At 40.3% G+C, this 288,358-nt stretch overlaps 2 protein-coding genes across 8 annotated transcripts; both read right to left on the reverse strand.

The window, feature by feature from the left end:
• Positions 1-64,547: 64,547 nt before the first annotated feature.
• Positions 64,548-76,074, reverse strand: LOC127210718 (cytochrome c oxidase assembly protein COX18, mitochondrial). The gene is made up of 6 exons (XM_051170458.1): positions 75,751-76,074; positions 73,916-74,016; positions 70,568-70,731; positions 69,972-70,105; positions 67,685-67,792; positions 64,548-65,009 (listed from the first exon to the last, which is right to left on the reverse strand). The coding sequence occupies exons 1-6, from the start codon at positions 76,072-76,074 to the stop codon at positions 64,833-64,835; spliced, it is 1,008 nt and encodes a 335-aa protein (XP_051026415.1). The 3' UTR covers positions 64,548-64,832.
• Positions 76,075-80,958: 4,884 nt separating this feature from the next.
• Positions 80,959-229,491, reverse strand: Ankrd17 (ankyrin repeat domain 17). 7 transcript variants are annotated; one of them, XM_051170267.1, is made up of 34 exons: positions 229,003-229,491; positions 165,566-165,719; positions 161,459-161,615; positions 159,731-159,878; positions 159,361-159,508; positions 156,898-157,131; positions 154,526-154,620; positions 152,917-153,154; positions 151,278-151,469; positions 150,657-150,766; positions 149,153-149,240; positions 146,974-147,101; positions 146,614-146,757; positions 146,160-146,262; positions 143,969-144,721; positions 139,642-139,790; positions 129,293-129,404; positions 128,999-129,144; positions 124,981-125,123; positions 123,789-124,002; positions 122,595-122,770; positions 121,506-121,668; positions 117,292-117,387; positions 115,706-115,822; positions 107,485-107,656; positions 106,068-106,512; positions 105,355-105,510; positions 102,505-102,654; positions 97,389-99,019; positions 93,636-93,848; positions 87,429-87,677; positions 85,895-86,073; positions 84,750-84,914; positions 80,959-82,676 (listed from the first exon to the last, which is right to left on the reverse strand). In XM_051170267.1, the coding sequence occupies exons 1-34, from the start codon at positions 229,366-229,368 to the stop codon at positions 82,617-82,619; spliced, it is 7,794 nt and encodes a 2,597-aa protein (XP_051026224.1). In that variant the 5' UTR covers positions 229,369-229,491; the 3' UTR covers positions 80,959-82,616. The 7 variants fall into 7 exon arrangements, with proteins under 7 accessions (XP_051026224.1, XP_051026223.1, XP_051026222.1 ...); XM_051170266.1 differs by having other exon boundaries at positions 80,960-82,676; positions 106,068-106,515; positions 139,642-139,787; XM_051170265.1 differs by having other exon boundaries at positions 80,960-82,676; positions 106,068-106,515.
• Positions 229,492-288,358: the final 58,867 nt, after the last annotated feature.

The raw sequence follows: 288,358 nt of genomic DNA on the forward strand, positions 1-288,358 counted from the left end.
CCACAAATCCAGCTTTACAGAAGGTACTAGAAGGAAAACTCCATCCCGAAGGGTCAAGCTACAACCAAAACTACCCAGGAAATAGATAACTATCCCATGGCAAAAACACAACTACACAAACGCTCGACTGGAAACAACATCAAAATTAAGACTCTTAACAGTCACTGGTCATTAATATCTCTCAACATCAATGGCCTCAATTCTCCAATAAAAAGACACAGACTAACTGAATGGGTACATAAACAAGATCCAACATTCTTCTGCATCCAAGAAACACATCTCACCCATAATGAAAGGCATTACCTCAGGGTAAAAGGTTGGAAAAAAATATTCCAAGCAAATGGTCACAAGAAGCAAGCAGGTGTACCCATTTTAGTATCGAACAAAATAGACTTTCAACCAAAATTAATCAAAAGGGATGAGGAAGGACACTTCATACTCATCAAAGGTAAAGTCAACCAAGATGACATCACAATTCTGAACATCTATGCTCCCAATACAAGGGCACCCACATTTGTAAAAGATCTCCTAAAAAAGCTTAAACCACACATCGATCCCCACACAATAATAGTGGGAGACTTCAACACCCCACTCTCACTGAAGGATAAGTCATTGAAACAGAAACTAAGCCGAGAAATAACATCATTAACCAATACCATGGGCCAAATGGATCTAACAGATATCTATAGAACCTTTCACCCAAACAAGAAAGAATACACCTTCTTCTCTGCACCCCATGGAACCTTCTCCAAAATTGATCACATCATAGGTCACAAAGCAAGCCTCAATAGATACAAGAAGATTGAAATAATACCTTGTATCCTATCAGATCACCATGCTCTTAGGCTGCAATTCAACAACAACAGAAATAACAAAAAGCCTACACCTACGTGGAAACTAAACAACTCTCTGCTAAATGACACTTGGGTCAGGGAAGAAATAAAGAAAGAAATCAAGGAGTTTCTGAAATTCAATGAAAATGAAGAAACAACATACCCAAATTTGTGGGATACATTGAAAGCAGTGCTAAGAGGAAAATTCATAGCACTAAGTGCCTTTAAAAAGAAATTGGAAACATCACACATAAGCATCTTAACAACACAACTGGAAGTCCTAGAAAAAAAAAGAAGCAGAAACACCCAAGAGGAGTAGATGCCTGGAAATAATCAAACTCAGGGCTGAAATTAACAAATTAGAAACTAAGAAAACAGTCCAAAGAATCAACAAAACCAAAAGCTGGTTCTTTGAGAAAATCAACAAGATAGACAGACCATTAGCCAAACTAACTAAAAGGCAGAGAGACAGTATTGAAATCAACAAAATCAGAAATGAAAAGGGAGACATAACAACAGACACTGAAGAAATTCAAAGAATCATAAGATCCTACTTTGAAGGCATATACGCCACAAAATTTGAAAATCTAAGGGAAATGGACGATTTTCTTGATCAATTTCACTTGCCAAAGTTGAATGAAGAACAGATAAACAAGCTAAATAGTCCCATTTCCCCTACAGAAATAGAAGCAATCATCGATGGTCTCCCAACCAAAAAAAGCCCAGGGCCAGATGGTTTCAGCGCAGAATTCTACCAGACCTTCAAGGGCTAGCTAATACCGATACTCTTCAAGCTACTCCAAAAGATAGAAATGGATGGAAAATTACCATATTCATTCTATGAGGCCATAGTCTCATTGATACCTAAACCTCACAAAGACTCAACAAAGAAAGAGAATTTCAGACCAATTTCTCTTATGAACATAGATGCAAAAATACTAAATAAAATACTTGCAAAACGAATACAGGAACACATCAAAGATATCATTCACCATGACCAAGTAGGCTTCATTCCAGGCATGCAGGGATGGTTTAATATACAGAAATCCATCAATGTAATCCACCATATAAACAAACTGAAAATAAAAAACCACATGATCATCTCCTTGGATGCAGAGAAAGCATTTGATAAAGTTCAACACCCATTCATGTTTAAAGTTTTAGAGAGATCGGGGATACAAGGCACTTTTCTCAACATAATAAAGGCTATATACAGCAAGCCAATAGCCAAAATCAAAGTAAATGGTGAGATACTCAAGGAAATTCCTCTAAAATCGGGAACAAGGCAAGGCTGCCCACTCTCTCCATATCTCTTCAATATAGTACTCGAAGTTCTAGCCAGAGCAATAAGACAACAAAAGGAGATCAAGGGTATCCAAATGGGAAAGGAGGAAGTCAAATTATCCCTATTTGCAGATGATATGATAGTGTACATAAGTGACCCTCAAAATTCCACCAGAGAACTCCTAAAGCTGATAAACACCTTCAGCAAATTAGCTGGATACAAAATTAACTCAAAAAAGTCTGTAGCCTTCCTATACACAAATGACAAGCTTGCAGAGGAAGAAATTAGGAAAACCACACCCTTCACATTAGCCACAAGCAATATAAAATATCTAGGAGTTACCCTAACTAAGCAAGTGAAGGACTTGTATGAAAAAAATTTCAAAACTCTGAAGAAAGAGATTGAAGATGACCTGAGAAGATGGCATGATCTTCCTTGCTCATGGATCGGGAGAATTAACATAGTAAAAATGGCCATCCTCCCAAAAGCAATCTACAGATTCAATGCAATCCCTATCAAAATACCTACACAATTTTTTAAAGACATTGAAAGTTCAATTCTGAACTTCATATGGAAAAACAAAAAACCCAGAATAGCTAAAACAATCTTGTACAATAAAAGGTGCTCCGGAGGAATCTCCATACCTGATTTCAAACTGTACTATAAAGCAATAGTAATTAAAACAGCATGGTACTGGCACAGCAACAGGCTGGTTATCAGTGGAATCGAATCGAAGACCCAGATATGAATCCACACATATATGGTCACTTGATTTTTGACAAAGAAGCCAAATCCATTCAATGGAAAAAGGAGAGCATCTTCAACAAATGGTGCTGGTCTAACTGGAGGTCTATGTGTAAAAAAATGAAACTGGACCCATATTTGTCACCTTGCACAAAACTCAAATCCAAGTGGATTAAAGACCTCAACATAAAACCAGAGACACTAAGCCACTTAGAGGAAAAAGTGGGAAAGAGCCTGGAACATATTGGCACAGGAGACAACTTCCTGAACAGAACACCAACAGCCCAGGTCTTAATGTCAACCATTAATAAATGGGACCTCATGAGGCTGAGAAGCTTCTGTAAGGCAGGAGACACTGTCAAGAGAACAAAGCGACAGCCTACAGACTGGGAAAAAATCTTCACCAACCCTACATCTGACAAAGGTCTAATATCCAAAATATATAAAGAACTCAAGAAATTAAACACCTCCAAACCGAATAACCCAATTGAGAAATGGGGCTTGGAACTAAACAGAGAATTCTCAACAGAGGAATATCAAATGGCTGAGAAACACTTAAAGAAATGCTCAACCTCCTTAGTCATCAGGGAAATGCAAATCAAAACAACTCTGAGATTCCATCTTACACCCATCAGAATGGCTAAGATCAAAAACTCAAGCGACACCACATGCTGGCGAGGATGTGGGGAGAGAGGAACACTCCTTTATTGCTGGTGGGAATGCAAACTAGTACAGCCACTTTGGAAATCTATCTGGTGCTATCTCAGAAAAATGGGAATAGGGCTTCCTCAAGACCCAGCTATTCCACTCCTTGGAATATACCCAGAAGATGCTCCAGCACACAACAAGAAAATTTGCTCAACCATGTTCATAGCAGCCTTATTTATAAAGCCAGAACATGGAAACAGCCTAAGTGTCCCTCAGTAGAAGAGTGGATAAAGAAACTGTGGTACATATACACTATGGAATACTACTCAGCTATTAAAAACAAGGAATTCCCGAAATTTGTGGATAAATGGATTGAGCTAGAAATGATCATAATGAGTGAGTTAACCCAGAAGCAGAAAGAATCAAATGGTATATACTCACTTATATCTGCATACTAGTCCAAGGGGCATGTCCCACGAAAGCCTTCACTAACCAGGAAACTGGGACAGAGGGGAAGGCATCCTATTGGGACTCTAAATGAGAGACGCATGGGAGAATAGCAAAATAAAAGGATACAGAGGGTCCTAGAAACCTACAAGTAGAACAATATGATAGGCAGATTTGGGCCCAGGGGTCCCGCTCAAACTAAGGCACCAGCCAAGGACAATACAGGAGGTAAACTTTAAACCCCTTCCCAGATCTAGCCAATGGTCAGAATATTCTCCACACTTGAGTGGAGAGTGGGATATGACTTTCTCACGAACTCTGGTGCCTCACATTTGACCATGTCCCCTGGAGGGGGAGACCTGGTGGCACTCAGAGGAAGGACAGCAGGTAGCCAAGAAGAGACTTGATACCCTATGAGAATATATAGGGGGAGGTGATCCCCCTCAGGAACAGTCATAGGGGAGGGGAATAATGGGAAAATGGGGGGGGGAGGAATGGGAGGATACAAGGGATGGGATAAACATTGAGATGTAACAAGAATAAATTAATAAAAAAAATTAAAAAAAAATCGTACCAAATGAGCTCATTGTTCTGTCTGTCCTAAGTAAGAAGGAGGACCCCACTGTCCAGTGTTTTCCATATATTTTTCCTCAAATATCATCTTGTTTAAGCTAAGTTATATCCATTTATTTAGCTGTTCATCATGTAAGTTTCTCATTTTCCCCTTTACACATATGTTTTTCCTTCCACACTTAATTTTCTATATTCCTCAGCGAAACATGTCAAGGTGTGACACGTACAGATATCATCTGTTTCTGGCAAGGCCATAGGCCATAAACCAGGTGCTGAAAAATGGTACGCACAAGCTCTTGCTTCTAAACCCTGAATTCAGCTACTAAAATAAAACTATAATGAAATCTGTTCCTAGCTTCAAAAACTTAACTGCATGTGAGACATTAGGTAACTCTGGAGCAGAGCAAAGCTCTTGCGACCTTCAGAATATCCAAACAGAACATGGGCATTACAAATATTATGATTATACTCATAAGATGGCTAGCAAGAAAATTCCTCAATGACCACATCCAAAGAAAATGATGTCTTGAACCTAATTCATGTTTGCAAACTTGTGGTGAGTTCTTTCAACACAGAGCATTTCCCCGGGCTTCTGAAACTGCCAGTGTTTCTCTTGATTTTACTTTGCTTATGCTCCATGAGACCCATGGCATATGACATACATAGGAGCAGAGGTTTGATTTTTTTTCTCTTAAAGTTAAGCATTGCTGCTCATCCATAGGTCATAATTTCACCACTTCCCAAACAGTATACATGTAAATGTATACTATTAAAGTTAATTATTGTTGATAGGCTATTTTTCTTTTTTAAAGATTTATTTATTATTTATACAGTATTCTGCCTGCATGTGTGCCTGTCTGCCTCAAGAAGGCACTGGATGTCATTACAGATGGTTGTGAGCCACCATGTGGTTGCTGGGAATTGAACTCAGAACCTTTGGAAGAGCAGGCAGTGCTCTTAACCTCTGAGCCATCTCTCCAGCCAAATATGCTATTTTTTCAACTCCCTATATTATAACAAAATCTAAGAGGACTGGAAAGGAAGGATATGCATACAGGACACAAATTCTTGCCCATTCTCTTCTGGCCTGAATAAGAAGAGAAATAGCTACTTGCTATTTTGTGGCCCAAGGAACTCTATGTACATAAATCTGCTGCTGCTGCTGCTGCTGCTGCTGCTGCTGCTGCTATGACTACTACCACTACTACACATAAATGGAGTTGTTCAAGTGCTGGTCTGCATAAGCTCTGTGGGTTTCTTTGCCCTCGACTCTTAATTGAATTTTAAGGTTTGGGGGGAATACAAAACAGGATTTCTCTGTGTAGCCTTGGCTGTCCTAGACTCATTTTGTAGACCAAGTTGGCCTTGAACTCACAGAAATCCACCTGCTTCTGCCTCCCAGAGTGCTGGGATTAAAGGTGTGTGCCACCACACCCAGCCTTAATTAGTTTTTTTTATAATGGGGAAAGCAATTATAACTATAATGAAAACATCTACAAGAACCAAAGGAGAAGAAGAAAGAAAGAAGGGAGAGATGATGATGATGATGATGATGATGATGATGATGATGATGATGATGTCGTCGTCAGTGGTGGTGGTAGTGGTGGTGATGATGGTGATATGAAAAAGGAGGATATGATGATGATGATGATGATGACGATATGAAGAAAACGAGATAAAGGTGATGGAGGAAGAGTAAAGCCAAGATGGTTGAATGGAGGTGCCCTGAGGGTGACTCTGCCACAGAGAAGAAACAAGACAACAAAGGAAAAACTTTTTTGAGGAGAGGGATTAAGAGAGAATTCTGAAAGTCAGTAAGGGAATGGGACCTCTAAATATCAGGAGAGTCAGAAGGCTCTATAAGAAAATAAAATATAACTTCCACCCCGGCTGCCTGACAGGAGTGGGGCGTGCTAGCACAGTTGGGAATAAAATAAAGTTCTAGCAGGTTCCACTGGATTCAACCACAGAGGGGAGCCACAGTTTTCACAGGCTTTCAGTGAACTTAGGGAGCCAGTTTGTCTGAGTGACTCCTCTGCCCCAAGAAGGAGCTCATGCTGGGTTTTCCTCAACCACCAGAGCCTCAGATGCTAGACAGCCACACTAGACATCCCTCCTCTGGCCTCTGGGCTGACACAACGGTGACTATTGATCCATTACTTCCCTCACTGGGTGAAACACACTGCACCTTCCCCCCAGCATCCTGCACTTTCAGAGTCAATGTCTATCAGAGCCACAAGCAAAAGAGCAACTCACTTCCTTAGGCAGGAACCAATGGGGTTCTCTTCCCAAGTTGACAACGCTCCCACTCACTGTTGCCCTGTCTCAGCTAGACATGCACCTGTCCATTGGAAGCCGAGAAAGGTCTCAGCCAAGTTCCATAGCTCCAGAAACATGACTACCAGCGGCACTACACCAACCCAACAAGAAATAAGGAAAGGCTGTCCCAGCCCCACCCCCAGCCCTCAGCCTTGAGACTGTAGCTGAAGGCATAAAAAGCCCAGGTATCACCTAGTTTATCTTTGAAAACCAAGAAAACGCCACATTTCTGTTTGCAACTTTAGAACTATGGCTAGTGATGACACAGGTCTTATCCCCATACAGGTTGTACCATGTGCTCATACAAACATTCCTGTTAATATCCTGCACTCCCAGGACAACTGCTACCACAGCTATAGGCACCAGCACCAGCACACTCAACCACTGAGACTTAGTAAAGGCCTCCTCTATATCCTATGTCAGAAAGACAACACCAGTAAGCATACTAACATGAAAGGGGAAAGTTCATGAGGACTCAGCCTTACACAAAGAACTATAGGAAACTAAGGGATGCTGAGAGTGAGGAAAATAGTATCATGCAGGGAGGAGCACATCCATACAACTGGTTGTCTGAAAACAGATGGTCAGCCTTGAAAACCTACCCACACAAGTAACATGATACAGACTGCTCAGATTATACTTCTTCTTGGGACACACACACACACACACACACACACACACACACACACACACACACACACACGAGACCATAACCACCACAACCTACAGGAGGTGAAAGAAACCTTCTCCAGTCTGAACAGCTAGCTGGAATAAGAGACTATTATCCATTATATGCTAATAAATCAAAAAACTTTAACACCAAAAATAACAAATTTATGCACATTTATGGATAAATTATGGTGGTGACTAGAGACATGGATCACTGGTTAAGAGCACTTGCTGATTACACAGAGGACCTAAGCTCTGTTCCCAGCACCCGTTTCTGGCAGGCCACAACTATCTGTAACTTGAGTATCAGGGGACTGAACAACCTTTTCTGGCCTCCACCAGTGCTTGCACTCATGTACACATACCGCATAAAGACACACACATACACACACACACACACACACACACACACACACACACACACACACACCACATGTAAATAAATAAACGAATAAATAGTAAGAATAATAAGCTAAAGAACTAAATAGCCATTTCTGAAACCAATACATACAAATGGTCAGTAGGTATCTGAACAACGCTTCATCTTGCTACATATTAGATAGATACAAATAAAACCACAATAAGACATCTTACCCCAGTTAGAATGGATATCATCCAACACACACACACACACACACACACACACACACACACACACACACACACACACACACACCTGGTAAAAAGAAAGGGAAAATCTTACACAGAGTTGATGGGAGTATAAGTTAGCACACCTATTGTGGAAAACAGTATGGTGATTCCTCCAAAGAGCTACCTCATGGTCGAGCAATTCTACCCCTGGAATTCACAAAAGATATGAAATTATTATGCAAAAATACTAGCAACCTCCTGTTTATTACTATCCACAATATCCAAACTTTGTGGTTGACTAGTTATCCAGCAACAGGAGAATGCAAAGAAATGAAACGTGTATACACACGAATATTATTCGTCCATAAACAGGAGTGAACCTGGTCACTTGCAGCAGAAAGACAAACACCATATGTTCTCACTCATTTGTGGCAAATGATGGGTCAGTTTCATAAGAGAGTGCAATGGAATTATGGTTATGGAAGACTGGGAAGAGCAGAAGAGAGGAGGGATGGAGGGAAGCTGTATAAAGGGCACAAAACAGAGCGGAGGAAGTGAAGTGATATGTTCTTTCTTTATAACATAGGGGGGAACTGGTAATTAAGACAGTTGGCTGCACTGCACCATGACAGAAGCTTGTGAAATGCCTAACACATGGAAGTTCTAGCGTTTGAAAATGTGACCATGCTTAATGCTCCGGATTGATGATTGTACATAAGGCAAGCATTAAATCTCCATAAAAGACCTGATGACAATGTGTAAACATTATGTCTCAGCTTTAAAAATTCATTAAACAAATAAACTAAATACTATTGGAGAGTTTTCAAAAGCATTCTGGGTTATGTTCCATTCCAAATTGATATGGTAGCTTTTATATTTATGTAATAAAAATGCCAATGATATGAAGAAGAACCACAACCTCACCATCGTATTAACAGCCACCAGAATGCAGTTATTGATCATTAGTATTGCCTGGTAATGGATAGAGGGCTTGACTAGTACCATTTTTCAGCCTGCACAGTAACCTATGAGCACACACATGCTCACAGTCACACATACACACACACATACACACGCACACACACACACACACACTTTGCATCTGTCACACTGAGACTGGTACAAATGAAATAATTTTACAAAGGTGAAAAATCCAGTGAAATGGAAATCCAGGGTCTCATCAAGCTGACTCTGCCCAGAAGTGTGTGTGGTTGATGCCAAGACTGTATATAAAGCTTTGGTGAGGCTCAAAAGCTTAACCCTCCATCTGCCAGACAAGCACTAAGAAAAGTGAGTATCTAAGCCAAAAAGCAAGGGCACAGGCAAAGGTCTACTCTGGTTTTAAAGTAGGCAAGAATGTGAAAGGTGAAAAAAGAAACCAGATATATTTAAAGTATACTGTTGCTATTATTTGAATAATAATATTTGTCTTTTTTGTTCATTATATAACACTTGACATCTAAGTTTCCAGTTCCAGCAGATGAAATTCAGGAAGGGGAAATAACCACTGTTGATCTAGTCATGTCTACAAAGGTCCAGAAAATTCAGACAGAAATCAAAACAACGAAAGAGCCTTGGGAACACCCCTGAGTTTCTGAGGCTAAGTCACCTGCCCTCCCACCACTCTGCCCTTTCCAGTAAGCACTTTGGCCAGAGATGACAGTGTTTGCTTCTCCCTTTAGGAGGGACTCCACATTCCATCCTCGGTTGCCATCCTCTTCCTCTGCAGTTACCCCTGCTCTCAGAACCCAGATACTGCTCCAGCTCTTAGCCAAGACCCATTTCCTGCAAACCTCTGGTGCATACCAACTTGGAAGGCCACCTACTCAACTCAAGGTGAGTTTTGGTGGAGCAAGAAGAGGGAGACAAAATGGAAGGAAGGCGTTGTGGGTGGACGACACAGGAGAGCAGCTCAGAGTGCTGGCTTGGGAGAATACTTTCAGACGGAGCCTCCTGTCGCTCTTGATCACAGCCTGAAATCCTCATGTTTTCCTGTGAGGAATATGTTATCAAGATCACAGTATCACTGAGCATGGTGGTGCATGCCTTTGATTGCAGTCCTTGGAAGGTAAAGGGTCTTTGTGACGCTGAGGCCAGCCTGGTCTACATTTTTAGTTCCAGGCAATCTATTGCTAAAGAGCAAGACCTTGTCTCAAAAAAAAAATATCGGTACATTCATATGGCTCCATGTTCTTTCAATTATCCCTTTCATGAACCACTCTCCTTTGCATTACAGGGTATTGGTGGCCTTACCCTATGAGGAGCATGCGCAGATGCTCACAGCCTCTGTGGATTCTCCGATAGGCACTCACTAATGCAGGTTGAGGAGATGGAGTCTCAGTCACATGAGGCTCAGAAATACTAAATTATATGAAGGCAAACAAATGTGGGCACTTTTAATGTACCTGCAAAGGAGCAGAGCAGAGCAGAGGGCTGGTCCTTCAGCTATTCTCTTTTACTAAAGTTATGTTTAGAGATCTGGCGTGTTCTGTTGAATGGACCCGAAGGCCCCATTTCTCTATTTTTCCATCAGCCACATCAAATGCTTATTAGGCATTTAATACACTAATGAGAAAGAGGAAATGTTTTGGTAATGTTAATTCATAAATGCGTAAATAGCTTAGTGTGTACTGCCTGTGGCCCATAGGCTACATGCTCCCCAGGATAGCTATGCATGTGGTCCACAACTAAATGGTTAACGTTCTTAAAATATGTGGTTTTTTTCCTTAACTGAATTATATGGTTCTTGAGTATACACTGTGTAGGTGACAATGCTGTGTCTCACAGACAAAAGGTTGGACCTGCCTAGAAGAGGACTTGAGGAAGAAAATCATGAAATGCATCCTTATGACAATGACTAGCTTATACATAAAGCAGAGCATACAAAACAAGATTCTGTCAAAGGTTCCACATAATTTAAGATGTCTGGGTACCACAGGGAACAGGAATCCACCAAAAGCTTCAATAAAAACAAGTAGAGGAATCACTACAATGAATGGATGTGTGGTGGAGAGGTGGAAAAGATAGAAAAGAGGAGCATGTGTGTGCTGTCGAAAGAGGTGGAACTGAGGACATGACAGGTGTGAGAGGTCAGAGGTCAACAATGGGACAAGTCATTGCCCAGTGAGGTTGGAGAGATTGTGTGCAGCAGCCTGGAGCTTACGCAGACACAGATTCAGCCCCCAAATACACTGCCCAATCCCTGGCTCCGGACAATGATGGAGGCCGAAGATGAGGAATGGTTCACTTCTTAGACTGGACCTTCTGGAAAGACGGCCTTGGTCCATGATGTCACCGAGGGCCATGTGTGGTCAATGGTCCTGATGTGGCTGAGAACCATGTTGATGTTCATGGTCTGTGTTACAATTTAATGACAAGCAGATGTTCCTGGTCTATACCAAGGCTTGAAGCCATGTTGATGGCTGCCGCAGGAGGCCACGTTGATGTGAGTGGCCTGTGCTGCCTTGGTAATGTCCATAATCTGGGCTCCCTCTAGGGGCTTTGTCTGGGTCTGTGGTCCTACTGTGGGCAGGGGCCATGTTCATGGCCTGTATTGGTGCTAGAAACCATATGGAAGCCTATGATCTGTGTTCCTACTGACCATAAAGAGCAATGAAGCATCTTTGACAGTGACTGCAGATGCACAGTTGAGGAATATGGAGGACTACTGTGACAATCCCTACCTCTACCCCAACCCTCTCCACAAAAGAAACAGCCTAAAAAAAAAAACGACCAAAAAAGAACTCTTAACATTTGTGATAAGGATGCTGAAGTGTAGCTCTCCACAAGTGATGGCTTCTGGAGGCGGTTCAGGTGCAGAAAATCTCCATTTCCTTTAGGGAACTGGCCACTGGGAGTTTGACCATGCTCTGCTGAGTATATGGATTACACAAATTAGACTTTTTTCACTATCATTTTTATTTTATTGGGTGGGGTGGTCACAAGGGCAAGGATAGGGCAGACATGGAAGGACCGGAAAGTGAGTGTGATGGGGTTATGATGTGAAATTCCTTAAGAATCAATAAAAATATTATTTTAGGACAAAGAAAGAAAAAGAAATGGAGGCAACCAGGCTAGTGGGTTAGTGGCCCCCTGGGTACCTGACCATCTCACAGCTTTACTGTCGGACAATCTCAAGTTAGCTAGTTAATTTAAAATATTCTCAGGGCAAAAACAATACAGAAGATAATACAGACGATAGAACAAAGGAACGGAACCTGGTGGTTTCTCCAATAATTTCATTGGCTGAAATGTCAGGGACCCAACTGCAATCAAGTTTAGAAAAATATTTTAGCTGGACCCATAGTTGCATTGAGCAAAGTTATGGGGTTTTTTTTGGGGGGGGGGGCAGGGTTGTTTGGTTGGTTAGTTGCTTTGGTTTTTTTGAGACAGGTTTGTGTAGCCCTGTCTATCCTGGACTTGCTTTGTAGACCAAGCTAGCCTCAAACTCACAGAGATCCACCTGCCTCTGCCTCTGCCTCCCAAGTGAAAGGTAAACTTTTTGAGACAAGGTCTCACTGTGTAGTTCTGGGTAGCCTAGCACTATATACACAATTCAAGCTGACCGTGAACTCACAGGGATCTGCCGGTCTCTGCCTCAAGACTGCTGGAGTTAAAGACACGCACCACCAAGCTGAATTGGGAGTATGTGGGATTGGGAGGTGTTGAGGGAGGGGGTGGCAATTGGGATGTAAATAATTCAAACTGCAGAACAAGCAGGTAATTTATATTGCTAATCCCACTACATGGGAATAGCTCTGAGACTGGCAGAGATACAAATGTAAATGCATAGAGAGGCCTCATGTTGGCCACAGATTCTTTGTGACTTATTGCTAGAGGCCATTCTTAGTATGGCATGCAGGAAGATTTGCAGATGTCTTACTTCTGCTCATACAATGAGCAGAGAACCAGCTTTAATTGCTCTGTACATCTCGCATACCTCATGCAATTACAATGTTAGAACTGCATAATGCTTGTGAGAAATTATATTCTTAGAAGAAAAGAAGCAGACACTGATGCTGGATCAGACCTGACAGGATTCACTCCTCTCAGCAGGCTGGACACTGACATCCTGCATTGTGTTTGCTCCAGGCCCAGACAACTCTGTTGCTGTTACCCATCAGAATTGGACAGCTTCCAGGACAGCGTTGTAGAAAGCTTCTGATCCCATTTGGTCCAGCATTTCAATCTGTCCCATACTGTACTCCTATTAAGCTTGGAATTTCCCAACATTTAGAAACTGGATCACAAATGCAATCCTTGGCTTGCTTAACCATTTTCCCCAATTTTCTTGGCCCCTTCTAAGATATTATATGCCCCAATTCAGGCTGAAGAAACCTTAAGAGAGTGACATCCCATTCCCTCTAAGGTGGGTTGGGTAAGTTTCTGTTTGTTCTCTTGATCTACAAATGCTTATTTTCATCAGGAGGTGGTTATAAGCTATTATTGGTCTTATACAGAGAGAAAACTAGGCTGAACTCAACGATGTCTCTCTTCTCCTTTATCTTTCATCCATAGGTAAGGAGATAGGATATGAAAAGAAAGAAAGGAGGATATAGAAATATAGAGGGAGGATAGAACAAAAGGTTAATGGGATTAAACCCATTCCTTAACTCAAGGCTCACAAACGTTATCTCTAAGTCATTGGTATAGAATTTTGCATATTGATGCAAATCATGGTCATGTCAAATACTAGTCTGATTTAGCACAAGAATATATATTCTAGGTCTAATAGATATGATTCTATAGATATATAAGGTAAAATAGTTAGATAAGGTCTTCAAAAGCATCAGAGACCCACAGAATATGAGATTTAAAGATGTTTTATTATTCTAAAGATTCTCTGACAACAAGACAAGTTAACTGTCAACACACAGCCAATCTCAAAGATGATGAGCATCAAAGAACCTCCTTATGGAGTTGGCTTCGAATGTGACAAATAAGTCACTGGGCAAAATGTCCTTGTTTCTGCCACAGACAGAATTCTGCCTTAAAATGGGCAAGCTTAGATGCAGGCAGAGTCAACAGCCAAACTCTGCCAAGACAGAGTAAGCAAGTCCTCAATAGTTCCTGCCTCGCGAATAAGTCTAGCAGAGATATTGGGCTAGGAGGACGAAGATGAGGCTCCAATGTTTTAGAAAGTGTTGGGTGACTGTTCAGGCAATAAACTGTCTCAGTCAGTTTTTCATTTTGGAAGCTGTTTACCTGCACTACTGGTTCACTCAGGTATTTAAGTTTATTCCTTCTCAAGTCTCTGAGGGGGGTTGAAGACCAGATAGTTTAATTTTACAATCAAGTTTAGTTGGTTAGGGGATAAGATCTTTTTAGATCAAGATAAAGGACTTAAGTTAATAGAGATGAGATATGATAGATACTGAAGTTTATTCAGAAATTTAGACACAAGATGGAAAAGATGTTTACTTCAAGTTTGACAAATACAAATAGCCAAATCACTATGAATGTAACATTTGTATAACTCATGATTGTCTCATGGTTCTCCCTGCTGCATGTAGTTTGTTTTATTCATGTGTAATAAAACAAATGTATATGTTAAAAATAAATAAATAAAACAGTAAATGTAAAAAAAAAAAAAGAAGAAAAAGATGTCCATGAACATCAGGTATACAATGGTCAGAGAATGCTAAAGTTACATAGCCAAGCATGGTGATGCATGCCTTTAATCTCAGTGCACAGGAGGCAGAGACAGGTGGATTCCCATCTACAGAGGGAGATCCAGGATAGCCAGAGCTACACAGAGAAACCCTGTTTCCAAAAACAAACAAACAAACAACAGCAAAAGCAAAAAAAAAAAAAAAAAAACCCAAAATCCAGTAATCACAACTTTCAAGTACATATATTTCTTTCCTTCTAGCTTACTCCCTGCTTATCACACTTCTAACTCAAAAGCCCTATACAATGTCCTTCGCAGCTTATTGTCATCATGAACAAAAAATTTCATGGAATTCCTACTTCTTTAAATAGCAGTAAAATAAATGTGCAAATGATTTCCGTGAAAGATTTTATGCTTTCATTGTTTCTGGGTTAAAAACTAAAATGGTGGCTTGCCTCTGTTTTCATTGGAACTGTTGTTGCCAGCAAAAGCAATTGTTCACACTGGCTGAGGTCCAACCTTCAGCAGCCTTAAAGAGTGCTGAGAGAGTACCACAACACCTATTTTCTTATGCTCATAGATTTGGCTAAAAACCATGACATTTTTTATATAGCTGTGGCCTCGATACTTCACACTGTTAACTTTTTCCCAACTTCATAGCATATAAAAACACATACATGAGTTTATAATGCTAAGAAGTGTTTTCCTGTAGGCATTGCATCTAATAGAGCTTGTGTGTTTGTTGACACAGAGCCTGACCATCGCCTTCTTATGCAACAGAAGGACAGAAGGACTTCTTCTTACCATTCTCCTTGACTGTCCTCCATCCTCCATGACCAAAAAGCCCCTACCACTCCTTTTTATGTTTTGTCTTTTTGTGGGTCTCTTTCGTTGTTGTTTGGTTGTTTTTTCAAGAGAGGGTTTCTGTGTAGCCTTGGCTGTCCTGGACTCACTTTGTAGACAAGGTTGGCCTCGAAGTCACAGAGATCCACCTGCCTCTGCCTCCCCAAGTGCTGAGATTACAAGTGTGAGACACTGCAGCTAGCCACTTCTTCACTTTGTTGTGCTAGTTTTCGAAATATATTTTTAGCTATCAATATTGTACCTTCCTCTCCTCTTCCTCCTCCTTCTCCTCCTCCTCCTTCTTCTTCTCTCTCTGTCTCTCTCTCTCTCTCCCTGATTCCCTCCCTCTGGTACATGCTATTATTATGTGGCCCAAGCTTGCTAGAACTCACTGTATATAACACAAGTTAGCCTTCCTTTAGTAGCAATCCTCCTGCCTCCTTATTTTCTTGATGGCTGGATCATAGACATACACTTCCATGTCAGCTTCTCTTACACACACACACACACACACACACACACACACACACACACACACACACACACCTCTCTCTCTCTCTCTCTCTCTCTCTCTCTCTCTCTCTCTCTCTCTCTCTCTCTCTCCTTTGCTTTTCTGCTTGCCATTTACTTTTGTTTTGTTTCCTGATGTAGGGTTTTACTGTGCTTTCTAGTCTAGCCTGGAACCTTCTGTGTGTTCGATGCTAGCCTAGACCTAGTGATCCTTCTATCTGTCTCTGCCCCCAAGTAATGAATTACATTTGCCACCATATCTGGCATTAGTAATCTTATACAAATGTCTGATGGAACCCATCTGTATAGCTCATTTTTATCAGATTCTTATGTCTATGGAGCTCAAGAGGCTTGCTTCTAGAAACTGTATCTCCATGAAAAGCAATGTCATTGGACACTATCCATGAAGAATACTTCAAAGTACCACCACCAAAACAATTTAATTCAAATTACCTATAAAAGTGCTTGCCTAACAAACCACCTTGTAAATAGTTTGTTTATGCCCATAGTTATTAACTGCTACTGTCAGCTTGGACAAAAGGGCTTAATTTTGCAATGGGTGGAGTTATTGCAAAGACTTACAAGTAGTCAGATGGAAAAGAATAAACGTTCACCCCCAAGTGGGATATTTATATGATGCACACACACCCAAAGTGCTCAGGAAAAACACTGGAAGAGGAGTCTCAAAGACCGTAAGGGTCAGAAGAAGGGACGGAATGTTGTAGAACACTCTTCATGGCATGGCATGGCTAATGCCCTCTTGAACTTTGAGCAGCTGTGATTAGAAATACAAGCTCTGCACAATATTAGACCTAGAAATAAAGGGGAGGCCCTTCCCTCCCTGAAGATACAAATGCAGTTAATGGGCACTGGGAAAGAGAGCTACATTTTCTTCAGTAGTGTAGCCAGTGGTAAGGTGTCAACTCTCTTATAAATAACACTTCACTTCACACATGCTTCTACAACAGCCCTAATTAATTCAATGGGTCACTAAAAAGAAGGAGGTGGAGAGGAAGACAAAGAAGGGGGTGGAGCCCAGCAGCAGATCAAAGCCAGTGCTGAGACTCCCAGCCAAACACTGGACAAAGCGAAGGGAGTCTTGTGGAAAAGTAGGGGGAAGGACAGAAGGACCTGGAGCGGACAGGAGCTCCACAAGAAGACCAATGAAGACAAATAACCAGGACTTGCAGAGACTGAAGCACCAACCAAGGACCACGCACGGACTGGACCTAGGCCCCCTACACAGCTGTAGCTGATGAGCATCTCAGGTCTCCTCTGGATCTCCTAGTAGGGGAGTGGCCTTGCCAGGCCACAGGGGAAGAGAATGCACTCAGTCCTGATGCGACTTGATGAGCTGGGGTGGATAGATAAGGGGGGGCCTCACTTTTTCTGAAGAATAGGGGAGGGGAGAGGAAGGAGGGGGGTTTATGATCAGGGTGAAAATTATTTTTTAAAAGAAAGGGGTGGAGGAGAAAGAGTGCAGAGAGAAGGAAAAAGAGGAGGAAGAGAAGAGAAGGAGAAAACCAGATCAATGAAAGAGGTAGTAGTTTGGAAGAGGAAGAAATGGGGAAAACAGGAAAAGATTGGGAGAGTGAACATGGTCAAAATACATTACACGCATGTGTAAAACATCACAACAACCCATTAATAGCTATGGGGAATATACATGTTAATAATAACTAAAAGCAAAAAGTGCTTTTTCCTCAATGATCAACCAGAAAGAAATCATTTATTGCACAAAATATGATATGTTGTTACATTTACATTCAGTAAAATGATACTGAAAGTACTTTAACAAAATGGGGAGATATTTATATTATTAAAAAGATAACAACTTTAAAAATACGGAGTCATTAACAGATAAAACCAGTGAGTAGTGTTTTACTAAAAATAGCTATGTGGAAGGTCTGTGATTTGTTTCTTTTAGTTCTTTTGTGTTTGTTTGAGACAGGGTCTCAACCAGGTGGTGGTGGCACACGCCTTTAATCCCAGCACTCAGGGCAGAGATAAGCAGATCTCTGTGAGTTCGAAGCCAGCCTCGTTTAGAGTGAGTTCCAGGAGAGTGAAGGGAAAAAAAAAAAAAAGCAAAGAAACCTTGTCTCAAAAAAATGAAAAATAAAAAGAGAGAGAGACAGGGTCTCAGTACATAGCCACATCAGCTTGAATCCCATGTAGACCAGGCTGGCCTAGAACTCACTGAGGAACTGCCTCTGCCTCCCAAATAGGATTAAAGTTGTGTGCCACCATTGTTTTGATTTCTTAAATGTTCTGTATTGGCTGACTATCCTTTAGTGTAATCATACTATTTGGCCAATACAATTTTTAATAAGGAAATACAATTTTTAATAAGGGAAAAATCGTGCTTTTAGCACCTCCCCTGGTTGCACTTTCCATTTGCTTTTGTTCTCTTCGCAAACCCTCCTTGTTCTCAGACACCCCCCCTCCTGCGCTTAGCCCCCCAACTAGACAGAACTGGGAGAGCAGGAGCAGGAGCCCCACCCCCAGCTGAGTGATGTGCTCGCCACACCTTCACAGCTCTGCTGTGCCAGCGCTCACCTGGGTTCTGCACATACAACTGTCTGCTTAGGAAATAGACTTTTCTGTTCTTTCCCAGGGCTACCTATGTCCTTCCAGCAACCCCACAGACTTACCGACCTTTTGCCACCCATGATTCAAGAATAATTTATTTTTCCCATTGGCTCTTGGAACATATGCATTGACAATTCTTAAACTGTGCAGTGAGTCTTCCGTTCCCATGGGACTCTTATTACTGAAAGTGTCATCCCTCTGTTGAGCTATATCTGTGTGAATGGCGCCGAGCACTTTTCTCATTGTCCTTCTCGTTGACCCTTGCTAAATTAAAGCCACAGTGAGTTGGGGCTGGAGAGATGGCTCAGTGATTAAAAGCACCGCCCTTACAAAGGATCTGGGTTCAATTCCCAGCAACCATATGGCAGCTCACAACTGTCTGTAATTCCAGTTCGAAGGGATCTGACACCCCCACACCAATCCACATAAAATAAAATTAAGGGGAAAAACCACAGTGAGTTTTTTCCAACCTTTTGTAGCAAGGTTGGAAGGGGAAGGGGAGGGTTTTGTTGGACATTGAGAGGAAGGTTCCTGTAACACCCACGTAGGAAGTAATGTGGGAAAGCCAAAGCAAGCAGAGGGACTGAACACCACCTGGAATCCAACCAGGAAAGACATTAACACTACAGGCTTCCCATGACCTTCCCTGGCAGGACTCATCAGCCAGAGGGACCTTCAGCATCAGAAATCATTGTAACCTGGCTTCAAGCTCACTGGAGAGATGAAGCAAGAAGTCCCTAGCATGGGAGGTTTTGCTTAGATTAATTGATTAATTAATGACCACATTTCAACAGCTCAAGCTTACTTTGTGGGTGTAAATGCATTAGTATAACCCAAAACCACAAACCTAGGAGCAAGAAAAATAATAAAGAGCCCTGAATTGAAAGTTCCACTTTCAGAATTATCCTGATTTTCCTCTAAGCAGCTAGGAAGATGAAAATAAAGACGCAACAGGAAAACTTGTAAATCTGTGACTCTGGAAGGACATGGTCACATTCTATTGGGAAAGAAGGCACTTTCCCCAGGTCTGGTAAGAAATCGCTTTCTGTAACGTTCTGGGAAGTAAATCCAGGGAGAAAGGTCCTTTCCAGCTTGCACCTGGACTCATCCACCTCACACCTGGACTCATCCACCTCGCACCTGGACTCATCCACCTTGCACCTGGACTCATCCACCTCGCACCAGGACTTATCCACCTCAGCTTCAGGGTCACTCAAACATCACATCACTGCCAAACCACGTTTGAACCAGAACCACGGGCTGAGAGACCTCTTCCGAAACAGATAACCAACAAGGAGGAATACCCTGGGACCCGCAATTTGCATGACTCAGAGCCCAAAGGAGGCAGACATACAAGAAAAGTTCAAGGTTCTAAGTCACTCTGGCTATGAGTTATCAATTTCTTTCCTCAAGAATTTTGACTTTTGAGGGAGGAATGGGAGGATACAAGGGATGGGATAACCATTGAGATGTAATAAGAATAATTTAATAAATTATATTTTTTTAAAAAGGACAAGAAGATGGGCGTGGTGGCGCACACCTTTAATCCCAGCACTCAGGAGGCAGAGGCAGAGGGATCACTGTGAGTTCGAGGCCAGCCTGGTCTACAAAGTGAGCCCAGGACAGCCAAGGCTACACAGAGAGACCTTGCCTCAGAAAAAAAAAAAAAAAAGGAAAAGAAAAAAGAAAAAGAAATATTGTGAGAACAGCTTGACCTCACTAGAAAAAATTTTATCCTATTTTTATCTTATGTAAATAATAATATTAGTGAAACAAATAAACGTTAACATAAAATAATAAAACTATGATAATTCTAGAAAAAAAGAATTCTGACTTTTCCCTTGTTATGAGATAATTGCATTTCTCCCTCTCAAATCCATAGTGTTAAGTTCTAAACGCTACTTGGATACAGAGTTGTTACAGGTATAGATAATAAAGACGTAGAGAGTAAAGATAATAATACAAAGATGAGGTATATTACAATGGCTAGTACCTTTATAAAAGCAGCAAATTTGGACACAGAGAGAACAGAGACCTCTGATGGCCAAAGCAGAAATTGAGTGAAGCACGCTCCAGCCAAAATAACAAGGACTGTGAGCAAATATCAAAAGCCAGAAATGATAAGGGAGGATTCTCTCTTACAAGAGAAAGCTGGTATTCCGATTTCAAGTGTTTAGTCTTGTGGTGGGTGTACCAGACCTAAAACACATCTGTTAAGGTCTGTCAGGGTTTGGGCAGCAATGCGTCAGGTAGTTCTGGTTCCCTCGAAAGCTGAGCAAGGGAAACACAGGTTATCTGGTTCCAATATTTTTTAAATCATTACACTTATTTGTTAGTGTCTATGCATATGTGTGTATATGTGTTGGGCACATGTGTGCCACAAAGCATGTGTGGAGGTCAAAGAATTTTAACTGGTAGGAGCTGGCTCCCTTTTTCAACCCTGTGAGTAGTGAGGTTTAGCACCAGGCACCTTTACTTACTGCACCATCTCTCCAGCACTCCAATCCTGCCTATTAATATCAATTCTCAGGCCACACACACAAATCCTAGATCATACATTACACGTTAAATGTATTTATCCATCATATGTATGTCTGTATTACATATGTACGTACGTATATATGTATGTATGTATATATGTATGTATGTATGTATGTATGTATGTGTGTGTGTGTATGTGTGTGTGTAAGTATCAGAATGACTACACCTAGTTAATAAAAAGCGTTCCTAAAATGTACCAAGTAGATGATGAAGACTGAAACAAAGTCTCTATAGGAATAAAATAACAAATTTGGCTGCAGATTTGCTGGGGGCCTCTGTGGAGTCCAGACACAGAGCAGAGTTTGAGCTGAGCCTTGAGGTCAGGCTGAGCTGCTGAGGTACATGAGACTAGGGAGGTCCATAGAGACAGAGGACATGACTGGGTCCAGAAAGACTGAGCAAACAGATAGATGGCAGGTCCAGAGGGACCAATAGGCATGTGGGTAGGTGGCAGCTTAGGTAGGCTGCTCCAACAGTGGGGACAGAGCTGAGTGGAAGCCCTGGGACAAGTAGGGAATTCTCTGCCCATTGGTCCCCAACACACACACACACACACACACACACACACACACACACACACACACCAGTGGGTCAGAGGAGAGGTTGGTGGGGCCACTAACATGCCAGTGCTAAGTGTCCTCCTCTTTATGGGGTCCACGTGAGGGAGCTGCACCACTTTTCTTGGACTCTGTCATGAGTTCTCAGGCCTCCCTCTATTTATATGACTTTAACACACCTTTGTGATCATATGACCCCAGTTTTCTTTGATAAATTTACAGGTTACCCTTTTTACTTTGAGAAATAAGTTGGTTGACAGTCTGGACGTCATGGGTGCTGCCAGACAGATGATGTTGTTTCTGTGCCCACCAAGAAATGCAGTCATCAAAATGGACTAGCGAGCCCCTTGTAAAATGGAGTCTCACAGTGGAGTAACGATCAGGATACGAACAGAGAATTCTCAACAGAGGAATATCAAATGGCTGAGAAACACTTAAAGAAATGCTCAACCTCCTTAGTCATCAGGGAAATGCAAATCAAAACAACTCTGAGATTCCATCTTACACCCATTAGAATGGCTAAGATCAAAAATTCAAGCGACACCACATGCTAGTAAGGATGTGGAGAGAGAGGAAAACTCCTTCATTGCTGGTGGGAATGCAAACTAGTACAGCCACTTTGGAAATCTATCTGGTGCTATCTCAGAAAAATGGGAATAGGGCTTCCTCAAGACCCAGCTATTCCACACCTTGGAATACACAACAAAAAAAATTTGCTCAACCATGTTCATAGCAGCCTTATTCATAATAGCCAGAACACGGAAACAGCCTAAGTGTCCCTCAGTAGAAGAATGGATAAAGAAACTGTGGTACATATACACTATGGAATACTACTCAGCTATTAAAAACAAGGAATTCCCGAAATTTGTGGACAAATGGATTGAGCTAGAAATGATCATAATGAGTGAGTTAACCCAGAAGCAGAAAGACTCAAATGGTATATACTCACTTATATCTGCATACTAGCCCAAGGGGCATGTCCCATGAAAGCCTTCACTAACCAGGAAACTGGGACAGAGGGGAGGACATCCTATTGGGACTGTAGATGAGAGAAACATGGGAGAATAGCAAAGTAGAAGGATCCAGAGGTTCCTAGAAACCTACAAGTAGAACATTATGATAGGCAGATTTGGGCCCAGGGGTCCTGCTCAAACTAAGGCACCAGCCAAGGACAATACAGGCTGTAAACTTTAAACCCCTACCCAGATCTAGCCAATGGACAGGACACTCTCCACAGTTGAGTGGAAAGTAGGGTATGACTTTCACACGTACTCTGGTGCCTCATATTTGACCATGTCCCCTGGAGGGGGAGACCTGGTGGCACTCAGAGGAAGGATAGCAGGTTACCAAGAAGAGGCTTGATACCCTATGAGCATATACAGGGGGAGGAGGTCCCCCTCAGGAACAGTCACAGGGGAGGGGAATAAGGGGAAAATGGGGGGAGGGAGGAATGAGAAGATACAAGGGATGGGATAACCATTGAGATGTAACAAGAATAAATTAATAAAAAATCTTTTAAAAAGATCAGAATACGACCTGATTTTAACACCTTTCTACAACTTAATATAATACATTTCTGTCATTTTTGTCACTTAATCTTTGTCACTTTGTTATAGATTGGCCCAACTGTCAACCATCATGGAGCAGCTATGACGTTGGCCCTATAGTCATAGGAAATAAAGAAGCACGCTAACACAGTGATGCTAGGGATAAGGTGATGCTGATGGGGCTGGGACCATTCCTCTGCATCCATCTCATTTCCCTATTGTACTTGATCTTGAGAGATAAAAGACCAGCTGAAGGCAGGATTCCAATGTGCAGCTCTACAGATACACTGTGGCACCTGCACTCCTGTTAGAAGCCCACACCTGGGCTTCTATAGGGAAACCCAGTAAACTCATTGGGCTGTCCAGCTAGGCTTCCATGAAATCTGTTGTTTTGGTCTGTCATTTGTATCCTATGTGAGGTCATTAGACTTTTGTTCACTTCTCTCACAAGAAAAGTAGCTAAAGCCAGCCCTAAGATACTAACACGGTAACCTATTGCTAAAAGTAGTTTGTCTCTCAGAACACATACTTACTAAAACAAATGGAGGAGGGTAGCAAATTGGGTAAGGTTCCTTACTGCACAAGTGTAAGGCCAGAGTTAAAATCCCTAGCACCTACATAAAAGCCAGGTGGGTATGGTAACCCAGCCTTGGAAGACTGAAACAGGAGGTCCCTGGGGTAAACTGTCTAGGAGATTAGCTGCATCTGTGAGTTCTAAGTTCAAGTGAGAAACACTGTCTCAGTACATAAGGTGAAGAGGGTAGAGGAAGACACCTGATGTGAACCTCTGGGACACACACACACACGTGCGCACATACATGCCCCCCCACATGGTAACATGTCTACACACAAGAACATACATCACACATACATGCAAACAAAACAAAATCATTAAGAGTCACAGAAGCTGCCTCTGCCCCTCAAGGATGTGTGTTAGTGGATTGGTGCGTAAGCCTATTGCACATGAGTCTTCATTCTGGCCTGCTGGTGAAAGTGTGTCCCTTGCTCTGAGTCATCCTTAATTTGATTCCATGTTGACTTCCCTCTGTTCGGGTGTGAGAAAGAATTGCCTAGATAATATGTTTATTATGATGTAATGAAAATTCATACAGAAGTGCAAAGTCAGGCCACAAACTTCACACTCAGATCTGTAGGCATACGGCTATTGTGTAATTCAAATGCTGTACCCCCATATCTGTTGCAATCTTTGCTCTGAGAATCTCCTTTCTCAATGTCATGTAAACACTGCTCCCCATTTGTCCCCTAATACATCAATAAAGCAGCTTATAGTCAATCACTGAGCAGGGGGGAGAATAGGGCTGGACTTCCTGCCAGCCAGGGGAAAAGGAGTTAGAAGAGGAGGTAAGGGATTCAGCCATGGGAAAGATCTAAGAGACATCAGGAGAGGAGTTGGAGCAGGAAAGCTACAAAGTGCAAGTGTCTCTGGGATGTACACTGGGTGGAAACCAGGTTAGCTTAGAGGGTTAAGAATAGAATAATGACTGTTCAATTATTGTGTTGTGAAGCTTATTATTAAACAAATATGAGTATCATTTGCTTTGTGATAGCCGGCTTAAGAGAGAAACTGAGAAGCAAACATTATTTTGTAAAAAAATAATAACCTTAACACAGATCTAGACAAGAAAAATGCTGCTTCTTATTTAACATTTATCTAATCTCTTGTGCCAAGGAAGTATGAATCCATCTCACCCTAGTTAAAAGTGTGCACTATCCTTTTAGACTACCCGCTCTGCCAGTCTCCCCTGCAGCCTATTGTCTGACTGGATGAGGGAAAGCATGCGATGTCATCAGCGGTAAGAGTACCTCAGTACCTCAAATGTGTATCTTTATACTTTCTCTTGATACCTTGGAAGCACTTGGATAAGTTTGGCCCTTTGCTCATTTCCCATCAATGTCTATTGGAAAGTGACCGATCATTTCTAACCTTGTGGGAGTGTCATATAGAAAACAACTTCCAAAGTCAGTGAACGTAGCCACCAATTATCCTCAGGAACTTGCAAGTCGCTGCCTCTTTGTCCCAAGCCCATATCTCCAGAACTCACATTTTCCTCTGTTAGAGTTTGTTTCAGTTGCTGTGGTAAATACCACAACCCAAAGCAATTTGGGGAAGAAACATATTTATTTGCCTTATAGATTACAGGGATGGTAAAGAAATGCTGCTTACTGGCTTGCTTCTTCCATCTTGCTTGGCCATTGTGGTGGTTTGAATGAAAATGACTCCTATAAGCTCATAGAACATGGCACTATTTGGAGGTGTAACCTTGTTGGGGTAGGTCTAGCCTTGTTGGAGGAAATGTGTCTCTGGGGTTTCAGAAGTCCAACCCAGGCCCAATGGCTCTCTCTCTCTTCCTGCTCCCTTTCTGTTCTGGATGTAGCACTCTCAGCTGCCTCTCCAGCACCGTGTCTGCATGCTGCCATGCTTCCCTCCATGACAATAATGGATGAAACTTCTGAAACTGTAAGCTAGCTTCAATTAAATGTTTTCTTTTATAAGAGTCACTGTGGCCATGGTGTCTCTTCACAGGAATAAAACACTGACTAAGACAGCCATCTTTCTAATATAGGCTAGGCCCACCTGGCCAGACATGGTACCATCCACAGTGAAATCACATCAAAACCAAATAGCAATTAAGAAAACAGCCCCACAAACATGTCTGCAAAAGCTGATGAGGCAATTCCTCAGCTGAGATTCTGTCTTTCAAGGTATGTATAGGTTTGAGTCAAGTTGAAAACAAAAAAACTATGACACCCTCTCATCTCCTGAAAACTAACCTCAAGTTCCTCTTTGCAGACAGCACCCTCTACCTGTGTTTCTTTTCCTCCCTCACATGTTAGATGGGGCTCAAGCCCAAAGTGGTGTGTTTAAGAAGGGCCTGAACACACACCCAGATCTACACAGATACTTTTAAGGACTCCCTCAGGACTGAGGCCAGTGAAAAAGTAGAGCAACACCTAAAGCTAGCTGCCTTACCCTGACCCCTTCCAAAACCATGCTTTCTTCAGTCTACAGTCACACCACCAGAGGTCTTCCCTTTTCTCTTGTATGCTAGCTAGTTGGGCACAACATTAATGAGATACCACTTCATACATCCACAGGACAAGAAGGCAGCATCTGCCACTGCATCTCCTCACCAGAACTTGCCATGCATGTTTGTTGGTTTGGTTTGGTTTCTTTTTCAAAGCAGGGTTTCTCTGTGTAGCCCTGGCTGTCCTCGACTGACTCTCTCTCTCTCTCTCTCTCTCTCTCTCTCTCTCTCTCTCTCTCTCTCTCTCTCTCTCTCTCTCTCCCTCTCCCTCTCCCTCTCCCCTCTCCCTCTCCCTCTCCCTCTCCCTTGACCTGGCTGGCCTCGAACTCACAGAAATCTGCCTGCCTCTGCCTCCCAGAGTGCTAGGATTAAAGGCGTGCACCACTATGCTTGGCTGCCACTCTGCCTTTAATGTTTCTATCACAGAATGTCCTCTTTTTATTAATGCAGCCATTCATACTTCCATCTTTGAATTGCTTCTTTAGATCATGAACCCATTGTTTTCATTAACTGCCTTTCTTCCTTCCTTCCTTCCTTTCTTTCTTTTTTAATTTGGTTTTTCATGACAGAGTTTCTCTTATAGTCCTGGCTGTCCTAGACTTTCTTTGTAGACCAGGCTGGCCTTGAAGTGTCTCTGCCTCCTGAGTGCTGAGATTAAAGGAGTGTGCCACCATGACTGGCCAACTGCCTTACTTTCTATACTGGGCATTCGTGCCTTTCTTTTATTAGCCCACCCCCCCCCCAGGATTTATTTATTTTAGCTGCATGTACACTTGCATGCCAGAAAAGGGCACCAGATCATGTTATAGATGGTTGTAAACCACCATGTGGTTCCTGGGAATTGAACTCAGGGCCTCCTGAAGAGCAGGTGGCGCTCTTAACCACTCAGCTATCTCTCCAGCCCATTATTAGCCCATTTTCAGTCTCAGCTATTACGCATCTTTTTATCTTCTGCGCTGGTTAGTGTTATGTCAACTTGACACTATAGTCATCTGACAAGGGGAAACCTCAATAGAGAAAATGCCTCCAAAAGATCTGGCTAAAGGACACTGTATTAATTTGTAATTGATTGGTGAGGGTCCATTGTGGGTAGTGCCCACTCTGGTGGTTCCCGGGTCTATATGGTAGCAAGCTGAGCAATCCATAATGAGAAAGCCAGTGAGCAGCACCCCTCAGTGGCCTCTCCACATCAGGCTCCTGCCACTTGATTCACGTCTTGACTTCCTTTGATGATGGACTGCGATGTGGAACTGTAAACCAAATAAACCCTCCCCTCCCCATGCTGCTTTAGGGCATGGTGGTTCATCACCGCAGTAAAGACCCTGACTAAGACATCTTTCTTCTGTCCCATTTGTCCCTTAACCTTGTCTGTGAGATCCTTCACCGAGTAGGAAGTCTTAGTTTTAATATAGTTGAAGCCAACATCTTTCCTGATGATTATTTTTTACTCTTTTATGAAAGGTCTTGTGCCATCCATTGATCACAGAAATATTTTCTTCTATTAGCTTTATGGTTTTGAACATTCTGTGTTGTCCTAACTAATATGCCAGAGTTTCCTCTGTATATAGTGTAGGAATCCAAATTTATTTGGCTTCACTGGGCAAGAATTTCTCCCATGTCACCAAAATAAGCCATTTGTCGTCTTTTGTAAAATCTGTCTTTATCAGCCAGGTGTCTGTCTATCAAGCACCATGCACACACAGGGTAGTTCTGAGTCCTCTTCGTTTCCACTGAAATATTTGCTCTTTAAATAATCACCCTTAACTATGTCATTGCCCAGTATATTAATACACGACCCGGCAAGTTCTTTCTCTGTGCTAGTCAAATATGAGCTAGTTATTGATAGATTTCTACCTTTCCCAGACACATTTTAGAGAATTTTAAGTTCTACAGGAAACTTAAGTGGAAATTTAACTGGGACTATATTAAATGTGTTTACTTTGAAAGATACTAACATCTTTCTTGTACTCCTTCAACTCCTATGTGCTTTTGTGGGTGGGGGTTTTACATGCCATCGTATGCAGATCTTCAAAAGGGCCCAAAGGTGACATTTGCATGTCTTCTTTTTTTTTTTTTTTTTTTTTTTTTCTTGTCTTTTTGAGACAGGGTCTCTCTGTGTAGCCTTGCCTGTCCTAGACCAAGCTGGCCTTGAACTCACAGCTATCTGCCTGCCTCTGCCTCCTGAGTACTGGGATTAAAGGCGTGTGCCACCACATCCGGCCTTGCCTGTCTTCTTTAAGTGCTCTCCACCTTAGTTTCTTTGAGCCACTCACTGAGCGTGGAATTTGCTGTTCTGACTGGGCAGAGCGGCCGGTGTTCCTCCAGGATGCTCCCGCCTCAGCCCTGGGGTTACAGGCAGACACCACTACCGTTGTTCCCAGCTTCTGCTGCAAATGCCAGCTCAGGTCTCAGCCAGCCCCCCAGCTTCAAACCTTCCATGTTTTGAAAGGAGTTTTAAATATTCCCCTAGAAAGATGACAGTCGACTCTTCAATGTGACTGTCTCGGGGATTTATTCATTTGGGGGTGATATTAGGAACAGCATCTCAGCTAGGGGGTGTGTTCCTACCTTCTCTCCCAGAACGGGTAGGAGGGGTGGGGTGGGGTGGGGGAGGGGGCGGGGGGATGAGGCAAGTGGATCTGGACCTCACGGCCAGTCTGAGCTCTGAAACTCACTATGTAGCAGAGGCTGGCCTTACGTTTCATTTGCGCATGCCTCCATCTCTGAAGTGGGGGGGGGGGGGGTGTAACAGGTGAAAATGAGTAGACCTAGCTGTTAACTGTATTTTCTTTAAAAAGGCTTTCCTTCTGGCCTGACATTGCTCCTCCTCTGCCCATGTTTAAGCTTCTCTTACTGTTTTACTTTGAGCTTGGCAGGTTGAGGCAGCTGAGCCCAAGTGTGGATTTGCTTGTTTGTTGCATTGTCCTTGGTGCTTACCACAGATCCAAACTATAGATGGATGGTGATTACCGGTTCTGAGGAGGAGTCTGAGGAGGAGCTCAGCTGAACCGAAGAGCCACCATCCTTGTCTAGAAAGCTGAGCATTTATCCTGAGCTCCCACACTAAAAAATAATATGCCTTGCCTGCATGAGTGTCACTCCTTTGTCGCTTAGCAAGTTTGAATAAAAGCAACATATGTGTGGTTTCTGTACCGCCTTGGAACCACAGCTCAAAATGTCATGTTACAAAACAAGAACGGTGTGGCCATCAAATTCCCTACGTCCAGCCCTGGGAATTAATCACTCTGTCTTACCACTCTGGACCTGAGAGGCCGAGTGTGTCTTTCCTTCTCCAAAGGGCACACCGCTGTCGCCAGCACTTGGCTCAGTCGCCACACCTACCTACGGTTAGGCAAACTTCTACGTTCCACCCACTCCTTCCCTACAGTTTAAAAACTGTTTTCAAGTTTTACACTTTCTAAAAACTACAATCTTTCCTTTGTCCTCTCCTGTCCCTCGTGTGTTCACTATGGCTCTTTCTCATTCTCTTGCCCAAACTTCCTGTGGGGGTGGGGGAAAGAGGCCGGGGGTGGGGGGTGGGGGCAGAGGGAGGAGGGAGGAGGTGGGGGTTGGGCGCTTGTGCCTCCTCACCCACCCCCCCCCCCACCCCCCCCCACACACACACCCCGCATATCTCTTCCATCTCTCAGAGCCCAGCTGTCTTCTGGCTACTTCTCCTGCTCCGCTAACTGAAACTTCTCCAGGCAGGGCTGCTAACGACTTCCTGACCTCCAAAACCAGCAGAGTCCTTTCAGGACAAATCCTGTTTTGCTCTTCTTAAGCTTTGGATCTGTTTGTTAATTCTTCCTTTAACTTCAGGGTCACCTCGCCGCTGCTGCCGCCTGCAGCACTCTGTGTTCCCAGATTGCTCTTCCTTCCATGGCCTCTCCCCCTGTACTACAGTACCTCTTCCCCACCTTAAGTGAGGGGAGTCCGTGCAGTATCCTATCGCCTCAGCTCACCTTCCTGTCTTCAGCTGTCTCATGCTGAAGGCCCTGCTATACCTCCCTCTGACGCCCCTCCCCCGCCTCTCTTTAAGCCTTAGATGAGGTTTTTAACAACTTAAACTGACATATTACCCAGATGGCCCCCAAACATCCCAAACTCAGTGATCCCAAACAATTCCTTTTTCCTTTTAGATTTTTCTCCTTCTTTTTAACTCTAACCTTAGGGTGAAGGTGCCAGCTGTGTACCCAGCAGCATCTCCAAGCTCTTGCCAACTGTTCTGCCTAAAAAGCTGCTTCTCTGTCCCCTGATTTCTCTTCACATTAAGACCAAGAGAAATGACAGGTCCCGAGCATTCGTGCACTTCTCACACGGCCTGCATTGGCTTGTCTATTGTCTCTGTCAAAGCAGGAAACGTTTTCATTCCTGTGTGTTAATGAGTGAGCATATAATTCTGAACAATTCCTGACCCTGTTGCTGAAGACCACACATGCTCGAGTCATAGAACAGAGGGCTGTCAAACAGGTACTGGCTGGTCTGGAAGCTTTGTCTCCACTGGCTAGCTTTCGTAGTTTCAGAACTATGGGCCCAATCACGTCCTCTGCCTTGGTGGGCTTCCATGGTCTTGTGTATTACCTCTGCAGCTCAACCTGGCCCTGAGGCTCAGCTCAGCTTGGACCAGAGAAGCAAAAAGCGATCATCAATTGTATACAGCAGTGAGCCCTGTACGCTATAATAACAATTGGCTTGGCTAGACATGCCCACTGGTACACAGCAGGAGTTCAAACATGGGAGTCACCAGCCACTTTCTGGTTGGACTTAAATCCCACTTCACAAGATGAAACCTGGCACCATTTTTAGACCAAGAACCTATGACTAGACAGGTCATAGGCCCTGGAAGTGGGGAAACTACTACTGTTACTCTGCTAAATGGACATAGTGTTAAAGTACCTCCTGATGACTTAGCCACACCCATAGATGGGTGCATTGCTCAGTCCCCATCAGAGAAGCTTCCATTGGCAGTAGATGGCAATTAATCATGGCTGGCCAGGGTGCTGAGAATAGGAGGCTGCTGAATTCTCAGGCATAAACAGGATACGTGTGTGTGTGTGTGTGTGTGTGTGTGTGTGTGTGTGTGACCTCCTCCTTCCGAAGTTCACAGATCATTATGGCATACGGAGCAGGAGTGGTACAGGGGCCAGAGACAGTGGGTGACCAGCAGGAAGCAGTGTCTTCTGGGCATGGCAGGACAGCTGCACATATGAACTCGTGGGAGTTTTAAGGGCATACATGAAATCCAGAAAGCTGAAGCCAGACTGACCCCAGCACAGAAAAAAAGAGCTGGGCAAAAAGTCCTGCCCCCACCTGAGGAGCTGTTGGCAATTGACAGCTGTTGTTAGAGAGACAGTAGGTCAGTTTTCTTCAAGAATGGACCCCTGATAAGTAGACCATGCTCCAATGGAAGGCCAGGAGGGCTTGGTGGATGAAAAAAAAAGCGTTGGGAAGGCATAAGTTTGACAGTTAGGAAAAGGGAGGTAGATATGAAAGAAGTTGGGGGCAGGGAGTGAATATGGTCAAAATACATTGTATAGACAGTCTCAGAACTGATTTTTAAAGACCCAAAAGTATAACCCTTGAAAAACTTAAGTGTCTCCCTTTTTCCGAGTGGTTGAAAATATAAATTTTTTTTTTCTTGTTCTGTCTATGAGCCACTGATCGTCATCTGTAGGGAAATACAGCCATATTTTCTATAACTATTTAAATAAATCTCTTATCATTTATTCCTCTTGAACAGAAATCCTTGGTACCCCCACCTACCCATGTGAAAAATGGGGACAATGATTGTGTGGGAAGACAAAGGAGGAAGGAAGCAGCCCACGGACAGGATGCTTTTGCTGGCCTTCCCAACATACTCACAGTGATGCAGATACCAGCTGCACCACTGACTTTCATCTGAAGAGAACCACATATTTCTACTCACTCGTATTTTGTTTTTGTTTTTTTTCTGGGTGGGGGAGGCAGTACATGATTAGGAGGTTAGTTCCCAGGCATGGCTGAGTCTTATCAGAGTTAGCCAAGTCTGGGACATCCATCAAGACCAGGTCCCAACCTGATGTGGCTGCCTGTTGACCTAAGTGGCTCTGATGCTAAGTCCAACTGGAAGAGCACAGCAACTTGTCTGGAATGGAATCTGCTCCTGGCGGGTTTGTCGTAAGGATTTAATGAGATCTAAATGTGATCATCTTTTTAATGTGCTTCAATCCTAACAGCTTAATACACATGGCTACGATCACTGTTTGTGGGATTTGATAATTGCCACGACTCTAAAATTGCAGTATTTTGAGTACTGAATCATAAATGTATTCTGCTCAGCTACTAAGAAACAAAAGACTTGTAGTGGTTGGCATATGTATGCTTGCAGAACTTGCCAATATTTGTGTGTTTGGTTGGTATCTGTCAGCCTCGCTAGACTCTAGTTCCCTGAAGGCAAGTTCCCTGTCACTTTCAAGTTCCTGTCATCATCTTGCTCTCCCATCACAAAATACATGACACCGGGAAGCTCTTACCAAGTACTTGCAGAAGTGATGTGTTCAGTTATTTCAAAAGCTTTCCAGAGATCAAGCAGAAACTAGAGAAACAAAGACATGGGGTCTGGCAAGACTGCTTAGCAGCTAAGAGCATGCACTGCTCTTGCAGAGAACCAGCGTTCTGTTTCTAGTGTCCATGCCAGGTGGCTCACAACTGCTTAAAATTCCAACTCCAGGAGGACCTGATGTCTCTCGTCTTGGTGGGCACTCATATGAGCATAACAACATACATACACACATATACACAATAAAAAGTAATAAAATCAGCTGGGCATGGTAGCTCGTGCCTTTAATACCAGCTCTCATCAAGGTTAGACAGGCCTGAGCTCCACAGCACCTGGGGCTGCAGAGGGAGACTCTGTCTATTAATTAATTAATTAATTAATTGACATCAATTAAATAGCAGAATCAATATTTTAAAAAGCACAAAGAGACTCCTCTGACATCAATTAAATATGGCCTATCAATAAGTTCCTAGCTCAAACTGATGAGTACAGCAAAGCAAAGTAAGTACTGTGAGAAATGCTCAAAGGAGCTCGGTGTGCGTGCTTTTCCAAGGAGATGGACATACCGGCTTAACAGGCATGAGAAAGAAAGAACGGTCCAGGAAAACAAGAAAACAGAAGTTATTTAACTGAAAAGGGTCTGCAAGGAAAAGGAGAAACGCAAGTAGGGGTGTTAAAGAGGAACTGAACTGTTTTGAGCCTCAAGAAAGATTTTTTTAACTTAATTATAAAGGTTTTCTGGAAACACAATGTTATCAGAAAGATAATAACTTACAAAACAGGGTGGACACATCTATAAAGGGTCTTGTGTCTGAATTGCAAAGCTCAGATACAGTGATTACGTGTAGAATGCACTGAATTGCGGTAACACACAGACCCGATGCGTAAGGACCATCGAGGTTCACCATGAAGTCAGGGAGGAGGCTACGTAGTCTGAGGGACACAGGCTCTGCTCCTCTCACTCACACAAGGCTAGAAGAGCTCTGCCACATCCCACATACATTTCAAAGCCACTCTAGCTGTGAATGGGTTGAGGCAGGAAGAATCAGCCAATAGGAGGCTTTAAGAGCCAGGTCCGGTCCCATTCCCCTCTAACCATTGGCTAAGAACTCAGTCATGTGACCACATCCATCTCAGGAGGCTAGGGAGCAAATCGCCTCTGATCCCGTAGGGTACACTCAGCAGGGTTCAGATTTAGGACTTTCACTTCCAGATGGCCGTTATTGATTTTCTATTGCAGTTCTCACGGATGCCGTGCGCTCTATTACAGTTCTCACGGATGTCGTGCGCTCAATTACCGTTCTCACGGATGCTGTGCGCTCTATTGCAGTTCTCAGGAATGTCATGTGCTCTATTACAGTTCTCACGGATCTTGTGGGCTCTATTGCAAGAAATCTCAAAGTCGTTTCTTTAAAAAGTAGGTCCTCAGTGGGTAAAACGCTTGTTGCCAAGGCTGACAACCTGAATTTGATTTCTGGATTCCATAGTGGAAAAGCAAGAATCAGCTCCAACAGGCTGTCCCCTGACTTCCAAACAAGCACTTAGGCAGGAGCATGCACACATACATGTAGACACAAAATAAATGAAGTTGGGGAGGGTTGTTTGTTTGTTTTGTTTTTTATTTTGAGGTTTTTTTTTTTTTTTTTTTTAAGTAGAAGGCAAAAGGCAGTAAAATGATTCAGTTGGTGAAAGCACTTGCCTGCCGAACCTGAAGACCTGAATTAGCCCCAGACCCCAGGCTGGAAAAAAGAACCATTCTCAAAAACTGGCCCCACCCCCACGCCATCCACATATGTGGTGCTGGGATTGAACAACCACAATCTGGTTAATGTCAACAAAACTAGATTTTACAGTTTCACGAAGGGTTTCACAGTCTGACCGGGCGGGGTTGTTTTTGGTTTGGTTCGGTTTTTGGTTTGGTTTGTTTTTCTTTTGTTTTGTTAAACATAATATTTTTATTCTTTGAGCATTTTACATCATGCACACCAATCACACTTGTTTCACAGTCCTTTCACGTTCACCCCCTCACTCTTCTGTCCTCCTTCCCCCTCAAAAACTAAATACTAATTTTTTTTTAAAAGTCTGTGGTGGTATGAATAAGAATGGTCTCCACTGACTTGTGTGTGAATGCTTGGCCCATAGGAAGTAGCACTGTTAGGTGTGGCCTTGTAAGGAGAAGTGTGTCACTGTGGGGGTGAGCTTTGAGATTGTATGTGCTCAAGCCATGGCCAGAGTGAGACAGTCTCCTTCTGCTGCCTGCAGATCAGCATGTAGAACTCTCAGCTCTTCCACCACCATCCTTCCCACTGTGACGAGAGAGAACTAAACTTCTGAAATCATAACCAGCCCCAATTAAATGTTTTCCTTTATAAGAGTTGCCTTAGAGCTGGGCGTGGTGGCGCACACCTTTAATCCCAGCACTTGGGAGGCAGAGGCAGGCGGATCACTGTGAGTTCGAGGCCAGCCTGGTCTATAATGCGAGTCCAGGACAGCCAAGGCTACACAGAGAAACCCTGTCTCGGGGAAAAAAAAAAAAGAGTTGCCTTAGTCATGGTGTCTCCTCACAGCAATAAACCCTAAGACAAGGTCCAATATGTGTATTCTGTATTCTCAGGGTCAAACTCTCAGTGGCCTTTCCCTTAAATAGAACTGAGACCTTCCCACCCGCACCTCCACTAGAGGACATTAATTGTGGAGAACTAACTTCAGCATCCTTATCAGACTTTTAAGAGGTCTCTTTGGCAGTTTCTTGCTTAGGCTGTTACTTTGCAGAGAGGACTGGGGATGGTAAGGGTTGTCATAGAGCCTTCCATATCCCTCTTTCTCAACTATGCCTCTGCAATCATGGGTATCACTGCGAAAGTAGCTTCCTTGCTCGTCACAGTCAGTGGGAGCATGAATCATGGGCCTCCACATGGTTTCTAGTGACAGCAGAGACCATAAACACAACCCCATGGCTATGGTAGGCCCACAGACCCAGACAAGGCCCTTGGAGGCAGCCTGGACCATGGACATCACCATGGCTTTGCGTAGCAGTACAGACCACTCACATCCATATGGCCCCCGGTGGCAGCATGGTCCATGGATCAACGTGAGTTCAGGCAGCAGCCTAGACCATGGACACTGACACAGACCACAGCTGCAGTAGGACCTCGGACATAGACATGGCCCTCAGTGGCAGTACAGATATGGACATCACCATGGTCTTAGGTAGCAGTGAAGGCCACTCACATCAGCCTGATCCCCATCACTGACTTGTCTCCAGTCTGCCTCTCTCCACAGTGCATGTACCACTCTGTTTTTCTATCCTTCCCATCTCTCCATCACATAGTTGTTCATCATAGTGGTGGCTGCCACACCCACCCTTATTTTATTTTTCTTTTTATTTTTGGTTTCTGTTTTGTTTTTCTTGATAGAATTCACTAGTTCTGGCTGGAACTTGTTGAATAGACCAGACAGCCTTGAATGAACAGAGATCCATCTTCTCCTGCCTTCTGGGTGCTAGAATTAAATGTGTATACCACCACGCTTAGCAGAGTCTCATATTTTTAAAAAAGAAACTCTTTGTCGGCCATGCCGGCATGTGCCTGTAATCCCGGAATTTGGAAGGTGGACACAAGAAGATCAAGAGTTCAAAATTATCTTCAGTGAGTTCAAGAGCAGCCTGGGCTACATGAGACTCTGAGTAGGAAAGAAATTAAAGAAGGTGGAAAAGGAAGAAGAGAATGAGAAAAGGGCAGGAAAGCCTTTGACATAAAGAAGAAAACATTGTTACCATAACTACTATGCCGCAAATTGTTTACACAATCAAATTCACAGTGAATTTTTAAGAGGTTGCAAGTTTAACCTCAAGGCATTCTAGGGGTGGGGCCTCAGCCCCTCCAAAGGCACCTTGAAGGAAGTTCTCCTGGCTTCTAATGTCTCTCTGACTCATGGTAGTGTAAGTCTGATCAACAACTAGGCACAGTGGTATAGGCTGTGACCCTAGCTACTTGGAGACTGATACTGAAGGACCACAAGTTCAAGTCCAGCCTTGGAAACTTAGTGAGACCCTCTCTCGGAAATTAAAAGCAGGAGCTTGAGAGATGCCTCAATGGTTAAGAGCCCTTGCTGCCTTTCAGAGATCCTGAGTTTGTTTTCCAGCACTCACTATGAACAACTTGCAACCTCTCAAGCTCCAGGGGAGTCCAGTCTTCCTCTGGCCTCCTTGGGTACCTGCACTCATGTACACAGACAAACACATAGACACACAGGCACAAAATTTTAAAGTAAAAATAAATCTTTAGAAAAATAATAAATAAATAAAAAGTGAAAGGGGGCCAGGGAACTGGGGCCACAGCACAATGGTAGAGAGCCTAGCACATGTGAGGCCCTTGGTTCCATCCCCAGGACTGCAGAAGAAATAAAAAATAAAAGATCCAGTTTCCACAGAGAAAAGCACAGTCTACTTCAGATTTTCTAATCTCTATGTTGAAAGTAATCAGCAAGACAAAAGGTCTGGCCATCGAAGAGTCAACAGCCTGCATGGACCAGAGAGCTTTCTATACCTGAACAGTTGGGAAATAAGGCCAGAGAAAGAAAACAGTGAAAGATTCCAAATGCTCAGACCACACTCCATAGGAGGTTTCTCCTTTGGAACATTTCTACCAGCATTTGATGTGCTTCTGAGACACAAGTCCCACAACCCCTGGAAGTGAATGACAGGCCAACCCCTCACCACTATGGAACATTCCCACTTGTCTTGGTGAGCAGCGCCCTTCCCACTAGGTCACAGTCACCTCCTGTGTGCATTCCAGATGACTTTTCAATCCTGCTGGCTGCTAGCTTTTATGTACTTCAACCATGAACCAGTAAATCCTCAACCAAACTCAAGATGCAGACAGGGACCCTGGCTGGCCTAGGAACCAACACCAGGGCAAGTTTTTCTGCCTTTGCTGCCTGCCAGACCCAGCCTGACCAAGCATTCTCACCCAACCCCTTCCTAACACCACAAGGAAAACAGGAGGCGTGTAGAGTGTAAAATGCTTTTACTGTTCAGCACTGAACTGGCAGGTGCAGCCTCCTTGAAACTTCATCGCCCAGCCCCTGGCACAGTGAACACTTTAGCGCTCCATTTTCCTTACTGCCTTGTTCACACTTGCCAAACCAACGACTGTGGCTTTTGTGACTTCACACTGAGAGAATCTGGAGAGTGAGTGCTAATGAAAAAGAGAAAAAGGGGACACAGCAGCATCTGATGGGACCCACACCTCAAGCTTTCACACCTTTCTCTTTCCCAAAATTAAGCTGAGGTGCACTCACCTCTGGCCCAGACACTTAGTGAATTTGGCAGCTATAGGGTTAAGTGGTGACCAACTGCTAACAACCTGCTTTTCTCTGCAGACTGTGGAGGCTGTTGCATTCCTTGGCTCATTGAAAAAGTCAGGTGATGCCCAAATAAACCCTAGCACATTCTTGTCTGGGGTAACCATCCAAGAGCCAAAGCAAGGTGTTGCCAGAGGCAACTGGTCCAAGCCTCCTGTAGAAAGTCAGTCCTACCATAAGGCTGGCATTCAAAATCTTTCTTCAAGAAAAGGATGAGACTTGGGGCAAAAGTTTGTAGAGCTACAGGACAAAGATGAGACGAAGAGTCTAAGAAGAGACAATGTGAGAACTCAGATGTAGTATTTCCGTAAATGTTGTCATAAGAAAGGCTGATGTCAGAAGCTACTTTCGAGAGTTATCAAGCCAGACATGCATAGGCCATACTGAGTATAATCAGCATTAAGTAAAGGGGTATCCACTCCTTCCATTGTCTCCTTACTCTCAACACAAGGGTCTTATTGGCAAACGTCTCATAGACCCTCTTAAATTTGTTATGTACCTAAAGGATTTTTCAAGTATGCATTTGTGTTTGTCATTTTAATGTATAATTAGTAAATGTTAGTTATAATAATTATGGGTTTAATTATGACATTCCATATATGCACATAATATACTTGCGGTGGCTTGAATGAGAAATGTTCCTCATAGTCTTCAGCATTTGGACACTTGGTCTCAGTTGGGGTGCTGTTTGGGAAGGTTCAGAGGTGTGATCATGTTGGTGAAGTGTGTCATGGGAGGTGGGCTTGGAAGGTTAAGGGTGCCCCTATTTCCAGTTGTTCCCTCTGCTTTGTGCTTATGGATGTGAGCTCTCAGCATCTTGTTCCAGATGCCAGGCCTGATGCTTGCTGCCATGCTTCCCCAGCATCACAGATGCTAATCCCCTTGAACCACAGCCCAAACAAGCAGTTTCCTTTATAAGGCACCTTGGTCATGGAGTTTTTACCACAGCAACAGAAGAGTAACTAAGATAGTATTTCTATTATATTCACATAAACACACACACACACACACACACACACACACACACACACACACACACACACACACACTACCCTCTTTTGTTGTACTTTGGTTGTTTTTTTTTTTTTTTCTGTTTTTTTTTTTTAGTTTTTTGAGACAGGATTTCTCTGTGCAGCCTTGGCTGTCCTGGACTAACTTTGTAGACCAGGCTGGCCTCAAATTCACAGCGATCTGCCTGCCTCTGCCTCCCGAGAGCTGGCATTATAGGCGTGTGCCACCACCGCCCAACAGTGTTTTTTGTTTTTGAGACTAGATATGACTATATAGCCCAGGTTGACCTAAAACTTTTTTCCTTTTATAGTGTGTGTGTGTATGTGTGTGTGTGTGTGTGTGTGTGTGTGTGTGCGCGTGCACATGAGTCATGGCATGCATGTAGAAGTCAGAGGATACTTTTCAGGAGTTGGGGTTTTTTCTCCTTCTACCATGTGAGTTCAAAGAATTCAACTCAGATCTTCAGAGTTAGCAGCAAGCTTCTTTAGCTGAGGAGCCATTTCACCAGGCCTGGCCTGGAACTCTTGATCCTCCTATCTCCTCAGGGCTGGAATTAGAGGAATGTGTCACCGGGCCTGAGGAGAATTCTCTTCAATATACACACAAGCATCACTCCATTGTGTCTGGCTCTGCAACAGCTCCCTGGTTGGTGCTCCTGAAGTGAAAACCCTAACCAGGGCCTTCTAGATCCTACTCTGTGGCTCCTGACTTACTCAGTGAGAGAAAGGTGTTGGGGTGGGGTTATGCAAAAGGCAGAAGTGATGCCCTACAATGCTAATGAACCATGGGAGGTTTCAGAGAGTGATGCAGGCACAGAGCTTATGAGCAAAGCTCTCAAAAGAAAGTTTTCTATCTCTCCAAAAAAGAAAAACTAAAGCAAGTAAACAAACAAATGGAGGAGGAGGAGGAGGAGGAAGAGGAGGAGAGAAGAAGAAGAAGAAGAAGAAGAAGAAGAAGAAGAAGAAGAAGAAGAAGAAGAAGAAGAAGAAGAAGAAGAAGAAGAAGAAGAAAATAGACCAAAAAGAAAACAAACAAAAACCCAAAACCTAGCCAGGCAGTGGTGCGGCACGCCTTTAATCCCAGTACTCGGGAGGCAGAGTCAGGGAAATCACTGGGAGTTCAAGGCCAGCCTGGTCTACAAAGTGAGTCCAGGACAGCCAAGGCTACACAGAGAAACCCTGTCTCAAGAAACAAACAACACACACACACACACACACACAAAAAAAAAAAAAAAACCCCAAAACCTGAAAACAAACCAAAAAGTTGACAAAAAACCAAACAAACAAACATGAATATGTTTTGTGTGAGCCATTTAGAGAGAGAGAGAATATGGATGGGGAGGGAGATGGGGAGATTTTGGAGGAATTTAGTGGGGAAAGAATATGAACATAATATGTTATATGAAAAATAATTTAAAATTAACTTTAAAGTTTTATTGAGGAAAAAAGTTTCTGTTTCATGTGTCCTTCTAGAAATCTTCCTGTTTAATAACCTTTGGCTGCACATCAGCAAAAGACAGTGTCACCGTAGCCTTTGTGCAGGGGACACTGAGCTGATAAGCACTAACAAACTCCTCCTCCCTTCACAGCTGGTTGGAGGCCCAGGCTTTCTAAGCAAGAAGCATTGACTCTGTTCTTGCTCTCCATAAACTGTACAGAAGGTCAGGTGGCCCAGACTAAGAGCAGGATCCCTGAATCCCTGTTCTTACCACTACAGCTGTCCCTAATGGCTCAGGACCCACCTCTCCATTAGCCCCTGCAGTGACCCACTGTCTGAGCTCCACCATGTGCTAGAAGCCCATAAAAAGTTCTCATTTTTTTTCATGCCCTACCACTACCCACAAAATAAAGTTTTAGATTAAAAAAATTAACTTCATGTAATACATGGATATGTGGCCCATAATGACTAGTGACAATAACAAATCATATGAATAAAAGTAACCCCACAAGAGGTGAAAAAACATCAAGAAGTAACAGGCTAAGCATCATAATACTTTTTTTAGAGAGATTCTGGGGAACCCAAGCTGGCCTTGAACTCATGATCTTGTTGCCTCCATGTTCTAGAGTGCCGGACTTACAGGACCCTGCCACGATGCTAGCTAGATACACATTCCTAATATAGAGGAAGCACATCTCATGTGCGTTTGGGATGATGTTGATAAAACCAAGCTGCTGTGCTGCCAGCTATGTGAAGAACATCTCTGATTACTACAATATGAAATATTTGATGTTAATAAAACTAGGTCTTACATGTCTCTATATTACATTTCTGTGATCAACATTTTACTATACACACTCTTTTTTTTTTTTTTTTTTTTTTTTTACTACTATGGAGGCTGGGGAGATGGCTCTCAGCCAGGGCCACCTGACCTTCTGTATAGTGCAAGTTTGTGTAGGGTCTAAAGCAAGAACAGAGTCAAGTCTTCTTGTTCAGAAAAAACACATACTGCTCTCAGAGAGGACCTGAGCTTGATGCCCAGCTCACAAACACATGTAACTCCAGCTCTAGGGAGATCCAACGCCTCTGGCCTTTTAGGGCAACTGCACTCGTGCACACATCACACAGACATACACACGATTTAAAGTAATAAAGTAGAATATTTTTAAGTACTGTAAAACAGTACACTGAACTGTGTACAGTGGCTCATGCTTGTAATATCAGTATTCAGGAGACGGAGGTAGGATAATTAATACTGTGAGACCAATAAAGGCTACACAGGGAGTTCCAGGTCACTATGGGCTACCTAGCAAGACCCTGTGTCAAAACAAACAAACAAAAAGGCAGGCAGTCATGTTATACCATCCACTGTCTTGTCTCTTGACTGTTCAAATGGCCATGTCCAGTGGCCAACCTATACATCTAGGTTTGTAGAAATATACTCTATGGTGTCTGTACAAGGACTATACAATTTTCAGAATATACTTGGTCATTGAGCAACACAAGGCTGTGAACATAAACTTAATGTTTTTTAATGTAGGAGGAAACCAATGAAGTAAATTGTGCCTGCGGCTGACACTTGTTACTTCAGGCTAGGTTAGGGCCCACTTTGTGGGTTCTATCAAGTTAACAACCAAGAGCAGCATCCTAGTGTGCAAGCATTACTTCATTCTAAGATTGGTTACCACCACTTGCACTCCATAAATGTGCCTCCAGGTTGGTGTTGAGACCAACAGGGTCATAAGCCACGACAGTCAGTTAGAACTCAGAATTCCCCTGCCCCTTGGAAATCACAGGAGGTAATTGTTTGCTTGTATAATTAAGCCATGTCAGCCTCTGATTCTTGATCTTATAGGTAACAAATACCAGATAGAATTTTATATTCATGCTTAGAAAGGATTGTAAGAAGTATAAAATATTTAATCACAGAAGAGCTTAAGAATTAAGGCAAATAAATATCCCTGTGGTCAAAACAAATGAAGCAGTTTGTTCCTTTTTTCAGAGTAAAGGCCAAAACTTCAAGGTTGTCCAGCACTGCCCACACCTGACTTGCCTCCCTCACTTACTATTCCTTGGATATGCCCTTTTCATGTGAAGTCTGTAGGGGCTTCCCCTGTTATCCTGAATTTTTTCCACAAGATGTACACAAGACTCTTCTGCCATCCCCCTAGTCAAACCATTTACTTCTTATACAATCTCTTTCTACTATAACAAAGTCCAAGTACACAGGCCTTCTCCAAGGGGTTCAGAAACCATCCCCATGTCATGTACAGGCCCCATGCTTCACAGAGCCATGTTTATGCTGTGCTTCAGTGAACCCCAGAAAAGGCTCAGAATGGGAGTGGAACTGGTCACACATGATCCCCATCACATGCTGTGCTCCCTTCCCCCATGCCTCCACATATAAAGAAAGACAGATACTCTAGGCCAGACTGTACAGACCAGGACAGCCAGGACTACTCAGAGAAACCCTGTCTCAAAAAACCAACAACAGCCGGGCATGGTGGCGCACACCTTTAATCCCAGCACTTGGGAGGTAGAGGTAGGTGGATCGCTGTGAGTTCGAGGCCAGCCTGGTCTACAAAACAAGTCCAGGCCAGCCAAGGCTACACAGAGAGACCCTGTCTCGGAAAACAAAACAAAAAACAAAACCCAATAACAACAAAAACCAAACTTTCATGCAGTCAAGTATCCCTTGCTTTCTTAAGCATCTGTATAATGTCCCCTTCTTTAAAATACCACCAAAAACACAGTAATTATCTCAAAAGACGCCAAAGGACTGTAAGGACCATAGAGAGAATTGTAGCCGTGTTTACTCCTGCGTTAGTCATAATAGTCAAGACATCAAACCAGCCTAGGTATCCATCAGCAAATAAATAAAGAAAATATAGCACAACTACACATGGAACTTTACAGTTTTTTCTTTAATTAAGTCATGGCACTTGCAAAAAATTGAACACAACTGGAAATCATTCTGCTAAGTGAAAGGACTGGGCAAGGCAAATACCACATTTTCTCTCACATGTAGAAACTACATTTAAGAGAGGCGGGAGGGAGAGAGAGAATTTCTATGTGTATTTTTAGGTCATGAAACTTAAAGAGGATCATGGCATTGAGAAAACATTCCCTAGGGAGGTGAAAACTAGAGGGTAAGGGAATACCTGTAACAGAAAAGCTGAAGCAGGGAAGGAAAAGAACAAGGCGCCAGGCGGGAAGTGGGAGGCGGGAGGCGGGAGACAATACACAGGAAGGGACTTGACTGAGAACAAAGCATAACAACACAGGCGCATGACACCCAGTACTTTGTGCTGTAACCTACAAATTAAAAGAAGAAGGAAAACGTGTTTTCAGGAAACTAAACGGAACTGGAGAGCACATCATATTAGATGAAACAAGCCAGACTCAGAAAGACAAATGCTGCATGTTTTCTCTTGTATGAGGAATGCAGATTTAAATTTACATATGTATGTGTACATATACACACACACATATATATGACATGAAAGTAGAAATGGGATTGTGAAAAAGGAGGAAGAATTCTAAGGGGGGGGGGCAAAAAATACATAGAAAATGAAGACAGAAAAAGGACTATTTGGCAGAGAGGAAGGGGACCAAAAAGGAGAAGAGGCGGATGAGAGCAAAGCTAGCAACCCCCACAGGTGAAGGCTGCAGACTCAGGGAGCACTCCACCAGCTCCCTCAGCCAGGAAGAATGTGTCTCACTGGCACACAGGCTGCTTTGACTTTTATGACATGGGGATTTGTCAGAAGAAATACATCTAAGTCAAAATCTGTCAAAGGGAAAATAAAAATTAAAAGGTTGTGTTGGGGGTCAGGAAGCTTGCTTATTCTAGTACCCATGAAACTAAGGCAGGAGAGTCATGAGTCCAAACCAGGCTCAAAAAAAAAAAAAAAAAAAAGAAAAAAGTGCTATTTGTGAACAGACATCCATTGAAAAAGTGGTCTTCTACTTTAATTTCTACCAACATTTTGGTGACAGAGTTTCACACAGACACACACACACACACACACACACACTCAGAGAGAGAGAGAGAGAGAGAGAGAGAGAGAGAGAGAGAGAGAGAGAGAGAGAGAGAGAGAGAAGTAAGAAAGAAATTGGTGCACAGGCTAATTATACATGAGAGAATGCTACTGTAGCTCAAAGCCTTCAGTTTTTTACATTTATTTTATCATCATGATCGTGTGTGTATTGATGCAGGTGGTGCATACAGCAGGGTCAGAGGTCATGCATACAGCAGGGTCAGAGGTCAGAGGCCAACGCCATAGGGTGGATTCACCGTTACAGTGGTTCCAGGCACTGAACCCGTGCTGCCAGGCTTAAATGGCAAACTCTTTTACCACTGAGACATCTCACCGGCCCAAAGCCTTCTTTGTAGGCAGACCTGAAGCTCTGTACATTATATTAGCAGCCCATCTTTTGTCTATATTAAGAAGAGCAGGGGAGAAATGTTATCCTGAATAAATTATGTGGAACTGTATGATAAGGACAGTCACCGACTACCAAATTTACTAGTTCTATTCTGTATGCCTCATTTTCTCATTTTTTTTAAATTAAAATGAAAATGAGAAAGGAAGAAATAGAAGATAAAAGTTTTCTTCAAAACAGCAATGAATGCTATAAAATACCTGACAAAATAATTAAAACAGATGCATTTGCAATGGATTACGGAGTTTTAAGTCATCCCCATAGTTCCAAAACACCTGGGCAAGAAAACATTCCAAAGTCTCAAGGGTTGTGTTTTCTGTGAAGAACAATAAAATTCTGGAACCTTCCTTGGTCTCTGTAAACAATCCAAGGGCACTGCCTTTGATCTCAAAGCCCCAGTTGCATCTGGGTTCAGGTTTCCATAGAAACTGCCTTTATGTACCACCATGTCTGTGTCAGCCCTGAAGAACAGCTGCCAACAGGCCTTAGGTGTGAGTGCCGAGGGCTGAAACTCCGCATTTTCCATGGAGACATTCCATCTTTGGAATTCACTTTTTCAGTTGGTTTTTACCAAGTGCAGGAATATTGGCCTTCAGGCTATAGAATAAAGCCCAATTACTTGGTGCTTCTGAGACTATTTTCTGGTAAAATAAACATCAAGTCACAGCCTCGTAAAGATGGAACAGTTTTAAGTGCTCAGACGTCTCTGCCTTCCTTCTGAGTGGCTCCAAGCACATCAGTGTGTGTTGAAAGCATAATTAAGTTCTTCCACATCTCCAGGAATGTTTCAAGTCTGCCCAGATAATAAAGGTCCCTTTACAGATGCAAAGACTTGGAACCCACTGGCATTGACTTTAAATGTGCATAAATAAGGGGCAGGTGAGACCGTCCAGAGGGTAAAGGTGTTTGCCACCACGCCTGACTGCCTAGGTTTGACCCTCTCAGAATCAACACACTGAAAAGAAAGGATAAGACAACAGAAGCTGTCTTCTGACCCTGCATACACTCAGTGGCACACGTGTGTATATCCACATACACAAAATTTGAAAATAAAGGCTTCTGGTTTGTTTGTTTGTTTGTTTGTTCGTTCCCTCGTTTGTTTGTTTTTATGAGCAAAGGAGTCTTTAGAGCTAGAATATTTGTTTCTGAAGGTAAAGGGCCCAGGGAATAACCAATTCACAATTTCAGAGTCTGTAATTCAGTCTAAGAAGATCCCACCATCTTTAACAAATGGATGTTTCATGCCACCAAGAGGAGTACTAGGAAACAATAGTAAAAACGAATGCTGCTGCACAAAATAATTATGTTTCATATAGTTAGAAAATGCTAAAGAATAGGATTTTTAAAGTTTTTTCAATGAAGAAACAATGGACATTTGAAAAAAAAATAGGCTCTTTTTCCATGATTTAAATATTATGTAATATATACAGATATCAAAACATGAAATGGTATAAATGTGTATAGCTTTTTTCAATTAAAAAAACTATTTTTAAAAAGAAACAAACTTCTTTTTGGAGAAAGGGAGAACTGTAATCAGAATATATTATCTGGGGGAGGAAATCTATTTTCAGTAAAAGAAAAATAGAAAAAAAAAAAAGACCAAAAGCATTTTTTAAAACTTTTTTATTTAACTGTTAATTTTTAAAATACATTTTAAGTGTATGCACATTTGCCTCCATGCATATCTGTGTACCAAGTATGTGCCTGGTACCCACAGAGGCCAGAAGAGGGCATTAGATCCCCTGGGACAGGAGTTATAGACTCCTGTGTCCATTTCTTCCTGTTCCACTCCCAGTTCTCTCTATTGTCTGAACCTCATATGACAATGACGATTTTTTTATATATATAACTATTCTCCTTCCACAATATTGAATGAAACAATAAAAACTCCAAATGGCTAAAAAATGCTTCTAAACTTATTATATAATTATAAATATAATGATTATGCATTAATTAATAAGTTAAATAATAAATATTCGTATTTAATTAAAATATGTAATTAAGCCAACTCTAAAGGAAAGGCAGACATGTTGATAAAACTAAACAGAAGCAGCTAAAATCATCAGAATTAATTAAAAAACAATATATTAAAATTTTAGTGGTATAAAGTAAAAGAATAGATAATTATTCAACAAAGGGTATAAGAAGAGAGAAAATTTTGAAACAAGCAAAAAAAAAAAAAAAAAAGCCCTACCCCATAAATCTATTTATTAAATTTTATCAGATGTGACCACTAGTAGGATATCTATGGTCAAGTGGTGGCTCCACACCTATGCATGCACACATGGGTAGCTCTAACTGGACTTAGTGGGTTATTAAAAAATATATATATATAAAGTTGGGAGGGGGTGTGTTGAAGGTGCTATGGGGGAGCTGTAGTGAGGAAGTGAGGAAGTAAGCATCGTCATGTTTCATCAAACATACATATGTGCGAAATTCTGAATAATAAAGAAAATTAAATTAAATATAATATACATTAAATATAATTTAATTAATTTAAAGTATTAATTAAATATAAATTTATAAATTAAAGCAGAAATATAAATGTATCATAAAAATGACCAGCATATATAGTTAAAGTCCTCTTATACATTGGTAGTATGCATGTAATTTCACATTTAATAAATAAATCTTCCAGAAATAATTACTAAAGAAATTACCAAATATGACTGAGATTACTATGTTGTTTCTCATCAAATCATATTTTCATTTTTAACATAATTGATTATATAACATAATAGGTTTCATTTTGATGTTATGAAATTGTGGTGGTTTGAATAGGTATGGCCCCTAAAGACTTACGTGTGTGAATGCTTAGCCCACAGGGAGTGGCACTATTAGGAGGTGTGGCTTTGTTGGAGGAAGTGTGTCGTGTGGGGGCCAGCTTTGAGGTCTCCCATGCTCAAGTTACACCCAGTGTGGCACACAGTCTCCTTTTGCTGCCTGCAGATCAAGATGTAGAACTCTCAGCTCCTCCAGCACCGTACCTGCCTACATGCCACCATGCTTCCTGCCATGATGATACTGGACTAAACCTCTGAAACTGTAAGCCAGCCCCAGAAGGGTTACTCAGTTCTCTCATTTTTGAAAGGATTGCAAAGTTGGCTGTGCAACTAGAGAGTTTGCGAATAGAGGTTGAAGAACTTGGAAAACAAAAAGAGCCAGAGAGAGACGAACAAAAGGGTTCAAGCCCAGTGTCTGGAACTGCAAACGTCCTACAGGATGAAGGAGGGAAGCAGACTAGGCTGGAATAAAGATTGCCATCCTGCCCTGCTCCACACACTTTGTCTGTTAGGTTCCCCCACAGCCCCTGTGTGAGGCAAGGGGCCAGGAAGAGAAAGAGGCTGTACAGGACCAAGGGTTAGTCTTGAGCCAAGTGCACTGCCAGAGGAGTTGCCTGGAATTATAAAGTCACCATCAGTTTTTCCTGATCTGGCAGGGATGTGATCTTTGTCAGCTGCAGACAGTTTAATTCTGAGGACAATGAGAGGGTATAAATGCCAGAGCCAGTAAAGAGACAGAGGGCTCTAAGAAAGAAGAAAGAGACTGATGCTCTCCGTGCCTCCCACTGCTCTTGGTTGCTCTTGATGCAGTTTGACAAGAAGTTAAAATTTTCCTGAAATGAAGATAGTATTTGCCCAAAGGAACCCAACAGCTCTAACCAGCAGGAAATAGTTGAACCCTACTCTCCTTCTCCCCACTAACCTGGTTCTTCTACCTATGTGGGGTTGTTGGGAGGGATTGGAGTACAGTAGGGAGGTAGAGGTATAAGAACCCAAATAAAATTAAAAAATATGCACTTCAACATCTCAGGTGAGTTGAATATGCTTTTCCCAAATATGTATAGATTACACAGTGCCTACTGCTAAGATAATGCAATGGATCTCAAGAAGGTATAGTCTTCATTCTCAAAGACTTTTTTAAAAGATTTATTTTATTATGTATACAATGTTCTGCCTGCATGTACGCTAGAAGAGGACACCAGATCTCATTACAGCTGGTTGTGAGCCACAATGTGGTTGCTGAGAATTGCTTTAGAAGGACATCCAGTGCTCTTAACCTCTGAGCCATCTTTCCAGCACCCGTTCTCAAAGACATAAAGCATTTTGACAACCTAGGGTTGGAGAGAGAGGATTGGAAACTTATTCAAGAAATATGAGGCCACTAGTGAGCAGATTAGAGGCCCTGGGCCTCATTCTTCAAGTATCTGGCACAACACAGCCACTGTTACACCATGAGAGAATCATCTATCCAGTTTTTATCAGGTTTGATATCAATACTCAATGTGCATTTTTCTTGAGTGAACAAATCAATAAACCAATCAAGAATTCTTTGTGACAGAGTGGTGGTACATGCTTTTAGTCCTAGCCGCAGGAGGCAGAGACATGTGGATTTCTGTGAGTTAGAGGATAGCTTGACATATATAGTAAACTCCAGGTCAAAGGTTAATCAGGACTATACCATGAGACCCTGCCTCAAAAAAATAAATTTTTCAGCTGCGTGTGGTGGTGCATACCTTTATCCCCAGCACTCAGGAGGCAGAGGCAGGTGGATCACTCTGAGTTCGAGGCCAGCCTGGTCTACAAAGCAAGTCTAGGACACCCAAGGCTAATACAGACAAACCCTATCTCAAAAAAATTAATTTAAATAAATAAATAAATAAATAAATAAATTCTTCATGTGGACACTGAGGCTATAACTTGGTACAGTGCTTGCCTACTACACACGAAGCCCTGGTTTCAATCCTTAACATCACATAAAATCGGGCATGCCTATACCCACAGTGCATGGGTGATAGGCAGGGTCCGTGAAGCCCTACCTGTTGCTGAAGGACTAGTGGAAGTTAGAAGTTGTTGAGGGGTGTGTCGTTTCCTTCAGCAGTGTGGTCATTAGTGATTTGTCCTTGCTCTGGTAATTACCTCCTACCCACGCTCATGTAAGGAATGCTGAACTCAAAGTGCCACACAACAACCAGGAGACATGGAATTAGGAGAGGGACGTGCTGGGCAGAAGGGCTCCAGGAGGACAGGAAACGGGACAAGAGGTAGGAATAATGGACAAAGACAACTAAAATGTATCATGTAAGTGTGTGGAAATGTTGAACAATAAAGAATATTATGTCACCGTGGAACTGAGTAGTTTGGACGTGAGACTGCAAATGGCATGCTGTGGAGAGCTTCATTCTGCACATCTTAGAGTGCAGGTACACAGGTAAATTACCAAGAACAGATGAGAACAGATAGAGCTGGGAGGCGTCTCTCTCTCAGATACTATAGGCCATCAAATAAAGACCAAGGTAAGCAGTGCTAGGTACAGCTGCCTCTGTTCTGTTTCGTTTGGTCTGGTTTCTTGTTTGTTTCTTGTTGTTGTTTGTTTGTTTGTTTTTTAAGACAGGGTTTCAATGTGTAGCCTTGGCTGTCCTGGACTCATTTTGTAGACCAAGCTGGCCTTGAACTCACAGCGATCCACCTGCCTCTGCCTAAAGCGTGTTGGGATTAAAGGCAAGCGCCACCATGCCTGGCTAGTTGAGGCTTTCATACATGCTTATAAGGCATTTTAACCACATCTACCCCTCCTTCCTCCCCTCCGTCCCCTCCAAACTTCATAGTTGTGGTTTTTTTTAATTGCTGAACCCACCTAGCACAATCTATGTGCACCTGGGTGTAGGACCATCTAATGAAGCACGGCGGTGGGGGGGGGGGATCATTAGGGGCCACACCCCTGAATAAAACTCTCACTTTTCCAGCAGCTGCTAATTGCCAATGGCTTCTTGGCTGAGCATGGGACTTGATGATCACCCCATCAACCATGCTGGGATTCTGTGCAAGTCTTATGAATATAGACACAGTTTCTACGAGGTCGTACGTGCAGCAGCCATGTTGTGTGCAACAAATAATGTTTTTCTGCAGACATCCACTACTGGGTCTTACGATCTTTCCACCCTCCCCTTCCACAATCGTTTCTGGTTCTCTACACGTGGACTACTCATGGGTTTCTCTACTACTAGCTACCTATTTCAGAAAGAAGCTTCTCTGATGTGAGATGAAAGATGCACCCTGAAGAACATAGGGGAGTTTATTTCTATGTCTAGTTAGCACAGTACTCATATTAAGTCGTCTTCTAGGGTCTATGACCCAGCTAGTCACAGGGTTTTGCCCAGTGAGTGCCAGGCATCAGTTCCTCTTGTATAGCAAGCTTTTTAAAACAGCAATCAGTTAGTCTGAACGTAGTTACTTATTCTCTTACCATGCATGCCACTACTGAACAAAACAATGTCAGATACACGCATATCCATATGCTTTAAATAAATAACTTAAAAATCTAAGCAGGGCGCTGGGAAACACCTGGTGTGATGGCTACACAGTGATGAAAGAACCTGAGGTAACTGCATTCATGGGCAGAACTCTCCTGGGGGGCAGGATACACAGCCTACAACCCTAGGGTCTGTGGGAGGGTGCTAATAGGAAGGAGCTATTGGCACACCACAGGAAGATTTAGGTGTCAATATAGGTGACCTTGGTGAGTGTCAAGATTCTCAGAGCAAATAACCCAGACAGAAGCCTCAACTGTCTGCCCCCTGCAAGGTTCCAATCCAGTCACTACGTAAATGTTTCATAGGCTCTTGTTTTGTACACACGGGATGTTACATAGTAATTTTTTCAGTTGCACAATTATAAATCATTTGAAAGGGGGGCTGGAGAGATGGCTCAGTGGTTAAGAGTGCTGCCTGCTCTTCCAAAGATCCTGAGTTCAACTCCCAGCAACCACATGGTGGTTCACAACCATCTGTAACGCAACATGATGCCCTCTTCTGGCCTGCGGGTGTGCATGCAGGCAGAACATTGTATACATAATAATAAATAAATAAATCTTTTAAAAATAAATAAATAAATCATTTGGGAAAACATTTTCAGCTGACACATTACACAGACCTCCACATGCACACATAGACTCATCTGAACAAGTACATAGAAAATGTTTCTATGTTGCAACATTCTTGGCGGGGGTTATTGTATAAATCAGAAAATAAACTAAAGCTAGCTGCTCTTTTTGAGGAGGAAATAAGGCAGGAGTTACAGAAGCAGTGGTGTTAAGCAGCTAGGAACCATTTCGAGACTTAGAAATTGCGCCCAAGATTGAGAAAGTATAGAGCGTTCCCTGAGAGCCATGGAGGAAGAAATTACCTTCCTATGGGGAAGGGAATCTCAGTTTGGCCGTGAAAGCTGGACCCAGACTGAGTAAAATGAAAGCACTAGACACAGGGACCAGGGAGGGTTCGATCCCACGCATCCTATAGCATCATCTCTATACTGGCTAGTTACCGTCAAGTTGACACAAGTTAGAATAATCTGAGAAGAGTGGCCCATGGTTGAGAAAATGCCTCCATCAGATCTGCCTGTGGGCAAGCCTGTGGGACATTGTCTTGATTAATGATTGATGTGGGGGACCCAATTTACTGTGGGTGGTGCTGCCATTCTGTGGCTGGGGATCCTGGGTGCTATATGAAAGCAGGGTGAGCAAGACACGAGAAGCATCACCCTCCATGGTCTCTGTTTCAGCTCCTGCCTCCAGGTTCCTGCCTTGAGTCCCTGCCCTGACTTCCCACAGTGATGAACTATGACATGGAAGTGTAAGCCAAATAAAGCCCTTTCTCCCAAAATTGCTTCTGATGTTTTATCATAGCAATGGAAACCCAAACTAATCTCCATGGAAGGCTCTAAAAAATTATCTTGAGGTATAAAAAGTACCTTGAAAGCAACTGCTTAGTTACCAACAAGCTCAAGGATTAATATAGAAAGCACGGACAGTGTGTATATGCTATAAGACCATATACTATAATTTGGTTTGTTTTTTTTTTAATTTTGTTTTGTGTGGGGAGTTGTTTGTTTTGTTTTGTTGCTTTTGTTTTTGACAGCATCTTATTATGTAGCCCTGAATGTCCTGAAACTCCTTATGTAGATAAGGCTAGCCTGGAACTAAGGAGATTCACCTATTTTGCCTACTGAACACTGGGATTAAAGGCAGACACTATCACACCCATCTTAGACTCTCATTTAAGTGTTAGTATAGACACATTAAAGAATTAAAAAATCTTTCTTGTTTCCTTTCTGAAGCAGGAAAGGAAAAACAAAACAAAATGAAACAAAGCAAAACAGAATTGCAGAAGCCCTGTGTGCTGGAATTCTGTGAGACGCAGGATGATCCTGATCTGACAGTGTTGGCTGCCCTCTGCTGGCCAGTCTGGTAAAGACGGGTTACTCTAGACTTTTCATCTGTTTGTCAAGCAGCAACCTTAAGGGAGGTCATTGGTAGAACTGTACATAGAGTGAAGATACTAAATTGAGGAACCAAGCTTATAGTATTAGACCTCCTTTACCCGTACATAAAATAGCTCTTCTGCTGAAGAAGTCAATAGCAGTAGCAGGTTAGAATCTGGAAGTGTACCGGGCATGGTGGCTCACACCTTTAATCCCAGCACTTGGGAGGCAGAGGCAGGTGGATTGCTGTGAGTTCAAGCCAGCCAGGTCTACAAAGCAAGTCCAGGACAGCCAAGGCTAATACAAAGAGAACCTGTCTCGAAAAACCAAAAAAAAAAAAAAGAATCTGGAAGTGTGTGGTCTTGGCCTCTCTTGAATGCTGTGTTTAATCAGTCCCCATCAAGCTGAGACCGTACACTTAGTGCCTATAAGGCCACTGACCACATAACCCCAAGGCTGAACACTCCTGCCCTGCTGATCTCTAAAGGCCCTCCCCTCCCAGATGGGCATGGGGGTGCATACCTGTATTTGGGACAGACTCTGTATTTTTAAGGTGGGGCTAGAAAATTGTCCCAGCAGTTTAGAGCACTTGCTGCTCTAGCAGAGGACCTGGGTTCAGTTCCATGGTGGATCACAGCCATCCATGGCTCTGGTACTAGTGGATGCATCTTCTCTTCTGGCCTCACTAGAGCCAGGCATGCACATGTTCCACATGTGAACATGTAGGCAAAACACATATACTTACAGAATACATACATCTTTTTAAAAATGGATCAATTAAATAAATAGATTTTTTAAAATCCCTGGGGATTGGAGTGATGGCTCAGTGGCTAAGAGCAAGTATTGCTCTTGCAGAGGATCCAGGTTCAACTCCCAGGAACCACACAGAACCTCACAACCATCAGTGACTCCAGTTTCAGGATATTCAATATCCTCATCTGACCTCCTTAGGTACCAGACATATAAATAGCACACACACATGCAAAGTACTCACCCACAAAAATAAATACATCATTTTTAAATTTCTATTTAATGTGTGTTGATGTTTTGCCTGCATGTATGTCTATGTGAGGGTGTTGGATCCCCTAGAACTGGACTTACAGACAGTTGTGAGCTGCCATGTGGGTGGTGGGAATTGGACCCAGGTCCTCTGGAAGAGCAGCCAGTGCTCTTAACTGCTAAGCCATTTCTCCAGCCCCCCCTGAATATTTTTTTTTTTAATCAATAAAGCTGGGCAGTGGTGGTACATGCTTTTAGTCCCAGTACTAGGAGGCAGAGGCAGGCACATTGCTGTGAGTTTGAGGTCAGCCTGGTCTACAAAGTGAGTCCAGGACAGCCATGGCCACACAGAGAAACCGTGTCTCAAAAAACCAAAAAATAAGAAATCAATAAAAACTTAAAGTGGCAGGAAGAACTGACAGATGTGATTTCATCAAATTAGTAAGTTCTGCATAACAAAAGGAACAATTAGCAGAATGAAGAGAGAGCATACAAAATGAGAGACTAATGACTAATTTGTTCATTAGTCAGGGAGTTAATAGCCAGAACATAGAAAGAAATTAACCAACAATAGAACAAATAATCCAATCAATAGATGAATGAATGAAGTGAACAGAGAGAAGTCCAAAGACCAATAACCACAGAGAAAAACGTGCAATTTTGGGTACCTGTGAATTAAAACTTCAAGATTCTAACATCCCAGCCAGAACAACCATCATCACAGAAGAGCGCTGCTGATGGGCGTGGAGCAGGGATACTGGAGGAGAGATGTCAGGATGGAGGAAACCGGTGTAAGCATTGTGAAAGCTAGCTTAGGAGCTCCCTGAAAGAGGCAGGAATGGGCCTCCCATGTGATCTAGCTCTACCCCAGCTGTAGGACCAGCATCAGCATGTCATGGGGACACCTGCACAGCCATGCTTCTTACAACACTGCTCACAGCCTGAGTGTCCATCAGTGGACAAACAGATAAAGGAAATGTGGCGTCTGTATGCACAATCGTAAAGAACAAAATGATGCCATTTGTGAACAGGTGGGCAGCGCTGGAAATGGGCATGAGAAGGGAAATAAACCAGATGACTAGGGAAACATAGACGGAATTCAGAGAGGCAGGAGAGGCAACTAGGGTGTGAGTGTGACCACAATACATCATGCACATGTGTGAAAATGCCACAATGAAGCCTCTCGTATTTTTGTATAACTAATCTACAGTATTTTTCTCTTCTGGCTTTTTGATACAGGATTTTACTATATAACCTAGGATGGACTCAAATTCACAATCCTCTGTTGGACTCTTCTGTTAAGGTCAAAGTCTGACATTACCGGAAAGCCCTTGAGCACTGTGCTAAAATGACAACTCCCTTCCTCAGCTGGGTTCCTGATCTGGGGAAAGCCCAGATCCTCTAAGGGAGATTACAGGCTCAACCTTTCCCCATAAGAAACCCGTTCAGGGTGCACCGGAGGAGTCCTGGAAATGTTCATGAGATGTCTTAGTACCTAAGCTTTCAACCAATGACCTTTACAAAGAGAGTATCCGTGGCAATCCAAGGCCCAGAAAAATCAAACATTCACCCCTGAAACCCCTCCCACTGCCCAAGGTTTATAATATTCCTAATTCATGAAATAAATGCTCTCTCACTCCACTCCTCCACCATGACCGTCTGAGACTCATCATTTATTCGTTTGTTTGTTTGTTTGTTTGTTTGTTTGTTTGAGACAGGGTCTCTCTGTGTAGCCTTGGCTGTCCTGGACTTGCTTTGTAGGACAGGCTGGCCTCAAACTAACAGCAATCTGCCTGCCTCTGCCTCCCGAGTGCTGAGATTAAAGGCGTGCACCACTACCGCCGGGCACATCATTTATTCAAGGTAAAGAAGGGCTTCCCTTCTCCCTAGAGAATTCACCACTGTACCTCCCAGTTTGACTGCTGGTCAGGCAGCCACATGCTGCTGGAGGATTGCTGCTGCCATTTTTTTTCTCTCATCACTCAGTCCACTGCAGTGCCCATCTGTGAAGGTGAGAGGCTGGCTGTTCAGCCACTCCATCAGCCTGAACCAAACCAGGCTCCTCCCACTGCCTCTCGGTTTTGGCGCTCCAACCCTCTATTACTGGCTGTTTTCTAAGCAGTCACCAATTTGCCCAAGTTGGGCAGGACTTTCGTTGCTGCCTGACTCGGGGTTTTGGGAGCCTTGAGCTCCCTGCTGCCATCCAGCCTGGGACTGGCAGCCCAGCTAAAATAGCAGTAACACTGTGGAGAAATCTTTTCTCCTGCATCTCTGGCTGAACTAGACATCTAGCAGATCTTCTGGCCCAGTTCTCAGTTTCATGCCTCACCCTCCTCCGCCTAGACACTGGCATTCCTGGGAGAGCCAAAACCTTTGATCCTCAAGCGTCACCCTTTTCCACTGGAAGCCAATGGTGCTCTGTGCTTGGGCCTTCCCTGAGAGACGCATACAAGGCCTCCCAGGAAACATGGACCCACCATCCTCCCACTGAATCCTGTGATTACAGGCATGAACTACTTGGGATTGGATAATCTACCAGAGAGCTTATTCCTGGAGAAGACTAACTCTCCTCTCAGCAGCTATTAATTGTTTCCAGCTCTTCATCTAGGAGTGGGGTCTAGTGAGATGCTGCCTACTTGCGTTGACATGGAAACTACTTTTCAGGTCTTGCTTAGGTGGTCATTTTTTGCAATTTCCTGGGGACTGCTTTCACCATGCATAGAAAACACCACCTTCCCAGCGATGCCCTTGTGCTCGGGTTCTTAGAATCTTCCTTCCCCACTGCCTTCTGAAATGTTCCCTGAGTTCAGTGCTTTAGATAGATCAGCCGGGTATGGGCACACCACAGACAGCTGTCCTCCAATTTTCACCAGTTTTGGTTTGTTGTAATTGTCTCCTGCTGCAAATATACACTTCTTTGATGAGGAGATACCCTTATCTGGGTTGAGTCTTAGGCCTCCATTTTCCCAGCACTGAGATTAACAGGCGCATACCTCCACACTTGGTTTAGTAATGAGGGTTGTTGTTAAAGATTTATTTTTGCTGCTGCTGCGTGCGTGTGTGCGTGTGTGCGTGTGTGTGTGTGTGTGTGTGTGTGTGTGTGTGTGTGTGTGTGAATGCCACGTGTGTATGAGTATACCCAGATGCCAGGAAAAGGTACCCTTGAAGCTGGAGCTACAGGCAGCTGTGCACTGCCAAACATGCATGCAGAAACCACTCTGGTCCTCCAGAAAAGCGGCCTTCCCACCGCCAGGCCCCTCAGCCTTCAGCTATCCTGGCCATCGCTCCTTTCATCTTTCCCTTCCAGATCCTTCAGGGCCTCTCACCTCCCTGTGCTCTCCCCTCAGGGCCTCCCACCATTCCCTCCCCGAGTGGCTCCTTGGAAGGGCACATCTGCCTGGAAGTACCCTTTGCCCTAGATTCCTGCAGCCCCTTGTCTTTAGGCTCCTTCTAATAGCCAGGAAGGCCAAGTGGGCTTCAACAGGCAACAGGAAGAGCTAGCCCCGCTGCCTTGCCTTGAGCCTATACAAACATGCAGCTATCACAAAAGCATCCTTCCCAGGAACCCGCCCTTTACTCAGGAACGGGCCTGTCACTTCAAAGAATGGCTGAACATGCACTTCAAAGGATGATTAATTTCTTACTTAACCACCACCCCCAACACCTGGTTGTTGTTTTTCTGCTTTAAAAGAAACTCACTCCCACCCCTCCCGTGATGCAACAGTTTCCGAATCTGTGGCAGCTCTTTCTTGCTAGTCACTCCTCCACGGTGAATAAAGTTGCTTTTTGGTATACCTAGACTTCACTGGTTCTCTTCTTTCACTTGCACATCCCTCAGACCCAACCCTCTTGACCACTGAGCTATCCAGGCCTGCTAAAGCTTTCGCGGTGACATAGAAAGATAAACAGAGAGATGTGCAAATGGCCTGTCAATCTGCTGTGCCTACCTGTCTCACTGTCTCATGTGTTCACATATTCTTCAACATATTCACGTACACAGTAAGAAAAGTGTAAGCAGAAAGAACACAACATTCCTGTTGGGCTATCAGCAAGGATGACATGAGACTCCTGCAACGGCAGCAAGCCTTGATGGGAAGGAGGCCATGCCCTTTGAACACTGCCCACACACCTGCCACAAGTTACGTCACATCCTGCGGCTACAGCCGCTGCCAGGTGGGGACAAAGAGTGCACTTCCAGAAACTTCTTCCTTCATGTGCCAAGCTTTATATCAACAGCAGTAACAAAATATGTGGGCAAGGTTTTAATCACCTGCACGTCTTGTTCTTGTAGCATTAACTGGAGTAAATAAAGTCCTAAGCTTCAAAGCCCTGTGTTTACTCAAGGTAATGGCCGTGGAGAGTCAAGAGTGAGTTGAAAATAAAAAGTAGACCAAGGCCTTAGATTCTGGGCTGTGAGCAACTGAATTTAGAAGGCAACTCAACTTCACATAACGCTACTTATTCAAACTCTCAGTGTTCACAACTATATAATTTAAAGAGCAGCTGATTTTTAGTTACAGATTCCTACAAGCATAAAAGTTATTGTAATTTGAAAATGTACAGTATAATAGGACCCATAAGAAACATGTGTGTATAAGAGGAAAAAAAAATTTTTTTTTGTTAACTGAAAACTGAAAAATGTTTGATGGCTTGTTTATACCAACCACTAGAGGGCAGTGTTGAGCTATTTGTCTAACAACTTGCATGATGGCTGAAGCAATGAGAATTACTAGAATTATCTGTATTAGAATTATCTGTACTAGAATTATCTGTAGTCCATTACAAGACTGAGATTGATCAACACTGAAAGAATAAAAGGCTCAACACGCACTATCATCCACTGTTGCCATGAGGTCCTATTCTCAGTGATACCATTTTTAGGTCAATCATTAATTCATTATTAAATTATCATACATATTCTTTAAAAAATCTACAGTTGCTAAAACTAAATTAAGCTGGTCATGGTGGCATGCACCTTTTTTTCTCTGAATAGCCTAGGCTGTACAGTCTGTATAAGTCTAGGCTACAAGCTTTGTAGACCAGGCTGGCCTCGAACTCACAGAGATCCACCTGCCTCTGCCTCCCGAGTGCTGGGATTAAAGGCGTGCGCCACCACGCCTGGCAGTGGCATGCACCTTTAATCCCAGCACTGAGAAGCAGAGGCAGAGGCAGGAGAATCTCTAAGAGTTTTGAGGCCAGCCAAGGCTACACAGTGAGACCGTGTCTCAAATTAATTAGTTATCTGATCAATAGCGGGGGATGCACTCAGGGCTCCAAGTGGCTGAGCAGGATTTCGGCCACTAAGTCACACTCACAGCCTAAGATCTTCATTAATAAAAACAATTACAGAGATTACTGTTTCATCAAAAATTTTAGGTTGGCAGTCAGGCGTGGTAGCACACTCCTTTAGTCCCAGCATTCCGGAGGCAGAGGCAGGCGAATCGCTGTGAGTTGGAGGCCAGCCTGGTCTACAGCAGGAGTCCAGGACAGCCAACACTACACAGAGAAACCCTGTCTTGAAAGACCAAAACAAACAAAGAAACCAAAGTATGTTGGCAAGCTGTGTGCACCAATGCTTTCCTGTCAAAAATCAATATAGAGTTCACAAATTCTTAAAATCAGAAAGTCACAGAGACTACTGGATTCCACAACTTTTGGTATTTAGAAAATAAAATATCCCTATCAATAACTTCATAAGATGTAGCCTTTAGCTGGGTTTACTTACTCACTGAGTTATTGAATGATTTTGTTGTTGTTGTTGTCTGAGAATGGGTCTCACTGTGTAACCTTGGTTTCCCCTGAACTTGATTTACTATGTCTGATCTCAGACTGACAAAAACCTACCTGCCTCTCCTAGTACTGAGATCAAAGGGACGCAATCAACTTTTTTGCTTTTTTTTTTTTTTTTTTTTGCCTCTTGGAGGCAGGTCTCACTATGTATCCCTGGCTGTTCCTGAACTCACTATGAAGACTGGGTTGGCCTTGAATGAACTCACAGAGATCCGCCTGCCTCTGCCTCCCTGAGTGCTGGGATTTAAAGCTGTGCACTGCCACACCAGGCTAGGGGTTTTGGTTTGGTTTGGTTTGGTTTTGGGTTTTCAAGACAGAGTCTCTCTGTGTAGCCTTAGCTGTCCTGGACTCATTTTGTAGAGAGGCTGGCCTGGAACTCACAGAGATCCACCTACTTCTGCCTCCCCGAGTGCTGGGATTACAGGCATGTGCCACCAGGCCCAGCTTTTTTTTTTTTTTTTTCCTTCAATCTTTTAAATGAAGATCTACACACTCAAACTTGTCCAAACAGGAGAAACTAGAGTTATAATCTGTATTTCTTGACCTTAATCATTTGAAGAAATATCCCAGATGAGTCTAAAGTTTGAGGTTCAGATGTATTCTCTTGTCAATTAATAACAGAAAATGTAATTAAATTACACTCTCAAAAAAGAACACACACAATAATAGCCAACACCTAAATTTCTCCAGTAGGGGGGAAAAAAACCAAAACACTATGCGCTAGAGAAAATGTCTTGCTTCCTTAGTATTTCCTTTAAAGTTTGTTACAACCTTCCACTTAAAACGATCCATTTGAATTTGAGATTTCTACTGGGGGGTAGTCTCTGGGGCACCCAGAAGCATCCAGTCGCATCTGGATAAAATCATAACAAATGAAGCCAGGGCTAGCAAGCTGGCTTGGAGGCTAAAGGCACTTCCAAGGCAAGCCTGCGACTTCACCTGGATCCCTGAATCCCACAGAAAGGCGGGAGGAGTGAGCGGACTTCACAAAGCTGTGCTCAGACCTTAACTAGGGAGGTGGGAAGCCTTGTGGAACATACTCAGTTGGTTTTCTGATCCTGAGTTACAGACCAGGGCAAAGGAGGACCCTAGCGGGATTAGACCTCTCTCCTGGCCCATCCCTGGGAAGTAATCAGGGCAAGAAAGTAGACTTTTTCCTCTAATAACTACAGCATCAGGACAACTGTAAAACAGATGTTATCTTATAATATTTCCAATATGATCATCTGGGAGGCTTATATAAAGAAACTTGTGATGGCCACACAAACAGCACACATAATTATTAACCTGAGAACAAAAACATTCAAAAATAATGCAGTAAGAGCCATTTAATGATTGAAGCTCCCATTTTTCTCCAAATTCCTTTACCTTTAGAGCGGATTCTTCTAGTGACCTTCAGTGAAGCTCACTGGACCCCAGGACATCCTCCTGGGGTCCTGCTGCTGCCCTCTCCCAGAGTCCTCTTGTCTTGCTCGAATTTGCTGTCCTCTGGCTTTGGCCCAGCTGATGACTCTAGGCTCTTGGATTTTGCAGCTTTCAGGTGCTCGTGGGGAGAAGAAAGGCTCTGCTCTAAGATGATAGGAAACAGCTCTCAGTCTAAAACCCTGAACACTGTTACTTTGCAGGTGATTCAAATGCATCAACAGTCGTGGAATATGTAATGTAACTATAAAGACAAGATATATATTTACTTTTTCTCAAAACTGATCTGTGGTCTAGAAAGATGATTAAGAGATTAAGAGCATACAATCTTCTTGCAGAAGACCTGAGTTGAGCAGCTCACAACCTTCTGTAGTTCTAGCTCCAGGGGATTTGACACCCTCTTTTGGCCTCTGAGGGCACTGCACTCCTGTGCCCAGCCCCTTTCCCACATACACATTCACACTTAATTTTAAAAACAAAAGCAAAATTTTGTTTAATAAATAAATTTGATTTATTCTTTATCCATTTTTTTTTTTTGAGACAAAGTTTCTGTGTAATAATAGCTCTGACTGTCCTAGAACTCTCATTGTAGACAAGGCTGGCCTTGAACTCACAGTAAGGATGTTGAGCATTTCTTTAAGTGCTTCTTGGCCATTCTTCTGTTGAGAATTCTGTTTAGCGCTGTACCCCATTTTAAATTGGATTATTTGGTTTGTTGGTGTTTAATTTCTTGAGTTCTTTATATATTTTGGATATTAGCCCTTTGTCAGATGTAGAGTCGGTGAAGATCTTTTCCCAATCCGTAGATTGCCCTTTTGTTCTATTGACAGTGTCCTTTGCCTTACAGAAGCTTTTCAGTTTCGAGAGGTCCCATTTATTAACATGTCTCCCAGGTTTTCATAATATATATTTTAAATATATATTTAAATTGTTTTTTATTTTTAAATAAACCATTTACACATTTAAACACACCTATATACGTTGTTTTAATTTTTTTTTTAAATATTAAGGATTACTAAACAGCCCAGGCTGGCCTAAAACTCAATGCTCCTACCCCATGAGCCTCCAGGGGTTTCCAATTATAGGCATGCTCCATCACACCTGTCATGATTAACTCTTATTTGTACATAACAGCTTCGGTCCTTATTTCAACATATTTTGTTTTGTTCTTGCAGTACAGTGACTGGACCCAGGTCTGTGCACGTTGGACAAGTGCTGGGTCACTGTGACACTAACAGCTCCAGCCTTTGAGTCTGACAGCCACTAAAAAGACAAGGGCTGCCAGGCAACGGTGGCGCATGCCTTCAAATCTCAGTACTCGGGGAGGCAGAGTCAGGCAGATTTTTGTGAGTTCAAGGCCAACCTGGTCTACAGGATAACTGCAGGACAGCCAGGGCTACACACAGAAAAACCCTGTCTCAAAAACGGAAAACAAAACAAAACAAAACAAAACAAAACAAAACAATGGTTTCTGAAACTTGTATACGGAAATGAAGCAACTGTCTGAGTCCTCCCTCTTCTGACTTCAGAATGGTTCTTTTTTTTCTAGCTTATTTTGCCCATGAACTATTGTTGTTTTATGCTTGATAGTTTGTTTTGAGACGGTCTCACCGTGTAGCCCTGGCTACCTGTGATAAAAACAATTTCCTGTTAGCCAGGGCTGGGAAGATAGAGGATCAAAAGTTCAAGGTCACCCTCAGTTCCAGTGATTTCAAGGCTATGGGACTACAGGAGACACCCCCACCCACAAGCTTTTTAAATGATGTTCATTTGCAATAACTTTTTAAAAGATTTATTATAGATAGTATTCTGCCTGCATGTGTGCCTACACACAAGAGGGCACCAGATCTCACTATCGATGGTTATGAGCCACCACGTGGTTGCTGGGAATTGAACTCAGGATCTCTGGAAAAGCAGCCAGTGCTCTTAACTGCTGAGCCATCTCTCTAGCCCTTGTTTTGTTTTTTTGAGTCAGTGTTTCTCTGTGTAGCCATGGCTGTACTGGAACTCACTCTATAGACTAGGCTGGCCTTGAAAGCTGGTATTAAAAGATGTGCATCACCACTGTCCAGCAGCACTTAATTTCTTTTTTTAAAGCCCCTTTCAGGATCCAAAGAGATGGATCAGTGGTTAAGAGCGCTTACTGCTCTCATGATCAGGCCCCTATTCTAACACGGGGAAAATTCTAATTTTTGCAAATGCCTGCTGAGTTCACTCCTGAGTACATCAACCACAGCTGGCATCTTTCTGAATGAAACAAAGAGCTAAAGCCACAATTTATATCACCCATCAACTTTTCCTACTCTAATCCCAAGAGAGCACTCAGTCCTTCCATAAACACTTCAGTTGACAGCTGAGGTGTCGGTCCTCTGCACTGAGCCCCTTCTCCAGTCCCCCACTAGATCACTTAACTAGAACTTGCCAGATAGACAAAACCATACAGATTGTTTTCAAATACACAAGCAGACCTATAAACACCCTCCAATCCAAGTATTAAGGATTATCTCACTTAGCTAAATGGTTCAGTGGTTGAGCTACCTCAAGGGAGAGAGGTAGGGAGAAGGCTCAGTCGTGAAATACTGGTCTTCCAGAAGACCTGAGTTCGGTTCCCAGCACCCAGGTTAGCTACCTTACGTCAGCTTCAGGCGGATCTGGAGTTCTTGGCCTCTGTAGACAGTTCAACAGAGGTGCACAAAGCCCCACAAAGGCACACATACATATGTAAATAAATTTTTTAAAATAAATAAATTTTGCCAGGTGTGGTGGCGCATGCCTTTAATCCCAGCACTGGGGAGGCAGAGGCAGGCAGATTGCTGTGAGTTCAAGGCTAGCCTGGTCTACAAATGAAGTCCAGGATAGACAAGGCTACACAGAGAAACCCTGTCTCGAAAACAACAAAAAGAAGAAAAGAAATTATTTCACCAGAGCCTTTAATTTACAGAAATTTATTATGTGGACAGTTCAGCACAGTGATGACACAGGACCTAATCCTGTTCTTAACAAAGCTATGAGTTTATGAACAAGGCCAGGCATCCTGTCTTATTTTTACACTTTTACAACTGAACATTTAATTAATACATAAAAGATTTAACTATTACTGTTAAACACATCTTTCCTACAGTGCTTCATGATATTTAAATAAAGTCTTTTAGGCTCAATATATGAAACTGACGGCGACACTTTTAATTATTCCTAAGGTACTGGAAGTGCACAGTCATCGTTTTCTTGAAAGGAACTTGGCACAAAAGGCTGCCGAGAGGTCTCTGTAGGGGGTCTCTGAGTCCGACTTGGTTGGTGGTATCCGGCAAAGCTGGCGGAATCCAGGGGAGCGCAGCAGCAGATTCTGTGAGAGGCCCATAAGGCTGGAGCACAGCCAGTAGAGAGCGAGCGACTAGAGAAAGCACATGATGTTAGCACCTGTCCCTGTACTGCCAAGGTCTGTACAAGAAGTCAGTAAAAAACACCAGCATTTAGAGCCAGCTGCAAACAGCATGTGGGGTCCAGCAGGCGAGAGAGGCTGAGAGCACAAGAATGCAGAGCGAGGTGTTTACAGCAGCCGGATGACAGAGCAGGAACCAGCAGAGCAAGACAGCTAGGACTTTCCCCCACCACAGGCACCACAGACAAGCTGATTGTACAGATGGATGGTGGGAGCCTGGGGTGTGGCCGCTTCCCATGGCAGTCTTACTAGACTTCATTCCCCCTTTTACTCATCAGTCTTCCACGAGCCCCCAGTAACTAGCTTCTCAGTGTCGTCTAGGATGCATTTATTTTTTTGGAGACAGGATTATCAACTTTTGATTTTCTATACATACATACATGTGTTTCTTACACACACATGTGTTTCAAGCTTTGCTCCAGGTGAGTATGCCTGGGATGAAGCACTCCAAGTCTGAGTTCACTATTCTTTGGCTTATACTGGTTATTTCTCTTGCTTCGGTTTCCTACCTGTAAAATGGGACAGTCACTGAGTCCACCTTAGAGGGCTGTGACAAGAGCAGTGACCCACAGTGAGCATCTGCATTTGTTTGACCTCAAGGGCAGAAGTAACACAGCACAGGCAGATTAGCACAGCAGGTACAAGCACAGTTGAAAAGGCAGAGGAGTAGACTTGGGACTTTGCTCCAGTGCCTGCCTCACTATACCACCAGGAGAATATTCAAAAATCTTTAATAAGAGGCCCATGGCTGGGTGTGGTGGCACACACCTGTAATCCCAGCACTCAGGAGGTGGAGGCAGGTGGATCCCTGTGAGTTCAAGGCCAGCCTGGTCTACAAAGCGAGTCCAGGACAGCCAGGGCTGTTACACAGAGAAACCTTGTCTTGAAAAACCAAAAAAAAAAAAAAAAAAAAAAAAGAGTGCCTACGGCTGGCAAGATGGACCAGCTGGTAAAGGTGCTTGCTACCAAGCCAGGTGATGAGTTTAATCCGTGGAACCCACATGGTGGAAGGAGAGAACTGACTCCAGGAGGCTGTCCTGTGACCAGCGCACACGTGCCTGGCCTAGAACGAGGTGCATCCAGCAGGAAGGGATCCTTCTGCTTAGCTTCCTCAGTATCGAGGACAACGGCCAGCACCACCCTCAGCTTACACAGGGATTTCCAAGCCCTTTCTTGCCACTTTTTTTTTTAAACGCATCCAGTTGGAGATGCAAGCTGCCATCTACACAATCCCTTTTCTTGCTAAGAAACAAAACTCTTAATTTTTATCTGGGTGTAGCACATCTAAAAAAAAAAAGCCACTATACATACGCCACTATACACGCTTAGATGTGACCAAATGAGGTGCGTGCACTTTTATCTGGTGGGACAGCTAGCAAGGCTCCAAAGAAGGGCTATGTGTACCTGGAGCATCCTCTACCATTTCTGCAACGTGCCCTGCTGCAGCATGCACCATGACCACTGTGGCCACAAGGACAGCCACCAGAGGCTGTGTGTGACGCAGCAACAGGGCTGTCCTCGTGGAGCTGGCACACCATCCTAAGCTGGCTGAGTCTGAATCCCGGCAGCATCAGGTGTGGGTATGTAGCACACCCTATCAGATCCATCACTAACCCTGAGCCCAGAGTCATGGGACATGGCTCTTGTCTCCTCAGTGTTACATGGTGTCTTCCAGCAATTTTCCACTATGGGAGAGCACCGTGATACCATTTCATGCTCACAGGCACAGATAGTGTCGATTCCAGAGACGTAGGAACTTATTTTGCACAGGTAAACGACATTCGCCCACGCACCAGCTTACTACACACTGTGCACCAACAGCACACTGCTTCAGATCCCTGAGGACTATAAGAACTCTGTATGTGCTCATCAGCCTTAACTACTGACAGCTGAATTCCGCTTAATGGCTTCATGTTGGTGCTGAATAAAGATGAAAACATATACAACACAGCTTTTGAAAACTTCTAAAGTATCTGTGGGAAATATCTAAGAGCAGCTATAACAATTGTTTGTTCTATTCCTTTCAAAAGCTTACTTAGGTCTCCTCAGGGACGAGTGAACCAACCCCACAGCAATGCAATGTTATGTAGAACCCGTGAATCCATACGGACTTGACAGAGCTTTCCTTTTAAGTGCTTGGTCCAGTCCTTGTGCTAATCCTTGGTCCAGTCTACACAGAAGTTGTTCAATGTATTAGCTAGTCAAATAGGTCATTACAGAGGATGCAAGGTGCTCTGTCAGCCTAAAATAGAGGAAGGGGAGGGAGTGGGAAAGGAGAACTGGACACATGCACGCGAAGATGAGTCAATCCAGCCAATGCCCTGCGTTGCTGGATGATACAGACAACAGTTATACAATCGTTGTCTGTCTGTCCACCTTTCTTTCTTCCTTCCTCCCTTCCCCCTTACCTGTCTCTCTTCTTGGTTTTTCGAAACAGAATTTCTATATGTAGCCCTGACTATCCTGGAACCCACTCTGTAGACCAGGCTGGCCTCGAACTCACAGCGATACGCCTCCCTCTGCCTGAGTGCAACAGCAAGTTAAGCGGGTAAAAGGAAGTCCCAAGGCAGCAAGACGGCAGGCTGTGGAAGCTAAGCAGCGGCCAAGTGCAACGCTATGCTACTCACTGAAGGCACTGTTGCAGCGACTGGGATCATTAGCACGGACACAGCACGCACAAAGTTTGTAACGTACATTTGAAAACGAGACATTCCAATTTTTTGTAGAGCAGAGATCTGAAGTGAAATCAAGAAAAACACACTGATTACTAAATGCAAATGACATCGGGTAACTTCAGAACACATGCTGAAGCCTCGGCTTCCAAGTACTCATAATCCTAGTGCTTGTGAGCTGTTGGATCAGCAACTCAAAGTCATCTCTGCCTTATAGATTTGTTGGACAGGCCACAAGGGACAGTGTCTTTTGATAGGGTTTCACCAAGCAGCCCTGACTCACCTGGAACTTCCTCAGTAGATTAGGGTAGCCTCAAACATTGCCTCTGCTGGGATCACAGATGCAGACCTGCACATCTTGATAAACACTAGTTTGTGAGCAGCACTAGTGTGCTGGCACTACGGCACGGTGGCAGAACACTTGAGCTGCTGTGTGCGAGGCCATGGCATCCATATTCAGCACTAAACACAATACCTTCCACACCAACGAACTTGAGTAGCTTACTGTCTATCTCCAAAGCGGGGACAACAGTTTGGCCTTTGTGCCTGTGAGGCAGGGGGCTGTGGCTGCAGAGGCAATTCTGGTGTAGCTGCTGGTTTTGTGAGACAGGCTCTCACTATGTAGGGTTCTCTCGCCTCAACGTTCCAGGTGATGAGATTACAGACAGGTGTCCCCTGCACCTTGTGTGCCGCTTTCCCTCCCTTAAAATGAAATGACTACAGTCTTATCCTCACAGGGCTAGTCTGAATGAGATAATTCATGTCAACTGTTCAGAGACACCAGCACACGACACTGTTACCTTACAGCCTTTTATCAGTCATTAGACGGCACACAGAACAAGTCTACAGCCCTGACAGTAGTTCACTTCCACCCTGTTTATCACTTCCTCCTTTCTACCAAATACTGAACACAAACCAGAGCCACACTATGTGTTCTTAAGGAAGAACATTTATACTGTACATGATGTCTTTCCCCAACAAAATTTCATTGATGACTTCAGATTTTTTTTTTAAATCTTAAAAAACAAAAACAACAGAAAAGGTGTAAGAATGTTTTCCCTACACATGTATCTGTGATGCCCATGGAGTTCAGAAGCACTACGGATTACAGAAGAGGTGACTGGGAAATCCTGTATTTTTCATGTATGTGCTTCTGTACTTTATTTCACCAAGGTGTTACGTATGGAGCTGGACCTGAAGTTAAAGCCTGTTGCTGTGAGCAGCCATGTGGATGCTGGGAACCGAGCCCAGGCCCTGTCTCAGAGCAGCCAGTGCTCTTAGCCACTGTGCTTTCTCTCCAGCCCCATGTTTTCTTCTTTAAACACATGTCCTGGGGCGGCGTGGCCTTTGCTATGCAGCTGAAGAGTCTCATGTTCTTAAAGCCATGTGTCACTCAGCCCAGGGTAGTCAGGCTGCAACAGAGCCCTGGGCTTCCTGAAAGCTAGGCAAGCACTCAACCAATGCAACTACTTTCACAGCTCCAAGGTGCTTTAAAAAAAAAAAAAAAAAAAAAAAAAAAAAAAAAAAAAAAGCAGTGTCTGCCACAAAAAAGATGAATATTAGAATTGTCACAGTGCTCTTTTGACATGAGGGGTTTGTGAGAATTTTACTCCAACTCTGAGCTCTATATAAAATTACCAGCACACTTTCTGTGTACTGCATAAAGCACTAGGGGAAGCAAGAGATGACTGAAAATCTGTATTTTTCATGTATGTGTTTCTCTACCTCACCTCATCAAGAAATTGAAGTGATTATCCTAAGTCATTTAAGAGAATGGCAGCTGGTTACTCAGGGTTCCCTACCAATAAATTCACGTAACAGATACACAAAAATACCATTCACTTGTAGGATTAAAACCAGACTGGCCAGGCATATTAATTCTTTTAAGACTGGTTCTCTCCATGCAGCCCTGGCTGTCCTGGATCCAGCTGTGCAGAGCAGGGCTGCCTCAGCTTTAGATCTTTGAGACGGTCTTGTTATGTAGTCTAGAATGGCTTTGAGTTTGGGATGCCCCCGCCTCGGCTTCCTAAGTGCTAGGATTAGACATGGGCTAGTGTTCTTACTTCAGTAACAAGGGTTCTGACACCCAGACACAAAGGAACTGGTTCATGTCAAGAGCTGATGGCATCAGAATTCAGAGCTACGTCTAACAACAAGACACACATGTACGTGATGTCAGAAGAGCAAGGGTGGCAATTCTCATGGCTGAAATGGCCAGCAACCTCCAATGTGACCCACTGACCTCCACGATCAGTAAGTTGACAACACCAACGCAGATAGGCAGGATCCAGGTGGAATCCACTGCAGTGAGATCAGGAAACCACAGACTGCCTCCAGCAGCCAACTGCTCCCGGACAGAAACACCTGCTGAAACAGCTGACACACAAAACAACACGGTTCTTAAGAACAGCTGCAGGACCATACAAACAAGGGCAGCCCAGCAATCCCAGAGTGCCCCACTCTGAACATCTGCACTGGTTTTATTCAAGCTATTTATATTCGCTTTTCTTTGTTTTGTTTCATTTCCTTAAGTTTTTGTTCTCAACACAGTCTGTTTACGCTTCAGATTCTGTAATATAAGAAAAAAAGTAAATGGTAGTTATGAAAACTAGGACTGTTTTTCTATTGGGATGCAGCATTCAAGAATTTGAGATGGGCCAGGTGCTGGTGGCACACACCTTTAATCCCAACACTCCAGAGGAAGAGACAGGCGGATTTCTATGTGTTCTGGGCTAGCCTGGTCTACAGAGCTAGTTCCAGGACAACCCTGTCTCGAAAAATCAAAAAATTGAAAAATAAAGATATTTTGAGATGAGGATTTATTTCTGTAATAGTTACCTTCTGAATGTGTGGCCCCTATGCTAAAATTCCGGAGGGCAACAGATATGAAGATCCACATTGGAAGCTGGACCCAGACCAGCACCGTGGCTTTCAAAGGATGGCAGTTGTCACGAACATACAGCTCCGAAACGAGTCTCCGCATGTTCTTTAGATAAGTGAGCCTACAGAAAAAGAGGAAGGAGAAAACAACATCTGCTTATGATAGTTTCAACTATCAGAAGCAGGAAGGGACAGCCACTAAACAGATAGCACACAGCCCTTTATTGTCTGACTACAGCTTTAGTCTCTAATGATCGCTGGCCAGGAAGATTTTAAAAAACCATTTCATTTCATATCTCTAATCGTGTGCACACACACGTGTACGTGCAAGGGGCCACTGCTATAGGTGCTAGGAATCAAGCTAGGGTCCTCTGGAAGAACATGTGAACCCCTGAGCCATCATTCCCTGGCCCTTGTCAGTAGGATTTTATGGGTGAGATTTTCCCGGGTGTGGTGGCACATACCCACAGTCCCAGGACCTAGGAGACAGATGTGGGGGAATTTAAGGCTTGAGGCCAGGCTCCAGCTACACAGCCCGTTTAGTATGGCAAACCGGGGCTACCTGTGAACTCCTGTCTCAAAATTAAACAAAATAAAGAGTGGGATTTCAAGACCATCAAAGTGTAACACAATTTTAACTACATAATGCTACAGCTGAAAGCGTATTTTACCTAACCCTGTAATCCAGACAAATATCATCACTCATCCTCCTCAAGGATCACTCCTGTTCTGTGGGCTCCTGCCTACTCAGCCTTAGACTGTCAAACTCGCCTCCATTTTTTCAACTTTTCAACAAAGGTCATAGTAATCTGTTCACCGTATCAGTGTCTTTCTTTCTCTCTCTGTTTCTTTTTCCTTCCTTCCTTTTCCTGGTGCTCACTATGCACCAAGCTGGCCTCAAACTCAAAGATCTGCCTGCCTTTGCTGCCTAAGCTCAGGGATTCAAAGTATGTACCATCAGAGCCAGCTCAGTTGCTTTTCTTGTTTTTGTGAGACATGGCCTCAGATAGTACAAGCTGACCTTGAACTTGATGTGTAGCCAAGGATACTCTGAGCCTTTGGTCTTCTCACCTCCACTTCCAAAGTACCAGAATTACAGGCCTGCAACACCATAATGGACTGTCATTTCAGACTGTAAGTCTTACTTTCTGGACCACGGTATTGAGGGACGATAATTGGGATTTTGAGGCAGGGAGGGTAGCACTAGGCCAGGTTAGTCTCCAGGTCGCAAGTCTCCTAAGTGTGCACCATTAACCTTGCTTAGTTTCATACTCATCTTTAGATCTTTTTTTAAAAATTCATTTATTTATTATGTATACAGTGTTCTGCCTGCATGTACACCTACATGCCAGAATAGGGCACCAGATCTCATTATAGTCAGTTTGTGAGCCACCATGTGCTTACTGGGAATTGAACTCGAGACCTCTGGAAGAACAGCAGCCAGTGTTCTTAACCTCTGAGCCATCTCTCTGGCCCATCTTTAAATTTCTTATATCGCGAACATTTAGTACACAGTAGGCCTTTAATAGATTATTGAATTTCATCAATTTGTAGAGTACTGAACTGAGACTGTACACACAGACACTCTAGGCCCTTCTAGTATGCTAATTTCTCCACACCCCTGCACATTCTGGTCCTTGAAACTTTTAGCTCACCCAACAAAAGGGACCCCCACCTAAGCAATATCTGTGGAAATTTGTGATACTGAACACAGGAACCACCCATCTGCACAAGATGTTTCTAGACAAGCATGCCCTGGTGTGGCTAAGGCAAGGCACCGTGACTCTCACCCCACCCAGCCGTTTACAACCCAAATCAACAGCTTGTCATCTGTCCTTCTCGCCATGGCTGTAGCTCTCGGAGTCATCAAATAGCAAAACCTCAGGCTAAAGCTCATCTCATCTATATTTAACAAATGAAGCTTTATGTTTCATGCAGTAACACATACTTTCTCCTTTCCTCTTTCTGAGGCAGGGTCTCAGTCTACAGCCTGGATGGCCTAGAACCTATCATTATGTGAAAGAGACAAGCTTTAAACTCAATAAATACACCAGCCTCTGCCTCCACAGTTTTCTTTACTATTGTTGCTTAAGATTTATTTTATTGTTTTACGAGTGGTTTGCTTGCATGTATTTAACTACAAACATGCGTGCCTGGTGCCCTCAGAGGTCAGAAGAGGATGTGAGATATTCCTGGGACTGGAGCTACAGATAGCCATGAGCCACCATGTGAGTGTTGGGAATTGAACCTGGGTCATCTGAAAGAGCAATTGCATTCTTTAGGGCAGGCATGGTGGCCTTTAATTTCAACACTTATAAGGCAAAGGCAGGCAGATCTCTGAGTTCAAAGCCAGCCTGATCTACAAATGGAGTTCTAGACAGACAGAGAAAGCCTGTCTCAGATGAAAAGTTTTCTTATCAGAACAAATGATGATAAAGCTCACGTGAAATACAGCTTGCCAGGGGTAGTGGCACTGTTCCGATGCCACCTGGAAGGCAGGAAGACTGCTAGTCCAAGGCTAGCCTGAACTAGTCAACACCCCCCTCTGTCCCCAAACCAACCAAACCAAAGCAGGAAGGGGAGGATATTGGAGCTGACACTGATGGACAGCACGGGACAGGACCATACAGCTTAAACTACTCCCTCAACTTTCGTATGGCGTACATCAAATCATAACATAGTATTTACCTATCAGATCATGGCTCTCCTCAGTGGGTCCTCCAAAACGAAGGCCAGGTGGTAGCACACATTTGTAATCCAAGTACTTGGGAGGATTAGGAGTTCAAGGTCACTCTTTACCTAGTTAACTAGAGGCGTCTTGGTACACATGAAACCCTGATATAATAGACATACAGAGTTGGGGCTGGAAAGATGGCTCAGAAGTTAAGAGCTCTTCCACAGTTCAAGTCCCAGCAACCACAGGGTGGCTCACAATCATCTATAATGTGATCTGATGCCCTCTTCTGGCCTGCAGATGTACATGCAGATAGCACACTCATACATAAAAATAAATATTAAAAAAAGAAAAAAAAAAGGACATACAGAGCCAAGAACAGTGTTTTCCACCTGTAACTCTAGTACGGAGCAGCTGAGGTGGGAGGCCCATGCAGCTCCTGGGGAGTTAAGATAAAGTCTATTTTTTTGTTTGTTTGTTTATTTGCTTTCATTCCAATATCTAAAACAACTATGCTACATAGTGGCTTGTTAATATGAATGAGCCAATCAAGAGAATACCTAAACCTGTATTTACAATAAATATTATATATACAAATTATTTTTCATGATTACAGACGCAAAACTGCATACCTGGCAACTCTCTTGGACCAACCAAACTGATGTGCACGGACTGCAACTTCTTGGTTAAGGCGTTTGGCGATGTCTTTTATTTCTGGTTGCAAGTTTTCCACCTAACTAAAGAAAAAAGCTCTTTTGATGAGCACATAAAGGAACTAAATTGATAACCACTGCCACAGTTGGTTTCAGTTGTCAACTGGGCACATCCAGGAGACAGGACCTCAACTAAGACATTTCATATTTCATCTCTCAGATTAGCGTAGGCTTTTAAAAAAATTGCTAATTGATACAGAAGAACCCAGGCCACTGTGGGTCACCATCCCTAGGCATGTGAGCCTGAGCTATATAAAAAGTTAGCTGAAGCCTGGTGTGGTGGTGTGCACACCTTTAGTCCCAGGACACAGAGGCAGGCCAGCCTGAGTTTGAGGCCAGTCTGGATTACAGAGAAAGTTCCAGGACAGCCAGCGCTGTTACACAGAGAAACCCCGTCTGGAAAAACAAAAACAAAAGTTAATTAAAGAAGCCAGTGAGCAGTGTTCCTGCACTGTTGTACTTCCACGCTGTAAAGCACGGAATCCCATTCCTCCCACATTCAGCATCTGGTCAGGGCAGTCAAATTTATAGTTATATTCTCTGTTCCCTAAATATTTACAAACATTGTTTATTGGTCATATTTGTAACTGGGAAAAAATGCAAGCAGAAGGTACTATTTGATATTAACTTGCTTAAAATGTCTTTAGTCACAAATTTAAAATTCCAGCTTGTACACCTATAAATGCGTGATCTGGGCAACCAAACTGATTTACACAAACTGCAACGTCTTGCTTGCTATTTCCGGTTGTACATACTAACATGTGCAATCCCGATGCCTACTCTGTAGCAAATGAACAGCACCTCCTACTTCACTGAGATTAAGTGAGAACTACACGGGTTTTACTGTTCCATCCTTAGATTTCCCAGTGGAGAGAGAACAGCACCCCACCTGCCTATACGTCCATCACTGGCTCACTCCACACTGTTGCTATTTCCCTTCCCGGCAATCCTCTGTGAACTTTCACCTTCTCGGACTACTTCAACTCGTGCTGATTTAAGCTAATCCATGGAAAGGTATTGCTACACCGATTCCACACACAAAGAGAGAGCGAGGCCCTAAAAGGCAATGTCAAAGTCGCAACTTATCAGCTACAGAATGGTAGGTGGTAGGGCCAGAGTGAGAATCCAAGGCTGCAAACTGTTAACTTTGTGATACCTACAGTAAAAATAGGGGCAAATAATGCGGCGGACACTCTGATAAAAAAAAAAAAAAAAAAAAAAAAAAAGGTTATGTGGAGCCAGACATGGTGGCACACACTCCGACAGGTGGGCTAAACGCTGTGAGTTCTAGGCCAGCCTCGCCTACAAAGCGGGTTCTGGACAGGCAGGCTACACAGAGAAACCCTGTCTCGAAAAACTAGTAGTAGTAGTAGTAATAATAATAATAATAATGATGATGATGATGATGATGATGATGATGATGATGCCCAGGAAAATAACAACAATAATGCTACACAGGAAAACTGTCTCGAAAAACCACTAGTAATAATAACAAAAACAATGAAAAAGTTGCAACAACAACAATAATAATGAAGTTGTTTGTGTGCCTAATGTTAAGGTTCCTCCTTGCAGATTGGTCGCACGCAGAAATTTAGGAAGTATCTGTATTTCGGATAAAGACCTGGTAGGTAGGATGAACTGGAAGGTACTCGTCACTAAGTACCACTTGGTGATATTGCTAATTATCTTAGCAACGACGCAGTCTTGATGGCTAAAACTAACAGGCAGACAGCACGGGGACCGACGCCCCTCACCTTAGCCAGGATGTAGTGCTGATAGGCGGCCAGGGGCAGCGTGACAGCACCGCGCAGGGCAACGGTGCTGAGTACGATGCTGCCCCACCAGGGGAGGCCCGAGGCCTCGTGCGCGACCAGCAGCACTTCCTCCGCCGCGCCCACGGGCGCCGACGCTGCCAGGGCCTCATACCAGCCGCCCGGAGAGGCCGCCGACACCGAGGCGGCTGCCCATAGCGGGAGAGTCGGGAGGCGCGCGCTGCCCCAGCTCGGGGCCAACCCCTGTGCCCGAAGCCGCAAAGCAGGCAGCGACCGGAGCCACCCGGCACCAGAGCGGCACAGCATGGTGACACCACTGCAGTCGAAGGATGGCAGGGTGGCCGAGGGGGAACGCGCATGCGCCACCCCGGCAGACTGTCCCAGTCAAAGCGGTGACGTCAGCGTCGCGCTAGATATGACGTCAAGCCCCGCCTTTCCCACGCGGCACGCTCAAGACTCCTTCCCTTGCTGGGGTGGAGCTCCGAGCAGTCGGAACCGGAACTGCAGGGGTAGGCGGGGCCAACAAACTGCCTTGCTTTTGAGTTTCGGTTTCCTCCCAAGAAGTTTGTCACTTGTGAGTTTTTTGTGACGCCGCTGCTTCCGCGCGTAGCATCTAGAACTCCATTCCACACACTGCTGAAACACCGACTTTGACAGTAACGAGTGTTTGTTTCGCGCAGTGTTACTCTGCGTCCTTTATCCCCTAGGTACAATTCTGCCTGATATAAGATTTAATAGTCGTAATCCCTGCTGCACTCGGGAAACAGGCAAATGGATCTCTGATTTCGAGGCTATCCTGGTCTGAAAAAAAAAAAGAAGCAGGAAATACAGTTCTTTACTACTTTTCACTTTATAAAATGAATTACCATTAGCAGCACAATTTTGCTTCAACAGCACTGTTTTATGGCTAAATGGAATGCACGGGGCATCCAGAAACTGCCTGAATTTTTAAGTTTTGAGTTCCTGGCTACAGCAAATACTCGAGATGACATGAGCAGTTTTTTTACAGAAGGCCCAACCCCTACAGGGAGCCAAAAAGTTTTTACAAACCTGCCCCATGTTTTGTAAAGCCAAGCTGTACCATAGTGTCCCCTACTTCACTGCACAACTACCAAAGGTATCAGGTAATATTTTCTCGAACTTGGGTCGGCTGCCTTCAAAACTAACCATGAATCTATGTAAGAAAATTTGAATGCTAGCCAATAGTGCAAAGTGAACTGTTTCCCTGCTGTCCTTCTAGAGAACTGTAAACATCCAGTTGGCCTTAAGGGATAGAGAGAAGTTCCTTAAAAGGACACAACCCTCCTAAGGCTCACTTACCATAAGAGGACCTACAGTCAATTCTCAATATTGGGAAAATAAGTAAAGCATCATTATTTATGGTAACAATAAACAATCCGTTCTCTGTATATAAATAAGCCTGTTACTCAAGGATTTGTTAACAAACCTTAAACCAAAAACTTCAAGCAGTTATTAAAATCCTTAACACTTAAAAACAAAAACAAAAAAAGAAACCCCAAACAATTCTAACTCTAGCTCCAGGAATCTGACACCCTCTTTTGATATCTGTTAGCACCTGCATTCACATAAGTCAAAATTATTTAAAATAAAACAAAAACAAAAAGAAAACTGGCCTGGCACAGTGGCACACACCTGTAATCCCAGCACTGGGAGAGGCAGAGGCAGGTGTTGAAGCCAGCCTGGTCTACAAAGTGAGTTGAGGACAGCTAAGACTACAGAGAAACCCTGTCTTGAAAAACAAAACGTCCTCTCGTTTCTGTCTTCCTCTCATCCTTTGTCTATCATCTTGTTGCTCCCCCTTCTTCTCCTCCCATGTGCATATCATTAACACACACACACACACACACACACACACACACACACACACACACACACACACACACCTTTGAAAAGCAGTCACCAATGAACGGTTTGTGCTGCTAGACGTTTACCCACTGAGCCGTCAGTCAGGGCCTACTTGTTTTTAAAGCTTTTTAAATTTACCTGAACCGTGTACAAAGTGGGAGGAGACTCACGTGAGATCAGAGGGGCAACTTGAAGGAGCTGGTTCTCTGCTTCTATAAGGTGAGATCTAAGGATAGGACTAAGGTTGTCAGACACGGCTTTATGCCCCAAGCCCCCTGAGATCCATTTCTTCATTGTAGTACAGACTATCCCAAAATTTTCTATATGACCCAGGCTGACTTAGTCCTCTGGACAAATCTTTATACACTAGTTGCAGAGACAACAGGAGGATTAGAATTTAAGGCCAGGTTTCATCCTCCCAAAAGAACTAGAAATATAAAAGCGAGGGCCCAGGCCATTGCTTGCAATAACCCTCTGAAAGCTGGGTGAGGTGGCACAGGCCTGTAATCCCAGCACTCTGGTAAGCAGATGGCTGGGAGTTCAAGGCCAGCCTGGTCAACAAAGTGAGTCCAGACAGCCAAGGCTACACAGGAATGCCAAAAACCAAAAACAAAAAAAAACAAAAAACTCCTCTGAAAACCACACCTTCTTTTTGGAATTGTTTTTAGAGATTTTTAGCATTCTGTGTATTACTCTAGTTGCTTACCTCAAAGGTCAGAAGAAAGTATCAGATTCCTGGGACCTGGAATAATAGCTTCCCGCTGCCTCATTTGGGTGTTGAGAATCAAATGCATCAGTATCTTCCACAAGACAACAAAACCCTTGACGTGGTTCCACAACCCCGCCGCACCATTGGGGTGTGTGTGTTTAATTTCAGTTTATTTAGTGGGTGTATGTGTAGATGAACATGCCATGGTGCACCCCTCCTTGGTTTTTTGAGACAGGGTTTCTCTGTGTAGCTTTGGCTGTTCTTTAACTGGGTCTACAGGAATAAACCACCTACCTGGCTCGGTCCCAATTCTTTCCTTTTGTTTGGTTTTCTATTTGTTTCTTTTTTGTTTTTGACACAGGGTTTCTTTTTAATAGTCCTGGACTCCTCTCTGTAGACCAGGCTGGCCTCAAACTCACAGAGATCTGCCTGCCTCCGTTGGAATTAAAGGTGTGTGCCACCTACTCATGGCCTATTGACCCAGTCCTTAATCCAATCAGAATTTGCTATCTACTAGTGAATGCCAGGGAAGTGCCTGTAAATCATGAATTTCAATGCAGTAGTAGTAGTCTCACATCCTACACTGTGAAATGTTTTGAGTTGCACATCGTAGTATAAAATGACCACCGGTATTTGAGCAAGCAAATTAAATCACATAATCCTAACATGGCAAATTAACTCTTGTGCAGCACATTAAAATAATCATATTAAAAACAATCCCATGGTGGTGCACTTTTAATCACAGCACTCAGGAAGCAAAGGCACGCTGATCTCTGTGAGTTCAAGGCCAGCCTGGTCTACAGAATAATTTAGGACAGGGCTACTCAAAAAGCTTAAAAAACCACCTCAGTATTTACAATAAACTTAACTCAATTTTACTGTGTATCATACAAGTGATTTTTTTCAACTTTTGAGCTCCTTGAAGAGAAACATCTGGGAGGCTGGAGAGATGGTGTAGAACATTTGCTGCTCTTTCAGAGGACTAAAGTTCAGTTTCTAGCACCCACATCAGGCAACTCACAACTACCTCCAACTCCAGAAAGGCCCTCTTCTGGCCACAAACACCTGCACAATCAATCCATCAACCAACCAACCAACCAACCTCCCTTCACCCCCCCCCCCCCAACACACACACAATTTTTTAAAGAGACAGCTAGGATGTTTTGAGGCCAGCCTTAGATAGCTACTGAGAGTTCCAGTCTAGTCTGAACAGCAAGATTTTTGTCTTAAAAAAAAAAAAAAAAAAAAAAAAAAAAAGAGGATATGGGCACAAAGCCTTATCAGCACCTAAGCAAGCAAGGGCTGGAAGACTGCCACAAGTGGGAGGCTAGCCTAGGTTACATAGCAAGTTCAAGGAATGCATAACAAAATAGATGGTCCTTGATGGTTCTAATCATTTTTCTACCTTATGATGGTCTGAAAGCAAGCAGTACCCATTCAGTAGAAACCCAGAGCTTAGTAAGCAGAGACAGAAAGACCCAGGAGTCAAGGCCAGTCTCAGCTACACAATTTATGCCTGGGATTACAAGTCACAGGTATGTCTGAGCGTTAACCAGCTCAACATACACTAAACAAGCATTTTACCGATGATCCAAATGCTCAACCTCAACATTTTTATTATAGGAAACTAAAACCCTACTTGAAATCTCAATATAGGTTATGTTGTCATTTAGAGTGCTCATTTTCCAAGTGATTTCTAAAATGTTTGAGGAAAATTTTAAGAAAAATTAAGAGGTAAATTGTTATGAGAAATTACTAAGAAATAACCCTTTGAACTCAGATTTAGGTGTATTTTTCTCTTGGGGGGTTGGAGTAGAAGTTGAGACAGGGTCTCACTATGTAACCCTGTCTGGTCTCGAACTTTATAGTCCAGACTGGCCTCAACATAAAGATCAACCTGGCCCTGCCTCTCAGGTACCAGTGGCACACCACATCTGGCATCTTTTTTATTATGTTTTTCAAGACAGGTTCTCTGTGTAATCTAGGCTATCCTAGAACTCACTCTGTAAATCAGGATAGCCTCGAACTCAAAGATCCGCCTGCCTCAGCCTCCAGAGTGCTGGCATTAAAGGTGCGCATCACTACGTCCAGCTGTTAAGTCATTTCTTAAAAAAGAGGCACACTATGTAATCTGCAAAGGTAATCCCATACTTAAAAAAAAAAGGGGGGGGGGGAGAACCTGCACAGTCTCAAAAACTTTTATTGTTCAAATAAAAATGTTCTGTACTACATCTGAAGTATGAAAAAGTATTTGAAAAGTGTTCCTAGTACAAACTTCTAGAACTTTTAGAACCTTCTGGAACTGTCCTTTATAAGCCTGATCTCTAAGTGTAGAGATACAGAATTCCAATCTATTTTTATGCTCCACATTTTAAAATCAAGAGAATGTTAAGTTTTTCGCCGTTCTTGGCTTTCTCGATCTTAAGAGATTCTGTGTGGTGAACGCTACCACTTAGGTGTGGCAGCACATGCTGAGTAGGGTCTGTTCTCCAACAGTTATCGCAGAAAAGAACTGTGGCAGTAGAGAAGACGGAGCCATGACGAATCTCAGTACTAAATGTTAACATCACATAGATTTTTTGTGTTAAATAAAGTGCTGGGGTCTAGATTTTGTTTTTAACTCATGGCTATATCTGCAGACTATTCTCCTCCTAATTTGGGGGTACTAATCATAGGTGGAAAACCAAATGTACATATTTAGCATCCAAACAGCTGGGCAGGGTTGAGAAACCGTCTTATACTCTTCACTCAGGTCACTAGAGGCATGAAATCATCTCATATACTTTGACAACCAAGGAATGTTATTATTAACCTTAGGTGGTGTATCTATGCTTAGTTCATGTTTTACAGTGTTAAGTTTGTTATCTAATTAAAAACCAAACTGACAGGATTTCTCACGTATGTATTGTTTTGTAATTCAACCATGTGAGCTATTATTCCATAGGAGACAGGGCAGGACACATTTTCTTCTTGTATACATTATTGTTTATTGTTTCAAGTGGATGGAATATTATAATTCCCACTGAGTAGTTTAGTGTGGCCCTGAATCACATATAAACAGGTTTAATGGAGACTTCAATTTATAATCCGTGTATTCATGTATTGACCATAAATTGTCCTAAAAACGATCCCAAACACTCCTTTTCGACTTGGCCCAGTTAGCTGTTCATCCTTTTCGTTGCTACCAACAAGTGCAGAGCAAGGAGCCTTTCAACCTAAGACATAGATGCTTGGAAGGGGAAAATTGTATGTTGACTCTCGCTGACCAGGAAGCCAATGTTTAAGAATCAGTATTATCCAATATAAAATATGCTGAAATTTTAAAAAATAAACAGTATATGCTGACTGAGAACTGTGGTGGCTTTTAAATTGCTCAAAAGTCTCAAGTTTTCTAGTTAGAAGAAACCATTGGTACCAATGAAGATGTTCCACGTCTGTGTAGCAGCCACTACGGTAAAAAGCTTTACAGGATGTTTTTCACTATTGAGCAAGAGAATCTTACTAGTAATAGTGGCAGAGATAGAGTCCAAACTGAAGAGATAGTGTGTATTAGTTCGAAAAGTGTGACAAATTTAATAAAGACATGGAAAAATCAGGTATTTTTTCTCTATGCCTTGCTACAAACAAACCCAAAAGGGAGCAAGATGGGTGTTTTAGAAGCTAACACAGGGAAACATCCACTGATAATGCCCATCATTTTACTTTATGCTTAAATTATACAAGTAGAAAAGTTATGCTTATTAATGGTTTAATGTATGAAGGAAACATCCAGATTTCTGAATATGAAGGTACATATCTCACATTAATTTAAGTCTACATAAAGTAGAGCTTCTATACTGACATACTGAAATTTACTTTCTGCTCAGCCTTTTCTGTTATGTAAACAATTGTACATTTATTTGCCATTCTAAAACCTCAGGATCAAGTTTACATAATTTTGCTAAATTTCCGTGTTTGCTCAGAAGCAGTTTACAGTACTAAAACCAACCAGCCAAAGAACAGCTTCAACAGAAAGTTATGTCCAAAGGAGAAGAGGGAAAAAAAGAAGAGAAAATGGTAAGAAAAAATGCTAACTAAGGTAAAAACGGATATTGATGGAGAATGGGCAGTCACAAATGTTCACAGAAAATAGGTCAGTTAGTAAGTTCTTCTGCAAAAAGCCTACACACTTCAGTCAAGCACATTGAATGATTTGGGAGCATAAAAATGTTTCTCGGCCACTTGTGATTTCCTCTGAATGAAAGGAATCTGCAGGCTAACAGGCTTATCCTCATCAGCCAAGCTGGTTCATGTGCACACTGTTCATGTGAGGTGCCCAGGGTCCGGTCCACACCTATAAACATAGAACATGTGTTTTAATAAATACAAGTTCAACAAGTTACTTAAAGCAATACTCTTAAAAAAAATAAACAAAGTATCTATGGACTAAGACAATTTAACCCCCTTCCATCTCCCAAGTACAGACAAGTTTGTTGACATATTTAATCACAATACATAAAGAAAAGGAGATACTTGGGAGTGCAAGGTTATCATAATCTGTATGGTTGAGCCTCAAGGACAGTTTGGGTTACCTGAGACTGATCTCATGTTAAAGAACCGAGAGAGGAGGACAAAAGGCTGGGCACTGGAGAGAGGGGCCAATGGCTAAGAGCACAGGGTACTCTTACAGAGGCCTTGGGTGTGGCCTCCAGGGCCTGCACTGAAGCTTCATATTGTCTCTTCTGGGCTCCAAAGGCACAAAGCATGCATGTGATATAGACATAGATGCAGGCATAACACCCATGCATACAAAGTCAAAGAAAAATCACTTTAAAAACTGCAACATATAGCCAGGTAAGGCAGCGCACACCTTTAATCCAGACAGAGGCAGGCAAATCACTGAGAGTTCAAGATCAGCCTAGTCTACAAAGTGAGTCCAGAACAGCCAAGGCTACACAGAGAAACCTTGACTGAAAAAACAAACAAACAAAAAAACCAACACACACACACACACACACACACACACACACACACAAGCAAAAACAACAACAACAAAAAAAAAAATCCCCTGCAACATAGTAGGAAATAAGTGAGAAAACAGTGATAGCACACCCCTGACAAGGGACTGGGTCTGGGGCCTTGAGAACAATAAGCATACGCCCTGTCACTAAACTTCACCTTCTAGTTCCCAAACCTCTTTACCTTGCTTTCCTTTTCTCTTTTTCCCTCCCAAGAGGTGATGCTCTGACAACAAAGACTGCTGTGAAAGGACAATTACTTAGCGATGCTGACCATACACTGAAGTACCTTCAGGTGAGTCAGCTATGGCTGCTTATGCCTATGATCCCAGCACCTGTGAGGCGGAAGCTGCTGTACTTGAAGTTCAGGATCAGCCTGGGCTATCTACTGAGTGCCACACCAGACATAGCAAGACGCAGGCCCCTTAATATAAATCTAAAATGAATCATTTCTCTGTTTTCAGTTTTGGTATGACACTGCTAAAAGATAAGAATGTACAGTTCTTTACACATTAGGAAACTGTAATGCTAGTATGAAGATCACTTTGCAACTTCCTTTTTTATTGTTTATGTGCATTGGTGTTTTGTTTGCATGTGTGTGTGAGGCTGTCTGATCTTAGAGTTACTGACAGTTACTGTCATGTGGGTGCTGGAATTTAACCTGTGTCATTTGGAAGAGCAGTTAGTACTCTTAACCCAAGAGCCATCTCTCCAGCTCCTAAAGATATATTTATTATTATGTATACAGTGATCTGCCTGCATGTACACCTGCAGGCCAGAAGAGGGCATCAGATCACATTATACATGGTTGTGAGTCACCATGTGGTTGCTGGGAATTGAACTCAGGACCTCTGGAAGAGCAGTCAGTGCTCTTAACCTCTGAGCCAACTCTCCAGCCCCTATTTTTTGTTTTTGAAACAGTGTCTTACTACGTAGCCCTAGATGGTCTGGAACTCTCTATGTAAACCAGGCTAACCCCTAACTGACAGAGATCCACCTGCTGAGTGCTGGGATTAAAAATGTCCAGCTATATAAATTAAATTCTTCTACATACCATCTGCTACAGAATAATCTACAAAATACCTATTAGCTTTAAAACACTGAGTACCATTTTACAAAGTTGTTTTTTTGTTTTTGGAGACAGGGATTTCTGTGAAACAGTCCCAGCTGTCCTGGACTCACTTGTAGATCGGGCTTGCATCAAACTCACACAGAGCTCTACCTGCCTGTGCCTCCCAAGAGCTGAGATTACAGACCACCACAGGAAGGTCTCCCATGCATTTCTGCTACAGTAAACCTGCTCTCCCGGCTGTATTCATTGTGCTTGACTGCTACCATGATTTACCTACATTCTATGTTTTGTATTCTGTAAACATGAAAGCGACTGCTTGCTGAATAATCAGCCTTACCGTTTGAGGACCATTATTTTCTGTGGAGCTTGAAACCATCTTTATCAGTGAATTCCAAGATGGGTCTGCAGCATGAGGGCCATTGAATATGGGTCCTCCAGCACCATCAGGGATAGGTGCTACTGGAGGTATCATTGCATTCCCATACACAGAAAAAGGCATGCCCTTAAAGAAACAGGGTGAGGAAACAGAGTTTAACACACAAGCCATTGTTTTCTTTTTCCTTTGCCTCCCACCTCTTATCAACAATCTTGCAAGGACTACTTGGAGAGAACTTGTCACAGAAAATGAAAAAGAGGCGCTTGTGAGGTGAGGGCAGCCCAGGTTCCAGAGTGAGTTTCAGGCCAACCAGGGATACATTCATACTCTGTCACAAAACAGAAACGAAACAAAAAACAATCAAACAAACAAAAGAGTCAAATGCCATGAGACTGATTTTAAAGCCTCAATTGACTGTATAAAAGTGTAAATTATTCACAGAACCTAGAAATTATTGATATGAGCTCATTCAGCAGAGTATAGCTGGACATGGTGGCCTAGGCCTTTCATTCCAGCACCCAGGAGGCAAAAGCAGATAGATCTCTGTGAGTTCAAGGTTTGTTAAGTCTCCAGAGTTCCAGACTACCCAGAGCTACATGCTGAGACCCCGTCTCACAAACAAAATAAAGGAAAATACAGGCAGGCACAGGCATGTGGGAGGTGGAACAGAAAACCAGAAGGTCATCCCTAGCTGTGGAGCTCTGAATGAGCTGGAGAGCAGGGTTTGCTGCTCTTGCAGAATACCTGAATTCAATTTTTAGCTCCTACTTTTGGTGGCCCATGATTTCTTCTAATTTCAGCACCAAGGAATCCAACAATGCCCTCTTTGGCCTCAGGGACATCTGCATTCATGTGTTCATACATACCCACATATACACATAAGTAAAAATAAAAATCTAAAAAAACAAAGAATTAATAAACAACACACCCCAACCAAAACAAACAAAACACTCCTAGAACAAAAGTCTCTTAAATGGCTAGAAAGATTTAACCAGTCTGACCTGTCAAGACCCGCTGGGTCGTCACAGAAGCTTATGCTCTTGGAAATAAGAGATGACCAGATAAGAAAAACATTCTGTAATAATGAAAATGCTCGTTTAAATTACCCCAACTTTAGGAAAGTCCATGTATCCTGCAGGAACATGCTGATGGAATGTACCAGAAGGAGTTACAATTCCTGTACTATCTCGCTCCATTGCTTGATGCTGTGAAAACACTCCTGGGTCAGACATTGGCCTGTGAATCATGGGATTTCCCATCCCAGGGTTACACCAGTCCACTTTGTCTGAGAGAAAAGAAAGTCAAAAACAAAACTTGGTAACATTCAAAATCAAGATACAGTTAAAAAAAAAAAAGCTTCATAATTTCTATTTTAACTTATACCAAACTCTGAATTCTTTCAAACTGATCTATTTTTGTATGACTTTGGCAGTATTCCCACACAGCTTAATGAACATTGTCAAAAAATTACATTGTTGGAAACACTGATACAGTAAATGTGTGGATTTGCTTTTCTCACAGTAAGTCTGTAGGAAAGAACTAGAAGACAATTGAGAAACTATGACTGTTTTTTGGTTTTAGGCACGGACATATCTTACAGATCCATAGTATTTCTGGACTTGTTACCTTAGAAATGACTATGACATAAACTCATTCTTGTTAAGTGAAGTGGGGGTGGGTGAGGGACACGATAGATAAGTAAATCTATCCTAACATGGTGCCTAAAGTTTAATGCTTGAAGCATTAGATAGATTAATTAGACAGCAAAGATTTCAGATGGAGAACTTGGAAGTTGTCATGAACGTTACTAACTCATGCAAAGATAAATAAAACACAAAAGAACTGTGGCAAGTATTCTGACAGTGCAACTGGATACATCGGTTATTTGAGAAGGGGCTATCTTGAGACATCTCAACTATGAGTGCTTTGATGGACAGTGAAGGATTCACATGAAACATCCCTTAAATAAAAATTCATTCATTTAATATAGCAACAGCAGCAACAATGATGCCGACAACAAAACACTATGAAGAAAAGAAAAGCTAAGAGAAAGCCAAAAGATCTTAAAGGAAACACAACATCTTAGTAGTGCAAACACCTGTAATCAAAGTGTTGGGAGGTGAAGGCAAAAGGACAAGAAAGTCAAGGCTAGCCTCAGCTACATTGTGAAATTCAACGCCAACCTGGTATACAGGAAACTTTCTCAAAAGACACAACTTCTTTATGTGCATTACATTATTTTCAGAGATGAGTCAGTGCAGCAGGAAGAACACATGAAATCGGGACTACAAGAAGCAGATTAGTCCAGCTGAAGAGACAGGTACATAGGTCCTTTAAAGGAAGGATGAGGGCTGGAGAGACAGCTCAGCAGTTAAGAGCACTGGCTGTTCTTCTGGAGGACTTGGGTTTGAATCCCAGCACCCACACGGCAGCTCACAACTGGCTGTATCTCCAGTTCCAAGGGGCCCTCCTCAGTCACCAGGCACACAAGTGTTGCAGACATACATGCATGAAAAATACTACACATAAAAGTTATTAAAAAAAAAAAAACTCAAAAAATTAATAGTAATTAATCTGAAATTAAAATATTATGGCTAAATGAGTAAACTTTATTTCTAGTAATATGACAGCATATCATACCTTGATTGCCACCAATCCCTTCAAAGGACCAGATGCCACTATGTCCTACTGATGTAGACAAATTACTCCCAATAACAGATGGTGCTGAAGTTCCAGTTTGCCTGATCCGTGCAGAACGCTCAGTCCCAATAGGGACTGGAACTTTCCTGTCCTGAGAGACATTGCTGGGCTTTTCGGACCCTAAAGGTACTGATGATGGGGCAGGAGACGGTGCACGAACTCCAGAGGATACGGACTGTGCAGGGGACTCTGGAAAAAGATATTTTGAAATAGAATATAGGTACTCTGCACAATATTTAATTTTATAAAACCAAATCTTAAAATTCTGAAGATATCTTAAAATATACATTTTTTGAGGAAAATTGAGATAAAAGAATACTTTTAATTACATTTTAATTCTCATACAAAGAAACTGCTTTCACACATATACACCATTGTACTTTATCTTTACTCTGTCACTGTCTTAGCCATCTTCCCCCTTGCAGGCAGCCTCTTTTTTCCGTTGAAATAGTTTTCTGCTTTAAGAACAATGCTTAGGCTGAGCATGATGATGCACATCTGTAATAACAGAGATCCAGAGGGTCAATCAAGACGACTGCAGGCAGGCGTGGTGGCTGCACCTCCCAGCACTCTGGAGACAGAGACAGGAGGTCTCTGTACACTGGCTACATAGCGAGTGAGTTCCAGGACACCAAAGGCTACACAGTGAGATCCTGTCTCAAACAAAACAAAAAAGAAGATGACTACAAGTTCATGGCCAGCCTAGGCTACATAATAAAGACTGTGTCTTTAAGAAGCGACATAGAGCCGGGTGTGGTGGCAAACACCTTTAATCCCAGCATTTGGGAGGCAGAGGCAGGTGGATCTCTGAGAATTCAAGATTAGCCTGGTGTATAAAATGAGTCGTGGATAGCCAGGGGCTCTGTTACACAGAGAAACCTGACTCGAAAAACCAATAATAATAATAATAATAATAATAATAATAATAATAATAATAATAATAATAAATAAGAAAACAACATAAATGTATGCACATTATGGCCTGGTTAAGAATAACAATTTAGTTCAATGATACAGCATTTACCTGGAATTCATGAGGCCCTTAGGCTCAATTCCCCCTTCAAGTTTTGTAAAAGACCAAGAACTTGGTATTACACTATAAAGACCTCAAGGCTACGAAGCGGCCAGCTCATTTAATAAAGTGTCAGCTTAACTGATATTAATTAAGTCAGTACTTGCTGTTACTGTAAAACCAAAGCATCTAAAAAGAACACTGTTTAAATTGGGTGCATGCCCACTTAGCCCAGGTTGGCATTGAGCACTCTATTAGCTAAGGATAATCTTGAACGCTGTTTTTGTGTATCTGAGGGTGGTATATGCACATGTTCCTGTGCGGGTATGCATGCCACAGGAGGATGGTAGCTATCCTGCTCTATTACTCTGCCTTTGAGCCAGGGTTTCTCGGGGAAGCTGGAGCTAGGCCAGCAGGCAGCAAGCCCTCGGCATTTCTTTCTTGGCTCTACCCATCACAGCTGTGGCGTTACAGGCAGGAATGCAGTCCTCCCTGCCTTGCTTCTTTCTTGGTTTTGGGATCTGAGGTGAAGTCCTTATGTTTACATAGAAAGTGTTCTTACCCAGCCAGCAAGCCAATGCTCTAGCCCTTGACCCTGAGCTTCAGACTCTTCTATTTCTGCCTCCTGCGTGCTGGGTGCCGAGACTATAGTTATCTGCCACCATACCTGGTTTATGCAATGCGGGAATCAAACCCAAGATCCTGTGTCTACCAGGCAAGCGCTTGATCAACTGAACTACATCCCCAGTTCCTCAATCTGTATTCTTCCCAAACAGCTGGTTTTTTTCTGTCGAGGTACTTTGTGTTGAAGGACTCTCCATAGGCTAGTATGTATGAATACTTAGTCCCCAATTAGTACAATATTTGGAAAAGATTTGAAAGTATGGTCTGGTTGAGGAAGATGTGTCACTGGGGATGGGCTTTGAGGTTTCATGACCCAACTACAGACCTTTAATCCCAGCACTCTGGAGGCAGAGATGGGAATATCTCTGTGAGTTTCAGGGCAGCCTGGTCTACATAGTGTTTTAGCGAAGCCAGGACTTTGTAGATAGAGTGCCTCCCCCCAAAAAAACAAAAATCAAAAAACAAAAACAACAACAACAACAACAAAAACCACGAAGAAAGATAAGGCACTCCCAGCTAGTCCATCACCTCCTGCCCCTGCCTGTGGAAGAGACTTGCACTCTCAGCTACTGCTCCAGCAAAATGCTCTCTGCCAAGATGCTTATGGACTTTCACCCTCTCTAAAGGCAAACTGTTTCTTTTATAAGTTGCCTAGGTCACAGTGTCTCTTCAGAGAAATAAAAAAGTAACCAAAACAAAAGAGTTGCTACCAGGAGACAGGTTATTGTTGTGAAGGCCTGGCCAAGGTCCGTTTGGGAAGAATATGTTAGACTTTGCATGAGGAAAGTGATTGGACACTTTAGGAAATGGTGAATAGGCCATCATCCTACCAGGGGTGTGGAAGGCTCTGCTGTTGAGCTATGCTGACTATGAAGGCCAGATTCAAAGGGTTTCAGAGGGGAACAATATTAGCACTGTTATTAGAAACTTTTCTTGTGATATTCTAATGAAGAATGCAGCTATTTTTTGCACTTGTAAGAATCTGCCTGAGACTAACTGAAAAGTTTTCGACCAATTTCACTGGCAGAAGAGATTTCAAGATAGCCTAATATTGACTTTGTCACTTGGTTATGGAATCACTCTTACACAACTCTACAATGAAAATGAGCAAGCTGGGCAAAAATAAATATAAAATGTTCAGCTTGAGGGAAAAAAAGGAAACCAAGAAATTTAATGTTGGGCCAAGGCTTGTCCTGAAAGAGACTAGGAAAGAGGTTTTATAATGAATGGAATAAAAAGAGTGGTATCCTCAGGGCAAGAACTCACCCAGCTAAGCTTCCAACTTGTAAAAGACAATGCAAAAGGAATGAAAGGAAGCTATGCAGCACAGGAAGGCAACAGATGCAAATAATTCAAGGAGGGGGCCAGATTCCATGCCAAGCAAGCAGTTGAGTTTGATGGCATACGCATGTGGTTCCTAAGGACACAGGAGTAAAGGGTGGTGGACACGTCTTCCATGGTTAAGGAAAACCATAAATGCAGGTATGTGGGCAGGGAGTGTAACCAGCTCAAAAGAGAAGTGTGCAGCAGTCAGCAAGGCTAGGAGGGCAGAGCCTTCTGAGCTCCTGGACAACAAACCAGAGTTACAGAATTTCTGTCATTGTATGTAATTTGCTTTTCGATTTTATAAGGGCTGTAATTGGACATTGCCTTTAGTCTCAGAAGAGTCCTTGGACTTTTAAATAGTTTTGAGACTGAAATACTATGGGGATTTTGAAGTTGTACTAAGCGCATTTTGATTTGATACGGCCACAAGTCTATGTGGGCCAGGAAGGGAACTAGTGGTTGGGTAAGAATGGCCCCCACAGACTCACATGTTTGAATACTTGTCCCCACTTGTCAAAACTGTTTGAGAAGGATTAAGAAGTGTGGCCTTGCTGGAGGAGGTGTGACACTGGTGGAGGGCAGAACTTTAAAAAGTCCAAGCCATTCCCATTTAGGGCAGCCTCTCATCTCGCATGATCGTGGACAGGGCTGTGAGCTGCCTTGGACTCACTTTATAGATCATGCTGTGTGTGCCTGCCTGCTGCCATGCTCCTCACCATGGTGGTCATGAATTCTAACCCTCTGCAAATGTGGGTCCCCAGTAGTTCTTTCTTTTATAAGTTTCCATGGTCATGTGGCCTTCACAGCAACGGAAAAGTAACTACGATAGTTACAATGCAAAAGCAAAGGAATCCGTGTGTCTAATAACATCTGTGAAGTCTAGCTTAGGGGGAAAATCAGTTGGCAAAAAGACACTAGGTTGCTACAGAACTTTACCTAATACTAAGTGGAAGCAATTCCTCATCTCATATCCTCTTGGTACTCCACAGCACATAGATATTGACCATGTAATCTTAAGATATGGGAGGAGGAGGGTGTGTGCACTGAAGAGTTGCCTCACAACCTAATGTTTATTTGGCTCTGTATTTTGATACAGGTTCTCGCAAGTCTTCAACAGTCACTCCCTGCGCCTCAGCTTTGAAAGCCTAAAAATCAGAGATATATACTACACCTAGCACAATCTGTGATCCTTAACATTGTTAATTTGAGTATTTCCATTAGAAATTCATGTTTGTTTGTTTGTTTTTCAAGACAGGGTTTCTCTGTGTAGCCTTGGCTGTCTTGGACTCACCCTATAGATCAGGGTGGCCTCGAACTCACAGGTCCTCCTGCCTCTGCCTCCTGAGTGCTGGGATTAAAGGTGTGCACCATGCCCAGCTAAAATTCAAATTTTTTTTTTACTTGTTACTATTTAAAATAAATAGATAGATAGATAGATAGATAGATAGCAGGGTGGCATCAAAGGCAGCACACACCTTCAATCCCAGCACTGGCTAACTTGGTCCACAGAGAGAACTCCAAGACAGCCAGGGATAAACAGAGAACAAACAAAAAGCCAGGCAGTAGTAGTACTTGGGATGCAGAGCCAGGCAAATCTGAGTTTGAGGCCAGCCTGGTCTCTAGAGAGTGAGATCCAGAATAGCCAGAGCTATACAGAGAAACTCTATCTTGAAAAACAAACAAATGAATAAGTGAAAAGCACATTTGATAAAAAAAATAAATAAATAAAATAAAAACTGAAATATTAGACACATAATTTTTGCCTTGAACTCACAAATCCACCTGCCTCTACCTCCCAAGTGCTGGGATTATAGGCGTGTGCCACTACCCCTGGCTTAGGCACATAATTTAAGCAAGGTAAGAGGGTGCCTGGTGCCTGTAAATGCATCGATGAAGAAGGTTAACACAGGAGAATTTATGTTTGAGGTATGTTGGGACCATCAACAACTTAGTGACAACCTGTATCAAAATGAAAAAAGTAAAAGGTCTGAGAGAGGGCTCAGTGATTAGAACACTGGCTGCATTTCAGGAGGACTTAGGTCTAATTCCCAGCACATACATATAGCTTATAACTACCAGTGACTCTAGTCCTATGGGATGTGACACCCTCTGCCTGGTGCACAGACATACATGTAAGTCAACCACTAAATGATAAAATAAAAAGTAAGGCTAAACAATTCTTAAAGAAGTAAAAAGGGGATTGTGACGACAGGTTGATGGTATAGATTCTGACCTTCTTTTCAAGACCTAGGTTTAATCTTCAGTACATCTTAAAACAAAAAAAACAGCTAAACAAAAAGAACACAACTCTTCAAATGTTCAGTTTCTACTCTGCTTAAAGTATTTTGGAGTTTCTGTCATGATAGCTGATCTAGTAAAGATATAATACTGGACAGGATGGTCTGTTTTGCTATATTGTTTAGGTAGATAAAATTTAAAGATTGGGGAAAAAGTATGTGGTATTTATACAGAATAGTGGTTTCTATTTGTATTAGAAACAGTTTTTACATTATTGTCGAGGCTGCTTTGGAATTCACTAAATAGCTGAGGGTGGTCTAAAACACAAATTCTCCTACCTCTGTCTCCAAAGTAGTTGGAATTACAACTGTGTCCCAACATGCTAAAAATCTTTCCCATCACAAGTTGTATTTAAGAAGTAAATTTAAGTTCAGAGTCAATGGGAGTGGGGTAGGGATGCCATCAAATAGCACAACACATGCCTCACATGCAAGACATCCTGGCTTCACCACCATGCACGATTAATAGGTTTTAAAAGCACTTTTTAAAGATTTTTTGTGTGTAATATTTTGCCTTCTTGTATGTCTGTGCATCACAAGTGTGCCTGGTGCCCATAAAGGTCAGAAAAGAAGGTCAGATGCCCTGGGATGGGAGTTATAGATGCTTATAAACCATCATGTGTGTGCTGGGAATCAAAGGAGGGTCTTCCTGGAGCAGTAACTGTTCTGTACTACTGACCCATCACTTCAGTCTAAATAAATAGCTTAAAACATAAAATTTTGTAGTTATTACACAGACTGTCAAGAGATACAGACTGAATTTGACGCTAGCCTTGTATATAAGAGAGTCTATCTCAAGCAAAATAGCAAGCAAATATCCTTCATTTCAAGAGCTCAAAGCTCTTTGCTTTTAAAGAAACAACGTCTTCTGGGCTACAGAACACTTACCATTTGATGCTGATGAACATGGAGTCAACAAACTAAGTGGGGAAAAATGCTGTCTGTTAAAGTTAGCAGCAGCAGGTGCTCCTCCAAGAGGTGCTCCTCCAAGAGGTGCTCCAGGCCCATACATCTGACCTCCTGAAAGACTTGAGGCAAAATTTCCCAAATGCGTAGAAGAAGGTGTTACAGAACCATATGGTGAGTCCATGTTGACAATACCTGTAAAGACAAGGCCACCATTACTTATAATTAACCCCAGAAGACAGCACTGGAAGAGCACACAAACACAGCTCAAAGTACTTTAGTTATTTAAAAAACAAAAAAAACTAAAAAACAAATTCTCAACTGGGTATGGTAATAAATACCTGTAATGCCAGCATTTGGGAGATAAGAGTCAAGATATAGCATCTTGGGCTACATAATAAATTCAAGGCCAGACTGGCTGCAGAGAGACGATCTCAAACACAGGCATGAGCACAAACACAGCATCTCACACGGCCACATACAGGCCACAAGACAAGTGTGAGGGCAGGCTACACTATAAGACCCTTTCTCAAAACCTATCCCCTATTAAAAGATATGGCCAAATAAATATAATGAATGAAGGAGTAGTGCTTACTACTCTGCATTTTGTTCTTTTAAAAAATGTATTTTTGGGCTGGAGAGATGGCCCAGAGGTTAAGAGCACCGTCTGCTCTTCCACAGGTCCTATTCCCAGCAACCACATGGTGGCTCACGATCATCTGCAATGAGATCCAGTGCCCTCTTGTAGCAGACACATGCAGGCAGAATACCGTGTAAATAATAAATACATCTTTAAAAAAGAAAAGGAAACTGGTTTTCAAAAAATAAATAAATAAAAATAAAAAATGTGTTTTTAAAAAGAAGTGTAGACTAGGGGCTGGAGATGGCTCAGCAGTTAAGAGCACTTACTATCATTCTTGAAGAGGACCTGGAATTGGATCCCAGCACCTACACGATGACTCACAACTACCTACAACTCCAGCACCAGGGAATCCAACACTTCTGCTAACTTCCCTGGATACCAGGGAAACATTTGTGCACATACAAATACATATATAATAAAACAGAATGTACACAAAATTATTTTTTAAAAAATAGGCTGGGCATGGTAGTACCTGCCTTTGATCTCAGCACTAGGGAGGCAGAGAGAGGGAAAATCTGTGTGAGTTTGAGGACAGCCTGGTCTATATTGTAGGGTGGCAAGAGCTACATAATGAGAGCCTATCTCACAATAAATAAATACAAATTAAAATGGTATAGCCTAGGCAAAACTCAATTTCACAATATTCTTACCTGTGTGCAACACCACAATGGGCTAAATTTTATTTAAAGCTCAATTCTTTTTTTTCTTATTAAATTTTATGTTCATGAGTATTTTGCAGGTCACATGGTCTGTCCCAATAACGCATTCTTTCACATTATAAAATCAGCTATAAACAACATGAAAATGAATATGACTATTTTGACACTTTAGAGAGCCCACTGTGTGGTGGCACCAGTCTATAACCCCAGCATTGGTAAGGTGGAGGCAGGTTCAAGATCTGCCTGTGCTGTTTCTTAAAAACAAGGAAACAAGAAGAGAGAAAAAAATGGGGTGGAAGATGGTGGGGGGTTGGGAACAGGAAGATACAAGTGTGTGGGGGGAGAGGACAGGGGGGATAACAATAGGGATGTAAAATGAATAAATAGGAAGGAAGGAAGGAAAAGAAAGAAAATCAATACTAGTCAGGGCATGGTAGTAAAAGCATGTAATCCTAGCACTGGAGAGGCAGAGATGGAAGGATTCATTGGACTTTAAGTTTGTCCTGGACTACTAAGCTAGCAACAAGCCAGCCAGGGCACACACCAAGACCCTTCCTCAAATAAATGACAAAAACTACCACCACTCTACCCCATCCATGTGTGACAATAGCAGCACGTGTAATGCTGGAACTTGGAGGGTTGAGAAATAAAATCAAGAACTCTGGCAGGCGGTGGTGGCACACGCCTTTAATCCCAGCACTTAGAAAACAAAATCCAACCCCCAAATAAAACAAGCAAAATATCCTTTAAAATAAAAAGAAATCAGATTACATGAACCACAGACCACAGTGTGTCAATCTCTCATAACTTGAAGTGCTCGGGCTAACCCACAACAGTTTCTCTTTTTTAAAAAGACAGGATTTCTCACAAGTGGTGGTGGTGGTGTACCCCTTTAATCCTAGCACTTGAGGGGCAAACGCAGGAGGATCTCATGAGTTCAAGGCCAGCGCCATCTATGTAGTGAATTCCAGAAGAGCCTGTCTCAAAGAGAAACCCTGTCTCAAAAAACCAAAACCCAAAAAAGATAGGGTCTCCTATCTCCCAGGAAAAAAGTGAACTCCACATATAGCCACGGACTACAGTGAACTCAAAGTGCTGAAGTACAGAAGTCTGTACTACCATGCTTTTTCAAAAGCACAAGAGGTCTAATGCAACTTGGCTGCCTATACTGGATCCTTAAACAAGAAAGTAGTTAATTTGAATACCATGAAATCAGCCAGGCATGGTGGTGAATGCCTTTAATCCCAGCATTCAAGAAGCAAAGTCTGGCGGATCTCTGTAAGTTCGAGGTCAGCCTGGTCTACAAAGCAAGTCCAGTACAGCCAAGGATACACAGAGAAACACTGTCTCAAAAAACCAAAAAATTAAAAATTAAAATAAAAAATACCAATGCCAAATACCAATTTCTTCTTTTGTGTATGTATCCTTAGTCATCTAAGATATTTACACAAGAAACTGCAATTCCTCTATTATAAATCTATTTTAAAAATGAAGTTAAAAAGCAGTAACAATTAGAAGATCATTAGATCCCTTGTAAACATCAGTGCTGCCCAAAAGAACTGCCCTTGAAACAGAGAAGCTCCATAATGTTGCTGTCCAACACGGCAGCCATTAATCCACAGCTTGACAAGATAAAATGTCATTTTGAGACAGAGTCATACCGTGCAGCCCTGGCTAGCCTGAAACTCAGAGACATGTCTTCCAAAGCTGGGATTAAAAGTATGCACCACACCTGCTCAATTTTCATCAAGTTAAATAGAAATAAAAGAGATAGCTCATGGCTACCACATTATAGATGGTATAGCTGAACATCATTTTCATCTTAAAACAAAGAAGACAGACAAAAATGAATCCAGATTTAACAAACGTAGTTATTTGGTGTTTGCTGGCATTTATTTATGAATGTAAAACCCATGCTTTTCTTCCTTCCTTCCTTTGGCAGTAGGATCTCCCTTAACCAAGGCAGTCCCAGATCAAGGTAAGTATGCTGCTGAATGACGTAACACTCCTGGCCTTCCCACCACTCCCTTCTACAAGCTAGGACAGCAGGCAGGCATCACAATGGCCTCTCCTTGTTTCTTCCAAGACAGGATATAATGAAGCCTGCTTTCAAGCTCAAGCGACTCCTCTTCAGCCTCTCAAGTTTCTCCCATTCCTGGAAACATCCCACAGCTACAGTGCCCTTTTTCAGAGCAGGAGTGGGGTGGGAAACTCAAGATAAACTTTACTGCAGGTTACACCTTTAAAACCAGTGCTAAGGAAGCAAAGGCTTGACTGCAAGGCCAGCCTGGGCCACACAGTGAGACCCTGTCTCAGATACAAGAGCAGCACAACAAACCACTCGCCATCCAAGTAGCCTACCAGCCAAGTACATTATAGCGTAGCCAAGATTTTCCCCAGCACCCATGGAAAGCAGTAACTGCACATGCTTACCTGAGGGACTTGGAGCAGGTCTCTGTAATGGTGGCCTAAAGCCTGGTGCTTTGGAAGTGTCAGATTGGTGTAAAGGATCAGAGTTTGGCAAATACGAGGACTTCGCTGACAGCATAGATTCTGGTGTTGACTGAGATGAAACAACAGATCCTCCCCAGAAGGCATGAGCATTAGTAGGGTTGTTCTCAAACAATGTGCTAAAGGGCCCAAATGGCAATGGGGCACTGAAGTTGGGAGCAACAGGCTTATTTGCTGGATGAACTGAATTCTGACAAGCACTTTGTGTACTTAAGGTTGAAGGTAGCTGGACAGAGGAGGGGACACTATGAGGTCTCTTAATGTGATTGACATTGAGGACTGCAACAGATGAACTCTGCACTGGAGCTGAATTCTTGTGAGGGGCAGTTGTGCCATGAGAGGGAGGTCTGATAGGAGGGGTTTCCATTTTAGGAGGCTGGGAGCATCCCATTTGTGTTTGAGGCATAGGATACGTCACAGGCGCAGTAGAAGGCACCACCACTGGAGCAGAGCTTGTTGCTGTAGGAGGAACAGTCATTCTCACATCCGGGGAAGGAACCTGAGACTGCTGAAGAGGGGGTCTTGGCTCCTGAGGAACAGATCCCGGAGGTTGCGGCTGAGTGGAATGACCTGATGAGCTCCCAGAAGAACTGCTGCTGTGTGGGGGTCTGTTGCTTGCAGTTTCTACTACTGGCGGACTACTTGCTTCCTGTTCGGAAGAAGATGCCCCTTTATTTGGGGATGCTGACCCACAATCCAAAGGGCTACTTCTAGAGACGCCTCCTGGCTGGGCTGGTGGTGATGGGGAGGATGGGGATGAGACTGGATAGTGTTCTTTGGCAGTAGGCATAGGATATGTGGCGTTTGTGGGTGCGGTGCTGTTGTTGCTTGCTGTAGTTGTGACTGTTGTGGTTGTGGCATTGGATGTCTTCACAACTGTGACAAAAAGCTGCCTTCTGACTGAAGGAGAACTGGGACTGCCATTTGAAGACGTACCAGGCACCACTGAAGCTGATGAACTGGTTGTAGTCGTTGGACTTGAAGTTAAAGAACCTGCTGAATTCACCTGAGAACCACTGCTATTCTGATTGCTATGGCGAGGCACCATGTGAGGCTTAGGCGAGTTAGTAGCTCTGGCAGGGCTCAAAGGCCTGACAGGAAAAGGACCCCAAGTGGATTGAGCTGGTGGAAAAGTACCTCCAAAGTGGGTCATGGGCAACCTTGGTGGACGGATCTGCTGGAAAGTCTGAGCAGCAAGCAAAGCATGTGCAAACTGTGGAGGAGGATATGCTAATGGAAGAGAAACTGGAAACCCAGGTCTCACGTTAGTCACTGGGTTCTTAATGGTTTTGTGAGTGGATGCAGAAGAGATTGCAGGCACAGCGAGTGCTGTGGCAGTCTGAGATGTTGATGACAGAGCTACAGTTGTCATTTTAATTCCCACTAAGGAGCTATTAGCAGCAGTGGTGGTAGGTGCTGATGACCCTATTTTGGAATTTGCTGAGGAGCTTTTCAAACGATTCTTTGGAATAAGTTCATCAATTTCTTTATCTGGATCCTTGATCAAAGCATTGATCAACTGAGTTGCTTGTCTTGTTGATTCAGTGCCACCCCTGTATGTTGATCAACAGATAAAAACAAATGCCCCCCAAATTAGCATTAACTTCACTGCTTCCTATCAATATAGTCTATCATTCATTTGTGTGTAGACATTTATACACACACACACACACACACACACACACACACACACACACACACACACACAGGAACACACACACGAGAAACAGATAAACCAAAGTGTGCAAGAACAACCCTCTCATCAGTTTTAGGCATTCTTCAAATCACAAATTACCTTGAATTAATGCTAGGCTTCAAAAGATCAGCAACACCTTTTTGATCTGAGTGTGGAAGGTGTTGGTAGTTTTTCACAGCTAAGTGCCCTACCATGAACCTATACTAGCTATCTTAAGTGATTTTTTCATTTTACTTATTTATTTTTGTCTTTTGGTATTTCAAGACAGGGTTTCTCTGTGTAGCCTTGGCTGTCCTGGGCTCACACTGTAGACCAGACTGGCCTCGAACTCACAGGGATCCACCTGCGTCTGCCTCCCCAGTGCTGGGATTAAAGGCGTGCGCCATCACCGCCTAGCTTAAGATTTACTATTTTATTATTTATACAGTACTCTATCTGCACACATGACAGAAGAGGCACCAGATCTCATTATAGATGATTATGAACCACCATGTGGTTGCTGACCAGTGCTTTCACTCTGAGGCATCCCTCCATCCCCTTAAGTGACTTAAAAAAAAAAAGCTTATTTATGTTCATGTGTGTAAGTGTTTTAAGACAGTGGTGAGCCACCATGTGGGTGCTAGAAACTGAATCCAGGTCTTCTCCAAGAGCAATAAGTACTCTTCAACAACTCCAGCACACCCCACCCTCTTAAATGAAAATTTCATTTTCCTATTGTTTCCTTAAACTAAGATATTATTTTTCCCATTGTAAAATGTTTTATCATTAGGAAATCCATTATACAAAAAAGTTTGTGTCGCCTATAAAATTATTACAAAGTTAAATAGGTGGTCAACAACTAGGAATGGCACTCAATGCCATTAGTATCACAGACAGGTAATGTGTAAGTTCAAGGCCACTCTGAGCTACATATTGACATCTGGTCTTAAAAGAAAAAGAGCAGAAAATGATAAGCCTTGATTAGTAGTACAAGCCTTTAACCCTAACACTTAGGAGGCAAAGACAGGGGGATTTCTGTAAGTTCAAAGCCAGCCTGGTCTAATGAGTTACATAGAGAAACCCTGCCTCAAAAAAAAAAAAAAAAAAAAAAGGATCAATACAATCTAAGTCAGCCGGGTGGTGGTGGCGCACACCTTTAATCCCAGCACTTGGGAGGCAGAGGCAAGCAGATCGCTATGAGTTCAAGGCCAGCCTGATCTACAAAGCGAGTCCAGGACAGTCAAGGCTACACAGAGAGACCCTGTCTCAAGAAAACAAAATCAAAACAACAAAAAAAGAAAACAAAACAAACAAGTCTAAGTAAGTTGGTGACCATGAGTAAGAATTTAGTTCCCATCTTTAGCATCACAAAAACCAACAAGCATACAAATGAAAGTAAACAAGGAAAATTTTCACAACTGAGCAAGAAAAATGGATTTTATATGTTTTATTTTTTTATTATTTTTTTGGTTTTTTGAGACAAGGTTTCTCTGTGTGATAGTCCTGGGTGTCCTGGCCTCACTCTATAGATCAGGCTGGTCTCAAATTCAGAGATCTACTTGCCTCTCCCTCCCCAAGTGCTAGGATTAAAAGATAGGTACCACCTCGCCCAGCTAGGATTTTATCTTTAATCCTGGAATCTGAGAACATAGTTTACTACATATTCTCAGATGGCATCTCTATAAACAACACTACAATCCCTTGGGGGAAGATCTCTCAAAATGAGTGAGGAATCTCGATAGTGTCAACAGCAAACTGTCATACTGGTTCTTAGAAAAATGCTTGGTTAAGCTCATGTATGGAAACCTCAGGAACAAATGACCCAGGAAGGGGACCTGATTGCCTTTCTCTGGATACAGCAGGTTGCGACTACCTAGCTATTCTAGCAGAGGGAAAAGCAAGAAAGGAGGAAGAGATGGAAAGAAAATGGATTAAGTTCCTTCTTTAAAGAAAATAACTATCAGCCCTAATACACATTGCTTGCCACATACCCTGCTTCCAAAACAGACTTCTGCTATAAACACAGCTTCTTACATCCTTATGCCTAGGGCTGGAGAGATGGCTCAGAGGTTAAGAACACTGACTGCTCTTCCAGAGGTCCTGAGTTCAGTTCTCAGTAACCATAAGGTAGCTTACAGCCATCTATAATGAGATCTGATGCCCTCTTATGGAGTGTAGGCATACATGCAGGTAAAACACTGCATATACAATATATAAATCTTAAACAAACAAAAAGATATTTTTATTCTCAGAGTATTTCAGCAGATGTGTTTGAGTTTTTTGAGTTAAATTTTTATGTTAGATTTAATTGTACAATAAGTTCAAGTCCGAAGGATAATGTCTCAAAAGAACAAAATCTCAAATGTAGATTTGAGAGAAAATAACTTCTTGCTTAAAAAAAAAGTTAGAAATGTACTACTAAAGACTTGGCACAAAATGTTAAGATTATCTCAAATTTCTGTAACTACTTAAAACATGTCATAAGAATAGCCAGGCGTAGTGACGTGCGCCTGTAATCCCAGGCAAAGGCAGGTGGATCTCTGTGAGTTCAAGGCAGGCATGGTCAACAAAGGAAGTCCAGGACAGTCAAAGTTACAGAGAAACCCTGTCTCAGGAAAAATGAAAATAAAGTGTGTGTGTATGTGTGTATACACACGCATACATACACATATTTTTCTTACATATTATTTTCTCTAAAAAAGAGAATATATTAATTAGAAAAAGCCCTGGAAATGATTATATTCCCGAACACTCACATATTTGGAGGGTGGAATGGGGTGGGAGTGGAGCTACCTTGTCACTCTGCATAGCTCTGGCTATCCTGGAACTTACTATGAAGATGAGGTTGACCTTGATCCCAGAGATCAGTTTACCTGCCTCTGCCTCTGCTGGGATTAAAGGCCTGTGTCACTACACTCATACAGTTATTATCTTTTAAAAACATAAGAGCTGGGGAGATATCTTAATGGGTAAGAGTGCTTGCTGTACAAAGGATAGAGATAGAAGTTCAAATTCTCAACACCCAGATAAAACTTGGGTGTAACTAACATCAGCCTCAGTTTCACTAAGGGATACTATCACATGGGAGTAATAGTGACAGGCCATGAGAACACGAACACAAACACACACGAAAACACACACACACACACACGCACGCACGCACACACACACACACCCCAAAATGATTCCAGCCCACTGAATAACTGAGTTCAATTCCCAGCAACCACATGGTGGCTCACAGCCACCTACAATGGCATCTGGTGCCCTCTTCTGGAAGGCAGGCACACATGCAGACAGGATGCTGTATACATAAGAAATAATTAATATTAAGGAAAATAAGACAAAGAAGCAAGCAAGCTTTGCCTTATAGTTATTATGCGGTCTCCAGTCTTGTCCTTCTGCTTGTCGATGTCTATGTGCGCACCAGTGAATTCCCGAATAGCATTGATGTTACAGCCACCTCTTCCAATCACTCTGGATATCACAGTCGATGGAACAGACACTTTTTTTGACCTGTTTAAAAGTTGCAAAGATAAATTAACAAAATGAGACAAAACATTAGTAGTAGTTATAATGAAAATAATGTTTACTGAGGATCTTACTATAAATGGAGAATTGACTAAATAAGCTTCCTATATTTATTCTTTTTATTTCAAAGATTTATTTTTATGTATACAGTGCCCTGCCTGCATGTGCACCTGCACACCAGAGAACGGCATTAGACTCAAAAGACAGTTGGGAGCTTTGATCTGGTGGCTGGGAACTGAACTCAGGACCTCTGGAAGAGCAGCCAGTGCTCTTAACTTCTGAGTCATCTCTCCAGCCCGCTTTTTCTTCATCTTTGAGATAGTGTTTCTCTGTGTAGCCTTGGCTGTCCTGGAGTCACTCTGTAGACCAGGCTGGCCTGGTCAAACTATTTGCCTGCCTCTGCCTCCCGAGGGCTGGGATTAAAGGTGTGTACTACCACACCCAGCCGTTTTATTTAAATACAGGATAAATACAGATCTCACTATGTAGCTTTGACAGGACAGAAAAGCAGAACTTGGCCTGCCACCAAAGTGTTGGGATTAACGGTGTGGACCACCACAAGCAGCTTGTTGTTTTCTATGTTAGTCTAGGCTGTACTGGAGCCTTGGCTTTGTAGAACAGGTTGGCTTCAAACTCAGTGACCCACCTGCTCTGCCTGGGTGCTAGGAATACATGTGTGCACTACCATGCCAGGCTTTTTATTTACTCTTAATCCAGATAAACACAAGGCTCCTTTATTCCCAGTACCCTCAAGACAAAAGCAGGTGAGTGTCTCTCTGAGTTCCAGGCTTGCCAGGTCAACACATTTAGATTTTGTCTTAGCCTAGCTTTTTATCTCACTGTTTGCTTTATTGACTATCATGTTATTTTATCCCTGCAAATCCTGGTGGTGCAAATTAAGAGGGATAGTTTAAAGATCTAATTTTGCCTAAAGGTCAAAGAAAGACATTTTGTAGGCACCTTTCTGTTTAACTTGTTTATTTATAATGGTCTTAAAAGAATGTTATGAAAATTCTTGTTTCTCTGACATTTTCAGAAGCATTTAATTGATTATCTACACATATTATTCACTGGACTCATGCGAGGAAAAAGAAAAGCCTAGTAGAAATTAAAAGGAAAACAAAAGCAAAACAAAACAAAACAGTACCTAGGTTAGCCTGCTAAGACCTGGGAGCTGATGGCAGGAGGATCACTTGTCAGTGAATTCAAGGCCTATCTGGGCTATGTACGACAGCCTCTCATGCCAGACTGGCTTCCAAGTCAAACAATCTTCCTGTCACCAACTCTCAAGTGCTTGGATTACCAGTATAAACTATCACGCCAGGCTTTGCAAAATTACAAGGGTTTTTGCATTTTATCAGTGAAGGGGTAGTAGTAGTGGTGATACACGTGTCAGGAAATACATGTGGAAATCTCAGGACAACTTGGAAGTGGTAACTTTATGTGTGCCTATGTCACTGGATGCCGTTTGTGCACAGCTGCCTGTGGAAGCTGGAAAACGGTGTCTAATCTCTTCAAACTCAGGTTCCAGGCATCCATGAGCTGTCCCACACGGGTGCTGGCAACTGAACTCAGGTACTTTAGAAGATAAGCATGTAGTCTTAACTACTAACCCATCTCTCCAGCCCATAAAAATTACAATTTTATTTGTTTGTTTGTAATGAGAACATGAGAATCTCAGACCCCAGGCTTGCCTAAAACTCACTGTGTAACTGAGGCTAACACTGAACTACAGCGGTTCCTCCAGTACTTCTACTTTCCAAGAGTCAGGATTATAGGCATGTGCCACCAGGGCACATTTCAACTTTAAATCTTCTAATTAGTTAAAGGTATATGGGCTGGGGAGATTGCTCAGTGGGAGAGCACTTCCCCAGCACTGAGGCCCTTGGTTTTATCCCCAGTGCTGAAAAACAAAAAGGGAGATAATACAAGTTTCTAACAAGTCAATTTAAGAAACTTTCATAGATAGGTGAATTGGGTATGGTGGCATCTCAGCACTCAGGAGGCAGAAGTAGGCAGCTTTCTTAACAGTTTAACACCAGGTTTCTCTACAAAGAGCTCCAAGCTACCTGGAGCTACACAGTGAGACCCTGAAAAGAAAACGGTTGCAAGGTGGAGTGAGGGTAGGGTGGAGGGAGTTGGGGGTGGGGGTATGAGTCTGAGAGACTAAGCAATGATGTGTTGACACATGCCTGTGGTCTTTAGCACTTAGGAGGCCGAGGCTTACGAGGACCATCTGAGATGGAAGATGAGCCCTCTGTGGTGATCCACGCCTATAATCCAAGCACTGAGTTGAAGACAAAGATCAGAAGCTCAAGGACAACTCAGTCCAATATGGAACCTTCACTCAAAAAAAAAAAAAAAAAATGTGCTGGGGAGATAGCTCAAGCAAGAAGTACACTCACCTGCATGGTAGAGGCCCTGGGTCCAACCCCGTGACAGGAAAAGGAGAGTTTCATGAGAAGTGCATCTTTTCTCAGTGCTTACTACTTTTTAAAAGACGGGTACTGGGATGAAAGGCACCTGCCATGATGCCTCAATCTTGTTTTGAACACTGACTTTTTTGGCATGTGAAATACCAAAAAGCTGTCTGTTGATGAGATCTGATTTGGCGACATGAGTTGATCTGCAACCCTGGGAATGATGGGAGGCAACTAGCTGCAATATAAACCAATAATCACTCACCTCCTCACGACTTCCTTCCATCCTTCTTCCCTCTTTTGCCCACGTTTAGGACTTGCTACTGTTAACTTCCCATTTGGAGAGGAAAGAGGAGACGGACCAGATTTTGTACAAGTTGACAGAGAATTACTGGTCCCTTCATTGACAGTCTCTGACAATCTTTAATAAAGGAGGGAAAGTACATTAATAATGAACAGATGCACAGGAAATTATAAATGATAAAGGTAACATGTTACATAGCTTATTATTTAAGTTTATTTAATTAGAGAGAACAAATGAGGATCTTGTTTATAACTTTTCTACTAGTTAACATGTAACAACAAAGAGCCAGTTTTAAGAATATACAGGGGGCAGAATATAACACTGTGAAACTACACATCAATACTTTATTTTCTGAGACAGGGTCTTGCTACACAGCTCACCCTACAATGAAGTCAACATGTAGCCCAAGCTGGCTTCGAATCTGTGATTTTTCTTGCTTCAGACTCCCAAATGCTGAGATTACAGGCAGGTGCCACCATGCCCTGCTTTACTATCAATGCTTCTCATGAGTTAAGTTTAACAATCACCAAAAATTACATAGGGAAAAAAATTTATTTTCTCAGCATAAAATCTTAACAACATCTCAGTATTCTTTACCATACAAAAATATTTATTTTACTTGTTTCACAAGAAATTTTCACACGACACCAGTAAAAGCAGAACTTGGAACTAACTTTATAGAAGCCTTGCCAGAAACGGATTTTCTCTCCTCCTTTGGAAATGTAACAAGAACGGACGGCTGCTTCTTGCTGGTCACAGTGGTAGTGACCACAGCCGGTGAATGATTGTCACTCTTCCTGCTGCTGTTGCTGTTGCTGCTTTCGTCACTGCAGCTGGAAATCCTCATGTTGTCACTGTCCCCACTCTCGCTGGTACTGCTGCTCTTGGACTCTCCATTCACCTTCTCTGGCTGACTGTATGAAATTGGTAGTGGATCATCAAATATAATTTGAACATTTTCTGGAGTAATTTTATTTTTCCTGTTTTTCCTCTTTGAACTGGTGGTGGTTATGGTATTATTTCTTTTACCATGGGAACCTGCCAAAGTAGTCCAGGTAGCAGATATTCCTATGGTAGTGGTGGTAGTGGCACTTGGAGGCTCTGTCAAGACTTCAGGTTCTTCTAGAAAAGCAGCAATATTGAATTAGTCATTCACTGATAAGACTGATTTAACAGTATTCACATGAATCATGTATCACATTTTACATAAAATTATTAATTTAAGTGTAGCAATGTTTCTATGAATATATGTCATTTTATGGGAAAATACTCAGTATTATATGCAGTTACATACAATGCATATGTTTACCTGTAAACAGTTCAAATAAAGAGAAAGACTAAGCACATATACCTAAATGTTTTGAAAAGAAGAATTGAAGAAAATGTCCATAATCCAAGCTACTTGAAAGGTTGGGGTAAGAGGTTTTAAGAGTGCAACCCTAGTCAGAGCTAAGAACAACAAATGGATCTCAAAACCAAAGAATTACAAAACATAAACAAACCAAAAACTAAACAAAAAGTTGGGGAATGAGTCAATGAATTAAACAAGCACACTGATCTGTGGTCCTCAGACACTGAATGCAAAAACTGGGGGAGACAGGAGATAGGGTTTTATTGTACGTTCACGGCTAGCCTTGCCTTCATTACTTGGCCTGCGTCACTCTCTGAATGCTAGGATTATAAATAGGAACCACCACATCCAGTTTAAAGGAACTGTAATCAGGAGTCTTAGGCACAGACTTACTTTGTAGCCAAGGATGACTTTGAACTCCTGACCCTTCTGCTTTCCACTTCCCAAATGGGACACCACTGTGCCTAGGTTAAATAATTTTTTTTAGTACCAAGGATTGTCTTGAAGACCTAGCTCACCACAAACAGGAGTTAGAAGAGCTACATGGTGGCATCCTTAAATTTTTGAAAGAATCTTACCAAATTGCGCAACCGGGCCTTAACCTCATTATATATCGCACACAGGACTTGAACCTGATCCTTTAACCTTGGCCTACCAAGTAAATGAATTTCAGCTACTAGGTGCAACTATGTACAGTTTGGTCTGTGGCCTTAAAATCGATGTTCAATTCAGAAAAATACCTTCAACTTTAAGTTTTTCTTTTTCTTGAGCAGCTTGGAGTTCAAAGTTCTCCTTATTTTTGGCTTCAATTTCTTCTAATTTCCTTCTTTGTTCTTCCTTTTTTTTCCTTCTCTTCTCTTTTCGCTTTTCTCTTTTGGCAGCCAAAGCCAGCCTTCGACTTTCTTCCCTCAACTGGTAAAAACAGATAAATAAAAGAGAAATACAATACTAGGATCACTTTGAATAAAAGTAGGCACATAACTGTCATTTATTACAAGGCAATTAGTAAGCTTTCAAATTAAAAGTCATTGGATTCAACTTACTGCTGGCAACATGACATGTAACCACACCTGAACAGTAATCTGCATAGTAAAAGGCACAGGCAGAACAGTATCTGAGCTCTAGGCCAGTTTTAAAGTAATAAGTTGCATGCAAACATTTTCCTTGTTGTTGCTGTTTTTTGTTTTGTTTTGTTTTTTGAGACAGGATTTCTATGTGTAACCTGGGCTGTCTTGGACTCACTTTGTAGACCAGGCTGGCCTTGAACTCATAGAGATCTGCCTGCCTCTGCCTCCCTGAAAGCTGGGATTACAGGTGTACACCACCATGCCCAGCAAGCCCATTGCTTTTATTAAACTCCAATTCTAGTGCATATTGGTTGGTCCTAAAACTCTTTTCTGTAGTATGGCCAAATGTATTTCATTTGAGTAGAAGCCTCTAAAAAAAATGATCTAACTTCTCTTTTGTGCCTCTTGCTACAAAGTCAGTCTTCCAAACAAACACAAATTAAAAACATCCCCACTGTGGCCAGAACTCTCTGGCATCTTATTTCAACTTCCTGAGAGTTGGCATTAGAGACATGAATTAATTTCCTCCCTTGATTGTGCTTTCAGCTTCCTTTCCTCCTTTAGTCCTGTTGTACCTTGTGCTTGCCAGGAGAGCACTCTGCACAGCTCTAGCGCCAGCACAAGTCTTTTTCAGAAACTGTCCTACCTTTACATATATGTCTGGGTCTTAGCTGGCCAAGTGCACAACGCCATGGTTCACAGCCACCGATAGATAAGAACTATCCTTAGTTTTTATTGAGGAAATTAGAAATTTCGTTTTTGAGAAGGGAAGCAGATAAGGAGGATATGGGTGACACAAGCATCCTGCACAGTACCCTTTCAAAGTTTTTGCTGGTCTCCTGAAAGTACAAAAGCTCCAGTCTAAAGAGCAGGAAAAGAGGGACTGCTTCTCTTTGTTGGTATAAGACTTCTGCCGGATGCAAGAGGGGGAGGTGATCAAGACTTCATGGTCATTTTAGCCTACATAGCATATAATCCAGTCCCAAAACAAACCAATCAAGTTCACTAATAGATGACACTCTCCATTACTTAAAAGGGTGGAGTAACTATAATTTCCTGCTAAGTCTGGAAGAGAAAAGAAAGGAAGCCAGCAATCAGTTCTACACCTGAATCCTCTTGAACAAGACTCGTGGTTTCCCTGTCTGGTTTTGACCACTTGGGAGAGGGAAGTATAAAAAAGTCAAGGACTGGACTTAAGAGTACAGGGTGGGGGCTGGAGAGATGGTTCAGAGGTTAAGGGCACTGACTGCTCCTCCAGAGGTCCTGTAGTTCAAATTCCCAGCAACCCAACATGGTGCCTCACAACCATCTATAATGTGATCTGATGCTCTCTTCTAGCTTGCAGGTGGATGTGCAGCCAGCATACTGTATACATAATAATAAATAAATAAATCTTAAAATAAGAAAAAAAAAAAAAGAGTAAAGGGCGTTAAAAAAAAAAAAAAAAGGTGTGCGCCACCACTGCCTGGCTGAATACATTTCTTCCTTTCTTTCTTTTTTAAAGATCTATTTATTATGTATCTAGTGTTCTCCCTGCATGTATGCCTGCATGCTAGGAGAGAGCACCAGATTTTGTTACAGATGTCTATGAGGCAAAATGCAATTGCTGGGAACTGAACTCAGGACCTTTGGAAGAGCAGGTGGCACTCTTAACCTCGGAGCCATCTCTCTAGCCACAGGATACATTCTTCTTTTTTTTCCAAAGATGTATTTATTATTAGTATACAGGACTCTGGCACGACACCTGCAGGCCACAAGAGGGCATCAGATCATATTATAGGTGGCTGTGCGGTTGCTGGGAATTGAACTCAGGACCTCTGGAAGAGCAGGTGGCCTGCCTGCCTCTGCCTCTGAGTGCTGAGATTAACGGCATGCGCCACCACGCCCAGCCCCTTGAATATATTCTTAAAAAGCAAAAATATCCTCATGTATTACAGTGACTCCTATCTGTACCCTCAGCACTCCAGATGTGGAGGCAGGCAGGAAAATGGGAGGCCAGCTTCCTCAATAAACCATTCCACAAGCACAAAGAGCATAAAGAAAAAACCCCCAAAAAACAAAAAGCCTAGAAGCCTGAATATTTAGCATTTCTTTTCTGTTTGTTTCCTTGAGGCAGGATCTCACAGCGAAGGATGGCTTCAAACTCTCCCTGTTGCCAAAACTGACAACAAACTCCCTATTCTCTTGTCTATACCTCCCAAGTGCTGGATCACAGCACAGAGGTAAATGACATCACTTAGCTGTAAAGAAAGATTGTTGCTAACCTGATATTGTGCTAGGCATGGCAAAAACCCTATGCCCTCACCCAGTTTATATGAAGAGAAGAGGTTGGGGCCTGTAGAAGGTGATAATGTAGGAAGCCTAACTGTCTCCTAGTCTCCTCAGGGAATTGATTCCAGCAAAAAACCAAAATCCATGGATGCTCAAACTTTGATGCGAAACGTCATATATTTTTGCTGCTGTTTCCTTTTTTGAGACAGGGCTTCTCGTCTAACAGCCTTGGCTGTCCTGTCTTGAACTCAAGAGAAACACTTTATTGCCTGGTATGTTTCAGGGCTTTGTGTGTTACCCTTAGCAATCAGACACTGTGATAACATTATCATAGAGTTAGATTCCTTCCTTAAATTTTTGTTTTGTTTTCTTTTTGTTTTTTGAGATACGGTTTCTCTGCTAACAGTCCTGACTGTCCTCAAATTTTCTCTGTATACCAGACTAGCCTTGAACTTCAGAGATCTAACTGCCTATGCCTCCTGAGTGCTGGGATTAAAGGAGTGCACCACCACCATCCATCTTTAAATGTCATGTATTTTATTCTACCACTATGTGCTGTAATGAACAGTTGTCATTATGCATGTTGTTACTCAGGACATAACAAAGGGCTACTTGCTGGATACAGAAGTTTCTTCTGAATTTATATATTTTGCCCTTGTGTTAGTTAGGTTTGGGTACTGCACAAGTGCTGGTGCCCAAGGAAGCTAGAAAAATGCACCAGATTCCCTGCTCTGGAACTGGACAGTTGTAGTCTCCCGTGTACAAGCTGGGAATGAACCCAAGTATCCTCTAGAAGAGCACCAGTGCTGTCAATAGCTCTATAGTCCATCTTCTAAACTACTTATAAATCATACTTCACTGAATCCTTAACAACAATAAGAAACTATAAGTATGGGGGCAGGTGGTGAGTTTGCTTGCTTAAAATGTTTCTCTATTCATTGGTTTATTTTTCCTGTCAGCATGGTTGAGTGGAGGTCATAGAACAATGTGGTATTTGGTTCTCTCCCAACACCATTTGTGCTCTGGCATAAATACCCTGCTTGTCAGCCTTAGCTTCAAGTAACTCTATCTGCTGAACCATATCACTAGCCTCACATAGATTTTAGTAGGGTGACATAAGTTGTATGAAGGTACAAGATATTCAGTATTTCAAGTAAAAACAGAATACCGATGTGCAAGTTATAAGGCAGAATTGTACCTGGTGTATTCAAGTAAACTAGTGGAGCTGACAAGAATAGAAAATGAATTTTAGAAATAGTAAAAGTTGTTTTCTTTCTTTAAACACTTTACACTTAGGGTATTTAAGAGCCTTTAAATTTTATTCTGTTTTAAAACTTGTCGGTCTTTATTTTATTTCATACACCTGTAACTCCAGCACTCCGGAAGCTAAGGCAGGTCTGCCACGGTTAAAGGCCAACAATGGCTACAGAATGCATATTAGACTAGCCATGGCTATAAAACCAAAACCAAAAGAAGGGAAAAAAATGCAAAAAGAGTAAAGAACCAGCAAAGGAGACACCCCTGCCCCCAGCGTGGGAACACCCTACCAAGGAGATGAAAAGCCAATTGGGGAATATACCTACTGGAGTTAGCATCATTTAAAAAAAAAAAAGACTGCATATTTGCTACTCTTCCCAAGAACCTGTGCTTGGTTCTCTGCGTCCATGCCAGACACCCGAAACCCCAGCCCCAGGGGATTATATTTGCGGGCAGCTGTGCGGACGCAGCGTGCAATCCTATGGCCACACATACATGCACACATTTCTTTAAAACGTTGTTTCCTTTTTTGTCCCCTCAAAGGTTGTGTATGTAGCCGTTGACTTAGAAGTTCCTAGAGAGCAAGGCACCTAGGATCCCACCCAGCATGAAGGAGGGTCAGAGATATATAGACGATGACGTCTCAAAATAAAACTGTATGGTGATAGAGAAAACAAGGGAAATAATGTATCAAAAAGGAAGAATGTTCCAACAATGAATAGGATACACCAGATTATTAGTGCACAAATAGGGGTGTATGTGGCTATTAAAAGTATCTAGTCCCTGGCCCGGTAGACAGTATTCCTGGGTGGCTAGAGAGAGTGGAGAAGATTTTTGGAACTGTTCTTTTGATGCTACAATTTGCTTTCTGATATAATATGAAGTCTTATTAAAGGTTAAAAGAGGACAGGGGTGGGAGTAAATGATCCGGGTGAGTGAGACTAAATTAAAACAGGAACGCAGTGTTGTAACTACTGATCCATATTAAAGGGATTAAAAAAAAAATCACTTTGTTACTTCATCAGCACTAAAATACTAGGATGCATACATCCCTTCTAGACAGCACAAGGCCTGCATACAACCGCATGTTAATACATGACATGAAGTTATTTTATTGTGTTGCTTGGGGAATTAAAACAAAAAACAAAAAAACAAAGAAGGCACTTGAACAAGTCCAGTCCCAGGCAGGGAGGCTTTTGATCCACAATTACAGTGGCTGATTGTAGAATGCAATGGTAGAATGCAAACAGGAGGAAACTGTGACTAGCAAGCATGAAAGGCTTGCAAAGTGCAAAGTTTACTTTGTGTGTGCAAAGTGAAAGCTGTTAAGGTAGAATTAATTTTCCTTTTCTAAACACATGTATTTTACTGGGGTAGAGGATATAAGCTAAAATGGAGCAAGGAGTGAAAGGGCAGTGTGATGTAAATGATTCTACAGCTTGAAGAGGCAGTGAAGCAGAAAGGAAAAGCATGATGACCACATGGCACACATGTGCTGGGATGGGGGACTGGTGTTTTCATGTAGCATCTTAAGAGTTTAGGGAAGGGGCTGTATATACAGACAGCCTTACACATTTTAAAAAGTTAGGGACATTTATAGAAAAAAAATATGGGGTGGGGGTGGTATGGAGTGAGGCCAGTCTGGGTTAAAGGGCAAGATTCAATCTCAACAAATTGTATATATGTATACATACTGTCAAGAACATAACTCAAATTGCTAATATCCTGCAAAAACAAGTATTTTGGCCTCAACCTTTGATCCTCTTGCTTCAAGAGAATCCCTGAGTCACAATGGCATAAAACCAGCACCCAGCCACTGAGAGAGAACAGCAAGTATGAGAGATTTATCTGCATTACAGTTACTAAAAAGTACACTTTTACAATGTATAAACACTTTTTATTTGTTCATTCAATAAATACTATGAATTTATTTATTCAACACAGTTGACTGAGTATCAACCATTCTACAGCATATACTTTGTACTGGTGGAGAGAGCTAGGTAAAATCAAATGTTAGACATGTTACAGCCAGGTTATGATGGCAAACACCTATACTCCAAGCACTTAGGAAATCAAAATCCAAGGCTAGCCTCGGTTATACAATCACTCTTAGGACAGACTGGACTATATGCAACCTTACATAAACTTAAAACAAAATGAATGTTCAAAACTGAAAAGACAAAGGAAGGTAGCATGGAGGGAAAATAAAACAGTAGGGCTTCTAAGGACATTCAAGAAGATCCAAGATGATCAAAACAAAGAATGGCCATCATGGACTGACAATGTGACCTATAAAGCAATTTTAGCTTGTAGTTTATTGTTTTTGAGACAAGAACTCATTATATAGCCTTTGGTTATGGAGACCAGATTAGCCTCAAACCCAGACATCCACCTGTCCTTCCTTTCAAATGCTGGGATTAAAGGAATCAAGTCCAGGCCAGCACTTCACTTTTTAAAACTACCTTTGAAGCCAGGTATGGAGGCATACCCGCCTCAGCACTTGGGAGGCAGAGACAGGCTGCTCTCTATAAGTTGAGAGCAGCCTGGTCCACATAGTCAGCTGTTTTGAGGCCAGGCAGGGTGTATAGTGAGTCACTGCCCTAAAACCAAAACGAATTTTAAAAATTGTAGAGAGTGGTAAGGAACAGTACTTGTGGGCAGATTTTTACAAGGTCTTACAATTCCTTAATATGTTAATTATAAATAATTATAAAATATACAATAACTTTAAAAAAAAAACTTTCAGTAATGTACTAGATTTTTAATTTTAGCCATAAGGTATTTTTCTTTGCTTCATGGTTTAAACTGAACATGTTACTCTAATAAAAGAAAAAAGAAATTAACGACTGAGGTTTTTTTTTTTCCCTACTTTTTTCTTTTTTTACACATTTTTTGGGGTTGGAGGGCTAAGGTATGCACCACCACGTGCATTAAGCTACTTTCTGGATTAATAGTTTACAATTATGTTGTAAATTCTGTTATGTACTTAATATACAGACATCATCATAGGTACAAATGTATCTTGGCTAAACAGTTATTGGCTTTCTTTTTGTTGTTGCTGTTGGCTGGCTTTTTTGTTTGTTTGGTTTGGTTTTAAGACGGGTTGTTATATTAGATGATAGCAATCATGAAAACTGGTAGAAAGGGCTGAAGACACATCCAACACTGATCAAGGCCTTGCTTGGGGGAAGGAAATAATATTAGGCAGTAAAGACACTTCTCAGAAGGAAGCTTGTTCTTGAAGGGAGGAGCAGTGTAGTACTGCTAGATACTGACGTGGGAACCATCTGGAAGCTAGGCAAGCTCTCTACCACTCAGAGCTTTCTACCCTCTTTTTGGCTGTATCTTTTGAATAGGCAGCTCAAAATTGGTTCTAACTTACAGTCCAACGGTTCTGATGCCTTCTTCTGACAAGTAAGATAAATCTTAAAAAATAAAGAAGTTAACAGCAGAATTTGGATCTCAAACTATTCAATATCATATTGAGACAACCTAGATTATATAGGTGTGAAAAAGAACTGCCATAAGAAAAGAGCACAGAGGAGCCAGGGGCTGCCCAAGTATTTCACTCTACCTGAGAAAGCAACATGTAAGATATGCTTTCACTTAAAACAACCTGATGGACATGTTACTATGTATGTAATTTCAAGACACTGAGGATGACACAGAGAATCTTCAGTTTGAGATCAGCCTTAGGATACATACTTACCAAGTTCAAGACTGGCCTGGGATCAGTACCTTGTATTAAAGACAAACTCAACATACAAACTGTCTGAAACTGTCACTTGTGCCTTGTAGTAGATGTGGCATTTGATAAATTTATTGGCAATGCATAAGATATAGGGATTAGGGTTGTAGTTGAGAATTAAAAGAAATTTAATTGAAATAAGACTAAAATCTAGATAGAATATATGCTTCCTTCCAGGTCTATGTGATCCCTATAATAAAATTTTGTTAAAATTACAAACAAACGGAAAAAAAAAAAAAAATCACACACACACACACACACACACACACACACACTTTCCCCCTTGTGCTACAAATTACAATTATTATTTTTCTGTTTGTTTTTTGGAGACAGGATTTCTCTGTGTAACAGCCTAGGCTGTCCTGGAACTCACTCTGTAGACCAGGCTGGCCTCAACTCGCAGAGATCCTCCTGCCTCTCCCTCCTGAGCACTGGGATAAAAGGTGTGCACCACTACGAAAAACAGCTTTGGTAAACACTTAAATAATAACTACTACCATTTGTGACAAACTAGAGACAAAGAAATTAGTATTAACAGAAGACAAAAGTAAACATCGTGGACAGACTATGAATTCAGGGAGAAAGAGCAGAAGAGCCCCACTGCAAATCTTCCGTTACCTTTTCCAGGTCTAGCTCCTCTAACAGTATGCTAGCGTTCTTATTTGCTTCAGCAGCCTGCCTGTCTTTGGCTTGTACTATTGACTCCATACAAAGATGACACTTCTTCAGCATCTCCTGCAATGGAAAATTGGAGATGTTTCCAGCCTCAAAAGACAACTCAAACTTAAGAGTCCTAAAAACATGACTTTCATTAAAGTACTTAAAAAGTGGCTGGGGTGTGCGGGTGGGGGAGTAAGGAGCAGATAACAAACTGTACATTTCCAAACAACCACAAGAAAGAGCTTCCCATTTTCAAAATTAGAAACTAGTTTAGGCCTTTAATTTGATAAGAAACATATTGCATACGCAAATGGTATATGTACATATATGCAGACAAACCACTCATACACACAATATAAATAAGTCTAGCAGTAAAAATATTACCTCCAGCCAGGTGCAGTGGCCCACGCCTGTAAATCCCAACACTCAGGAAGGCAAGAGGCAGATTTCTCAGAATTCAAAGCCAGCCTGATCTACAAAGTGGGTCCAGGACAGCCAAAGCTACACAGAGAAACCTTGTCTCAAAAAACCAAAAACCTAACAAACCAAATAAAAGTGAAAAAGAAAAACTATTACTGGGGCATGGTAGCACACACCTTTAATCCCAGAACTTGGGAAGCAGAAGCAGGTGCTCTCTGAGTTCGAGGGCAGCCAGATCTATTTCCCTTTTCTAAGAATTCCAAAATACAATTAAAATATTTTAATCCATCTCAACTCCTCACAAAAAAAAAAATCCTAATATTACATAATGTGAATTGCCATAGAAATTATGAGTCAATTCAATAAACTAGTTACTGTAAATAAAATTGAAGGAAGGAGTGAGCTGCTTACTATCAGGCAACAAAATAGTTTCTAGATTTGTTTGATTCCTTCATTTTCTTTCTTTTTTTTGTTTTGCCTTGTTTGGTTGGTTGGGTTGTTGTTGTTGCTGTTTTTTTTTTTTTTTTAAACAGGGTTTCTCTCGTTTGTTTTGTTGTTTCTCTGTGTAGCCCTGACTGTCCTGGACTAGCTTTGTAGACCAGGCTGTTCTTGAACTCACAGCAATCCTCCCGAGAGCTGGGATTAAAGGTGTGTGCCACCACACCTGGTAGCCTCCTCCATTTTCAAAGGCATATATAAAGACATTTCAAACACACATACACACACAATCAATTTGATGTTTTATAGGATTTATTTATTCGTCCCAATATCTGCCAAAACTCAAGCCAAAAGTATTGGGCAGAACAGAGTCACGGCAGGGACAGAATGCAGGACCATAGCAAGTTAAGCAACTGCTCTGCCACCAATCCTCACATTTACAGCTGTACCAAATTCTGCGATGTCCAAGGTATCTAGGTTTTCTTGCTTGAGAATAAGGATCTTCTGAGCTTGTTGTCAGAATAAATTACAAATCCAGGTAAATCTTTTAAAAGTTTATAAGTACTATATAAATAAAAGTTAGTATTAGACTTTATTTCTCCCATTGAGTCTTACTGGTGTGAAATCTGTATGAACGAAAAGTAATTCCCAACTCATATACATGGTGAATTTGAATGCCATATTACCTTATCAGTGATGGTTGCTATATACCTCATGCATTCTGAATCTGATGGAAACTGATTCACTTCTTTCACTAAGTAGCGCACCACCTTCACATGACCCTAAAAAGAGATATCACTGTCAAATAAGAAGAGATGCTAATGGAATTCAGTAAATCTGCACACTGTCTGAAGTAACACTGACATTAATTAATATTAATGGTATAAAGACTTAGTTGTGTATTTATAATATAAAAAAGAAGCAGAGCCTTTTGTTCCAATAACTACATTTTCTTTTTTTTAACAACTACATTTTTCGTTCTCACTTTGTTTTTCCCCCAAACCAAAACCAAATTCTGAACACTCTAAATAAAAGAATAAATAGTTTCATGAAATGAGAGAGGCATCCAATGAGAAAATATTCTACAAACTTCATTCATCCTTTTTTCCTGCTCTCATTCATTTTCAATTCTAAGCACTAAAGTAACAATAATTGCCAGGCTTGGTATCATACACATTTGATTCCACCACAGATACAGGGAGGCCTCTATGAATTCAATGCCAGTATGGAGTACATAGCATGCCTCGTATAGGTGGGACTAGACCATGACTCTGCCTTTAAAAAAAGAAAGAAAGAAAGAAAGAGAGAAAGAGGAAAAGAAAAAGAAAAAAATGATTTCCAAAGAGGTCCCATGGCCCATCACTACAATCACAACACTAAGTGAGGCTGAGTGTGAGGACCAAGAGTCCCACAACAGTCTAGACTACACAGAAACAAACTCCACACACACACACAAATTGTTGTATTGTTGTACGGTTCTAGTTAGGAGCCACTGTCCTTTTTCTTCAGTATTTACTAATCTCTGACATAACATCTATCATTTAGATAATATGGATAGACAGTCGTTACTGTTGTATGCGTATGTACATGCAGGAACTTCCTTCTACATACATGCTCATGTCTTTATGTCATGTGTGCGTTCCATTTTCATCTTATACCTCTACTTGGGTTTGGGGAGCAAACTCAGGTTGCCAGGTGTATATGGCAAGTGCCTTTACCTAAGCTATTTTGCCCACCCTGTCATGGTTTAAGATATTTGCATCTCTCTCCTTTTTGAGTCAATAGCTCAGTATAGAGTTTTAACTGTCCTGGAAGTCACTATGTAAATAGATCAGGCTGGCTTCTAGCTCATCTCTGCCTGCTTTTGGCTCCTGAGTGCTGTTATTAAAAATATGTGGCCCCTTCCTCCTTTTAAGGGTGAGGACTCACTATGACAAGGCCAGTCTTGAACCTGTTATGTTATGTGTAAGACAGATTGTACTATTCCAGCTTCCAAAGTACTGAAATTACATGTGTGAGGAGAACTGGGCTCCTTTTAATTTGTATTTATTTGTTTTATCCCTTAAAGGCTCTAACTGGATACTTACAGTCTTTAAAATATTTCTATGCCACCACTAATATAGCACCCATCGCATTAGCATTCATGAAAAAAAAAAGGGGGTGGAGGGGGGAGGAATGTAGGTAGCTACGCTGTTGGACTTGGTAATCTATTCATGTTTTTGTTGTTTTGTTTTGTTTTTTATAGACAGGGTTTCTCTGTGTGGCCTTGGCTGTCCTCAGCAATCCACCTGCCTCTCTCTCCCCCAAGTGCTGGGATTACAGACATGAGCCACTCAGCTGGTAATTTATTTCTGTAATTCCAGGACTTGTAAAAAAGTAATAATAAATGATAATGATAACAAACAACTAGAAAAACAAGGAAGGTCATAGACCTCCTATTAAGATCATAGGTCAGCAGAATGGAAGCAAGAGAAGAATCAAGCATGTGGCTCTCTCTTACGTTATGGATCCACATGGAAGGTGAGATCTACAGACACCACACTGTGGCGGCTTTGACTAGCACACCAAGAGGACACCATGTATCAGAATGGCAAGAAATGTTAACTTAATGACTAAGTCAGAATAATTAGAGAAGCCGCCACCAAGCAAAGAGTAGATCTGAATGCTAAAGGGGGAAAGGTAAGCAAGTAGCTCTGTAGCTATGAGAACCACAGGCAAAATGGAGTAAAGAACAAGAATCAGTCACGGGAAGTGGTGGTGCAGGGTAGGCAGAAGAAGCCGGATCTTTTTGAGTCTGAGGTCAAATTGGTCTAAATACCTAGACAACTACTCTTTCATTAAGCTACAGCCCAATGAAGGATGTCTAAAGTAATATAATTTTAAAATATATACAACATACATAGATGGGCCTCCTTCAGAAAGGTTGATGCAAACAAGCATGCTTTAAATTCAAGACTCATTTTATATAAGAAGTTTCAAGGGGCTGGAGAGATGGCTCAGCGGTTAAGAGCACTAGCTGCTCTTCGAGAGGTCCTGAGTTCAATTCCCAGCAACCACATGGCAACTCACACCTGTCTGTAACTCCAGTTCCAGAGGATCTGACATCCTCTCACAGACATACACACAGGCAAAACACCAATGCAAATAAATAAATTATTTTTTTAAAAAAAGTTTCAAGTCAGACGAGAGCACAAAATTCTTTCTCAAACATAGTTCCTGAAATAGCCATTGGGTTTCTAAATAAGAAATTAAGCTAAAACTGCATTAAGTCACCAGTAGTATATTTTAAAATAAATTATTTAATAAAATCACACACAGCTCTGTGCAATAGCACCAGAGAAAGAAAAAGTTGCTTTTGCTTCATTGAAAATGTGTGGTTAGCCAAGTGGTGGTGGAGCTCACCTTTAATCCCAGCACTCGGGAGGCAGAAACAGGCAGCTCTCTGAGTTCAAGGCCAGCAGGGTCTATAAGGGAAGTTCCTGCATGTACATATACATATACTAACTAACGACTGTCTAGCCGTATTATCTAAATGATGGATATCATATCAGAGATTAGTAAATACTGAAGAGTTCACGACATCTAAGGACACACAGAGAAACCCTGTCTTGAAACAAACAAAGAAAATATGTGTACACCTGTAATCCTAGTACTCTAGAGGCAGAGGCAGGTGTATAATCTACGAATTTCATTAAAGTTCCAAGCCAACGAAAGTTACATATAATGAGATCCTGTCTCAAAGCCAACAAACAACAATAACAAAAACAAGGCAATACTCTCAAACCAAGTGAACAACAAAAACCCAAAAAATAAACAAACACACCATCAATCATAAAACTGTTTATCCTATAATGGTGATGGAAAGAAACATTCAAATATTATTTTGTGAAAGACTAAGATTGTAACTAGATTTAAACGTGCAGCTAAAAATGTATCTGCTTTATTTTACTTATTATTGCATATGCTCATGATGTATGTATGTCGGTGCCTGTGGTGCTGTCTTTGTTTTCTGTTTGTTTGTTGCTGTTTTTCCCAGGACAGGGTTTCTCTGTGTAGACTTGCCTGTCCTGGACTCGTTTTGTAGACCTGCTGGCCTCTAACTCACAGCAATCCTTCTGCCTCTGCCCCCCTGAGTGTTGGGACTAAAGGCGTGTGACCCATACCCACATGCCTGTGGGGCTTTGAAATAGGTTTTGGCCCCCATAGACTCATGTGTTTGAATGCTTGGCCCACAGGGTGTGGGCTTACTGGAGAAAGTGTGTCACCGTGGGGGCAGGCTTTGAGGTCTCCTAGTGCTCAAGCTCTGCTCAGTGTGAAGAGTCTCCTTCTGATCAACATATAGAAATGTTGGCTCCTCCAGCACCAAGCCTGCCTGTAGGAAGCCATGCTTCCCGTGATGATGGTAATGGACAGAATCTCTAAAACTTAAGCCAGGTTCAATTAAATGTTTGCCTTTATAAGTGTTGTCTTCAACATGGTGTCTCTTCAAAGCAATAAAACACTAAGACAGTGCCTATGCCAGGGCAGGCATATAGTGATCAGAGGACAACTTCGTGGAGTTGGTTCTTTCCCTTTTACCATTATGTAAGTTCCAAGGTTCATTCTCTGGTTGCCAGACTTCATGACATGCGCCTTTACCCAGAGTCATCCGGATAGCCAACCTAGAATATCTTTTTACAAGTATCCTTTGTTTTGATGCCCTGTATCAATCGTATTCACAGAATTTCTGAAACACTGGGTCTATTTGGTTTGCCAGTAAAGCTTTTATTTGCACATAGTATTACTGCTTTCATCAAAGTTATTATGTCATAGAAATGACTTTAAAATAATTGCCAAGTCATGTTCTCCCTAGCACAATCAGCCATGTGCAGTGGAAGTGAGTGAGGATGAGAAGCGCTACCTTTCTAAATGCAGCCATGAGAGGCGTTATCTTGCGGTTATCCGCTGCGTCTACATCTGCACCTGCTTGCACCAGTAGCTGAACCACATCTAGGTGTCCACCATTTGCTGCCAGCCACAGCGGAGTGTTCCCCTTCTTGTTTCGCACATCAATGTGAGCTCCCCTGGAAATGAAAGACGGCACTTTCTTACATGGACTCAAGGACTAAGGAATTTTTTTCTAAGAAATGTATTATCACACAGAATTTGGGTTTTTTTTTTCTTTTAAAGATTTATTTATTATGTACACAGTATGATCAGATCACATTATAGATGGCTGTGAGCTAGCATGTGGTTGCTGAGAATTAACTCAGGACCTCTGGAAGAGCAGTCAGTGATCTTAACCACTGAGCCCTCTCCCCAGCCCCTACAGAGAATTTGTATAAATTAAATATTCATATATTCAATAATGCTTTCCTTATTTTAAAAATTACTGCACAACTCTGAACTCTTCAAATATTGCACATTTAATACCTTAAATAAAGTGTATATGAAGCAATATCCACCTCAGACTATTTGTATTTTCATATTTACAGTATACAGACAAAAGAAGTATCAACTTAGTGTCCAGTTAGTAGGTAAGATTCATAGTAATAAGAATAACTGTTAATAAGTTAAGTACAGTCGGAAACAAATACTACGTAGAATGTCATGCAAAGGGATTTAAGATTATATTTTAAGATAAGGTCTTTCTACATAGCCCTGGCTGACCTAGAATTTACTACAAAGAACAGCTTCTAACTGACAGAGATATACCTGCCTCCCATTTAAAGACATGTGCCACTACACACAGAAAATTAAAAAATTTTCAAGTGCAAAAGCCAAAAGTGACAAGCATTCTATGGGAAACTGCAAGACAGCTTCCAAGTAACTGCAAGTAGCAACTTCTCTTGATCCTGTTTGACCCTGAACAATGACTGTCAACTTAAAAGCCTAAAGCGCTGTTAAGAAAGAAACGTACAGCTACACTTGCCTTTTACAATTTTATACAGAAACACCCAGAGAATAGTAACACTTACATTCATACACAAAGGATATGTGCATAACATACCTGCCGATGAGAAGTTCACAAAATTTATAATGCCCTTTATCTGCAGCTATGGTTAAAGCTGTATCTCTTGAGGAGGGCACTGGAGGGGCATTTACATCAGCACCTTTATCCAAAAGAACTCGGCCCACCTCTGCATACCCACCAGAGGCTGCTTCCATTAGTGGTGTGAGGCCAGTCTAGGTTTAATGGAAAATAAATAAATAAAAAAAAAAAAACAATAAAAAAAAAAAAAAACTATGGAAGAGACCAGAAATAGCCAAAATGTTAACAATCTGAGGGAGCAATATGGTATACTTTGTACAGATTCATAAATCTCTCTACTGATACATGTTTGAGTTACAGTCAATTAAAATATTAATTCTACCTAAAATCAGTGTTATGGTAAACAAGATTTGAATAAGATACAAGTCCATTGTTGGGGGATGGTCTGATGTATTTTGATGCTAATTAGTGCTTACCTTCTCTGTGACCAACCTTTTGCTTAATAAAAAGCCATCCCACCTGGGCAGGGCAGAGGAGATAGGTGGGGCTAGGAGAGAGAGAGAGAGGAATTCTGGGAAGAAGGACTGCCAAGAAGAGAAGGAGAAAGACCTGAAGTGAAGAGAGGAAGGCCGCCATGGGTTAGCTGGAGGAGAAGCACATGGCCAGCAGCATGGATGGAGAATCCAGCCCAGATGAAGAACATTAGCAAGTATTTGGGATTATGGATGGGAGGTAGCTTGATAGAAGTAATTGGAAGCAGATGGCATGGGATTGAGGCAGGGATCCCATGCCTGAGGCCCTACTATGGAAAGCAGTTCAGAGGATTGATATCTGCCCTACCCCAGGTTAACTAAGCCTATTTAAAAGTATAGCAAGTATCTGTGTCTTGATTGATTGCTACCGTGCCTACAGATAACACATGTAGTTTTAAAAACAATAGTCCATTGATGTGAATGATAATGTATTCTGCCCTTGCAAAATTGCATTGTTTTCACCTAATAACTTACCGTTAATACCTATAAAAATGTATGGCCAAGTATTTTCATAAGTTGACAAAGAACTTTAGCTATGTATATAGATTAATGTGACTAGAAAGTAGTGAATCATAACCTCTAAAATAAACTTGTTTTCCTTCTTGAAATTTAGTTTCTCAGACATTTTTGCCACAGTAACAAAGAGCAGACACCTGGTATGCTTCAGTCTTTTTCTTACCTTAGCTCTGTGTTCAACATTTGCTTTTCGATCCAGCAGAAGACTAACCACTTCAGTCCGTCCTTGGAAGCAGGCTAAAGTAAGGGCAGTGTTCCGATTGGTTTCTATCTGAGCATTTATATCAGAGCCCATGTCTAAAAGGAGCTTAACTGCAGCTGTATGCCCATTCATAGCTGCCAACATCAGTGGAGAAATGCCCAATTTGCTGCCAGTTCTGAACATGAAAAATATGGGGAATAAAAGGAAACATAATTGTGTGTAACAGCAGAGATGCAGCAATGGTTCTAACACCCCCCCCCCAAAATAAACAACAACAACAAAAAAACAACTTTGAATATAAAATTCTTTCATTTTGGGGGACAAACCAACCTGTAGCTCAGGATGGCTTCTTTTTTTCTTTTCTTTTTTTGAGACAGTCTCTCTATGTAGCCTTGGCTGTCCTGGACTCACTTTGTAGACCAGGCTGGCCTCAAAATCACAGCTATCCGCCTGCCTCTGCCTCCCAAGTGCTGGGATTAAAGGTGTGGGCCACCAGGCCGGGCTCTCAGGCTAGCGTCTAACTGGGCACAGTGGCTGAGAATGACCTTACTTCCTGATTCTCACTTCAACCTCCCACGCACTCTGATTACAGGAGTCTGGCTAACACTCTTGTTTCTTTCCTTAAAATTTTAACTACTTTTATCAGCCCTTCCATCTTTTGAGATACTAAAACTTCCTTGGAGAACTGTTATTAGATGCCACATAATAACAATCTACGGAACCAATCTCAATCCTATGACAAAGAAGCAACTATCTTCCTGTTTAATAAACACTACAAGGACTGGAGAGATGGCTCAGAGGTTAAGAGCACTGTCTACTCTTCCATGGGTCCTAAGTTATTTCCCAGCAACTATATGGTGGCTCACAACCATCTATGATGAGATGTGGTACACTCTTCTGGTAGGCAGGCACACATGCAGGCAGAACATTACATATATAATAAAGTAATACATCTTTAAAAAAATAAAAACCGTATAACATTTAGTACCCAAGAACAGTAATTTGTATTTTCAATTTTATCAACATTTTAAAAACTTGAATAAGACATATCTTAAATTTTTATTCCAAATTGTAATAAAAGTCTTTATACACCAAGACAGCATTTTCCAAGTATTTATAGCACAACATTCTACAGACAAAAAGTAAAGCTTGCCTTGAATTGATCTCAGCTCCTGCATTTAGCAGTATTTTGATGATGTTCACATAGCCACCAGAAGCAGCCAGGCTTAGAGGTGTGTAATCAGAAACATTCCTGTGTTCTTTATTTGCACCCCGAGCTAACAACAACTCCACCACCTGGGGGAGGGGAAAAGGGAAGAATTAAACTTCTGATTTTTTTCTGGTATATAATGAAATAAGAAAGTTTTTTCATCCTTACAGCCTCAGAAGACAAGAGAGCTCTCAAGTAAGCAAACAAAACAAAACACCACACTGAAAAAGCTAATGCTCACAAAAGCTTCAGACCCCAGGTGTTCTGGTAAGGCCATTCAGATGAGTACTTTTGTTACTTTTATAGTTATAAGAAAATGAGACAAGGTTCATTTATATACATATCTGAATGCACTAAAAATATAAGACACCCAATCACAATTTGGGTAGGGGAGGAGGGCACAGAGTCTCACTATGTAAACCAAGCTGACAGCCAGCTCAGATCTGGGACTAATGGCACTTAGTATTTTTTTTGTTTTGTTTTGTTACACTAACAGAAGAGTTGAAATTGTTTCCCATATATTGACTACTGCAACAACCTTAATATTAGATCTGCGCCTGTGGGCATGGCATTCTCCATCAACAATGGAGCTCTGGCTGATACTACTGCTGGGTCTCAACTCCATTTCTCTGATAGCCAAATGCTGAGTATTAAGAGCATTTTGGCCATTCAGAGACATATCAGTTAAAACTTTATCTGTTTAGATAAAGATATAGATAGCTTTTCTTAAAGCCAGGATGATTTAAATAGCTTTTGTTCACAGTATGTTTATGTATGTGCAGGCCCATATTGAATGTGGGTGAAAGGCAGAGGACAACTTTCATCAGTTGGTTCTCAGCTTCTACCTCACTGAGGCAGGGTCTCATGCAATTTGACATAATGAGCCATTTCCTGTTTTTTTTTCTTTTTATTACTTTTATTAATTATCGTATGTGTGGGACATCAAAGTCAGATTGTTGGGCTCATTGGTAAATATCTCTACATGATGGGCCATTCTGTTATCATTATTTTAAACTTTATTTATTTACTTTTGGTTTCTCGAGACAGGGTTTCTCTGTGTAGCACTGGCTATCCTGGATTCATTTTGTAGACCAGGCTGGCCTTGAACTGACAGTGATCTGCCTGCCTTGGCCTCCCATGTGCTGGGATTAAAGGTGTGCGCCACCATGCCCGCTTAAACATTTTTATTTTAACATTTATTTATTTATAACATATACAGCTTTCTGCCTACATGTACGCCTGTACACCAGAAGAGGGCATCAGATCTCATTATAGATGGTCATGAGCCACCATGTGGTTGCTGGGAATTGAACTTCGGATCTCTGAAAGAGCAGACAGTGCTCTTAACCACTGAGCCATCTCTCCAGGCCCCTATTCTGTATTATTGTAATGGGAGTGTCTTTCTATATAGCCATGAATAACCACTATATAGCGCAAGCTTGCAGCAATCCTTCTGCCTTTCCCTTCCAAGTCTAGAGGCTCGAACCGATAACAACTATGAGCTAGCATGTCTCTTTAAAATGGTTTGAGTGAGTGTTCTAAAGTACCTGCCACATAACAGAATTTATATATATATATATATATATATATATATATATATATATATATATATATATATTCTAAATTTCATTATGTAAAGGTAACAGAAATGTTTTTTTTTTTTTTTGGTTTTTCGAGACAGGGTTTCTCTGTGTAGCCTTGGCCATCCTGGACTCACTTTGTAGACCAGGCTGGCCTCGAACTCACAGCGATCCGCCTGCCTCTGCCTCCCGAGTGCTGGGATTAAAGGCGTGCGCCACCACGCCCGGCAGAAATGTTTTTATAATCTTATATTGAATTGATTTTTCCGTATCATACTAATTATTTAAAAATGCCTGTTTTAATATACCAAATGAAGGCAATCTGCCTATAGGCAAAAACTTCCACCAGAAAGAAAACTTATAACTTATCCTGCTTTGGTTAGTTTTTGGTGGCACTAAGAATGAAACCCAAGGCCTTAAACATGCTAGTCAGTCACACTTACTAATGGATCTATCTCTACCCTATCTGTTTTATTTTAGTTATAAACATCTCACAAAAGCATGCCTTATTGGTTTTTTTGTTTTGTTGTTGTTGTTGTTGTTTTGGAGACAAAGTTTCTCTGTGTAGCTGTGGCTGTCCTGGACTCACTTTGTAGACCAGGGTGGCCTTGAACTCAGAGATCCACCTGCCTCTGCCTTCTGACTGCTAGGATTAAAGGTTTACGCCACTACTGCCTGGCCTGGCTTATTGTTTTTAAATGAAGTTAATTTATTGCTTTGATTCAAAAATAAAGTTTGTGTCAATATGTGAAGGAATTATTATTTCAAGCTAAATTATGATTTGTATTTATAAAAGTATGTAACTGCGATAAATTCCACCCTCACGTTTCTATTTTGAATTGACAGGCATCTAATGTAGTTTGAATAGCAATGGCACCCACAGGCTCATAGGAATGCTTATTCATAAGGGAGCATTGCTCCTTGAGAGGGATTAGGAGGCGAGCCATACGGGAGGCAGTGCATCATTGGGGGTGGGCTTTGAATTTCAGAAGCCCATGCCAAACCCAGAGTCTCTTCCTGCTACCTGTGGATCAGAATGTAGAGCTCTCACCTTCTGCAGCACCATGCATGCCTTCGTGATGCCATGTTCCCTGCATGACCATAATGGACTAAACTTCTGAAACTGTAACGTAACCACAATTAAGTTTCTTTTATAAGACTTGTTATAGTCATGACTGACATCTCTTCATAGCATTAGAACACTAAGACAGAAGATCTGGGGGTTTGTTTTTGTTTTTTGTTTGTTTCTGTTGGTTTTTTTAAGGGCACTCTGTGGCGGGGCTGGAGCTCTCTATGAAGACCAAGTTGGTCTCTAACTCTGAGATCCGCCTGCCTCGGCCTACACTACAGAGTACTGACATTAAAGACATGGGCTACCACACCCTGCTGCTTTTTAAAGACTTTCTTCACTTCCACTGTGAATTAGGGATGGAATAATCAGAAGGAAGAAACAATTCAACAGAACAGAGTCAACAGCCCATACACATATCATGCCTTTACTTTTAACCTATGACGTGGAGGGCACTGCCTTCTGTGTATACTTGTATCACTTCTGCTACATTTCCCACTCTTTTGGACAGAAAATATATTGACTAGTTTGTTTTGAAAACCTAGTGAACTTACCTGAGTCAGTCTAATATAACTAGGAAGGGAAGGAGAAAAAGACAAGTTTCTTTAAGAAAAAGAAAAAAGAAAAGAGAGAAAAAGAATTTTGTTATTGTGTGTTGTGTGTGACCAACTGTGGGGAGCATGTACCACACACAGTAAGCATGAAGAGGTCATAGGGCAACTCTAGAAAGTTATTCCTCTCTGTCCACCTGCAGGTATACAGCTGTGAGCCTCACTCAGTAAGCCCTTTACAGGGAAATAAACATGGACGGCAGGGCAATTTGTAGGTCTAAATTTGGTTAAGTTGTGAATCCATAAAGATTTAGCTTGAATCCCCTATATAGAAGAAGAAATTGAGGGGAAGGGGGGAAAAAAACCCTAGGTTAAGTGGCTAATTATTAAACTCTAGACATACGACTGACTGCACAATTTCATTTTCTTGGGCCTAAGCAGTCACCTTGAGTCACGTGGTCTGTCTGAAGTTCTAGAACAGGAAGAATGACAGACATAGGTGCTGTACACCAGGAGCTCACAAACCTCATCTGCAGTGGCTTAATCTTTTGACATAAACACCACACAGGATTCTTACAGCAGGTACTACTTTTAGATTAATAGAATTACATACAATATATGACTTCTGTGAGAAACACTAACTGTGCTCCTGCTAACACACAGCACTTTCAATAAAGCTAACAGCAAAATGCCTATATGGAGTACATACACATGAATACTTATTTGAAGAACAGAAAAATTACATTGTGGGGAAATATTACCTCCTGTCTGCCCCCAGAACAAGCCAAGGACAGTGGTGTGTCCTTGGTTCTTTCTGACTGGGCTTCTATGTCTGCACCATTATCCAGCAATATTTCTACAACGCCAACATGACCAGCTGTAGCAGCCAAGATAAGTGGAGTGAAACCTGGGGGGGAAAAAAAATCATCTTCTTACTATATGCTAAGCAGCTGTTTTCCAATATACCTACACATCAATATGTGGCTATGAACTAGTTCTAAATATATAGTTTCCATACACATTCCAGAAAGTAAAATAACAAAACTAAGGGCTACCTTTCTTGTCTCGGTGTTCAATGCTAGCTCCTCTTTCTAGTAGTGTTTGTACCAATTCCTCATGGCCACCAGCACAGGCAAGTGTTAGTGCAGTATCATGATTACTCTCAGTCTGTTAAAAAAAAAAAAAAGACAATTTAATTTGTTTATCTGAAAAACTATCCAGCATTAATGATTAATACACAGATACATTTGTACCCCTCTATTACTGTCAACACATCAAGTTCCGTGATCCAGGCTAGGCGGGAACGCACCATCTGCTACAGCAGGCCTCTTCTGAGTACTGGGATTATACATGTCTGCCACCAAGCCAGGTTTATGTGAGGTATTTGGATTATATGTAGTTTACTACCGACCCTTCTACCAGTAAGGAGCCAATCTATGGTTTGCTATTCTGTTTCCCTTTTCTTTTCTTTTTTTGGGGGGGAAGTGAGGAGCGGGGTGATTTTTGCAACTTTCTAACTCAGATCTGCCTTAGCCGAGGATGACCTTGCTGCCACCACTGGAGTACTGAAATGAATATGCTAGCTTCAACGACCTTTCTGGAGCTACAAATAACACTCAAACTTCACATTTTACTATTTCAAATAACACTGAACCCCTCTGTACCCCCGGCAGACCTTGAACCTGTATCATTTGTTACAGGATATTTGATTCCATTGTGAACCCTGAGGTTGTGAGGTGATATAGTTCAGCCCTAACACACATCTTTAATCCAAGAACTGTTTATTGTAAGCAGTTGATTGTGGTGTGGCTCAGTCCTAGCAAACAACTTTACTCCAAGAGCTTTCTGCACACAGGATTAAATAAAGTCAACCCAAGGTCAAGAGGCAGAGCAAGTAACCAGATGACAGGGATGAAATAGAAAGAAGAGGCACTGAGAGAAGAGTATGGAAGACAGCGTGGAGAAGACGAGCTTTTGGCTTTTTCTTTCTGAGCTGTCATGTGACCAAGCAAGCTTTTGGCCTTGGGCTTTTTGCTTTTTCCTTCATGATATAAGGTGAGTACTAAGTTCAGGTGGGTGCTATGCCTCTCTGAGCTGGTATTTACCCTAGCATGTGGCCCCTGAGTCTTTATTGGTAAAAATCAACAAATTGGGATTTTGTCCTTTATAACTATCCTTCCTTCAACCTCTGTCCCTCTCTCTCCCTCTGCCGTCTCTGTTCAGTTTTTCGAAACAGGGTCTCTCTGTGGCTATCCTGGAATTGCTTTGTAGACCGGGTTGTCCTCAAACTCACAGAGATTCACCTGTCTCTGCCTCCCAAGTGCTGGGATTACAGGTGTGTGCCACCATACCCAGCCAGCAATTTATATAGATATGTGATATATACACACATATATATTTATGCTATATGTAAATATACATACATGTACACAAACACGGCACACACTATTCGAGATAGGCAGTGAAGAACAGTGATTCATAAGAAAAAATATGTAGGAATGCAAATATAGGAATGGCAGGTGCCCAGAGCCTAGCTGAGTAGAGTGTGTGAAGAGGAAAGCATGACACAGAAAGTGGTTTGAAGATTACGTAGAGAATTCCTCTGAGGTCTTCAGCTGACTCTCACCAGCTCATGTACAGGAGAAAATTACCAGGAGGCAAGAATGACCACCAGAAAAGATCAGGAGCAAGAGCAGGGCCGCCGGGCCACAGGGCCAGGAGTCCAGGGCCTACTAGCTGGAGCAGAAAACCTGCACAACACACAGGAGAGCAGCAGAATCCTCTGTATAGACACCAAGTAAATTAATTGTTTTAGACCCACAAAAACCACACAAACAAAAACTGAAAAGCCTTAAAACTTAGCAATTGTGCCGAGCACAGTTTTACACACCTTTAATCAATCCCAGCACTTGGGAGGCAGAGGCCAGCCTAGTCTACAAAGCCAGTTCCAGGGCTATTATACAAAGAAGCTGCCTCAAAAAACAAAACAAAATTGTTTTCAATTTAGCTATGTTTGAACATAAAAGCCCTTATTCCAGCACTAGGGAGGCAGAGGCAGGTGAATCTCTGTGAGTTCGAGGCCAGCCTGGTCTACAAAGTGAGTCCAGGACAGCCAAGAGTAACACAGAGACCCTGTCTCAAAAACCAAAAAAATAAAATAAAAGCCCTAAATTCTTTAAGAAGCAACATGTGAGATATCCTATACTTTGAAAGATAAAGACTGTAATCATGATGTGGCGCTGCCGAATGTAACTTCTGGAGTGATGTGCAGGCTACTGGGATGCTAAGTGAGTCATACCTTTTTGTTTCATTTTGAGACAGGATCTCATTATGTAGCTCATGAGGTCTCTACTCATTCATACATTTCCTCATGAATGCTGGGAATACAGGTGAATGCTACCAAGCCTGGCTTTTCAGACAGAGTCTCTGGCTGGTCTAAAACACTGTATATTCTAGGGTTGGCCTCAGACACAGAAATTTGTATGCCTCAATTTTTTATTAAGTTAAAAATTGAAGCAGGGCGTGGTGGCACAAACTCTTAATGGCAGCACAAGCGAGTCTAGGACAGCCAAGGCTAACACAGAGAGACTCTGTCTCCTCCCCCCCCCCCCCAAAAAAAAAGAAGAGGAAGAGGAGGAGAAAGAAGAGGAGGAGGAGAAGGAAGAGAAGATGATGCCATCCTGAGCTACAGGTTAGTTTGAAAACACAAAACAAAATTTGAAATCAGTCTGACTATTGGAAAATGTTTTCTTTAGGTAGTCTGGAAAAATGAACTTGTGAATGTACTTTTTAAAAGTATGTAGTTAGATTTAAATATAAATAAGTATTCCCAACATGAATCCCTACATAAAATTGAGATGTATTCTAACAGGCTGACAAACTAGGCTGGAGAAGCCTTTGTAATAACAAGGGCCTTTCAATACTAAAACCATTCTCAGGTAATGTAAAAGGATGCGCTCACTCTTGCCTATAAACTCAATATGACATAAAATTTCAGGGGAAAAAAGTTTTCTTTTTCTTCCTTTTTTTAAAATTTTGTATCAGGGTCTCTTGGAACTCTCTATGCTCTCTTTCCTCTGCCTCCTAGGGGACTGTGGTGGTTTTCTTCTTTTCAGGGGCTGGTCACACTCTGCAGACTTAGCTGGCTGCCTCCCTACGTATACCACCCAGGTCCACCTGCCTCTTGAGTAAAGATGCGTGTCATCTAGCTCTACTTGTAACTAAAAGTGTTCTAAGTTAAGTTCATCTGTGGTTTGTTTTGAAATTTGTCTCACTATGTAGTTGGAGCTGGCTTGGGAATTCACAATATTGGCTGAACCGAGTGAGAGTAGAATTGCAGTCCTATGCCACTGTGTCAGGCAAATTCTATTTACTCTTAGATAATATATTTATATCAATTGCCATACTGTTTTCTTTATTCATCCTCAGGCGACTTTTAAAAAATGCCTTTGTTTTGCTTGTTTTTTGAGACATGTTCTCACAATATAGACCAGGCTAACCTTGAATTCAGAAGTCTACCTACGTCTGCCTCTTAAACTCTGGAATTAAAGATCTGGTGCCCCATGGGCAGTCCACAAAATTCTTTAAAAGCTAATGGACATATGCTGCTTTCATTCTTCACGTAGTGTAGTATTTTGTCCAGAAAACATTAATTGAACATCGAACGATTGACAGTAACTGTAAAAGGTCACATATTGAAAGGTTATTAATTTAGACCTACATAAAATATTTATAATGTTCTTCTATAGTAATGTTTACATAATACAGAAGCAATACCCTCCCAATAACTATAAATGCCAAACTCCATTACAAAAAAAATAAAAACAAGACAAAAAAGTGAAAATGATCAAGAGTCAAGAAATGAGAAAAAGCCTACTAGTCAGTGATGGAGAAGGAGCCTCAAGAGCTGCTCTGCAGAAGAGCTGGCAGAGACAGAGCCACTGACTGCAGAGATCAGGGATGGCCACAAGAGGGAGCTGCACCAACTACAACAACGAAGAAGGACATGAAGCTTCAATAAGTGACAGTCCTGTGTTTCAGTATATGATCTTCATTTCAGGTTTTACATTTAAAAATAAAGGAAGCTATGTCTCATTGCAGGGAAAAGAAAACAAAAGCTCAGATAACACAACTTCCTGGTGGCCACATTAAACTGGTAACTGCTAGAGATGGGCCTTTGAAGACCAAGAAGGACACTGCAGACAGCAAACTGCATCGCAAATCCTATCTTACAGTACTGAGTGAGACTGTTAAAAACACCACGCTGAATGCTCCCTGTTAGTTGTATGTAAACTCCAGACAGGGTTACGTTACAGATAAGTTTTAAAAGTTCTTTTGGAGACTAAAGAGTAATTTGTAATTGTAATGTCCAACTTAAATATACAAAATGTTAAAAAAAAATGTCTGAGGTGGTGAATAAAATATATTTTCTCTCATCATCAAGCATAAATTTACCTGAACTTTAAGCATCATTTTCCCCAAGTATTCTATTCCATAATTTCAGGTTGACAAACTGAATATAGGTCCATCACAGGATCCTATTAATGACTACATAAAGTCAATTTAAATTTAAGTTCAAACTATTTTTTGAAAAAGTTTGGACCACACACTTTGAGAACTCAAAAAAAAAAAAAAAAAAAAAAATTGAAGCTGAGTAAGGAGAATTGCCAAATTCCTTAGTGAACTGAAATTAATTACAGTAAGAAGGCACGCACCATTTTTCATTAATAACTGAAAGCAACTGATGCTTGAAGATAACATGAGAAAGACTGCTTTTGCCCCGCAAACATTTAAACAATGCCAAACTGGTGAGTTTCTGAGTTTCAGGCCGGCCTGGTCTATCTAGTGAGTATAGGGACAGGAAAGGATACACAGTGAGAAACTCTTAAACAGACAAGCACCTTTATAAATTATTTACATGACTAGTTGAGATAGGGAGAGTTCAGTGATACAGCCACACACAAAACCCAATTCAAAGGATTATAAAACATATCAAAATGTTGCAGGAAAATGAAGCTAATTATTATACAGGTTGAAAAACTCTAATATAGAAAAGATAACTATTATTCCTAAACTACGCTTAAAACAAGAAAGAATGAAAATAACTAAAAATTTTTAAAATACCCGAAAAAATAAAATCTTTAAAATTTTAAATATTTCATCTTCTGATGAAGCCAGATTATGTGCAAGTTTAGAGTCGTCACTAACAGGTAAGGTATCAGGTGTATGAGAACAATCAGCACGTAGTCTTTCTCTGAGACCGTGTCTCTATGGATGCCGGCTACCCCCAGGGAGACCGTGTCTCTATGGATGCCGGCTACCCCCAGGGCCTCCCTGTCTTGAGTGCTGGAGAGGCTAGGAAATGGTGTGAGTTCTCTGGAACCACCACACAGGTGATGGAAACCAAACATAGCCCCTCTGCAAGAAACAGCAAGTGGTCTTAAACTCTGAGCTCTCTCTTCAACTCCTATATGCTATAATTTTAAAGGAAATTGGTATTTTTGATTGTTGTTGTTTATTTTGTTTTGAGAGAGGGTCTCAACCGCCAGGCTAATTAGCATTCAACTCCTAATCCACTACCTCACACTTTCAAATGCTGAGATGCTAGGCATGTGAAAATTCCCAGAACACAGTAGAAGGCCTCAATGTATATTACATATAGTATATTTCCTCATCACTATTGTGAAACTTCTCTACAGATTCCAAAATCAGGAAAAATAGAGAAAGAGAAATCAAACATTTAGGTAACTGAAGGAAAAACACATTTTCACGTACTCTTCCACTCTGTTTTCCGCTCGGAGCTGGGAGGCAGTGCTGAGACAAGCTCACTCTGTACTCCAGACAGAGCAGCAGCCTGAGGTCATTCTCCTGCTCCATCCCAGTGTTAGGATCAACGCATGAGCTGTGACACTCAACTACAAGTCACACTCAGCTAGACTTTATTGATGCCAAACAAGTTAAACGTAATAGTTCATACAATCCAGGCTGGCCTACACCATGCTATACGCCAATGGATGACACTGAACTCCTGGTTTTCCTGAGTTAGAGGTAAATACCATCGTACCAGGTTTAATACGATGTTGTGCACGGTGGCTAACAAACCCAAGATTCTGTGCAAGCTCTTTACCAACCGAGCCACATTCCCAGCTCACATCTATGCCTTTGAAAAGATAATGGAAATAATGGATAGAACAATTTTGATTAATTTTTCTCACATTATTTCTATTTGAAGAGTAACAAAGACAAGAAGCTCACACACGTATGACGTCAATGTGATAGCAAAGAGGCTCAAACAGGAACTTTTTAAAAAGACCCTGAGCAAAACAGCGGTCCTTTCTTCTACTTACACGTCTACAGGAGTCAACCAAACTTTATACTCAAAAAATAATTAATTCAGGGGTGCCCAAGTTTAATCTTACTTCAGTTTGTGCTAGGATCAAATTCAGGAACTCACACCTGCTCTACCTCTACCTGGTCAACTAAAATAAAAAAGGTGTTCTATCCCACTGGAGAGTGTTTACTCTCTCACATCCATTGCTCTTTGTCTAGTATTTTTCAGTAGTTCATTTGTGCGTTCTAACACAGTTTGGTCATATAAACCAAAACATTCATGGTATCAAAGTTTACGCAATTTTCTTTTTTACAGTAGGAAATATTTTTAGAGACAGTACAAAAAAAAAATCTTCTTTGTTGTTTTGGAACAGGATTTCTCTGTGTACCCATGGCTGTCTTGGAACTCACTCTGTACACCAGGCTGGCCTCGAACTTGGAGGTCCACCTGCCTCTACCTCACAAACGCTGAGATTAATGTTGTACAGCACCACCCCCACCCCTGGCTCTAACGGAGATATTTCACTTGTTTGTTTATTTTGTTTTTCGAGACAGGGTCTCTCTGTGTAGCCTTGGCTGTCCTAGACTCACTCTGTAGACCAGGCTGGCCTTGATCCACCTGCATCTGCCTCCCGAGTGTTGGAATTAAAGGTGTGTGCCACCATGTCCAGCAAACAGGGATATTTTAAAGAGCCATAGTCAATACTTTTTTGTTTGTTTTTGGTATTCAAAACAGGTTTTCTCTGTTGTAGCCTTGGCTGTCCTGGGACTCCCTCTGTGCAACAGGCTTGCCTTAAATTCAGAGATCTGCCTATCTTTGCTAGGACTAAAGATGTGTATCATCACCAAACCACTGCCTGGTATCGGTTGGTCAAATCCTTATAAATAAACAAGTTTCTTTTAATTTATGCACATTCTCAGTTAATTTACAAGACTGTTGGGTAAGCAGTATCATAAGTGAAATAGTTTCATCATTAATAACTTAATATTCAGTAAAAGTAAAAGTTGTACTTGGACACACATTTTTGGGCCCATTCTATTTGAAAATGTTTTAAAAACAAGAACTTAACTTTATACAAGGGCCCCTACATAAAGTTTCTTGGTCCCCTAACTATCAGAACATATTTCTGGTCAAATGCAATAGTCTGAAGATCAGAAGGAGAAAGGAAATAATGCATATTCAATGCCCAGTTTTACTGAATTCTACAATTTGGTCAGTAATAAATATAAATGAACATGTTTTCCCACAGTTTTACAAGAGGCGATGAAGCCTGGATAGCATCTTACCCAGTGCAATGGGACACTCTTGTAATTCTCCCTACCCAGAAGATAAAGTCAGGTCATGTGTTTAGGTAAGCTAATTAAGACTCACAGCAAACAAACACAAACACATAGCTTTCCTCCTTCACCAAACAATGTGACTACAAATCCACAAAATGCTTAGCCTCCTTTTGGGATAGTAATGAAAGTGACCTGGCCTGAGGATTAGATGATTTCTTTATTCTCAGAACAACTTTTTAGACTAGAAAGAGGGTTCAGTGATTCAGTGCACTTGTTGCTCTTACAGAGATCCTAGGTTCAACTCCTAGTACCCACATGGTAGCTCACAGCTCCTGGGAATTCAATGCCCTCTTCTGGCCTCCAGAGAGCAGGTATGTTTGTGGAACACAGAAGACATGCAGTTCGAACATCCACACATAAAACACACAAATAAAAATAAAAACAAAACATGTCTGAGCATAGTAGTGCATGCCTTTATCACGGCACTTAAGAAGCAGAAGCAGGGAGTTCTTTGAGTTTCAGGCCAGGTTGGTCTATATAGTAAGATCCTGTCTAAGGATAAACAAACTAATCCATATCTTAATAAAATCATCTTAATAAAAGGAACTCTCAGTGCTGGGATATACATGGTTTTAATGATATATACACACATTCCTTGAAATTCAGATTTATGAAAAGCTGGTTTTAAGTATTAACAGTATGTATTTCCTCACCCCAGGTATTTATCAAAATACTACAAATATAAATCTAAATTGCAAACATTTTTACTATCATTTTACCTTTTTAAATTGACTTTTTTTTTTTTTTTGGTCTGCATGTGTTGCTGGTGTGAGGATGCCAAGTACTGCTGGAACTGGAGTTACAGAGAGTTGTAAGCTGACACGCGTGTGCTGGGACTGACCTGGATGCTGTGCTCTTAACAGCTGAGCCATCTCCATACTTCACCTTTTTAAATTGTCTCACCAAACAGACACCTTTTCTCTTTCAGTTTAATTTCACTTCACTGACTTCTTGTGAAGCAAGGTCTTCTGCAGTCCAGATGGCCTCAGACTCAGATATAGTTGAAAAAGGAAGCCTTTGGTCTTCCTGCCTCTATCTCTCAAGCACTGGGATTATAGATTTGTGATACTGTGCCTGCCACCTCTTAGCCTTTTTCAAGAGAAAACAAGCTAAATTTTTAACTCCATCTTGTTCTAAGACTTCATGCTCAATTTACAGCAACAACAATGATATAATAATGAATATATATGTATTTTGCATGTGTGTGTGTGTGTGTGTGTGTGTGTGTGTGTGTACAGCATAGCATAGTTGTAGGTCAGAAGAAAACTGGTGGATTCCATTGTGTATTACAATAATCAAATTGAGCCTATTAGGCATGATAAAAAGCTCCTTTAACCACTGAGGACAATTACATCTTATATATTTATTGAGACAGGGTCTCACTATGCAGCCTTAGCTGGCCTTGAACCCACAGGAATCCACCTGCCTCTGCCTCCTGAATGCCTGCAATCAACTAAATTTTTAGTGGAACTGCTTACTTACCTAATAGATCTCAAGCTTTCTAAACCTTATCAGTATCTTTTTTTACCCTTATACGTATTCTTTCTGATAATATAAAGCATTTCTATCCCCTCAATGGAATCTGCCATCATGTAATTACATAAACTCACTACCTATTTCCTCATGCCTTATGTTATCCCATCACACTTTTTTTTTTTTTTTAATTGCCTAGGAGTGCTTTATCTTAAGCAGAGGGCATCAGATTGCATTATAGATGGTTGTGAGCCACCATGTGATTGCTGGGACTTGAACTCTGGACCTCTGGAAGAGCAAGTGGCGCTCTTAACCATTGAGCCATCTCTCCAGCTCCCCATCACACTTTTAAAAAGTGATATAAAGAGCTGGGCACGGTGGTGCACGCCTTTAATCCCAGCATTTGGGAGGCAGAGGCAGGCGGATCGCTGTGAGTCCGAGGCCCGTCTGGTCTACAAAGTGAGTCCAGGACAGCCAAGGCTACACAGAGAAACCCTATCTCAAAAAAAAAAAAAAAAAAAAAAAAAAAAAAAGTGATATAAAGCCAATATTCATCCTATAATCCGAGAACTTGGGAGGCTTAAGCAAAAGAATTGTTGGGAGTCTGAGAGCAGTTTAGGTTATACGGAGACCCTGTCTCAAGGGGAAAAGTTGCAACTAAGAGTATTTAATGTATGGAAACAAAGTTCATTAAGTTACAGCAACACCTTTCGTTGAGGCTACAGACTGAACCCAGGACTTTAAGTAGTCCTCCACTGATGCATAGTTTCAGGCCTACCAACAATCTACTACTACCTATTTAAGAAAATATACACCAATCTAATTTTGTTCTAATGAGACAGGGCATCATGTAGCTAAAACCAGCTTCAAACCATTACATGGCTAAGGATGACCTTTAACTCTTGATCCCCCAGACCCTAATTTTAAAGACTGGTATCACAGTTGGGGTTTTATTTTAATCTTACTAGGTTACTTCTTTTATATTCGTGTCCTTTCTAAACTGCATTAACGCTTTAGCTAGGCCAGATTATGAAAACACGGACTGGCCTTGTACTCGTGCAATTCTGACTTGTCCTTCTAAATGCTAGGATTAGGTGTGAGCCACCATATCTAATAGTTTTTTTAAAAATGAATTTTAATTATTAATGCATCCAGAGTCTTTGACAATGCAATCTTAGCTGTGTAAGATCACTCACTGTAGGTCAGCGTTTTAAAGATGGCTGATTTCAGTGAAACCACCTCTCTTAAACGTGGAACTTACCTGTGCATCAATATCAATGGCAGGGTAGATAGGTAACATGGCTGAAGGAGAGATGATGGGACTTGGAGTTGGAGTCTGAGGTTGGGAAACAGAAGCAGCAACACTGTGGGTAGGAGTGTTTGACATTGCAGATGCTCTTCCACTGACTGCTGTTGAACAAAATAACTGCACTTAATAAGGAGGAAACACTGTTAGCAAGAAATATTTTAAAGAGTTTTCGAAACAAAATATCAATAAGATGTAACAATCCATCTGAAAGACAAATTTTCTTTAATGAAAGTAACCGAAAAATATAAATTCAAAATAATTCTGAAAACAAAAATATTTTATGTACTAAAATTACATAGAAAAGGAATAAATGATAAAATAGTCAAGAATGAGGGAAGTGATTCTTTTTTTAAACTAGCCAACTCACACCTTATATTTTAGAGCAAATAAAAGTTGCTTTACTTTTAGAATGGTAGATTTTTAAAATTCAAACTATTTAAAAAACCACACACTTACTAATCACAATAGGGCAATAGTAACTTTCAAGGCCCTGGTGTGACAGTTTTCTCAACTATAAAAACTTGATCCTCCCACAGAAAAGGATTTTCTTACATTAATAATTATTCTGAGAGGAATAAAATATCTCACAATCAATTTGGCAATCACACTGACTTAGGACAAAACTAAGATCAGGCTAGAAATAAAGATATTTTATACACTCATTCTCCCAGTATGGATTCTTACTCTTCTATGTAGGATTCTGCTGCGATCTCATTTCACCCACATATGTGACTAAATAATAATGGCTAGTAAGATCTGTGTTTGAAGTGGGAGAATGATAAAGACAGAGGCATAGAATAGACTGGACATTAGCTTAACCAATTTTATTCTCCCAATAACTCAATTCTGAAGTTAATGTGTGAACGTCTTCTTCTTCAACCACAGTAAGAATGCTGTTGCATTAATATTAAGTTTGGACAGTAATCTCTGAATAGAGTGTAGATGTGTGTTTCCCAAGTATCGTCAACTACACCAGACAGAAAACAATTATGATTCACAGGTGAATCTGAAACCAGGCAAAAGAACTTATCTTGCGCCAAGAATAATACTGAAATTGACCTTTTAACAGTAAGTATAAACATGACTATCAATTAAGAAATCTACATAAAACCCTTACATCAGGCACAAACATACACTGTACATTATTGCAACACACACTCTAAAATCATACATTTTTAGTCCACTTAAAAGTCAAAAGAAAAACAAAGAACAAAAAAATCAAACAAAACACTTGAATCATCAAGGAACCAGATCGAGAGAAAGGGTCACGTGTTACTGATTCTCTACCAACTCAGATACTATTCCGGATTGTCTTTATAGACAGAGTTTCAGTCTTGCAACCTTGACCTCTTGAGTCAACCTCAAGATTGCCAGGATTATAGGCATGAGCCAGCACATGGCCTTAAAGATCAAATAATTTAACTGAAAGTTCCTATCCTATACATAAATTTCAAAAATCGCATAAAATCTACAGCTCTTAAGATCGTTTACATGTTTCATTTGATAGGTTTTCAAAAATGGAAAGTGACTAAAGATGACCTTGAACTACTGCAATTGCTGTCTCCAGCTCTCAGGTGCCAGGATTACAGAGCTGCACCACCACAACTGTTCCAGGAAGCACTAGGGACCAAACCCAGGGTCTCTCTACCAACTGAGCTACGTCCTTGGCCCATACCGATTTTTATTCTATGATTTTAAATGGGTTAAAACATGGGCAAATGTCTAAATTTAATCCACATTCCAACTGGAATAATGCATTGTAAAGTACATACTAAAATTAGTTTTCTTGTTGGGGTGTTTCAAACCCTCATTTCCTTTGCGGTGCCTTTGAAACGATTTTATCAATAGTAAGTAACCGCTCACCATTCAATCATTTATTACATTGCTAAAACAAAAAAAAAAAATTTAAATATCTAAGTACCAAAAGGAATTCTAGTACTAAGGATTTTCTTTTCTTTACATTTGAAAACTCAAATTAGAGAGGGAAAACCACATGCTTGCAAAGTTTTGGAAAACTGTAAATCAAGATAAAACAAAGGCTAAGAGAAATTCAACAAGTACCTAGCTTTGCTTTGGCGGGTATGGAGACTAAGAAAGGTTGAAGACTTGGCCAGTTAGGTACCAGAAGAAACGACAGCATCATATGAGAAGCCTAACAAGTGAGGCCCGGAGAATAAGGGGGGCGGTGCCTGGGAGGAAGGCCCAGTGAGGTTGCACTACACAAGAAGCCCAAAATAAGATGTGAAAATGAACCTTAGTCAACTGAAAGGACAAGTATAATCAGAAGTTGTTCAAACAACGAGAATAGAGAAAACGGTATGTACACATACATGTGCACATCGTGTGAGTGTGAGCGAGGTGCTAAGTAGGAATGACCTAGGGGTAGGCAGCAGATTACTTTTAATTCTGTTCTTTCTCCACTGGGTACTTTACTCACACAGAAGAGCACAATACAGTAGTAGCCATTTTGGAAAATAGAAAATCTATCATAATCCCTAAAAATGTTACGTTCATTAAAGTTTGAAAAAAAAAAACTTTTATGAAGGAATAACCTTGAACACACAAACAGAAATTTTGGAAATAAATGAATCAATAGAAAAAGGTGCTTTACAAACATCTGATAATTCTCATCAGAATTTAAAAATTTTACAACAGCAAATTGTTGACAACTATACCCAAGTACATCAGGTAAATTCTGATAGCACATTAAAAACAATTTTCCAACAGTCATTGGTATAGAACGACCAAGTCTTCATTTCATCAATAAATAACACTTAACTCTATAATCCTTTGGTAACCTGACATATTAAGAGAGTTATGCTCTAACTTACTGAACATTGGATTTATAGCTACTGTGCACTTTCATGCAATGTTCAAGTCTTTGAAGTTTATTATTACCATACGTAGTTAGATGTGATTAATAGGGATTTATGTTTTGAAAATCATATACTCATGAACATTAAGACTGTTACAAATCTTATTATCAGTCACTATTAGCAATTCTCCTGGTGTCGTTTATTTCACTCTTAAGAATAACAGAGATTAGCATACTGCATGTTGCTCAGGAAATTAAAAGACTGGGAAATTGGGCCAGTTTATGAAGTGCAAAAATCTTCGTCACCTGTTTTTCTTAGTCTCTTCGTGTTATTTCAACCTAGCTACCTAAACACTACACAGAGTCCTTTCCTCAAGAATGAACCTTACACTAATGTACAGTCATACATTATAGTCATCATAATATCGTGTTTCTAGGAGTATTAAAATTAGAAATAGTAAACAATCCAGGTAAAAACAAATGACTTCTTTAAATGGGAAGAAATCAGAAGAAAATTAATGAAAACTCAGCTATTTACTCTTTTTTCTTCCCTTTCTTATCATCAAGTATCCTTCCTGAAGAAGAAGTGCTTTAGCTAACAGAGCATTCTCATGACCTATAACCTATGAACTCTCATCCTACCCTGCTCACAGCTCACAAGATTAGCCCCAAATAAGCAGCATCCACACACTTCTTATGTTGCAGTCCTTGTTAGGATAGAATAACATCTCTCTGGCTACACATTTAAAACCATGTCATTTACCATACTGTTAGGGGAACATATCTTCCCATAATACAGTCAGAAACAAGACTATACATTAACATTCACAGGGGATTAAAAAAAAAAAAAAATCACTGACATACAGTAGAATCAGACTGTACTTGGTTGGTACTTTATTAATGTTGTCAAGGTGTTTGATTGTTGTTTGCTTGTCTTTAAATAGCCACCATGAAGTTGGGTACATTAGTATATAAAATATATTTTTTTTAAATCACAAATAGACTTTTTAATATGCTCTACTACCTTTGTACTTCAACTTTTATCGATTTTCCTTTTATTGATGTAAATACAGAAGCAAAATGCCAAAGCCCAATCCCAGTGTTCTGAACTTAAAATGAAAAACAAAACCAAAAATAAAAACCAAGACTCAACCCACTATTCAAAAACCTAGATTCCCAACCTACTGAGGTAAGACAGACATGTTCGGTCATTTATATTGTATGAACTTATCTTTAATTTGACCTGTAGCCATCTGAGAACTTCCTAAAAACATAATGGGTCAAGAGTCCAAAAATAGTTCTCAAGTTGATTAACAATTATATTTAAAAAAAAAAAAAAAAAAAAAAAAAGAAGAAGATAAAAAAAAAAGAAAAAGAAAGAAAAAAAAGAAAAAAATCCTGGCACACTCTTACTCGCCTTAAGCAAATCATATTTGATACCTGCTCATAACAATATAAACCCACCTGCCATGATGTCATCCAGCGTGTCATTGAGGGTCTGAGCAGGGCTGGCTACCATTAACCCTTGTTGTGTTTCAGTGAGAATTCCTTGCCCCAGCCCTGCCAACTGTGCTTGGCCCAGCACTGGCTGTCCAACTATCACTCCTTGAAGTTCTGTAAGATTTGCGATGGACCCTGGAGGCAAGGGACCCGCTGCCAGAGGCAAAGCTTGCGGCATCGCCAGAGGCTGGATTGGTGCAAAACCCATCTGAGCAGCAGTCTGCTGGGGTTCATCTTTAAGTAAAACAGGATCCACTTGCTGTAACCGTGCATAGTCTCCCTCGGAAAGCTGTTCTCCAACCCCAACAGAAGTAAGTAGTCCCAGGTGCTGGCAAGACTGTTGCTGCTGCTGCTGAAGTTGAATTCTTTGAGCTTTAACTTCTAGATACTGTTTTTTAAGCTGTTGCTGAGTTTTCAGTTGTAGCTCTCGTTCCACTTTCTGCAGTTCCTCCAGAATTTTTTGTTTCTTCTGAATTTGTTCTTCCCTTGTTTTGTTCAGCTCCTCAATCTTCTCCTTGGTAAGTTGGTCAGCATGAGCCAGCTCCAAGGACTGCAGCTGTGCATTTTTTTCTATGGCTTCTTTTATCCTCTGTTCCAGTTCTGTTAACTTTCCCTGAGCCTCTTCTACAATGCTCTCTGGAGACTGATTGGTGATGTAACCCTGTACATCCTGGCTGTTTGCTGGCAAATGGCTGTTGGACTTTTGTTTAGAAGCAGCTGTGTGAAAAAGAAACCCCCTCAGAAGTGCACATGAATGGCATCCTCACTACAGAGTTACTGTTGGGAGGTTTAGTGCCAACAGTTATGCACGAAGTTATCATACCCATGAAGGTGAAATGTACTTGTAAGGAGTTAAACACAAGTCCACCTTCTCTATCATAAATATAGAATGTATGTATTTTATGTGCATAGAGTAATAGTGGGAAGTAAAGTTCACAATTTTATAAATATCACAAGGCTAAAATTAGACAACAGACGGAGGTAAGCTATGATACCTAAGTGGTATAGTCCATGTCCAGTCTAAGGCTACATGTAGGTTCATATGGTCAGAATGTAAAAACTCATAATAAGAGCAGGAAAATAAGGCTACTTATTAAAGGTGTATTGAAAACTTGGATGTCTAAGTCAAGACTTTCCACACTTAATAAAGCATTTGTGCCTTTTATAAACACACACACATACACACAAAGAGTGTCCAAACCAGTGAGATGTACCAAGAAATTAAAATACAACTAAAATATGTCTGTGTTGGGACCTACCATCTTTAAGACTGACAAAGGAAAGAGGTAGAAAATTCACATATTCACGCAGCTACCTAGTCAATAGAGAATCGGGATTTACTTTCCCCGGAAGAAAAGATGCTAGACTCCGCCATCCCCTGTATCTTCTGACAGCCAGTAAGTAAGACTGGTCTGGCTAACAGGTTTAGCAACCAACAGAAAAGAATGCCAAGACAATAGGCTGGTAGCAGTGACTGAAGAGAACTGCTGGGAGTACCTAGCATACTTGTTGGTAAAAGAATACAGGCAGCCAAACCAAGATACAAAAATCACATAGTTTCTTCAAGTAAAACTTTTCAAAAGAAAAACTGATTCAAACTGGTAGGCGTCATGTTTGGGGACATACTTAAGAACAGGCATGGTATGACATACACACGTCAAAAAATGGACTTTAGAATTCTAAGGTTAACAAGTGTGTCTTACATATCTTTAATATTAGTTGAGGAAAAAGTGTCCTAGATACAAATCTACATTAAACCAATTCTTTAAATTGAATTTAATATTTGATCCAACTTCTTAAGCTTTGTCTCACATCACTACGAAGACTTAGGTAAGATAAATAAAAATGAGCAGAATGTCATCCACCTGCATCCAGCTTAACATGAGTGAGAGTGACTACTCATTAGAGGACATCGTGGGCAATCAGAATCCCATTACACAGAGCACCTCAACCTCTTCTCAGTTGCTCTTAGCACCTAATCTTCTCTCCCAGAAACTTGCTTTTCTCATTGGTTTAAAACAAACATCAAACAAAAAACATTAATGATACCACTTAGTAAATTCATTGTTGGTGAAAAATAATTGTTAAAGGCTAGTTTCTGTTTTCTTATTTTCACCTGGACATGTACGAAGTAGTCTTTAGAAGTATAACTGACCTTTATTCCTAACAGGAAGAGTAGTAGCAACATTGGCAGGTGGTTTGTCAGGCTCCTGAGGTGGGACAACCATGGGCAGTGCTTGAACTGGTACACGAGGTGCCTAAGAGAAAAGGATTATAATCAATCTTTAGTATACAATCCACTATCACAGTAATAACTTACGGAATTGTTAAACATATTTAATATGCCATTTCAGACAATGACGTATCTACATCAAACTACTTTCCTTAACATTCTTTCATTTTTTTAAAATTGGCTCTGAATTCCAGTTGTTATTCTGATAATTAAAAAAGAAAGGAAAACATAATCCCATCAATAAAAAAAAAAAAGTTATACCAAACATCCATTAGCCTTGGCATAATTATGAAGAGAACTTAACAAAGATAAGAGTTTAAATGAAAATTATTTAAGCTCTAAAAGAAATATAAGATGCTTTAATTTTGAATCTTACCCTATTTAAATCGTGGGATGGAGGGGTTAGCTGAGTGACATCTGGTGGAGGGGTTGCAAGGAGATTATTAGGATAGTCTAAAAGATAGCAAACAACACTTGTATGGCCACCTTTTGCTGCTTCTATCAACATGGTTGAGCCATCCTAAAAGAATGTATATAGAAGGGAGGAAAAAAGAGGACACAGAAAAAAGCCATTAGATCTCAGATACATTGAACATAAGTATCTACTACAGAACCCTTTTTAAAACCAGATGACTAAAATTCAGAACACCATTACAAATACAACTAATATATGGTAATTGTGTGACTTTCAAAATGGAGAATTCAAAATGCTGCGGTAGCCACTTGAGTTACCTACTTTCAAACGGTGAGTAGGGTCTGCTCCATGAGCCAAAAGCAGTTCCACCACTGCCAGATGACCCCCTGCACAAGCCAGGGACAGTACAGTGTGGTCATTATTAGCTGTGGTTCGATTCACATTTGCTCCTAAAATAAGCATTAAAAAACCACATTAGCAGATGGTTTAAAAAAAAAAAATTTAAAGATTTTTTCATTTTTAATTTATATGTATATATGTATGTGCCTGTGTGAGATTATGTGCCCCATGTGCTTGCACATGCACTTGGAGGCCAGAGGACATTGGTATCCCCTGGAGCCAAAGTTACCGCAAGTTCTGAGCTAACTGATGTGGGTACTATAAACTGAGCCCAAGGAGTCTTCTGGAAGAACAGCAAGTGCTCTTAACCACTGATCCAACTTTCTAGCACCCATTGGGGAAAAGTTAACAGATTATTTAGTGTTTAAGTACACAAGTGTTGTGTGTGTGTATGCACACGCACTCATGCTGACGAATGTAAACACGCACATGTGACATGGTGTGCATGTAGAAGTCAGGTTTTCAATTTGTGTAATTTGATTTTCTCTTTCTACTATGTGGGGCTCCAAGCATCGAGCATAGGTCATCTGGCTAAAATGGGAAGTACCCTTAACCTGATACCCATTAACTCACTTTATTATTTTTAAAGAGTAAAGCAAATAGTGCAATGAAACCTCACACTCATTACACAGTTTCATTGATTATAAACAGCCTCTCGTGTTTCACAAAAGTTCTTTTTTCTCTCCTATACAGAATTATTCTAAAGTAAATTCCATGAAAATATAATTCTCTCATAAATATTTTAACATGTACCAGGAAAGATAATACAATACAAGCTTATATTATACCAAAGGAAATTACTATATTAAAAAACTAAAATACAAACGCAGAAAAAATGGCTCACTTAATAAAGTACTTGAATCTCCTTTGGGAAACCCAAGTTTGCTTTCAAGAACCAATAAGCTCCTACCTGTACCTCTTGCTCTGGGGAATTTTAAGCATACTTTTGGCATTTGTAGGCACTGTGCTCAAGTGCACAAACCCATGGGCAAAACCACATATACATATAATTTTAATATGCAATGAAAATAAAATATTTTTAGAAAAAGACTAACACTGTCGTCTATGAGCTAAATACATAAAGCCTCATAAGGAATATAAAGATCTAGTGATGTTTTCCCCGTCTTTCTCATTAGGAAGCATTAGAGCGAAGTAAGAAGGCAAGCTTTCCCCCTGGCTTGGCTGACTGTGATGGGTAATGTGCCAGCTGGAAATTTGAGGAAGTGAAATCGAATTAATTAAAACTCAATCAAAGAATGAGTAGTAATTATAGACGTAATTCCATTCTCAAAAAAAACCATAGTGTATATGTGAAACCAATTTGAACATAAAATTTCTGTAATAATTTTGTCCAAAATATTTTTGATGGTATATAAAGTTGTAAGTCTCTGATTTCAAGAACGCAAAAGAAAAACTGCTGACTATGAATGAAAATCTTCAAGCACTTAGTCTTGTATCACATTTTCTTCATTCAATTTTAAATCATCTATTTAAAAAAAATAAAAACAAAAACAACAAAGAAACAAACAAAATAGGCTGGAGAGATGGCTCAGAGGTTAATTAAAAGCACTAGCTGATCTTCCAAAGGTCCTGAGTTCAATTCCCAGCAACCACATGGTAGCTCACAGCCATCTATAATGAGACCTGGTGCCCTCTTCTGGCCTGCAGGTGTACATGCAGACACAACACCGCACATATAACAAATAAATAAATCTTAAAAAAAAAAAAAAAAGGAACAAAATAAAACAAACAACAACAAAAACAAAAACCCAAAGTAGGAAATGTTTTCTGTGGCAAAAACAAAAACCCTGTTTGAAAACAACGCTGCATTATCCAAACAGAATAGGATTTAAATATACAATCTTTGGCACAGAAGAACTTTTTTTATAAGTGTTTCTCCAGAGCGGGCTGTCTGGTGTAATAGTAGTTCACAACTACTACGTATTATCATGAGATGTTTATCGCTAATGGTAAGAGCATCCCTTCTCCGTGTCATATAATAACCATAAATGGTTTTTAGCCTTCAAATGTCAGCATGCCTTAGCATAGAACCAAGTAGATATTTCAGGAAAAGCAAAACAATTCCTCTACATAAACTTACCTTTACTAATTAAGAACTGAACTGTGCAAACATGACCAGCTCTTGCAGCTTTCATTAAAGGAGTTCTTCCACCTTCAGATTCATGTTCCTGTTTTAAAATAAAAGCATAAACAACAAACCAAAATCAAACCAAAACAAAACACAGTTGTGTAATTAAAGGGAATAGTTAATCACTCTTTTCATGAAAATCAAAAGGAAAAATGGAGTTATTTTTCAACCCAAATATACTAAATATCATGTAATGATGAAATGAAGAAAAATACACTTTTAATTAAAATAGATGTATGTTTTGTTGTAATAATTTGAAACCTACAGTAGGTACACACACCTGTAGTCCTAGTTACCAGGACACTACAGCAGTGGTTTCAAGTGCAACAGGTGAGACTGTACCTTCAAAAGAAGAGCACTGAAATGACACGCTCATCAAATTACAGACAGGAATTTTTCCTTTCTCCATAAACGTAACTGCAGAACGTGGACGTTGGCCAGACGGTCAACCCGCTTCCCTCTGTTAGTGGCGAGCCTCCTACACTGCACCTGAGGTTTACACAGCTCGGTGACGCTCTCACCTCAATTGTATGAATGCTAGGGTTGTTACACACACACACACACACACACACACACACACACACACACACCCTAGGATTGTTCCATATATATACACCCTCACCTCAGATCCACATCATTTTCTGGAAGAGTCTCCTGTAGCACAGGATAGCCTCAGAATGCCCCCTAGTTGAGGCTCTAGCGACTGCCCACTTTCCTAAGCGCTCTTGGGGGATTTGTCCTTCCTTCTACAGACACTTCACACCTTTCAATTTCTCAGAATATTCCAAAAATTTTTCAATTATGCATTGTTTTTGTCATATTTCCTGCCCTCCTTTGCTAAACCCTACTCAGCCAATAAACTATCTCAAATGACTAGTTACATCTTTTGACCTTTCTTGCTTTCTGCACTTTCACTATGTACTTACAATCTCTTATACCATCCTAAGTAGTTTATGTACTGTTTGTGGGAAAAGGTTATCAAATACTTGTCTTTTTACACTTTTATTAATAATGCTCAAAACACAATAGACAATTTCTTCCCCAACCTACAAAGGAATGCTCATAAGCCATATTTGCCCGAAGTAAATAACTACGGAAAATTAATTTGTAGTACTACCACTAGCAAAAAATTTCTTTGTAAAAGGATGAGAATAGTGAACTTGGATAATACTACAAAAATAAGAAAAAAACCTAAATACAGTAAAAAAGAATCTATGTGACTTCACATAATAGCAAGAAAAAAAGCTAACAAAGTTAGAAGAAATAAGCGTTTGAGTTGATTTCTTGGCTTTGTCTGATGGGGCAGAGTCTCACCATGTACTCTGGGGAGGCCTCGAAGCCAAGCAGCCAGGCTGCTCCTGAAACTCTCAGGCTTCTTCCTGGTTCAGCCTCTGAGCACACAGGGATGTGCTCTTGTCTTATTTTTACAAATGAAGATTGAAGTGACAAAGCTTACCAGATCTGCACCTGCCTGAAGTAAGACGTCTGCTACATCCGTATGGCCATTTTCACAGGCGTATGTTAAAGCTGTATCTCCTGTAGCTGTTGTTGCATGAACATTAGCTCCTGCAACAGTTAGTTGAAACCATTTTTAAAAATGAACATAAGCCTATTCCTTCACAATATCCCGCAGCTCCTGAATCAGACAGAATATCTATATCTACTTCTAGAATGAACACATCAACAACCTCTTTAAAAGAGAGTGGGGGAAAGTCTGTAAGAAATGGCTCATAAGTTAAATGTACTTGACACCATATCTGACCCCCTCCCCCGCCGCCCCAGAGTTTAGTCCCCAGGAGCAGGGGATAGAGAGAGCTGACCCCCTCTCAACATATGCATGGTGGCATATCTGCACATGCACGCGTGTGTGCGCGTGCACATGCACGCGGGCGCAGACACACACACAGTGATCTCTGAGAAAAAAAAAAATTAAAGTACTTGAAGTTAAAATTGCATATATCTATGATAGTTAAAGTATTCAGAATATACACAAAGCATATCCTATCTTTTCAGCACATATACTGTGTACCATAACAACATAAAAAGATCTATACTGCTCAAGTGCAGAAACGCATACCTGCAGTTAGTAAGTATTTAACTAACTCCAAGTGGCCCTCTTGAGCGGCTTCCATCAGAGGGGTAGAACACCCTAGTTCTATATCTGCTCCAGCCTTAATGAGAAAGTCTGCCACTTCCAGAAAGCCTCCACAGCAAGCCAGGGTCAAAGCAGTTTCTTGAGTTTCTTCTGTCTGTGCATTGATATTTGCTCCTAAAATAAAGATTCTACTTAAAGAATTTACTCAGATATAAACAAAACATAACTGTTTTCTAATGAACTGTATCTAAAATGAATAGAAGTATCTCTTCTCTATTCTTAGCAGTCAAAAATGGCGGGGGAGGGCAGATCACATTCATAAGTCTGTATTTGATATATGTAGTTGGAATATTTGCTTAGAAAGAAGGTACCAGTAATGACTAAAAGCTAACATTCAGTAAGTTGTTACTATTTCCCAGACAGTCTTCAACGTACAGACTGTTATGGTGCACTTACTTAGGTAGTTTGAATTTAGGGGAGCCGCAGTGCTGGAGAAGGGCCCACGGCCTGTCCTATTAGGCAACTGTGTGCTGCCGGATGGAGATAAAGCCCAAGTCCTTGGGAACATTGAATAAGTACTCTACCACTGAGCAGCATATTCCTAAGGCCTTACAATGGCTTTGCTTTCAGCACCATTCTATATAAAGCTGAACAAACTAAGGTTAATTCACTTAATTTACTTGCCTAGGCAACATTACCATGATTACTATCACCATCACCATAGCTGATTTTAATTGGCACGATATGACAAGCACTGTTGTAGGAGCATCCTGTGCCACTCCCACAGGAAAAAAAAAAAACAAAACTGCCTAAAGTAACAGAATTGCCATGCAGTATAAATGACTCACATTTAAAAAAGTATACTTCAAATCAGTACTTTAAAGTTCTAGTTAATAGAACCCTGCATAAAAATATGTAAATGTGCCACTTGTATTAAACGGACCAGACCTTACAAAGTAAAAACAAAATCCTAATTAAAGAAAAATAAAATAAGGCTATAAACCCAATAATAGATTATTATCTAAATGTAAGACAATTAAACTACTAGATCATTTCTCTTTTTCCAGAAGTTCCTTATGGTATGAGCTCAAGAGTTTCTGATGTGCTCTGTTGGTTTTGTGTGCTGATTTGTTTTTCCTCAGTGGTTTTTTTCCGTATGTACGACAGTTGGCCTCAGCCTTGGCAGCACTGTGTGACTACACGTGTATCGCCCCCGCCTGGCCTGCTGCACTTTCATCAAGTCAGTCTTCTCAGCGGTTTCCTTTTGCTTCCCTATCAGGCACTCGTTCCATCATGCATTTATTATTAAGTGTTCCATCTCCAAAGAAGTCTCTATTATAGGCTTGGAGAATTGTTGTACTTCATATTACTGTAAGAAAAATGCCCACAGGAACCTTGATTTTTGTTTATTTTCTCACAGCTTGTGATGTTCAAAGTTCTACATTGAAGAAAACTACTTCATTTTGTTTAGCAGGGTGTGTGAGCCATTTTACAGCAGACAAGGTAGAAGTTTGGAAGCACTAGCTCAGTTAACTCTTCTGAGGTGAAATGCTGAAATCCAGTCTTGACAAAGATTTGTGTTCTACAGCTTCACGGTTTAATGTGTGCTAGACGTGCTTACCTTGGCCTAGAAGTAACGCCACCATTTCCTCATGTCCTTCACGCGCTGCCTCCATCAGAGGAGTATAACCTTCATCATTGACCTCCTCCAGGCTAGCTCCTCTTTCAATAAGTAAGGCGGCCAGTTCCACATGTCCCCCGCATGCAGCCAAAGTCAATGGTGACTCGAATGAATCAGCTGGCATGTTCACTTGAGCACCACTGTCCAGAAGCAACCGAGCTACTTCAACATGGCCATCCTATTCATGAGCAAGTAAAAAAAAACATTCAGTCAGCATCGTAAGGGTTTTAAAATTTAAAAACACCTCAATTACCATATACTTAAGTTTGCTGACATTTACTCAAACAAGAATCAATCTACAGCCGACACTTTAGTAAATATATATTATGTGTTGCCAGGACTCTTTTACCATATAGAATTGGGAACTAGGACTTTCAGGGTTTAAAACAAATAGAGAAGAATTGTGCCTCTAATCAAGAAGCTTATCAGCCATCAATAAAGAAATGGCAAGTAAATGAACTGAGATGAACCTAACCCACAAAGTTATCAGCAGAGCATGGTGGATATTTATATGGTTAAGTGACAAACCTCAGATAAAGGAAAGCAAAGTTTTCACAAGATCTTAAGAGTGAGCAAACTTTTGACTTGGCAGAAAAAATTTTGAAATAGTAGAGAAAAAAACGCATCATGTGTTAAAGGAATACAATGTGCACATGATGTTTCTTTGTTGTTCATCATTTAAATTCAAGTGAGACGACGAAGAAGGAAGCTTATCTTATTCCAGCAACTACTAAGGAATTTCTTTTCCATTTCTTAACCCTTGATAATACTTCCTCACACGTATTTCACCTTGCTCTTCACTCTGGCCTAAGAAAAAGATAATAGAAAATTCTAGTGTCTTGTTTCCATGGTAACATTGCTATTTTTGCAGTTTTGAAATGCCTTCCATAAAGTTAAATCAAATTCCAATTAAGAGCTTCAAGTTTTTAGCAAGACCTCCAAATACCTGGCTTCTGTTCATATTAAAAAAGAGTACCAGAGCTCTATGCCCAACTATTTACATTTATTTCTCTTTCTAGTATATTTACCTATAGAAAATTCCTCCTTAATTTATTTGTCTACCACATGCACACACAATTTGGTTTTTTGAAACAGGGTTCTATACATAGTTCTGGGCATCCTTAAATTCACTATGTATACCAGGCTGTAGTGAAACTCATGGAGGTCTACTGTCTCCCTGAATGCTAAGACTAAAGGCAAGTATCTTGTGTTGTGTGGAAATCTACTGTCTCCCTACGTGCTAAGGCTAAAGGCAAGCATCTCCTGCTGTGTGGAAGCTCCTTAAGTTTTGACAGGATGTTGTGGTGTAGCCATGTTAGTCCAGTCTTGTCTCAAACAGCGATCTTGTTTCACCTTCCCAAATGTTTGGATTGCATATTATCACTATCCCACACAACTTAAAAATAATAGTTCACCTGAGATTCTTGCTACTCCACAGCAAAGTAAGGAAAACAGGAGCCTTGCAAAAGGAAAAGGCTATTTATAGTAGCTCTACCTCTCCCTACCTAGCATGAAAATATACTTGATATATGCATTTCATTCATCTTACCATGCAAGCCTCCATTAGAGCAGTGTGCATTTCATCTGTTTTATGCTCTTGATCAGCGCCTGCTTCCAAAAGAAATCGCACCATCTCTAGATGTCCTAAATCAAAATGTGTTGGATTATTTAATTATTTTCAAAATCAAAGTGATATGTAATTTTTGGTACAGGTAAACAAAGATGACATGCTCCAACATCTCAAATGGTCTTTCTGTAACTTTATGAACCCTACCCACCATGCTATCCTTATTATTTTTAGATTTTTGTTACTTTTTTTTTTTTCCTTGGGATTTTTTGAGATGAGGTTTCTCTGTGTAGCCCTGGTTGGCCATGAACTTACAGACATCCACTGATCTCTATCTCCCAGAATGCTGGGATTAAAGGCAACCTCCACCACACTGGGCTCAATTTTTGTTTTTTGTTTTTCTCCCCTCCCCAGAGCTGAGGACCAAACTCAGGAGTGCTCTAACACTGAGCTAAATCCCCAACCCCTTGTTATTCTTAATTATATGTCTGTACTGTGAGTATAGTGGCTATGGAGATGAAGAAGAGGCTATCAGATCCCCATGTGGGTGGGTACTTGCAAACTGAAGACAATGCCTCTTTGCAAGAGCAGAGATCATTCTAGCTGCGGGGCCATCTCTTTAGCCACTTTTATTTTTTTTTTTTTTTCAAGAAATCATAGGCTGGGATGAAAATCATTCAAGCTACTACCTCTATGGGACCAAGTGCTTAAAATCACAATAACTAACACATACTTTTCAGGAGAAAACATATTTATAAATTATAAACAACATTTATGAAAATATTTGTAAAACATTTAATTTATATGCATTCTTTTCTTTGAAGATACATATGATAGAAATGCAGTTTCAAATAAATCATCTATTTCAGTTCAAGAAGTGACTAAAAAAGTACAAGACCAATTATACATAAACAGTACTTTGGATAGTTTGTAAGAGAGTAATATGAAATGAGTTACAATAAGCTAAAACAAGATTTCCAAGTATAAGATCTACTAATCTTGATTTGGCTGACTACCTGTCTCCCTTTCCACTTTTGTTATTCTCCCATCAATCCTCACTCTCTCTGACTTCTATACCGCTTCTACCTTGTTGCCAAACTAACTCCCAGGAAATCTTACTTGAAACAGAAGAAGGTAACAAGAGTTCACTGACCCCTGTAAGTACTCAAGATGTACTTTACTAGCTTAATTCTCTATTTTCTATTTAACTCTTGCAAACACAACCTTAGATGCCACTTCTAGAAAGCAGAGTAGGTTACAAAGGTAAGAGATAAGAGCTGCACAGGTAGCCTCATCACAAAGTACTCTGGCCAGCTGGGAGTAAGTAATGCAATGAAACTAGTTCTGGGTTCAGAAGTGTTTGTCAAAAGTGCATAAAGGTATCCAGTAAAACTTCACAAAGCTTAACTCCTCTGATCCTTAATAAAACCAGCCCCTCCCTGTGCCTGACTACGAAAGAGGAGTGGGAAAATACCTGACCTGACTTCAGCTGTGCTCCCTACATGACAATGTGCTGTCACCAGATACTCAAAAAGTAAACAATGTAAATCTCAGCCATTTACACTAAACAGTATTAGGTCATGTTTTTCAAGGAAATACAGTTCTAAAAACAACACAAGATCTTGCCCACTCTTAAACACAGCAGAACAAAGCATTAGAAGAAAAAGCCAGGCTCAGTAGAAGACCAGAGCAAAACTTTCAAGCAAGCACTCATTTACAGTCTTGTGCACAAGGAGCAAACCTGAGGGTGAGCGCCTCTTTAAATTGTTTTGTATCTGCACTTGCAAAACCTTCTTTGTACTTCAGATCAACACTGAATGGCTTTTATGAACTAATTGTGGAAGGGTATAGATACAGACACAAAATTGCATGGCTCATTTTAAGTTCAAGGAAGGAAGGTAGAAAGGCTCACTTTGTAGCCAAAAATTTGTAATACCCGTGGAATATTTAAAAATGTGATATTCTGGCTCTTTTTTAAAATCTCTAATATTGATTTCATATAGGTGGCCATATCTAGCCCACCTGAGAACCATACTCTGTCCTACTAGTAATTTCTGATTGGTTGGCGTTTAATTACCACGTCTTCTTGCACAAGGTAAAATACTTCCAATATGTAAAAACACCATAAAGTGTAATTGTATTAAAAGTATACGCTTCCTCTGATAAAAGAGCTAGACTGTCACTTTCATTGACAATATTTTTGTTGAGACTATACAATAGCAAGTGTAAATTTCAAAACACTTTAAATGAACTTATTTATATTTAATGACATTATGTACTATTATGCTCTATTGTTAAATTAAAAACTGGTTTTTAGTTCCATTATTGTATTTCAAAAAGAATGTATACTATACCTTTATAACAAGCTAATGTAAGGGCACTCTCTTTAAATTCATTGGAATGCGTATTGATGCCAGCTCCATTTTCTAGCAGCAATCTGGCTACTTCCACATGTCCAGCACTCCCAGCTTCCATAAGAGGCGTATGACCATTTTCATTATGGTCCTCAATACTAGCACCGGATTCCAAGAGCACCTTTACAACATCTACATAGCCTCCAGCACAGGCGTAGGTAAGGGCTGTGTTGCCTGTTAGGTAAGCAAACAATGAAAAGATTTTAATATTACTGAAATACACTCAAGCACACACACACGCCCACGCATGGATGTACACCCATCAATAAAAATAAATTTAAAGCTTTTCTTTCTCACCGCCCCCATCCCCCGAGAGACAGGGTTTCTCTATGTAGCTTTGGCTGTCCTGGAGCTTGATCTATGGACCAGTCTGGCCTGGAACTCATAGATCCGCCTGCCTCAGCCTCCCAATGTTCTGGGATTTTAGGCATGTGCCACTGCACCTGACTATATAAAAGCCTTTTTAAAATTAAACAAATGTACATCAGAAAGATGGAATAGAAAACTGTATCCATAATAAGCATTAAATAGAAACATATAATTGTATTACTTATTTTCTCATTCCAAAATCAACTTCGTGTCCTTTCTTACTATTTAAAAACAGTATCAAGCTGTGCCTAGTGGTATGGGATACAATCTCAAACATTAGAAGGCTAAAGTAAAAGAATTACAACTTCAAGGCTAGTCTAAGCAACAGAGTGAGTCTAAGAAGAACTTAAGATAGCTTAGTAAGGGCCTGACATAAAATACGAAGTAAAAGGCCTAGGAGCGATTAGCTTGTTTGGGGAATGCTTGCCTAACATGGCCAAGATTTGTATTGCCAAACAACTAAAACAAACTACAAGTTAAATTACAAAGCAATCAGATACCCTTATCAAGATTGGAGAAATCAGAAGTGGCAGTGTTGCTGTAAAGAAAGAAAATGCCAAACTGTTCTATTTCTACCAATGAAGACTCAGGAGCCAGACACTGGGGTGAGGCAGAGAAAGCACTCAGCTCACCTTCCTACTTAGCTCAAGTCCTGAAGGAAAAAGACCAAAGCCAAAATCTTGCTAGCTCAGCTGACAGCTCAGGAGGAAAAAGCCTACTAACTCACCTGACATTCAGGGAGGGAAAGGTCAAAAGCTAAAGAGCCAAAGAGCTAAAGAGCTTGTTCTTCTTAAACGCCCTTCTTTCAGTGTTCCTTCTATCCACTTACTTTTTTTTTTTTTTTTTTTTTTTTTTTTTTTTTGGTTTTTTTCGAGACAGGGTTTCTCTGTGTAGCCTTGGCTGTCCTGGACTCACTTTGTAGACCAGGCTGGCCTCGAACTCACAGCGATCCACCTGCCTCTGCCTCCCGAGTGCTGGGATTAAAGGCGTGCGCCACCACGCCCGGCTCTATCCACTTACTTATTCCCTGTCAGTGGTTTCTTGTTCTGCCTCTTGTCCTAGGGTTAACTATTAAATCTTGTGTACAGAAAACTCTTGGATTAAAGGTATGTGCTAGAGCTAAGCCACACCATAACCACCTGTTTACAATTAACAGAAAGTTCTTAGATTAAAGGTGTGTGCTAGGAATGAGCCACACCATAACCACCTGTTTACAACAAATGAAGTTCTTGGTTCTTGGATTAAAAGTGTATCAGAGCTGAACCACAACAAACAGGGTTTTTTGTTTGTTTGTTTGTTTGTTTGTTTGTTTTCATTAAACTTTTTATGTTTTTTACAGATTTTATTTATTTATGTTTATCTGAATGTACACCTGCATGCCAAAGGAGTGCATTAGAGGGTTGTGAGCCACCATGTGGTTCCTGGGAAGTGTGGACAGTGCTCTTAACCACTGAGCCATCACTCCAGCACCAAAGCCAGGTTTTACAGTTCACAATCTCGGGGGTCACAATGGGATCAAATATCCTGCAACATGACATAGAGAGTTATAGAAAACTCACAAAATATAAATGCTAGAGCCAGATTTGACCCTACCTACAGAAGAAAAAGAAATTAGGGTAAAATTGTGGCACACACAACGTGTTTTTAAAATTCTTTTTTCATGGGCCATAACTTAGCAAAATTAGGGGATTATGGTCCTATCCTCCCCAAATTTTGCTGTCTTAGTAAAAAGGAAGGCAGGTTTTAAGAAGTCATATAAGCTATACTTTTCCACATTTACACAGTAGTAGTCTTTCAAACTAAGAGCTTCATATACTTTAAAAGGAACCTAAGAGTGTCTCATAAACAAAACAGAAGACATTTCTTTTAACATATTTAGTATACTTAAACCTCACAGAAACTTAAGGAAATATGTAGCACATCTAAGAAACCAGGGAGCTGTTAATGAAATCCTTAAAAGTGAATACATTAATGAGAAGCAGTTATTGAAAGGGATGCTACAAGGTAATGAACTAGAAAAGCAGTATGCATGACCTGTTGACGACTGTGCATTGACATCAGCTTTATGAGCTAGCAGCAATTTCACGATTTTGACATGTCCTCCATTAGCAGCAGCCATTAAAGGTGTAATGTCACCTTTGATTCCCCTGTCTTCCACATTTGCATGCATGGCCAATAAAACCTTGAGAAAGAAAAATATATAGTTTATAGAATATTAAGAAAATAATTTGAAAAATTTCAATATATTTATTTATAATATCTAACTACTCATAAGATCCCCAAGAGTCAAATATATACAAGTTACAGTAACAATGTTTTGAAATTAGCTTAATGGACAAAAGGGTTTATTTTTTTCTTAAAAAATTACAGATTTCTGTTAAAGGTTTCTTTTCCTAGCACACACCTGTGCAAGCTCATAGTATCCAGCAGAACATGCTAAACAAAGGAGGCTCTCTCCTTCCTCAGTGTGCTCATTCACACTTCGACCTTCAATGAGTAATTTCCGCACAGCATTTACATCTCCTTCAGAACAGGCTTCTGCCAAACTGCGGCTATGAAACAAGAATAGTGATTAGCAAAGAATAGCGTCACCTCAGAGAATGACAGAAGAATCTGTATCATACCAGCACTGGTTTTTATGTCATCCAAATTAAAATTATCAGTATTCTAATACATTTCCAGTTATATACAGTCTAATTTCATGCTAAATAGTAAAATTGCATAACATAAAAATTAAAACAAAATATAGTTAAACTTTTGTTCAATTGCTAGAAATTTTATATAAAATTTAAAAATATGTAAAATGGGTAAGACACGTACTAATTTTTTTGTTTTTTTTTTTTTCAAACAAGGTTTCTCTGTGTAGCCTTAACCGTCCTCTACTCTCTTCGTAGACCAGGATGGTCTCAAAGTCAAAAAGATCCGCCTGCCTCTGCCTCTGCCTCCTTGGAGTGATGGGATTAAAGGCGTGTGCCACCATGCCTGGCTGACACCTAAAAAATTTTAAAAGCCTACCTAAGTTCTTCTACTAAGTAAAGAGTATCAGACACAAGATGGGAGCAGGTAATTTTAGTGAATGAGTAACTAGGGAAGCATTTAATTTTACAGTCACCTCAGGTGTCAATCTTCCCTTCTGCTTAGTTAAGACTAGGTCTGTTCATGGATACATGATAGGCTAGCGGGCCTGTGACCTTTTGAGAAGTTTGTCATCTTTACTTCTTGTGTTTGGCTTTACTTGTCTTCTGGGTGTTCACACTTATATCCCCAACTTTACTCAGCAAAAACACTGTGCCTGCTCCCCACATGGCTTTATGTTCAATTAGAGGAAGAAAGAAAGAAAAAAAAAAAAAAAAAAGAAGTCATAAGGACTGAAAACTACAATACAGTAATGATATGCTCTGTTCATGCTCCACAATACACCCATGCTTTATAAATAGAATATGATTTTCATTATATAGCAATAGAAAACCTTAAAATATTACTAATAATACACTGAATCCTTACTAATATTAAAACCATAAATACAAATTATGAGACCCAAATTAAAGTCTCTTGGCCTGACATTTAAATTACAGATAGAAGATTTATAACTTTAAAATTTCAGAAAAATAAATAGCTTTATCCTTTAAAATTATCTAAGCCATACAAATGTAATCCAATTGATAGAAGAGCATTTACTTCTTTGTCATTAATACATAAGAAAGCAACAGAAGTCAATGAAAGGTCTTTTCTGATTCTGTGTCTGCACATGCCATTGAGGAGAAGTGTCATCACCCACCATGGGTGGGAGCTGAGCTCAGGGCCTGTGGAGAGAGCAGTAGGCTCTCATAACAAAGAGCTCGCTCTGTACCCCCAACAGCTGTCAGCACTGCTTACAGACAGACACTGGTGCTCACTTCCCTACCTGAGCCTGAGGAAACTGTTCATCTCTCTCAGTTTGCTTAATACAACTGCCGTTTAGAAAAAAAATCTACAACTTAAAAGGTTTGGGGTTTTTGTTTTTTTAAATGCACAAAAAGGGTATCACATTAAGCATATCTAGTATCAGCTATAAAGAAAAGAGCTGAACAAATATTAACTACTTCCATTCACGTGAGATCTTTTTCTACTGAATACAACACAGAGCACTCACTTGTCCGACTGCCCTGCATTTGCTGTGCTTTCAGCTCTCATCCGGGTAAGTGCAGCAGCAGCTTCATCCAACGCACAGCTGACAGACGATGTCAACCTCCGGAGCACTTCGGGGTCTGCAAAGGCTTTACCATCAGCTGTGGATAACTTGCCTATTCCTATTTTATTTTCACACCAATATGGAAATACCCAAAAGGGAGAAAAAAGCAAAACTCAGGTTACTAAATTCTCTGTTGACAAATGACCTTCATGTACCGTAATGAACTTATCTGTCTAGAATCTGTAGGTAAATAATGCTCCTCCAATCTACGAATCTTATCCATACCATTTACTCCTCGGTACATGATCTGACACACTCTGGAATCAGATGTGGATCTTTTAATAAAATACACAAATAGATAAATTATAGATAAATAAATAAAATTTTTAAAAAATGTTAATTTTAACTTATAAGCTCCTCATACATTCAAAGTTCTGTTCTTTCACTTCTCAGACCAGGGTCTTCACTTTGTAGCTCAGCCTCAGCCTCCTGAATGCTTGGAAATGCTGAGAGTGCAGGGATCCACCACCATGAATGCCCATAAAAGTAATTTTAGAGGATGATCAGGATAGAACAAAAATATTAATATGAAAGTAATGAATTCACGGCGGAGTATGGTAATCTTATGTTAAGCAGTGCTGTTGTTTGAATAGGAAGGGGCCCCACAGACCCATCTGTTTGAATGCCTGGCCCATAATGAGTAGCACTCTCAGGTAGGTGTGACCTTGTTGAAAGAAGGGTGCCACTGCGATGGCAGGCTTTAAGATTTCATATGCTCAACCTGTGCCCAGCACAGTACACTGTCTCTTTCCTGCTGTCTGTGGATCAAAATCAAGACCTCTCAGCTCCTTCTCCAGGACCATGTTGGGACCATGATATTAATGACTAACCCTCTGAAGTCAGCCCCAATTAAATATTTTCTTTTATAAGAGTTGCCACAGTCATGTTGCCTCTTCACAGCAACAGAAATCCTAACTAAGATAAACAGCAATAACAAAAATAAATAAAGAGTATAATCAGTTTATTCTTTCCAACTTCAGACATTCAATCAGTTGAACCACAAGCGTACAAAACTGAACATAGAAAACACACTATAACACCTGTGTCTGATTTAAAGATAAGAGGGAACAGTTCATTTTTTCCTTTCCTCTTAGAACTTAGTAAGAAGAAGAAGAATGCAACGGAATTCTATCCTTGAGAAAACTAAGATACACTTTAAATGTAAGGTACTATTGGGAAGGTCAAAGAGGACTAAGCTGAAACACAGCTATAGAAGAGAAGAAACTAAGGTCCTGAGAGCTAGAGGTACAGAAATGGGTATTAGGCTCTGGCCATAAAATTGGGGAACTAGCTAAACATAATCAATTATATGCAAGTCTCCATATATTCCTTAAAATCAAATTGGATAGGACCTCAACTAGGTAGGTAACAAGGAACATAGAGGAAGAGCGGAGAAATACTGGTTGGAGAGGATGAACACCTACACGCTGAGTCCTCAGTCCTCAGCCTCCTTTCTTCTCTCAAGTGAAAAGAATGTTGCCAGTCAGGCTTATCATGCGCAAGACTAAAACTACAGACATGTCTCTCAGAAAACCAAACAGACTCTGAGGAAAGACATACATACATACTAATACATTAGGTGAGCCCAAAGAAATAAAAGCTTTTATATGTAATCACAGCTAGGAAAATAACAATGTCCCAACAAATTAAGCAACACTGTCAAACATATCCTATGCTATTTTTTTGGTTTATTATTTTTACATGATAGTGTTAAGCTGCATGCATGTTGTCTACTATGTGCATGCACAATAACAGGAAGTCAGAGCATGGGCCAGGTCCCCTGCAACTGGAGTGACAGTGGTGGTGAGCCACCACTTAGGTTCTGGGAAATAAACCCTGGCCCTTTCCAAGAGAAGCAAATGCTACTAATCACTGAATTCCTTTCTGTAGTCCCTATCCTATGCAACTTTTAAGAGTATACATGTCATAACATTTACTCCCATCACAAAGTTATACTATTATCAAACAGATTACCCTGGTGGGTCCAAAGCAATTAGAAACTCATGAGAAGCAGAAAGAGTTCTTTGCCTAACGATAACAAAGGCAGGCAATTCAAGAAATAAAAAGGTTTCTATGTTCCATTACTGGCTTAAAAATGGATAGGAACTGTGCATCAAGAAATGTGAGTAACGCTAAAAGAGCAAGAGGAAACCGAATTGAGTGCCCACAAAACAATAATATTCTTCTCAAAGCTCCCACAGCAAGGAACCAACTTTCCCAGTCATAGTGAGTTTAGAAGTAAGCCTTCCCCTCACAGCAGATAGGTTAAAAACTCAGCACAGATGGTTTCAAGCTCTTCAGGCAACAGAGCTCAGCTACACAATGTCCTAAGGGTTATTATATAGATATTACAATGAGTATTGTTTCTTGTAGCTGCATAAAAATAAAATTAAGATGCAATAGGAGACCAGAGAATGCTTTACAGTGAAATACGTCAGTGAAAAAGAGAGAGAGATGTATATAGTTTTCAATTTAGCTTTGTATGTCATTGCTATTGCCCATAAACAGAACTCAGGGATCACCTCAGTCAAAGATAGTTTTATAATCTGGAAAGACAACCTAATGCATTCATATAAGACCAATTTTCAAATGCCACCAATTTCTGGGAAAGACTAGGAACTAGTGGTGCAAAAAGGAAAACAATCACAACTACAGTGTTACAGCTCAACGGCAATACCAAAGATCAGCAGGAACAGAGCAGCAATTTAAAAATTCTGTAGAAATGGTTCTGAAAACTAAACCTCAATGCATAAACAAACTATTAAGAATGAGAACAAGACATTTTTCACGCATCTCAGAAAATAGCACCTCACAAGCAAAATGAGGGAAGAAAAAAGAAGAAGTTCTTATTTTACAATCTTTCTCGAGAAAGGCATTATAGAGCTGGAGATGGCTTAATAGTTAGAGATAACTGACTGCTCTCTCTAAAATCAATCAAAGTAAAACAAGAGCCAGAGAGTATAAAATAACTGATCAATTCTAAACATTAACAGGATATTTAGAAATATTAACAGTAAACCCAACTGTTTCTTTCTTTTACTGTTTCTATACCTCTATTTTTAAGGAAATCCCTGAGATAGATATGGAAGAGCACATAATTCTTTACTTTAGGAATACAGCCTATACCACACAGTGGGGATTCTATTTCATCATAAAGTAAGGTTGCTGCACATAGCAGCTGAGTGAGCATTAAACCACTGCTGCTTGAACAGCGAGCGGCTACAACCTAGGTTCATGTGTGGTACATGTAAAAGGTATGAATATATGTCGTTTACTTATTAGTAATTTAGGCAACAGGACTGTAAATGAACTATGCATCAGCCAGTCTTACATAGTTAATTTCAAATAAAGCACATTATAATCTTCTTAGACTAAACTACACTAGACAGCATTATGCCTTGAAGACCTAATTAGTTTGGTAGCCTAGGCTGGCCTAGAATTAAATTGAACTTGTAGCAAGTCTCCTGTCTCAACTTCCCAAGTACTTAGATTATGAGCTGAGGCATCAAGCATGGTTTAAAGGCCATTCTGAACAATGACAGCTTCAAGAAAGAAAGAAAAAAAAGTAAAGAACAGACTGTTAAACCAGACTTGGAAGATAGCAAACCCAGCTTTAGCTGTCAATATAAACCCTGAGAGATTGCTAGGTCTCACTGCTCTTCTGAGTACTAATCCAAGTGTTACATTTAGGAGGAACACAAACTCCAACACAGCATCTACCGAGTACTGAAAATCATCTATATAAAAGTCCTTTTTAATAAAGCTAAGCAGCAGAATTAATGTAAAATTTACATTGATTTTAATTTAAACTTTATTTCAATTTACCAATTTAATTTATAATGAATTTTGTTGTTATAATGTCTTCAGTAGGATGCTTCTGTTGAAATGTAATCAATATTGATAAATAGTTACCACACAAAGTATACAGAGCACACATTTACACAGAAGCAAGAGCTGTGTAGCTCTGGACATTAAAGGAGACGTGATTATAAGGAGCATAAGACATACCTGCAGCTTCTAGTAAAGCTTCCAACCTAGCCTGCGTCTCTGGATCTACTGTCCTGAGGTCAGCACCATCAGCAGTGCCTGATAAGAGCAATTTGGAAGCGGTTTCCAGCATTGGGTTCTCCAAATCATCCTGGTCCAAAATGAAGGACTCCACCTAGAAAACAAATACAGAAAGAAAAAAAAAAGATTTTTTTAAGACAAAAAAGGGATAGAGAGACAAAAACTAAGTAAGATCAGAGAGAGAAATATATATTTAACATAATTACCACTGATAAGCATAGTAGCAATACTAAATAAATTTAAACAGCCAAAGCCCATTGTTTAAACTAAAAGAAAATCAAATGCTGAAGATTTAAATAGCTCATTATCCAGTGCTTGGGAGGTAAAGGCAGGAAGATCTCAGTGACTTTAAAGGCCAGCCAGGGCAACACAGAAAAACTGTATCTTTAAAAAAAAAAAAAAAAAAAAAAAAAAAGAACTAGTTATTCAATGATAGTTTTTTTATTTATGGAAGTCATATGCATTCTTACCAGTTTTAAAGTGTGTGTGAGCTACGACTGAACTAGTGAACCTAAATCCTGGACCCTTCCGAGGAAGGAAAGTCATTTTAAATGCTTAGCTTTTCTCACTTTTTACACTTATAAAGGACTGACTGAGCTTCCACACACTCCATACAAGAGCTATTATTAACCAGTGTTTACCAGTTAAAAACTGAATCAAAATATTGCAAAAAGCACACTTTTCGTACCACTAATGATTTCATTAGAAAACCCTAACAACTAAGAAGTTATCATGCCTAATAAGAATTTTTAAATTATAATTTGTCCTTCAAAGCTTAACTTCATTTCATTATAACAAATACTGTCAATTAAAATGGCAGGTTCACTTTGATGACTTTTGAGGATATTTGTCAAAAATCCAAGTTTAACAGCCACAGTTTATCAGTACTCTTTTACTCTTCAGCAAAAAATAGTCATTTCAATAAAAGGGTGGTTGTATTTTCTTAGAACTCGAAAATTAATGAAAAGATTGGAGAGATGACTCAGCAGTTAAAAGCACATACTATTGTTCTTACTGAGAATCTAAGTTCAGTTCTCAGAACCCAATTTGAGGGATTTACAAACACCTACAAGCCTGGACTCATGTGCACATATCCACATATACAGACACATACTCAACAGTCAAAAGAAATATTTTCTAAAAATAATGAAAAGTGAGATCTGAAGTATTTTATTTAAGTCCAAGTGTACAGCAATGAAGAATATGTGCATACTTTGGTTAGGGAAACAAAACATCTACTCACTGTTGCTTTTATAAAAGCAGCACAAATGTCAATACGTTAAAAACAACAAGTAACATCTCAGTTGTTATGACCTCCTGATAGTCTGAAATCATCTCCTAGATTCCCCACCACCAGCACCAAAGTTTATAGGCCATATATTTAAAATTAAACCAGAGTAAAACAAAAAAAATTTAGGTAGGGGCTGGAAAGATGGCTCAGCAGTTTAGAGTACTGGCTGTTCTTCCAGAGGACTTGGGTTCAATTCCTAGCACCTATATGGCAGCTCACACCTGTCTTTAGCTCTACTCCAGGGAACTTGACAAAACATTGATACACATAAAATAAAAATAAATAAATTTTTAAAAATGTTCAAAGAAGACATTTTTAATAATAATAATAATAATAATTTTATATTATTATTATTATTATTATTAAAACACCACCACCACACCTGGTTTTGCTTATTTGTGAGAGTTTGACTATGCTATTAAATCTAGCATCAAAATCCTGAACTCAAGAGATTGTACTGAAAAACACTGCAAACCTGAGCAGACAAGCCCATACCCAACAAAAGTCTTAAGGTGCTTTTACATACCTCTGCAAAAATTACAATAAAAAACAAAGTAACCGGGCATGGTGGTACATGCCTTTAATCCGAGCACTCAGGAGGCAGAGGCAGGCAGCCTCTGAGTTCCAGGCCAGCCTGGTCTGCAAAGCAACTGAGTCAAGAACAGCGAGGACTACAAGAGAAACCCTGTCTCAACAAACAAGCAAACAAACCAAACCAAAAGTTAACAGTGGCTCGAGAGAATGGCTCAGCAGCAGTTAAGGGCACTAGATGCCCTTCAAAGGACCTAGGCTCGACTCCTGGGATCCACGGACTGGCTCACAACGGCAGTTCCTGGGGATCTGACACCTTCCTTTGGCCTCTGAAGGTATCAGGCTTACAAGCGTATGCAGAACAGGCAAAACACTCATACATATAAAATATAAACTAAGTGTGTGTGCACACAATACACGTAGTCATAAACAACCTCGAGCACTACCTGCTCAGGCCTGTATCTAAAAGAACAGCAACAACAATGGTGAATGTGTGAAGGATTGTAACACTGACAGTGACTTTTTTTCCCACCTTCAAAAGTCACCACCATTCCTAGATACACAAATTCATCCTTTTAGATCAGACCTTGGGGAGATCTGGGGCAGAGAGACAGAAGGCCTACAGAGGAAAGAGAAGGTGTGGGGGCATTTCTGGGCCAACCAGTAGGCCTAAGTCAGAATAGGCCTCTTGGGAGGATATGAGAGAGACTAGAACTGAAACTCCTAGCAGCAGGGGCCATGTAGACTGAAGAGGACACATTCTAACTGAACAACCACTCCTAGTAGAGGGAAAAGACCACCAACCTACGTGCAAAAACTTCGATCCAAAACTTACCCTGCCTATAAAGACAGAGCAGAGATGGAGGGAATAACCAAGCAATGCCTGGCTCAACCGGAGACCCACCCCAAGGGAGAGAACCATCCATCCCTTGACACTATTAACAACACTCTGCCATGCTTGCAGACAAGAGCCTATCAGAATGTCGTCTGAGAGGCTCCACCCAGCAGCTGAGGCTCACAGCCAAATATTGGGCAAAGAACAGGGAGTCTAGTGGAAAAGTGGGCAGCTCAGGCTTCATGTGGGTCCACTAGTAAGGGGAGCAGGAGCTGTCTCTGACATGGACTTTGTGGCCAGGTTTTTGATCACTTGCCCCTGACAGGACTGCCTTGCCAGGCCACAGGGGAGGATGATGTGCTCAGTCCTGATGTGACTTGATGAGCTGGGATGGATGAAACGGGGAGGCTCTCCTTTAGGGTAGGAGATGGGAGATAGGGAAGGAGGCTGGGGCTGGGCGGAGAGAAGGGACGGGGCTACAACAGGGTACAAAGTGAGTAATTTCTTAAAAACCAATTCATTCATTTTAAAAAATGATTTACTTATTTTATGTGCATCAGTTTTGTCAGCATGTATATCTAGGTGAGGGTGTCAGATCCCCTGGAACTGGAGTTACCTACAGCTGAGATCAGGCATGTGGGTGCTGGGAATTGAACCCAGGTCCTCTGGAAGAACAGCCAGTACTCTTAACCACTAAGCCATCTCTCTCCAGCTCCAAAAATTCTTTTTTTTTTTTTTTTGTCTTTTTTTAAAAAATTAATTTGTTTTATGTATATGAGTGCTTTGCCTGCATGTACACCTGTATGCCAAAAGAGGGCATTAGATCACATTATTTAATGTGGTTATGAGGCACCATGTGGTTTCTGGGAATTGAACTCAGGGCCTCTGGAAGAGAAATCAGTGCTCTTCACCAGTGAGCTATCTCTCTAGCCCCATAATTTCTTTCTTAAAGGCAGCAGCAACAGTATGCTAAAGCAAGACCAACATAACCTAATCTCAGTCTAGAATGTAGGAGGGTAGAGTGAAACTTCTACTGTAGAGTATACTTTTAGATATGTCTTTGCATTCTCAAACAGAATTCAAAGAGAAATTCTCTCTTTAAAAAAAAAAAAAAGGCTGTGCTCAAAAAAAGGACAAAATATTACCTGCTGAAATATCGATAGTAACTTCTAAGTAATGAGAAAACAAGATACATAAATATGTACACAAGTGAAATGAACAGATGAGTAAGTAAGTATTTAAGTTAGGTTTAGAAAGTAAAAGGATTCGATTCAAAAGCAGAAACAACAGGTGTGCCAAATCTTTCCAAAGTATTGCAAGTTGCCGGGCGTAGTGGCGCACGCCTTTAATCCCAACACTCGGGAGGCAGAGGCAGACCGATGACTGTGAGTTCGAGGCCAGCCTGGTCTACAAAGTGAGCCCAGGACAGCCAAGGCTACACAGAGAAACCCTGTCTCAAGAGAGAGAAAAAAACAAAAAACAGAAAACAAAAACTCAAGAGTATCACAAGTTAAAAAGAATAATGTTAACCAAAACCAACCAATCTGTATAAGATGATAGAGGAAAATAGACTGTGCAGTGACACACAAAAATTTCAATGTGATGGGACAAGAGAGCTCATAACAAGAACATTCAGATTCTAAGTTGGGAGAGGCAACTTATATAAATCTCCGTTATAATGTATCATTATAGAACTTTCTCAGCATGCACCCAAGTCCTAGGTTCAATCCCCAGAGAGGGAGAAAAATATTCAGTATTCCTTTTCAAGGTGGAAATATTTGTGCTCTGTTCCCAAGAAATATAGAATGACATAAGAGATTTATTTAGTGTTTTAAATATTCTATAGCCTCTTATGCAAATGTCCCTTACCATGTTCTAAATTGAAATAGTTAAGATTAAAAACCGAAATGTGTTTCCACTGATATCTAATTCATTGTATTATATAATTTCTATAAATAAATTTGGCCATAACCAAGCTTAGAACATAAACATGTTAACTGATCAAAGTAAGAAATAATAAATTTTTGCAGAACTGGAAATTGAATTCAGGTCCTTGTCCACCCACCAGGCAAGTACTCAGACACTGCGCCATGCACTCAGTCTTTTCAATTATTTTCTTTAAATGAAACATATATGGTAAATAGCTTTCATAAAGTGTAACAAATGGCACCAGTTTATCCATAAAAATGTATCAAAATTAATGAGCATTTAAGTATGACAACTTTAAGTTACATTTAAAGTATTGTAAATACTTAGAGAGTTAGGACTGAGTACTTCTAAAACTGATGATGCAGTAACTGTTTTTGCTTACTCTTTGAGAACGTCATACATGACACTGCGTCTGCAACCATTCCCTTCTCTTTACCCTTCAACTTTTCCATTGTCTATCCTTCAAAATTCACGGTCACATCTTTAATTATTAATTATCCAATTTAAAGACAGAAAACTGGAAGAGAAATTTAAGAGCCTTAGAAATAAATCACAGGTCTAATTCAGTGTTACAGCTAAGAGAAAAACAAGGATCCTTATTTAAATAGCAGGTTTCTAAATATGTAATACAGAGAGATCAGTTAAGCCTCATGGCCACTCATTCAATGCTGTTTCTACCAAAAAAAAAAAAAAATTCAATGCTAGGACAGTAAGAAGCTGTATGTTCATAGAACTTTTGAAATCCTAAATTTTTTATTTAGAAAACAAGGTTCTTAAATAAACTCACTACTAGTGACTAAAAGTAGGTCAATCAAGCATTTTAGGCCCCTGATATAATATAAAATGTGAATCACTCCTAAGACATATTGTTCTTTTAATAAGTCCTTATCATTTGTCTTGGGTACACGCACGTCACAGTGCATGTGTAGAGGCCAGAAGACAATCTGCAGGTGTCAGTTGTCTCCTTTCTTCATGTGGATTCCTGGGATGGAAATCAGGATGGCAGCGAAAGCCTTTTAATCCACTGGAGCCATCCCACCACCCCTCCCCAATATATAATAATCTAGTAAGGCCTTTAGAAATAACTCAGTTTTGAAAATAGTAGTAAGGCACACCTTTTTTCACAACTTGAATAGTACAGGTGTTTTAGATGTATGCCTTTACTCGCCAGATGCCAGTAGTAACCTCTAATGTTGACAACCAAGCACATACCCAGACACAGTGAAATGTTTCCTTGGAATAGTAAAGAAAAACTACCTTCTCAATGTCCCAGAATCTCACAGAAGTGAGGATGCTGAGAACCTGAGTTAAAGAGAAGCAATCATAAATCTGAAATATGGAACTATTTACAGTAAAACCAATTTTCCCCCACTAAGCAGAAGGGGAGCAAAGATTAAAGAACTGTTCTAAGTTAACAAGACTTAAGCAATGAGAATAAATGAAAATACAGATCCTATCTGAAACCTGGCTCAAGAAAGGCAACTGGGGAAGAGGGCATTGAGACATGAGAAGAAATAGGCCTATGTACTGGGTATCTGGAAGCATGAGACAGTAGTCTGGCTTTGTTAGAGGATGTACTTTATTTTGCTGAGATAGTCTGATGTGTGGCCTCAAACTCACTACGCAGCCAAAGAAGATCCCAAACTCTGGATACCCCTATATTCACTTCCTAAATAGATCACAGAAATGTACCACATGCCCAGTTTTATGCCAACAGAGGATCAAACTCAGAGCTTTGTGCATGTTAGGCAATCACTCAACCAAATAAGCTACATTGCCAGCTCTAGAAAATTCTGAATGCTTAATTAGAAATACATACATATTTAATGAACACATTTTTGGACTGGTCTCTTTTTGTGTTTTGTAAAGCCTTAATTTTGTGGTGGTTTTACTACAACAACTGTTTCAGTTTTGTTTGTAAAGCAAATATCTCTATTCAGTAATAGTGCGCGCGCGCGCGCGCGCGCGCGCGCACACACACACACACACACACACACACACACACACACACGGTTTCTCCGTTAGCCCTGGCTGTCCTGGAACTCACTCCATAGACCAGAATGGCCTCAAGCTTGGAGATCTGCCTGCCTCTGCCTCCCAAGTACTGGGACTAAAGCCATGCACCACCAATGCCCAGCTTCAGTAATAATTTTTTCAGTACTATTTGTAGTACAAAGTAAAATTATTTTATAACATTCTCCCCAATGTAACCGATATAGTTAATAAAAACCAAGATCTTTTAACAATGGTAAAATCCAAATAGATGGTTATACCCGTACTGATACTGCAAATCATTTTATACACAGAACAGAAAAGGTAGAAAGTAATATGGCAATTTGAAGTTGCAAAACAATCTGGACAAGTTTGAGCATCTACCATTTAAGCCAACATTTTTCTCAAAATGCAGTCACTAACCTTATAGCTAAATCCAGAGGATAAGGAAATAATGTACTTTAAATAACTGGCCATCATGTATACCAACTCCACTAAACTAGCATCTGCCACCAATCACACCTTGTGAACAAAGCAACAAGCTAGCTATTAGCAACAGAAACATAAAAGTGGTTTTTATTATAATCACTACCATCCATAAATATATAGTACATAGAGACAATGCTGAGTGCAAACAATTATAAAATGTATTTTTAAAAGACGATTAAATAGATAAGGCAGTGATGATACAGAGGCATATGCCAATTCTCTCTAAGCATAGTAAAAAGAGCAATGTTTAAGGAATAGGAAACTTTTATACAGTACTCAAAATTCCACAATTCATAAAATGTATTGAAAGACTCATTTAGGCAGTTTCAGAAACATAATTAAGAGCCCATTCCATCAGTTGTTTTAGATGAATGTGATGTAAAAGATGAAACCTAAAGAATTTAACATACCAAATATAAAATATGAGGTTACAATAGGAGAAAGCTTAGGCTATGAATATAAGCATATTTAAATTGGGACTACCTAGAATTCAACATTCTGTGTTCCTTCTGTCACTACTATTCACCAATTATTAATAATTTTGTTCTATAAACTCACCTGGCAAAATTTTGAACTTTAAAGCAAAAATGTAGATTTCAAGAAAAGTAGCATATGTTAACTAAAAGGTACATTTAAAAAGATCTGGGCTGGCAAGATGGCTCAGTGTGTTAAGGTACTTGCTTCCAAGCCCAAAGACCTGATGTAAATCCCCAGGGACCCTCATGGTGGAAGGAAAGAACTGACTCCTGCAAATGACCCTCTGACATCCACCTGTGCCCCGTGGAACAGGCACTCACTCAATCAGTCCATCCATAAATAACATTTAAGTCTCTATCTGGCTCAGGATGATTCTCCTGCTTCTCCCTCCTTTGTGCTGAGACTACAGTTATGTCCTACTTTCATCTGACCTACCAAGAAATGTCCTACAGAGCAATAAATGATTCTGTATTTGCTCCACAACAATAAGGCATTTCCATGTCTTTGATGAATTTTTTTTAATGATTCTACTTTTAGTAATCAGTTACTTGACTCAATTTGGTATTTTCAGTGAATGGTTTATTTACACATATAAAACCTCAAATAACTATTTATTCTAAAAATACTTACTAAACATAAAACCTTCAGCTATTTAAAGCTATAATCACGAGCTGAACTCCCTAAACTCAGATTTTCTATTTAGTGATATTCATATGAAAGGTTAAATAAACATAAGACAACATGTTCTGAATATTGATAGAATTAAGCATTAAGAAAATATCTTTTGCATATGAAAGATAGTAAAAAGCCAAATAAATGGTGGATATAAAACTTAAGGAATAAAGGCTGGATGTGATAGTGCAGGCCTTTAATCCTAGGGTTTGGGAGGCAGAGGCAGATCTCTGTGAGTTCAAGGCCAGCCTGGTCTATAACGTGAGTTCCAGGACAGCCAAGGCTACACAGAAAAACCTGTCTTGAGAAAAAAAAAAAAAAAAACAAAACAAAACAAATGCACCATAAATAAACAAACAAACAAACAAACAAATAAATAGGAAAGAATTTAAGGGACGAATCAGAATCTATGATAACGTTACCACAGTAGCTGACTGCTAGAGATAAGACATTAAACAGACTGAAACATATTAAGCAATAGTGTTTTAGTACTGAGCTGGCCCACAAGCACCTGAATAAATTCTTGTTTTATCCTAACTTCTTTATCTCTCAAGCTCAAAGAGGAAAAGAAGAAAGATTATTTGCGCTTCCCAGTTCCTCAAATATAGTAAAGCAGACTCACGTTAAATAAAAGTGTTTAAAATATTACTACTGTTGACCGAGTTAATCGTTTTTAAACTAATACAGCTAAAAAAGGTGTTTAGCAGCAAAATATTTTAAAATCATTTGAAGTATTTCTTATAATGTCAACGGGGTTAAGAAGATGGCTCAGCCTGTAGACACCTGACAGCTCAAGTTCAACCCTCAGAACCCAGGTAAATAGGAGAAAACCAACTCCACATAGTTGTCCTCTGTTTTCCACATACATGATGGAATGAACACTAATGTGCCCATACATGCAACACCCATGCAAACACAAAGACACACAAAGCACACACACACACAAAATATAATTTTTTTTTTCTTTTTCTTTAAAAGAGTTCTTCTCTTTCCTTTCAACAGCTACCATGTTATTCGCACTGACATGACCCTAGTAAGTGCCACAAGCACCTGGGAAGATGTAGATGCTGAGGGATGCATCACAAGATCAACTTCAACAAACATCATATCCAGTGACTTTGGGAAAGTTGGTATGAGGAATTGGCACTTAAAGAGAAAACAGAGCTTCTGCCCAGTGTCAACCTATCCAAACTGTGGACCCTGGTCAGAAACAACAGACTCGTGTATATCTGCAAAAAACAAATCTGAAGCTGCTCCCATCACTTATGTAATGCTAGAAAACTACAGGTTCTGGGAAAAGAAAGGCTCCCTAAGCAGCATGTCATGGTGAATACCGAATTCTTCAGCAGAAGAGCAGAGGAGAAAAGTAAGGATGCTGGCAGTGCCTGTGTCCAGGTGGCCTGAAGCCACAACATGCTGTGTATTAAACGTGTGCTGAGTACAGGCTCTATGGTAATGGGTCAGTTGATAGCAGTCCCAGTGTATGTGGATAGACATAGGCTACCCTTACATTTCAAATACTTCAAGATGTGTGTTTACTCAAAGTGGATTGTATGCCAGAAACCAGTTGAGGATTCAGAGGTCCTTGTGTCTACTATGAGTCTCGGTATTCAAAGAACTGATAAACACCATTACTCTCAGCCCAAACGTATTGCATACAAAAGCAAACATACAGACACACACACACACCCCAGGGGGAAAAAAAATCCTGACAACCAGGAAAAGAAACACGCCGGAGATACAGACATGGCTGAGCAAAGAGAATTATGCATTGCTCTTCCAGAGGACCCACAATCCATTAGTTCCACACGCCCCACGCCAGCAGTTCACAAACAGCTGCAACTTCAGCCACACCCAGAATGCCTCTGGCTTCTGTAGGCTCCCACACGCACATGTGCACACCCACACCCAACACATCAATATGTTTATTTTTTAATGAGGGGTAGGAGATTTCAAAATATTTTTAGATATTATTGGTTAATGTGACTCACAGTTTTGAGAGAAGTTAGCAAAATCAAAGTGAACACAACTAAAAGCAACAGTACAAATCACTGCTGGGTACTGTCATAAATATCAGATATGCATTTAGTAAGAGCTACATGTAAGAACGAGCTAGCTATCAGCAACAGAATTAACATAGCCTTTTCAACAGAACTGACACAAAATGACTTCAATTTTTAAGCTTCAAGGTGCTTTTCTGTAGACAACTCAGTATAAAACCACTAATATCACCTAGCATTAAATTTTTTAAAATTACAAACTTTACAAAGTAGACAAATCATTTTAAAAGTAAGACAAAGTTGTATGGTCTAAAATTTACAAGTAGAATTTTCTGTAACTTTGCAAACCACAAAGATAGAACTTAAGATAATAAACATTTTTAAAGAAAAAGGGTTGAAAACTGAGAAACAAAGAGCCAGATGTGGTACTCACGCCTTTAATCCCAGAGCTCAGGAGACAGAGGCAGGCAGATCTCTGTGAACTGATGGCCAGCCTCGTCTACAAAGTGAGTCTAGTACAGCCAAAACAGCTTGTCTCAAAAAACAACAAAAAAACCAACCAAACAAAATGAAAAAAGAAAATTGAGGAACGGAACAGCAACCATAAGTAAAGGTTACTAGTATCAGATACAAAATAATCCAAGGCAAAACACTAAAAAGAGTATGTCTGTGTGCAGTGGGCACATCCAGAGTGGTTCAGACATAAACATACAGTAGCCACAAACTACTAGAAGTATATGCAGCTTAAAAAACATTAATAAATTTTCCATACACCTCTCTAAGAAAATGATGCAAAAAAAAAAAAAAAAAAAAAAAAAAAAAAAAAAGAAAATGATGCAATGATACTAAGGTTTCGGAAATAAAATTAACTAAAACATTTAAAGTAAAATGGACAGCAGAAAAAATAGTTTAAAAATTAAACAATAAATAAATAAATATTAAAATTAAACAAGCATCTGATCACATGTTAGCAGGAAAAAACTCAACGGATTTTAGAGATTTATGTTTTTGTTTTTTGGTTTTTTTCATGACAGGGTTTCTCTGTGTAGCCTTGGCTGTCCTAGACTCACTTTGTAGACCAGGCTGGCCTCAAACTCACAGCAATCCGCCTGCCTCTGCCTCCCAAGTGCTGGGATTAAAGGCGTGCGCCACCACGCCCGGCTCTGCAATTTATGTATATGTGAGGTTATTCTGTTCTTGATCCAGAAAAAAAGAAATAGTATATTAAATATTAATAGTATGATATTATATTTGGAATTTTTAAGTCCACTGATTAATAATAGAGGGAATAAAAACCTAAAAGGCAATTATTTCCTATAAGATTTAACCAATTTTTTTGTGGGGGCAGGGGGTTCAAGACAGAGTTTCTCTATATAATAGTTCTGGCTGTACTGCAACTCTGTTTGTAGACAAGGCTGGCCTGGAACTCACAGCAATCCACCTGCCTCTGCCTCCCAAATGCTGGGATTAAAGGCATGTGCCACTACACCCAGCCTTAAATAGAATGTAAGATTTTTAAAATTACAAATCAAGATGCATAAAACTGAGGGTACTTCTAGGACAATTCTACCAAAATAAAGTACACCTATATTAAGTGTTGTAGACTGAGTGACAAATAACATATATGGGAAGAAGTATGCATCAACAAATGGAAAAGCTTAAGAGAAATGCATGGTATTCTATTAAAAGCTGCTGTTAAAACAGCATTATCATAATTAGGAAACCGAGTATCTTAATTACAAAACCCAGAAAACACATGTGAAAATTACCAAGCTCATCACAAACAACGCTATAAACAAACCCAAACAAGAATCACATACACAAAAGTAAATGTAATCCATCTAACATTTAAATAAAACAAATATACTGGAAAAGAAAGGGTAGTCATAAGAAAGAAGATACAAGAAATTCCAAAGCAGCACCAATTTTCTTTTCTTTCTGTATGGACTGCTTCCTCCTCCACTTGCAAACTTCACGTCCTCGCTTGTATTACACTTTCTCAGGTCATATGAAGAAGGGGGTGCTCTCCTTTGCTCTCTACCTCACCATCCATCTCTCACTTCCTACTTAGTACAATCACAGTTGAAAATACCACCTCCTCACCTACGTGCTTATTGCTTCTCCACAGAAGACAGGGATCTTTAGAAACCTATACAAATACTTGTCATAGTGGCAGTAACTGTCCTACCATTAGCTTATGGTAGTTTTTGGCACTATCTAAATATATCCTTGAAGGAATTATTTAAAATAAACTAAATTATGTTCAACAACTGTAAACATATAATTCATCACATTAAGTAATATAGGTGAAAGAAGAACATGGTTCACCTCAACAAAACTGTATGGTTAAACTAAGTGTCTACTGCCAGGCATGGTAGCATATACCTTTAATCCCAGCACTTAGCAGGGAGAGACTGATAGAGCTCTGTGAGTTCAAAGTCAGCCGGGACTATATGATAAGAACTTCTCATAAAATAGAATATTAATGGCCATAAAAGTACCAGTTGAATCAGAAAAGAAATTTGCTTTGTTCTCTATTAAAAATCAGTATACATAATCTTAAAATTGAAAAGCATTTAACTTAAATCAAGACACTCAAATTAGAAAGAACAGTAGCTATTCTGAAAACCTTCCTAATAAAAGACCAGAAAATCAAGCAAAATACTTTTAAGTATAATTACTGAAAAAGAAATAACATAATTTACAGAAAACATATTATCCTTCCGACAAAAACTAAGTAAATGATAAGATCAAGATGAAAAAATTAATAGCTTCCTATACAACAGCAATAGCTCATTAGAAAATAATTTTAAAGATATTATTCACAGAAACAACAAAAACTAGATTTAAGAAAATACCTAACAAAAAAGTGTGTAAAATATATGAAAATACTTTTTTTAAAAATCGATAAAATTGTACTGTAGAACATAAAAGAACACCTGAAGAAATGGAGAGGCATACCATGGTCCTGGATGGGAAGACTCAATAGTGTATAGATGTCAATTCTCCCCAAATTAATCTGTAAATTCAATGCACTTCCAATCAAAATCCCAAAGGGATTTTTAATGGAACTTGACATGTTGACTCTAAAGTTCATCTGGAAGAGAAAATACACAAAAATTGCCAAAAAATTTTTTGGAAAAAGACAATGGGGAGGGGTGCCCTACCAGCAGGTGTCAAATATAATATGAAACGGAAATAATCAAAATTGTAGAGTACTGAATCCACAGCACATGTATTTGGGACTTAAAATATGATCAAGGTGATTTTCATGTTAGTGGGAGAAAAGAACACATCAATCAATGATTTATTTTGTAAGAAATGATTATGAAGCTAGAAAAATCAACTAGGCCCCTACCATGATTATTAAAAGAAAATTCAGATGTATTAAAATCCACTAGCAGCATAAGAAAACTATACTGCTAAAGAAAGTGTGAGGAACTAGAGTGCTCCATGCTGTAGAGAAGACGACTCCGAGAAAGGCATGTGAGAAGACAGTAAGGTTCTGACAGCATAAATACAAATTTAAAAATACCACAAAGTAAGAAACTTCATAGGGTAGGCAAAAATATCACACATGATAGCTTATTAAGTTAGTAAGAGAATCAAAGAAAATTTAAATTTTTACTAAGAATAAAATGGACAAAATTTTACAAGTTATTTTAACAGAAATATACAATTCCAGTAAATATGCTCAATTTTATTGGGAATCAGATTAATACAAACTAAAATAAAGCATATTTTTCTACCCACTGGCAAATAATGTCTAAAAGTTGGGGTGGAAGATGGAATATGAAAACTCAACAATTAGAATTAAATTATTCTTCTTAGGAATTTTATCTACAAAAATATATGCACATGCAAGTAAATATAAATGTTCATGGTTGTTCATTACAACAATGATGTCACAGAAACAAAAGACTATAAATTACCTTTGTATACACCAATACAACAGTGGTTCAATGAATTAGCAATGAAGTGATAGGTGACACGGATGTGGTTCAGAGGAAGGGTCCTTATCTAGCACACTCAGGGTTCATCCCTCTAACCCTCAAAATGAGCCAGTGTACCTGCCACCACTTCGTCCCTTTTAATCTGAAATACTTCATGAACTAAATAGTAATGGCTCCTTTAAATTTTATTGTCCTCCTCTCTCTTGAATATAACAGAAACCCTACTTACTTCCTTGCACTAAGAATAGAGCCTTAACATTAAGCATATGAAAATATACACCAAATGAATATATAAATGAATACTGAAGCACAGATTTCTATATTATTAAATATCTATATTTATATTATATAGTAAAACTATGCTGCAGAATATATACTGTGCATCTTATCTGTATTTAGAATATAAAATGTATACTTGTGAAAGTACACACAAGCAAGTCAAGAGTGATAAACCAAGGTAATTAACAGATAATCGAGGAATAAAATCTCTGAGGAAATCTTGCCTTTACTTATCTATACTCTTCTGTACCACTTACCTTAAAAATAAAGTTAAGAGGCTAGCAGTTAAGAGCACTTACTGCTCTTTCAGAGGCCCCAGGTTCAGTCCCCAAAAGCCACAATCATCTGTAATTCCAGTCCCAAAGGATCTGATGCCCTCTTCTGGCCTCTCTGAACAATACATGCATATGATCCACTTAATGCAGGCAAAACACTAGTGTGCACAGAACAACAGTAAATAAAACATTTAAACAAGCTTTAAAAAAACAAACAGCCTTGCAGTTTTCTATTGTGTGGTTTCAGCAAATAACAAAATCTCAACTTCTTTAGAGTTTGGGCACTAAAGAATCAAGGTAGAATATAATCATGTGCCTATGATTCTAGCTTTCAAGAACTGTTAGTTTCAGGCCTGACTGAGCTACAATCACCACCACTTCCAACCTCATGGCTCCTGATTCAGAATTATCTATTTCTATATATTTAGCAGAAATATCAATAGCTAACTTCACAGCTTATAATATTTGAAATATGTAAGATTAATTTTTAACTTGCTGGTACATGTCATTCACTTAAAAACATGTATATATGTAGCTTTTGTTAGTTTGTTTGCTTTTGTTTAGATAGGGTCTCAGGTAACACAGGATGGCCTTAGAGTTAGCACAGCTGCTAATGGTCTCCAGCCACCACCTTCCAGGTGCTGGAATTACAGATGGGCATCACCATGTAGAACTTCCTAATTAATCTTTTTATTATTATGAGATAGAGTCTCTCTATGCAGTTCTGGCTGCCCTGGAGCTATGTAGCTATGTAGACTAGACTGGCCTTGCATACAGAGCTTCTCTGCCTCTGCCTCTTAAGGGTTGGGATTAAAGGTACACACCACCAAACTTAGCTATCTAATTATTTTTAAGTGAAGAAAATGTTGGTATCAAATCAAGTAGTTTTAAATTTCACTCTGTATGCACTAGTGTTTCGCTTACATGGATGCCTGTGTGAGGGTGCCAGGTCTCCTGGAACTAGAGGTACAGACTAGTATGAGCTGTCATGTAGGAAAGTGGCCATTGCATGGGGAACCTATGGAAGAGCAGTCAGTGCTCCTAACCCTGGAACAATCTATCTCTACACACCCAATCAAGTACTGATAACACTCAGTTCAATCAAGGCTATTCTAAAGTGAAGGGTTAAAAAAAAAGATTCAAGTATTATGTTCTCTATTCATATTATTTCTCCCTCTATATACAATAAATATTCTGTAGGGGTTGTTATAGAGACAAATGTGCCTATTACATTTCTTTCTTGATTTTATTGTTTTCCCCTATTATGGAACTGAAGAAATTCTGAATATAAGTCACTTATCAGTCATGTTGTTCACCATATTTTTTTTAACATGTGTTTTCTTTAGGCATTTTCTCAGTAGCTTCTGAAAAAGAGGTTTTTAAAAGTCCAAATTACTCATTTTCTGTTTGTACTGTATCCTATTCACAATACACTTACTAATCCAAGTCATAAACACTGTCTCTCATGCTTTTTTCCGAGAATGTGTCATGTCTTGACTTTTACAACTACATTCACCATTCACTGGGTAAATTTTTACATATGTAAGACTTGACCTATCCTTCCTTTCAATAAAAAGAGAGACTTGAACACTTTGGCACCAGTGATTAAGATTACAATTTTCCTTATTGAATCACCTTGGCACCTCTGTCAAAAACCAACTGATTGGCCAGGCGTGGTGGTGCAGGCCTTTGATCCCAGCACTCAGGAGGCAGAGGAAGGTGGATCTCTCTGAGTTCAAGGCCAGCCTGATCTACAGAGTGAGTTCCAGGACAGTTAGAGCTGTTACACCGAGAAACCCTGTCTCAAAAACAAAACAAAATAAACCAACTGATTGTATTATGGATATTCTCTAGAATTTCAACTAATTCATTAAACCATATGTTTCTCCTTTTATCAATAATGTAACAAACCATCCTAAAAGGTATACCTAAAATGTATACCTGTATAATCCATCATAGTTAATAAAGCTGTATTTCTTGTAAATCATAAATTTTTCTTTATTTTTTAAGTGTTTCGGATATTCTATAGCTTCTCCTGTACAAATACTAAAATGTGTCACTTCCAAAAGACCCCACCCCCACCAAAAAGCTTGGTGGATTTGACTGGAACCATGAGCAGAATAAATATCTTCAACAGCATTTAGCTTATAGTCCATCTATACATTCATGTCTCTAGGCCACATTGCTTTCTCTGAAAAATTTTTAGTTTTCAACATATAAACTATATAGTTTATTAACCTTGCTTCCTAATATTTTCTAGTGGTATTACAATTACTTTAAAATGCTCTTACTTTCCAACGGATAATTTCAAGCTTGTAATACCATGAGGTTACCAAACTTATTACTTTTAGTAACTATTTTGTAAAAGAATCGAGATTTTTGTACAACAATTGCTATCCACTTACATTTTGTTTTCTTCCAATTTTGTATGGGTGTTAGAGGAAGGTGCTGTGCTCTTTACATTTGGCTTACGAGGCTAGGACTTCAAGCACTAAGAGCCACAGCCACCCTGCCCCGCCCGTCAGCAGGTGCTACACTGGCCACAAAGTTTCCTCGGATGTTCATCAGGTCAGTCTTATAATCAATTTATGAAGAATGTTTTAATCAGTGGGTATCAAGTTTGACCCCTTTCTGTGCCTACTGAGATAATAAAATATTTTTTCTGTTGAATGTGTTGCACCATGAATTACACTGGTCAACCAATGCTCAAACAAGCTTGCTTACTGTGCACACACATCATTAATTTGACACACTAAGATTGTTTATACAATCATGATATATATTGGTTTCCAAGTATAAAATTACTCTGTGCATGTGTGCACACATGAACAGGTAAGAGGAGTTTGCAGGACTCAGTTCTCTTTCTCCCACTTGGAATCCTGAGAATGAACTTAGATAGTCAGCCTTGGCAAAAGATGCCTTCACCTGCAGACGCATCTCATGAGCCCACTGTGTTTTATGATGCTTTGGTATCAGATTGATGCAGGTCTCAAACATGGGGATGTGATGATCCCTCACTGTCTGTTTTCCACCAAATTATGTATACAGCTAGTGTATTTCCCTTTAATGTACATGAAGCCATCTGGACAGTAAGATGTCTATGTGGGAGCATTTTAAATTACAAACATAATTTCTCTAACAGATTTTTCAGGGTCTTGACTCTCCAGCTAGATTTGTGTAGATGGATTTCCTAGAATTTGCTCATTTTACCTAACTTAATCTCATGGGCATAAAATGGTTCCTATCAGTTCCTAGCTAGTTTATTATTTTATAAATGATGAGAATCAAACTCAGGTCCCCACACGTTAGGAAAGCACTCTACTACTAACATATATCTTTGCAAAATTACATGGGGGGGGGGGGCATGATTGTGCCATTGCACACATGTGGAGGTCACAAAAAGTTTGCACGAGCTGGTTCTCTCTTTCTACCATGTGGGCCCTGGGGAATCAAACTTCAGTCATCAGGCCTGGAACGAGCAACTTTATTCACTCAGACATCCAAGCACCTTTACTCACTCAGACATCTCATTGGCCCTGTTGACAGCTTTTTTTTTTTTTTTAGTAGCTATGGACTGATTTCTGAACAACGATGTTTTCCACAATCATCAGGCATATCTTGTCCTTTCAATCTCTCTCCTCCTCTCTCAATTTTAATCACTGCTTCAAGGAGCCAACTGGTCACAGATTCTGTTTTTACCATCATCATTTCCTTTATTACTTTGTTTGTTGGTTGGTTGGTTTTTAATTTGCTCTTTGTCTGGTTTCTTAATGCAGAACTTTTAGATTCTGATATGTTCTCTTTACAATCATTTCCTTCCAGGTCAGTTCACAACGAACCGTACCCACCACTCAAATCTCCCTTTGCCAGCTCCTCCAAACTTCAGTTAGCTGCTAGTCCCTGTACAGCTTACGTAAACATGCGCTCTACACCATTCTCCCACTTTTTGTTTGTTAAGCTGTACAACAGGACAACTTCAACAAATCCACGTTTTGACAATGACCTACTTTTGCAGCAACTTTGGAGTATGTCTCTCTCAGCAATTTCTCAGCTGAGCTCTAGCTATGTTTTAACTCAACTGTTGTATTACCTTTTCCTAGGCATGTTCTTAAATAGTTACACATAACCCAAGCTGCTAAACCCCGCCCCTCCCATTACAATTCCCCGGGCTTACGTTACTAATTTGAAAACTCTTTTATTAGGATAGACCTCCTTCCCCCAAAATAGCCACTGAACAGCAAAAACCCTTTAGTTACAGGAAGCTCTTGATACTTTAGTCGTGTGAAATGCTTCTTGGACAAAGTACTAAACATGGAAGCCACTTTATCTCAAAAAGGAACCTTTTTCTTTTTTTTTTCTGGAAATACAGTGATCACTGATTCTATTACTATCACTGTAAACAATAAATATTAAACTTTAAACTATACACTGACTTCACTGTAGTGGTCAGGAAAAGATAAATGGACAAAAAGGGCAAAGTTCCAAATACCTTAGTTATAAAAACATAGACTTGTGGCTTGAAATGCAGCATTACACCTATTATGAAAGTATGTAAACTGCAAAGTCACAAATAGTAATTCAATGAGGCCTAGAAACTGTGTCGAGTGACCTAAAATAATCATTTTAGGGGCTGAAGATATGGCACAGCAGTTCCAAGCACTTGGTGCACTACAGAAGAAAGTTTCAGTTCCCAGAACCCACATGGCAGCTCACACCAGTCTGTAACTCCAGTTCTAGGGAAGGCAATGCCCTCTTTTGGTCTCTGTGGACACTTACATACAGGAAGCAAAACACACATACATATAAAAAATAGTAATTTTAAAAAGCAACTAATATTAAAAGTAGTAACAACTAAGGATTTTGAATAAAATTGTTTCATAAGACATAGATAGACAATTATTTCTTAGGTACTTTATGAACCGACATTTAAATTTTAGGTTCTAAAATACACATTTAAACAATGAACATGATTGGTGTCTTCTATGTTTGTATTTTCCCCAAGAAACGAATGAAATATTAATAGCTTTGTATAACTGAAGGATTTTGCTATTCCTTGGCTATTTTGGGGGGAGGGAGTATAACCTAATAAAAGGGTTTTCAAATTAGTAACATAAGCCCTAGAAATTGTAATGGTGGTGGGGGAGGAAGAGAAATGTGCAATGAAACAGACTCTTACCATGTAGCCTTGGGTGGCCTGGAGATCCCTATGAAGACCAAACTGGCCTTAAACTAAACAGATCTCCCTACCTCTCCTTCCAAGTGCTGGGATTGAAGGCATGCACTACTCACCATGTTAGGCTTTGAAAGGTACACTATACTTTGCAGAATATTGGGGGTTTTTTGGTTGTGTGTGTGTGTGTGTGTGTGTGTGTGTGTGTGTGTGTGTGTGTGTGTGTGTGTGTGTAGTGTGGTGTGTGTTTTGGTTTTTTGAGACAGGGTTTCTCTGTGTAGCTTTGGCTGTCCTAAACTCACTTTGTAGACCAGGCAGGCCTCAAACTCACAGTGCCTGCCTCTGCCTCCTGAGTGCTGGGATTAAAGGTGAGCACCACCACGCCCGGCCAGAGTATTGTTAATTCACTTGTATTTCTTATACTTTGAAAAAGGTATCTGTGTGTGTGTGTGTGTGTGTGTGTGTGTGTGTGTGTGTGTGTGTGTGTGAGAGAGAGAGAGAGAGAGAGAGAGAGATGTATATGAGAATACACGCCATAACTGGCACAAGTGTAGAGTTTAGATGAAAACTTGATGGAGTTGGTTCTTTCCTTCCACCTTTGTGTGAGCTCCAGATACCAAATTCACATCTCTATCCTGTGTGCCTTTACTTGCTGAGTCATCTTGCCAGCACAGTAATTCTTTATACTATTTTTTTTTCTAGAAAGATGACATTAAAATCATGAAAATCCAGGCTTTAAAAAGTCCATCTATGGAAGTGTAGCATGTCACAGCTTTCCAGTGATGTTACTGTTGTAAATACTGACAGAAAGAAGCAGTAGGTGAACAAAGTTGGAGTCACTGCTTTGTCTTCATCCTAAAAACAAGACTGTTTTTCATCTGTCCTGAGCAAATGTAACATTAGAATACCTCAAAATACAAAAGAACCACTTATTTTATCAAAAGAATCCTCTTAGGTGACTTACACAAATATTGCTCAGCTTAATACGGACATGGGTACTATGAACAAAATAAGTAATTTCTATGTTTGGGGGCTTGTTATCACACTGTTTCTAGCAAAGCGCTTCACATCTCAACCTCATAAATAAAATGCAGCTTAACTTTTAAGTACCACCATTTATTTTTTTACAGGTAAAATATAATACACTCAATTTTTAGAGATCTAGAGCATTTCCCATTTACCCAATGTTCTATTTGTCTGTGGCTTTTCAGAAACAAATACATATTAAGCACTACCCTTTAAGGCAATTTCCTGCCAACGAAATTAACTAGATACATTGGGTGGGCATAGTTCTTGGCTACTAAAAGGAACGGTCTTATGATAGAAAATAGGATTATGGTATTACATCACCATTTATATTCCTAACCATCCAGTTTAATATTGTTAACATTACAGAAAAAATGTCTTATAAAAACGTTTTGTTTGTAAGTTAATTACAAAATATAATTTAAAACAAGAAACGAATTTAAATGGAGGTATCTTGCATAGGTGAATAAACAATGCTACTCCCAAAAGACATGGGTTATTAAGAGACAATCTTAAGTGTCAGGCATGAGATGTCTCCCTACATATTACTGGTCAGAGAGGCTCTCCCCTAATGACACAGGTTGGTTCTCTATGTGTACCCGTGCAAGGGCACCGCATGTACAAAGACGGAGGGAAAGAACAGGGGAGCTCCTCTTCCCTTCACCTCACGGCAGTCTTGTATGTAACTGAGGAACCCATCGCACTGCCCAATTTTTTTATAGAAATTACATGATGTCTACTGCCTCTCAATCCTCCCCTCAAAATATCAATTTTGGGGACTTTTCTCATAAACTTTATACTTACAGTTTCCTCTGTATGATCATCTCAATATTCAAGAATTTGCTCAATTTGTCACTAAGTCCCTATGAGCAACTCTTCTTTGTCACAGTCTAAGCTTTAGACTTACAATAGTACATTGAAGAGTAAATAATACTAATTACTACTGTTTGTATATTGAGACAGTCTCTTGCTTAGCTCCATCTTGTCAGTCTGGCTTTTGGTTGTAGTTCAAGCCAAAAAACAATACTGTAGACCTAGAAGGCAGATTTTGAATATAACTTCACTAAAGACACACAACTTTGAGAAGGCCTTTGGTTGGTGATTCTATGATATTTCCATGTCTCCTGTGGTTTTTTTACCCCATCAAAAAGGTTCTAAGGACAGATGTACATATTATGCATGTAGTGTTGTCACAATAAAAATTTCCATCAATTTACTGTCTTTGACAAAACTAGAAAACAAAAATATTAATTGCTCATTAGCAGTGATTTGCTTGTATTATAATTAAGCACACATTTCATGAGGTTTACATTTTACAGGGATAACTGAAAAATGAAATACTTAAGAGTTTTAGTCTCTATCTGTACTGGTTAGGGAACAAACTGGATACTAATCACAAACTGAAATAAAAACTTTCGTAATTCTTTAAATACTGAAAATGTTTACTGTGACAGACCATGAAATACTGCTTCAGAAAAAAATTTTTATAAGGCACCACCTACTTAAAATTTCTAATCATTTTTTTAAAGAAGCATTTTAAGAAATTCTTTTACAGAGTTTGGAGTAAAATAACTTTAAATCATCCTTGTCCATGAGTTTCACAATATCAGAGGTAAGCAAAACTGGGATTTCCTCCTCCTCCTCCTCTTCTTCTTTTCTTCTTCTTCTTCTTCTCTTTTTTAATTACTAGTACCCAGACCATTCCCTCAAGAGATTCCAATGTAACCAATTTGGGACATGATTTGAACACAAGAAGAATAGTAATAGTAATATGAGGCCAAGATACAAATCAATGATACAATGAAAGGTATGAAACAAAGGAATAATGAGAAATGAAACATAGAAAACAAGATGATTTTTTAAAAATCAAGTTCTAATTACATAAAATGGGAGATAAGAAATGTGCATATAAATGTAGGCAAAATTCAATATGCTTCTAGAATAAAAACCCTTAGCAAGCTATGAATAAAAGTGAACACCTTCAGTAAGATAAAAGAATCAAGAAAACATTAAAGGTGATATATTAAATGGTAAAAAACAGTACTCCCCGCTCTAAGACCAGGGAGAAGGTCCACAGCCAACAATCCTACTCAGTATTTTACTGAAGTTTCTTAGTATAATTTTAAAAAGGGGGAAAAAAAAAGAAAAAGAAAATCAGAAGATATAAAGATGAGTAGGGAGATAAAGACAACATTATTTGTACTTATGCTTAAGTACACATACATACAAAACTTTTACAAAAAAAGATTTTAACAAACAACAGCCATTTATCTAAAAGAAATACACAATACTGAGTAAATAAGTGACTTTTAGCTAGCTTACAAGTTACATGGTCAATATCCACTGTATTCTTATACACAAAGAAGCAGCAAACACTTAGAAAATATAATAATAATCAAGCCAGCTGAAGAGTTTAGCAGATAAAGACACCTGCCACCAAATCTGAAGATCTGAATCCATAACGTAATGGAAGAACAAAACCAACCCCTGCACGTTGTCTTCCGGCCTCTACATGTGCACACTGACACATGCAAGCTCCCATACACCATCCATGTACACACAGCACACAGAGAATAGAAACACAAATTTAATTTTTAAAAAAAGAATTAGCATTTATAACATTAAACACATATGATACTTGTAAGACAAATTTATCAAACTATCTGCAAGGTGTTTATTGTGAAGACTGTACACCAATGTGGAGGAAATGGCTCTGGTTCAAGAAAATGCAGTCAATGTAAGTTCTGTGTTCACCATAAGGGTCAACAGCACACCACAAAGGCACCAGTTTGTCACCTCTATTCAAGAAGCTCTAAATAGTATCAGAAAAAAATCAATTTGTTAATAAACACTTGGATAATATCCTATAGGAACGAATGAAGCTTGGTGGCATGGTATATTTCCATTATTAGGGTCCAAGGACAAAGTGCTTGCTCAGATCTAAGACTGGGAGAAACCTGAGGTTTTCAGACTGTCTATGGACAGAAGCTCTGAACTCTGCACAGATCAAAATTCATCAAATTTCACATTTAGCACTGGTTGTCAGTTAACTTGAAATATGCTTATTGCATATATACTTCTAAACTGTGCTCTTTAACTCTGGTCTTAATTTACTAATATTACTTTTGTTTTTTAGTTTTTATGGAGTACATGTTCTATAAACTACTTTAAATTATTTTGGTCTAATTATAGTCACATAATATAATGACACTTTATATAAATATATAAATACATATATAACTTTTAAATCTAGGGTGAGCCAATGTCCCTATATTTTACAAAATCACCATTTAATCAAAGACGTAACACAAACTATAAAGTATCTTTTTTTTTTTAAAGATTTATTTATATATTACATATACAGTGTTTTCTGCCTGCAAGTAACACCTGCAGGCCAGAAGAGGGCATCAGATCTCACTATAGATGGTTATCAGCCACCATGTGGTTGCTGGGAATTGAATTCAGGACCTTCGGAAGAGCAGCCAGTGCTCTTAACCTCTGAGCCATCTCTCCAGCCCGTTATAAAATATCTTAATGTATAGACTCCCATTACTTTTTCAGAATAGAAAAGGTAGAAGGAAATGCATGAAAGGCTAGACAGAGAAAACTCCAAGGGGAAGGAAGTAAATAAGTACGTTGGCAATGGCAACAGTATTGCTGGCAACGTAGTAAGTGCAAACAGAATAAGGACTGTAACTATAAAGTTATGAGATTTATCAAAAACATATGGTGCTTCTGCAAAACTGAGCTTCAAGTTTTCCTGTCAAAACACACACAAACACACACACACACTTTTTTGGTAAGAAAATGTCCTCTTTACCTGTTACCCAGGCTATGCAGCAGTGAGCCCCAAAGGTCTGCTATTTCTACCTCCAGTGCTGGAGTCATAAGACTCATCTGTCCCATCTTGCCCAGCTATTTTACTTAGGTGCTAGCACCCTCCAAACTCAGGCGTTTGGGCTTGTGCAAGAAGCACTTTCCACCCTAGCTTAGTTTTTTAGTGAATGAAGGACAAATATTACATACTTTATTACCTGAAAATATTTTTACATTTATTTATTTACATATTGGGGGTGGGGTGAGTGCTGTGTGTGGCTCACGCACATGCACATTACCACAATACGAATATAGAGGTGCAGGAATTGGTTCTCTTCTTCCACTGAGTCGTTCTGGGAACTGAATTCTGGTATTTAGACTTGGTAGCAAATGACGCACAAAGTCACTGTGTCAGCCATTTTGCTTGAATTTATGTTGAGGACCCTGCTACTTAAGGTTGCAGTCCTCCCATCCAAATAGCTTTGAGCTCAGCGATAGATGGAGGACTCCCTCTCTCCAGCAGGGCCTCCTGCTCTCTGCCTGACCTCATCTAGATTCCGATGCCTCTAACCACATCAAGTAATGGTCGCCTTTGGTACAGCTCCCTGGTAGCTCTCCCCTCCCTGGGCCTACAGGAAAACATAGGACCCTGCTGTTTAATGTAAATGAAACACACTGTGAACACCTGTCAGACTATCTCCTGGCTGCTTCCCTTTTCCTATATATTCTCCTCACCGCTGGATTAAAGTTGACCTGCCTCTCTGCAGCTGGTCCCAGAAGCTATTTCGTGGTCAAGCTCACAGTGCCCCGCCTCGGCTCCTCCTGCACTAGTAGGCTGGTAGCCAACAGCCCCCAGGGAAGAGGAGATCCTCAAACTTATTTTTCACTTTTAGAAATATATAACCTAAGTAGTTTCTAAGAAAACCAAAAAACTCGTGACTGAATGGAAACAGAAGCTGCATCGTTTCAAGATGCAAAGATAAGAAATTTACAGCCTTCAGGGTAAAAGCTGTTCAAATTTGGGGAAAAGGTTTTATGTCTGTTTCTCTCTCTGGTTTTTCAAGACAGGGTTTCTGTGTGGCTATGGCTTTCCTTGAACTCAGAAACCTGACTCCCGTTAAAGGTATGCACTATCACTGTACTCTTGTCTCCTTTACTTCCTGAAATGTGTGATCAAACAACTTACAAATCATCTCTAATTATTCATAAATGACATCTTATTGAAGTTATAAAATCATTTCAGTTTTCAATGTGTCTCATAGTATAACATGATTGGTACTTCATATTCTTTTACAACAAAAATAAGTTTCTAGGTGCTTGAGTGACAGCTCAGCAGTTCAGAGCCCTCGCTATTCTAGAGGTCCTGGGTTCCGTTCCCCACAGGCACACTGGTGGCAGACAACCATCTCTGACTACAATCCCAGGGGATCTGACATCCTCTTCAGAAAGTCCATGGGCACTAGGCCTACATGATGTGTATTCACACATGTAGGCACTCAAACACACACATAATAATTTAAATAGAAACTCCTAAAAGAAGAACAAACGGTTTTCCTAACTGCAGTCTGTCCTCACTACTTCATCCTAGCCTTCAGATTCCTCACTTCTAAGAATCCATGACAAAGCTAGGACTCATATTTAAGGCACCAGCTTTCCTCCACTTCCTAAATTTTGCTATATCGTAGGGAACACTGATCCATAAGGGATCATCAAAACAGAATAGAAGTTTAGATTATGCACTGAATTAATAAATTCAATAAAATGGTAAGGCTACATTTGAATGAAACTTACTTTAAGTCTACAATATAGATACTAGTTTGATATACAAGCAAGCTGGTAGTTATTCAAGCGTGATCACTGGGATCTTCTGTGAAGGAAGCATCTACCTCTTCACAGACACCCAAGACTGTCTCCAGAAGCAGTAGGTCTGGAGATGGTCTCAGTTAGTGGCCTTCTTACACAGTGCACAAAGTGCAGCAGACTTGTAGCACTACACAAAACATGGCATGTTAACACGACATGACACAAGAGACACACTCAGACACACACACACACACAAACACACAGACACCCCTCTTTGTAATACTAAGGTGGTGGCTATTTGCCTACTCATCATGCAGATCATTCACTAACACAAAAGTAATGGACCCTCAGTTTGCTGAATACTACAAATGAAGACCACCCTCCAAATCTACAGTAAGTAGCTACAAGTAGATGTATTTCCTACCATTAACACAGATATGAGGGTAGAGAAAACAAAACTAGTTTCTTTTGCAAAACACTAAAAAACATTTAACTGTTTTTGTTTCTCTCTCTCATTCACCTGTTTATTTAGTCAACATTTCTCTTGAAGTCCAGGTTGGCCGAACTCTGTGGCTATCTTATCCTATCCTGGAGACATACACTCCACCAAGGATTACAGGTGTGCCGCCACTATGCCCCACCAATTTCAACCTTTTCAACCATTTGTGTATTATCTTTTTAAAGTTCTATATAATAAAACTGGAAGCATTTCCTGCTGAATGTGTATTATAGTGACCTCAAGAAAAACCTGCAGACGACAACAGAACAAAAGGCACTTCTAAAAAACACGGATTCCATTTTAAGGATTTTTCAAATCAGATTTATTTAGTTGGTAGACATTCTCTTAAATATGAGTAAAACCAGAATGTCATTTCAAGAAAGACTACTCACATTCTTTGTTGTAAATTATTAAGTCCAGACTTCAGGCAACATTAGATTTTGGAAAATCTATTGGATACCATATCATAACACAAGTGAAGAGATCAGAAGACAAAGATGGAGTGGGTTCAAATTCCGACTGTCAGGTTTGGTAGTCATTTGCCTTTATCAGCTGAGTTATCTCCTCGGACCTTTTTTTTTTTTAAATTGTAGAATTTAAATAAAAACTACCAACAACCCCCATCGAACCCAGTTCTAGATGACTGGTATGCTATAAAAATGTGTGCTTTTAACATATTCAGAGTACACCAGTTTAAGATACTTCACAAAATGCAAGGATAATTCCTCAGATCATATGCTAAACAAACGACTGGTACTTGTTACCAACCCTAACAACCTGGTTTTTATCCCTAGAACCCAAATGGAAGAGAGAACAGAGTCCTGCATGCTGTCGTATGGTCTCCGCTTACTAATTCGAGGGACCAAACACATAAACATAAGCTCACACATGGTAAATGTAAAACACATTGAAAACAAAACAAACCACCACCTGTACCGGTTCTGAGAGGTATAAAGAAGAATGGGCACAATTACCTGAGCTATGAACATGCTTTCCAAACCTATTATCACTGTGCACCTGAGTTTCTTCTGGGACTTCTCCACAACAATGTATTATTCATTGAATATAAAGGCAAGTGACAGTTTAACTATCTTCTATTACATCAGACTTGAGAACTACGTGCAGAAATATAAAGCACTAACACTCTTCTCTGTAGTTCCTTTTGAAAAGTAGCTTAGCTTTAAATATATGTAAGCTAATAAGTAATACCTAGTACTTAAATAAATGTTAAAAGTTTTTCTGAACTTTAATTTCCAGTAATACAAAAACTGACTATTTCTAATACTACAAATATTGACAGATATAACTCATAATAAAAAACTCTTCTGCAGTTGGGAGTGGTGGCACACACCTTTAATCCCAGCACTCAGGAGGCAGAGGCAGGAGGATTGCTGTGAGTTCGAGGCCAGCTTTGTCTACAAAACAAGTCCAGGACAGCCAAGGCTACATAGAGAAATCCTGTCTCTTAAAAAACAAACAAACAAACAAAAAAACAAAAACAAAAAACAAAACAAAACAAAGCAAAAACCACACCTCTTTTGCACCCTTAACTTTTAAGCAGTTTAAATGCTAAGAAAATAAAGATTATGTGAATACTCTCTCAGGTTCAAGTTTTCATCTGTCAATTGGAGGACGACAGCATAAACATGGTACCTGAAGGTTACCACTACTTGAAAAGAAGATCTAACAAATGTCAACTGTATTTGTCACTGTGATCCATGTTTATATAACCTTATTATTCCTTTTATGACATAGGTCCCTACTTAATCACAGAATCATTTAGATTCACTAGAGGAATAAACATCTTATGAAGTACTTGGCATTTTATTCCCCTTTGATAACAACTTAAATATTCAATAAATAGCTGCTAATAGGGCTGATTACATTACTAATATACACAAACTAGTCACAGCCCCTAACCAATTAGTAGGTATCTAGTTTCAGCTGAAAACCAATTTTTATTCATCAATATTCAACCAATCACTAATAAAACCAGAAGTCATCATTTTCACAAGGCTCCACACTAAAGCCAATAATAAAGCAGAACTCTTATGCTCATCAACTTAGCAATCAATGATCAAGTTTATTCCATATCAAAATGAGCTCCTCAGTGAATTTCCCAACTATGTAGAACGGTTTCAAAGTTGTTGCATGCATGCAAATACTGCATTATACAGATGATTCTAACCCATTTGCACACAATGTACTGACCACTAGATTACAAAGCATCAATGTGGGATTAGAGACTCACTGCAAAGCCTCATCTGAATCTCATAGGCTCCTATGAAAGTAATTATATTTATTTGCATGTTTCTACCATTGTGTAACTGCCTGGAGCTTCTATGAGCCATTACAGTGTCTCTAAAATGTTAAAGGGATTACTACCATAAACTTAACCTGTTAGAGATTTACTCCTCTCCCAAAGCTGATATCAAAGTAATGTGGCAACATCTGCCCACCATCCCAAGACAAACTAGCCTAAAAACATTATCTATACTGCAAAAACTAGCCTAAAGAACATGTATGTGTAGTATATGTAAGCATATATACATGAGGTATATATGTACATATACAGTTTCAAATGACAAGACTATAAAAATAAAAGCAGCATAACATATTGACAGTCCCACACTCACAAATACAGATACATACATACATATATACATACATACATGCACATATAAAACAAACATCTAAAAATGCTATAATGAAATCCAAACAATGAAAAGTTAAAAATGACAATTGAAGGAAGAATGGTGGCACTACATTTAGAAGGCACAGGTACATTAGAGGCAGAGGAGAACTCTGAGTTCAAAGCCATCGAGGACTATTACATAGTGAGATGACTATCTCCCACCCAGAAGACTGTCAACATGTACAGGTAAAGAGTAATCAAACTATGAAAAATTAAGAACAATATATGTCAACTTCTTAAAGATACTTCTGAAAATAGGCCTCAAATTATTTAGACATAAACAATGAAGAATGTTAGTAAACAAATATAGATCCATACAGATTTTAGCCTTTTAAAATACTAATGGCAAACATTTCTTCCTCTGTACTCTTCAAATTTAACCTTGTGAAAAAAAATAAGCTGGGCCAACTACTGAATTTCAAGCATCCATTAAGTACACAGCACGTACTTAAAAACTCAAAAATGAGTATAAGATATCAACTCATCCAACATGCCTCTTAATTATAACCTTTCACTGACACTGCCAAAATAATGTGCATACTTAGTTTACCTTATATCCTACACACCAATTTATATGTGTGACCTAAGGGTTACTCCATCCAGTTCTTTCTAGTAGTAACTGCCACTATATTGACATATACACCATGAAATTTAATGGAATACTACATGAATGATGTATGCTAAATATGCTGGTATGTTTTATAATAAAAAAGCCAATCCCCGGGAAAAGAGACTACTTACACAGGTGATATAAAACCACGACCAAACCAATGGTAAACAGCAAACAGGCACTCCGTACTTGAACTACACATGGAACGACTTCCTAAAACTGAAACTGCTCTACGGCTCTTTTAATCTTACTTTAAAAAGCAAACAAAAATCCTAGGACATCAATCAGGGTAAGATTATACATTAAAGCAGGTTATATGATAAACTTGTTTATACTTAGTTTCAATATTATACTTATTTCAGTTTCAACTTTAAAGAGTACAGTCAAATACTCAAGCTTTAACCTGATAAACAGTGACTGTAACATCAAGCATAATCTATAATCCTAGCTCTACCTCACAAAGAAATACAAAAGAATTATACTCAATACTAGTAACATTTCTATTATTATAAATGTTTTTCAAAAGAAAACATTAAAACCAAAGAGTATACGTTAAAGGATTTGGAATTTAAAGGTCTGTGATTTCCTGTATTTCATGTTGTCACATACAAAATCTATATATAAACCTCAAGTCTCTACACACAGCTCTTAGTCACTCAAACTCAGGCTATTCCACACCTCACAGAAAATTGAAGGTTTTTTTCTTCCCACTGATCTTCTGAGAACTGCTGAGACTGGCTGCTACACACAACTGACAGTAAAACCATGACATTCTGAAATTAGAACCATATCTATACAAAACAACAAATATTACATTTAGGAAGTATTTATAGACTGAATGAAAGCCGCATTCAAATTTCTAACAATTTTCTAGTTTCTTGAGCAGTATTAATTCCCTTTACAGAAATGTAAAAGAACAAACAGAAGCATTCTGACTAGTTTGGGGAAAAAATAGTGATTAGTTAAAAACAAATTATTCTTGTTCACCAAACTAGACAGTTGAAAAAACAGTAATATAAATTATAGCCAACCCCTTCTAGTTCTATTATGAATTTCAGAAATGTATTCATTCAAGATCTTAAAGATTTAAAGCGTTAACTATTCTTTCTGTGTGTACATCTACATATACCTGTCCTCACTTCTGTCACAGACAGCATTCTGCCTAAAAATGGGCAAGCTTGGATGCAGGCAGAGTCAATGGCCAAACTGCCAAGGCAGGGTAAGCAAGTCCTCAACAGTTACTGCCTCACAAATATGTCTGTCAAATATATAGGCCCAGAAGGCTGAAGATGATGTTCCAACGTTATAGAGAGCGTTGAGTGACTGTTCAAGCATCCAACTGTCTCTGTCATTTTCTTCATTTTGGAAGCTGCTAACCTGCACTTCCCGTTTACTCAGGTAATTAAATTTTATTCCTTCTCAAGTCTCTGATGGAGGTGAAGACCAGATAGTTTAGTCTTACAATTAAGCTTAGTTGTTAAGGGGTTAAGATGTTTTTAGGTCTAGATAGATACTTTAAGTTAATAGAGATATGATAGATATTGATTTACAGTCAGAATTTTAGACTCACCAACATAGGAAAGAAGCTTTCTTTAAGGTTGCCAAATACAAATAGCCAAAACACTATGAATGTAACATTAATATAATTCCTGACTGTTCTGTGGTTCTTCTTGCTGTATGTAATTTTACGTATGTGTAATAATATATATGTATATGTAAAAAATATAAATAAAAAATTAAAATATGGTTTTAAAAATAAACCACAGGAAAGTTTAAAAATTAAATTTGAAATCAAAACCACAGTACTAAGGATATGTCTATATTTCTGGTTTTAAGTTCTCTCTAACTAAGATTTAATAAGAGAACCTTTAAAATTTACATGACTAAAAGGGTCAAAGTACAAACCTGAAAAAAGTTGATGTTAATTTAACATGAATTAGGTAAAAGGTCCAGAAGTGCCATTCAGTTGGCTTATGTGCAGTGAGACTGACACTGCGGTACAGACACACTGCATTGTTGATCCTCAGCATTTAGAGTACGTTATTTTTAAAAAGAAGCCAAAGTGGGGCATGGTGGTGCACACCTGTAATCCCAGCACTCGGAAAGGCAGGAGCAGGTGAGTTTGAGGCCAGCCTGGTCTACAAAGTGAATCCAGGACAGCCAAGGTGACACAGAGAAACCCTGTCTCAGGAAAACAAAACAAACAAGCCAAAGGTTATTCTTCTAGAAAACTCATTATATACAATTTGTCTACTTACAGTATTAAGATACTTTTTTAAATGGTGCATTTCATTTCAAAGTTTTAAAATATATTCTTTGCGCTTTTATTCTAGCATTGTATCATTCTAAATACTCTCACTTCCGGAAAGTAACTTCTTACTACTTAAAAATTTTTCACATGGATTCTGCCAAACTAAATTATATTCTAATATTTTAAACAGAAAGCTACTCAATACAGTTTAGTGTAACAAGTATAAAGAAACTAAATTAAAATAGGTGGAAAATTAGGACGAACAAAATTGCAGTGATTTTAATAACTGATAACAAATAAATATATGATTCAACATCTAAACCTGTTAATTTAATGGAAATTATGATAAGCAACTGTTATGACAATAGTAAAAAAAAAAATCTGTACCTGGGAGTGTAACTATTCTCAAAGAGGTTTTTCCATCAGAAAATGAAGACTTCTAAAACACTTTATAATCTTAATTTAAATGTCCTAAGAAAATTGTCAAACAGGTTTACCAAAACTCCATGAATCAAATTTCTATAAAATCCAAGCAAACGTTTTAAAAGTACAATTAAAAAGCACCACCAGAGCATTAAAATCTAATTAGGTCTGTTTAAACTGTATTGCCAAAGATGTCACATGATGTCTTGTAATTACTGAAGTCTCTTAATGAATGTATATTCCACTGATTCCAAGTAAATTATTTCACAGCATTGTAAAGTAAACTAACTAATAGTGTCAAAGCTTGGGGGTTGGAAATTAACCACACAATTCACCCTACACAGTAAGGTTTAGGAGGGGGAGGATATTGGCAGGTGTCTGCACGGAGGTAGAAAATACAATGGAATCAGTTTTCATTCTGCAGAGCCCTGAGACTTGCTGCAATGTCAGCTCCAGGAACACACTGAAAGACTCCAGAAAATGCTCATTGATCATGCAGCACTTTATAATGCGCAGAGGCTTTTTTTCTCCTCTTGGCCCCGCCCAGCTTCCCTTTGCAGCAGCTCCCAACCCCTCTCCCCACAATGAAATCTCTCTTTTGAAGACACTGAAATGGTAACAATTATGCTTGCACTACCATAAAGCCCCTATATCCGAATAGCCGGGCTTTTTATTCCTTTTCTTAAAGAGGAAAGAGGAAAAAAGCAGTAACCAACACAGTAAGAGTCCTGCAGCCTCACAGATAAGGATTTGAGATTTAAGTAAATACAATTTTGATAGCATGCTACAACCAAGGCCATAATCAATTACAGTTGCCCTTTGACACCTATTTCCTTGAACCGCTTTCTATTCAAACAGTGTCATTTAAAGCTGATACAATCAGAAAAAAAGTATAATTTAAAATACCCATGAACTTAAATCATAGGAGATTTTCACTGATAGCATTTTAGTATCAGAAGTCAAATTTTAGAGTTTTTTTTTTTTTTAAGATTAAATTCCTAATTTATTTCATAATAAAGTCACATGGAAAATGCAGGACCAGAGTACATCATTTAAATTAAGCAATTAGATTAGCAAGCTAAAATAACCAGCAGTTTTTACAGGTAATTGCAAGCACAGCTTTAGGCTTAGATATGTAAATGAATTCAAAGACATCTGATACTAAATCTACTTCAAGCTGCTTTGCAGACCCCACCTTCTAATGAGTTAATATAAAGGTCACCACCAGCACAAGGCTTTTGATCAAGTCTGAACCCACGCTCCCTTTTTCCCCTACCAAACACATCTACAATTTATAAAGCATGACATTTACACAGTTTAATAATCATGTGAACCAGACTGACACATTCTCACAGGAAATAAGGCTTGTCCGTATCTTGCTTTTATGCTCTGTCTCTCTCTGCTCTCTAATCTATTCATCTGTAAAATAATTCTTGCAGATGAGATTTCTTTGTTCAAATTTCAACTTTCATTTCATTTACAGACCTAATCCTACCTCAAGAATGTCCTCTAGCACATATGCTTCCATCTCAGCCGCTGTCTCCACCATGTTTTATCAAACTGCCATGTTTCTTACTGCACTATGATTAGATCATTGCCAGCAGGAACACTCCTCTGTGTCAGCAAGGGAACAGGAAATGGAATGTTCTATTACATGCCTAAAGCAGCTTAGCTGTTCACCAGCCAGGCATCTACCAAAAGAGCAGGGGGTGACTCACTCTGTATTCTTTAAAGACACAGAGGCTCTATTCCGAAGCAAACTCTGTCAAGTAAATTCAATAGATAAACTCTCTTATTTTACCATTACAAATTATAAAATCCCAATTTTCCTAAAAGAGTATGTGTATTTTTAAGCTACTTAACACATTGATTTCCTGACTAAACAAAAGATGTTCCATTTAGTAAAGGCTTACAGTGAGATTAATTGCTGTACTAAAGATGCAGAGGGGCGGCATGATAATGCCAAGTTAAGAATTAAGAGAAATCAAGCAAATGGACTGTAAAATACACCTAACTACTGTGGCTGACTTAGAAGTTTTAGAATTATCTTTTTTCTTTTTCTTTTCTTTCTTTCTGTTTGGTTGTTTGTTTTGTTTTTCAAGACAGGGTTTCTGTGTAGCCTTGGCTGTCCTAGACTCACTTTGTAGACCAGGCTGGCCTCAAACTCTGGGATTAAAGGTATGCGCCACCACGCCTGGCTAAGAATTATCTTAATGCACACTTTTTAAATGGTCAACTGTTTTCCTATAAATTCATCTGTTTGTAAAATCCTTTATGTACAAAATGAACAGCTATTATGTACTGCAGAATATTATTTTCTGGTAATACCTTTATTGTCATTTATTAACTACAACAGTGTAGGATTTTTCTATTAATATAAATAAATGTTGTTAAGACACCTGACATAACTACTGTGTTATCAGTTAAGTATTTTAGGGGTAGCCAATATAAGGTTTCTTCCTAACAATCAGATGAAGTGAGATAAAGTACCTACTGTATAGTATTTGCACTATATGTAGGAGTTTTGTTTTGTGATTTAGAAAACAAAAACGTGTTATTTAGGCCTCATAATAACCCAGCTATGTGACACTAACTTAATAGTACTAGTAAGTATTGTGGGTTTACTATATGCTATTAAATGCTATTATTATACCACTTTAAAGATGTGGAAAGCAAGGCAGGGAATACAAGCTGCTTGTCTGATCGTTCCTAGCTAAACTATTTGGTTGAGGAACTAAAACTGGTGAATCTAGGCAGTTGCCTCTGGATTTTATTCTCAGAATCGTCTTCTACAGTCTTTCTCTCGGCAATATTATTTACATTTCATGGGTAAGGAAACAATGTCTCAGGTTGGGCACAGAGTTACATAACAAGCCAAAGGTACACTCAGCCTAGAATTACGGGAGTATGTGAAGCTATTGGCAAACAGTAGTATGCCCTTGGCCCACATGTAGCATCCACATGTACGTATGACAATGCTTACTTGGCAGCTTCTCCAAATACTCTCCCTGGTGAAACCTAGCACAAAGTAAACCCAGCAATCTGAATTTTATTACCTCCTACCTTCAAGTTCAACTATCTTTAAGCTTCAAACAAACTTTATCTTTAGACCAAAGAGCAAACTTTCTCTTCCTCAGAACTTCAGTAAAAATAAAGACAGGATTAAATTCAAGAACTCAGAGGTTAGAGCATTCATTCTTTTTTTCTCTTAAGCCTAGAAAAGACATCTCAATTTTTCTTTTTGAAAAATATAGGTCCCAGTGTTGTTTTGATTTGCATTTCTCTGATGACTAACGAGGACAAGCATTTCTTTAAGTGTTTCTCAGCCATTTGATATTTCTCTGTTGAGAATTCTCTGTTTAGTTCCAAGCCCCATTTCGCAATTGGGTTGTTTGGTTTTGTGGTGTTTAATTTCTTGAGTTCTTTATATATTTTGGATATTAGACCTTTGTCAGATGTAGGGTTGGTGAAGATCTTTTCCCAGTCTGTAGGCTGTCATTTTGTTCTACTGACAGTGTCTCCTGCCTTACAGAAGCTTCTCAGCCTCATGAGGTCCCATTTATTAATTGTTGACATTAAGGCCTGGGCTGTTGGTGTACTGTTCAGGAAGTTGTTTCCTGTGCCCATGTGTCCCAGGCTCTTCCCCACTTTTTCCTCTAACTGAATTAAAGTCTCTGGTTTTAAGTTGAGGTCTTTAATCCACTTGGACTTGAGTTTTGTGCATGGTGACAAATAAGGGTCTAATTGCATTTTCCTACATGTAGACATCCAGTTAGACCAGCACCATTTGTTGAAGATGCTATCATTTTTCCATTGAACAGATTTGGCTTCTTTGTCAAAAATCAAGTGAGCAAATGTGTGTGGATTCATCTCTGGGTCTTCAATTCGATTCCATTTATCCACCAGCCATCTTACACCCATCAGAATGGCTAAGATCAAAAACTCAAATGACACATGTTGGCGAGGATGTGGAGAGAGAGGAACACTCCTTCATTGCTGGTGGGAATGCAAACTAGTACAACCACTTTGGAAAGCTATCTGGCGCTTTCTCAGAAAAATGGGAATGAGGCTTCCTCAAGACCCAGCTATCCCACTCCTCGGAATATACCCAGAAAATGCCCTACCACACAACAGGGACATATGCTCAACCACGTTCATAGCTGCTTTATACATAATACCCAGAACATGGAAACAGCCTAAGTGTCTCTCAGTAGAAGAATGGACTACGAAACTGTGGTACATTTGCACTATGGAATACTACTCAGCTATTAAAAACGAGGAATTCCCGAAATTTGTGGACAAATGGATTGATCTAGAAATTATCATAATGAGTGAGTTCACCCAGAAGCAAAAAGAGACAAAAGGTATATACTCACTTATATCAAAACACCAGTCTAAAGGATACGTACCATGAAAAACTTTACTTACCAAGAAAGTGGGTCAGAGGAGAGGACATCCTATTGAGACTTTAGGCGAGGGTAGCATGGAAGAATGGGGAAATAGTAGGACCCACAGGGTCCTGGAAACCTACAAGAAGAACTTTATGACAGGCAGATCTGGGTCCTGGGGTTCTCCTCAAACTAAGGCACCAGCCAAGGAGAATATAGGCAGAAAGCTTCGAACCCCTACCAGGACCTAGCCAACGAACATGATATTCTCCACCGTTAAGTGGAGAGTGTGATCTGACTCTACACAAACTCTGGTGTCCCTTTTCTGACCATGTCCCCTGGATGGGGAGGCCTGGCGCCATTCAGAGGAAGGACAGCAAGTTACCAAGAAGAGACTCGATATTCTAAGAGCATATATAGGGGGAGGAGGTCTCCCTCAATCACAGACATAGGGGAGGGGAGAAGGGGGGAAGTGGGACGGAGGGAAGAATGGGAGGAAACAGGGGAAGGGCTAACAATCGAGATGTAATGAATAAATTAATAAAGTAAAATAAAAAATTTAAAAAATTAAAAAAAGAAAAAAGAAAAAGAAAAATATAGGTCCCTCCAAAACTCAAACCAAATATGCTCACTGGCACGAGCAAGGTCACTCAGTGGGTAAAGGGCTTGCTGCACACGGCTAAGCCTGGAACCCACATAAAGACTGAAGGAGAGAAATCAACTGCACAAAATTCAGTATGAATAGAATACACATTTAAAATGTACTTTGATGTTTTGTTAACATCAAAACAGAGATTTTTTTCCATTAACTTCCCTCTCTATGCCATACTGCTAATATAATGACTTGATGTTAAAGCAAGGAAAATACTATGAAAGGAGATGCATAAATTTCTGTCTTAAACCAGGCATGGTAGCACCCGCCTTTAATCCCAGCACTGGGAGGCTGGCAGATCGCTGAGTTTAAGGCCAGCCTGGTCTACAAAGCAAGTCCAAGACAGTCTGGAAGAAACCCTGTCTCGGGGATGGGGGACAGGGGGAGAATATATATATATACACACACAGACACACACACATATATACATATATATATACATTGTCATATACATATATATTGTCTTAAGATTGATAACTTTTTAATAGTGCATCACCTTCAGCTCAACAGCACTTTAGGAGGAGGGGGTTGGACCTCTTGTCAGTTGTACAGAACAGATTTCAATGAGACCATTTCTCCCTAATAGCACAGATAGGAAATAGTAATAGATGCTTACTAAGTATCTAGGCCCAGGACTGGTTTCCTAAGCAAGAAAAAGAGGAAAATTAGACAGTAACACAAATGTGCTAATAAGCCAGAGCACCATTTTGCATATTGATATCTTTCCCTAAATTTTATGTTTATTTTTGGTGATGGCAATCAAACCTAGTAAGATTTCAAAATCTCCATTTTCAGACAAAAGGACAATGTAAAGATGTCACCCACAGAAAAACATACTAAGAAAAAAAAATTACTTCTCAAAATATATTTATGGTTTTCCCCTACATTAAAAGTACAGTGTAGCATACATATTTTAAAAAGAAACAACTCAATTGCACAATAGCCTAGCCAAGCATAAGTAAAAGACCATAAAGACTTAAAAAGTAACTTAATGAAAATGCTTATGAAATACGGCAAGATGTCTGAAAGGACACTTTAAAAAACATCAATGCATATCTATGTTTTACCTCCTATTTCACCTACCCTAGTTATGCCATAAAAGGACTGAAGATCATAGATGCATGCCTAATTTATCACAGTAATAATCTTTTCATTACTATTAAATTTATTTCCTTTTACTAAGTATGGTGCCTATAGGAATACATATGCATGGAAAAAAATAACAACATAAAACATAAGACATCACAGGACTGAGGATGCAGCTCGGTGGTAGAGCACTGGCCATGCATATCCAAGACCCTGAGTCTTACTGTCGGCGACGAAAAAAATAGACTTAAGAGAAAAAATAGACTTAAGAAAGAGTAAAGTAGACCTCTTATCATCCTTAGAGTTGCAACGAACTGAGCATATACAGCCTACATTTTTCATACACATCTTGCTGTAAGACTATTTTTACACAAATCCAAGTATGCTATGCATAGCTGTCCCTGTTTCCATGGGTTCTGCACCACTGGGTCCTATCCACTGCAGAATGGTAACAACAAAAGTGGCATCTGTGCAACTATTTACATAACAGAGAGAGAGAGACAGAGAAACAGAGACACAGAGACAGACAGAGACAGAGACACAGAAAGAGAGAGACAAAATGCAGGTAAGTAATAAAGAGAAGAGTTAAGTAGGCAGAAGGTGGAACAAACAGTAAAGTTTTGATAGGAAGAAAACGTCTGATGGACCATGAGTTTTTGTACATGGAAAATGGAAGAATCATCACTTGCTGAATCACAGGTAGCTGTGAGTTTTTTCCAGGTGAAGGAAGATGATAATACATATAATGGAGTCCAAATCTTGAAGGACACCAACAGAATTGTGAGATCTTTCTCCTATAGATGAATTGTTCAAGTTAGCATATAGTCATTTTCATTTTCCTAATGAAGCAGCTTTTAACCTTTTAGGACACATGCAGGAAGCTGCACAAATGCTGTAACACTTATGTAAATTTCAAACGAGGGACCGGAATACTTTGGCCCCAGTTCTCCAAGCAGCACTGGACTGTGTACCCGAACGGCGTGTTGAACATCCTCTAAGTGTAAATGTAGTACTCTACAACATATGCTCCGACTAGCACATGTAAAATCTATTTTAGACAACTGCTCTAATTGCCAATAAAAACAATACTGCAACACATTTCATCAGTTCACTACTGACAGGCATTTATAGTGTCCATGATAGGTAGTAATATTATAATTAACACTCTTCAGTATATTCTCTGTATATGCCAGAATATAACCATACAGCAACTTTCTAAAGATGCATATGTACAAAATGTTTCTAAATTAAATCTAATGAGCAATACTGTATCTGTACAAATACAATGTATTACTGACACAAATCTATTGGAAATCCTAGGTCCAAAATCAGCATTAGCCATAAAGGTGTCTAGGGTTATATTTAATTTCTCAACATTTTCACATTACAAGGGAAAGACAGAAGTCACACCTTCTTAACACTTATCTTCTTCCCTTTAAAAATAATGATTCTTGGTAATTAATAATTTCAATTAATTACTGTTTAAAATGCTGCACTGCAGAGACTATCAAGATGTATGTATTCAGAGAAAAGAATGGGATAAAATAATCTGAACTATAAAAACATAATCTACTTCTGTTAAAACGTAAATTCCATCCAAGGTTTGGTATTGGTGCTTTTCTTTAACTTGTAGATTACTGTGAATAAGTAGATCTCTGTGTGAAAATTCAATATATTAAAACTCCAGAACCTGCAGAAAATATGAGTATATTCTTATTAAATAAAATATGGTTAACTATAGCCAAGCGAGGGATACATGCCTGTAATCTCAGCACTCAGGGAGGCAGAGGCAGGCTCTGTGCATCTGAGGCTTGGTCTAAGTAAGTCCAGGACAGCCAAGGCTACACAGAGAAATCCTGACTTGAAAAACAAAACAAAAAAGAAAGAAAGAAAGAAAGGTTAAGTGCACTAACTTATGCCTTACAGTTTTCTAGCTATTGTAAGGATTTTTATTTGTTTTATTTTTTTTTTTTAAAAGGTCTCACTATGTAGTCCAGGGTATCAGAGGACTTCTTATGTGGCACAGCCTCATCTGGAATTCATGATTTTCTTGCTTCAGCTGGGGTTATTAACATCCATCACCATATGCAGCCAAATTATCTACTTTCTTTTTGGTTTTTTGTTTCTTTGTTTGTTTGCTTTTATTTTGTTTTGTTTTGTTTTAAAGGCAGGGCGTTTCTGTGTAGCCTTGGCTATCCAGGGCTCACTTTGTAGACCAGGCTGGCCTCAAAGTAACAGCAATCTACCTACCTCTGCCTCCCTGACAGCTGGGATAACAGGCATATGCCACCACACCAGACTCCAAAATTATCTATTTTCAAAGGATACATTGTAATGTACTCTTTCCACATACACTAAGAGGAAGAATGGGCAACACTAAAGAGTGTTTGAGTCTTCTGTTTCTTTTAGGATTGAAGCAGTCACAATAGCACTGGCTGGCATATTTGTTACATGGCTGTGAAACTGTGGACACTACCGCTTTGATCTTTCACGCAGATGCTGGAATACTGCGCACTATGGCTGTCAGTCTCAGTACTGAAAAAACTATACCATATATCCTATATCTGACACTATATTTAAATATGACAAAGGCTAAAGTTCTGCCTGTATTAAATTTTTTTAAATATTCCATTTTATTGTCTAAATAAAATTTTCTCAGGGTCATTAAAATAAAAAAAAAATTTTAAACCCAGTGACTCTGCTTTATATTTTTTGAGGGCGGCTGGTGAACTGGGCCTCACTATGTAGCCTAACTGGCCTAAAATCCAGTAACTTTGTTTTTAGAGATCACTGTTAACACTTTGAGCACTCATTTATACATTTACTGAGTACTTACCAGGTGCTGAGGTCTATACAGCATACTGGGTACAGAATGATTGAAAGAAAAGTCTACTTTAAAAATTCGTAATCTATATGAGCCTCATCAAGATTCCTGGCCAAGTTTACCATCTGCCTAAAGTCCTCATCATTTTTTCTCATTATAGTCCCTTTCTATTCTTCCCAAAGCAAAGTAATAAATAAAACATAAAATTCAACTTAGAACAGCACAGAAGAGAACCATTACACTTAAATACAAGAAATTTTCAAACTAGATGTGTGCTATATACAGAATATGATTTAAGCAACCTTATCCAAAGGTAAGCAACACAGTCAGTGAAGGAAAGAGGGCAGCTGCTGGCCAAGCGCATCTCAAGAAAAAGCTGTGTCTGGTGGCACTTGGATTTGTTACCTCTCCCTCAGACAGGCTGGTCACACACGAAGTCATTATTTTTCTAGTACCCACACAATAGGACCTATGTATACAAAACTGACAAATTATTATTTCTATGTCCCATTCACCTTCCAAATTTACTAGTACTGTACAAGATTTTCAAGTAAAAAATTACAGGTACAATAGAAATTAATTATCTCAACATTTTATTTTTTAAGATTTATTTATTATGTATACATTGCTCTGTCTGCATGTACATATGCAGGCCAAAAGAGGGCATCAGATCACATTATAGATGGTTGTGAGCTACCATGTGGATGCTGGGAATTGAACTCAGGACCTTTGGAAGAGCAGTCAGTGCTCTTAACTGCTGAGCCTTCTCTTCAGCCCCAACATTTTATTTTTAAAAAGATAAATCTACTGATAGTATAATACTATTATTCTAGCTAGCAATATATTAACTATTCCCTGCTACAAAGCAACCACTAGCAAAGAGAAATCAGACACACACACATCCTACACACATATATAAATTGGAGGTTAGCTGGAAATATACATTTAAATCATAAGGAAAAAAATCTTAAAGCCAGAGAGATGAAGAAATGGAATGCTTAAAAAAAAAGAAAGAAAGAAAGAAAGAAAGAAAGAAAGAAAAGAAAAGAAAAGTAAAAGAAAGATGCTCAAGGAATCCTATTGCTGTCACTAGCTCTCTTCCTCTAATTCCTTGATGGCCTGGATTCCCTGATATTAATGTCCAATTAGTACAGTGTCAAAAGACATTACCATTATGGAATTCTAGCCTAATCTATCTTAACAAACTTTGAATGGTTGACCTTCAAACAATCATTTCAATTACCAAGATTATCTTTTCCAATTTAATGTATTTATTTATTTATTTAATGTATTAAATATATAACATTAAGTTGCCTAGGGCTAGGCTAGAAACCACAAAAAGGGCCCTATCCCCATGAGGGATCACTACAGAGCTGTCACAAAGAAAACTCTGCCTTAGCGTTTCTACTTCTCCATCAGTGCACACCCTTCTAAACCACTGGCCTGTGTTTTCAAGAGAATGATTCTGTTACGTGTGAGAGTGTTTTGTCTGCATGTATGAGGTCTGTACACCACACATGTGCCTCGTGCTCAAGGACTGGAGTATACATGGTTATGAGCAGCCATGTAAATGCTGAGATTCAAACCCAGATCCTGTGTAAAAGCAGCCAGCGCTCCTGGTCAGGATGTAGCTCCATCTACTGCTCCCGCTGCACCATGCATGCTGCCATGCTCCCTACCATGACGATGGACTAAACCTCTGAAACTGCAAGCAAGCCCACAACTGAATGCTTTTATAAGAGTTGCCTTGGTCATGGTGTCTCTTCACAGCAATAGAACAGTGACCAAGACAAACATCATTAATCAAACACTGCAAGTAAAAGAATATGATGGATCATCTATGTAAATCCACTCATTTCAAAGATAATTTCCATCAATAGCCATAAAATGGAGTAACAGCTTCATGGGTGGCCTAGAAAATGAGGCAAAAGCTGTGCACTTTATGAACATAATTTAGCTGTCTATGAAACTCTTCCCCATGCAGGGGGAGGAAAGCAAATATAAAAGCGAATTCAGTCTTAGTTTTTTGTTGTTGTTGTTCCTGACTGATCCAAGAAGGGCAGAGGATGGTTGACAGTGACTTCAACTGTTCTTATCGGCAGCTAAAAAGATGGCTCAGTGGCTAAAAGCATTTACCGCTCAATCATGGGACCACAGAGTTCAGGTCCCAGCAGCTCCAGGGAATCTGACACCCTTTTCCTAGCCCTCTAGGCACTGCATGTATACAGGCACACACACACACACAAAACATGTGCACACAAAAGCCTAAATAAGTCTTAAAAATAAAAGAAAATATAAATATATAAAAGTAAACCTAAAATGTACTCATTGGCTCTGGTAAGTTGGCTTGCTGTCCAAGTCATCAGACTTCATTCTATCCCTGTAACCATGGTGACAGGGGAGAACCCATTTCTCAAAGTTATCTTCTAACATCTATCCCCACACCATGGCAGCAGTGCAATCACACACCACACACTCTCGTACAGGTAAATAAATAAAACATTTGAATTAATGATTGCATCTCAAATGCTAAACAGTAGCCCCTCCCAAATGGGAATTTCTGTAGTTAAAGACATAATTACTGAGGGCTGAGGTAAGGAAATAGTAGAGTACAACCCAAAAAGAGGTAAAGAGAATTGTTCTTGACTAAAAAAGAACAATCTCAACTTTATTCCAAAATTCTACATATGCATAAAGGAACCAAGTATTAAATCAACTGTGTAAAGTATCTTCATTCTTTAGAGCTCAGTTGCACAATCCCACAGACAGGTCATGTGTGTGCTGGAAAGGGGGGGGGGGGGGTCGGGGACACACAGCACTAATCAGTTTCTGAAACAACCAAAAGGCAGGGAAAAAAAATAAAGAAAAAATTAGGCATGCTGGTACAGTCCTTTAATACCACCAATAAGGAGTCAGTCCAGTGGATCTTTGTTGAATTTCGGGCCAGCCTAGCCTACAGTCAGTACCAAGCCAGCCAGAGCTATACAGCTGACTGCATATAAGTTATATAAGATGCTGCCTCAGAAGAACAAGTTTCTACATGACCAACAACAAAATCTGAAAATAAATACAGAGCAAATCCAATGTGCTTCTGGCAGCTGTCAACCATGTTCTCTGACATAACTTCACTGCAGCCCTTGGTTCTGAACACAACATAAAACTAAACGAACAATGATTAAACGCCCCAGCTCACACCCAAGGCTGTTGTATACGTTTTGAATTAAGGTATTTTTACTGTACATACGAAGTTTTCTGAACTTATAAAAACATACTTAAATACGGAAAGTAAAGGCTAACACTTTCCTACCATCAGTCTTCATCGTGTATTGAATTAGTCTTAATTACTATCTTTAAGGTAATATTGCATTCTAATATTTTACTTATTTACTTCTTAAGATATATGTTTGCCATTCTGTGTTCTTCATTTACACAGAGCAGCAAAGACAACAAAAATCAATGCATCAATGAATTCTATAAACTGTTGGAAATGATGTGCCCTGCAATATCAGATATTCAGCCAAGATTCAGTCCCTTTTGTAAATGTAAGCAAGCAGATCCACCCTACTAGTATGTAAATTAGCCATCATCTTAGTAAATGATAAAATTATATGTATGCCAAAGGTAGTTTCATTTGTTTACCTATACCTATATATCCAGGTGATATTTGAAAATTCTTCAAGGGAAAAGGGGTCCTGAGTGGAAAAGTTAGAAAACCCTAATTTAGAGAAACCTTGTTAAAAAGCTCAGTAGATCAAACATGAAGAAACAAAATTAAATAATAACTAGCCCCAACTCAGATGGTACTAAGGAAGAATTCTAAAGTAAGATGCTAGCTCAGTTTCAAATTATATCCTTTCCAGAAGAAATAATGCTAGAACACAAAATGCAAAAACAGTGAGTTATTTCAAAATTAAATGCAACTTTAAGTACAATATTTATAAAGTACTCAGATGCCTGGATTTAAAGATTCTAGACTGACTGCTTTTCTTACTACCCTTCGATTAAAATCATCATAAAAACCTCTGTGTGGGCCTCAGTGGCTAAGAGCACAGGCTTCTTCTAGAGGACCTAGCTTCACTTCCCCCACACTCACATGGCAGCTCACAACCTTCTGTAAATCCAGTTCCAAAGGATCTGTCCTCTACAGTCTCCATGGCACCAGGCACACAGGTGGTACACATATATACATGCAAGCAAAACAATCACAGACATATAAAATAAAAATAACTTTTAAAAATCCAAGCTTCTGTTATTGGTATTGAAGATGAGGGAACCTTAGTATTTCTTTAAGGCATATAAACTTCAATGGTGTCCATCTTCCCCCATCCACCCGAGACAGAATTTCTCTGTGTAGCCCTGGCTGTCCTCCAACTCTGAGACTTGCCTGCCTCTGCCTCCCTGAGTGCTGGGATTACAGACGTGTTTAAGCAAGGCTGTTCTTCTTGACTTCATGAAATAAAGAACTAACATTCTCATGCATGAGAAAAAAAAGACTGCAAAACATCAAGTCTGCATTTAGGTCTTGGTATAAAAAAGAGAGTATGGCTAAAGTATGTAAGAACATCCTGATGCTGAGGCACATTTACAACTTACAGCATATTACCAAGAGAATGAATGCAGGTACTCCTAGAAACAGAAAGCTGAGCTGATAGTAAAAGGGATCTTCAACTGTAAAGTAGGTATGCAGAGGCAGGTTAAAGTAAAAGGTAAAGGGCTGGAGAGATGCCTCAGAGGTTAATAGCACTGGCTGCTCTTCCAAAGGGCCTGAGTTCACTTCCCAGCAACCACATGGTGGTTTCATGACCATCTATAATGAGATCTGATGGCCTCTTCTGGTGTGCAGGTGTACATGCAGACAGAACACTGTATACATAAGAAATAAATCTTAAAAAAAAAAAAAAGGTAAAGGTTAAAGTGACAAGTCCACAAAGTTAAGTGGGGACTCTGTGTTAAAGGGTCTGAGGTTAAGAAAACAGCATGTTCAGAGGCAGCAAGATGCTCACTTACTACCAAGCCTAACAACTTTAGTTAGTTCCCTAGAACTACATGGTGGAAGGAAACAAGTGAATCCCACAAGTGCTATGGGTCACAGACAACCACACGTACATAAAATACATGATTACACACATACATAAATAAATGTGGTTTTAAATGATTTTAATGAAAATATGTTCATATCTTTGTTTTGATAACTGGCCATTTTATCCAAACCTTAGCCTTAGTTACTATGCCTATAGCAAAGAATTAGCCACAGAAAATTAACAGTATGATGAATTACTAAAATTTTAAAGTTCTAAAGAAAGTTAAAAATATATTCCATTTAAATTCTTAAGGCCTAGTGAATCCAGAATATAATCCTGTCTAAACCAAATAACTAACATTTTGTGGACTCATAATTACCGGACCCATTCATGGCCTTAGCCTGTGGTATCATTACCACTTAAAAACCATGCACATATATTTTGTTGGGAGTATATAAATTCATTAAGTAATGACATTTTTAAAAATTGGGAAAAAAAATAAGTGAGTTTTTTTCTAAATAAAATAAACAAACAAATAACTAGGTCAAAGGCCGATAATGTGACTCAATGGATAAAAGCATTTGCCTCCAAGCCTAACAGCCTGAGTTCAATCCCCAGAACCTACAAGTGAAAAAGAATTGGTTCCTGCAATTTGTCCTCAAACTCCAAATATGTGCTCTGGAAAACATATACAAATAGATGTAATAAAAACCAACTTTTAAAAATACCCAAGTATCTTAAATAACAAGTAACAACATTTTTCACAAGGCTCTCTTTCAAGTGTAACAAGAGCATCTTTAGAAACCCAGAGTTCACAAATGTTTCATATACAATCTATCACACAATTACCTCTAAAACAAAGGTTAACTACACTCTTTTTGTTTTAGCGTCTGAAAGCTTCAGCTTACATGTCACACTTACCTGGCAACAAGGATATTCTTCCCAATTCACATTTTGAGAACTTAAACATTACTACATTAGCTACAGAGTATGTATTTTTATATGATGTTTAACAATAATGAGAAAACAATATAATTTACTGATCACCTTCACAATCTATAAACTCAACCTCCAGATAAGTCACATGAATATTCTCAAGCTGGAAGTTAGGGAACCAACAGGAAGAAATAGAACAGAACAAAGTTAACTCGACACTCAGAGTCCTGTAGGGAGTTTGTCTTACACCTAAAGCAGACTACAAACAGTCCTTACAGATCTGAATGAAGACCCTCACAAGAGACACAACAGTCTGCTAGATTCTATACTTTATACAAAAATCCACGTTTTGAGCAATTACTAGAAAGGCCATAAAGGGAAAGGAAGGAGGCAGCAGAGCAAAGTTAAGAAAGTAGATTCTAAGCCGGGCGTGGTGGCGCACGCCTTTAATCCCAGCACTCAGGAGGCAGAGGCAGGCGGATCGCTGTGAGTTCGAGGCCAGCCTGGTCTACAAAGCGAGTCCATGATGGCCAAGGCTACACAGAGAAACCCTGTCTCGAAAAAAAAAAAAAAAAGAAAGTAGATTCTAATGAATATTGTGCATATCCCAGTTCCACCATTTACTCTAACCTCGAGAAAATGACTTGCATGTCTTGATTTTTTTTCCACTATAAAAAGGAGTAATTAAGGCCATTATAGAATATACATAAAGCAATCAAAACTGTCTCAGACTCAGAACTAAAGCATATTTTGGGTTATTTATAATTACTAAATATGCAGAGAAGTTATATTTGTGGACGAAACAGTCAATGGAATTTTCCCCAAATAGACTAATACATATGAACAGAACAGGGCTTGTAAGCTAGCATTCAATCTAGCAGATCAACGCCCAACAAAGCCACTACAGTTTCAAATTTTATGTTGACATGAATAACATAATTAAAAAAAAAAAAAAACAGACCTATGGGGCCAACAAGATGCTCGATAGTAAGTAAAGGTGTTGGCTGGCCACGCAAGCCTGACGATCTAAGTTTGATCCCTGAAACCCACATAAAGGCAGAGAAAACAGACTCCATAAGTGTCCCGACCTCTTTACACTTACACACACACACAGTTTTCCACATGCAGAATCTATGATACTAAGAAAGCTTCGGGGAGTATTTCTTCAACATCCCATTTATTCAAAACCAAACTTTGATTCCATAAATATTTATACATCCATACGAAACCGTACAGAAAAAGGCAAAAGCTTAAGTTTTAAAACATACAAATATACAAGAAAATTTTAATTACTGTCATTACCTATCTTGCTCTACTGTTTTAAGTTTTCGGTCATCATTTACTATGTAACTTAGCAAAGAAAGCTAATGTAATGTACCTTTAAGATTACAACAACATAAAATTGAACACTCTATTACTGGTAGAAACTTCTGAAAGGTTTTCTTCGAAGGACATTATCCTACTCCCTCCACAGAATAAAACATATTCACTTTAGGTCTTAGAGAAGTTCTAGTCTCATTATTCTATGAACAGCAACTGTGTGAGTTTTAAACCATTTACAGTTTATCTGAAACGCGCACACGCACACGCAAACACATATGTATATACAGGAGATGTAGCTCAGTGTTAAAAGTGTTTGTCTAGCATGTACACCGGCTTTAGATTCAATATTTAATGAGTTAAAAAAAACTGAAATTCTTTACAAAATATTCCCAGTCTACCCTGCACTAACACTGTGTGGAGACAGTAGGTTCAAACACAATCTAGACCAGTGGTTATCTTCCTGTGGGGTACAAGACCAATGAGGTCATCTATCAGATATCCTGTTTATCAGATATTTACGTTACATTTCATTAACAGCAAAAATTACAGTTAGAAAGTAGCAACAAAATAATTTGAGTGAAGGCCGAGGTTCATAACAACATGAGGAAGTGCACTGAAAGTGGCCACAGCACTAGGGAGTTTGAGAACCACTGCTGTAGATGAAATCAAAGACCACGTAAAAGGGCACTGTAACTGACTGCCACTCTTCTTAATAAAAGCTTTGTTTGTTTCTTTGTTTTGCTAGAAATTTATAAAGACAAGGAAGAAGGAAAGGAGTCAAGCCTGCACAGGAGGAAAAACTTTCAACCAAAGACCGCTACATGAGCCAGGCATGGTAGTACTTGCCTATAATAAATCCTGAAGTGAGACAGGATAGTATTAAGACCTTGCTTCCCCTCACCACCGGGGGTGGGGTGGAAGAACAGGCATTTAATCAAGTGAAAAGTACTTAATATACACTAGGCCCTGGGTTCAATCGCCTATACAGCAAACCAACCAACAAACACTTGGATTACATGACAAATACATAAATTGGTTTGTCACCACAAGCCACTCACCAATGTTAGCTACTTACAAAGAACATGTGAAACTGATTAGTCTAAGTAACTATAATTTTTTGCGTGTGTACAGAGATGTTCACGTGTACATGTGCACATCTGTGTGGGTGTGCGTGACTATGCGGGCCAGAGGTAAACTTGAAGCCATGTCTGCTTCTCCTGATGGTTGAGGCAAGCTCTCTCTTAACCAGAAGCTCAGCTAGACTGAGCTCATCCAGGCTCCACATCCTCAGCACTGGGATCACAGGCATGTCACCCTCGGTTTTAAAACTAGCCCCTATTTTGTGAGTTACTCTTCAGCATATACAAATGGGGTACTTACAAAGATGAACACACCAAGGAGATAGACTCTGACTTATTATTCTACTTCAAACAATGAGAAAGGAGAGGGTGCAAAATGCCTAAATCAATCATTAACTATTAAGTCTCTCTCTTCCTCCATGAGTCTATATGAATGTGGAATTAATTAAATGTAAAAAAGACAGAAAGGGCCAAGAGGTAAAAGCAACACAAATACCCACCAACCGATAAACATAGGAACAAAATATGATACACACTAACAGTGGAATATCACTCAACACAGCTCCATTACAGAAAGGGAAGACAAGGCTAGCCTGCATTAGTTCCAACAGTGGACATCTTGGAGACACTTAAAACTGGCACAGTAAGGAGAAAAAAAGAAAAAAAAAAAAAAAAAACTTGGCATAAAAATTGAAAACCACACTCGGGAGGCAGAGGCAGGTGAATAGCTGTGAGTTCGAGGCCAGCCTCGTCTACAACAAAGTGAGTCCAAGACAGCCAAGGCTACACAGAGAAACCCTGTCGGGGAGGGGGGGGAGGAGACAAAAATAATATACTACTGTCAATATGACAATTTAAAAATTAAATTTAATATAAATTCAGTTACACTGACATGTAGAAGGTAAAAATACCAAAATCAATAGTGTCCATACTTCTAAGAATAATTAAAAGATATGAAAGAAGATACAATTTGTTGCAGCAATAAGAACTATAAAACAATCCACAACAAATGTGTAAAAGCTGTATAAAACTGCATAACTTGCCAGATGTGGTGCACACCTTTCATCTCAGCACTGGAAAAGCCGAGGCAGGCAGAACTCTGAATTCAAGACCAAGCTGGCTTATAAAGGTAAGTTCCAGGTCAACCAGGGCAACACAATGAGAGCCGGAGCTGGAGACAGCGCAGGAGGAGTTAAGAACACTTTTCCAGAGACCTAGGCTCATTCCCATCCCACACCTAACTGTAACTCCAGTTCCGGAGATCTAACACCCTCACACAGACCGACATGCAGCAAAACACCTGTGCAAACTAAACTGAATTATTAAAAACAACCACACAACTCTATGACACCATGTAACGTCTGTAAAGGGCGATCTGGAGAGCATGAAGAACAGCAGCATACTGTGTTTATGGGTCAGACTACTCAGTACTCACTACACATCATGGCATAACGCATATCCTAGCACAATGCATATCCTATAATAACACATACCCTATCATAACATAAATAGAATATTTGTGCTGGTCTGCAAACGATAATCTAGAGCATATCTGGCAGGTCAGAATCCAAATTCCAGACAAACAAAATCATCAACCGACAACTGTCTTCTAAAACATTAAAGCAGCCTAGAGTATTACACTTAATCATAGGAAACCAGACACTCATGACTTGTCACTTACAAATACAGCAATTTCTGGAGGATGAGGAGATAGATGGCTCAGTGGATAACGTACTTGCTGTGCAAGCATGAGGATCAGATTTGGGTCCCCACCACCCATGTTAAAGCTGGGTGGGCATGGCAGCTCATCTGGTAATCCCAGTATGTAAGAGGCAAACACAGGGTGTAGATCCCTGGAACAAGCTGGCTAGCTAGACCAGCTAAACCAGGGAGTACTAGGTTCAAGAGACTGCTTTCAAAAACCCTGGACCTCCACAAACACAAGTCTCTGTCATCAGAACAGATAAACAAGGCATTCAGGCAAGCACGCGTGTACACAAACACACACAGCCCTTTTACAAGTGTTAACAAACAGGCTTTAGTTGGGCGTGGTGGCACTCGCCTTTAATCCCAGCACTCGGGAGGCAGAGGCAGGTGGATCACTGTGAGTTCCAGGCCAGCCTGGTCCACAAAGTGAGTCCAGGACAGCCAAGGCTATACACAGAGAAATTCTGTCTCAAAAACCAAAAAGCAAATAGGCTTTAAAATCCACTCAAATATTTACTGCTAAAGTTTAGCAAAGGATCAATGTGGGGCGTCTGTTTTTCTTCCTAATCAACTTAGAGGTAAAAATGGAAAGGCAGAAGAAAGGGTACAGAAGGGTAGGTCTCCCTCAAATACCTAGAGAATTGAAGAAATCTACTTTGAAACCTCCGGGTTAAGAAAACTGAAGAAGGGCTGGAGAGATGGCTCAGAGCGCGGGCTGCTCTTCCAGAGGATCTGGATTCGCTCCCCACCACCCACACGGCAGCTCCACTTCCAAGAGATCCAACACCCTCTTCAGACTTTCACAAGCAACAGGCATGCAAGTAGTGCACTGGCACACTTACAGGCAAAACACCCATAGTCATAAAATAATAAAGAAAAATCAAGAGCCAGGGAAGACTGCCCTAGGCAAAAGACTCCAACACAAAATGTCAGAGGTTCTAAGAACCTTCTAGCTCTGAATGGCAAAAAGATAGGATGAGCTAAAAGGGATACAAAGTGATAGTAGAACAATGGAAGCAGCCATTAAAAGTCTTACAGCCCAAGTAAGAGCTTCAATCTCAAGTAATGACCTACATTTCAGAAAGATTAGCCCATTTGTTACATAAGGACTGAATGAGATACAGGGAGAAAAGATGGAAAAGAAAAAGGGGGGGTGGAGGGGAGGGGAAAAGAGGGTAAGCTAATGTGCCAGGTAGGAGACCAAATTAGGAGGGTACTAAGAAATTTAAGTATAACAACAACCAGCACCAACGGGCTGGCAGCAACAATAGCGCGATACAGGACTGGAGATTCTATGCTTTTCTTTTCCACTCTCCCACCATGCCAATTTAGCTATGGAAACTATTCCACGACTCAGATGGGAATAAGCTCCTCTAACTTATCGTCTATATGGTGAATATAAGCCAGTCCTAAATGAAGCATCTCTTTCAAAAGTGGAACCACAGCCTACACTAGGCCAACAAGATTATTTCAGGAAATCAATAAAGACATTTTCTCTTGTATTGTTAGCTAAAAAGACAAGGCGATCCTAGAACTTTGTAGGATATCTGCCAAAGTCCACACAGCCCTTCTTTTAGTATCAAGTCAGTTCCCCACAAGCTCTCTCTGGGCACAAGCCAAATACCTAACGAAATACTAAATTATGAAACTAAGTTCTGATCAATGGGATATAAACAACAAGCAATATTTACAAATTTGTGGTCAATCCTTAAAAGGAGTCAATCCACAACCATCCTTCTATTTCTTATTTCTCACAGGCAGCATATTAATTCACTATGGCTATTATACAAAATAGCATACACTGGATGGCTCAAACAGCATTCATTTTCTCACAGTTCTGAAGGTTAGACCTAACCATATGACCTAATTTGACCTTAATTACTCTTTTAAGGGCTTTATCACTAACCACAGACATAGCCTGAGATACAGTTCAGTCCTGGTCATCGGGGACATAGACATTTTGGTTGATAAGCTGTATGTATTACACTGGGCTTTTTGGTCAAATCAACACTGCAAGGTTCTGTGCTGGTGGGAATGTTCTCTATCTGAACTCTTTGATATGGCAGCCATGGCCATACAGGACTACTTAAAGTTAGTTTAAAATGAAAAATATATATATAAACTCAAGACTCTTAAATGCCACTAACCACAGTTCAAGGGCTCAGTAGCCACGTGTCTACCATCCTAGGCAGCAAAACTTAAGGGTGACATAATAGCTAAGACAGCTAGAACCTAGATCTGTGGTGGATGCTTACAAGGGCTGTGCCTGGGGTATCAGAGAAAGGGAGAGCACAAAAACAACACTGTAACAGCAACAAAACCACTTCTACCCTGTATGAAGCACATGTCTTAAGTCTTTTCACACCAATTACTCACCCAATTCCTCAATACAGAAATCATACAGCATTAACCTAGACTTCTAAAATCTCACAGTACTTGGAAACATATGCCAAGATGGAAAGCAATGGCATCTGGCTATACCTGGGAAACACTGGGAAATCCTTGCCTGTAATTGCAAAAAGAGCACAATACATATCTATTAAGTACACGCTCTGAAAAAAAGCAAAAAAACATTGGAGGGTGCTACGACCAACAATAACAAAACCGTAAATTTACTATCAACAGTGGGAAGCAGAGGCAGTCTGTGAAAGTAATGCTAAGGAAGCCTAAAGGAGCCTAGACTACAAGAAACCCAGTGATTGGGTACTTCTCAGGCTAGACAAGGCTACTTCCATACGCTACCGTGACGTAAAGCATTTTTCTTCCTGCCAAACAGTAGCAAAGATCAGGCTGAATGCTGTTTTCCTAGCTGTGATGGCTTCTGATGAGACACTCTAGTTAGGCTAGTCTAAGAAAGAAAGGCAGCATCCAGTCTGCAGCAAACAGTATCTTTCTGCAATCAAACACTAATGCAGCTCCTGCCTTGAGATTTTGAAGATGTAAATCCCCAATCAATTAACTGTAAGCAAGGGTGATTTTTATTAGTGATCATGACCTACTCGAATGAGCTGTTAAAAATCTTATTCTTGCTACCAAAAATGGAACTCTGAACAAAATCTGAGTCTATAATTGTTCTCTCTTCTACTATTCCTTGAGAACAACTCCAGCCTTGGCCATGAATTTCAGCTTCCTCACAAACTTCACATCCTAACAGCTTCCCAGACTGGCTTACTTAAGCAGTCCTTAACATCTTATAAGACAATTAATTCCCTTTAATAAATCTTTAAAGGCTAGCTAGCTTATATATATATATCCTACCTGTTTTACTTCTCTGATTAATTCCTGACTGATAATCAAAACTACTATTTCCAATGTCCTATTTCCAAGTAGCCAGGAAACACAAGGGAAAGGAGTCAGACTTACCAAAGAAATAAATAAGTCAAAATGTTTAAAATAATAATAATAATAATAAAGCAATAATATAAATCTTCTGTTATACTGTTTTATGTCATATAGCTCTGATTTAAAAATAGAAAAGTCTGACAAGTTCTATCACCAAACTACAGTAATGGTCTCCAAAAATGTGATCAGGGCCTAGCTGGTAAAGATGCGTGCTGCCAAGCCTAACAATCTGAGTTCCACCCCCAGCATCCATAGGGTAGGAGAGAAAGTCATCCTCTGACCCCCACAGGTATACCACCCTATAAGTCATAAACCTGAACTCCATGAGCTACAAAGCAATGATGCTCCCAGGGTTCTCATACCCTCCAATGCCCACTATATTTCAAACATGATCGAGAAAGTCACCCAAAAAACAGAGCTGAGGGCATAGACAACAGAGAGAAGAACACTCCTCCCAAGGGCAGAGTGCATAAGGAACGTGCACAGCGGCCAGCAGGACGGCTGCCCCAGAAGGACCTCATTTCACCTGGACCAAGGACGCTGAGTGCTCCCTTCCTCTTCTTCCCTAAGGGAACACTGACCACACTTACCCTTTTCCTAGTCATCATTATACAATGGGTTAGGCAAAAGAGGAGTCACTTCTTTTTCAGCTTGCTGAATATTCAACTCGTAGCTTCCACTTTGATCTGTATGTAGTAGCTGGGTAGGATTTTGAATTGGTTTTGGTTTTTGGTTTTTTCAAGACAGAGTGAGAGCCTGTCTTTAAAAAAAAAAAAAGTTATTGCTAAATTGTATTTGGGGATGTTTACTAAATTAGTGTTAATTAGGTATGAGAAAAATGTTGGGTGGGCAGAAGCTTGAGTTCAGTTATCAAGAACAAAAGTTTAGACTGAAAATGTAAATTTTAAGGCTTATAGACAAAATAACAAAACAGAAGATGAGACAAAAATCACCTAAGATCACATTCAAAACAAGACCAAAAAAGAACAGTAAATAATCAAAAGACGTGCACTATGTGGGTGGGGAAGCAAAATGATAGCAAAAGACAAGCTAGTAAATATGGAAATAGAAGGAAAAGAAACAAGGAGAGGTTGACGCTCTCTTAAGAAGTAAAATTGGCCAAAGATTGAGTGGGAAAGAAATTAACAAAATAATTGAATCCTCTGTCCAAAAGGAGTACCACATTACCTCTGAAAAGCAGAGTGCTTAATACCAAGAAAAATAGTCTATCTTTAGGTAGGCTCAAGGGAGGTCTCGTGTGGAGTGTTCTATGACTCATAAAATACAATTTACCAAGCGAAAATGCTTTTTGCATACTGGGAAAATATAAAGAGACTATATGAACAACATAAGAATACTCATAAATAGCACCAACAAACCACCAAGGAAAAAAAGACGACCAACCAATATGGAAGGAATGAAAAAGGAAATTCTCAAAACCAATTCAAACATAAAACCAGTCAATGTTTTGGCCAGGTAATGGTGCCACACATCTGGCTTCATGAAAACCAAGCGTCTAAGACTTACAAGAAAGAACTCACAAGACACTCAGATTCACAAGAAAAAAGAAAAACAGCAACTACTTTTCATGATAGGCCTTCTCTGTTACCACTTACTTTCTCAGAGGTAGTTTATAAAAGTTGGATCCAAATAACGGGATGTTAAATTCACAGATCTTTCTGGGTAGCTACTAACAAGTTGGACATAAGCTACAATGGGCTATGAAAAGTTTTTGGTTTTTTCAAAATTAATTAATAAACCTTGTAATTTCAGGCTATTTACTCTATCCAGATTGCAAGTCAACAACCCCTATTTTAAAGGAAATATATTCCTTTTAGCATAATAAAGAATAAATGAGCAAGGATCAAGCTTTTATCTTATTAGTATATCAATCACTTATTAGATATACATCCCTCACAAAGTCACTTAACCCTCGGGTTTCTCGGTGTAGCCTTGGCTGTCTTGGACTCGCTTTGTAGACCAGGCAAACTTCGAACTCCCAGAGATCTGCCTGCCTCTGCCTACAAGTCCTGTTATTAAAGGCATGGACCATCAAACCTGGCTCTTAAACTAGTATCTTTGCCTGTAAGATGAATGCCTCAACATTCAAAAGAAAAAAAAAATGGAGGACTCAGGGGTAATACTGCTCAGAGGACCACTTGAGGGAGTCAGCTCTCTTCTTCCACCGCGTGAGTTCCAGGGATCCAAGTCAGGGCAGCAGGCTCGGCAGCAGGCACCCTTTACCCTCTGAGCCATCTCACTGGCCCTGCCCCAAACTTTTTTCAACTACTGAAACTCACATTCCTTAAACAGAAAATATAATTAAGCATTCAATAATCTCATTCTTACATTTTCCCAACCTCTGTTTGCTGACTGGTACATTTTTAACTTACATGTCTTGAAAGTTTTGGTCTGGGTGTGGGAGGATAGAGGGAGGACGGCAGTACACACCTTTAATCTCAACACTTGGGATTAAAGAGGCAGGTGGACTGCTGTGAGATCGAGGCCAACCTGGCCTACAAAACTAGTCCAGGACAGCCAAGGCTACACAACCTTTTCAACCCTGTCTTGGAAAAAAAGAAAAAGTTTTATTTACCACTGCTTAATCAAAACAGATTAAGCACACAGTGGCAACTCCAGGCTTTGAATAATGAAATAAATATGGTGACACCTTTATAGAATTATGGAGGAGCTGGAGATGGCTCAGAGGTTAAGAGCACTGGCTGCTCTTCCAAAGGTCCTGACTGCAATTCCCAGTAACCACATGGTGGCTCACAACCATCTACGAGATCTGGTACCTTCTGGGGGGTAGGCACACATGCAAGCAGAATGTTGTATACATGATAAATAAATAAATCTTTAAAAAAAAAAAAAAAAAAAAAATCTATGGAGAAAGAGCTAGGCGTAGTAGCGCACGCCTTTGATCCCAGCACTCACGAGGCAGAGGTTCTGGAAAGCAGGGCTGTTACATAAAGGAACCCTATCTTAAAAAAAAAAAAAAAGAGAGAGAGATAGAATTATGAAAAAAGTAAAATGAGAAAACCTTATTAACTCCTTTCACTTTCTCAATGATGCTATAAAGTAGGGCCTATTATCACCATTTACATACAAGAAAATGAGCTAGAGGCCAAGTAACTGAACTAAGACCACAAAACCAGTAAGTGGCGGGTCAAAGAGCAGGACACACACTCCACACACAGTCCATGCTTATGACCACTAGCAAAGTCTTCACACACAGAGGACTCTCAAGCACTAGGTTCTTACTACATAGTTAGAACACAAACGTAAGTTGAAGGCGTAAAGCACCTACCAGGCATTCAATAGTCCATGGTGGTTGGCTTAACTTGTCTTCTGTCTACTACCTAGATTAGAGTTTCGTAATTCAGAGTAATTAAGAAGTTGAAAGACCTTGCTTGGCATAGTGGTGCACGGCTTTAATGCCAGCACTCAGGAGGCAGAGGCAGGTAAATCTTGGTAAGTTCGAGGCCAGCCTGGTCTGAAGAATGAGTTCCAGAACAGCCAGAGCTATATACTGAAACCCTGTCTTGAAATAAACAAAAAAGAAAAGAAAGAAAGAACTTGAAAGATGTTAAAATCCAAACATCAGCTACTCATAGGCTCTGGACACAAGAAAACAAGAAGGAACTCTATTCATGGCTTCCTAAACGAACTCCAGATCCCCTAGAACTAGTACTAATTAATTGAACATTATCTGTACGTGGTCCCTTTTTGTTTTGTTTTTAATCAAGTCCTCTTTAAACAGAAGACAATAATTAAGACAGAAAATCTTCAAAAGATCATCCATTTTACAAATAATGCTACATCAGTTGAAAAAACCGAACTGGGAAACAGTATGGGCAAGTTTCTCTGGGCTAATCTGAATTTATAACAGAGGGACCTAACATTCTCTATAATTAATTAATTAATTAATTAATTAATTAGATTCGAGAGTCTAACTTTGCAATACTTCCCCCTTATCCCTCATTCTTAACTCTATCTCTTTTATAGCTCAAGGTCTCCTAGCCTTGCAAATCCTTTCAGGGCTGTCAGCACTGATTTACTCACTGCCCCCACTGTCTAAATTCCTTATCTCTTAATTTAAGAATCACACCTTTCCTACAAACACAGGTGGAATTCTGATCAACTTCCACCACACTTATATTTTATCCTCCCTCTTCAACAAAAACACTGCTCTTGACTTAAAAGTTCTATCTTAGTATTTCCTCCCTTTGAATTCTGCTTTAGAAAGAACTCACTTCGGGGCTGGAGAGATGGCTCAGTGGTTAGGAGCACCACCTGTTCTTCCAGAGGTCCTGAGTTCAATTCCCAGCAACCACATGGCGGCTCAAAACCATCTATAATGTGATCTGATGCCCTATTCTGCAGATAAAGCACTCATATTCAATAAATAAATATTTTTTAAAATAAATAAAAAAAGAAAGAGCTGCCTTCCACTCATATCCCAAAGTGTGCGCAACAGAATACAAAGTTATTTCTGAATGAAGTACAAACCCTTGTGAGTTCATTCTTTTCTTGGACCATTTAATTTAGTCCACTAATTTCAAAAGAAGTACAACATGGCTTCTATATTGCTAGTTAGTAGCCCATTGGGGGGCTTTTCTGGCCAGTAGATGAAAAGCATTGTGCTTGGCAGCACTTAGTAAATACGCCTGACCCTGGATCGTGTGTATTTGACTGGAGCAGGACTTTAGGCATTGGGGCATCTTCCTTCTCTAGGGAAAGTGTGATTTTGATTTTTTATTTTTATTTTTTTGGATAGGGTTTCTCTATGTAGCCTTGGCTGTCCTGGACTCGCTTTGTAGACCAGGCAGGCCTCAAACTCACATTGATCTTCCTGCCTCTACCTCCCAGAGTGTTGGGATTACAAGTGTGCACCACCATTTTCTTTTAAAACACTGATGAGGAAATTTCTGGTTACTAAAACCCACTCAGCCTTTGAGAGAGAGAGAGAGAGAGAGAGAGAGAGAGAGAGAGAGAGAGAGAGAGAGATAAAAGGTCTTGTGTCAATAGGGAAGAGACAGGGCAAGCTTTTGATCATTTACACTTTTTCCAGGTATAACTAAAACTATGCAAACACTGGAACATTACCATGCTATTCTGAGACACTTAGCCCCCAAAGGGTCCAACACTCATGTGTAACTAGGAATTGGGACTAGGTACCTCAACCTACAAATAGAGTTCTATTTAAACTCATTTTCTCCAGTTTTTTTCCTCTTTCAACAGACACAGAATATCCAGCTAGCATTCCTTCAAAACCACCCATATATGTTTTGTCATGTAAAATCATCCTTTACGTTTTCAAGTTACACACTGCAAAAGGATAAGCTTTCATATTCCCTCCTAATCTTCCGATGATTTCTACTGGAGAATTAGTTCAAGGACCACATTATCTGCATGTTTAAATTGTGTAAGCTAAACAATGATTTTGGAGAAATGAACAAAAAGTACACTTCTAAATTCCTGAAAATTAAACTAAGAAGACATGTCAGGATACTGAAAGTGAAAAGAAAGTGTTGCACAACCCACCCATCTGACTTTTGGCACCCATCACTGTAGGGTTTACTTCTTCACTTTGATCCAAGTGTGGAGGCGAGTGCAAAGGAACGGCTACTCTCTTCTGTCTTGTCCCATTATAGGTTATAGTCATTTTGTAACGGCTCAACTCTCCTACACAGAATTGACCCAACAAATGACAAACCTATTGCTTTACTTGTGCAAAGAGCAGTACAAAATACATTAAGAATCAAGACTGTCTTAGTTGGTCAAATATATATAATACTTATTTTCAGATGAAAAACCCCAACCTACAAAATTAACATACCTACAAGCCTTGAGCCATTTACAACTTAAGACATTATGAGGCCATGTTCCAATGAACAAATCTACCCAGGTGGGTAGTTTCTGGCAGAAAAATCTCAAGTATTACATCAAGTACATGACCTTGTTCCAAACCAGAGCTTAATGTTAGAAAACTTAAAATCTTTTTTAAAAAAAAATTTTATTAAAGAAAACTGAAAAAAAAAAGAAAACTTAAAATCTTACTACTGTATTTTGCTCACAGCTGCTAAACCTGAAATTCAGCACCAGTTTTTAATAGGCCAGAAGGCAGACACAAGGAGATAAATCACCACTTGCAAGGTGCACTGTTCTCACAAGTCTCTAAAAATCTTGATTCCTACTTCTGCAACTATCAGACATAACCAGTTTGCTTGTTTTAAAGTAAAGAGGCTGAGCTGTATTAGAAAATGCTTCCCACTTCTCAGAATTAAAAAAAACTGCTTAATTCTAAGCATCAAGACAGAAAAAATATTCCATTACAACTTTCTTATCATTGTTTCAATATTGAAGTTTTGTTTTCTCTTGTTTTTTGTTTGTTTGATTTAATGGTGTCTAGGGCCTTAAGACCTGCTAGACATTAAGTCTTGCCTCCACTGCTTCTAATGAAGCCTGAGCAACATACTATCCCAAAACAGCCAATTAAGCAAGTACAAACTACCCATACACACTAGGCCAAATAGAAATAATCAAGGGAGAAGCTTTATATGTATATATATATATATATATATATATATATTCCTACCCTTAGAACTCTACTTATGTAGCTTCACCTAATCTAAGGTTTTTTAAAAAGTGGGTGGGTTTTTTTTTGGGGGGGTTAGTTTTTGTCTTATTGCTAACAGGTGATCGCCAGTCCCTTTCCAATCTGGATGAAGGGGGGGAAAGAAGAAAAAACTAACTCAAAAGAAGAAGGCAGTACTTCCGGGTAATTCAATTAGTCTTCTCTCTTAAAACTAAGTTTTAATCAGCTTTTACAGCCTCTTCCCTCTGCTGCCTCAAATTACTTCTTACTCCATATTAGAATTGAGGAAGCTTCCGTTTCATAGCATTGACAAGAGGGTTAGTTATAAAAGCACTGACAACTGGTAGGTGGTGGTTGGCTACCAGTATGGTTCACTGAGCTTTTGGGTTAAAAGGCCTTCTTTGAAGAATAAGGTCCTACCACGCCGCCTGTCTGTAGACCCAGGAAAAACTATAAACAGTTATGAAACCAGATCACTAGGACAAATCATAAGGCCTCCGTACCCTAATCACTACAACCAAGCCTGGGGTGCAATGTAGACACTTCTCCCCGCTTACCGACAGATAGGCAGATGATTAATAGACAGATAATAGATAGATAGATTGATAGATGTATGGATGGGGATCTGGTTTGATTATTTTTTACTAAGGGAGAACCTGGTATTACATATGCACATAAAGTATCAAACATTTTTTATGTACTAAGTCATCTGTAAATGCACACAGACGTAAGATCAGTTCAGCCAAAAGCTCTCCTAAATCGAGGAAGTGAAGATTACTTCAGCAGCCACAACAGTCAAAAGGGAAAGGAAAAAAAAAAAAGCCCTGCAGCAAAAAACAGTATGGAAAAGTACAGCTTCTCACGTGTCTCAAGCAGACACAAATACTTAGCCCCGAGTCCATTACAATCTTACCACCCCTCCAGAATTGCTCTCCTCCACCTCACACTGACAGAAAACTACCAACCTCGCCGTCGCCGTTTCCCCAGAGACTCTCCTACCTATTATCTTACCCCTCCCGCTTTAGCTCCGCCCCCGCCCCGGGAATGAGGTGGCCTTACTGGCCCCAGAGAGACCACCCTCCTGCTCCAACGTGCAACCCGGGAATCTAACCAATAACCACCCCCCCCCCCGGCCCTTAACCATGTGAAGATGCATCCTAGGATAACAAGCTCTTCACCAACTCGGTGCACTCTGTGGTCCTCCCACCCCCACGTGTCAGCTACCCTCCCCCACGTTCCCACACCTCACGACTCAGGCCGAGCAAAGAAAGAGGGCAGACCAAAAGCCTGGTCCCCAAGGCCGATCTTAAACCCGGAGGGCTCGGTCCCACAGTAAGTCCCCTCCCACCTTCGGCCCTCCACTGTCCCTTCCTCCCTCCTCGAGGTGAAACCAGGCCCTTGCCTCAGAAACCTCCTCTTCCTCGTCGTCGTCGTCGTCCTCTTCCTCGCTGTTGTTGCTGCTAGTGCCGCCGCCGCCTCCACCTCCTCCTCCTCCGCCGCCGCTGTTGTCGCTGTCGCTGCTGCTTTCGCTGCTGCTGGGGGGTCGGCAAGTCCGGTTCCGCTTGGCCTTGTGGTGCGGTTGCTGCGGTGGCTTCTTCTTCAGGAGCAGGTCGCACACTCGCACCATCCCACGAGGAGACGAGGCCGAGCGAGCCCCGCCGCCGAGCTCCGCCGCCGCCGCCGCCGCCGCGGGGGGGGCCGCCACTGCCGCCGCCGCCGGGGGGCTCCCTTCTCCCTCGGCCGCCGCCGGAACCGTCGCCTTCTCCATCCCCGCGGGAAGAGGGAGGGTGCGGACGGGGGAGGGGCGTATGGGGCTGTGCTCTACCGCGACTTCGGCCGCGCCGGGGCCGACACAGCTCTCCGGGCCGCCGCCGCCGCCGCCGCCGCCGCTGCCGCCGCCGCCACCGCCTCGGTCACCTCTACTGCCGCCGCTGCTCCGCCAGCTCTCACCTCGTCTCGCGATACCAAGGGCGGGGAGCTTGGCGACGGGAGGGAGGGAGGGAGAGAGGGAGGGAACGAGCGGGAGGGCGGGAGGGCGAGGTGGAACGGGGGGGGGGGGGGCCAAGGCGGAGCACGGACGCCTTGCCCGGGAAAGCGGAGCAGGAGTCCCGAACGATCCGCCCGAGCGAGTGCGCCTGGAGAGGCTTCCGCTGGGGAGGCGGTTTCGGAGCGGGGACCGCAGGCAGGGGGCCACGGGCGAATGATCGAGCGCCGGGATGGCTAGTCTTCTCCTCGCTACTTCCCCCACACACAGCCCTGCAGCCCTCCCTCCTTCCTTCCTGGCTTCTGATTAGAACGCAGCCGCAGGCGGAAGCGCTGATGACGCCATCAGCCGGCGCCCCGGCGGCTGCGCGCGGATCGCTGGCTTCCTGTCCCAAAGTGCGGTTTCGGGGGGTCGTGGGATCGTCGGGCCCCTGCGAGCGTGCCGGGGTGCAGGGGAGCGGAGGCCGCGGCATGGAGAGCGTGGGCCCGGGCGGAATGGGAGGCGGGGACGGGCCAGCTGTGCTAGCCGAAGGCCAGGCTGCCAGATCCGGGAGGTGGGGCCTCGCCCCGGACCTCCTAGACGGACTTTTCCTGCCTGGCCATTTTCTCCACCGCCAAATCCAGAGGGCTTTGGTCTTCAGAGATGACTACGTGTAAGGAGAGAAATTCCTGTCTTGTCCAAAAGAAACTGTGTCTCCTCAACCATACCTTGGAGAGGTCCTGTCCTTACTTTATAAAACTCCCTCGCTGGAGTTTGGGTCTCGGATCACAGACTTCCTAAACCTGACTTTTACACGTTTGTAATATGAAGGAACTAGAATTAGTGAAGTTTAGGACCACGCAGATCCGAAGAGGTGCATATGGAGCTGTGCCAACATTGTATGTTTTTCTCCATCTTGAATTGTGAGATCTTTTCAAGTGCCTGGAGAACTTGGCAGGCCATTCAAAATGTAGCTTTCCTCTCGAAACAGCGTCGCCACTGTAGCCCAGGCTACCTTTGAGCTGGCCATCTTCCTTACTCCGCCCCCGAAGTGCTGCGATTATATAGCTTTTGCACACCCACCCCGTCATGTTTGTGTAGCTTATTGAACTCAGAATTAGCCATTTCTGGTCTAGTACGAGTAGTGGCATAAGGGACACGAAGCAAACATCAAAGACAGATGTACTGGCACAAGATAAAAAGTGCCTCAACTGACAGAGTTGCCATTTTAAGACTTCTAAGTTTAGCTGAGTCCCTGAAAAAAAAAAAAAAAGTTGCGTGTTTCTTCTTTTTAGCATTGGCATACCATACGAAATGTGGGCAGTTGCCAGTACGCTACAGAGTACCACAGAGGAATTGGTGATGACTAAATCAATTCATTCAGGCAAAAATTCATCATGTGCCTACCGTGTGTGAAATCTATGAAATCAAAGTCTGGTTCCAGACGCTTCTCTGTTACATACTACAGTAAATTTACATACAGAGTGCTAAGCATCTGCCTGTTATTACATTGCACGGCTTGCTAATCCGCTGTAGAACAGAGCACTGTATTAGGAATCTTAGAGCCATAGATTTGGATTGGATGGTTTCAGCTGGGCGGTGTCCATGTTGTATCTTCTTCAACACCTTTGTCTCACTTTCCACCTTGAATACCTTTTGCAATCTTTGAATCCCAACCCCATTTCGTTATATGACTGACTTCACATTTCACAAGAAGACTGAAGCCTCTGACTACAAATACCTTCCATTTTCCAAATGCTAGAAAGGTGCAGCAGCTCTATTGGCAGTACTGAGAGAACGGCAAAACTCCTTGCCCTTCCGCAAGACCAACTCTCCCGTCTACGTTCCAGTTCCAGCCTCTCTCTGTTTGGTCTGTTTTATTTTGTTTTTCTGATTTCAGCCCTTTACAAATTCTGGCTCCTCTTTGTAACTTGCACTCGGGTTCATTCCTTCACAGTCATGTTCTTTTTCAAAATAATTAGACCCGGTGTCTTTTTTTGCAGCCAGAATTTACTCATTGGTTTTTGGTGGTCCTATGTCCTACTATCAACAATACTCTCTAATGTAAATTTATTATCTGGGAAAAGGTAGTTCTTTATTATATAAAAACGAGGTGATGATCTTGTTGGAACTTCTCAGGTAAAGCCAAACTATTAAGAGTCCAGTTCCCTGGCATATCTTTTTTATCTATTTTTAAAAATGATTTTGTGTTTAATATACTTTTCTATATTTTCTCCCTTTGTTAATTTTATAGCCAAGACCAGCTGGCTATTTATTAAATCTCTCCCTGGGCACACAGATAGACTAAACCTCACGTGTTTTCATGTGATGATGCCCAGGGGATCGGATTCTAGAAAGTAAAGTGTGAGCAGCAGCAGCAACAGCAGCAGTATGATCATTTTCCGGCTTAATGAAGCCTTACTGAGCTCATTATGTTCCACCATCTTGAGGCCAGTGAGCATGTGACTTTGAGACAATTTGTTGCTGATTTCAGAATCTGAGGAGAGTTTGAGTGACTGATCCTCCTGCCTCTACTTCCCTGGTGCTGGATTACAGACATGCACCATCATACACAGCTTCAGATTATTCTGAGCTTTACCTGGCGATTTGAGTATTGACATCTAAAAGTCTCCAAGGTAGTACCAGTGTAAGAATTCCCTTATGTTGCCTAATTTCCAAGTGATTTGAAAAAGAAAAAAATTACAAATGAAGGCCAAAACTATCACCATATTCATGAGAATAAATTGCCTAGTAGACTTTATTCATCACTAAGCGTATGGAAACAGGAGTGGAGAGGCTCATAACCAATTGTGAGTATAAGCACCGGGAAGGCCCAGGCCATTGTGGGCCACCCCTGGGCTGGCAATCCTGTGTTCTAGAAGAAAGGCTGAGCAAGCCATGGATGCAAGCCAGTAAGCAACACTCCTCCATGGCTTCTGCATCAGCTCCTGCCTCCACATTCTTTCCCTGTTTGAGTTCCTGTCCCGACTTCTTTCAATGATGAACTGTGCTGTGAAACTGTAAGCCAAATAAACCCTTTCCTCCCCCAAGTTTCTTTGATTACAGTATTTCATCAAAACAATAGTAACCCTAAGTAACATACCTCCCTCCACATCCCTATAGTTAGTCACCTTTTTTGTTCTCATAGCCACTGTCTTATTTTGACTACCTTGTATTTCACTATACTTTTACAGTAAATCTTCCTGCTTCTGACCACCCATGCTATTCCACTGGATCCTCTGTGCCTGTATACATATACACATTAAATATATATATTAATAAAAAATTACTCAGAAAAGGAGGTACTGGCATGGGGGTGTGGTTCCTTGGTAAAGAATTTACCTAAACTCAACAAGCACTGAAATTGAACTCCAGCACCGGAACTAATAAATAAATTATATTAAACTATATTAGAAGATCAGAAACTTAGAAAATGAATGAAAAGTGTTTATAAGAGGAATCTAGAAAGACAGGAGGAGACAGACCACCACAGAGGCCTTGATCTTGATTTAGATTTTGAGATTCCCATTCTCTCTCCTCTCCTTCTCCCTCTCTCAAATATAGTCATCAATGCCTTTAATCCTCTTTTCCTTAATCTCTTTTGTCACTCATGTTATATGTGACATGGTTATATACTCCCTATTACCCTCTGGTCATTGCTTTATAAAATTAATAATTTTCTCAGTTCACTGTTCTAGAACTACAGCCAAGTTGAATTCATTAAGCTGACGTCTAGAAGATGACAGTCTAGTCCTAGAACACAGTAATTAACAACTGAGTGCTTTAGAATAATAGAATTGCTACATAAATAATTCAGGTAAATGTTACGTAGCCCAGGCTGGCCTCGAACCCTCAACCCCCTGACCTCAGTTTCCCAACTCTGTGATTGTTAATCACATGCCATATTCAGATCTATTATCTCGATTATTTTTAGGCTAAATTTTCTTTTGCATAAACCTTTATTTAGATTGAAATTACAATCAGTATTGCTTTTCTACATGTCCTCTTATGTTGGATAAATGGATGAAAAAGTTTAGGATTAGTGGATAACCCAGAAAAAAAAATAGCCCAAGGGAAATGGGTAACAAAATAATGTGCATTTAAGTCTCGCTTGTTGTGCAAATGAGCTACCCACGGTTATGTTTTGTATTCCACTTTATGTTGGTTTAACAACAACAGACATTTGCAAGGCTTAAAGTGGATGTTGCATAGACTCCTGGTTGGAGATGTATGTGTTCCTGAGTTTTGTAACTTTTGAGCTGAATGTCAAGAGAAAATTTTTCAGAGTACATATTCAGAACAAATTAGAATATTAGCAAAATTATTAAAGAAACATGTATCTTTCTCAAGGCAGGTCCACTGGAAACTTGGGATATGACCTGAAGAAGGGAAGAATTTGGGAATTTGGGGGGCATTATTTATAATTGTGTGTGCATGCTTGTGTGGGTAAGTGTGGGTACAGGTGCCTTCAGAGACTCCTAGCACTGGAATTGTCGGTAGTTGTGAGTCACCCAGCATTGAATGCTGACAACCAAATCAGATCCTTTGCAAGAACAGAATGGAGTCACCTCTGAACCATCTCTCCAGCCTTAGCATCTGGGAAGTTTTAAGGGAAGAGTTCATCCTCTGAAATTCACGCAAGAAACCAGCCAGGTATCTCCTGGAACCTCAAATATGCATGTATTTACAGCAAACAATTTAACTAAGAAAATGAAATAGAAGCAAGTGTTTTCACACATAACACACAGGTCTTCACATATAACAGGACAGGCAGGCATTCTATAGCGTATGTGATGCTTAGAAGATGCCACTCCATGGTAGTAACAAAGAAAAGGCCTTGGCCAAACAAAACAAAAGGAGTGAGATCAGAAGGAGAATTTAACCCTAAGATTGGTGAGGCAAACAAGTAGATACAGAGAACTCTAAGAGCAGAGACGTTTGTGGGACCCAGTACATGGTTAGGAAAACCTCAACCATTCACCCACGAGCTTGCTGGACACGCAGTGAGGACAAGCGGAACAGTTCAGAACCTAATAGGGGAACAACTTCTGGGGAGAGGGTGCAAGTTTTCCTCTCCAAACACCATCAAGTTCTCGTGCTGAGTAGCAGAGAAAATCCTTCTTCCTGCTTTACTCTCAAAATCCATCTAGCATTCTGGTATCAGGACCTGACCTCAGGAGAAATGACCTAACTTGCTGGGCTTTCATCAAAGCAAATAACTCCAGCTGCCTCTAGTGGTAGAGGGAAACAAACAACCGCCTAGGGCTTATTTCAGATGGAGCCTGGAGAGTCCACAGTGTCTGGTTACAGGCTCCCTGAGGGCCCAGGACTGGGTCATAAGACTGCAGAAGCCTGTCTCCTCCCACCTTCCACTGCATTTCTACAGTCCCCTTGACTCAGTACATTGTGATCACCTTTCAGCAAAACTAAGTTGCACGTAAAAGGCCAAGAACCTTATAATGGGGTTTAACAGGAAGCTTTCTGACTGATTGTTTTCCTGAAAGTTCTAGCAATGAAAAGAGAGAGAGGAAAAAAAAAAGAAGTTCTAGCAATGGAAGTGGAATAGTTTTAAGGACCTGCTTTGGAAATGACCTAACTTTAGCAGTACCTTCCTGATCTTAACAGGGGTAGTGCTCCCTTGGTAGTCCTCTTCTAAGGCATAGCTTTGGTTATTCGTTTCGGATTCTCATCTGAAATCCATTCCATCTATCCAACACCGGAATCCAACAGCTCTTTAATACCGTGTAATACAACTCCTTCTGTTTAAACAAGTGCCTTCTCTCTATGGCCTAGCTCTCACCAATTGAGTAGAACTACAAGTGGGTACAGATTACTGTCCCTCAAGAAAATAGGAGGCTTTGGGTTATGGCCCAGTAAAAGCACTTGCCACCAAGCCTGGCAATCTGAGTTGGATGCCCAAAACTTAAATGGTAGGCAGAGAGAACAGGCTCCTGAAAGTAGTGCTCTGACCTACACATGAGACATGCTGCACAGGCACACTTATGTGTGAATAAAGCTGGGAGCTGTGGTTGCTCAGCTGATCTCAATGTATTCATGGAAGCAAAAATCCTTGCAATGTCAGTGGGTGATCAGCCGTCTTTACTTAAATGATCACTGGGGTTGCCAAGAATGAGATGGCTACTGAATGCAAGGTTTGGGCAAACCACATAGCAACAATGGAAATGGCAAATGGAGATTTCTGGGATGGATAACCTGCTTTTAGCTGTAGTAGAGAGAGGGGGGAGGGGTAGGTTAAAAAAAAAAAAAAGGAGGGAGCAAGAGGGAGGGAGGTACTTAAAGCTCACAAAATCTTAGTTTAAAAAAAAATTAATGCCTGAATCTGTAGGCATGAAAAGAGATTTAAGAAGTTTGTAAGGTCTTCAAAAACCTGAGACCTACAGAATATGGCATTTAAAGATGTTTTTATTATTTTAAAGATTCTTTGACAATAAAACAGGTTAACTCCTGGCAACACCCAGCCTACCTCAAAGAAGATGATGAGCATCAGTGAACCTCCTTATGGAGATGGCTTCAAAGGTGGCAAACAAGCCACTGAGCAAAATGTCCTTGCTTCTGCCATAGAGAGAATTCTGCCTAAAAATGGGCAAGTTTGGATTCAAGCAGAGTTGACAGCCAAACTCTACTAAGACAGGGTAAGCAAGTCCTCAACAGTTCCTGTTTCACAAATATGTCTGTCAGATGCACTGGGCCAGAAGGCTGCAGATGATGCTCCAATGTTACAGAGAGTTTTGGGTGACTGTTCAGCTAACCTGCACTTCCTGTTTACTTAGGTAATTAATTTTATTATTTCTCAAGTCTCTGATCCAGTTGAAGACCAGATAGTTTAGTTTTACAATTAAGCTTAGTTATTTGGGGGTTAAGATGTTTTTTGGTCTAGATAGATGTTTTAAGTTGATAGAGATAAGATATGATAGATACTGAATTACATTCAGAATTTTAGACTCACCAAGATAGGAAAGATGTTTTTTTCAAAGTTGCCAAAACCAAATAGCCAAAACACTATGAATGTAACAGTTATATAATTCTTGATTATTTCACGGTTCTTCTTGCTGTATATAGTTTATTGTATATGTGTGTAATAATACAAATGTATATGTAAAAAATTAAAAATTAAATAAAATAAAGAAAGTTTCTTTTAAAATAATACTAAATAATACTAAAAACAACAACACTTCCATCTTTAGGTTTAGAACAATCATACCTGAAAATGAGATGCAGAATATGATATTCCTAAAAATGAGGATATTACCTTTTGTTCCTGGTTTTCCAGGAGCTTCTATCTGACATACTTTTGAATCTTTAAGTACTTTTTCTGTATTTATTGAGATAATGTTATTTTTCTTTTTTTAGTCTGATAAATTGCATTGACTGACCACTGGGTATTATATTAAGCTTTGGCTCTGGGATAAATACCTTTTAATCATGGTGTATTATCATTTGTAATTTATTATTTAACTTGCTAAAATTCTGTTAGGAATGCATGCATGTGTGATCATGAGATTTATTGGTCTGTAATTTTCTTATACCATCACTGGTTGATTTAGGTATCAATTCTTTCCTCAAAGAGTGAACCAGAAAGCTTCTTTGTCACCCATTTTTAGAAAGCTGGTGCAGAAATAGTGTTGCTTCTTCCTTCATTGTTTTGTTGAATTTATCAGTGAATCCTTATGAACCTACAGTTTTCTTTTGGGAAATTTTTATTATAAGTTCAAATTTTTTACTAAGTAAAGAATTCATTATTCTTTCTTTTATAGTAATCTTTTATAGTAAGTCCCTCATCTCTGATACTATAAATTCTTTTGAAATATATATTATTTTAGCCAGGTGTGGTGGTGCACACCTTTAATTCCAACACTGGGGAGGCAGAGGCAGGCAGATCTCTGTGAGTTCACAGCCAGGGCTATTATTCAGAGAAAACCTGTCTCAAAAAACCTAAAACTAAAATAAAATAAAAATAAAAAAGAAACACCACTGCTTGTTTTTCTTTAACATTTATCATATCTATTAACTCATTGTGGGTTTTTATTGATCATGAGTATGTGTTCATGTCTGTGTGTATGTATACATGAGCATGGGTGGGCTCAAAGGCCAGAGGCATCAGATCTCCCAATGGAGGTAGAGGCAGTTGGGAGCCACCTGATGCAGATGCTGGCAGTCTAACTCAGATCTTCTGGAAGACCAGGACATGCACTTAACTAGTGAACTGTCTTTCCAGCCCAGATCTTTGGTCTTTCTGTCAATTTTTTCATTTTGAGGATTCCAAATGATAGGGATTAAACTATTTCCATTTAATGCAATTATTAATAATTTGGTTCAATAGTGTAATACTATGTGGGTTCACATATTCCCCCCTTTTTCTTTCCTTTCATTTAGAATAATGGTTTCATTAAAATTTAAAATTGCATTTATTTATTTTTTTTTTCAGTGCATGCATGTCATGGCTTGCACATAGAGTTCAGAGGACACCTTGCAGGAATCAGTTCTCTCTCTCTACTATGTGAGTCTTGAGGATTACACTCAGATTTTCAGGCTTGGCAGAAAGCGTCTTATTTACTACTGAACACACACACCCACACACACACACACACACGGGGCAGGGGAGAGAGAAAGAGAGACAGAGACAGAGAAACAGAGACACATTCACGCATTTACTAACCTCTGTCCTCACACAAAAAAAACCACTGCCTCAGAAAAAGTTAATCATCTTTAGTACCTTTTAAAGACAGTTGAATAAAAAAAAGAATAAAAAAAAAAATAAAGACAGTTGAATAAAGAAGACATCTTTATATTTATCCATGTGGTGGCCATTTCCAGTGCTTTCCATGTCTTTATATCAATTTTGTGATCCATCTGTCATCATCATTAATTACTGTTAATTTTACTAAAAGACTTCCCCTACCATTTCTTTTAGTGCACATCTTCTGGTGATGATTTTTTTTTTTTTTTTACCTTTCAAAGAATGTTTTAAAAAGTCCTCATTTCATTTTTGCATTTGAAGGCTATTTTCAGTGAGTGAAGTACTTCAGTTTGACAGGGGTATTATTTTTAGTACTTTTAGTATATTATGACTTTTGTCCTCACCCCACATTGACCTCACATTGACCTCACATTGACCTCACGTTGACCTCACATTGCTCCTGAAAGGAAACGGATTCCCAACATTGTTCTTCACAGCAGCACCTTTTCCCTTTGATCGGTATAAAGCTTCCTTATTATCACTATTTCAGTGATATTTGGCTGTTGAGCAGCCAAATGTTGATTCTGGGGGTAAAGCTTAACACAGAGACGAGGCTTCTCTGTTGCCCTGTCACCTTTTAAAGAGGCTTTCCCCTCCTGCTGCTGAGAGCAGGCGTTCACATGGTCCCCACTGTCCCATGGAGGCTATTTGCAGTAGTCATGCATCCTCCTTCATGCATGTGGCTACTGTCCTCACAGGAATGACCGGTAGTCACCTGGACATTCAAGAGATCCTCTTGAGATCTCGGAGGCTGTTCCCCAAGTTGCCTGGATTCCCAGCCTCTTCTTAATCGTGATTTCTCCTCCGTATCGTCTAGAGACGTTTTCTAGACATATTGTTAGCACTGTGGTGTAGCCTGACTCATCTGTTTTCCTCTGGTGGACATCACTGTCCTTCATCGTCTGATATCCCTTGTCCTGAAAGTCATCGTTCTGTAAGTTTATCTGTTTTGTCCTAGTTGTTTTAGGAAGGATGGCAAATCCAGCCTGCCTTTACTTGCTTTGACCAGAAAACAAAAATCCAAATTTAGTTTTTTAAGTGGACACATCTAGGTCATTTCCAGATTCTGGCTATTACGAATAAAGCTCCTTGTTGTATGGGGGAGCATCTTTTGGGTATCTTCCCAGGAGTGGTATGGCTGTGTCCTGAGGTAAAATTATCCCCAATTTCCTGAGAAAGCACCATACTGATTTCCAAAGTAGTTGTACACATTCGTACTCCCACAAGCAATGGAGGAGTGTTCCCCTTTCTCCATATCCTCACCAACCTGTGCTATCACCCGAGTTTTTTATCTTATCCATTCTAATGGGTGTAAGATGGAATCTCAGAGATATTTTTGATCTGCATTTCCATGATGACTAAGGACATTGAGTATTTCTTTAAGTGTTTCTCAGCCATTTGATATTCCTCTGTTGAGAATTCTCTGTTTAGTTCTGTACCCCATTTTTCATTGGATTATTTGGTTTAGTGGTGTTTAATTTCTTGAGTTCTTTATATGTTTTGGATATTAGCCCTTTGTCAGATGCAGGATTGGTGAAGATCTTTTCTCAGTCTGTAAGTAAGCTGTTGTTTTGTTCTATTGACGGAGTCCTTTGTCTTACAAAAGCTTTTCAGTTTCATAAGGTCCCATTAATTAATGGTTGATCTTAGGGCCTGCGCTGTTCTGTTCGGGAAGTTGTCTCCTATGCTAATGAGCTCAAGGCTCTTCCCCACTTTTTCTTTTAACAGATTTAGTGTGTCTGGTTTTATGTTGAGGTTTTTAATCCATTTGGACTTCAGTTTTGTGCAGGGAGCTAGATAAAGATCTATTTTCATTTTTCTACATGTAGACGTCCACTTAGACCAGCACCATTTGTTAAAGATGCTATCTTTTTTCCATTGTATGGATTTGGCTTCTTTGTCAAAAATCAAGTGTCCATATATATGTGTGTTTATTTCTGGGTCTTTGATTTCATTCCATTGATTGACCAGCCTATTTCGATGCCAGTACCATGCTGTTTCTATTACTGTTGCTCTATAGTACAGCTTGAGATCCAGGATGGAGATTCATCCAGAAGATCTTTTATTGTACAGGATCATTTTAGCTACTCTGGGTTTTTTGTTTTTCCATATGAAGTAGAGAATTGATCTTTCCAGGTCACTAAAGAATTGTGTGGATATTTTGATGGGAATTGCATTGAATCTGTAGATTGCTTTTGGTAAGATGGCCATTTTTACTATGTTGATTCTCCTGATCCATGAACATGGGAGATCTTTACATCTTCTGAAATCTTCAAATTCTTTCTTCAGAGATTTGAAGGTTTTTTTCATACAGATCTTTCACTTTCTTGGCTAGAGTTACACCAAATACTTTATATTATTTCTGGCTATTGTGAAGGGTTAGCAAGTCCTCACAAATATGTCTGTCAGATATATCAGGCCAGAAGGCTAAAGAAGATGTTCCAACATTATAGTGAGTTTGGGGTGACTATCCAGGTAGCGAACTGTCTCTCTCATCTTCTCATTTGGAAAGCGACTAACCTGCACTCCTGGCATACTCAGGTAATCAAGTTTATTCCTTCTCAAGTCTCTGATGGAGTTGAAGACCAGGTAACTGAGTTTTACAATTTAGCTTAGTTGTTTAGGGGTTAAGATGTTTTCAGGTCTAGTTAGATGTTTTAAGTTGATAATGACAAGATGTGATGGAGACTGATTTACACTCAGAATTTTAGACACACCAAGGTAGGAAAGATGTTTTCTTCAAGGCTATCAAATAAAAATAGCCAAAACACTAAGAATGTAACATTTGGGGTTGGAGAGATGGCTCAGTGGTTAAGAGCACTGCCTGCTCTTCCAAAGGACCTGGGTTCAATTCCCAGCACCCGCATGGCAGCTCACAACTGTCTTTGACTCCAAGATCTGACACCCTCACACCAGTACACATAAATTAAATAAAATATTAAAAAAAAAGAATGTAACATTTATATAATTCCTGCTTGTGTCATGGTTCTTCTTGCTATAGGTAGTTTATTGTATATATGTGTAATAATATAAATGTATATGTAAAAATAATGTTTAATTAAAATAATAAAGTGGGCACATCTTCTTTTAGTCTGCTCCTCTTACACTTTGGCTTGTGAGCCTAGCCTTCAGCAGCTGAGCCATCTCTCCAGCCCATATTATGCTTCCCATAAAACATTCCTCACTGGTCTTAGGATAAAGTCCACATTTCTTAGGAAAGCCATGAGCACTCGCCACCCCTTGCTTGTGTTATGCCGCATTTTCCTTACCTCTGCCAAGCCAGCCACCTTTCATTCAACAGGCACTTCCATCTCTACTCTACTTTCCACAGAGTCACTTATCTATGTTCTCCACAGTTTGCCTGAGTAGCATCTTTCTGGGAAACCATCCTCTGCTTCCCGCATAAGTTGTATATATTAGTGAGATTCCACTATGGCAGTGAGATGCCTGGTGGAGATGAAGTTTTCAAAGGAAAGAGGTTTATTGCTCACAGTTTTGGGAGGCCAGACAATCCCAACCACCCAGGTGGTTTCACCTATGATGGGAGCCCTCTTGGTTATAGCACATCATAGGTGATTGGATCATACTAGGAACATGTGTGGGAACAGAAAATCATACCACAAAACTGGAAGCCACAGAGAAGCTGGGGTCTCACAATCTTTTTCAAGGATTTTGAGTTAATCCAAGAACCTCTTACTGGGTCTCACCTCTTAAAATCACCCCTTCCAATATTGCAACACTAAGGTCAGGGTCTCAAGATATGAGCCTTTTCCATAAAAGCACAAGCACCATCCAAAGCATAAAATGATGACTTTATGATTATCCCTAAACGTTAAAATCAATACAAATATTAAAATGTTATAATATATTAAATAATTTCTGAGGGCCTTGCAAGTTGTAAATTTTCTGTACTGTAATCCAACATATATTCCTCAAAAAAAAAAAAAAAAAAAAAAAAAAACCTAAAAATGTCATTTTGAAGGAATATGTTCTTGAAGACAATATAGGAATTTATTAAATTTGTTTGAATGGATCTAGTTACATGTAACATCTCTATGAAGCCTTTGGTGAATTAAATTAAATGTTGCTACTTATATATGCCTCATTTACAATTTGCTTTTTTTTTTTTTTTTTTTTTTTTGAGACAGCATTTCTCTGTGTCACCCTGGTTGTCCTGGGCTCGCTCTTTAGACCAGGCTGGCCTCAAACTCACAGAAATCCACCTGCCTCTGCCTCCCCAGTGCTGGGATTACAGGCGTACACCACTACGCCCGGCTTCAATTTGCTTTAAAAGAAAAAAATCAATAGTTGTATGATAAGGACTAAAGAGTGGATAATTTATCCATCATGCCTCAAGAAACTTAAGATGTAATTAGTGAAATATGAACTGACAAAGAGGAAACAATAAGAAATGGTTAAATTTGCAAATAATAACCAAGTGTATTTAAAGTTGTATATTCTATAGTCCCCATTCTTGCTACTATAGGAAGGCTTGGGCTTTTAGGTGATATACCAGGAAGGGATGTTTACTGAACACAGAGGCAATTGATTAGGTAGGTTAGTTAATTATCTGAAAGAGCTAAAAGAAAAAGGAAGCAGAAATTGGGCACAAATGGTTGACTGAAGAGAAAGTACAGAGATCAAGTGATTGACACTGGATTGGTGCAGGAGCAGAGAGCCAGTGTTGGAGAGAAGGCCAGCAGACGGTGAGCTGAGTCAGGCATGCAATAAGAACAAGAGCAGGACCACAGTCAACCTAAGCATTTAACGCTCTAGAAGTGAGGGCGGCGAGACTTCCCAAGGGCTCCACTATCACACACACACATCAAGTAATGGCTGTGTGACGGAGGTCAAATTCTAGGGAACTGGTTAGAGAAAAATCCCCAGACCCCTACACAATTAGATTTTCCCAGGGTTTTCCCTGGACATTCTTACATTATCCTTGGAAAGAGTCTCTCTGTCTCTGTCTCTCTGTCTCTCTGTTTTTCTCTCTCTGTCTCTCTCTGTCTCTCTGTCTCTGTCTGTCTGTCTGTCTGTCTGTCTGTCTCTCTCTCTCTCTCTCTCTCCTTTTACATATTTATTTTGCACTAGTCACAATAGCTAAGGTAAGAAATGAGCCTAGATGTCTTTCAAGAAGTGAATGGATAAAGAAAATGAGCCCTGTATACGCAATAGAAATTTATTCAGCTCTAAATAAAGATGAAATTATGTCATTTCTAGGAAAACCAATCCAACTAGAGATCACCATGCAAAACAAAATAAGCCAGCCGCAGAAAGACAAAGCGCACTTTTCTCCTAATACCCAGAGTCTAGATTTTATATATATATATATATATATATATATATATATATATATATATGGATGTAGGAGGGATTTAAGGGAGGAGGAAGTGATCTAAAGGGACAGGGAGTGTAGAATGGGGAAACAAAAATAAAAATATATCTTTTTTTCATATCCAAAAAATATGTTTGAGGAAAGATATCAGAAAGGGGAGTTTGTGTTCCAGTTGTGTGCCATCAATTGGCCAAACCACGCATGTCCCCAGGTACTTGCCTGCCATGATCTTCTCATAACAATTACTGTGTATGTGCTGCCTTCGTTCCACATTTGCACTCACAGAGCCCATAGTTCATCTGGAGTCTGACTCTGGCTCCATTTCAAATTTATAGCTGTGCTCTTGTCCTTTGTACTAGACTTTGATGTATTTGTTTCTCTATTTCTGATTTTTGGCTTGCTCAAAAAAAAAAAAAAAGGTACTAATGGCCACTCTCCCTTCAAAGTGCTTCGTTTGTAGTATTCTGCAAAGACCCAACACCCACTTCCGGTCACAAGCCACTGCCTCACTCAAAACCAGCCTTACGTGAAGGATTCATATCAGTGATTATTTATATAGTTTTACTTTACTAATGTCATTGTCAAAGATGAGGTACTGGCCACAATGGCAAAGTCCAGATCACTGCCTATTTTGTACTTTGGCTTCTTCTTTCCAGCCACCACAGTGAATTGCAAAGGCACTGGGTTCTGAGAGAAGCCCCAGAGCCATGCTCACAAGGATCTGTTACAACGAATCTCAGTCGGGCTTGGTGGCACATGCCTGTGATCCCAACACTTGGGGAGGCAGATAGAACTTTGTGGGTTCGAGGCCAGCCTGCTTTACAGAGGGAGTCCAGGACAGCCTAGGCTTCGCAGAAAAACCCTGTATTGAAAAACCAAAACCAAACCAAACCAATGAATCCTGGCATATAGATGGTAAACCTCCTGATCCTCTTTCTCCAACCTCCCAGGTACTGGCAGATGAGGTATTTTCAAAACTGCTTAGTTTCCACAGACTATTGAAGAGCAAATTGCGTGTTATTGAAATTTTCAATGTGTATTTTGACAGACTCTGCTTTTTAAAAATCCTTCAAATCCATGTTAAACACAAAATTAATTGTGATAATTTATAACTTTGCACGATTCCTGTTTGTTCTGCTGCTATCAGAGAGACACTATCCAAATTAACAAAATCAGAAATGAAAAGGGAGACATAACAACAGACACTGAAGAAATACAAAGAATCCTAAGATCCCACTTTAAAGGCATATATGCCACAAAATTTGAAAATCTAAGGTTCCACTGCTATAACAAGAAAACTGTATCATTAGTCAGTAAGTATAAATTTTGATCCTCAAGCTTATTTGTTGATGGTGGTAAAGATTAAAGTGGGGGAAAAAAACCCTCACTGTCCTCCAGAGTGACTTGGCCATACTAGGTGAACACCTGGGATCATAAAAGCAAGATCATTACCATACACAAGCATAGTGAATGTATAACCTTCCAGCACTTTCTCTGCTTCCCATCCCCCTACTCCAGTTTTTCCTCATTACTGACGTCTGATAGTGCAAACAGTAGCTCCCGCTTACAACTTGAGCTGTGCCCAGCCAGATGCCTTTCATTCAGAATCTTTCTGTTCTTCATCTCCCTGCCTCCTTTCCCTCCATGCAGGGACTGTGCTACGGATGAGTATTGCGGCAGCTTAGAGACGAGCGTATGAGTTCCAGTGACATAGAAAAGTCAAAGCTAACAGGACAGGACTTGCCTTCACATAGCTGAAAAGCTCTCTTTGTTGCTCTGGGCAGCATAACTCCAACTGAGTACATTCCTGTTTTACAGAATTTAAAAATACAGGGATTGGAAGATGTACAAAATTTATATGTCTAATTACAGAGTGTTTAGGTTTGATCCGAAGTCAGTGTAGAATTTATTATTAAGGATGGCAGCAAGAACCTTGGAAATAAACAGTGGTCTCCCCATAAGAAGGGCAATTTTCATGTTATAAAAAGTTACAAAAGTTATAGTCCCATTCTCTCTAGCTCACTCCCTTCTTCCCCGTCTCCTCTCACTTTTCTACTACAAATGTTTGATCGCTGATATTGGAACTACAGAGAATTTATTATTCTTTTTTTTTTTTAAGACAGCCTTGGCTGCCCTGGACTCACTTTGTAGACCAGGCTGGCCTCAAACTCACCGTGATCCGCCTGCCTCTGTCTCCTGAGTGCTGGGCTTAAAGGCATGTGCCACCATGCCTGGCTGGATTTACTATTCATTTAATATTATCTTTAACATATTTCAGTAAATCTAGATATTAGTGTGGGAACAATCTTAGCTATTAAGAGGCAAAAAAAAAAAAAAAAAAAAAAACGTGAAAGAACTCAAGTGACTGAAAAAGAAAATATAATAGATTCAAAAGAGAGAAGCATAGCAAGACTTCAGTCCAAATAAACCACTCGAGAGATTCCTGTGAAGAATATTTCGAAAAGATGGTAGTGGCTCTCCAGAGCTACTGAGATGGGCTAAACAGACAGTAGTTTTGGCTATGTATGTCAACAGAGATTCACAATGAAAGAGTTTCATTTTAAGCTGTGGTTTAGGGCACTCAGTGCAGGGAATGCTGTGGAGTATGAGGCAGTAGCGACTGAGTCACCAAGAATGACTGGTGTATCTTTAAGCTGGCTCAACATAAGACATTTGACAAATTAGGCATTTAAAAACATCTGCACCGGAGGTAGCAAACTGGGAAGGTGCAATTTAAAGTGCTTTCTAAAATATAAGAGAACATCTGAATATTTGAATTAAAGCAGTTAAGTGGGAAATGTTAGCCTAGTTACTATCAGAAACAATATCTATGTCATAAAAGAGTTCATAAAAAGCTTACTAAATGTTCTCCAATAAAATGAACAAATACTAAAGTTTGATTGATTAACAAAAATTAATCATGTAATATTAAATTTTAAATTAAATATTAAATTAAATATTAAAAATTTTAAAATACTGTTTCGGCAATAATTAAAATATAATATTGAATAAGAATTTACTCTTATTATACTAATATGTATTATGTTATTATATTATAAATGCAGTAAAATAAGTAGCTAATGGTGGGATGACATTGGAATTGTTGTATTGTTGTTTACATTGTTCAAACTATTTATGATGTTATTAGACAGCACATATAAAAAGTTATGTAATATGTTCTCGTTCTATTTTTCTTTTATGAGCAGGGTTTCTCTGTATAGCTTTGGCTGTCCTGTAACTTGCTCTGCAGACCAGGGTGGCCTCGAACTTAGAGATCCACCTGCTTCTGTATCCCAAGTACTGGGATTAAAGGCATACACCACCACCGCTTGGCTCTCTTTTGATTTTCTAACAATTATAGGAGTATATTCTTGTGAAAACACCGAGAAAGTAGAATGATATGGGTTATGATTTCACAGGACGTGGAAAGGAAAATGTGAATGTCCAGTGATTAAAAAAAAAAATATTGCTTAAACCGTGGTGTAAGAACTCAGGGAAGTGCTCTGTGTTGCTATTTTTAGGGGAAATGTAGAAATCATAGAAAAGTGGTAATTGAAACTCAGAAAAATTATATGTATGTGTGATGTTTACACATGCAGAAGAGTGAGGCACTAAAATCAAAGCATTGTGATTCAGGAAAGAAGAGAGAGAATGATCCTTAGGTCCAAAGAATATAAATGGAACCAGAATTGAATTACTGGTACATTTAATGAAAGAGTGTGTCACTTTATAGTCAGATTGCTCAAATATAGAAACAAACAAGCAAGCAAGCAATATGGCAGTGGTGGTGGAGAGGAGTGCCGAACTCAAAGTGTTTGCACAAGGAAAACAAAAACAAAACAAAACAAAACAAAAAACCCCAAAGTGTTTCACCTATCTAGCACGGTTTTTTCTTTTTCTTTTTCTTTTTCCTTTTTTTATTTTTTTATTTTTTTATTTTTTGAGACAGCGTTTCTCTGTGTAGCCTTGGCTGTCCTGGACTCACTTTGTAGACCAGGCTGGCCTTGAACTCACAGGGATCCACCTGCCTCTGCCTCCCGAGTGCTGGGATGAAAGACGTGCGCCACCACGCCCGGTTCCATCCAGCACTATTATCCCATCTGATCTTGCAAGAGTCCTTTGCATTTGAGGATGGTGTTGGTTTGCTGCTTACCCCAATTCTGCCATGTTGATGTCATCAGGCACCCCAGGTGTCTTAGGTAGAAGCAGTAACTGTGACAGGACAAAACAAACACCAAAAGGTAAACTTCACAGTAATTCTTTTCAATGTAGATTAATCAAATGTAGTTTCACCAGATGTCCATCCTTTTGAGGTTTACTAGAAGGAAATGACACCCCTAAATTCAGTCATTTCAGGGCCAGAGACCAACTTACAGGGCAGGCTATGTAAATGAAGGAACAGTGAAGAATGGGACCAAGGTGGGGGCAGTTGGTTTCTGATTACTGGTGACCTGGCTTTCACAGGTGGCACCCTTTCTCTTTTATGCAGTCTGTCTTTGTGTGTGGAGATGATAATTATGCATTCATGCAATAAGTATAAAAACTCTTTTGTGATATTTTAAGTAAAAAGGTTAAAACATAAAACCTGTCCACCATAAAATATACTTTAAAATATACACAAATATGAACACAATAATACAGGATCATGGAAGAAGGAGTGCCTGTTTGAGGGGCAGACATGCCAATCACATTTCTATTTTTATCAAACTTTTTTTTTTTTACTTCTTAAAAATGAGGAGGAGAATAAAGGCAAGTTTTGTGCCTGAAGTTTCCTATTAAGAAATATAGCTGCTGCATCTATGACACAGGAAACATTGAAGAAGAGGGGGAAGAGATCGGAAGAGCCAGCATATAAGAAGTTCGCTCTGACATGCTCTCTTAGACATGGCTGCATAAACAAGACCAGAACAATGGCAGCATCAACAGACGTGTCAACGTGGGAAGCAGGAAATGTCATGGGGCCTAGTCCTAGACAAATAGCTACAGGCAACTAATGCCTCTGGTAAGAGGTGGATTAGCCTCTCCCAAAGTGTGTGTGTGTGTGTGTGTGTGTGTGTGTGTGTGTGTGTGTGTGTGTGTGATAATAAAGAAAAAGAAGCTATAGTGTTATAATTCTTTTTTTTAAAAAGATTTATTTATTATTTATACAGTATTCTGCCAACACATGTGCCTGCCCACCACAAGAAGGCACCAGATCTCATTACAGGTGGTTGTAAGCCACCATGTGATTGCTGGGAATTGAACTCGGGACCTTCGGAAGAGCAGATGGTGCACTTAACATCTAAGCCATCTCTCCAGCCCCCTAGTGTTATAATTCTATTTCAATTAAAACACATTGAAAACTACTATCTTAAAATATATTTAGTAATATAAAATAATATGAAAAGCATATCGAATGCTACTATTAATTAGATGTTAAAAAGTATTTTTAATTTTTTATGTTAAAATATATTAAACAATAGTGTTTGGAGATGTTTCATCGCTAATTGGCTCAGCAGTCCGACCTACATGCAGCAACCAAGAAAACTCATGGCCAAAATGAAAGTGCAACCTGGATTTAATGCTGCACACCTATAATTCCAGCACTCAGGAGGCTGAGGCCACCCTGTTTTACATTATGAGTTCCAGGCCATCCAATGTTATAAAAGTCTGTCTTAAAAACCAAACCAAACAAAGCAGAAACAACAAGAAGTGCAATAGCCACATGCCTGTGTATCTCATGCCGCAAAGAATATTTCTCAGACGTGATGCTTTCCAATTTTTGGACAAGTGTAAAGAAACTGAGCATTGAACACTATCTTGTAATGTGTGGAGGACTCCAAATAAGATCTGATAAGTTACTTGGCAATAAATAAATAAATAAATATAAACTCTAGCTATCCATTTCTGGATTTTTCTTTCTAATAACCAAATCAATCTACGGGCGTGGCGCTTTTCTCTTCGTGGTCACTAAGTTGTCAAAATCACTAGCAGCGAGATTCAACTTTGCTAGAAATAATTTTCTTGTGCAGACACTTATAAAGGAGCACAATGGAGACTGGTATGTATGTCCTCATTGGTTGAAGGCTTTGAGAGAGGATTGTGATGTGTGTGACACAATATACAGTGTAGTTCATTGTTGAAGGCCACTAGTGTTCAGTTAGTAGAAAAACACTGTAGAACAAAAACTATTATGCAATATTCACATCGCACTGGGGATTATAAATAGTTAAGGGAGGGTGTAAAGTCCACAGGAAGATGTCCATAGGCTTCATGCGAGTACCATACTGCTTCATTTAGGGGACCTGGACACCCACAGATTATGGTATCGTGTGGGTGATATAGTGAGGCATGGTTGAAAATTTAGCCTTAAGGATTTAATACCATAAGGTGTGGTAACACATGAAATCCCAGCATTTGGGAGGCTGAGGCGGAACCCCAAGTAGGAGATCGGCTTGGGCTACATGGCAAGTTCAAGGACAGCCTTGAAGAAAGACAGAAAAGTATTCGCTGTTCTCCAGAGTTTTGAGTATTAACGGAAGGGTGCTCGCTCCAGTCTGGCCCCTCGTGCTGTCCAGCTTGGGTTCCCTTTCCGCATCCCGAATCAGCTCAGTGAAGGTCTCCGACTCCCTCTAGAGTGTGGACATCGGCACGCTCCACTCAAACGGAATGTTCTCGGTGCCTCCACAGTTCCACAGTTTGAGGTTCGTCATCAAATACTATTTTTATTGCTGAGCCTCTTCGCCTGTCCTCCCCCTCCTGGCCGGTGCGCGTTTATCTGTCACTGGTTGCCATATTTAGAACAATTTCTCAGAGACTGAAGCAAAAATAAGCAATCATGGCCCATAAAATTCAAACAAGCTGCTGGATCTCTAGGGGGAAATGAGGAGAGATGGGATTAGACCAGGAAGGAATGAACAGGGCTCACTTTGTCCACAGGGACATGGTTGCTTGACGTCAGTCCTCGAAACACCTTAAAGCCACGTAAATTGTAATATATTTGAGTGCTGTCTATAAGCCTCATTCATAACATGCAAAAATGCAAACTTAGAGCTACTCAAAAGTATCTGCCATGTGTGTATGTTATATGTGTGCACACATGATCGTGTATATGTATACGCACATGATCGTGTATATGTGTGCACACACGATCGTGTATATGTGTGCATACATGATCGTGTATATGTATACACACATGATCGTGTATATGTGTGCACACATGATCGTGTATATGTATGCGCACATGATTGTGTATATGTGTGCGCACATGATCGTGTATATGTGTGCACACATGATCGTGTATATGTGTGCACACATGATCGTGTATATGTGTGCACACATGATCGTGTATATGTGTGCACACATGATCGTGTATATGTATACGCACATGATCGTGTATATGTGTGCACACACGATCGTGTATATGTGTGCACACATGATCGTGTATATGTGTGCACACATGATCGTGTATATGTGTGCACACATGATCGTGTATATGTATACGCACATGATTGTGTATATGTGTGCACACACGATCGTGTATATGTGTGCATACATGATCGTGTATATGTATACACACATGATTGTGTATATGTGTGCACACATGATCGTGTATATGTATACGCACATGATCGTGTATATGTGTGCACACACGATCGTGTATATGTGTGCACACACGATCGTGTATATGTGTGCACACATGATCGTGTATATGTGTGCACACATGATCGTGTATATGTATGCGCACATGATTGTGTATATGTGTGCACACATGATCGTGTATATGTGTGCATACATGATCGTGTATATGTGTGCATACATGATCGTGTATATGTATACACACATGATTGTGTATATGTGTGCACACATGATCGTGTATATGTATACACACATGATTGTGCATATGTGTGCACACACGATCGTGTATATGTGTGCCTACATGGTCATGTATATGTATACACACATGATTGCATATATGTGTGCACATACAATTGTGCATACATATGCATATGCACACGGAAGCCAAAAACCAATATCAGGTATAGATCCCTCTGTCACTCCCCACATTACTTTTTGATACGGGTCTTAATGAACCTGGAGTTCCACGGTCAGGCCCCAGACACCTTCCCATCTCTGCCGTCTTAATACTGGGACCACAGATCCGCATCACATGGGTACCGGGCATCTGAACTCAGGTCCTCATGCTCGTGTGCCAAGCACTTAACTGATGGAGCCATGTCCTCAGCTCGTCTTGTTTATTGCTCAGTGTATTTTTATTTTGCAGTGACTTTTACCTCAGAGATCCAGAACACGTTTGCAGGCACATATCACATATATACGAACCTGCTTAGCATATGCTTAGCTAGATCAAACTACTTTCAGGAGACTAGAGAAGCTACACTGGACACAGTCCTTAAATACACTACATCACACCTCCACAATTAGACATATGAACATTCTTAGTTGCCTTTCTTTTCTCCATACCCATTTGAGAATACACACAAAGTCAATAGAAAGGAATGAAAATAGACTTTTGTTATTTCTTTCACGAGGAGCAACCCTTACTGGGAGGTGGTGGCATACACCTTTAATGCCAGCACTTGGGAGGCAGAGGCAGGTGGATCCCTGTGAGTTCGAGGCCAGCCTGGTCTACAGTGTGAGTCCAGGACAGCACAGCCAAGGCTACACAGAGAAACCCTGTCTCGAAAAACCAAAACCGAAAGCAAAAGCAAAACAAACAAACAAAAAAGAAAAGCGACTCTTGTGCATGAAGTTGGGAGAAGATGGCAAAGCAGAGTCTAAGAGATGGAGGGCGAGCATGAAGTTGACATGATAAAAATACATATATACATATATGCAGTTCTCAAAGAATGAAAAATAAAAGTATATTTAAAATAGAAACTCTTAGCCAGGCTGTGGACGTTCTCACCTTTAATTCCAGCACTCAGGAGGCAGAGGTAGGTGGCTAAGTTCAAGGCCAGCCTGGTCTGTAAAGCAAATTCCAGGACAGCCAGGGATATACAGAAAAACCCCACGCCACTCCCTGAAAAGAAAAGAAACTCTTGTGAGTGTGATAAGCAACTCTTAACTCTGTGTACCAGATGCGACCCACAGCTCGAAGCCTAGCAATCTCACGACCTGCATTAGTTACCTGCTGTATGATAAATTATTCCACTCCTCAGTAGCTTACAACAGTAAAGCTGGCGTCTCAGAGTCACTGTGAGTCAAGGATGCAGGGCAGGCTTTCCTCGGGCCGTCTTCCTTGAGGCTCATCATGAACTTTGGTGAAGGAGTACGCTGAGACTGGAGCCTCATCTGAAGCCCCCATAGAGAGAGGATCTGCTTGGCAGAAGATGTGTTTCATGGGTGGGTCTTGGCAGGCTATTGCACTGGGGATGTTGGTTTTTCACTGCTGTTGGTTAGGGCTTGCCTTCAGTCCCTTGTCCCCTGGCATGAGACAGTTCCCAGCATGGTGACTGAATTGCTTATAGCAATTCAGCAAAAATTAATGTGTAGGATAGAAGCCACTAGGTTTTTTTGCTTGTTTGGTTTTTTTTTTTGTTTGTTTGTTTTTTTGTTTTTTGTTTTTTTTTTATTGTGGGGTTTTTTGGTAACCCAATTTCACAGGTGCCCCTTCACTTTTGCTACATTCCTAGGTCTAGCTCACACACAAAGGGAGGAGACTTATAAAAGGTATGGCTGGCTGTCAGGAGTCAGTCAATAACTCCAGAAGAAACTGGAGCCATCTTAAGGGATGCCTGGAACACTGCTCCACTGAGAAGTTGTGAACAGAAAGGTGTTTATGACCATCTGTAGCATGCTCCCTATTTCCCCTAAATGCTCCAGTCTACTGATTAATTCTAGGACCATGGCTACTTGCTTAGTTGTAAATCCCCCCTTCATAGCATCATGTAACGTCTTATCACATGATCATTGATCTTTGGAGACACTTGTCAAATGCTTTTTATTTTTTTAAAATCATCTCATCTTGCCTCACTGACTGGGTGAAATAAATTTAAACTAAAGCCTAAGAACAGTATTGAAGACCGAAACCTGCCCTAGCAACATTACATCTTAAGTGAGGCTCTAAATAGAGAGGGAGGGCACCATGTCTTCATGATGGATGGTTTCGGGGCTACAGAATGGCACTGGAACCTTTCCCACCCCCACCCCACCCTCTGTGATTTCATTTAAGTTCTTATAGAATGATTTATATTGTCTTCTAGAAAATAAGAGAGCAAATCAGGTATGAACTGGATTTCATAAATAATCATTATGCCAAATCACAATCTGTTTGATTCAGGGATCTTTCAAAGATAGAGAAATGTCCGTTATTGCCAACCATCATCTGAATAGCCTCTCTGGTACTTGTACAAAGACCAAAGCCCTGTGCCTCTCTGGTATTTCTACAAGTTCCTAAACTCACGGTGTTCAACCGGGAGCTGCCAATAAACTTGCCATCGTGTCAAGGGATGTCTCACTAGACTTCGGTGCCACTGAGAACCCACATTGTTTTCCAACTCTTTCATTATTGTGTAATATAATTCTTGTCGCTTTTAGGTATATACTATGGACTCCAGGCTGTTCTAAATAACAGTATATGGATGTCCTTAGTGCTTCCTACTGACTTTGGGAGGCAACCATGGTTATCATGTGGATTAAAGACAGTAGTGCCTTCCAACTAATGCAAGGTGAAGCAAACCTTAACAAGCCGATTGTCCCCATCCAGTTGCTTTCTCTCAAACAGATGTGTGCGTCATATTTATATAGCTGAGAACTCCCAAGGGAATGTTTTCTAAGGCATGTTTGACTGAGCCACTAATTAAGTTTATTTCTTTCTTTCTTTTTTAAATGAGAAGCCACTAGATGGCAACATATTTTTAAACTAAGGCACAAGATTTACTATTGATTGGTTTTTCTATGAGTGATTTATCTGTCTTTCATTGGCTAACTTAACATTGTGGGCTTTTGTGTGTGTGTGTGTGGGGGGGATTCTTTGGTGTTGTTGAGACTTTTAAGAGGGATGAAACCTGGAGTGGCAGTTGCTGTTTGGGCTTGCATCGGTTTCACCTGAGTTTGAGGTTGAAGATGAGTTTCTGTGAAACTTGCAGTTTCTTCCTGGAAACTTTTCCCACATGCCATAGTTGTTCCAGAAAGTACTTCTTGTTTGTTTAATACCAAACATGGCAAACACTTTAAACAGCTCTCTCCAGAAGTATGTTGTGTCACGACAAGCTTTAGGAATTACAAATAAAGTTCACACTGCCTGGAATGCACCACTCCTTCCTTCCCAATGTGCACTCCAGAGTGTATTGTGAGTCCTAAGTTCCCTCCGTGTGGGCAGCTGGAATCTTAACTGCCCCGTCTTAACACTACATACAGGGCCCTGTTGAGCCTTTGCTGCATGACACATGTCTAGTGACTTAAGTGTCTATATAAGTTTGCTCTTTTGTAGCACTTCAAAAGCAGTCTTTAAAAGTAATATATACCATGTTTTTTGGACTATAAGATGCACCTGACCATAAGATGCACCCAGGTTTTAGAGCAGTAAAACAAGAAAAACAGTAAAAACAGCAATCGGACCATAAGGAGCACTTTAATTTTCACCTCACTTTTGGGGGGGGGAGGGGGAGGTATGTCTTACGGTCTAAAAAATACAGTAACTTTCTTTTCAGCCCTCACTGGCCATGGTCTAGAGTTCTCAGCAGTGTTTCTGACTATAGTTCCTCGATGCCTAGGTAGAGAATTGCAGCATCTCTCAGTCTATCTAACTCTTTACCAACGGCATTTGAAATCCTCCCATTTAGTATCATTATAATTTAAAAAAAATTATCCTTGTTGGAATAAAAAAAGATTTCTCTATTTATTTATTATACAGTATTCTGCCCAAATGTGTGCCTGCACACCTGAAGAGGGCACCGGATCTCATTGAAGATGGTGATGAGCCACCATGTGGTTGGTGGGAATTGAACTTGAGACCTTTGGAAGAACAGACAGTGCTCTGAACCTCTGAGCCATCTCTCCAGACCCCTAGTATCATTATCATTAAACTTTAGTTCATTACTTTATATGTATGAATGTTTTGCCTGCATGTATGTAAAGGTACCACATGTGCACAGTGCCCGGAAGAGGTTGTTAGATTGCTTGGAACTGGAGTTGCATACAGTTATAAACCACTGTGTAGGTGCTGGAAAGAAAACCCAGATCCTCCGAAAAGAAGTACTTCTGCTAGCTAGGCGTGGTGGCGCACGCCTATAATCCCAGCACTCAGGAGGCAGAGGCAGGTGGATCGCTGTGAGTTTGAGGTCAGCCTGCTCTACAAAGCAGGTCCAAGACAGCCAAGGCTACACAGAGAAACCCTGTCTCAAAAAACCAACCCCCCCAAAAGTGCTCCTACTGCCTGAGGCTCTCTCCAGCCCTGTCTCTATTTTTTATTTCACTTGTTTAATTAATTAAGTAATTAATTAAAGTGGGGTAGGGGCTCATTGCCACAGCGCCTGTGTGGCACTTACAGAGATTGGATGACAATTTGTGAAAGTCAGTTTTCTTATGTTCTGGGAATTGAATTCAGGTCCTCAGGCTTGGCAGCAGGAGTCTTTATCCGCTGAACTATCTTGCCAGCCCTATTAAAAAATATTTTGTTTCCATACATTTCTGTTATAGCACACACAAGGAGGTCAGAGAATAATTCTGTGGAGTCAGTTATCTCCTTTCACCTTTATGTGATTTCCACGGGTTGAACTGAGGTTGTTAGCCTTGCAGGATAAGTACCTTAACCCACTGAGCCATCTTGCCAAACCCCTCCCCCAGCTTTTAAAATAGAGACAGTGTATATAGTCCAAAAATGGCTGTGAGTATGCTATGCTGCATGGATAATCCTGAATTCCTGCATTTTCTGCCTCTATACCCCAAGTACTGGGATTACAGCATGCTCTACCATGCCCTGCTCCTGTACGGTTGGTTTTATGTGCACATGGTGTTGGGGATAGAACCCATGGCCTCATATATGCTAAGCATGGAATCTCAAGAAGCTACATTCTAGGGCCTGGAGAGATGGTTCAGATGTTAAGAGCCCTGTTTGTTCTTCCAAAGGTCCTGAGTTCAATTCCCAGCAACCACATGGTGTCTGGCTCGCAACCATCTATAATGTGATCTGGGCCCTCTTCTGGTGTGCAGGCAGAATACTGTATAAATAATAAATAAATCTTTAAAAAAAAAAAAAAAGCTACCTTCCAAACTCCTCTTGACAGTTGGTAAATGGCTTACTTAGAATTCAAGGGCTGAAAAAAAAGAAGGACATTTTTTTCCCCTTGAGTTTCCAGGAACTATGACCAAATCCTTATTGCAGAACTGGGTCATCAAAGAATGCAGCGGGTGCTACAATAAAACATTTGAAAATTATGGCACTGGCAGTTTCACCATTGACCAGGAAGTCGCCACATCAGCACATTATCTGCCAATTAGATATAGAGGCTTCGCTGACGGGCAGGTTCAGAACCCACAACCTCTGCTTACCAGGAAGGAGGCTGCCCACATCAGGACGCTGGTCCTCAGCTCCCGGCAAAGGGGTTTGCACACGTCACTGCAGCAGGATGAGTGCTCATTCCTTTGTCCTCTTTCCTGGAATTGGCTTCCAAATCAAAGTTTTATGAGTGACATTAAACAGTAGAGCCCAAGTGACATCCGGTGTTGGAGTGAGAGATTCCGGGAAGTGCAATGTTTTAGACCACTACCCGCTATACAGAGCGGGACAAGGGCCAGTCTTTTTTGGGAGCTTTGGACAATCCTCCCTTGTTTTCTATACACAAAGCATGTTTAGAAGAGGTTTAGGCTTCTTGAAGGTCTTATGAAGCATGCCTGCATTTTTTTGTTTGTTTCTGGGAAAATTCTTTAAATGTACCAGTTGCCTTTCCCCTATGTGTGAGAAAAGGTGTAAGATAAGTTTGTGGAAATAGTCACAAGTAAATTACAAGGCTGGAGAGTTTTGGGTTGTTGGGGACTCAGTGGGACAGTGACTTTTTTTAGTATATACTTGAAGTTTTTTTGTTTGTTTGTTTAGAACCACAAATATGTACTATGTACTAAAAAATTTTAAATATAATATGTAATATGTAAAAATATGAATATGGTCAAAACTTAAACTATTATTTGTTCGTTCTTTTAAGGATTTTCTACCAGATGTGGCGGTACACACCTTGAATCCTATCACTTGTGAGGCAGAGGCAGGCAGATCCCTGAGTTCTAGTCCTGCCTGGTCTACAGAGCAAGTTCCAGGACAGCCAGGGCAACACAGAGAAACCATATCTTGGAAAAACAAAACCATAAACCCAACAACAACAAAAGATTTTTCTCTTTATTCATACTTGGCTCCTCCCCTTTTCATTTTTAATACTGCTCGTATGTTATAATATACATATTTACAATACATATTACTGTTGTTGTTTTTTATTGTTGTTTTTTAGACAGAATCTCACCATACACACCTAGATGGCCTTGAGCTTGCAGAAATCTGCCTGCATCTGCTTCCCAAATGCTGGCATTAAAGGTGTGCGCCACTAAGCTTGGCTTTATTATTTCCTTTTAATTAAATTTTCGTTAGCATACAAATACATTTGTTTCATTATAACATTTTAAAACATATCATTTTATTTGGATATTATTCCCTCTACACTATCTTTGCTTCTCTCTTGTTCCCTTTTTAGTCACATCCCCCTTCTGCCTCCTACTGTCATGATATGTGCCCTTTATTACCCCCTCTTGTGCTTCTTCCCCCCTCCCCCCCCCCCGGTAGAACTGTTCCTCCCTCTAAGATGTCCTTGCTGTGCCCATGTCCTATGTATATCTATAGCTATCTATCTATCTATCTATATACATACACACACATACCATGCACACACATCCCACACACATCTGTGTATATATGTCTACACACATATCTGTGGATATAATCTACACACAGATATTTGTGTATATATCTACGCACACACACACACACACACACACACACACACACACACACCAAACACAAAAGCACACACACATTCCCCACACCCCACACATCTGTGTGTATATTTCTACACACACAAATGCATGTACACAACACACATCCCGAACACCACACATACATACCACAAACACTGCACATATATATTACATACACCACACATGCATATATACACTGCATGGTACATATCACGTATCCATATACACACACACCACACATAAACACCACACCGCACTACACCACACACACGTATTTAGAGCTAGAGTCCACAGCAATATTACTTGTTTTTATGGCTTCTTTTTCTCTTTTTCCTTCTTGATTATCTTATCAACATTTTCAAGTAACCAGATTTCAGATTTGCTATAATTTTCTTATTATTTCCTGTTTTTCTGGATGCCACCTCTTGGTAACTTTGGCTGCCCCACACCCTTTTTAAAAAAAAATTTGTATTCTTGACATATTTCATTTTCCCCTGCTTCTTGAACTCCCTTTAAATGCAGTGATAACTTTTAATTTCCCTGCTGATTTCTTCTGAGTCCACACATGGATTTTAGTATATAACGTTTTACTTTTTTTCTTGTTGAAACTCTCAGGGTCACTTTTGTTGCTCGTTTTAAGAAGTTAAGAAAATTCTATTATTTCTGTAAGATAATTTTTTTTTAAGACAATAAACTCTAGATATTGTGCTATCTTACTGCCATGCACCACACTATGAAACATTGCAATAGGCACCTTATTCTCATTTGGAAACAAAAATTAAAATCTATCCATTCACTTTGGCATCATGATTACATTTCTAGGAAACATCCTCCGCTTAAAAAAAAGATACAAGACAGCAAAAACAGCAAAGGCTTTATAAACTAAGCGATCCCTGCAGTTGTTTCACAAACTGTCTCAGCCCACACTGTGTTTCTAGGTCAAAGATGCAAAGGCCCTGAGTTTCCGTCTTCTCCCCCCATCCCCCGTCTCTGTGGCCTCTCCCTTCTGGTTCTCCATGCTTCCTTCTCTGTATCCCGACAACCTCCCACAATCTGAAAACCTATTCTTTTTCATTATTTGCCATTGCATTTAATCTAAAACTCATTTGGATTTCATTTGTAAATTGCAACAGTGTATGCACGTCATTATGGATACATTACAGCAATTCAACCCATGTACAATGTGTCTAACCAAATCAGGGCACTAAACAGAGCTAGCTCTTTAACCATTGATGATTATTATGTGTTGGGAGATTTGGACTCTTCTTGCCAAGTCACTTAAATTTTGTTTATTACAGCTGTGCTTGTGTGAGTGCGTGTGTGCACATATGCCTGGAAGTCAGAGAACAACTTATAGGAGTCAGTTCTCTCTACCATGCCGGTGCTGGGGATTGAACTCAGGTTCTCAGGCTTGGTGGCAAGCATCCTTACCCAATGAGCTGTCTTCCCAGCCCTTGAAATCATTTTGAAATACACTGTATGTTATTTTGCCATCTCTGTGTTTGGTTGCCCCACTGACCTCATCTTTGTGCTTTTCTTTCTGGTCTGTAGTGACCCCTATTCTAGCCTATTCTTCTATAAGATGAACTTATTAGTTTCATCAAGTAAATGAATGTATATGTTATTTGTTTTTCTGTGTCTGGTTTAACTTTATGATCTACAATTATTCCTATACATGTTGGTGTGAATGATGGGATTTCATTTATTGTTATGACTGAATAATATACATATATGAAGTATGACATATGTATCTTCTCTTCTCTTCCACCCATTTGTTGGTGAGCATACTGGAGAGCACCTGGGTTAACCTATTGCTAATTTGAATTCCAACCACTCATTTTATTTAAGCCTGTACAAGGGATACGAATATAGCAACGGGGAGGTCAGTGAGTGCCTTAGTTAGGGTTTTATTGCTGTGAAGAGACGCCGTGGCCACAGCAACTCTTCCAAAGCTATTACCTGTCATGGCGGGAAACAGGGCAGAGGGCAAGCAAGCCAAGGCATGGTGCTGGAGAAGGAGCTGAGCATTCTATACGCTGATCTGAAGGCAGCAGAAGGAGATTATGTGTTTCACATTGGGTGTAGCTTGACCATAGGAGACCTCAAGGCCAGCCCTTACAGCGACCCATTTCCTCCAGCAAGGCCACACCCACTCCGAGAAGACCACACCTCCTAACAGTGCTTTGCCCCACCGGCCAAGCATTAAATGCGTCAGTCTGTGGGGATCATACCTATTTAAACCACCACAGTGAGACCTAAGTATGTAGTCATGACAGCCCTCAAAGAAGCGCAAGGTTTGACTTTCAGGGTAACTTAAAGTAGAGGACCAGGATAAACTGATCTCCCCCTTTTTTCTTTCTGGAGCTTTGCTCCTTTAAGGATACTATTCAAGCTACAAGTCAGTTCCCAGAGTTCTGAGGATGACCCATACCACTGGGGACCCTGCCCTGTCCTAAGTCTTGTATATTATTAGGATGGTGTATTCCATGTATCATTAGAAGGGTCACCAAACACTTCTTGTTACTTTTCTGCCAAATTCTAATGGATCATCTCATTGTCCATCCTGATACTTTCTTCCCATATGACTACTTTTTTTTTTCCTGGTAGATTTACCTTTAGTATATGTGGTAGTTTGAAAGAAAATGAGCCCCCCCCACCACCACCACAGGCCTATAGGGAGTGGCACTGTGGGAGGCGTGGCCTTATTGGAGTAGGTGTGGCCTTATGGGAGGAAGTGTGTCACTGGGGGTAGGCTTTGGGGTTGCAGAAGCCCAACTGAGGCCCAATGGCACTCTCTTTGCCTGCTGCTGGCTGATCTAGGTATAGACTCTCAGCTCCTTTTCTAGGACTGTGTCTGCATGCAAGGTGCCATGCTTCCTGCCATGACGGCAATGGACTAAACCTCGGAAATTGTAAGCCAGCCCCAATTAAATGCTTACCTTCATAAGAGTTGCCATGGTCACGGTGTCTCTACACAGCAATAGACATCCTAACTAAGACAGTATATGATTCAAGAGATCTATATTGAACATTTACTGTGCACGAAGCAGTGTGATGAACACCGGCTCTAATTCTTAGTTTACAGTAAAACTTTTCTGATGCCTAGGCATATATGTAAATCATTCTAATTCTAGATTTGACATTTCTGACCCAAACGTTGCTTCGTTACTGCATTTCTTGCGTCTTTATTTTTGGCAGCTCACTCATACTGCTTCGCCAGTTATCTCCTGTGTTGGGTTTTTAAATTCTGTGAGAGAAGTCTGCATCTTTGTGTTTAGCGTAACTGGAAACAGATCTGTACATTTTCCAGACATTTAACTGTCTATGCATAAGAGTGTTTGATAAGCACCAGAAGCTTAGAATGTTCCTAGTTACTTGCTAGTAAACGTTAACAGCTAGTTCCCCCCTAAAACTATGGACTTATATGTATGTAAGTTCATTATAAAGCTTAATACTATAAAGGATGCTTATGGAATAACTTAAAATAATAGGCTAAACAGAACTTTTGTGAGCTCCATATAGCCAATTGATGATTGATTATAGAATTCTCTTGTTCTCGCTTTCAAATTCTTACGAATAAATGTAGCTTTCCCTATAGTTGCAGTTGAAGAACGGGCACTGTCCATCCTAAATTCTAGCTGACATATTCCTTGACATTAACAATTATGATGAAATTGAAAACACAAAGATTAACATTGGAGCGTCATTCATTTGCAAACACGTATGTGTGACTTCTCAATCACACGACAGTTTTCAGCATCTAGAAGAATATTTCTGTATTTGTTATTTTACTTATAATGTGACATGACATGACACGTCACTCATTCAAGCTTGGTGTGCAATGATTAACATTTCGTCTATGATTCTCCTAACTCAAGCATGAAAACAAGTTAAATATGGATTTTGGGAGTTTCTCTAGATAAGTACAAGTCATTTTTCTATTTTTCATCTAAGTCCATTGTTAGATGCACATTTGTTAATTAGTAGCATGAAACTGGATTTACTGGCTGGAAGCGGTCACTTTCGGTGCATGTTTTTCTTTTGTGCTGATGCATAAGAACTTCGGCTTACCCTATTTCTTCTTCCTTTGAGGTGAGTTTTGCTATGGGAGGATTGGTCATGGAATTCAGTGCTCTCCTCTTTTGGATTCTGATTTCTCATCCAGGAATATAAGCCTGAAAGGCATGGTCATGAATATTTCATTCCAACTCTATAATTCATAATGACAATGACAATGATAATCGCTCTTACGTATTTGCTGTTTTCCCCCTCCTGTGACATTAGGCTTAGCCACGTGTCCCATAGAGCCTTTCCTTCGGGGACTACTATGCTTCCAGGTTCAGCGATGTCCCCTAGGTAATTTGCCTTGAACAATGGAGTAAGCAGAAGTGAGGTGTGTCATTCCTGCTGGAAACACCGGAAGCCGGGCAACTTTTCCCTCTACCGTGCTGCGATGGCGGCTGGAGTTCCCAAGACACTGCTCCTTTCTGCATGCCAGAGAGAGAGAGAGAGAGAGAGAGAAAGAGAGAGAGAAAGAGAGAGAGGGGGAGGATGCAGCACAGACATAATCCCCCTGCAAAGTAACATGTTTGCTGTTACAACCTCTGGAGAGAACCGGCTTTTAAAAAACTGTATCATGAATTAGCAAAAATTTATATCCATAAATTCATTAACATTTGAATATCAATTTATATTTCAAACTTTAAAGCAATAATTTCCAATTTAGTGTAAACTGGGTGGAGGAGGGTGATGAGTCGTTTTTGTTTTCGTTTTTGTTTTTGTTTTGAGATAGGGTTTCTCTGTGTAGCCTTGACTGTCCTGGACTCACTTTGTAGACCAGTTTGGCCTTGAACTCACAGCAATCTGCCTGCCTCTGCCTCCCGATTCCTGGAATTAAATGTGTGCGTCACCACTGCCCAGCATGGAGCACGATGAATTTTAAGCCAGTTTGCTACATAGAGAGACCCTGTGTCAGAAAAAAAAAAAAAAAAAAGACTTTTTTTTTTGTGTAAAATGTAAGTATGAATAATCTGTATGTGCTGGCTAGTTTTATGTCAACTTGATACACAAACCTCAATTGAGAAAATGCCTTCATAAGATCCATTTGTAAGGCTTTTTCTTCATTAGTGATTGATGGGGAGGGGCCCACCCGTTGTGGGTTGTGCCATGTCTGGGCTGGTGGTCCTGAGTTCTATAAGAAAACAGGTTGAGCAAGCCAGTAAGCAGCACACCTCCATGGCCTCTGCATCAGCTCCTGCCTCCAGATTCCTGGCATGTTTTGAGTTCCTGTCCCGACTTCCTTTGATGGTGATCAGTGAGCTTAAGCCAAATAAACCCTTTCCTCCCCAACTTGCTTTTCAGTCATACTGTTTCACTGCAGTAAAAGAAACTCTAACTAACTCTAACAAAGACACCATAAATATATAGATATGAGTTATACAGCAACTGTAAGAATACAACATAGGTGTAGAATTTACATTAAAATATTACTTTGTAATTCCTATCTTGAAGTAAAGATGATCAGTTTTCAAAAACATTTTTATTCCTTTAAATTTTCATTATTATTATTATTACTATTACTATTATTATTATTATTATTATTATTATTATTATTATTATTATTATTATTATTATTATTATTATTATTATTATTATTATTATTATTATTATTGAGACAAGGTTTCTTGGTGTAGCCCTGGCTGTCCTGCAACAGCTTTGTGGACCAGGCTGGCCTTGAACTCACAGCGATACGCTTGCCTCTGCCTCCTGAGTGCTGGGAGTAAAGGAGTGCGCCACCACCTGGCTTAAATTTCATTACTTTTTAGGCTATCCTAGAGAGTAGTGGGTCTCTTCATGGTGTCCTCAGACTCAAGCATCATTCTACCTTGTTCTCACTCATCTGCCCCGCCCATCCTCCTTTATTGGCTGATTGGCTTTCAGCGCCCTTACAGGTACTTCCTTCCGCCTTCCTATTATACGGATCCCTTTGTTCTGTTTGCCGTCTCGAATAAGATTTCTTCTGTTCCAGATTATGGTCTCCTTTCTAGTTTTGTGACCTATAAAAACACAGAAGGTAAACACATACACACACGACCCATTCTTTTTTCATGTTTAATTTTATTCAGTTAGGGTTTCCCTCTTTTGGTTAAATTGGCTCAGGGTTTTTCCATTTTGGTTATCTTTTTCATGAAACTAGCTCTGAGCCGGGCGTGGCGGGGCACACTTTTAATCCCAGCACTCGGGAGGCAGAAGCAGGCGGATCTCTGTGAGTTCGAGGCCAGCCTGGTCTAAAAAGCGAGTCCAGGACAGCCAGGGCTACACAGAGAAACCCTGTCTCAGAAAACAAAAACAACAACAACAACAAAAACCCAAAACAACAAAACAAAATAAAAAAACCCCAACCAAACCAAAACCAGAATACTACCCGTTATGTGCTTGGGGTAGGTCTTTCTCTACTTGCTATTGCTGAGCTTGCATAGGAGATGTGTAGAAGTCTCCCAGGGCAACCATCAAAAGAAAGAAGTCCCCTTCGCTGTGTAGCAGGGAGCCTCTGGCGGACCCACCTACCTTTGCATCCTGTGGGCTGGGCCGACTCTTATTGCTCAAGACACTCTAGATTACACCCCCGGGGAGGCGAATGTTTTTCGCTGGGGGTGTCTCCTACTGTGTTGGGTATGTGAGGAGCTGCCACAGCGCTGAGATCAGTAGAGGCACCGGACCTGCTTTCATACTTTCCTGGCCTCCCGCGTCTTAGTCATTCTGCTGGAGGGATGCTTCTGGAACATAAGCCTCATGGACTCACAGCAGTAAATGTCAGCCAGGTGGCCTTAGCTTATTAATGGCCCGAACTCCTATTCTACACAACTGTGTCTCTGGCCCTTCCCTCATCTGTAATAGGAAAACTAAATTTGTGATTTCCTCAACCTGTGTGTTTCCTGATTTCAGGTCCCCAAAGTACTCAGTTTTTAGAAATAGAGTCTCCTTCCAAGATCGCCATCATCCAGGCACTGCCATACAGCTCCTAAAACGTTATTTCCTTGCTCCGACCCATTTCCTGGAAGACCGCGGTCTCACCAAAACCGGCAACTGGATTTGAGACTTGTGAGGGTGGCGGCCTGCACTAAGGGTGGCACTGCCGGCCGTGGTCCGCCTTACCTTCTAGAAGCAGCTGTTCTCTCCTGTCTCAGCCAGGGATCTGCACAGCTGATGCCTGCGTTAGGCTTGCATCTCGGGACAGCCCTCTTTTTTTTTTTTTTTTTCTTGCTTGTTTTTGGTGTCTTTCCCTTCCTTTGTGGGTTTCTGAAACTCTTTCGCTGTTTCTTTCTTGGGCATAAAGTCTATTTTTTTTTCTTCTTCTTCTTCTTGTGTCTCTTCAGCTCTCACAGAGATGACCTTTAGCTCACCATCTTACCTGGGAGGCTTCCAAGTTTTCACTGTTAAATGATTAGAAGTAGGCCGGGCGGTGGTGATGCACGCCTTTGATCCCAGCACTCGGGAGGCAGAGGCAGGAGGATCCCTGTGAGTTCTAGGCCAGCCTGGTCTACAATGCGAGTCCAGGACAGCCTAGGCTACACAGAGAAACCCTGTCTCGAAAAACCAAAACAAACAAACAAACGATATGAGAGGTGAATGGTAAGCATCAACGTTTCTCATCGATTTCTGATTGATAACAACTAATTCAAGTATAGGGTTTCTACAGAATTAAAGTGGTTTCTGGTATGTGCTTGGCTATTATTATTTTAAGGCTGGTAAAAATAAAAAGACATCGGAAAATGTCTAAGTGTATCAATACTTTATTTATGGTACCAGAATGGTGGCTCGTTTTCTTTTTTTAAATATATTTTATTAATTTATTCATATTATATCTCAATTGTTATCCCATCCCTTGTATCCTCCCATTCCTCTTTCCCTCTCATTTTCCCCTTACTCCCCTCCGCTATGACTGTGACTGAGGGGGACTTCCTCCCCCTGTATATGCTTATAGGGTATCAGGTCTCTTCTTGGTAGCCTGCTATCCTTCCTCTAAGTGCCACCAGACCTCTCCATCCAGGGGACATGGTCAAATATGGGGCACCAGAGTACGTGTGAAAGTCAGTCCCCACTCTGCACTCAACTGTGGAAAATGTCCTGTCCATTGGCTAGATCTGGGTAGGGGTTCGAAGTTTACTGCACATATTGTCCTTGGCTGGTGCCATAGTTTGAGCAGGACCCCTGGGCCCAGATCCGCCCATCATAATGTTCTTGTTGTAGGTTTCTAGGACTCTCTGGATCCTTCTATTTCCCCATTCTCCCATGCTTCTCTCACCTAGAGTCCCAATAGGATGTCCTCCCCTCTGTCCCACTTTCCTGGTAAGTGAAGACTTTCATGGGACATGCCGCTTGGGCTAGTGTCCAGACACAAGTGAGTATATACCATTTGACTCTTTCTGCTTCTGGGTGAACTCACTCATTATGATCATTTCTAGTTCAATCCATTAGATAAGCTCCTTGTTGGCCATAATGGCTCATTCCCCTGAATTTGTATCTTTAACGTCTTCAAAGCAATCTTGACAACCTTTCCTTCCTCTTTACTAACTCTCTTGAAAGGAAAATGGATTACCTACACAAAACATGCAGTTTGGGCCTGGAGAGATGGCTCAGAGGTTAAGAGCACTGTCTGCTCTTCCAAAGGGCCTGAGTTCAGTTGCCAGAAACCACATGGTGGCTCACAACCACCTATAATATGATTTGATGCCCTATTCTAGCCTGCAGGTTTACCTGAGGCAGAGCACTGTATACAGAATAAATAAATAAATAAATAAATAAATAAATAAATCTTTAAAAAAAAAAAAAACCCCAAAGCATGCAGTTTTACATTCGTGTCTTTTTAAGATTTACTTCATTTTATCAGTATGAGTATTTTACCTGCATGCATGTATGTGTACCTCATGTTTGGTGCCCACAGAAGCCAGAAGTGGGTGCCAGGCACCCTGGAATGGGAATCACTGAGGTTGTGAGTCATAATATGGGTGCTGGGAACAGAACCTGGGTCTTATTGAGATAGAATCCACACACCACATTATTCACCGTTTAAGTGTTCAATTCAAGATCTTTGTATATATTTACAATGCTTCCATTACTACAACTTCAGAACATTTCTTTATCCCCGCATAAGCCCCACATCTATCCCTTAGCCGTCATGCCCCAGCCCCCTTATTCTCTCCGTACTACCCAGCTGCTAAATTATTTACTCTCTTATTCCCAATTTTAAAAAAAGATTTATTTATTATTGTGTGTACAGTGTTCTGCCTGCATGTACACCTACAGGCCAAAAGAAAGGATCAGATCACATTATAGATGGTTGTAAGCCATCATGTAGCTGCTGGGAATTGAACTCAGGACCTCTGGAGGAGCAGTCAGTGTCCTTAACCTCTGAGCCATCTCTCTAGCTCCCTCTCTTGTTCTCATTCTTAAAAATTATAAACAGAATCAGGCATGTAGTATTAGTTACTGGATGTTTTACCTGGCATAAGGCTTTAAAGTTTGCCCATGTTTTTAGGGGAGTGGGGTATGGGACATGTCAGTTTGCATTATAAACTCACTATGGGGACCCAGTGGCATTTTTAGATATGTAGTGTGACAGATGCGCTTCTATTTTAATGAAGAAAATAGTCCTGTCTTTGGAAGTTTTTGCATCCCCTGCCCCAACATATGCGATGGGTAAAATAGAACCAGAAGAAGGTGGAAAGAAACAGAAACAAAACAAAACAAAAACCTGCCTGCAGAGTCACGGGGAAGCAGGAGGAGGGGAGAATCCAAGCACAGCCCTCTCCAGGGATGTAAAGAAATGGCGTTCTTCACCATTCTTCAGACATAGTTTAAATAGTTGGTCTGCCTGCAAAGGCTTGCAGCCTCTTTTGCAGACAGCGAGGAATGTGCTTTCAAAAAATTTAGACACCTTTCTAAGAACTTGCTATTAAACATGGCCGTGTACAACACAGAGCAGGGGACATTTATGTTTAACTATTTCACCTCCTAGACAGTAATTCCAGTTGTTCGATCTATCTATCTATCATCTATCTATCTGCCTGTCTATCAATCATCTATCATTTATCTATCATCTATCAATCATCTATCTGTCTGCCATCGATCTATTATCTATCTATCTATCTATCTATCTATCTATCTATCTATCATTTGTCTGTCTGTCTAACATCTATCTGTCTGTCTGTTTATTAGCTCTCTATCATCTGTATATAACAACAATAGCAGGAGTTCAGGAGACAAAGGCTAAGCACTTTCCAGCACACTATAGCCAATCGTCTAACCCCAAGCATTACTACTAACACTGCACAGACAGACAGAGATTCTTTTTTGGCATTGCCAAAAAATGTTTTCTTTTTATGTCACTCATGGGAGGAAGCTTCAGGGGACTTATACAAGTGCAGAGGAAGCATGCTAGGAGTGTGAATAGCCAGTGATGCAACACGAGGTGGCAGTCTTGTCCCAGTGAGCACACTGTAGAGACTAGCATGGCATTTCAAACAGGACTTGTGAGTTTGAGAGAGAGAGAGAGAGAGAGACAGAGAGAGAGAGAGAGAGAGAGAGAGAGAGAGAGAGAGAGAGAGAGAGAGAGAGAGAGAGAGAGAGTTTTCTTTAAGAGTATAACCCCTAAAACCATCCATGCTGCAGCAGACCACACGTCCAAGAATATTCGGGCAGCACGAATTGATCTTGATGGGTTGAGCAAATTTGGACTGTTAAGGAAGGAGATTTGGATCCAGAAATATTTGCAGAAGTGAATAGAATCAAAACACGTTATATGAAATTCTCAAAGAACCAATAAAAATACCAATGGCTTGAGTAAAACAGATTGTTCTCCCTGATAAGAGGGCGCTTCATCTAGTCAGTTGAAATCCCAGATAGGACTAAAGACTGTCCCTCTATTCCATAAGAAGGATTAATTGCCTCATGACTGCTTTGGGCTATGACATCAATTTTGTCTTCCTTTGGGACTCAAGCTGAAAGAGAAAGATCTCAAGTCTTGAGCACATGGCCTTCAGCCTGGAGTGGTACACTCGGCTCTCCTGTTTGCTAGCCACTGATCTTGTCAGCCTCCACAATGACATGAACCAATTACTTGCAAGCAATCTCTTTTGTCCCCATATACATTCTAATGGTGCCCATGAGTCATACAAACATCACCCAGCATTTGGAGTGTGGCTTTTCAATGACAGGAGTGGGCTAAGGATCTCAAGTCAACTACCAGCTCCAAGAAGATGGTCCTGCTATTCCTTCCAATTAGAGGAGGAAAGAAAGGCTCAGAGAAGGAGGGATCTTGCCAAGGTCTCAGCTTATGGAAAAGGCATCCCTGAGATTTGTAGGCCTTCTGTTGAATTAAGCAATCAAGGTTATATTGGAGAATGGGGACACTGGAGAAGCACATCTGGAAACCCAAGACCTAGCTTAGGACGGCCCAGTAGTTGTTCTTGAGTATACAAAGGCATTTCTTTGACAAAGTCAGAGAATATTTGCAGCACTTCTGGTCAAATGCAGTCAATTAATTTTTAATTTCACATAAGACTCTTCTCTTGTTCCACAGCTCTCACACTTCTCTCTCTCTCTCTCTCTCTCTCTCTCTCTCTCTCTCTCTCTCTCTCTCTCTCTCTCTCTCTCTCCCACCTCTCTCCATAATCAGTCACAGCCACTGAAGGTCTCCATGTGCAGCTGCCCTGCTATATTCAGAAGACACTGTTTCCATACAGTTACCCATCTGGTCTGTGTATAATGGTAAATCATGAGGACTCAGTTATATGCCGTGTTTGTTTAGGAACATGTAGCAGTACGCTCTTTCCTACACAAAGGTTCTTGAATGGATCATGGTGCCAGATATGGGTTTCATCTTACAAAGTGGGGTATAAATTAAATCAGAAAGTGGCTGGTCACGCACCCAAGAGTGGGACAGGAAGTGCTATCCAATAGTTCCAAATACTTGTTTTTTTTTTTTTTTTTTTTTTTTTTTTTTTTTTACATTTACAACATTAATTAATCAGCACCACTGCTGTGGAGAAATAAACCCACAGCAGTGATTTTCCTGGATAATCACTTGGTTTCTGCCAAGCAACAGATAAGTTATGTTGGTGGTTCTCTAGCTACAGCTTACACTATTAGTTTCTATAATTACGAATCCCCATCCTCAATAAAACTCTTAATACCTCACTGCTAATTAACGCTAACTTAATGTTTTTTTTTCTTAGATACTTATCATCATTTCTTTGGATTAAAGAACAACACCAGTAAAAGACCCTGGTCTCAATTATAAAACATTTCTCCTTTTCAAGATCTTATGCAGAATTGTCAATAGTCATGGTCTTGATAAGAATAATTCGTTGAGGTACTTAAAAGAATTGTACCCAGATCTAGCCAATGGACAGGACGTTCTTCACAGTTGAGTGGAGAGTGGGGTCTGACTTTCACACAAACTCTGGTGGCCCATATTTGACCACGTCCCCTGGATGGGGAGGCCTAGTGGCACTCAGAGAAAGGATAACAGGCTACCAAGAAGAGACTTGATACCCTATGAGCATATACAGGGGGAGGAGGTCCCCCTCAGTCACAATCATAGGGGAGGGGAGTAAGGAGAAAATGGGAGGAAGGAGGAATGGGAAGATACAAGGGATGGGATACCAATTGAGATATAATATGAATAAATTAATAAAATATATTAAAAAAATAAAGAGTTCAAAATCTCCTAATTAAAAAAAAAAAAAAAAAGAATTGTTCACAAATGTATAGCCAAATTTAGGAAAGCAGACTCCCCAGTGGGCATAAAAACAGTGAAACTGTACTAATCTCAAGCTTGAAGACTTAAGGAAAGGGAGTAGAAAACAGGAGATGGGGTTAGTTTTGTGTCTGCTTGATGGCTCAGTCACATCTAGAGCCCTCACGGAAAGACTCCTGACCAGGCACGAGGCAAACGGTATCATCACTTCTCTTCATTATCCCAGCAGCTCCATCTGCACAGGAGTCCGTGAACAGAATCCATAGGATGCAGAGGGCACAGGACTCAGCCAGTGATGCTGCCTGTGTAGGCCAGTCTCCTGTGTCAATGACCAGGGTCGCACGTGTATATGAGGATCTGCCAAATGAAGGCTCAGCGCAGACCTTAACTTGTCCAGAACTTCGGACCTGCAGCTATTCACTGTCTTATTAAAATTATATAAACCAGTTCTCATGCATTTTTGTTATGTCTACAGGACAATGCTCTATGTTCAGTTTTTGTGAAAAAATATTTCTATTTGCCTTTTTCCGTGATCCACTCAATCAGTGCAGATCCTTTCTTTCTACACATGCTAGGGACATAGAGACAGTGCTTAAAGGCTACACCAACATGTGTGCATATGGGAAGTAACAGAGACAAAACCCACCACATTATGGAGTAACTCTGAGAGTGGTGAACTATGGGGAAGAGAAGAGGTAAAGACACCTAGAAATGGGATGGTTACCATTTTCCAGAGGTTCTTTTCAACAAACTTTATTTTGTTGTATTTTCATGGTATTGTTACGTGTGTGCCTCTGTGTCTGTGCACCATATCAAGTGCAGTGCCAATGGAAGCAGGAAGGACGAATCAGATTTCCTGGGATTGGAGTCAGAGATAGCAGTGAGCTGCCACGTGGTTGCTGGGAATTGAACTCAGATCCTCTGGAAGAGCAGCCGGTGCTCTTAACCACTGGGCCATCTCTCCAGCCCTGCTTCAGAGGTGTTCTGGGAAGGCCTTCTGGACCATAATCCTGCTGAGGTCCATCAATTCTTTCTTTATTCTCAAAGTCATTAGCCTTGCATTTAACCCTTCAAATATCTACGGTAGGTTATATGGCTCTAAATGTCCTTTTCTGTGGTTTCAACTTCATTGTTTACATTCTTATTATAATTTCTTTGGTTGCTGGCAATGGACTAACTAGGATCTGGGCTAAAGATATTCTATATAGAAACAATTGCTTGCAAAAGTTCTCAAGAAATGCATTTACCCATTACATTTACAAATCAAACTTTCACGCAAACCTGTAACCAAGTTAATAAGAATATGCTTTGCAGTAATCTATGTGCTCACTCCACTTACACACTGTATACTCAATCTTCAGAATTATCTGACCTGTAAGAAAAACAATGCTATCAATCTACTATTCTTTAGAGTACTCTCCCATGTACCACCCTACGCCCCATTTTTCCTTTGTTACCTATTCATGCTCCTGACTCCGAACAATATATGTGTACATAAGATGTTATGGCTAGACCTAAAACCATTTGGTGAAAACAGCAAGGTACTAAAACCAGTTTCCAAGAAAAATGTTGAAATCATCATGTGGGTATAGACTGATAACATCTGATTCTGGCTTTGTGGCTTTTCTGATTCCACAGGGCTAGCACATAATTTTCTCCTTTGTGAAAAGACTAAGATAAAATTTCCTCATTCTTTTTGGTGAAACAGTCATTGTGTTATTCAATACCTTTTGTTCAAGTGACCAGATCAGAGATCAGAGCCCTTCTAAGCAAATCAGGCCCATTCTTGGGTAATTGATACCAAGGGTCAGTCTCTTTATTTCACATCAAGGTGAAAGGACACACTGACTGCACAGGACCCAGGACACACTGACTGCGCAGCACACACTAGTGCACTCAGTGGAATGTAAGCCCGTTGTGACCCTGTGAGAATAAACTTGGTGATGTGTCTTCGAATTGTCCCTTTGAATAAAAAATGTGCAAGCCCTGGCTACCTTCACAATTTGTTACACCATTCTGCTGTTGTACGTTTAAAAAGGTTGTAAATCATGTTCCAAAGTCTTCTTTTTTCTTTGGTTTTAGTCTTTTTCACATGGACATGAGAATTGTTGGTTGGCCAGCTAGGCCACACTGCCTTCCTTTCTTGAAAGCAGAAACACCTGCTATTTTTCATTTTCTCTGTTGTAATTCTATTACATGGTCTTTCAATGTGAATTTTTGTGCTTTCTGTCTCTTTTCTTAATCAATTACACCAAAAGTTTAAAAACAGTAAATTCCTTCCTCACATACCATATCATGATTACAGTTTCCCCTCCCTTTATTTCTCTCAGTTCCTCCTATGCCTTCCCATCTGAATCTACAAGAATTAGAGTCGGGCGTGGTGGTGCACGACTTTGATCCCAGTACTTGGGAGGCAGAAGCAGGCGTATCTCTGTGAGTTCAAGGCCAGCCTGGTCTACAAAGTGAGATCCAGGACAGCCAAGGCTATACACAGAGAAACTCTGTATCGAAAAAAGCAAAAAAAGCAAAAAAAAAAAAAATTTGGGTACAACCAACGAAAAGAAAGAAAAGAGCCCAAGAGAAGGCACAAGAATCAGAGACCCACTTGTTCCCACACTCAGGATATCGATACAAACACTAGATTTGGGGCTAAAATATATACACAGAGGTCTTGATGCAGACCATGCATGCCCTGTGCATGCTGCTTGGTCTATGGGAGTTCATGTGAGCTTTGCTCATGTTGGTTTAGAGAGTCTTGTTTTCTTGGTGTCCTCCATCCCTGTGGCTCTAACACTCTCTCTGCCTCGTCTTGAATCCACGATCTCTCACTTTCTGCCTATCGTCTGGTTGTGAGTCTCTGTATTTGTTCCCATCTGCTGCAGGAGGAAGCGTCTCCGATGATGGCTGAACTAGGCATCAATCTATGAGTACAGCGGAATATCATTAGGAGTGAAAAAAAATGTACGGATATTCTAAAAGATATTTTTTGCCACTTTTTCCTTCTTAATTTGGAGCTTCAGGAGCAGAAAAAAATTAATGGTTTCATATATAGAAAAATTAATAAGCTTTCGTTCTCTCTCAGTGTTTTGTTTTTGTTTTTGTTTTTGTTTTGAGACAGTGTTCCAGTATTTAGCCAAGGCTGGCCTCTAACGCATGGCAATTCTCATGCCACAGGCGTGAGTGCTGGGGCTGGAGGTATAGCCACCATGTCCTGGCTTATGTTCCTGAGATACTGGACGTCCTGTAAATTTTAATGATTTGCTTTTCTATTAACAACATAATCAATACTAAGTGGTTAAGTCCGATTTGGGTTGGAGTTTTCTAACTTGCTCTCTGAACTTGAATAAGTTACCCAACTTCTCTGAAAATCAATTTTCTCATTTCCTGTGAGAGTTAACATGGAAGAAAAAAACCTTGCAAAACCCCCTGCTTGGCACATGGTAAGTGTTCGACAAATGCTATATTATTATAATTACTGGCATCTACTGAATATTTCCCCTCTTAACTAAAACATCATTGAAATGCCTATCATCATCTATTATTGGCCTGAAGTCCAAAAGTAGAAGATCTTAATGTTTAAAATGGCCATGGAGTGAACATGAGAAAACAAACGTTTGGATGAACACCAAGAAAGCCAGAGTTGGCTGAGATACTGGCAGTGTGACAAGATTAATTTGAATTGCTCAATGGTGCACAAAGGTCATGAGGAAGTTTCTCTTTACATGTGTCGTGTCTTTGTCCCCAAGTTCTCCCGAGGTGTCTATGAATCAAGAAATTAGATGCTTTTATGATGTACATGTACATTCTGCTCACTCCACCGTATTGCTAATTTCTAGAAGAGAAAAGAAAGGATTTTACAGAGTGAGTTGTTTACTGGGACACTTCTTAACTTAGGCCTTATGGACTAGTTGAAGTGCACTGGATATTTGAACAGTTGTCTATAAGAAGTGGTGGGAATTTTCTGGGGCTCTTGGTCCCCATCAGACACCAGTAGCTGTCTTTGCAGAAGCCTATGATGCTCACTGGCAGACAAAGCACCTATCTAATTAGTTCAATTCAGTTCCACAAATGTGACCTCAGCACCTACAGAGTCCAACAGGAGCGTGTCCGCAAGCAAAAACGATTGTATGTTCATGTATTGCTTCAAAATATGACAGAACACATCCATTCAAATCACCATTATGGTTGCCATATTATTAAAATAATTATGATATAATATACAAGCCTGTTTAGGTTCTAAAAACAACTTATTTCTAATCTGATTATAAAAACATTTTAGTTTTCATAGCACCCTGATAATCTAAGAAGAAATTGAAGCAGTATTAGTAAAATTTTTATAAAATATGAGTTCCTTGAACACATTGATTTCAGCAATTTAGACAGCAAATCACTGGGTGTTTATCTAGACAAGCTTATTTTATTATACAATTTACTAAGTTTTTTTTGATTTATTAAAGCTAAGGTTTCTGAAACACAGCATCTTTCCTCTGCAAAGTCTCTGGGACTTTTTAAAGCTGTAGTTTCTCTTTTATTGTTTTGTTTCTGAACACATTGCTCTTCTGTCAAACTCTGGTTTCCACTAAGCTTACGGAATTCAATTAAGCTTTTTAATATTGCCACTAATAGGACATTTTTTATAACCGCTGTCTAGTTCTCTTTGGATCATTAGGTACAGATTCAAAACCAGTAATGTTACAATAACATAATATGCTCTTTAACTGTGCTTACCTACACTGTCTATGAGAGAGAGAGAGAGAGAGAGAGAGAGAGAGAGAGAGAGAGAGAGAGAGAGAGAGAGAGCGAGCTATTTGCTCTATATTTTGCATATGAGAACAGGCTCAAATGAATTAGAAAGTTAGTAAACAGCAGAGCACAATAGAGCAGAAGAGACATCTTTTTCTCTCTCCTGTGTTCAATGCCTTCTGTAAACTCAGCAGAATCCTTAGCATTTACATAGTATCACAGAAACTTTCCATGTACCCCAGAGTAAAAGAAGACCTTGAAGCATGCTCACATGTTTGGTCCCCTGCCACAATGTATTTGCATCATTTATCTTTGGAAATTTTTCATGGAGCATGTTTAATAGAAACAAGATTGCTCTAACTTTGTTGTAGGAAGCCATCTGGAAGTCTTGGTATATATTGTGTAACTGGATAAACAGTGGAAATTATTTTACAGTTTCACAAGAACACTGGATCAAAAAACAAAAACAAAACCAGAAAAATCAGGGAAAAAAACTCAAAGAGACCAGAAAATTACATTAAGAAATTCCTGAGAATTTGTAATTTTTCTATCTTTTAAAATATAATTTTCTCCTACAGAAGCAAAGTGGTGACAGAATAACTAGAAACTTCAACAGGGGGAGGGGAGTTTGTTCAATTCTACAAATTTTCTACAAATGTATGCTTATGGTTTATGCTTCCTCTCCCAAATCCATGTTTTACAAACAGAATTATATTCACAGTGAACATATAATTTTCATTCTGGTTTTCTTTTATTTACTATAATAAGAAAATGCCCAATAAACTTTTAAGTAAGAAAATTCTCAAGTAACAGTTAAATTTCAAGTAATGTTTTTTATGAATCAGCAATAAACCTTAGTCACAGTTTTAGGTACAAAAGACATTAAAGTGTAAATCGTCAGATTAAAGTGAGAAACATAAAAAATAATTTACTATGGCTTTTGTAATTTTACATTTCACCAGTTTTCCATATATGGAAAATAAATATTCTCTCTTTGAGAAACAAATCTGGACATTTTACGAGGCATGGGGTTACTCAGACATTGCCAACCACCCTATGGCCATAAGGGTGCCTCTTACAGTGAGGGATTGTATCTGTTCAAAGGCAGAGTCCTTCTCAAGCTTAGCCATAGAAGAAAAGATATCATAGCGGAGCTGATTTATCTGTATTTCCTTCATGACCATGATGTGGTAGCAAAGGGGTCTATGCCTTCATGTACAGAGGAAATAGCTCAGTTGCCTAAACTCCTCACCCCTCCCTGAAGAGAGGCACCTATGCAACTGTGGGGACCCCTGGAATGGTCACAAGATTTGACTAACACATGGTTTACTGATGGTTCATCAGCCATTGATGGAAGCAAAACTAATGGAATGCGGCAGCCGACAGATGGGGGATGGAATGGCCAACACTGAGGAAGGAACCATGAGGTCAGCGCAACACTTTTGACTGTAAGACAAATAACCAGGAAAGCAAAGGGAAACCATCCATCTTCTCCAATTCATGCTGTATGCGCAACAGTATAGCTATGTAGTCATCAAAATGGAAAACCACTAGCTGGCAGATAAATGGCAAAGATATCTGGTCATGGGAGACATGAATGGTCAAACCTAGCCAAACTTAGCAAAGATGTCAAATTTTATGTAGCTCATACAGGCAAGGCAAACAAAACATCTCAAAATAATAAAATAGTAGACAAATTGACATCGTGTTTAACTAAGACTAGAATAGTAAAATTTGCCAAGGAACCAGTTAAAAACAAGTCAGCAAGAATGATAGATTATACATTCAAAAAACTTGAAAGTTTACCCCTAACACTAAAAAATAAGGGGAAATGGAGATCAAGTTAAACCAGGACAGGCTTATGAGATATGAGGAATCCTAGCCAGGCAGTGGTTCACACCTTTACTCTCAGCACTTGGGAGGCAAAGGCAGGCACCTACGAATTACTGTGATTTAAATTTAAAAGCTGCTTGCAAAAGGCAGGCTGAAATTCAAAGAGAATGTTCCTTGTGATCTAAAAATAAATACACTTAAACCTTGAATTTAGTTATAAAGAGAAAGGGGGAACATAGATATATTTATCCACATATACTAAGGTATATTTAGTTTCAAATTTTCAAAATAATTTTAAAAATCCAATTGAAAGATAATTCTTTTTGTGTTGCCAAAAAGACATTTTGCCTGACCAAAAAAAAAAAAAAAAAAAAAAAAAAAAAAAAAAAAAGGGAAAATGGGGGGCGGGGGGGGGGGGGAGGAATGGGAGGATACAAGGGATGGGATAAACATTGAGATGTAACAAGAATAAATTAATAAAAAAAAACAAACAAAAAAAAAAAAGAAAAGATAACTTAAAAAAAAAAAAAAGAACCCTCCAGAGTTAATGCTGGGGCAGGGTTTTGTTTTTAATCTCTCCAGGAGTTTAAAAGCATCTAACTAAGGAATCCAGAGACCATTGGATAAGTGGAACACCTGAAGAAAAAGGACAGATCACCAAGAGAAGACGTCCCCCTCAAAAAGAGTAAACTGAAGCCGGGCGTGGTGGCACACGCCTTTAATCCCAGCACTCGGGAGGCAGAGGCAGGTGGATCGCTGTGAGTTCGAGGCCAGCCTGGTCTACAAAGTGAGTCCATGATGGCCAAGGCTACACAGAGAAACCCTGTCTCGAAAAACCAAAAAAAAAAAAAAAAAAAAAAAAAAAAAAAAAAAAAAGAATAAACTGGCCTAGTGATATCACCCACCTCCAGCTGACTGGCCTGAAGTCTCAGCTCGGGGCCCCAGACTAGTGCCCATACCACCATCTTGTCAGAGTGGCCATTCCTTCCCGCCAAGAACCACTTGATATGGTCTTCATGTGGTCCCAATTCAATAAAAAAAATTAAAGCTGGCTTTGGGGGGTAGAGTGTGCCTTTCTCTTTCCAAGCCCATGCACACTTGTTGAAGGAAAATCCAAAATCTCTGTCTCATATCAGAAGAGCCACCTGGTATGGAACAGAGGGGGAAAAAAAGGGGGGGGGATTGCCACTAATCTCATTATCGTTTGATTTTCATTTGACTCTCTAAGAGTATTTTTAAGGCATCAATATTATCTCAAAAATCTATAAGATTATTACATAGGTATAAACTTTCTGTCATGATACTAGTAGCCACACAGAGCACTAACTAGTTATAGAAATAAGCTTCACCTAGCTTCCTGTACGTGCTTTCACTTTTGAGTCTGAAGCAGGTAACCAGGAACTAAGTTTGTGTACCTCAGATGTACTTAGTAGATTACGGTCCTCAGACCTTTAAGAGATCTGCTGAATTTTAAATGTTTTAAATTTTAAATTTTAAATGTTTTAAACATTTTAAATGTTTAAGTTTTAGACAATAAGCTGGGACCATTCCTAACAGTAACTTTTGAAGTCTCCAAGAAGATGATGGGGTCTTGCACCATCGAATCCACCTGGAGTGTGGTAGCGCTAACCACTGGGGAAAACTGCCCCATGCCTCTTCTGCCATCTCTTCTGTTCCCGTACAAATGGTGGGTGGGCACCTTTGGGTTGACTGCTGGGTTTTACCTAGCTAGGATTACCACTAAGCTGACAAATACCACCCAAAGATCAGCTTTGGACTACAAACTGCTCAGGACATTCAAATTCCCGAGTTCATAGGAGACTGACATGACCATTTTACAGAACTTTCAACTCAAAAGTATTTAATCCTAAAACTGCCAAATACAACCAAGCTTGACACTGTGGAAAGCTTGGCAGAAATAGCTTACTTATTGTAAGTAGTTTTACTGTGTTAGAGATAAAACCTTTCCTTTTTATTTAGACAGAAAATGGGGAAATGTTGCAGGCTATTTGTTCACTCTGTGAAGCCCAAGAGTGAGTTGTTTACTGGAAAAATCTGTTTTGGGTGTTCAGCTCAGCCTTAGCGCACACCTTTAATCCAAGAGCTTTCTGCTTGAATATTATAAATAGGATTAAATAAAGTCAACCCTAGGCCAAGAGGCAAAGCAGGCAACTGGATAACAGGCAGTAACCATAGGATTATTAAGAAAAAAAAAAAAAAAAAAAAAGTAGAGAAGAAGAGGAAGTCAGAAGGATGGACAGAGAGATGCACAGGAAGTAAAAAGGAGAGATATTCAGTTTGAAGGAAGTTGTTTGGGAGAAAAGATTCCTCCTGGGCTGTAGGTGAGGAGGAAGGTCAGCTGGGCGCTTTCTCTGCCTCTCTGAGTTAGCAGGCTTTTTCACCCAAGCATTTGGCTCCTGAGTCTTTATTGGTAAAACCGAACACTTTGGGTTTTGTTAAAAAGAACAGTTTTGTGGTTAAATTATGATAACAGCTCTTCTCAAAGATAAGTTGGATTTGAAGAAAAAAAGACTTGAAGAACAAGAAGCCACTCATTCTCAGTCCTGACTTCCCCCTCTAGGCTAAAGTCTTGGAGGGGAGAAGTGAGTGCCTGGCTAGTTGAAGGCATGGGTACATGAGAACGTATTTTAATGCTCCATCAATGAGTAGCGTGAGTATCTAGTAATCATTCCAATCAAAGAGAATGCATTACCAAATAAGTTAGCTGTCCTGTTACCTAGAATTCTTGCATTCTATCTAGTTGAGTGTGCGTTTGGGAAAAAAAAAAGTGAGGGTATGCGGCCGGGGGTGGGTGGGTGTTGGTGTGTGTTTGGGGTGGGTTGGCACATCCCTTGGATGTGGAGGGTTTTACACGCTCTATCAACCACTCTATGGAGAGCTCTTGTTCCGGCACGGGACAGAATGGGTGGCATAATGTGAGTGGGTTGAGACATATGTACTCCCCGGGGTCCTTCTTCAGGAGAACTGAGAACAGATGACCATGGTTCTTTACCAGCTGACACTCAGGATCAGTGCACATCTGGCAGTCACCCTTCTGTGTTCCTCCCCCGACTGTGAAAGCTCATGAGTCCTGTCCTTTCACACTGGTTCATGCTATATAGAGGGAGTTACTGAAGTGGGGGGATGAGTGAGAACGTTAAACAAAATAAAACAAAACAGAAATAGATTGAGTTCTCAAACAGACTCTCCAAGGTGAAAGAAAAAAATATTATATTTCAAAAATTAATTTTTATCCCTTTCTTTACCCCTTACTGGGGAGAAGATTCATGACTACCTAATGAACAAAAAGACTGTTTTAATCCTATATCTGAGTGTAGTGAGAATACATTTTTAATGCTACGTCAGTCGTGCGTGTATCTGGAAATTAGTACAAACAGTACAAATTGGCTTCCGGAATCAGTAAGCCATTCTGTCACTAGCACCTTTTGAATTACACCATCCCTTCCAAGGACTACTATTCTGCTTGAAAGACTCTTTGCCCACCAACACCCACTCTATGTTCTTTAATAAAATGCTTCAAGGGCTGGAGAGGTGGCTCAGTGGTTAAGAGCACTGTCTGCTCTTCCAAAGGTCCTGAGTTCAATCCCCAGCAACCACATGGTGGCTCACATCCATCTATAATGAGGTCTGGTGCCTTCTTCTGGTGTGCAGGCATACATGTACCTGTAATAAATAAATAAATATTTAAAAAAGAGACTTCTCCATTATTAAAACACCTCGAGTTTTTGCTGGGCAGAGTCAATGATTGTATTTTCAGTCATTCTAGCGATTAAATCCCCACATGTAATGACTTTTTGAGTAGTGGTATGGATAAAAATGATGATGTGTCTCCTTTCTGGGTTAATTCTTTAAAATGAAAAAGCTCGCTTCCCCCTGACTTTTAATGATGGATCGTAGTACAACAAATGCACAAACATGCATAGCTGTTTAGTGTCATTATCCAGTTTGTGTATTGGACCCAACTGTATGTGTTGTAGTTTTAAAAGTAGTGTGTGTGTGTGTGTGTGTGTGTGTGTGTGTGTGTGGTGTGTATGACACATGTGTGAAGGTCAGAGGACAACTTTGTTCCCTTATCTCCCTGTGATATTCCATGGGTTATAGGACTTGAATTCAGATAACCAAGCTTGCATTATTGAGTGGCAAGCTCCTTCACCCAATGGACCATCAACTTGGCCCTGTGAGTTACACTTTTATATGCTGGATGGGACCCATCTCTGACAGAATGCCAATGTTACATAGTTCATGAATGGATATACTTAAGAAAAGCTCTCTCTCTCTCTCTCTCACACACACACACACACACACACACACACACACACACACACACACACACTGCTTGGGAGGATAAGGCATGAGGAGGCCAGCTTGGCATTTTTTAAAGAAAGAAAAACAAATGAACAAACAAACAAACAACAACAACAACAACAACAAACATATCCCAAAGAAGACATGTTAATATATGCTGAGAGTCTAGTTCCCAGCACATCAGAGGATAACCTAATTTAGAAATAGGGTACTCACAGATTTAACCCAATTTGGATAAGATTGTTTGAATGAACCTTAATCCATTTTCACTGTTATCTTCATCGGAAGGGTGCATTTGTGCATGGAGATAGACAAGCCCCAAGGGAAGATGTGTGTATGTGTGTGTGTGGAGGGTCATGTCAGGGGACGGGAAGAGTACCGTGTGAGTATGAAAGCTTGGGGTAATGTATCTACAATCACAGACACATCCAGTGCCACCGGTAGCTAGAATCCTGCAGAACATATCCCTCCTGAACACCTCCAGAGAAAGAAGTGTGTTACCGGCACACTGACTTTAGATACCGACCTCCCAAAACCAAAAGAGTAAATGTCAATCATCTCGAGTTACCTGGTTATCAGTGTTTTTCTGCCACACCTCGCAAACTAATGCCGTGTTATGGAAACACAAATGTAATTGATAAATGCCATATAGCATAAGATATCATCATAAAAAGGAGAAATCTGTGCCTTTGAAGATAGCGATTAAAGGAGGATGGATAACTGAAGGATTACGTGACACACCAGTTAATTCTTCAGATTTGCCTTTTTCTCTGCTACTGCAGGAGACTCCAGATTTATGTAATAAAGTTATGGAACCAGCAACTCTGGATTCAGGAGGAAGCAAGGATGACATATCATATTGAAAGTTGGGAAAATAAGTAAAGGTATATAAATATATTTATTTATTTATTATTTGAGACTGATCATTCTGGTGGTCCAAGCCAGCCTGAAACTCACTATGAAGATCAGGCCAGCTTCATAACCAAACTCGGCTTGCTTCTGCTTCCTGGTATTTAGATTCCAGTTATGTTCCACCATGTCTGGTGCAGATACAATTATTTTGAAGTTTCCTACCCAGTTGGGGCAACAGAATATTGGAGCTAGCCTTTTAAGCAGAATTTTACACAGTTGGAGATGGTTTGTTCTGAAGTTTAGAAAACCACAAATACAAAAAGGTTTAATTTTCCTAAGCATTGGCATTTCCAGGAACTTCAAATGTCTGCTCGGAAAAGAGTTTTCCTAGTTCTGTATAAAAATAAATTGCTCTGACTATGGAAGTTAATGTATTTATTATCTCTCAAGCTTTCTATTGGATATATCACATTATATTAAATATATAATGTACGTATTTTCAGAGTTAACAATACATGTAAATGGATTATATATAAGTATGTATGTGTGTATATGCACATATATAAGGCATGCATATATTTAGAAGAAGTAAATAAAATATTTGCTGATGTTTTTGGGCACCCTGGGCTTCCATAGATATAACCTGAGAAATGCTGTTATAGGTACTTGGTGTTAGGGAGGTGACTGTTAGCCCTAGAGAGCCACCGTACCTTAGAGGAATTGTTCAGTAGAACGTACAACTGCAAAGTTCACTGGGTAATTTATAACTTTGGCAAAATTATTGTTTCTGCAAAAAATATATTTCCAATATATTGTTAATGTTTTCTCTACCATCCTTCAGTCCCTGTAAGATTGAAAAACGTCATGTGAAAAGATTTAAGTTTAATGTTGAATTTCAGAAGCTCAAATATAAAAATAATTTCTTGGGGGTGTTGAGGAAGCTTCTCACTGCAGTCTTTCACCATAACCAGCATTACTCAAGATCAGTCAGAGGACGGATCAAATCCAGGAGCAACAGTTTTCAGAAGGCCAAATTGGGTTTCCCATTAGCTATATGACATTAGATTCAGAAATAACAAGTGTAAATCTTAGACAACTGTTGCAATCTTAATTACTATTATTTTACAGAGACATACTGAAGAATTCAGTGCCTATACACATTTCACAAATGCTCTGAAGTCATCCAACTCCCCTGCTAAGTTAATCCTTACGTTTTCTTGTGAACCCTTGCAGACGTCCTTTCATTCTGTATTATTCAGGAAACTACATGAGCTGGAGAGATGACTCAGAGGCTTAGAGCACTGGTTGCTCCTACAGGGCATCAGGATTTGGTTCCTCGTACCCACATAGTGGTTCACAAACATTGGTAACTCCAGTTCCAGGAGATTTTAAGCCTTTTTCTGACCTCTGCAGGCAGCAGGCATGTATGTCTCTATATATGCGTGCACACACACACACACACACACACACACACACACACACACACACATTCAGATAAAATATTAATAATATAGAAAAAATAAATAAATCCAAAATATAAAAAGAATCTATACATTCCTGTCAATATATTTTCGCTGTTACCCTAAGTAGGAGAACTAATGTTTTATATACTCTGTTCTTCCTCCACTTTTCTTTTCAGTGCAGTGTGCACACTAGGCAAACACTCTCATACCAAATTACACCTTCAATCCTAACGAAATACTTTAGAGGTTATTTATTTTTTAATATCAGCCTTTAATTTTTGAGACTTTCACCTGAGTAGTATATTTACATTATTTTTTTATCACATGCCTCCTGTGCCTCCTCCCGACTCCCTATCAAATTTATGACTTATCCTTTAACTATTATTATTACACACACACACACACACTGAATCTATTTGGCATTGTCCATCTGTGCATATGTTTAGGGCTGACCACTTGGGGCTGGATAACCCACCAGGGGACTAGACCCTGGAGAAAACTGCGTGCCCAGTCTCAGCTGTTGATTAATTATAGCCCTTCCTTAGGGGTAGGGTCTTGTGAAAATTTTCCCCATCCAGCTTGGCATGTTGATTGGTGTTGTTGTTATGCAATGATTAAATTTTTTTATTTTTTATTTTATGGATGCAGCATCCCTAACTTGCCTAGAAGACACTACCTCACAGCAGGCATCCTGGTCCTCTGCCTCTTACAACCTTTCTGCATCCATTCTCTGGGATGTTCCCTGAGCTTCAGGTGTGGGGGTTGCATTGAAGATGTACCTCTTTGGGCTGGGCACTCCATAGCTACTTGTTCTCTGCATTTGAGCTAGGTGCGTATCTCTTACACACATTATGGAACAGCCTTTGTATCGTAGACAAAACAGCCTTCATCTGCCAGAAACTGAAGCTTCCTTAATGAATGGCGAGAGCTACACTTATCTGTGCATGTAAGGATACGTATTTAGAACACAGTTAGAAAATACATTAATTTAGGAAAATGGCAGTAGACTCTCAAGTGTCTATAGAGGTCATATGCGTTCGTAAGGCATTTTTTTTTCTCAAAATAGAGAGAAATATTTTGTTGAGTTACCACACTTTTGAGGGCATGTATGCAGTTGGAAGCTCATTTTAAAATTGATTAAATCATAGTCCCAGCAGTCGGGAGGCAGAGGCAGATGGATTGCTGTGAGTTTGAGGCCAGCCTGGTCTACAAAGCGAGTCCAAGACAGCTAAGTCTACTCAGAGAAACCTCGTCTTGAAAAACCAAACCAAACAAAAAATTTGATTAAATCATTCACAGTTGAAGACTATGCTTTAGTTAAGCAGACATCTTGAGATACATGAGAGGCTAAGACATTTTCCTCCAGGTAGTGAAATCAGGAGTATGTTTGGTTGTCAGAGTGACTTCGGAATGGCAAATACTTCTGATTATTTCTCCCTTATATTCACTTCCTGTGAAATGAGATAGCTCCAAATCCCATTGGAGAGAAAAGCTGGAAGACGGTGAAGAATTAAAGAAACTCTCTCCACGGAGGGAGAATCATATAAGAGACGGGAGGTCAGTAACTGTGCTGGTGATCAATGCCAGGGGTCTTTTTGAAATAAGGATAACATGGAAACTATTTTGAAAATGATATGAGAAATATTGACAAGAGTGGACAACAAAGCAGAAAGAAGGGGCACCTTCCCTGCAGCTGTCCTGGGGGTAGTGTTGGCGAGCTTTAATTTGGTGTTAAATGATCTCTAAATCCTGTGGTTAGTGTTTCATGGCCAGAGTCAACAAATTTGCCGAGAACTGGGTACGTTTGTAGAACCCAATAGACAAACATGCGTGGGTGGGCTCTCCTGGACAAGACATGTTGTGAATGTTCTAGGTTAGTTTTCCATGTGACATTGGACTTGGTGATAAACTCTTGCCAAAGGGACTGTCACCTTCTGAAACGGTTTGGGCCACTCAGAACACCATGTCCTTATCTCAAGGCAGTGTTATCAGGAGGACTTGATGATGAGCCGAATGACAGCATTGGCCAGGACTTCACTTCTGATTTGGGGCTAACATGAGGGATAATTAGGATTTAATGTACAAAATTTGCCAACCGCAGAAGGCCCTATGCTTCACTGCTTAAGAGTATCATCATCATCATCGTCGTCATCATCGTCGTCGTCATCATCATCATCGTCATCATCATCATCATCATTATTATTATACTATTCTTGAATGTAGTTCCATTAGTCTGCAGGGCCCTATCCTGCCACTGTCCATCCTATCTATGGTCATGTATTATCCTTTGAGACTATCTGAAATCCTGTGTAGCTGAAAAATGCCATAGTGCCTTCTGCACTTAAGCCAAAGGTGAAGCTCTGCAGGGACTGCATTTGGATATCCTCACATATCATAGCGAATGAGTCAAATCCACGAAAGCTCTAAAACTCCCACATCTAACCCATCCGCTGGCCATGAGCTTACTGTACATGCCTCATAGCCATCCATTTAGGATGTGATTGAACCTACCATGATTCAGTATTGGGGCTGGAGAGATGGCACAAATATCAGAGTTTGACCCCCTAGAACTCATGTCAAAAGCCAGTGTGGTAGCTCACACTTCTTATCCCAGCACTGGGGAGGCAGAGCTGGCCGGCCAGCCTAGCTGTTTGTTGAGCTCCAGGTTAGTGAGAGACTGCCTCAAAAGCAAAGGTGAAAAAGCATATGGCACCAAAGGGATGACGCTCAAGGTTTTCTTCTGGCTTCTGCATGCTCTCCCTGTCTCCCTGTCTCAACTGTCTGGTTGTGTATCTCTCTTTCTTTTGTGTGTACCTGTACACACACACACACACACACACACACACACACACACACACGTGCATATAACACCCCTCACACAGAGAAGATTAAATGCTACAGCACTGATAGACAAGAGAGAGTGGCTGAAGAAGAGGGCGCATAGGCTAGATGAAGGTGAAGGACTAAATATGGAGACTGGTGAAGCGATGCTAGTTTAAGAGCTTTCTAAACGCCACGTAATGTGATCATTCAGTACTATGAAAGGACTCCCCATTTTGGTCTAGATGGGTGCTTTGTGAGACCATTTTCAAGGGTTTCAAGTGAGAGGCAGTGACACCTGCTTTTGGCTTTCCCTTCAGGCTAACTCCATCCTCTTCATCTCGCTTTCCCTCCAGTGGCTGGTAGGTCTGTGTGACGTAGAAGGGTGTATGCGTCCTGTCCTCACTCCTCATGACGTTTTCCTCTCCTTCCTCTGGAAAAGCTTTCCATTTTATTTTCAATTACAATGCAGTACCCCTTATTTATAGTCAGAATTTCACCGAAATTTTGGAAAGGAAGACAAAAGGCAGCACAGATAGAGCTCATCCTTGTTTTGCTTTTGGTAGGTAGGTGAATGGGGTGAAATAGTAAAAATCCTTCTTAGCCAGAGCTCAAGATCATTGTGCTATTAACACAAATTCCTTGTATGAACATTTGAAATTTCCCCGAGGCATTGAAAAAGGAGAGGACAGAACAGAAGAAATTAAAAAAAGAAAACGATTTCCAAACCATCCTTGTTGAATGCGTGTCTGTCTTCATGCCTATGTCTGTTTGCTTGCCTCTTCCTTCTCCTTTCTGCTCTCAGTAAATTGGCTGGATCCTGGCGCATCTGCTGCAGAAACCCGTGCGCGCTCCACCCGTGGTCTTCTCCCCCTGCCTCTGGGAGGGGGGTGGTCCTTGCCAGCCTCCTGGGAGGGGGGTGGTCCTTGCCAGCCTCCTGCTGT

Source organism: Acomys russatus, chromosome 28 (genome assembly GCF_903995435.1).
Source record: "Acomys russatus chromosome 28, mAcoRus1.1, whole genome shotgun sequence".
In the NCBI taxonomy this organism is placed as follows: Eukaryota; Metazoa; Chordata; class Mammalia; order Rodentia; family Muridae; genus Acomys; species Acomys russatus.

What these genes read in the sequence shown, in the direction of transcription:
- Ankrd17 (XM_051170265.1), bottom strand. Translation starts at nt 229,368, where the DNA reads ATGGAGAAGGCGACGGTTCCGGCGGCGGCCGAGGGAGAAGGGAGCCCC. An exon ending in TTCAGGCAGGTGCAGATCTG is followed by an intron (nt 149,241 to 150,656) that starts GTAAGCTTTGTC and finishes ATTTTAAAACAG; the next exon opens with GAACATGAATCTGAAGGTGG. An exon ending in ACCCTACTCACCGTTTGAAA is followed by an intron (nt 146,758 to 146,973) that starts GTAGGTAACTCA and finishes ACATTCTTTTAG; the next exon opens with GATGGCTCAACCATGTTGAT.
- LOC127210718 (XM_051170458.1), bottom strand. Translation starts at nt 76,074, where the DNA reads ATGCTGTGCCGCTCTGGTGCCGGGTGGCTCCGGTCGCTGCCTGCTTTG. An exon ending in AGGGGCCACACATTCAGAAG is followed by an intron (nt 70,106 to 70,567) that starts GTAACTATTACA and finishes TTTGTGTGTCAG; the next exon opens with CTGTTTCAGCAGGTGTTTCT. An exon ending in TCAACTTACTGATCGTGGAG is followed by an intron (nt 67,793 to 69,971) that starts GTCAGTGGGTCA and finishes ATTTCACTTCAG; the next exon opens with ATCTCTGCTCTACAAAAAAT.